The following is a 219,099-nucleotide window of genomic DNA, read 5'->3' as shown; positions in this document are numbered from 1 at the left end:
TGAGTCGGCTGATCAAGGCCAGTCAGGTCTATAGAATGAGAGTGCATGAAACTCAGAAGAGACTTTGCACATTCAAACTACCACACTCCACTCCCTGGCCCCCATATGCTTGTCACAATATCATAATGGAAAATGCATTTAGTCCAACTTCAAAAGTCCCCGTCGTCTATCACAGTCTCAACAATGTTTAGAAGTTCAAAGTTCAAAGTCTCTTCTGAGATTCGTGTAATCTCTTAACTGTAAAATCCAAATAAAAAACAGATTACTTATCTCCAACATATAATGGCACAAGATATACATTATTGCTCCAAAATGTAGGGAAGGAGAATCGTGAGAAAATACTGGACCAAAGTAAAACCTAAAACCAGGTGGACAAAGCTGCGAAGTTCTGCTGCTTGCTGGGGCTGGAACATGGCCCCCTCTTTCAATTACATCTTCACCAGCTTTTTGGTTTTGATGGTTACCTTCACTGCCTAAGCTTGACTGTCTTGGAACTTGCTCTGTAGACCAGGCTGACCTCAAACTCAGAGATCCATTAGCCTCTGCCTTCCCAGTGCTGGGATTAAAGATGTGCGCTATCGTACCCCACTCTAAACTTTTCTTTAGTTCTTTTTCACAAGTTGGAAAGTTAGCTGGGTGGAATCTTGTCCTGAATCCACCACACCATCTATTCCATTTCTTAATCTGTTTATTTCCATGAACACACGGTTTATCTCTGTTCTGCTCCCTGATGTCTCTTTTCTCAATCTGTACCTTTTTATTTGCTCAGCTTGCTCCTTTGCATTGTAAATCTTCATTAGAGTTAACGTTGATAACCACAGACAGAGTCTACACTAGGCTGTTTTGAGATTTCCTCTGCTAATGGAATTAATCCAAAACACTTCACTTTAGCCTCAGGCAGACTATTCAGACAAGGGCAAAAAGCAGCCATGTTCTCGCCAAAGTATCACAAGACCAGTCTCTAGGCCACATACTAACATTCTTCTCCTCTGAAACCTCTTGATCTCCACAATTCAAATCATTCTCGGCACCACTGTCTTCCATGCTCCTGCTAGTATGGCCCATAAAGCTGTGTTTAAAGCATTCCACTGCTTTCCTATCCCAAAGTACAAATTCCAAATTCTTACAAACAAAAACATTGTCAGGCCTATCACAGCAGTATCCCAGTCCCTGGTACCAACTTCTGTCTTAGTTAGGATTTCCTACACAAAGGCCATACCTACTCCAAAGGTCACTCTCTTATGGGGGCCATTTTCTTTTAGACCACCACACACATCCACAGAAAAACATCTTTTGGGACAACCTGAAATATGTGTATTGGGTATTGATCATGCATATTTGGCTCAAGATCAAACTATCTCTTATTCCCTTTGAAGTGACAACTGAGCTTTTTAATGAACGTGAGAGGGGCCTCATGATGAGTTTGGTGATGTTATAAAAAGATTCTCCCTGTTTCACTCTCTGTGGTCATTTGCAAAAGACCATGACCTTGCTGGCTCTCTTGAACTTCCAGTCTTCAGAATGTGAGGCATAAAATTTTGCTTTATTAAAACAAAGATTAAAAGTGCCTGGCATTTTTTTTTTTTCCTAGTAATTGACAGGTAATCAACAGTAAACCTCTGACTTTATTCTACACTAACTTCTCCCTACCCCTGCTCTGGCTTTTGCTGGTTCCTCAAGTCACCTCTGTCCATCCAAGTGAAAATGAATCCAGAGGGCACTTGTGTCACTGATGCCCAATGGCTGCACATCCCTGAACCTGGCTCCTCCCTGAGGACTTGGATTTTGGTGTTTTCAAGGGTCTCCTTCTCACCTGGGGTTCCCTCAATTAGCCAGGACTTCCCTAGATATTCTTCAGCCCTGAGTTTGTAGAATTTTGGCCAGTCTACCCTCATGGTCAAGGCTATATCAAGGCTAGAGTAAACATGAGCACCCTTGTACTCTGCCCTACCGGGAGGATGCCCTTCCCACCATACGCCTTAGAGCTGCTGCCACATCAGACACCAGTTTATGGTCCCCTAGGTGCAGGCCAGAGGGCTTCAGGAAGTTCCTGCTATTCAGTGGGGAGGAAAAGGGGTCATCATGCTGGCATTTCCAGTGGTCTCAGAGACACCCCCTGTTTCCTCTACAGCCCCTATGCTTGAAGCAAGCAAGGAAACCCAGGCCCTCAATGGCCTCTATAAAGGTTTCCTTGACCTTCTTATGTTGCAGGATATTTGATCACACTGTGAACCTTGAGACTGCATTATTAACTGGAAAAACCTGTTTCTGATTGTTGTGTGGCTCAGCCCTAGCACTCACCTTTAATCCAACAGCTTTCTGCATATTGTAAACAGGATTAAATAAAGTCAACATAGACCCAGAGGCAGAGCAAGCAACCAGTTGACAGGAAGAGAACAAGAAAAAAACCATAGAGAATATGAGGCCGACAGGAGGATGGATAGAGAGACGCACAGGAAATAGAAGGGGGAGACATTCAGTTTGAGGGTATTTTGTTTGAGAAGGCAAAGGAGAGAGGAAATTTGGGAGGGGACATCAGCTGAGGTGGAAGGCAAGCTGGGTGCTTTCTCTTCTTTGAGTTAGCAGGGTTTCACCCCAGCATCTGACTCCCGAGTTCTATCAAACAATTGAGATTTAGTCAAAAACAACACCCTTACTTTATATATATATATATATATTTGTTTCTTTCTTTGTTTGTTTGGGGGGGGGCAGGCACATGCACACATATGTGGAGCTGAAGTCTAAGAATTAAGTTCCGTTTATCCAGCTTGACAGCAAGCACCCTACCCTCTGAGCCCCCTCCCTTACCCCATTGGTTTGTTCATGGTATTTTGGAGCCTCCTGGTTGTGCAGGAATGGAATGCTGGTGATTTGGATTCTGGACCATTCCAGCTTCACTGGAGGCCAGCAGTCTCCGGATTCTTCTCTAAAGTGATGATCTGGTTGACACCAGCCTGTGGAGATTGAGGAGGGAGCAGGGAACCCAACTCAGGTGCAAGATTCTAAGGGAATGTGGCACAAAAGCCTCATCAAGACAGCATCTTTATTGAAGTGATAATCACATCAAGTGACCTGTTCAGAAGGGTAAAGCTACATGGTAGTAAGTACATATTCAAGGTTTTGCAGCCAAATATTTTGTCACCCCAAAGAAAACCCCACCACCACTGGCAGTGGTTGCTTATCCTCCTCTGCCCCGTCCTCTAGCAGTATGCCTTCTGTTTCTACCAATCTGCTGTTCTGGATGTTTAACATATACCTGATGATGATGATGATGGTGATGATGCTGTAGCTGGTGATGCTGCTGCTGCTGATTATGATTATGGTGATGGCGACGTTGATGATGATGGTGATGATGTTTATGGCAATGGCAATAATGATGACAAAAATGATGGCGATGATGGTGATGATGATGGTGGTATGTTTTCTTTTGTGTGACTTCTTTCACTTACCTACAGCACTGTGAACCTTCTTACAAACTCTGCAGAAGCCAACTGTGTGTCCTCTCTGGGCAGCTGTCTGTTCAAATCCTCCAAATCCTCCACTTGCTTTTTTTTTTCCTTCCTTTGCCAGTTCTCACTTGGATTTTTAACACTTTCCTCTTGAGTTGTCAGAATTATTCTTTTAAGATTCATTATTATTTATGTATATGTGTGTGCGCCTGCCCGAGTTTACATGCACCATATGCATGCGGGTGCCCATAGAGGCCAAACAACATTGGGTCTCCAGGTTAGAGTTACAGGCAGTTTTGAGCACTTGGTGTGGCTGCTGGGAACCAAACCTGGGTCCTTTACAAGAGCAGCAAGTGCTGTTAACTATTGAGCCATCTCTCCAGTCTCAAGATGTCTTCACAGATCCTGGATACTAGACCCTTATCTAACAGTGACTTGCGAGCGTTTTCTCCCTTTCTGCAGTTTATCCGTTCTTTTCCTGATAGTGCCCTTGGATTCAGAAAATATGCTGACTTAGTGAAGTCCAACCCTTTTGTTAGTGGTGAATGTGTCAGTGCTGTGTCTAGTAGTCCACTGTCAAACCCAAAGACATGAGAATTACCGCCAACCATGTTTGCTGTCAAGAATGCTATCGATGCAGCAGCACCAGATCCAAGATGGCGGCCCGCCAGTGAAGGAGCTGGAAGAGATACGCAAATGTGGAATGAAAAACCTCCGTAACATCCAGGTTGATGAAGCTAATTTATTGGCTTGGCAAGGGCTTATTGTTCCTGACAACCCTCCATATGACAAGGGGGCCTTCAGAATTGAAATCAGCTTTCCAGCAGAGTCTCCATTCAAACCACCCAAGATCACATTTAAAACCAAGATCTACCACCCTTACATTGATGAGAAGGGGCAGGTCTGTCTGCCGGTAATTAGTGCTGAAAACCGGAAGCCAGCCACCAAAACCGACCAAGTAATCCAGTCCCTCATAGCACTGGTGAACGGCCCCCAGCCTGAGCACCCACTCCGGGCTGAGCTAGCTGAAGAATACTCTAAGGACCGTAAAAAATTCTGTAAGAATGCTGAAGAGTTTACAAAGAAATATGGGGAAAAGTGACCTGTGGACTAAAATCTGCCATGAGTGATTCCAGCAAGTTTGAGCAGAGCCCCTAAGCAGTGTACTCAGATACCCCGCAAAGCAGGACTCTGTGGAAAATTGACACGTGCCACCACCTGGCATCCACTTGTGGCAGTTACTAACTTTCTACAGTTTTCTTAATCAAAAGTGGTCTAGGTAACCTGTAAAGAAGGATTAAAAAATTCAGATGTTCAACCGGGCGGTGGTGGCGCACGCCTTTAATCCCAGCACTCGGGAGGCAGAGGCAGGCGGATCTCTGTGAGTTCGAGGCCAGCCTGGTCTACAAGAGCTAGTTCCAGGACAGAAACCCTGTCTCGAAAAATCAAAAAAAAAAAAAATTCAGATGTTCTAAAAAAAAAAAAAGAAAGAAAGAAAGAAAAAAAGAAAAGAAAAGAATAGTATTCATGCCAGCTGGGGCAGCACACAACTTTAATCTCAGCACTTTGGATGCAGAGACAGGTGGATCGTTGTGAGTTCAAGACCAGACTGACCTACATGGCGAAAATGTCGTTAAAAGGGGGGAGGGGTATCTTTTCAGCACTTATATAAAACAGTATTTTAATTTATTTCTGAAAGTGAACAGTAATGCAGAAAATCTGTGACAAAAAAAACCCAACATTTTAAAACAAAGATGGATCTGCCTCTCCACCGTCCTTGTTCACCTGACTCCCACACACTGGCAAGAAACTCCTGCAGGGAACAAAGGGAACTGTATTATCCTTCAAACTCCATAGTAGGGAGGGAACTGTCCCAGGGCAAGAGCAGAGCAACTGGTGAAGCTTGGCAGTGAGGAATTATCCCAAAACTGAGCTGCGTGTCTGAGACTCGCAGCTGGAGGAAGGCTACAGAGAACTTACAAGTAACAACCAGGCTTGGTGGGACAGATCTATAAGGCTGTCAGGCATTATAGGCAAGTAATGTAACAATCCTAAGCAATAGGATCTAAGTTCAAAACCCACCTAAGCAAGAAAACTGATCTCAGACCAGCTTAGGCAATTTAGTGAGATCCTGACTCAAAACTGGCACACACACACACACAAACACACACACACACACACACACACACACACACACACCGTGTGTCAGTGGTACACTTCTTGACTAAGGTGCATGAGGCTCCAGGCACTGGCCCAGGGCTCCCAAGCCCCTCAAGAGCCTCTGACCTAGTGAAGGAGGCTTGGGCCGGGAGAGGCTGGATCACGGGTACCCACATCATCAGATGGCCAGGGGACATTAAAGCTCAAACCTGAGCTGGGCACCTCTAGTCAGGTGGGGTTTGGTCGCAGAGACTGCAGTCACCACGTTTGTTCTGAGCACCGCAGCTGGGGAATACGTCCAGGGAGCCCAGGCGTGTCCTCCTATCCCCCCTCCCTCACCATTTCCTTCACCCACACCGACGCCCACACCTCCCACACCCACCCCCGGTTTCAGGGGCGGGCAGGTCTGGGCCCTGAGCTGGGCACGTGCACCCGAAGCCACCAGTGAGAAATCAGGGGAGCGCGGCCGCCCTCGCTCCGCCCCCTTCGGCAATCCACAACACTCTCACCTCCCCGGAAGGCCTCAGGACTTCCTAGAGCCTTGACCGGTGGCACTCACTCTACAGACCAAAACCACAACCATGTCACTGCGAGACTGCCAGGTATGCGCACCCCCTCGTCTGGATCCTCTTGGGTCCAGGAGTTGGCCCAGCGCCAAGCAGTCGGGAGCAAACCTGCAGGTCAGGCAGGGAACCTGGTCTTGAGTGCGCTGTTCCTCTGCAACTGAGGGTGGAGCGGACTTCGGAGTGGTTCCCAGTAGGGCATCAGTGAAAGCTCAGGCGCTGGCTTTGGCTTCAGGAAGCGTTTCATATGAAGTCCCCACCGGGGGCCGGGACCTTGAGCCCGTTTTTCAGATGAAGAAGACGAAGATCGGGGCAGCATAGCCACCTAATTTCCAAGTCCTGGGAGGTGCAGTCCTTTGCTGACCAGGACTAAAGATCATGTCCCACGCCCTCGGGATACACTGGCACTGTGCACCCTGACAGTCAGGTCCCTGAGGGCAGCTATTATAATCTAAAGGATTTCCAAGACTCCTCCCACACGTGTTGGCAGGGAGTACACACCTTGCTAGGCAGGTGACAAGTCAGACATCCTTCGAGATACACACCCGGGGCCCAGGCTTCCTTCCCATCACTCCTGCTAATGCGACTCCATTTACTGTCTCCCATTTGCCGAGTGACACTTGAGCTCACCTCACGGGGCCCTCTTAGATATCTTACAGAGGGGTGACCAAGGGGCTGGGGACTTAGCTCAGTAAACTCTTGGTGTTCTTTCCCTGTTATGCAGGCATGGAAGGATGCCGGTCTGCCCCTCTCAACCACAAGCAATGAAGCCTGCAAGCTGTTTGATGCCACCTTGACCCAGGTATGCCCTCCAAGAGACTCATGCCCTCTGAGGAGGGCTTTTGGCTGGTGAATGGTCTGTAAATCCCATCGCAGTAAAAGTTTGCACTTTGCCACAGAGGTCCAACAATATGGGAAGTGTCTCTGCCAGCCCCAGTACCCCAATTCCCAAGGTCCGTGGTTCAAGGGTGGACAGCAATGGATGCCCTGAGGGGGCCTGGAAATGCTGAACCTCCACAGGTGTTCCACTGGGTCCTGCTGAGGGTTTGTTGTGAGCTCTGCCACGAAGGATGGGGTCCTGTCCTGAGGCTCATCTCGTATTAACTGGGCTAAGACCTTCACCGATTCTCAGGCAATTCCACACCAATGAAGGATCTTGTAATTCAGGGTCCTGGAGGCTTATGGGAGAGAGGACGGGGTCTCAGAAGGAAGGTCCAAGCAGCCTTTTTGCCAGGTGCAATAGTGGAGGCTCAGAGAACTGAACTGTCTTGAGTCAAGGGTCATCCATGCTGAACCTCAGAGGCAGAGTCAACGTGCCTCTGAGTCTGAAGTCACAGAAAGCAAAAACTGGCCTTCCCATCTTCCAGCCTTTGTGTCTCTAACTGTAATGAACATGGGTCGTGGTCTGTTTGTCTGCTTGAGTCTCATGCTGTGGTCCAGGCTGGCCTGGAACTTACAGAGAGCTGCCTGAGTCGGTCCCCCAATTGTGGGATTATGGATGTGAGCTACCATACCTGGCTTATTGTGATTATTTTCTAAAGAAATGAAGCAGGAATTGCGTAAGTTGTTATGGTTTAAGTACAAATAAAACAGCGCTGTTCCCCCAAGTGGCAGCAGTGGGTAGCGGGCACAAGACCACGCAGGCCACAAAGGCAGCTAGGCCCAGGCAGGGAGCCACATGGCAGGTGAGAGACCGAGAGCAGCAAGCCCCAGGCAGGTAGCCCCAGAGTGGCCCGCCATCCATGAGGGCCAGGGGGTCCTAGGCAGGAGCCGCATGGTGGGTGAGAGACCAAGATGGATGGGCATGCCGTGCAGAGTGAGCTTAGATATTGATCTAGTGAGTTGTGGAAGGGAAAAGGGAGAAGGGGAGAAGGGAAAGAGCAGAGAGAGAGAGGGGGAGGGAGAGGGAGAGGGAGAGGGGGAGAGAGAGAGAGAGAGAGAGAGAGAGAGAGAAGGGGGTAGCTATGTCAGCAACTACCTCTTTGAGAGAGAGACGGAAAGGAAGAGAGTTCAGGCTGGAAGCAGAAGAAAGATCTGCCTGCCTCTGCTGTGGACGGGGGGAGGGAATGGGTCCAGGGCTCCTATTGGTACTGAAGAAGAGGACATGCTGCACCTCATCTCTTGGGAACGACTGCCCTTTCTACAGTTCTTTTCTGGCAGTGGGCATCCCCAGCCCTAAGAGGTTTTACCTGGGTAATCATGTGTATTTAATCTCATCCTAGAAGATCAATTAAGTTATACCTTCTTTGAATTAGGGTCCAGAAAATGCTCAGTGTTCTAGAAAGAAAAATAATTCAGTTCTGGGACTCCCTCAGCAGTGGAGCTTATGTGAGCCCCCAAGTTTGATCTTCAGTACTCCTGACCAAAAATATGGTCTAAGGACTCCATGCGGACAGACTTGTCTTGCATTTCTCATTCCAGTATGTCAAATGGACCAATGACAAGAGTCTTGGTGGCATCGAGGGCTGCCTGTCAAAGCTCAAGGCAGCAGACCCAGCCTTTGGTAAGAGAATAAAGCTCTCCCTAGGTAAAGGAGCGCCGTTCACATGCCCTGACAGTGGGACTTGCTTGGCTGGGGGAGGGGCACATTGGGGACAGTGACTGAGCTGACACTTGCACGGGGATTGGGGGATGTGATGACAGCTACTTTTGTGTTTGGAACAGCGGCTGAGCCCATGAGGATACCATTCCTTTAGAAGGCTCTAGATCTTTCTCTATTATCAGTTTGATGTAGAATATCAATTCCACTTCATAGATGAGGAAACCAAAGGTCAGTGACAGAGAGAGATGTACTTAAGTTCAGCTGGCTCTAAAGCCCAGAATCCTAGAACACCAGAGATGGCTCCTGAAACCTTGGTCAGGGATCTCAGGACTCAGGACATCTCCAGAGCCGGATGGAGATGGAGGACAGAGCCTAGCTCATGGGCAAGCCTTGGATGTAGTGGGCTGGGGAAGGTCAGTTCAGTACATTTCAGAATCCAAGATGTCTGGCCCGAGTATGGGGCCAGGTTCCTGGCATTTGAGAAGACTTATAAAATGAAGGTGGATGTTAGGGACATTTTTTTTTTTGTTGTTGTTTTTCTTTTCTTTTTTTTTTTAAAGATTTATTTATTTATTATGTGTACAGCATTCCTTCTATGTGTGCCTGCAGGTCAGGAGGGGGCGCCGGGTCTCATCATAGATGGTTGTGAGCCACCATGTGGTTGCTGGGAATTGAACTCAGGACCTCTGGAAGAGCAGTCAGTGCTCTTAACAACTGAGCCATCTCTCCAGCCCTTTTTTGGTTTTTCGAGACAGGGTTTCTCTGTGGTTTTGGAGCCTGTCCTGGAACTAGCTCTTGTAGACCAGGCTGGTCTCGAACTCACAGAGATCCGCCTGCCTCTGCCTCCCGAGTGCTGGGATTAAAGGCGTGTGCCACCACCGCCCGGCTAGGGACATTTTTAATACATGCAGCAGCCTAGCGTAGCTAAAGCTTAGGGCCCTACTAACCTGGCAAGGACAGAATGAGGAGAGACCCAGAGCAAAGCAGAAGAAGCCAAATGCAGCCACAGGGACAGCTGGTGGTCAGGGTGGACTCCGGCTGTAAGCAGGATCCGCTAGCTGGGCTGGAGGGTATCCTGGTATTGTGGTTCTTTTTTCCAGGCCAGTGTCAGTGGTTGAGTTCTGCAAATCAGGGGACAGCTGCCTTTCTGGAGATGGGGGAGCATGGGTAGGGCCTAGGACCTCACACCTTCAGTAAGGACCACCACCTGCACCTCATGTGTGAGAACAGCAAAATGGGATCACGGTCTGTGCCAGGGCCTCATTGATTCAGCTCCCTGAATGGCATCCCCTGGACATCCCAGGAGGTCTGATCTGGTTATAGCAATAATACCAGTCAGTGAGCTGGTTTGCAGCTTCTGCCGGGCTCATGAGGGCAGAGGGAAGTACTGCAGACCTCAGGGTTCGACAGAAAGCCCCCTTAGAAAAATAACCTCGGTTACTTAGAAGGTGCTAAAGGCCAGAGCTGAGATCCAGGTTTTGACAGTGGCGTCACACACAGCAAACCTGTACCCAGCCTGGCTCACACCTTGTAGAATGTGGGGCTGGGCTAGGCTGAGTGACCAGCTGTTTTCCAATCTTCTGCCAGCCATGGGTCACGCCATCACTAACGGCCTTGTGCTCATTGGCACGGGAAGCTCCGTGAAGCTGGACAAAGACCTGGACCTGGCTGTGAAGACAATGGTGGAGGTTTCCCAAAGCCAGGCTCTGACACCTCGGGAGCAACTGCATGTGTCCGCGGTGGAGATGTTTGCCAAGGGGTGAGGAGCCTCCCTGGGCTGGGGATTTGGACTCCAAGCTTGTGCAAGGTGATGATGACTCAGAGGTTGAGAGACTCACTAGCCTGCTCTGCCCCAGATTGAATGCTGAATGAAGAGGTGTTTAGCTAGGGTTCCCAGTGGTTAGGGTTCAGAATAGCTGTGGTTCATTTACATGGTTGTTATTTTAATCACAACACCTAGGAGAGGGAGAGAGGAGGAAACCTGTTTGCTTCCTGCCCTAAAGGTTGTATTTGTCAGCTTTCTGTTGTTGTAACAAAACACCCAAGACCACACATTTCTAAGAAAGAAAGGTTTGTTTGGGCAGATGGTTTCAAAGGCTCCAGTTCTTGGGCACTTACCCTATTGCTTGTGTTTTGTGGTAGTAATAGGTAGTAGAGGAAGCTGCTCACCTCATAGCAGCCAGGAGGGACCAAGGTCCTACTGTTCTCTTCAAGGGCATGGTTCCAGTGACCAAGTATCCCAAATCCTGGAAGGTTGCACCACAGGCTGAGACACCCAGCCTTCTACATACAGGTCTTTAGGGTATGTTCACAATTCTAATACTGTGCATCAGCTTTCTGCCTTCCAGATGGTTCCCTGTCTCCATTCCCACAGTCCTCTAAGGCAGACAGGTGAGATGTCCCTTAGAGTAGATACCTCAAACTGATGATGAGGAGTCTTAGACCAAGAAAGTCCCACCCCTTTCTGGTGACTCACTGAAGATGTGGGGTTCTCTGAGTGCCTCGTAGTGTTGGGGCAAATTGTCCTTGGCAATTGGTTAAGCCTCCATGGGCTGAAGAGAGGCTCCACTGATAGGGTGCTTGCTACACAGGCTTAAGGATCTGAGTTCAGGTGCCCGGCACCCAGTCAAAAAGCCAGTCCTGGTGATCTATACTGTAACCAGGTTGGGGGCCAGGGAGGTAGAGACAGACAGGCAGATGGATCCCTGGCGCTCATTGGCCCACTAGTCTGACTGAATTGATAAGGTCCAGGTTGAATAAGAGGCTGTGGAAACAAGGGGAGATCAATTGGAAGGGACACCTGATGTTGACCTCTGCCCCCCCACCTCAAACCTGTTTACCTGTTTTTCTCTTCTTTTAAAGCTTTATTTATTTTTATATTATGTGTCTTGAGTGTTTTTCTTATATGTATGTCTGTGTATCACATGTGTGTCTGGTGCCCAAGGAGAGCTGGAGAAGGCAGCAGAACTCCTGGAATTGGAGCATTGGAGCTACAGATAATTTTAAGCTGTGCTCGGGGTTCTGGGCACTGAACCTGGGGCCTCTGTAATAGCAGCAAGTGCTCTTACCCACTGAGCGTGCCTCCAGTTCCCTGGTTTTCTTCTTGAAGTTGAATGAAAGGATAAATTTTCCCATTTTATTTTATGAGGGTTTTTTGAATTTTAGGAGTGGGAACTTTTGCTGGGGGAACCTTCCACTAGAGGGAGTGGAGTTGTTCCACTCAGAGGGACCAAAGCCGAACTGTAACAACTTCACTGGGGAAGCCCTCCCCTGCTGGGACAGAGCTGTTACATAGGGGAAGTAAATGTAGCAGCTTACAATGAGGTACAACGTAATATAGAAAATACATACAGAGAAATGTCTCTAACCTTTTTTCTTCTGTGCAGTGTTGGATGTGGGTTCCAGAGCCCTGCCTGCTAAGCAAGCTCCAGTTTCCATTCCTAGCTCTTGATGGAATTTCCTGTTCTTAATTGGAAACATTTTTTCTTTTTCTGAATACTATTGACATACAAAGCAAAGGGTGTTATCACACATTGTTCTCCCACTGTCCGCAAGTCCCTGCCCCACCCTGGCTTCTTTTCTTCCTTCCCCCAAGAATGTCTCTCTGTTTTCACGTCACACATAGTTCATTGCCTTTTCTATTTCCTCCTCTCTTCAGATCACACCAATTTTAGTTTAATGACCCATGCGTGACACACATATATAACTATAATATATATATATATATATATATATATATATAGTATTATTTATTTTGTGTGCAGGGGTGTGTTATAACGCGTGCACACATGTCTGTGTTGATGAGGTGTACATGTGCCCTTGTGCTCAGAGGTCAGTGGAGGATGTCAAGTGTCCGTCCTGCCGCTCTCCATCTCAGACAGGGTCTCTCACTGAACCTAGAGCTGATGGCCTTTCAGCTAGACTGGGGGACCAGCAAGCCACAGAAACCCTCCTTTCTCCACCACTTGAGTTATAGGAACATGGTCATTCCTGAATTGTACTCTGTTGCTGGGGATTTGAACTCAGGTCCTCCTGCTTGCACGGCAACCACTTTTACCCACTGTGCCATCTCTCCAGCCCCAGACCTAATGGCTTAAAGCAGCTCAGGCAGAGAGAGACATAGGATGGCTTTTCACCCCTGTGCATGTGGACTTCATGCTCACTGTGTTCTTGGCTTGCAGGAACTTCCCCAAAGCTTGTGACCTCTGGGAACAGATCCTCCGGGACCACCCAACAGACATGTTGGCCCTGAAGTTTTCCCACGATGCCTACTTTTACCTGGGCTACCAGGAGCAGATGCGAGATTCTGTGGCTCGAGTTTACCCCTTTTGGACAAGTGATATCCCCCTTAGCAGGTACATGCCAACAAGAAGCCACATTATCTCATTCTTCAGTTCTCTCTTCTACTCTAAAGGTATAGAAACTGTATTGAAAGGTAATGAGACTCCTGCTACTAATCTAAAAGGCTTCATTTTTTTCATTTGATCTTCATCCCATCCTGTGAATGAGGTAGTACCATTGTGTATCAGTCAGGTAGGATTTGTTGCTGTAGTAACAAGCATCCCCAAGATTATATTCTCCAAAGCATAATACCCATACTTCTGTCGTTAGTTTTATTTTTTTAAGATAAGATCTGATTCTGTTTCCCAGGTTGACCTCAAATTTGTGGCACTCTTACACCTCATCCTCTTGGGTATTGGGATTACAAGTAATGAGCCACCATGCCTGACGATTCCTTGTTCATCTGTACAGGGCCAAGGATTCTGTGGCCATGCCCTTGTCTATTCTCAAGATGGCTAGAAAAATGACTGTGGATACACTAGTTGCTGCAAGGAGGAGTGCTCTCCAGAGGGCAGCTTAGGTGGCATCTGGCAAATTCAGAACCTGTAGGGCAGGATGACAGGCTAGAAATTCCCACAAAAGTCAACTTCCTCTTTGTATCTGACTGCGACCGGATTGGACGAGACCTACCGATGGTATTGAGAGTGTTTGTCTCTTAAGTACTCACATCTGTAGGTGGAGTTTTCCTGTCCCAGCCACCTGCTCCCAAAAACTGACACAGAGACTTAATATTACTTAGAAATGTTTGGCCAATTGCTCAGGCATGTTATTAGTAGCTCCTACATTTAAATTAACCCATATTTCTTTTTTCTTATAAATACATTTTTTAAAATATTTAATTATTTATTAAGCATACAATGTACTGCTGGCATGGAAGGCACCAGGTCTCATTACAGATGGTTGTGAGCCACCATGTGGTTGCTGGGAATTGAACTCAGGACCTCTGGAAGAGCAGCCAGTGCTCTTACCCTCTGAGCCACCTCTCCAGCCCTTATAAATACATTTTTTTTAAAAAAAAGATTTATTTATTTATTATGTATACAGTGTCATGTATGCCTGCAGGCCAGAAGAGGGCAGCAGGTCTCATTACAGATGGTTGTGAGCCACCATGTGGGTGCTGGGAGATTGAACTCAGGATCTCTGGAAGAGCAGCCAATGCTCTTAACCTCTGAGCCATCTCTCCATAACCCATGTTTCTTATCTATGTTTCTCCATGTGGCTCATGGCTTGTTACCTCATTTTCTACACATTCTTCTTCGGAGGCTGGCCAGCATCTCCTCTGATTCCGCCCTTCTTCATCCCAGTATCCTCAGTTTGATTGTCCCGCCTAACCTTATCCTGCCTTGCTATAGGCCAGTCAGCTTCTTTATTAACCAATGAGAGTAATACATGTTCAGAGTGTCCAGAAGGATTATTCCACGGCACACATCTGACATAAATACCTTTGTGGTGACCCTCGGAGTGGTACCTGACCACATGGCCAGGCACCATGGTTCAGCCAATGATGATTAAACAACTCCCAGGCTAACAGTACCTGACCTACCTCTTGGCAAATGTTTTAGTTTGTTCATTTTTTGAGATAGGGTTTCTCTGTGTAGCCCTGGCTGGCCTGGAACTAGCTCTGTAGACCAGGCTGGCCTCGAACTCACAGAGATCCCCCTGCCTCTGCTTCCGAGTGGTAGATATTTTTAAAAGTCATCTGCAAGCCACTGCTCTCCAGTAAAAGCTGCCATTTGCCCATGTGACAGCAAAAGTGACCCCTGAGTCTTAGACAGCAGCTTCTGTTCCACTCACACAGGATAGAATCCCTCTGCCCCTTGTGGTCCACTGTCTTGGGGCTCAGTGCCTGGCTGACTGATGGGAAATGCAAGTGTGTGGTCATTCAGAATACATGGGCCACAGTGGAGGGTGCACTGGACAGACGGGGCTGGAATATGGTGCTGGGACGTGGTGGGCTGGTCAGTGGGTGCTCCCAGGCTTTGTAAAGGATGATGAAACAGAAGTCTGGGCAGAGCTACCCATAGAGCCGGGCTTCCCAGGAAAGTGCCTCTAGACCATGTCGTCCACTGCGGAGAGACCCTGATCGATGTCTGAGGAAGTAGATCTTGCTGAGGAGTGGGCCAGCTATGCGGGCAGCATAGGGTTCTGGGACAGGTTACCAGCACTTTGTCTCCCACTGGAGGAAGTTCAAAAGGAGGACTGCGAGCTCAGCTCCTCTCTGGGTTGGGGGCATTGTAGGAAGAGGCCGCTTGTTCATCCCAGCCACCCAGAACCAAAATAACCACACAGAAACTCTATTAACTAAAACACTGTTTGGCCCATTAGCTCTAGCTTCTTATTGGCTAACTCTTATATCAATTTAACACTTTCTATTAATCTGTATATCGCCACATGGCAGTGGTTTACTGGCAGAGATTCGGCATGTCTGACTCTGGCGGCTCCATGGTGTCTCTCTCACTCTGCTTTCTTCCTCCTAGCATTCAGTTCCATCTTTCCCGCCTATCTAAGTTCTGCCCTGCTATAGGTCCAAAGCAGTTTCTCTATTCATTAACCAATAAAAACAATACATAGACAGAAGGACCTCCCACACCAGGGCATGAGTCGTCTTTCAGTCTACCTCTTGCTGAAGGTCTGAGCGGTCAGGGTGTCAGCAAGTAGCTCTACGCAGCCTGCTTACAAAGGGGACAACAGTGATCAGATTGGCACCCTCTGCGTCTCTCCTTGGTTCCATCTGCGAGAGCCCCTGTGTCCAAACCCAGTCACATACAGGCCAAGGCGTGGACTCCAGCCGATCCTGTTGGAGGACTCCTTCCCACCCGCTCCTATTCGGCTTCCTGGGTACTGAAGTCTTTGTTCTGTTTCCAGCTATGTGAAAGGCATCTACTCTTTTGGGCTGATGGAAACCAACCTCTACGACCAGGCACAAAAGCTTGCCAAAGAGGTAAGTGGGCCCTTCTCAAGGTGTGAGGCCCTTCCGGGTATGGCCCCTCATGTTAGGAGGACTATGCAAGCCCACTCACCACCTTGAAGTGTCCTCTTGGGAGGGGCTATTGTTAGGGCAAGCAGCTACCTGTCCATCACTCCTCTGAGCCTCCCAAGGTTCCTGGAGCAGATGAGGCAGTGAGACTCGGGGAGGTGGTGGCTTTTACACTTTAGTTACCAGAGTGGCATGCTTCTGTGAGTGCCAGTTGGCTCTAGAGCCACAGGGCCCATCAAGACTGGAGCATTACAGGAGAGCCATGCAAACCTTGGTTCTTCCTCCTTGAATTTCACCTTTCCACTGGGTCTGGCCATGACCTATGAGGCTTGAGGTGAGTGGAGATTTCAAAGGTCAGGACCGGATCTTGTTATCCTCTTCCTCCCTGAGTGTGTGTGTGTGTGTGTGTGTGTGTGTATGTGTGTGTGTGGTGGGGTCTTTGTCCTGCCCACAGGCACCACTCACCACTCATCATCCCAGTGGAAAGGGGCGGAGCCAGTATGGAGCCTGCTAGATGCTTCAGCCTCAGACCCTGTGTTCTGTATTCTGAAGGGATGTGTTGGCCGATCTGGAGCTATGGGTACTCCCCTGCAGATTTGAAACCAAGGTCAAATGACAAGCCTGAGTGCAAGGTAGCTCAGACTCTGCAAGTCCTTTTCTGCCACCTTTGTCTTTGCAAGAGTGGAAACTAAGGTTCAAGGTGGCATTGCCATGCATAGAGAGTGACATATACCCTTCAGAGTCACAGCTGGCACTCGTGATGCCTGCTTCTGCTAATGGTCTCTGCCCACACTGTTAAATACCTTGGTGCACAGACAGGAGAACTGTAACTCAGAGAGAAATGAGGCAGAGCCCTCCCAAGGTGGTAAAGCTCAGGGGTCAGAGTGGCAAGGTGACAAGCTGATTCCAAAGAGAGATGTCCAAGCAGACGCAAGTCTTAGAAAAAACAAGATGTGGCAGAATAGTGTCCCGCCCATTACTCTTTCCTGCCCCTTGCTCCAGCTCTCCTGGTACTGTGGGCCACGCTGACCTTAGCCCCAGCCCCCACAGACTGTTGCTAGATATGAAAACAAGGCTGTGTCCCACATGTTTCCACAAGGCAAGGGTGGATAGCACCAGGCTCCACTGAACTACAATAACCTCACGAGGTGACAAAAAGCCCATCAGGTCCACCTCAGGCATGAGGGGCAGGCAGAGAGTTGGAGTTTCCCAGGGAGCCTTGCAAGGGCTCCAGTTGAGTGAGGATGCTGGTCTGAAAGAACAGGGCTGAGTCGTATTTCCCAACTGCCCTGTGTGAAAGCAGCATGCTTAGAGGGGTTCCTTAAAGGGGTGCTCAGGATGTACCACATCCCTAGCTGTCCAAAGGCTTTGCAGACATGTCGTGGGACCCCTGTCTTCCCACATGGAGTGGACAAGACTGTGAAAGCTGAGGGCCAGGAGCAGGAGCCAGAGATTGCTGGGGACAGGTTACCAAACCCTTGCTGCAGGTGCCAGGCCAGCACAGTGGCACTCGTAATTCTAGGCACCAGGGAAAGCAGGCCTAAGGGACTCATGATTTGGTGTGGGGCCAGTGATGGGGTTGCAGTGAGCCCCACTTCCCTGCTTCATGTCCAGAACTTAGGAGGTGCTCAATAAACGTGAATTGACCTGGTGAATAGATAGACAGGGAAGTAAGAGCCAGTTCGTGTGTCCCTGTGCCTCACTGTGGAGCTCACAGTTCGTGTAGATTTTTGTCATTAATGACAGTATTCCTATAACCAGTTGCTTCTCCTGTGGCCATCTCCTGAGTTTAAGTGGGAGGGGCAGCCTCTTGTCATTTACCACCAAAGGGTGTGACAGTCTACACTGTTCTCATAGTCCTGAGAGGTAGGCAGTCCTAGAAGCTGTGATGGGAAACTGAGGTACTGAGCTCCTGGGTAGCAGAGTCCTGATCTCCTTGAGCCCCAGTTTCCTCCTCTGGGAGGCCATCAGTGTTGTCCTCCTCAGCAGCCTATTGTGGAGGGTAAGGAACACATTGGTACCTCTCCACACCAGGCACATAAGAAATGGGGGTAGTGTTGGGACTGTAATTACTCTGAGTTAGAGCCCAGTCCCACCAGGATAAACCCCATTTTCTTTGTCCTTAATCCCCATTTTCTTTGTCCTCCTGTCTCCTACCTCATGCAGGCTTTAGCTGTTGAGCCGACGGATGCGTGGTCAGTGCACACTGTTGCCCATATCCATGAGATGAGAGCAGAAGTCAAAGATGGGCTGGAGTTTATGCAGCACACCGAAGGTCACTGGAAGGTATGAGTCGAATCCTGCTAGTGGTCATCTTCTGGATCATCCAGTCTGATCCCTGGAATTCCACCAAGGCTTCATGGGTGGGGCTTACAGACATAGCTTAGTTCCCCAGGAGCTTCGGTTCAGCTTGGAGGCATCCCTGACAATGAAGCATCCTTTGGGAGCTCCACAACACCCCAATATCGTAAGTGATTGTACAGTTGGGGTATGCCTGGAGCATTTTGCTTTGAAAGGAATAGGCCAAAAGGGTGCTGGGGAAATAAGAACTCAGCAAGAGTGGGCATATTTAGGACCCTGAGTTGTATGTGCTTCTACTGCTGCTAGCAGGCTCCACGTGGGATGATAGAGTATCCTTCTGGACCACATGGTGCAGTGGGTGGGAGACAGGACGATGGGTGTGGTCCACTGATGTAGGACTGGCATATGGGGATTAGGATGGTTCAGACCCTTAGTGCCTAGCCTGACCCTTTCCATGGCTTGACCCCTCTGTGGCCTCATCGTCCCCATTCCCTACCCCCAGCTTTACTCATCCATGCTCTTGACTGGTTGGTGCTTCCTCTGGGGCCATTTCCTCCTTGCCCACTAGATGTAGTGGTCCTTCTTCCTCCATGTGTGCCGGTTTTCTCTGGACTTGCCTCTGGCACCTGACTTGTTCACCTATCCCAGTGTCCTTGCTGCCCTGTCCTGTACCACAGCAGGCTCCAAGGGCGCCACCAGCTAGGGCAGCAGGTCCTTCCCAGAGCTTGCCACTGAGTAGGAGATGCTCAGGGCTTCAGAGACCAGGCAGGGTGCAGTGGCCACCAGCATCACTCTTGAGCAGTCCCTAGGCTAGGACTGTGATTGACAACCAGGCCAATCCCCAACATCTCCAGGCATGGTTCTAGGTGCAGCTGGCTTACAGGGAGGGTTATAAACATGCAGCTCATTTTAAAGATGTCCAGACTCCAGGGTCTGGAAAATTCTAGTGGACACTAGGAACCTAAAGCCTGAGAGGCTCATTTTACCTGGGGTTCCCCAGGCAGATACTGCAAGGTTTTGTGGGTAGGGAGTCAGCTCGTCAATGCTCACCCAGCAAACATTGCACCAAGTGAGCATCTCCCCAGCCCAAACTCAACTTCTGACCCTCTGTTTCTGCCTCCCTGGGATCACAGGTGTGCTGGGATCACAGTGTGTGCTGGGATCACAGGTGTGCTGGGATCACAGTGTGTGCTGGGATCACAGGTGTGATCCACCAGGCCCAGTGTATTCGATGCTGGGGATTGAACCCAGGGGTTCACGTGTGACACCAACGGAACCGTCGGCCCAACCCACCTTCACTCAGACTTTCTCTCATTCTTCCTGCAGGACTCTGACATGCTCGCTTGTCATAATTATTGGCACTGGGCCCTGTACTTGATTGAAAAGGTAGGATATTTGGCTCTTTGGCTCGTCTCACCTAGTGCAGATGTCCAAAGAAGAGCCCTAGCCCCCACTATGTGTCTGACTTCCATGCAACACCTCTGTGTGTTGGTACAAAAGATGGTGTCTTCGGATTTCTATTGCTGCAATGAAACACCATGACCCAAAGCATGTTGGAGAGGAATGGATTTATTTAGGTTACGTTGTCCATCACTGAAGAAAGCCAGGGCAGGAGCCCAAATAGGGCAGGAAGGAACCTGGAGGCAGGAGCTGATACAGAGGCCATGGGGGAGTGCTGCTTACTGACTTACTTATCATGGCTTGCTCAACCTGCTTTCTTATAGAACCCAGGACCACCAGCCCAGGGATGGCTCAACGCATAATGGGCCCTCCCCCATCGTTTACTAATTAAGAAAATGTCCTATAGGCCTGCCTACAGCCGGTCTTACAAAGACATTTTCTTAATCGAGTTTGCTCAGATGACATAAACCTGTCCAGCAGAGATGGTGTCTGAAGCAATACAGCATTCACATTCCAACAGTTTTGGAGGCCGAGCACCTCCAAGGGATTTTCCACTCTTGGGAAGTGAAACTCTATGGCTTATTAGCTACTTTCCTATTGCTGTGATGAAACACTGTGGCCAAGGCAACTTGGAGAGGGAAGGGTTTATTTGGCTCACGGCTCAGCGGCTCGGGAGGCGTAAGAGCCTCCATCGCCGTGGGGAAAAATGGTAGCTGGTTGTAAGCATGGCAGCAGGAACTGGGCTCGGGCACAAAACAGCAGGGATTGAAGTAGGGTGGGGCCTTAAGCTCTCAAAGCCCACCCCTAGTGACATACTTCCTCCAGCAAGGCCATACCACTTAAGCCTGCACAAACGGCGCCACCTACTGGAGACCAAGTATTCAAACATCTGAGCCCATAGGGGACACCTTCACACCACCTCAGGTGACTTGGAGCCAAGTGCCTCTTTACTGCTTGGGATACTGGGAGGGTCTCAGATTGGATCTATATTACCAGAACTAATGCTAGGATGAGAAGGGGCAGGGACGGAAGATGGGGACGGGGAGCCACCCATGTGTCAGGGTGCTTCTTGTAGCACTGTGACTGTAGAGAAAGACACGGAGGCTCCTAAGATGCCCAGAGAGAAAAGTGTAGGCGAAGTGTAGCCCTCACGATACAAGGGTTAGGCTCACCTTCTCCCTTCTCCACACCAGGGCTGCCACTGAACCCTGCCCATCTCCCTTGGTGGGTGGGAGGGGGCTCGGTCAGCTATTCCTCACGTGTTTCTGAGCATCACCCTTTGACTTCTCCTTTGCAGGGAGAATATGAGGCTGCGCTAACCATCTATGACAGCCATGTAAGTGCATGCACATCCTTACAGTTTGTGACTACAGTTGGTCTTTGTCTCTCATAACCTCTGAGCCAGTTGACAGTGTCCTGGCCAGAGCAAATGGTGGGAGAATTTCATGGGACTGGCTGTTGTCAAGAGCCAAGTCCTGACTCCTTGTACCACGGAGTCTCTGCTGACGCGTCTAAGGCAGTCTCTGACCGTCACCGTCCTTTCAGATGGGTATTCCTAATGAGGTAATTCATCTGTCCATAGGGGGTTTGGTTTTGTTCACTTCTTTTGTTTGTTTTTGTCTTTTCAAGACAGGGTTTCTTTGTGTTGCCCTAGATGTCCTGGAACTCCCTTAAGTTCAAGGCTGACCTTGAACTCACAGAGATCTTTTGCCTCTACCTCCTGAGTGCTAGTATTAAAGGCATGTGCACCACCTCCAGGCTTTTTACTTTATTTTGTTTTTGTGACAGGGTTTCTCTCTGTAAAAGCTCTGACTGTCCTAAAACTCGCTTTTGTAGACCAGGCTGGTCTCAAACTCACAGAGCTCTGTCTTCCTCTGCCTCCTGAGTACTGGGATTAAAGGCGTGTGCCACCACTTCCGGGCTTGTTCACTTATTTTAACTTTAAAAAAAAAAAAAAAAAAACAAGAGCCAGGCCTAGTATACACTCCTTGATCCCAGCACTCAGGAGGCAGAGGCAGACAGATCTCTCTGAGTTTGAAGCAGCCTGGGCTATATAGTGAGTTCTAGGACAGCCAGAGGTACATAGTGAGATCCTGTCTCAAAAAAAAAAATTACACATGATGTGTATGCATGCCATGACGTGTGGGAGTCAGAGAACTTGCAGGAGTCGGTTCTTTCCTTCTACCATGTGAGTTCCAGGCGTCAGGTCAGGCTTGGCCTTACAAGTGCCTTTACCGAGCCACATGGCCAGTTGTGTATGCGTATGCATGTGTCTTAATTGTTTAAAGATTTATTTTATTTTATGTCTTTTGCATGCATGTATGTATGTGCACTGCATCCATGCCTGGTGCCTGCAGAAGTCAGAAGAGGGTGCCAGATCCCCTAAAACTGGAGTTATAGATAGTTTGTAAGCTACCATGCTCACTTAGTTAAGATTTTTATTGCTGTGAAGAGACACCATGACCATGGCCACCCTTTTTTTTTTGTTAATATGTACATGTATTTCCTTTTCATCATTGTTATTTTTAAATATTTTTACTGATTTGTTTTTATTTATGTCTGTATGAGGGTGTCAGATACTTTGATGTTACAGATGGTTGTGAGCTGCCATGTAGGTGCTGGGAATTGAACCTGGGTCCTCTGGAAGAGTAGACCGTGCTCTTAACCATTGGGCCATCTCTCCAGTCCCCGACCATGGCCACTCTTATAAAGGAAAACATTTAATTGGGACTGGATTACAGTGCAGAGGTTTAGTCTGTTTACATGGTGGCCTGCAGGCAGACATGGTGCTGGAGAGGTAGCTGAGAGTTCTGCATCTGGATCCACAGGCAGAAGGAGATTGCCCCACTAGGCCTAGCTTGAGCATGTAAGACCTCAAAGCCCATCCCCACAGCGATGTACTTCCTCCAACAAGGCCATGCCTCCTAATAGTGCCACTCTCTATGGGCCGAGCATTCAAACACTAGAGGGGGCATACCTATTCAAACACCACACATATGTGTGTTGAGAATCGAACCCTGATCCTCTGGAAGAGCAGTCAGTGCACTTTCTCTGTGCAGGCCACATTTGTGGCTCAGATGACAACTCTGGCTGTATCCATGGCCCTGTTGTTATTTTGCCCTCTGAGCCTGGCCTCCCGTGACTCTTGTCTTCCAGATCCTCCCCAGCCTTCAGGCCAGTGGTGCCATGCTGGATGTGGTGGACAGCTGTTCCATGCTCTACCGTCTCCAGATGGAAGGTAGCCAAGTCTCTTCCCTTTCTCCACCCAACAAGAGAAAAGCATGGTTACTGGTCCTAAGGGTGGGTGCTCAAACAACAGGCCTCGGGATAAATGGGTCTGCCTATAGCTTTGCGTGCGAGCCTATGCAGCGGTCTCCATGCCAGTCCAAGGCAAAAAGGGCCTCAGCTGTCCTTTTCTATTCTCCACCCCTCCTTGGAGTAGTGGCCTTAGGCTCTGAACCTTGCCATTCCCATAGCCTGCCTGGCAGGCCTTTCGGGACCTAGGTGGCACCTGGCTACTGGCTGATGCCTCTTTTTCCTGGATCACAGGAGGTGCTAATTTCCCAACTCTGACATTGCAGAGGCTTCTCAGCCTGTCACCCTAGGCTTCACAGTTGCCCTGACGGGTCTGGCTTCCTGCCCATGGCTGGAGGCCAGATGATGCCCCACAGAGAGAGATGCTGAGGAAGGCCCGAGCTCCAGATCCCCACTGTGAGGGGTGAGGTGGGGTACTGAGTGGCTGGCAGGCTGGGAAAGGCCTCTCACTTCCCCATTGTAAGGCAAAGATCACTGTTCACTTTTTTCTGGAAGCAGGGGAGTATTTGAGACAGGTTTTCTCTGTGTAACTCTGACTGTCCTGGAACTCACGCAGTAGACCAGGCTGACCTTGAACTCACTCATGTCTCTGCCTCCTGAGTGCTCGGATTAAAGGCATGTGCCACCACTACCTGGCCCTCTCTGTTCAAACCGATGCGTAGATATTCAGGGTCCTCTGGATGGGTGGGGATGCCCTAGAGAAGAAAGCTGAACCTAGTATCCCAGGGCTGAGAGGGAAGAAAAGGAGGTGGAGGCTGGAGTCTGGGGCAGAGGTGGGGATTGTCTAGAGTCAGAAGATTCAGATTTAAGGAGAAGGGTGTTATTTATTGATGCCTCTGGCTTTCATTGAATGCCCGTTGTGTATCAGGTGCTAGGCTTAAACAATGTGTTTATATTTTGTATGTGAGTATTTTGCCTGCATGTATGTCTGTGGAATGTTTGTGTGCATGCTGCCTATGGAGGCCAAAAGTGGGAGTTGTCTTCCCTGGAAATGGAGTTATAAAAGGCTGTGAGCCACGTGCAGGTACTGGAAACCAAACCCAGGTCCTCTAGAAGAACAGCCAGTGCTCTTAACCACTGAGCCATCTCCCCCCAGGTACTAGACTTGTGATTACATAGGGAAAATATGAAACATGTGTTTTGGGAGGTCTGAGGGGGTTGGAAATAGTTTGATAGCCAGTGACAATTTTTCAAATTTGCTTTCACCTCATGGATTGGTTGCTTTTCTAGGAAGACAAGGAAAGCACAGGCCTTGGTGGCCCCACTCGTCGCCCTGCCTCTCACTGGGACAAGATTGGATAGGCTTTCGAGGGATGTGGGTGCAGGACCAAGTGTGAGACACACTTCTGCCTCACACCGAGCCCTTGGCTCCTCTTCTTGTCCCCCCAGGGGTGTCCCTTGGCCAGCGGTGGCAGGCTGTCCTACCAGTGACTAAGAAGCATACCCAGGACCACGTCCTTCTGTTCAATGACGCTCACTTCCTGATGGCCTCTCTGGGTGCCCGGGACCTCCAGACCACACAGGAGCTGCTGACCACCCTGAAGGAGGCCAGCGAGTATGTGAAACCCTGAGACCATGCAGTCTGCCAGCTGAGAGGGTGAAGGAGTGCAAGGGCCGAGCCAAGGCCTGCTAGGGGTCACCCTGACTTCTTGGGGGAACCTTAGAGTGAGGTCCTGCTGGTGAGCATGGCTTTGAAGATGGGTATTCTCCAGATGGGTGTTCATGCAAGTGTATATTTCATAGGTATCTGCTTCCAGGAGCCCAGTTGGTGTCTTCTTTGCTCTGAGCCTAAATTTATCTGTTGGAAATGGTGCCTTCTGGACTGACAAGGGTGTCCTGGGAGGATACTTTGGTATCCATGGTAGTGCTGGCTGTTGGTGCCCAGGCTCTGCCAGCGAGGTCTGCAGTATTGATCTCTCTGCTGTGCTGTTACACCACTTTCTAGATGAGCAAACTGAGGCTGGGGGCAGGGAGCCCTGTTCTTTCCCTACATTGGGCAGATGTCTCCTGTTCCCTAAATTTGCATCCCTTGCCAGGGCAGGACTTTGTAGAGTGGATGCTGAGCTTTGGTCTTGGTGACAGGTCCCCAGGAGAGAACTGCCAGCACCAGTTGGCACAAGATGTGGGGCTGCCCCTGTGCCAGGCCCTTGTGGAGGCTGAGAACGGGAACCCTGACCGAGTCCTAGAACTTCTTTTGCCAATCCGCTACCGAATCGTCCAGATTGGGGGCAGCAATGCCCAGGTAAGCCAGCCGTGGACAGGGAACCAGAAGCTGGAGAGCCTGGCCTGGCAGCCGAGTGTCTCCTGTGTAGTTGGTACTTGTCGGGTAGGTGTACTCTTGTTTCAGGCTGACACTGGGGTTTGTGAAGAGGGTGGGTGTGTGTCTCAGTGGTTCCTGTGGGTTGGGAGCCCATCCCTGGTCCGCATTGCAGGTGCCTAACTTGCCTAACTGACATCATAGAGAGACGTCTTCAACCAGCTGTTGATTCATGCGGCCATCACCTGCACTTCCAGCGTCCATAAGAATGTGGCCCGGTGAGCACTGCCCTTCCTACGGTCAGCCAGGCGTGGGTTAGTTCCCTACACAGGATCTTAGCCAGGCGTGGGTTAGTTCCCTACACAGGATCTCTGTATGCATACACCGGCCTTGACATGTGTGCTTCTGCTTTTGGGGTTCAGAACGCAGGGAGCAAATAGGGATTTGGTTCTCTTTCATTAGCAGGCTCAACATGATAAAGGGTACAGCCAGACCCCCAGCAGTGCAGGTGATGGCTGGGAACATTTGTACTACTTTGAACTCAGAAATGCCATGGACACATGTCCTTGTTTTTGTCATTCCATGTCTACATGCAAAAAGCCACATGTGATGCTGTAGTGATTGAGCCTCCTGGGGGACCTGCTATGGGGCCCGTGGTCACAGAAGGATGTGGGCTGTGTGGACAGAGGAGCGGGCTGAGGCAGATGCTAGGGTGCAGGATGGCCCATACTGGAATAGATGCTACGCAGCTCAGGTCCTACCCAGGAGAGGTGAGGTTGTGCAGGGGAGAGAGGCGGCACAACTACCTAGGAAGACACTGCAGGGGTGGGGCATCCCTTCCAAGTGCCCGCCTCCTTTTGCAGTCCATCCCCTGCACAGGCAAAAGCCCTCTGCTGTGGTTTGGGATGGTTTGTGTATGGCCCCCTGGCTTTCAGGTATTAGACAATGTGTTCCCCAGGTTGTAAGTGCTGAGAAAGGGAAGAGGGTTGGGAGATGAGAACCCCTGGAATGGGGTCCTGGGGCTCGCCCCCAGAAGATATTAAAGTCATTCTCCAGGGACCACAGGAGAATGTTATAGAGTAGAGCCACTTGGTTTGCATGGCCTCCTCTGCATACAGCCATTTGCCTCTCTGCTTCTCTTCCCAGCCAAGGAGCCTCATCTGGAGCCAGACAGGGCCTCCATATTAGACTTCCAGTCTCTGAAACCTAGCTAAGTAAAACATTTAACTTTACAAAGTACCCAGCCTCAGATATTTGTCATAGCAGCAGAAAGTGGACTGATACATTCCTTCCCTGGCTGTGGTGTTGTCCCCTACCTGCGTACCAAGTCCCAGCCCCGTCACCTCACTCACTCCCCACGGACCCACCACTGTTAATCTGTTTCTATCTTAATCTCCTCGGGTATTACCCAAAAACAAACCAAACACAGACATGGTGGTTGCTCACATACCAGACTCAACTCAACTAGACAACTCATTGTGTAGAGCTGAAATGTCCCGCACCATAGTCCAGCAGGGTTCAGTTTCTGGTGTGCTCCTCTTCTGGGCTTAAAGCTTCTCGCTGTGTCCTGTTTCCCCTGAGCACTTAAGAGAACAGATTCTCATATGCTTCTTATAGGGACACTAACCCCACTGTAAGGGTCATACCCAAAGGCCCTCCCTCCTAAGTCATGCTTATGACAAGGGTGTCAACATTTAGCCACAGTAGGGACTTTACCTCTGGTTGATCTTATGCTTGCTTTCTTTAAGTCAAGGCTTCCCTACACCTATCTACCTATTCTTTCACTTGCTTTTCATGACTCAGTCTTACATGTGGCTTCTTGCCAGACACCAGGCCTCTTGTCCCTCTGGTCCTCAGCATTAGCCTGTGACAGGAGCATGAGCTATGACATCTTGAGCCATGGCTTCCGCCTAAGACAGGCAAAGCCACAGTGACAGCCCGACCCTGGAGTCCTTATCGCTAGTGTTTGTCTCTAAGGCAGAACCAAAGTAATATCCAACTGACTGTACCCATTTGCTCCTGCCAGTCTCGCTTTTACATTCTTCTAGAAGGTTCTATAACAAAAACCTCTCTGTGTTTCCACAGGAGCCTTCTGATGGAACGTGATGCCTTGAAACCCAACTCACCCCTGACTGAGCGGCTCATCCGCAAGGCAGCCGCTGTCCATCTTTTGTAGTGACCCAGGCCCCTACCTTGGCCTACAGCTCAGTGCTAACCTCCTGCCATTAGGTTGACTGTCTGGTTGGGTTAGGGTTAGGAAATAGCTGGGCCTGCTCGTCAGAGAATAAGGTAGAATTCTCCAAATCAGTCTTTGGTGGAAATAGGGGACAGATGTTAATTTTGAGTGATATTCAGAATTCCTCTCAGGGTCAACATGCATTTTTAAGCCTCCAGAACCAAAGCACTGCTATTATTTGCAGGTGCCTTGAACATTGTACTTTCTTGTTCTGAAGCTGGCAGGCAGGGCAGAGCTGTGGCCAGCTCAGCTGGGAGGTATCCAAGCGCCTCCCACATACCTGGCACAGTGAAACTTTTCATTATTTTCCCTTCTCTTCTACACAGGGCCTGCTGTCCCATTTCCCTGGGGAGGATTTCAATGAGCTGCCCGGGGTCCCAGCTAGCAGAGGCTTTTCCTTTTGGGAGGGGGTAGGGTTGAGGGAGGATGTCAGAGTCCGATGCCCCAGCATTAACTACTTTTCCCTCTCTGGACCGGCATGGAGGAGATGGGAATAAAGACATGATTCACATGGTTTCATTTTGGGTGGGAGATTCTTTCTCAGTGGTCCCTCATGAAATCCTGAGTTCACATCCTGAAGAATTCCTCCGTTTATTCTCCAAACAGTCTTAATACCATAACATAACTGAGAGTGAAATACATTAGCATTCTGTCTCCTAGGTAACCAAGTGAATGGCCTTTTGTCATGTCCACAACTACCTGTCTGCTCTGTATGCTACTACAAAGAAAGGGGCAAAACATCCTGACCTTTTGTTAGGTTAGTGACAGCCTGCCTGGCAGGATACGTGACCCATCTCAGGTTGGCCTATGGCTTGATGGCTTGGCTGCCATGCCATATAGAAATATGGGCCTACGGGGGGGGGGGGGGATCTGCTTCATTGACCTTGGTTGTCAGCCCCAGACTACTGCACCTGCCACCATCCCCAGAGATGAAGGGAAGGGTGGCTTCTGCCTCCCCGAGGGGATCTAGTGGTGCCAACTGGAGCTCCTCTTTAAATTCCACATGGAAGTGGAGCTGGAGGGATGTGCCTTCCTTGGCCAACCTCTGATTCTGCTTGTATGAGTGGGTCTCAAACTCACAGAGATCTGCCTGCCTCTGCCTCCCGAGTGCTGGGATTAAAGGCTTGCGCCACCACCGCCCGGCAGTCTGCCCCTGCTATTACACCACTTTCTGCTATGATTTCTCTCTGGTTAGGAAGTGTGAACTCTTTATCACCCAGCCACTCAGTGGCTTCCACTGAATACCTGCCTGTAAAAGTGGGAGTATAGGCTTTAATGAAGGAGGGTATGAATCTACCAGGACAAAACACTGATTTAAAGTTTGTGTGTATGTGTGTGTGTGTAGATGGCTCCGTGGTTAAGAGCACTTGCTGATCTTCTAGAGGACCAGAGTTCAGTTCCCAGCATCCACGTGGTAGCTCACAATTGCCTGAAGCTCTAGCCTCAGGGAATGAGACACCCTCTTGTGCCCTGTGTAGGCACCTGCATATATACATGTATATGATCACACATCAACAAAGGAATAAAAGTATATTTTAAAAGCCAAGAGAAAATGCAACAGTGAATTATTAATTTAGAGGTATGCTTTACTGAACATCTACCTTGAATTGATATGATACAAAGAGAAGTGTTGGTGAACTTGCAGATGCTGGGACCTAACACTTTAGGGGGCACAGAAGTGGGGTCAAGAGCTCTTGAGGTTTTGACCATAGATGCACCAGCCACTGGGGTTCTGTCTGTCCTCTTGGGCATGAATCAAGAAAGCCTGGCTCTTAGAACTCTAGCTATAGTGCAGGTCACACTGAACTGGTCACTATCCCTGGCAGGTGGGAAAACTTGGGCACAACAAAGCCAGCTTGCATAGACAAAAATCTGCAGACAACCAAACTGATGGCCTCCTTCAGTTAAACGACCTTGAAGCCAGCTTTCTGATCAGTGCTATCCAAAGGCTCTTGATACTGGCGGCTAGGATGTGCTGTGGCTGACTCCGCTCTTCGTCACTCTTCACCAGTTTACAGAAACAGCCCAAGATCAGGGGATCTAGTGGGGGAGGAGGGTGAGAGGGAGGGCCAGAACATCAGAGTACAGGAGCGAGATCTCAGGCTGCAGAGGGAGAGTCTCCGGACGCAAGGGAAGTGTCAGGGATGCCAAGACAAGCACTGAATGAAGAGAGTGGTGGTCAAGACAAACTGCTTCCCAGCTGCCTGGCCATTCTCCATACCCCGCCCTCACCGCCTCCGCCCAGTTGCTAGCACAGACACAGGCGGAACGCAAATATCCTCCCGGTGTTTGCTGGGGAGAAGACTCACGGACACCTCCGATGGGAGTGTCCGACACCGAGCTGAGCCAATCCGAGGCTTGGAGTTCCTTGTGCGTGCGCATTGGTCGCGCACATCAGCACTCTGACTACAATTCCCAAGGTGCACCGAGAGCATCTCCCTGTTCAAACCGGCCAATCGGCGACCGGCGAAGGCCAGCGCTGCTTTTAAACCCGTGGCGGAACACCAGCTGGGTTCTCGGCCCTCCGAGTGAAAGGTTAGGGGGTAAGTAGTGCGCACGAGGTAGAGACAGTGGGGAACCCGGGCTCGCGCCTCTGAGGCCGAAGAGAACGGGCTGCCGGGCCTGCTCTGCAGCTCAGAGTCAGGAATCCGTTACCCCGCCTCGGGGCGCACTGTGTCTGGGCGACCTGGAGCAAGCTGGGGCTTGCCTCTGACATGCTCCCACCCTTTGGTCCCCTTTCTTCCTGCAGCGATCTTCATGGAAGCAGGAGACGGCCGCGACGTACCTTCGGCCAGCCAGGCGAGAGAGGTGAAGATGGATGTTGGTAGTAAGGAAGGTAGGTCCTTTCTGTTTGTGCGACTGTGGAGTTCAAGCTATTCCTAGTCGCCCCAAATAGAATAGAGGACCACAACAGACCAAAGAAATGAACAAGTCTGATTTGGTAAGCTAATGAATTTAACTGGGTCACTTACAGGGACATTAGCAACTTACAGCTACACCACCAAAGAAGAGGGCCCCCTCCCCCAGCAATTGTAAACCAGTTACACATCTTCAGAGGAACCTCTTGTACCCCTCCCCCACTTCCAGAAGGGCATTACTGGGCGCAGTCTTCTGAGAATTTACTGTGGGTAATCACAGATGCTGTGACATCAAAATGACAACAAGCTTCCTCATGCGCAGAGGACAGTGTACCACCACACTCCACCTCTTTCTTTTTGTTTTGTGCTTGTCTTTCGAGTCAGGATCTCGCTTTGTAGCCTGGAACTCACTTTGTAGACCTGGCTGGCTTTGAACATGCAGAGATCCATCTGCTTCTGCTGCATGAGTGCTGGCAGATTCTTTCTTTGAAAAGAAATTCCTGCTGGGCAGTGGTGGTGCATGCCTTTAATCCCAGCACTAGGGAAGCGGAGGCGGGTGGATCTTTGAGTTCCAGGACAGCCAGGGCTTTTACACAGAAAAACCCTGTCTCAAAAAAGAAAGAAAAGAGAAACGAAAAAACTCTTAGCATTTATGAATTTTTGGAGGAGGGGCCATGGTGCACATGCTTGTGTGGAAGCTCAGAAAACACCTTGCATTAAAGAACTCTCCTTTTGTCTTGTGGGTCCCAGGGCTTTGAACTTAAGTCATCAGTCTTGGTGGACAGTAATTTGGCTCTCTGAGTCTTGGAGGGCTAATACAGGTTTACAATTATTTTCTCCCTTTAGGACTAAGCACGGAGTCTCTATATCTTGGCAGGTTTTGTTTTCTCTTCACCTTGACCCCTTGTGAGACTGCTTCGTACAGTAACTGATGCCTACTACAAGAATGTTCCCAGACCAAGGCTGGCACTACAGTAATCTATGGGCGTAAACAGAGTTGTTGAGGAGGTAGCTTACCAGATATATCTGTTTAGCACAACAGCAATGGAGTCCCCACTGGAGCCTATGACCGCCTTCAGCCACAGTTTTCTGCTTTGAACTACAGTACCACATATAGGTTCCCTGTAGTGGAGTAGACCTTAAATACGATTGGGAAGTTGCTGGTCTATTAGAGGGAGTTGGGCCAACCAAGGCTTTGTTAGGAATATGGACTGGGTGGCGGGCAGAGTGACCCAGGAACGGATCCAAGGAGCAGTGGTCCACACGTACTTAGTCTCTACTGTGAGTTTGACCCGTCCTTGAACTCATTGTTGATAGATAGATAAGTGTCTTGTAATTTAAATCCGGGGGAGCTGAAGTAGGTGGTCTTTAAGAAATACCCCTGTGCCTGAAGGTGAGCCAGCCCCCTCGGAAACCCCCAGAACGCTCTGTGGGGATGTGTAGACTCTATCACAGCAGCAAGGTTCTGTGCTTTTGGGTTGGTTCGGCACACTCAGAACTTGAGCGTGGACTTGAGTTCCCCAGGAAAAGGGATCGAGCTCCAGCCACCATCTCTTCCTTTTCTCAGCATGAAACTGTAGAGCAGCTGTGAAACCAGCAGACCTGGTGATGTTTTCCCGTCTTATCCTAGCCCCAAGTAACAGTGGACTTTTCCCTCTACCCTCTAGACATTGTTCTTTTGGAAGATGAAAAGTTTGATTTCGACCTTTCCTTGTCCTCTTCAAGGTAAACAAATGCATTTTCTTCCTGTCCCCGGGCAGATGCAGTCACTAAAGCCCTTTATCTGAATGCTAGCGTAACTCATCGCTGTTAATCCTTTTCTTTAAACACAGTGCAAACGAAGATGATGAAGTCTTTTTTGGGGCTGCTGGACATAAAGAAAGATGCATTGCTGCCAGCTTGCGCCTAGGCAGCCAGGTTCCTGAGCAGGCTCTTGCAGCAGCCTCTGGCAGCCCTTTCACCTGGAGCCCTCTCACCGGGGAGAAGTTTGTAGAGGTGTACAAAGAAGCCCACTTACTGGCCCTGCAGATAGAAAGCCACAGCCGAAGAGAGGTGGCCCAGGCTGCCAAGCCCCAAAATCCTGGGAGCCAGGGCGTGGAAAGATTTCTGCAAGACTCAAAGTTAAAGATAAGTCTCTTTGAAAAAGAACAGAAGAGAGAGAAAAGCCCCACGTCACTGAAAAGAGAGACATTTTGCCTGCCATCTTCAGGGGTACAGCCTCTCTTAGGGGAGACCCAGCTGCTGGCGTCTCCAGCCCTGCCCAGTTCTCCTGTCCCAGCTGGCCCTGTTGAGACCCAGAGCAACCAGGATCTGCCCTGCTCCTCTCAGCCGCTGCCAGGGGAGGCAAGGACCTCCCAACCTCCACATCAGGCTGGGCCTCTGAGGAGGAGGATCACCAGCAAGCTGCAGCCACCCCGAGCTCTGCCTGTAAGAGGAAAACCTCCTCACCTGGCCACAGAGAAGGTAGACAAAACACATAGCAACAGTCCGGGGGACACAGCTCCCCATCTCCCCGCCTCTCAGCCCATGCCCTGCTGTGGAAGCTTCATGGGAGGGCCTGCCACTCTCAGGATTGGAGAGCCTGGGAGTAGAGCCAGGATCCGGACAGTGCAGGGAACAGTGATGGGGAGCTGCCCAGCATGAGCCCCTTGGATAAGCACTGACCCCCAAGTTGGGCTCTAGTTCCCTGGGGCTTCGACTTTATACCTTTCTTTCCTGGCGTTGCATGTGCGAGCTGTCAGGGAAGCGGCAGTAGACAAGTTGGCAGTTGACCAGCTCTAGAAACTCAGGGTCCTGGAGGCTTGGTTGGGGGTAGACAGAAGGACAGATGGCAGAGACAGCTTGCTTCCAGGTTTGCCTGCTCTGTTCTTGTTCGGAAGAGGGGCTTCAGAGAAGAGATGCAGAGTAAAGGTGTCCTAGGGTGGCACCTGTCGTGATGTCCCGCACCAGCGCCATTGTAAAAGGAATGGCTTGGGGAGGTTGTGGGACGGTGAAGCCCTACACATCCTTTTCCCCATCTATAAGGCCTCTGCTGACTGTGTCTGTTCCCCCAGGGTCCAGGATGCTCTGGGTGGAATCTGCTAGCAGCACACGTGGACATGGAGCAGGATTTGCGTGTGATCCATGCATGGTGGTGGGGCAGGGCTGGGGTCACAGCACCTGCAGGGTACCAGGAAGGGTTGTGGGTGTGGCCCACATCAGCTCAGCATAGGTGCTCACAGCAGCAGCAATTCATGGTTGCCGATCCAGATGAGCAGAGAAATACAATGGGCACATAGCCACATAATGGGCTAGCGTTTTAGTGAGAATTGCGGTGTCACTGGGCATGTCTTCCAGGCGGTTGCTTAATGTCTCATGTCTCATGAAGCACTAAAGAAAGCATAACTGTTAACACTCTCACACTGAAGCCGCCGCTTGTGCCTTCCTGACACCCTTGCTGCTTGTGTGCACATGAAGCAGCTCCCTGGAGCCCTTGTCCCCGAAAAGGTCAGGAATTTGCTCTTTGCCTTGCAGGCCAGAGACTGTGTGGCTTTCAGCACTTGGCCCGAAAGCCTCACCGCGGCTGAGCCGTTACTGTGGTAGACGGTGACTTTGCACTCATATGTAGAACATGTGTGACTGAGCCAGCTTCCTCACTGGGGCTCTTGTTTGTCTGTTTTTGAGACAGGGTCTCACTATGTAGCTGTCTGGCCTTGTTGAATTCAGTGTCCAAGTGCTGGGATTAAAGACATGTGCCACCACACTGGGCCTTGGGCTGCCTCACTGACATTCTTTTTTTTTTTTTTTTTTTTTTGGTTTTTCGAGACAGGGCTTCTCTATAGCTTTGGAGCCTGTCCTGGAACTAGCTCTTGTAGACCAGGCTGGCCTCAAAGTCACAGAGATCCACCTGCCTCTGCCTCCTGAATGCTGGGATTAAAGGCATGCGCCACCACTGCCCAGCTCTCACTGACAGAGGAGAAGCCTTAGAGATCTTCCTGCAAGCCGCCTGTCCCCATCTGACATGGCTCCGGTGGGGAAGCCAAGTCTGACATTCTGTGCTGTTTCCCTCACTCTAGCGGAGGAGTTGACTGGCAGGGGTTGGGAGCAGTGGTGCCAGCTCTGACCTTGTGAGACTGTGTAGTCCTCACCTTTCAAATTAACATTTTCAGCTCAAAAAAGAGGTACCAACTAGTGTTCAGAGGATGAAACCGCCTAGTCAAAAGGGATCCCAGAGTGATGTGCCCCTGGACAAACCCAGCACCGCTCCAGATGCTGCCAGTAGAGGGAGCCGCCCAGGCAAACGATCCCTCCCTGTTCCTAGCAAGGTGAGTTGGCTGGGGCTGCAGGGCTGCCACGTGTCTTCCATGGCAACAAGGTGCCAGTTTTGTATATTTTGATTAGAATTAAGTTGGTGGGATGGTATTTTATTTGATAAATGCTTGCGTGGACGTAAGTTAGATCTCTAGGACTCATTTAAAAAGCCTTGTGTGGTGGTATGTGCTTGTAATCTCAGCATTTGGGGGGGGGAGGGGGGAGCAGAGAAGATGGAACCCTGGGGCTTGCTTGCTGGTCAACTAGCTTAGCCTACTTGGCGAGTGCCAGGCCAGAGAGAGACCCTATCTTTAAAAGAAAAAGGTGTCTGGGCTTGGCAGTGGTGCACGCCTTTAATCCTAGCACTTGGAGGCAGAGACAGGTGGATCTCTGTAGCTGATCTACTTACTGGGTTCTAGGCCAGCTACAGCTACTCAGCAAGACCCTCAAGACCCTGTATCCAAAGTAAATAAGGATGGAGTTGTCCTCTGGTCTTCATGTACACACACACACACACACACACACACACACACACACACACACCAGCACACACCAGTTCAGGAAAGCTGGAAGCAATCCCAAGAGGTGGCTGGGTTACAAAGGAGAGAGGCTGGCAGTGTGCACTGAACTATCTTTGTCACTTGGGCTGTGTGGGTTGATAAGAGCCTAGCGGTTGGTTCCCAGCCACCGGTTCTTGCTGATCCCTCATAGCCTCTATGGGAGACGTGAGTGTTGTTCTGTAGTCTGAGCTAACATTGGGGCTGTCACCTTTCTGGTACTCTGAGCTACCTATTAGAAATCATTTATTATAGTTGCCAAAAGCTATGCCTACAGTGGGGTCTAGGTTGAGCCCCACAGTCTTGATTGCTGCTAGCTCTCCTGTCCATTCCTCTTGCAGAGGCTTGAACATTACATTCTAGACACAGTCTGCCTTCCAGGTCCATGGGCTCCTCCCCTGTGGATTCATCCAGTAGACAGGAACTATTCAGAAGGGAGGTGCCTTTGTACTGAACACGGATGGCTTTTCCTTGACAGCGTTGAGTGAGTGTGGCGGTTTCCACAGTCTTGCATTAGAATTAAGAGTCATCCAGTGAGTCTGTGGGTGGATGTATGTAGGTTCCATGCAGCTGTCACACTACACTGTTGTATGTGGAGGACCCACGTAGGTTAGTGTCCACAGGGTGCTCAAAGCCATGCTCTGTGGAGACTGGGGGATGACTCTGTTACTTCAATTTTCCTATAGAGGTAATTACTATAGAAAAAAAATTTTTTTTAAAGATTTTTAGATTTTGTTTTATGTGCATGAGTGTTTTGCTTGCATGTATGTCTATGTATCATGTGTGTTCCCAGTACCCAAAGAGGTCAGAAGAGGGTATCAGATCCCCTGAAACTGGAGTGATAGATGCTCATGAGCCACCCTGTGCCGAGCATTGAATCCAGGTTCTCTGCAACAGCAAGTGCGCTTTCCTGCTGAGCCATCTCTCTAGTCTCACTAAAGATTCTATTTAAATTCTACTTTTGCAGACTTAAGAATGTGTATGTAGCTGGGCGGTGGTGGCGCACGCCTTTAATCCCAGCACTCGGGAGGCAGAGGCAGGCGGATCTCTGTGAGTTCGAGACCAGCCTGGTCTACAAGAGCTAGTTCCAGGACAGGCTCCAAAACCACAGAGAAACCCTGTCTCGAAAAACAAAAAAACAAAAAAAAGAATGTGTATGTAGGGGCTGGAGAGATGGCTCAGTGGTTAAGAGCTTTGTCTGCTCTTCCAAAGGTCCTGAGTTCAATTCCCGGCAACCACATGGTGGCTCACAACCATCTGTAATGAGGTCTGGTGCCCTCTTCTGGCCTGCAGGCATACACACAGACAGAATATTGTATACATAATAAATAAATAAATATTTTTTTTTAAAAAAAAGAATGTGTATGTAGATATCAAAGTCCCCACTAATTTTTTTTTTCCAACTTTTCTCTCAGTCGGGGCTGAAGAAGACCCTGTTGAAGCCACCTGGCTACACCAGCAGTCTCACGAGGAAATCCTCTGCCTCAGGGTCTGCTTCGAGCCTCACGTCTGGTGCATGCGTGTCTCCAGTGGCAGGCAAAGGTGAGCAGATCAGTCACTCAGGTGAACCCTGAGCGCCATGTTTGGGCCCACAGGATGCTATGTAATTATAGGTAAGGACTGAGGGCTGGGCAGGAAGAGATTCGTCCCTCTGCCCTGGCATACTTTCTCCAGTAAGGAGATGGTGGTTTCAGTTGGAGGCACACAAACTCCTGAAGTGTCAAGAAGAGATGGATGCTCCACTAGCCAGATATCCAGAGCACAGGTGCTAGCTAAGTCAGGCCACCCCGGCCTGGGTCATCTGGGGCCTGTTTCCTTGGATTCAACGTGCCTCGACAAGGCTGCCACCTAGTGGTGAAGTGGTGTAGGGGCTAGGGAATGCGTCTATCGTGAGTTTGCCTGTGGATTCTGGCCATATCCATTGTTGCCATCGTGGTGAGGGCTTGTCACAGACGTGAGAAATCAGAGTTCTAGAATCAGCCTGATCTGAAGTCCTGACTGCTACTCAGTGGTTAACAGAACTCAATGTCCTTACCTTTAAATCAAGTCATATCATTGGCCTTGCAAGGTTCCTGTGAGTCCGGGAGCATTTGTGGGCCCTTCTGTGGCCCACGAGTCCATGATCAGGAAAGCTCCTGCTGCTGCCTAGGCACCGAGAGGCGAGTCTTGCTCCACTGACTCAGGATTTGACACCATGTGTTGTATATGGTAGAGTCATCGAGCCCGGTGAGACTGTGGGAAGGGACCTGGTAGGACTAACACACGGTGTAGATGTGGCTACAGCATTATTCTCTAAATTTCACTTTGGCCTTCACTGTGTTGATGCCCACAGTGGGTCCATTCCTCGTCGAGCAGATACCATCCTTGCTATCCATTGCGGTTTCTAAACTTCCTAGTCCTAAGTTTTCCCTCCTTGAGCGCCTGTCAGCCATGAGGGTGGGGCAGGACAGGTGACCAGACAGACTGTCCACTTTCTATGCTCAGCAAGGAAGTGAACGAAGGAGAGCTCAACTGTGTGAGTGCACACGCAGATTGTAGTAACTGCTGATCCTCCGCTGGCATTCAGCTCAGGTCTGGGTGCCCTGCTGCCCCTGACTTTGATGATCATCTAACGGCATCCACGTGTTGTCTGTGGCTGATGTTAATCTAGAGGTGTCATATCGCACACACGTGTATGCATGCGTGCGTGCATGTGTATTGGTATGTTAAGGTGTTTGGAAACACTGGCTTGAGTGACTAGCCTTGATTATCTCCTTTCACAGCAAAGTCCAGTGATCTTTCAAATATGCCCGCTAGCAGCTCTCTGCCTCTGTCAAACACCAGCAAATTGGGCAAAATAGACCCCGCCCCTCTGCATCAGGCTTTGCCAGCAGCCCCTGCCAGGGCCTCTTGCAAACAAGCCAGAGCGGCCGATGCTGCCCAGACAACGGTAGAGCAGCCCAAGGCCTCCATCCTGACTCCTCTCAGCCAACCACCTCAGACTCCAGAACAAAGAGGACCAAGGCTGGGCCCTGACACCCTGACCTCTTCTCAGCTGAATAAAACGAGCAGTGTAAAGCGGCAGGACTCCTACCTCAGCTGCAAGTCAGAGGCTGCGTCTACCGATACAAACCTGTTTAAAGTCCCCCAGTTCTCTATTGGTAAGTCCTGGGTGTGTTTGGTCTTTAAGATTTTGGGAGGTTACCAGGATGGCTAGTGCTGTTTTTAACTTTAGCTCTGACATTCTTTCCAAGGCGTATTCTGCCCACTTACTGTGTCCATTCTAGTGGGTGAGCCATGGCTTCTGGGCTGCTGCTTGCTCTTCACTGTGGTCATTATGTCTGGATCTGTGGCTTTTAATTTGTTGCCTGGGTGGGTTAGAGCTTTGTCAGTCTGTTAGGATGGTATCGGTGGTTCTGCTTCTGTGGGTCTGTTTATAACCATCTGGATTGTGTTTTCATTAAGGGTCTGAGCTTGGCAGCCAGTGAATGCGCAGACCAGCCTGCTCTACGCTGGTCTTTTTAACCTTTCACAGATGGGTCTAGAAGAGTGTCATCTGGAATGGTCTAGCCCTGGCACTGATGTGGGGTTTTGCCCAAATAGCTCTCTTCTAAGCTTCTAAGATCCATGTTAGTTTGTTCCGTCCACTCAGGCTGGGTGGAATGAACTGTTTCCAAGCCCTTGTTCTCCACTAGGGGATTGTAGTTAGGTTGTGTTTTTGTTTGTTTTGTTTTGTTGTTGTTGTTGTTTTTGTTTTTTAACTCATTATTCCTTGGGGACCCAGCACCCAATAAATACACCCTTGCACAGACTTACTTCTCATGAATGCTTGACTTTTTTCTAGCCAGCTTGTTTTAAATTATGTCTCTGGACTTTTACATTTCTCTTTCTATATATCTTTCCTTTCTTTCTTATTCTGTTATCTGGCTGGATGGTTAGCCTCCAGCATCCTCCTCTCTGCATTTTTTCACTCCTCCTTCCACGTTCTCCTTCTATTTATTCTCTCTGTCTGGCAGCCCTGCCAATCCCTTGCCTGCCTAGCTCTGGGCTGTTCAGCTCTGCATTAGACCACTCAGGTGTTGTAGATGGGTGAAGTAGCACAGCTTCAGAGTTAAACAAATGCAACATAAAAGAATGCAGCGCATCTTTGTACACAGATGCTCCACAGCATAAACGAATGGATTCATTTTCAATGACTATTGCACAGCAGTTGCTCCTGCTGACCTTCAGGCATCTCTCTGTGCACGGTATGCTGCTGCTGCTGCTGCTGCTGCGTATCTGCCCACTCAGGAGATTCCACAGAGTTTTCCAGATCTTTCTCTCTATGTGGCTTCTCTCCAGTTCTCTGGCTTTCAGATTCTGGTACCTCAATCCCCCAAACTCAAGCCACTGTCTGTTTCAGCCACTAAGACTGTCCTGCCCTGTTTTGTCAAGACCAGCTTGTGCTACATAATGAGTTCTGGGACCCAGGAGCATACCGTGAGACAGTATTAAAGAACAAAATGGCTCGGCGATGGTGGCACATGCCTTTAATCCTAGTGCTTGGGAGGTAGAAGCAGATGGATCTCTGTGAGTTTGAAGCCAGCCTGGTCCACAGAGTGAGTTACAGGGAAGTCAGGGCTGCAGAGAAACCCTGTCTTGTCTTTTCCCATTTAAAGCACATTTTAAAGCTTGGGCTGTAGCTCAGTGGCAGAGTCCTTTCCTAATGTTTGAGGCCCTGGATTCAATCCCTACCTCCACACACAAATAGAAATAGAAAGCTCTTCATTGGAAAAAATTTTTAAATTTTCTATTTACCTGTGGGTGTGTGCATGCACCATGACACAGCTGGAGTTCAGAGCACAACTCGCAGGAGGTGCTTCATGACACCTTTAATCCCAGCACTTGGGAGCCAACTCGCAGGAGGTGCTTCATGACACCTTTAACCCCAGCACTTGGGAGCCAGGGGCAGGCAGATCTGAGCTCAAAGCTTCCTAGTCTACAAAGCAAATTCCAGATGAGGCAAGACTACAAAATAAGATCCTGTCTCCAAAATAAATAAATAAATAAATAAATAAATAAATGAATGAATAAAATAGAGAGAAGCATTGGGAAGGATCGACAGTGGCAGGGTTGGCAGAGGCAGGGGTTTTCAATCTCTAGAGAGCAATGGAGCAGTAAGGTTTCACAAGCTGTCAGTGTGAGAGGCTTTCTCCTTGGTCTGTGGCGGTCAGACAGTTGCTCCACCAAAACCTGTTATCTGAGGTTGGACTTTTGCTCATGGTGGCAGCCGCTCTGTCGACTCGTGGTTGGTTGGTTTCGGCCTCCTATTCATCATTTTCTTTTTCTAATGGAAAGTTCAGAAAGAAATAGGGAGGCAGACGAAGGTGGATCTCTGAGTTCAAGGCCAGCCTGGTCTACAGAGGGAGTTCCAGGGTAACTAGAGCTGCAATCCCTACCTCAAAAACAAAAATACAACAGAAGGAAGAGGAGGAGGAAGGAGAAGAAGAAACAGGGAAGGGAAAAGTGAAAAAGTTGTGCATGGTGGCTTCTGCCAGTGATCCCAGTATGAGGGAGACTGAGGCAGGAGAGCACAAGTTTTAGACTACCATGGGCTACAGAGTGAAGCCCTGTCTCCAAACAAAACAAAACCCCAGACTGAGGCCTCTGCTGAGCATCTTTATGTGTGTGATTGTTTGGCCTGAGTGTATATGTGTACACCTTGTGTATTCCATGCCTAGTGTAGAGACCAGAATTATACACAACTGTGAGCTGCCATGTGGGTGCTGGGAATCTAACCTAGGTCTTCTGAAAGAGCTGCTAGTGCTTTTAGCCGCTGAACCATCTCCAGCCCACGTTTACATTTAATAGAAGACTTGGCTCCTATCAAGGAAGTGTCCTTTCAGATCTTCAGTGCAGTGGAACAAGAAAGGTTGGCGACAGACTGACTGGTGCTTTGGCATGGTGGTTTGAATGGGAATGGCTGCCATTGGCATGTATATTTGAATAATTGGCTCCCAGGTGGTGGAACTGTTTGGGAAGGATTACAGAGTGGCCTTGTTGGAGGAGGTGTGTCACCGGAGGGTGAGCTTTGACATTTTGAAAGCCCGTGCCATTCCCAGGTATCTCTCTCTGCCTCAAGCTTGTGGCTCAGGTGTGAGCTCTCAGCTACTACTCTAGCGCCTGCCTTGCTGCAATGCTTCTGCCATGGTGGACGTGGACTCTGAAACTGTGAGCCCCATTAACTGAGTTCCTCTGTCAGTTGCCATGGTCATGCTGTTTCACAGCAGTAGAAGAATAACTAAGACACTTCTAGTTTGCTTTCTGTTGCTTTGAGAAACACCACGCACCTTGAGTGTATTTAGCTTTCACTTCCGCATCACAGTCAGAGCCGGAACTCGAGCAAAGACCACATAGGAATGCTGCTTCCAGGCCTAGGCCCACGCTGCTTCCAGGCCTAGGCCCACGCAGCTTCCAGGCCTAGGCCCACGCAGCTTCCAGGCCTAGGCCCACGCAGCTTCCAGGCCTAGGCCCACGCAGCTTCCAGGCCTAGGCCCTTTGCTGCACCAGCCTGATGGAAGCTACTCCTCCATTGTCTCTCTCTCCGTGTTTTTTTTTTTTAAATATTTATTTATTATGTATACAATATTCTGTCTACATGTGTGCCTGTAGTCCAGAAGAGGGCACCAGACCTCATTACAGATGGTTGTGAGCCACCATGTGGTTACTGGGAATTGAACTCAGGTCCTTTGGAAGAGCAGGCAATGCTCTTAACCGCTGAGCCATCTCTTCAGCCCCTCTCTCCTGCGTTTTGACAAAGATTAGGAGTCACAGTTGGAGTGGTCCTTCTGGCTGGCCAGAATAATCTCTCCAAACAGCAGTGCTGAGCTGAGATCAAAAGTCCAGTAAGGAGGCAGCCACTAGTAACCCAAAGAGAACATTCTGGGCCGAGAACATGATGCTGTAAAGGTCCCGTGGCAGAAAGGCTCTTGAGCTCCTAGAAGAGAGGGAAGACAGAGTACTGAGAATGCAGCTGGGATAGATCCTACTGCAAGCCCCAAACATTGGCTTTGTTAAAGAAGAAAGAGGAGGAGGTGGTTTATTTTTTCCCCTGAATCAAAGTCTGAGTAGATGAGGGTATGGGGACACCCATGGCCCTGCTGGGTACATCTGTCAGGAGGAGTGAGGTGAGACACTGAGTGGCTCCTGACGGTGGGGTGCTGCCAGGGTGCAGAGAGGCAGTAGCATGCTCAGTGGTAGTGAGTGGTCTGGAGCCTCAGGGTTGCTGTTGTGCTGAAACACCGTGACCAAAGCAGGCTGCAGGGCATGGATGCTATTTCACTCACAATTCCATGTAACAGTTCATCAAAGGCAGTAAAGGCCGGAACTCAAGCAGGGCAGGAACCTGAAGATAGGAGCTGATGCAGAGGCCATGGAGGGGTGCTGCTTCCTGGCTTGCTCCTCATGCCTTGCTCAGCCTGCTTTCTTATTGAATCCAGGACCACCACCACCCATGATGGGCTGTGCCCTCCCCATCAATCACTAATTAAGAAAATGCCTTACCGGTGTTTTCTTAATTGAGGTTCCCTCCTCAGTTGACTCTAGCTTGTGTCAAGCTGAGCTACAACTAGCCAGCACAGAGCCCAAAGGAATAAGGCAGAAACTCTCATGGCATTGAGAAGCTTTTGGAAATGAAATGGCAGCAGAGAAGTATGCGACTTATAAGGGTGCTGGCAAAGGCTTCCAGGACCAGCTCGGGTGGAGGTGGCAGGAGACCTGCATTCTCCCCAAGATGCACCCCTCATTGGTAACACTTATCAAATCACCTTGACAGCAGTTTTAAAAACAGGGGTGGAGGTGGTACAGGCACAGGCAACTCTTTGATGTGGATTTGAAGAGTGGGGGCTAGGGCAGGACTGGAGGAGGAGTGAGGTGAGAAGCTTAGAGCAGTTCATGACGGGGGCGGGGGGTGCTGCAGAGCTGCTGGGGTGCAGAGGGTGACAGGAGTGTGGTTGGTGGTGACCTAGGAGCTTCAGCTGGTCTGTTGAGATGGGCCCCTTTGGTGTCTAGGGCTAAGGATTCTGGTGATAGCCACTTTACCCATGGCTTCTGAGACAGCCAGATAATACATGGAGGTCCTGGCTCCTGGGTCTTTGGGTTCCCGGATTGACTCTTAGGATCATGAGAGACAAGTTTGTGTTTCATCTAGAATCATGTGGTAGAGGGACGTGGTGTGACAGCCATCTGGGTTATGCTGGGCTTTGCTCAGTGACTGGTGAGCCCACCCTGAATTCTGACTCTGCTTGATGCCTGTCAAATACCAGCTGAGGCATCCACCTGGAGACCCTTATCACTTGTAGACGGTGTATGTAATGTGTCTCTGAGCTAGGGATGCCACAGCTCTGGGATGTGAAGGTGCGGTAGGCTTCGCTGGCTTGCCTGGGACTCTATCCACACGGTATCCACATGCATGGGAATGCAGGAAGCAGCCTGACAGGCGCGGGAGACTTGGGATGAGCCTGCCACTTAACTCAAACCCAGGCCAGCTAAAGGGACTGGCATAATGGTACAGAGGGTTCTCAGCATCAGACCCAGCCCATGGCTCAGTTGGGGTCTTAAGAGGGTTTCCTTGTGTGTCTTATCTGACCTTCTATCTGTACTTTACATGGACGGTTAGGAAAGTGGGGACATTTAAAGGAGAGTGCCCAGGTAAGGGCACATGCCAGGCTTCCCACATGGCTCTCTTCTCTCCTGTTCTTAGGCGAGTCAATTGATGGCGTGACCCCAAAGTTCTCGCGGACACATCGGCTGCAGTCCTGGACACCAACTAGCAGGTAGCTAACAGATTGCCTCCTTTTTCGCCTTTTGAGAACTGCTGTGTGTCTGCAGGCTCCGGGGAGTGCTGCCTGGGCTGCAGGTCAAGCTTCTGAGGTGCAGGCTTTTGTCACACTGCCCTACCCATCCTGCTATTGTGGACACAGCTAGGTCTGCCACAAGCTCCAGTCCGCAATAGCAAGATGGGTAGGACAGTGGGCTTGGCCCTCGGCAGCGGTGGGAGCTTGAGTTGAGAGCACCCCTCATGCCTGAATTGCCTTGTGTGGGGAGCCCATCTTTCAGCTCATGCTGTTTAAAGTTTGTTTCCAGACTCTGAAGAACACAGGTGTTGTCTTTGGATGGGAGAGTTGGTCGGTGACTCTAGGCCTGCCAGGGCTCTATGTTAGTAGTGTGTCCTAGAACTGCTTCATCACATCTGGGGCTATTGTAACAGGCATACCAACACCTAGTTTTTGTTTAGTTATGAGTCGGGGCCGGTGTGTGTGTGTGGGTTTCTCTATGTAAAACTGTTTGAGCTAATCTCAATCTTCCTGCCTCCTCCTTCCCTGCTATTCTTATTGGCTTGTGCCACCATGCTGGGCATCTGGGATTTAAACGGGTGTGTGGCAGTTCTGAAGCCTGGTCATCTGGATCAGGGCATCTACAGATTGAGTGTCTGTGGGTCCATTGCTCGGCATATCCTGTTTTCACATGGAAGGGCAAACATGGTGTTGGGGACTTTGTTTATAATGTTACTAATACTGTTGATTGAGGCTCTGCCTTCTGACCTAATCACCTCCCAGAGGACCTGTCTCCTATGTCATCATCTTGGGGGCCAGGCTTCTAACATAAGAATTTGGGGATGCAAACATTTAATCCATAACTGGTAATAATTGACTTGACTCAGCCTCTGGTTTAAGAACAACAACAAAGTAACATTTGGGACAGATGGTGGTTAAGGCATGGGCGCTGCCAGGAAATGCTGAGTTCCCTGACTCTGCTCTCACCTCATAAGCCTGGGGATGACTGGGCAAGAGGTGAAGACAACCATTAGTTCACCTCTTAGCCGGAGTCTGATGGGAGCCCAGAGAAAATCTACCGCATGAGTATCTCCTCAAGTCCCTTCCGACTCTTTTGTGGATGATACCATGAATGCAGCCGTGTTCAAGGCTGTTCTGGTTACCTGTGGGATAGGGTGGAGGCATTGCTTGCAGAGGAACCTGGAACTCATCCAAGGTCTCATGGAGGCTGCCAGCGTCCTTGAGTCCGGTCCATGCCTGAGTCCCTTCTCAAGAACAGAGCCGCTCAGACTCCCTGGCTGCCCGTTCAACTTCAGTGTCTGTTGACAATATCCCTGTCTTCCCCAGAGTCATTAGCAGCACTCCTGTGAGGCGCTCATTGGGGCCCACTTCACAAGGACTGCCTAGCGGTGTGAGGACTCCTGTGAGTGCAAGACGGATGTCAGTGCTGCCCACACCTGCCAGTCGGCGCCTCTCTGGCCTTCCATTAATGGCACCTCAGTCCATGCCCAGGGCTCTGGCATCCCCACTGTGTGTGCCTGCCCGGAGACTTTCTTCTGAACCCAGGAGAAGGTCCACAGTCAGGTAAAAAAAACAAGGATCGAGTGAGCTTTTGTCTTTAGTTCCCCAGACCTCAGGGTCTCCTGTGCTGGGAAGGTGCAGGCAGCAGATAGGAGAAACAGGAAAATAAGCTCAGTGGAGCACAAAGCTCAGCGTGTGTGTGTGTGTGTGTGTGTGTGTGTGTGTGTGTGGTCTGGTGTGCCATGTATGTGTTGTGTGAGTGTGTGTTTTAAGTATAATATGAAAGGAACTCTTCTCGGGTTGTTGTAAAGCCCATACACCATGAAAAAGAAGGTATTCGGTTCTGATTTGTGGATATTGTTGCTATTCCCGGTTTCCACAGTTCATTCAGTTCTGCGTCATCAGGTGCTTTAGGGGTGTGCTAGGTGCCGAGGGGTCTGGGCTTGAGGGAAACACAGCATGCCAGGTGTAGCTGTTAGTGCAAGGCAGATTGGGCTTCCAACCTGGCCAGAGCGAAGGACCTGGTCTCCTGAGAGAGCAGTGGGGAGGGTCACTCGGGCAGGCAAGCACGTGGCTCACCTAGGCCTGGGGTGGGGTGGGGCTAGCTACAGCCTGTGGGCAGAGTTAGAGCCCCTCCTGTGTAATTTAGTGGCTCTAGAGAAAAGGGCTGACGCGGACACAAGGTATGAGGCTAGACTGATAGAATCAGAAGTGGAAGGTGCCCTGGCAATGCTTGGTCCTCCTGCCCATTGAGGGTGTCCTCAGAGTTAGGCCTCTGGCCCCTGGTCCAGGTGCTGCTTCAGAGACTGCTTTCATGGCTGAGGAAAGGTATTTTCTCTCCCCCACCCTCCAGAGCGGAGCCAATACAGGAGAGCAGCAGCAATGGGCAGGGCCGAGGCCTATTCTCAGATGAGAGCTCTTCCCCTCCGTCCTCCGTGCCTCAAGCACTTGACTTTTCTCCAGAGAAGAGTGACTTTCCTCCTTCCCAGGGCTGCACCACAGGCACAGCTCAGGGTGAAGCAGAGCCTCAAGAAAACACAAGCCCCAGCGAGGTACATGGAGCTGGTTGCAGTTAGGAGCCCTCTGAGATGCACGAAAAGCCATGGACAGAGACTCCTAGGTCCCTTTCCCCTTCCCCCTTTACCCTCCCCCATGGCTGGGCCTATGGTTCCAGCAGACTCGGGGGAGCTTAGGACTGGGAACTAAAGAAAGGTTTGACAAGGGAGTTGGTTGGGGGTCAGAGGCCAGGGATGGGAGCAGGCTGAAGCTCCCTACTAGTTCTGGGAAGGGGTGCACTGCCCAGCGGGGAGCTTACTCCCACTCTGTGCACCCTCCAACCTTTCCCTTAGGCTCCAAGCTGTGAGTCCAGGCCATAGGCAAAGCCTGGCTTCCCAGGGTGGTTGCTGGGCACCAACATAGTACTAGACTTTCCCTCTCTCCATGCCCTGCCTAGGATCTTCTCGTGGACATAAAGCTGGACCAGCTGACCATCACTCCTGAAGCAGGGGGCAGAGACCTATCTGACCACCCTCTCATCGACTTCAGCAACACCCCTGAGTCGAACATGGCTTTGGGACCCAGCAGATGGTCCCTGATGGACCTTATAATGAACACTCCAAACATGGCCAGAAACAATGTGGGGAAACCGCCGAAGGCTGAGCTTGGGCAGGTGAGAAGCGGCAGGGCATCCATACTGACTTCAGCCCAGGATGCTGTCTGACCTGGGCCCTGCATGGTGCCCTTGGGGCTCACAGGGTTTGTCGCTTGGCTTCTCTGCGGTCACCCATTGCCCTCAGGCATCTTGCTAGACCTAGAGGAGCTCTCAGGACAGCAGTCAGGTCCCTAGCACCACACGTTCCTGCCCGCTGTGTCAGGGAGTCCCACAGTGCTTATGCGTGTGAGGGTCTAAGAGTCTTAGACACGGTGCTTGAGTCTCCGTGGCCTCCCAGACAGCTGTGTTCACCTTGCTATCCGTTCTCTTCCAGCTGATCGACCTGGACCCCCCACTGATTCAGCTGAGCCCTGAGGCTGACAAAGAAAATGTGGACTCACCACTGCTCAAGTTCTGAGTAGAGCACCTTCTGCCCTTCGGTTTACCTCTGTCGTGTCCTCAGACCGTAGACATGAACATTGGAAGGAATTGTATTTGACTGGGGGGAGGCCTGTTATCCTGCTTATGTCTGGAGTGGCGCCCAGGTAGGGTTCCCACTGTGGACCTAAGCAGTCCACCTCTGGCTGCCCCGCTCCCTGCCTTGATTCTTTTGTATGTAAAATAGCTAATGACTGTAAACTTAAATTTGTTTGAAAAGTTAAATATTCTAGATTTAAATTAAATTATAAAGTACATTAAAATATGCTTGATTTTCACACTTGATGTTTGGACATGGGGAGCTGTTTCCATCTCTCCAGACATTATAGAAGACTCTCATTATCCAACCTTAATTTTCAAAAATGTAGGGAAATAAAATTGGTATAAATATCAGTCTCTGGTCCACCCCAGGTACACCAGCCCGTCATCTGTGCAGGCCTAATAACCTGCATTGTTGATACAGTCGGCAAGGTCTGATGCAGTAGTCTAAGGGGCACACCTTTCACAGGCTGCTCTGAGCTGTGAAGGAGGGTCGCTTCAAAGTGACAGCCCCTGAGCCTGCCGCTCTCTTCCCTGGGTCACTTCTGAGCACACACCAACCAGATGATGTGGGACACTGGGAAGAAGGTCACTGGAAAGCCAGTCCCATGCTTGAAGCCTCACTTGCTACAGAAAGACTAGCTACCTGGAAGCCACTGACCTACGGATGACAGCAGAAAGCACTGTCTGGAGCCTCTCACTGTCCACAGTTGGGAGAAAGAAGTCTGGATGGGTCTCTCATTCTCTGGTTATGTGTTGAATGCAAAGCTGCTAGCTGGAGTATGGTTACGGCATCAGCAGGACAAAGTGAGGGGGTTTCACACGGCATTGCTGCATCTGTCCGTCCATCTAACATAGATCCTGCATGCTGCATTCCCTGGAGGGATGGAAGATGGTTTCCCAGTGGGCGGGAAGTTCTGGAGTCCTGAGCATTAGCACTTTAAAGTGCCCTCACCTTCCCAGATCTAATCCTCCTTCCACATGGGAAAAACTAAACATGGAATTGAACTCATTAAGCAAGTATTGGGTTTGCATTAGGGGCTGGGCTGCATTTCCCTTAGGGTACAGTGGGGTGTTTGGTGGGGAAAATATATTAACCCATAATAACCAGGCTATCTTGGTAGTGTTCACTCGGTGACTACTTAGCCTTTAGCTCTGGCTCAGCCCTTGTGTGCCTTTCCCTAATGTGGCTGGGCTCTGCTCTTATCTACCAGGACATCTGATGTTGGTGGCCTGTGTTATAATCTGCTTTACCCTCTGAAGATGCTCAAAGGCAGCTTTCCTAAGTCCTTGTTTTTTACACATCCTAAGCTGGCTGTTCAAAGGATCAGCTTTGTGACACGGGTTGGAGACTGGCATGAAGTACATGGGCGGATAACTAAACCTTCACCTTCCCGGATGGTGTTTCTTCTTCTTCTTCTTCTTCTTCTTCTTCTTCTTCTTCTTCTTCTTCTTCTTCTTCCTCCTCCTCCTCCTCCTCCTCCTCCTCCTCCTCCTCTTCTTCTTCCTCCTCCTCCTCCTCTTTCTCCTCCTCCTCCTCTTTTTTTTTTTTTTTATTTGAAGATAGGGTTTTTCTGTGTAACAGTCCTAGATGTCCTGGAACTAGCCTTGTAGATCAGGTTGACCTCAAACTCAGAGATCCACCTGCCTCTACCTCCTGAGTCCTGAGATTTAAAGGTATGTGCCACCACCCCACCCCACCCCCACCCGGCTAGGGTCAGTGTTTCTGAGATTTACGTGCCTTTTGTGTTGTTGCCACGCAGCACTTTGTGATGTCACCTTGGCCACAGCTGGTCCATGGTGTATTAATTATACTGCAGACTATTAGAACTATAGGTTTATGTGTTTAATCAGAAAGGCATGTCCTACTTTGTTTTCTATTGTAATGAAACACTGACCAAAAGCAGCTGGGGAGGAAAGGTTTTTTTATTTGGTTTGCACATCTTAAACACAGTCCAACCTGAAGAGAAGTTAGAATAGGAACTCAAAACAGGAACTGAAGCAAAGACCATAGAGAAATGCTGCTTACTGGCTTGCTCCCCGTGACTTGCTTAGTTCTTTCACAACCCAAGATCACCTGCACAGGGGTGGCCCTGCTCACAGTGATCTAGGCTTTCCTACATCAGTCAATCAAGAAAATCCCGTCCCCAGGGGTTGGAAGATGGCTTAGCAGCTAAGAACCCTGGCTGTTCTTCCAGAGAGCTTGAGTTCAAGCCCCAGCAACCATGCTTGGCGGCTCACAACCATCTGTAGTTGGATCTAATGCCCTCTTCTGGCATAAAGGTGTACATGCAGATAGAGCATTCATATATATAAAAATTTAGAGACAGGGTTTTTTTTTTTTTTTTTTTTTTTTTTTTTTGAGACAGGGTTTCTCTGTGGCTTTGGAGCCTGTCCTGGAACTAGCTCTGTAGACCAGGCTGGTCTCGAACTCACAGAGATCCGCCTGTCTCTGCCTCCCGAGTGCTGGGATTAAAGGCGTGCGCCACCATCGCCTGGCCCATATATATAAAAATTTAAAAAGTCTTAAAATCCCAAAGGCTGGAGAGATGGCTCAGCTGTTAAAGGCTAGGCTCACAACCAAAATTAGAAAATCCCACAGACTTGCCTAAGGGCCAATCTAATGGAAGCTTTTTCTCAATTGATGGTCCCTCTTCCAAGATGACTCTAGCTTGGGTCAAGTTGCCAAAAAACTCTACCTAGGACAACAGAGGTTGTAAGTTTGTCAGGCTTCTGATACTCTGTGGTTGGTCCTATCACCAGCTCTAACAGGGAAAGTGAGGCTTGCTATATTAAAGGCCCACACCTAAGAAGGGAGGTCCCAGTACTCTAGGCCGACTTGTGTGTTATCTTTGGCTGGGACACTCCACAGGCACGACCCTTTGCCTTCTTGCCTGCCCAAGTCTCCTACTTGACTTTGCTCATACCCTACTCCCCCCATACATATTCAGCACCTGTTTCTTCCAGCAGCCCCCCACCAGCTGCCAGGTGCCTGGCTCCCCACAATGAATTCAGAAAAAGCCACAGCTGCAATCCGAGATCCCAAAGGCATCCACTCATCAGAGTTCATCCTCCAAGAATGGCCCATGAGACATCCTCCCCCCCCTCCCCGCGCGCCAAGACAGGTTTTTTCTGTGTATCCTTGGCTGTCCTGGAACTGGCGCTGTAGACCAGGCTGGTCTCGAACTCAGAGGTCTGCCTGCCTCTGCCTCCCGAGTGCACTCTTAAGTCCAAGGCCACAGCACCAGGTTCAACTCAACTTCTACCCGCTGTGGCTCATCCTCAGCTCACTGGGCCTCCTAACCATGTTCCCATCGCGTACTCCAACAAGCCGACCGAGCAGCTAGGGAAGCCTTACTAACAGTCCACTCTGTTCTGTCCACTGACCTCTGCACCCTCTGCGGCTGCAGCAGTTTCAGGCATTTGCACCCCAGGAGGACCCGATGCCAGCTCTCAAAAAAAAAAAAAAAAAAATCTAGTCTGTCTAAAACTCATTGGGAACGTAGTGACAGTCCAGTCCCTCTAGCAGGTCACCATAAGAAGCCAGTTCCAGACACAACACGGTGTCCTCGCCCTTGTGCAGCCAGGATCTCAAGCCAGAGTGAAGGCTGTTTCTAGTGCAGCTCACCCGGGAGGACAGCGGAGCGCAAAAGAAAAGGCGGAGCAGCGGGCAGCGATTGGGAAGCTCGGCCCGCCCAGTTCATCCTCGACCTCTCCGGGAGGCGACGTGCCTAGCCTGTCTCAGCCAACCCGCCGCGCGGAACCAGAAGGCGGGCAGAACGCAGGGTGGGCGGAGCACGTTTCCGGCCGGGTGAAGAGTTGAGGACGCCCCGGAGGCCGGGACTTCCGGCGTAGCGTAGACGCTGCCCGAAAGCTGCTGGTAGGAGTTGCCTGTGGGCCGATGTCGGCGCTGCGGCATGTCGTGTGCGCCCTGTCTGGTGGCGTGGACAGCGCGGTGGCTGCGCTTCTGTTGCGGCGAAGAGGTGAGGCCAGGGTTCCTCAGTGGGGACAGGAACTGGGCTCATCCAGTCCTTAGGCCTGGCCTCTGCAGACTCCGCGGGCCTCCACTTGAGGACGGCCACCTGCTTGGTGACTAAATCACTCAGTGTTTCCCCTTCGTTGGATGACTCTGAACGGCTGTCATTTCTTCCTGACTTCTAAACGTGGCCCCACAGGACCGTAGGGTCCGGATCTGATACCAGTTTACCCATCTAAATTCCTCTCCCTGTATCTCCCCGCCCCCTTATTTCGACTTCATTCCGTATTCACGTGGCAGTGTTTATGGCGCCTGAGCCGTGAATCACCTTCCCCAAGGCTCGGGCTAGGTCAGAATTTGGGCACGTTAATTAAGCACCCCTCTGTAAAGTGGAACAACCTCAAATTTGGGGTGTCTGGGATTGTTAAATGGCATAGTATGTATTGAAAGGGTTAGCCATGCGATATGAGATAGTTTGGAAAGCACGAGCGACTTAACCACAGCTGCCATGAGAGGTAAAGTGCCTAAGAGAATGGGCGTAGCATACACGTGTGCTGGGTGGGAAAGGGAGAAGGGAGCCACGCCTAGAAGTAGGGGACCGAAGCTCAGTAGGGGTTCTCTACAAAGGGCTGGCTGCTGAGGCAGAGTCAGTAGCACAGGAGTCAGAGGATAGATAAAGAGTGCTGAGAGTCAGGGTAGGGTAGAGAGAGTTCCCCAGGTAGTGAAGCCACGTGGTATTAGTAGGGAGTAGGCAGCTGTGAATCTTGGAAGGTTTCCAATGAGGACTGTGACTGCATGCTTTGGGAGACGCAGGAGGTTGACTGTGTTCGTCCGGATTTATCATTTTACAACGGAAGGAAGATAAGTCTTACTAGTTTTTATGTCTACGTGACACATGCTGGGGTCCCCTGGAAAGAGGGTGCTCAGAAAATGCCGCCATCGCAGTGGCCTGCAGGCTTGGCTAGTCTGTGGGGCATTTTCTTGATTAATGAATGGTTGATGTAGGAGGGCCTGTCCCATTATGAATAATGCTACCCCCGGGCAGGTGGTCCTGGTTGTCTAAGTAAGCAGACTGAGCAAGCTGTTGCGAATTAGCCTGTAAGCAGTGTTTTTTCATGGCCTCTGCTTCAGTTTCTGACCAGAATTCCTGCCTTGGTTTCCCTTGATGATGGACTGTGCTCTTTAAGGCAAAATAAATCCTTTCCAAGTTGCTTTTGGTCATGCTGTTTATCACATCAGTAGAAACGTAGCCAAAACATTGGCTCTGTCCCTCCAGGCTGCAGTGTCTCTTATTTCTGTCTTTTCTTGGATTTCTTTCATGGAAGAAGCTGATGGCTGTATCAGGGGGAAAGCATTATCCTATCATTTCGACATCGAGGGCTCTTTGCAGGGGGTGCCCTGTCACACGTTCCCTAGAAAGCTCACCCACCCTCGAGTGCCTACCCCCCGGTATGTGGGTATGTCTCTCTGTGGGCTAGTTGATCGGGCAGATTTGGTATGTGGATAGGGAGGTTCTAAAGCTCCACGTTTGTTCGTCCTACAGACTTGTCGGGTTTTAGCTCGCCTTATGCACTGGGCACTGTAGTAGCCCTGGGGATCCAGGGTTGGATTATCCGTCTCTGCCCTCGAGGAGTCCTTTTCTGTAGTAAGTTAAATGCAAGACTAGCTCAAGAGCTGAGCGCAGCACAGCTAATCTCTGGTAAAGCAGAGTCAGGTGCTTCCAGATGCAAGAGGGCCTCATCCCATAGGTCCTTAGGGTGTGTAGGGCCTTAATGGGCATGGCATTTCATTTGTTAAAGATTTGTCAGCAAAAATTTTCCCTGGAATTTGTGTGTGTGGGTGTTACTTAAAGCTTTTAATACAACTACTCTGTCTTTCCTTACATTCAGTTTATTTAAGAGATACAGGGTTTTGATGTAGGTTGAGCATCTGTGAGTTTTCTAAGACGTTGGAGTGCCAGTGCTGTCCTATGTGATATTTGTCACAGTAGAGAAGAAAATGAATCATAAAATATGTGGATGGTAAAGCTGCCTGCATGTATGTCTGTGTACCGTGTGTGCCTGGTATTAAGGCAGGCAAGAAGGAGGCATTGGATCCCCTGGAACTGGACTTACAGATGGTTGTGCCTGTGCCTGCTGTGTGGATACTGGGAATTGAACCTGTGTCCTCTGGAGAATCAGCAAATGCTCTTAACCCTAGAGCTATCTCTCTGGCCCTGGTTTTCTTTCTTTGTTTCTCTTTTAAACAGAATCGATATGTAGCTTGCAGCTAGCCTCAAACTCAGTACCTTCCTGCCCTAGCCTCCCAAATACTGGAATCTTAGGTGTGTGTGATCACATCTGGCTGAATGATAGCTTGAGTTTCTACTCATTGTTCAGTCATTCAGCACATATCTGATATGCCCCTGCTGTGTGTTAAGCATTGTTTTGATACATAGGATGGGAGAAAGCTCATTTTGTTCACTTTGGGGACACAAACAGTTTCAATACACAGTGTACTACAGTGTGGAGGCCTTAGCAGTGTAATGAGTGTTAAAGGGAAGAGCCTACAGGGATTACACTAGAATGGAACCCAGGCCCTAGGCCATGTGTACAGGCTTGGACTGCCATCCAAAATCTAGAGAGGCATCGGGGCTGGAAAGGTATGGTGTGTTCAAATTGCTCAGAGCACTGATGGCCCTGCTTTTTACCCTCACTTCTCTCTGCAGGTTACCAGGTGACGGGGGTATTTATGAAGAACTGGGACTCTCTGGATGAACATGGTGTCTGTGCTGCTGACAAGGACTGTGAAGATGCTTATAAAGTCTGTCGGATCTTAGACATCCCTTTCCATCAGGTGTCCTACGTGAAGGAGTACTGGAATGAGGTGTTCAGGTGAGTGCAGGCTGCTGTACATGCAGGGTTTACTGTACTGTGAGTCTTTTCCAAGGAAGGGTGAAAACAGCCGGTGCTTCTCCACAGAGGTGTCCAAGACTGCTGGAGTTGGAGCACCAGTGGCCTGGCCCACAGCACCCTCACCTTTCTCACCCTCTTGGGATATTCCCCACCTGCCAGAGGTTTCTGTTTTTCTTTCTGATTTTTCAAGACAGGGTTTCTCTGTATAGCCCTGGCTGTCCTGGAACTCTTTTTGTAGACCAGGCTGGCCTCGAACTCACAGAGATCCACGTGCCTCTGCCTCCACAATCCAGCCTAAACACCATAATTCTTACTGCTTACTATATGCTAAGCACTGTGCTACATCTAAGAATACAAAGTTTATACATCATGGCCCTGTTCTGTAGGAATTGGCTATCTACTTGGTGGTAGAATCTTTACTCGAGGTGCTGATGGTGGTGAGCATCCTGTAGGAAACTCTCTGGTTTGAGAGGAGGGAGAATGGTGTATCATAGAGTATGGTCTGGCAGCCACATGGAAGAGGAGGGGCCTGAGCAGCTTCAAGGAAGACTTAAATAGAGGTTGTTCTGTGGGGTACAAGAGCAGCAGTGACGGGGAACATGTTCCATTTCTATCTCAGGAATGTGTGAAGTTTGGCTAGCCACTTACTCCTGCAGAGAAAAACACCCAGACTAGTCTCTGGTCAACCCTGACAATGCCTAGAAGCCCTTGCACATGCAGAGATAACAGGCCATGTTCATTGTGGGTTGCTCTTGTCTCAACTGTGTCACTCCACATAGAAGAACTTTGACAATTTTTTTGATTTATTTAGTTAGTTAGTTTTTTGGTTTTTTGAGACAGGGTTTCTCTGCATAGCACTGGCTGTCCTGGAACTAGCTCTTGTAGACCAGGTTGGCCTTGAACTCACAAAGATCCGCCTGCCTCTGCCTCTTGAGTGGTGGGATTAAAGGCATGTGCTCCCACTGCCTGGAGACAATTTATTTGATGTTTCTAAGTCTCAGTTTTCTCATCTTTAAATCAAGGATGATACTCATACCCACCAGGAGCATTGTGGGAATGAGTTGCTGCTGTCCTGAAGAGTTCTAGAATAGTGCCTGGTCCACTCATAAGAGTTTGGGCATTTTTTGTCGCTGTGACAAACACTGTGGCCAAGGCAGCTAATGGAAGAGTTTGTTTGTGTAACAGTTCAGAGGGATGCAAGTCTGCCATGGCAGCAGGCCGCAGCAGGGAGGGTGAACTGGGAATGGCACGTGACTTTTAAAACTTCAAAACCTACCCCCTAGTGGCTTACTTCCTCCATCAGGGCTGTACCTTCTAAGCCTGCCCAAACAGCACCACCAACTGGGGAACAAGTATTCAAACATCTGAGCCTGTTCTCATTAAAATATGTGAGTTCTGAGAAGCCACTTGATATAGTAGGAAATGGTTTGATAATGAAGCTCTCATGGGGCAGGAAGGTATAGTTTGGGGGACAGTGGAGAGAAATTCCACGTTAAACAAGTAGCTTATTTGTTTTTTAAGGAATGTATCACTTAGCTGAAGGTGCTTTCCTTTTTTTCCAGTGACTTTTTGAATGAGTATGAGAAAGGGCGGACTCCCAACCCTGACATCATCTGCAATAAGCACATCAAGTTCAGTTGCTTTTATCATTATGCTGTGGACAATCTTGGTAAGGAACTGGAATTTCTTCATCTGCGTGTTCAAATCATAGCCTTCCAGGCAAAGTCAGGAGCTAGAACCTTGTGGACAGTTTTGTCTTTCAGAAGAACTTTCTAGTTCAAGGAGAGGGTGCCCTCCATCATGGGCAGGCAGCTGTCCTCACATAGCTGAAAGGAGGTATGTTTGGCCACTGACCTAAAGGCTAAAAGGTGGCAGGACTCTAAGCACAGGACTCTCGGAAAATAGGATTCAGATCTAAATCAGTAGTGACTGGAGAAAGAGCATCAGTAAAGGGAAGTAGGCATGGGAACCTGTGCGTTACCTGTATCAGCTGGAACACGGGAGTGCCAGAGACAGCAGAGCTCTCAAGTGTCTGCCGAGCAGGAAGTGATAGCACACGCTTGTAATCCTACTAAGAGGGAGGCTGAGGCAAGCCTGTTGGGAGTTTGAGGCCAGCCAAGCTTTATAGCAAATTCTAAGCCCTCCTGTATAGTGAAACCTTGTCTCAGTGAAGGAAGAAAGGGAGGGTGGGAGACAGGCTGGGGGGTGGGGAGGCAGGCACATGGACAAGCCTGCAGGCCAGTCTGACCGTAGCCAGAATTGCACAAGATGGGAGTCAGCAGACTACCCACAGAGCAGCAAGCCAGGACTTACGGGCCTGTGTGGTATTTCATACACTGGCAAGAAGACTGCTTAAACTGGGAGCCAGAGGTGTCCAGAGTGTGGCCCACGGGGGCCCAGAGGACACCTAGCCTCTTAGATGCATTTGTGTTGAGGGTCAGTCAAGCTATGACCTAGTGTGGTGGTCCTCTGTAATCTGCGCCACAGCTTACCTGGTTCCCTATTGCAGCGTCTCCCTGTCTCTCCGGGTCCCTATTCTGTGTTTGAATCCCATACTAGACCCCCCTGATGGTCAGACACCTGAAATCTAGGCTCTGAGGGAGTGGGGCTTCTCAGAAGAGCTCCACATTTCTTGCAGTATGGGTGATGGTCCTAAAGGGATGATGTGCGAGCAATGAGGAGATGCCGTGCTGTGTCCTGGAAGGTTCTAGTTGAGTGGTTTGAATGCAGTGTTAGCCCAGCAGTACAGCTGCTCAGGTCTGAGTCTGCTTCGCTATGCCTTCCAGGTCAGTCTCAGCAGTACCGGCACATGAACTTCTCACGGTGGAAAGGTAGTATCATGGGGACAGAAGAGATTACATATGTTCAGTGGTCCTTCCATATGAAAATAATGCACACTTACCAAATCACTGGCATTGATAAAAGAGGGGTAGCTTATCTATGATTTCACACAAGAATCAAAGGAATTAGAGGTTGTCCTTTTTTCCGCCGTATATTAAAGTCATGGGGACAGTATGACATGACTTTCCTCTGCTTACCACTGCCATGGGTGTGGTCTCTTGGGACCAGTCAGTGCTTTGTCAGTGCCGTTCCCATCAGGCTGCAACATCAGAATTTACGCCTCCTACTGTTGAATATTTTGGTTTTCAGTTTTTCCTTAGTGTTGGTAAGCTTGTCAATCTTTGAGTAAGCTAGATGAGTGAGTGGATCGGTTCTGACTTTTGAAAGGCTCTTTAAAGATGCAGGAGCTGAAGAGAGCTGCTTAGTGGGCTATCACACAGGCCTCTATGCCCCATGCTCTCTGGTTAGGTGGGGATTGACAGTTGTGCAGGTTTCAGGGTGTGGTTGGTTCTGCTTGCTTTATCTAGGCTAGTATCCTAATTTACTTTCTGTTGCCATGATAAAAATTATGACCAAAAGCAACTTAGGGAAGGAAAGGTTCATTGGCTTACATGTCCAATCACAGTCCGTCATCAGGGGAAGCCACGGCAAGAACCCAAGCAAAAGCCATGGAAGAATGCTCCCTACTGGCTGCTCCCCATGGCTCGCTTAGCTAGCTTTATTCTACAATACAGAACCATCTTCCTGGGGCAGTACTGCCCACATCAGCCATTTATCAAGAAATTGCCCACCAGCTGTGCCCACCAGCTGTGCATGGTGGCACACACCATTGGTCCTAACATTTGGGAGACGGAGTTCAGGACCAGCCTGGTCTACATAGTGAGTTCCAGGACAGCCAGCAGTATGTTGAGAGACCCTCCCTCAGAAAAAGTCTGCTATCTGATGGAGAAAGTCCAGCCTGTTGGAGACATTTTCTTAGTTGAGGATTCCTCTTCGCAGCTGACTCCAGTTTCTGCCAGTAACTTTGTGTCTCACACTGGATCCTTGTGTTTTGAAAACCCTCCAGGAGCAGATGCCGTTGCCACTGGCCACTATGCAAGGACCTCGCTAGAGGATGAAGAGGTCTTTGAGCAGAAGCACACTAAGAGACCAGATGGGCTATTCAGAAATCGATTTGAAGTCAGAAATCGTAAGTTCATGTGTGCGGCCAGAGTTCTAATCTCTGTGAGCACAGGAGTTAGAAGGATGGCAGGAGTGGGGGCTGGGCAGCCCCCTCCCAGTCCTGTGTGCTCCCGGCCAGTTAGCTGGTCCGTTTAGGTTTAGATTTGCAAAGGCACAGGTAGCAGCAGGGTTGCTTCCCCAGGGCCTGTGGTTGGGCATTGCAGTGCCCTGGTCAGGAGCCAGGGTGAGAGCTGAGGAAGGAGATCAGAAACTTATCATATAGGTTATTACATGTTGGTAAGTTGGACTTCCAAAAATATCTGGGGAACTATTTGACAGTAATAATTGGGATGGTTTTAAGAGGGCCCCAAGCAGATGGTGAGTCACTTCCCATCTCGAGTAGATATACCTGCTCATGCCGAGGATATGTTCACCTTTGTCTGTCCTTACCTGTTTTGACCCTCCTAAGATGGTTAAGTACTGTGTTGAGTGACTTGCCGGTGGTAGTTTTTGATGACTTTGTTTCTGGTGTGCATTTTAGGCAAACCAAAGCTGTTTTGTGGCTTTGGTCTGAGTCCTAGGGGATCATCCAAGTAGAGGCATAAGAGCTCTTGGGCTCAGGGAATGGCTGTAGTTGTGGACCTGACCTTGTAACTAGCTGGTTTTCATCTGAACATGGTGCAGTGCCTGGCAGAACAAATAGGAGGGCAGGATCCTGGAAACAGCTAGCGCTGAACTCTAGTCGGCTTCGGCTTCACCAGATGTTAGCTGCAGCCAGCTCTTTCCCTCTAACATCTTCGTTAATATGTTACCAGCTTCCTGTTTCAAAGGCATAGGTTTTCATTGTGTTTTAAAATAACTCAGAAGGTAGATGTGGGGACACACCTTTAAGCCCAGCACTTGGAAGGCTCAAAAAACAACCAGTCAAAAAGAATCCAGGACAGAGTAACTCAGAACCAAAAGAAAATGTACACAAACACTATTTGAGAGAATTCTAGTCTTATTTTCAGCCAGTTGCTTTTTTTTTTTTTTTTTTTTTTTTTTTTTTTTTTTTTTTTTTACAAAATGACAGGTCAGAAATGGGAAACAGCTCAGTTTGTAGAACAGCCTGCATCATCTTGGACCAGACCTTAGTCCTTGCTGTAGAGATTGGGAAAATTCTCCTTTACAAGGCAGTGTCAGAGCCAGGGGGTGGAAACCTACAGGCAGTGTGATGCTTACTGCTAGTTGGTGTGTGATGTATACAGTGGTATTTAAACTGTGTAGAGCTGAGAACATGGCTTTGTTAGTAAAGGCTATGACCTCAGTAAAATTCCCAGAACACATGTAAAATGGCAGGCATGGTGGCATGTCCATGTAGTCCCGGCACTGAGGAGGCAGAGATAGGCTCCACAGTCTAGCTTAGTTGGTGAGTTCTGGGCCAGTGGGAGACCCTGAAGAGCAGCAGCCGAGGTTGTCACCTGACTTCCACACTCATGCACTGACGTGGGCAAGCTCTCAAACGCATGTGCGCGCGCGCACACACAACTGAGCCGCTGTGTGTGAAGTGCTCCACATTCCCTCTGGGTGCCTCCTGGCACCGTGTGAGAGAAAGGGTGGGAGAAGCAAATTCACCCATTGCCCCACCAGCCCTGGCCTGAGTAGGAACTGTCTTCTTGGGGAAATTTACCCAGCCACCCTTCTCGGTCTAAAGTCAATGTCACTCACAGCTGTGTATGTGCAACAAGGAGTTCCTTACAGTCACCTGGAGAAAGTTAGAGAAACCACAGCAGGGCTGGCGGCAGATGTCAGTTTCCACCCTGAGGCTGGGCTGGCGACCAGAGCCCTGTGTGTTTCTTTGCACACGTCACACACCTGCAGTTGATAGGCAGATGAACTGCTGATACTACTTCAGCACAATTCTGCATAAGCTGTTTGTTCAGCCTCCCAGATGTGACTAGATTTATTTTAGGACCATTGCTTCTCACTTCACCTTTTTTTCATATAGTGTTTCATGTTTGAAAATCTTACAATCAAAATTATAAGCAGTGATAAGTTTCTGTATGTAAAAATCTACCTTCCCTGTGCTGTTCCTTATAGATAAACCAGATGCCAGCATTTTCTGTACATTAGCCATGCTGGTATTTTTTCCCCATAATCTTTTGAGATGGGTTTGCTTCTGGCAGACTGGGGCGGGGGTGGGGGTGGTAACTGCTCACACAGAAGGGCATTAAAAGCAGAGTTACTATCTGAGTTCCTGCAGTGACTTTTGTTCTTTACTCTTGGCAGCCGTAAAACTTCTCCAAGCAGCTGACAGCTTTAAAGACCAGACCTTCTTTCTCAGCCAGGTTTCCCAGGATGCCCTGAGAAGAACCATCTTCCCCCTGGGGGAATTAACAAAAGAGTTTGTAAAGAAAATAGCTGCAGAGAATAGACTCCATCATGTGCTTCAGAAGAAAGAGGTAGGAGTGAGCGGCTTGCCATTGATTCCTGAATGTTTCCACCTGTGTTGTCATGGCGTAGGCAGGGCTGGGCTCGGTGGTGCTTTTGCTAGGAACCCATTGGGCCAAGCCACAGAGCACGGTTGCAGGTGAGGAGCAGCTGAGACCAACCTCGTCCTCCCACCTCTTGTGCCTGCTGTGGTCCACTGCTTTCTCAGAAGATATGGTAACTGGCTTAGCCAGCCAAGTGAGTGTGGGTAGGGAGCAGCCATGCTGGTCCATCCCATAAGACAGGAGTCTGCAACACAGTGCGCCTGTCCAAGGAGACAGTAACAAACAGACAGTTCCTCTCCACCTTCTCAGAGCTCCCTTTAGGACGCTCATACACTGCTAACCCCTGTGGAGGGAGAGCTGGGATCCTAGGAGAAGCCCCAGTAGTCTGGGTTTGATTAGAGGTTGGTACAGCTTCACCTGTAGCCACTGTTTATGCCAGTCTTCTGGGAACACGCATGGCTGTGTCTTTATCAGCAAATACATGTTGCCAAAGAGAATATCCCTTACCTGTTCTATCATCTTCCCTGTTGTTCATTTGACAGCATTCTCCATGGTAGGAACTGACAAGAGTCACTGCACTCTATGGGGCAGACCCCTGCTCTCTTGACACACACTGAGGAGTAATGGCAGAGCTGCTTGCCTAGTGCAGTCCTGGGGAGATCAGCTTCTTGCCTGGTCTCCCAGCTGGGCTCAGCCAATTGTAGCCATCTTCTCCCTGACTCCCCTACTGCCTTGAGTTGGCTTGACCCTGTTTCCTGGTTCTGCCTTTGGACCCTGGCTCTCCAGCAGGGAGCCAGTCTAGTTTGCTCTCCTGGATTGCTCTATGGGTTTTCCAACAGTCTAGTTGTAAATGATGCAGTGTTTACATGAAAGCATCCATTTCGGGGCCAAACTCAGAAAGACAGGACATTCTCTAGGCCTACGAGTTCTGTTTGAGTGTGCTGAGTTCTGGGGCTTCCTGTAGCACAGCCTGCTCTCTGCCTGGCTCTCTGTTCCCTGCTTTGCCTCCTGGCTTCTGCTCACATCATGTTGGCCTTTCTCTCGTTTCAGAGCATGGGCATCTGCTTCATTGGTAAAAGAAACTTCGAGCATTTCATTCTTCAGGTGAGTGTCCTCTGACGTGAGTGGCTGTCTGCGCTGGGCCTGGGTCTCCAGTAGTGATGAAACTTGTCTTCCAGTATTTGCAGCCTCGGCCTGGAAAGTTTATTTCTATCGAGGATAATACGGTTCTGGGAACACATAAAGGTGAGTCCAGGGCTAGCTTCTGTCCATCTCATGAAGGGCACGGGAGGACCTGAGGGGTGGGCTGGGGTGGGTACATGTGGCATGAGCAGTCGCTCTGACAGGAACTTTGTGTGTGCTGTGATGCTCTATCTTATATTTAGCCCTTAGATTCAGAACTGGACTCTACGTGTGTGTGTGTGTATTTTACATTGCTAAAAGTATGCTGTTGATTGCTATGGGAGTACAGGGAGACTGCAGGAATGCCACTGGAGAAAGAATAGAGCTGGCCTCATAGGACTGAGGGACCACATGGGTGCTATTCACGTATTCACAGAGGACCACCATGACCTGTGCTGTGCTGCGTGTGAGACAGAGCCAGTCACAAGTGCTCACAGCACAGTGCTCATGTGGGGGCTGGAGGGGACATGCTTCCTAAGACTTAATGTCTGAACCCATCTGTTAAACTGGCTGGAAAGTCAGGGTGCTGGGTTTCTTGTTTTTTTTTTTGGCCATGTATGGCTCCTTTGGAGGGAGCAGGGCTCCCCGAGAGTAAGGAGAGACCCAGTTATATTGGAGAAGAGAGTGGCTTTGCTGGAGACAGTGCTGCTGTCCCTAGCAGCCATCGGTTGTTTGGATGCCCATGGTACAGTGAGTCCCGCCAGATTGCCTCTGCCAGGGCACATGCATTCTTGAGGAGGTAAAGCTGGTGATTAGGTGGTCCGGTGGGTATACAGTGCAGATGCAAGGAATGTGATCACTAGGCACAAGACCTACTCTGCAAGCTGTATCCCCTTGGGGGTCAGAGCCCCCAGATGAAAGAGCTGGCATTTGTGCCAGGCTTAGTACCATCCTAGTCACCATCATATCCCTCAAGTCCTGACCTTAGGTGGTGTGTGCATGAGTGTGTGGTTAGGGCCAATAGCCCTTCAAGCCAAGAGAATCACAGTTTGAAGACAGCATGCCTCATAGCAATCCAGAGCCTCCCACTTATGAGGACTGAGATGTACTATCTGAATCACTGTTTCATAGGTTGGTTCCTGTATACTTTGGGCCAGAGAGCTAAGATCAGTGGCTTGAGAGAGCCCTGGTATGTGGTGGAGAAGGATGGCACCAAGGGTGATGTGCTTGTGGTGAGTGAGATTGGCCTTCACTGTCTGCTATACCAGTAAAACAAGCAGCACTGGAGTGCCCAAGAGCCTGGAGCAGCAGACCAGCCCTACATAGCTCCTGGGACAGGTGTAAGGTCTTTGTATAACGTTTTATTAGGTTCCTATTGTGTGCTGGCCATGCACCAGTCAAGGCACCCATTCCTAGAGAAACTGGCGTGCTTTGCAAAGGAGGACGAGAGTCAGATTAGATACCTTGTAAAGACCTCTCGTAGAGAGGAAGTCGTCATAGTACCCAGTCAGCTCTCCCATCCACCCTCCGTGAAAGGGTACTAGAAGTTCTTGTGGGCCGAGGTAGTTGGGCTAGAACCAGGCTGAGCCAGGACCAAGCCATGCCCTTGGTCACATAGGACCCTGGGCCATTCTGGTCTGCTCTAGGCTCTGGAGGAAACTCCAAGAGGACAAGCTTTGAGGAGATTGACACTGTCGAGATATTTGGGGTTATGAATTGGGTGGGGATGGAGGAATAGGTGCTGCTGGCATCCGGCCTGTGCATCCATGGCAATCCCCAACCCTCACTGACTCCAGCTCTCAGGAGTACAAGGGTGGGAACCCCGCTGGGGTGGTCAGAGATGCTGGAGGTCTTCTAGAAGAGCAGCACAGAAATGCCTGCTCAGGCTTGAATTAAGGTGTCTGTAGCATAAGCTCTCAGATGGGCCTGCTGAGAAGAGCTGGAAGGATCATTGGCTCAAGGGCCAGGTGATCTCAGTGTCTTAGCACCCAGAATCTCGGGGCTTAGTGTTTCTGGTTCTGCCCCAGGCAAGACTAGACTGCCCTAGGCAGCACCTGGGTTCTTGTGTACAGAGACTAGGGGTGATGGGAATAGGGACTTCAGAACCAGTCCTGCCTGTGAGAACTACTCAGGCCAGGGCCAGCTGCACAGTTCCGCAGCCACCCAGGTGGCGGGGGGCCTGCAATCCTTCAGCCCCTGCTTTCCTCAGCCAGTTGTTGCTGGTGGGATCTGTGGCCCTTCTAAGAGGCCAGTTGTGTGGCTGACCTGTATCTCTAGGAATAGAAAATAATCTTCAGAGCATGGCAGGGTGGGGGTAATGAGAGGGGTGGGGATCTCATACCTGCCCTCTGCTTCTGCTCCATGGCTGACTGTTCTCTCTTGTTCAGCCCTTAAGCTGATAAAATGAATTCCACATATGGGCTGATGCATGCAGCTGAGCTGGGCTGGTTTATAAATAGTTATGGATGTGCTGTTAGGATTGTTCTTATTAACGATACCTGCTGAGAGCTTTGGGATGAGGGCTGCTCCTCTCGAAGGATCACAGTGTCTGTATTCTGCCCTGCAGGCTCCCCAGGTAGACCACCCAGCTCTGTACAGGGACCTGCTCAGGACCAACCGTGTACACTGGATTGCCGAGGAACCACCTGCTGCCTTAGTCAGAGACAAGATGATGGAGTGCCATTTCCGATTCCGCCACCAGATGGCACTAGGTGACTGGATGGAAGGGGCCCCTTGTTGCTAAACTCCCTGGGATTAAACTAAACCAGACTGTTCATTTGCAGTGTGCCCTTGAGCACACCAGGAAGTCCACATCATTGGTACTCTGTAACTTCAAAACTCCTTATCCTGTGTCTGCCACAGAAAGGGGACTAAGGTACAGGAATGTTGTTTTGTTAGAACTGCTGGAAGTTGGGGTCCTAGTATGAGGGATTGAGTTGCAGTATATGCTATTCTGAGGTGTCATGGCAGTTTTGAGCCCTTTTGGGCACTGTCTGTCCTTTTCCAGCAGGAAGGATGTTAGGTGTTCCTGCACCCATATGCTGCTATTTCCCCCAGGGCTGTGACTGGCAGTGAAAGTAGACCCACACCCATCTCATAACTCTCCCCACAGTGCCCTGTGTGCTGACACTCAACCAGGATGGCACCGTGTGGGTGACAGCTGTGAAGGCTGTGCGGGGCCTTGCCTTGGGACAGGTGAGTGGGGCAGTGGAAAGTAGAATGGGGAGCCTCCACATTGCTGTCCCCCTTAGACCAGGTGCTTGGTCAGCTCTGCCCTAGAATCTAAGACACCACAGTGAGCCTCCCCCATCCCTCTTTCTTTCCAGTTTGCTGTGTTCTACAAGGGTGATGAATGTCTTGGCAGTGGGAAAATCCTACGATTAGGGCCGTCTGCCTATACACTCCAGAAGGGCAAGAACAGAAGCAAAGTGGCTCCCGAGGTCTCCAGTGACAGCTCAGGCCTGCACCCCACACCCTGACAAAGGCCAAGCCTCTGGGAAGAAGTGCTAGAGCAGTCTGGGGGCAGGCTGGTCAGTGATGGGCTTGGTGCTGCCGGAATCAGTAAGTGCTGGTTGGCTGCAGAGCCAGGGCCGCGTGAGGAAGGAGCAATGCGTCTCTGCACTGGTGCTGCAGTACACCAGAAGCAGTTGCTGGCTGGTCAGCCTCCAGGGCCCTGATGGAGCTGCTCTTCCACAGTGCTGTGCACCGAGGCTGCACAGGAACAGCATTAAATAAAACCATCTGCCAAATAGTCTGACCACTGTGTCTGGGACCGGCTGGAGGCCTGAGTGAGCTGCTATGGCTGTGCTCCTTCCACTGGGCCTCAGCTGTAGCCCTTTCCCCCTCCCTAGGGCCTGATTTCTCTCCAAAAGGAAGGCAGTTATCTGTATTAGGCCATTCCTTGTCTGGAAGTCTGATATGTGTGAGATAACCCTTTCCCTGCAGTGCCCACACCAAGTGGAAGCCAGTGTTTTCCTGTCAGCTTGGCACTGTATTGAAGTGTACATTGTGTCACTCCAGAAGGGCTCAGGCGTGTAAGGAAAACACATCGGAAGATGACCTTTAGTGGGGAGGTGTGCATGCAGGTAGAGACCCAGGGAAAGGGCACCCACTACTCTGCTCCCATTTTTCCCAAGGGTAGCACCACTGGGCAGATGTGTGAGACAATACAGAGGTTAAAAAGTCTGGAAACTCACCGTTTTGGACAGGAATCAAATAGATGCGGGCTGGAAGCAGCACTGCTAGGAAATAGTGCTAGCCAGGTCGCTGCTACGTTAGGATGAGGGTTTTAACCAGGCCCAGACTCTAAAGAATTCAAGATGCCATTGGAGTTCTTAAAGCCAAGAGAAAGATGATGGATGGAACCCTGAGGTCATTGATCTGTACAGCACCAGGGAGAGTAGAGCACCGATCCGCAGTTCCTAGCAGATGACGGTGAATGCAGAGCAGTAGACACAGCGAGGAACCAGAACACTTGAAATGTGAGCAGCAGTGTAGTCTCCGAGAGGATGAGCGAGCATCATGACTATTGCTAGTGCTCAGATCTGCAGAACAAGAGAGGTAGCAGCACCACAGGGTCTAATAGGCCCTTGTAGTGGTCCCAGATTTGGAGACTGCCACAAGATGGCGCTGTGGTTTAAAGTGCTTGCTGTGCAATCAGGAGGCCCTGAGCTTGGACTCAGTACCACATAAGCTGCTTGGCCTGCACATACCTGTGACCCCATCTCCGGAAGGAGTAGAGACAGGACTAGTGGGGGTTTGCTGGCTTCCAGTTTAGCTGAAAAAAAAAAAAAAAGCCCACAAACCCCAGGTTCAGGGAGAGACCCTGCCTCATAGGTGGGAAGTGATAGAAGACACCAGATGCCCTTTTCTGGTCTCTGTCCCCTAGCTGGAAAGATGATGGCTCTGGTTAAGAATACTGGCAGAGACATCTATGCACACTTTACAGATCCTTAAGTTCTCAAATTTGATAAAAGACACAGAGGCTGAAGAATTGGAAAACTTGGGCAAGTCCATCCATGTCGTGGCAGACCTGCACGTGAATAGAAAATTATGACAATACCTGTCTGCCACCTGCACCCCATGAGAGCCTGAGGCCGTCTTCAGTAGTCCCTTCCATGCCACCTTAGGGAACGGAAAACACCCAGCACAGCATAGGTACAAATCCACAAATTTTAATTTATTATAGCTGTGTCTCACCTGTGTTGTCACCCAGTGCCGAACAGTAATAAATACACCTGTTAAAAACCTCCAGTGTTGAACCTGTAGTCTTAGGTCATAAAAACAGTTTAAAACTGACAGCTTGTTTTGTTTTTGTAGCAGTTATGATCAAATTAAAAACTCCACCTTCTGGGGTGGCGTGGAGCTGCGGCATTGGGAGCAATCACAGTGCTCCAGCTCCTGGAGACTGAAGCTCCCTGTATTTCATTCTTTGTGTCCTTGCATCCTCAGAGGCTGCCTAGGGCCTCCCTTCAGCCTCGTGGTAATGAGTGACCTCAGACCACATCATGTGGGCTTTCCTCTGACACGAGTCAATCATTAGCAGTTCTGATCTCTCAGCGTGCAGCGTGGTGTGAAAGTCGTCGCATTTGACATCCTGGTTTCTCCCATTCGCCAGCAGCTGTGCAGCGCATGTCCACCCGATTCCAACAGCAGTGAGTGCTGAAGTGTGTCAGTAACTCTGGGCCCATCTCTTCTTGGGCTTGGCCGCACGGTGGCGGGCTGATCACAGTAGCCCTTGGTGTGAGTTTCCAAAAAGAATTTGCTAACCATTGAAAACTGGGACTGTGGCTTTGTTTCTCTGCACAATTGGCCACTTAAAGCAAAGTGATGTCATTGGTCAGATTTCGGGGGTGGAGCCCCTGCCTGCCCAGAGAGCTCTGGAGTTTGAAAGAGTAGAACATTGGCAGGAAGGAATGTGACATCCTGGGAGACCTCAGGGGTCCCTCTGAATCAGGAACATGATTCCTCTGAGATCCTATGGGGAGCAGGAGCAGGGACAAAGAAATTCTCCCCCGCAGTACTGGGCTGACTGGGACGCTCCAGCGAAGCCCCTCTGTATCAGGAGTAGAGCTGGCACAAGGGTGTGGGAGTGGCAGAGTGCTGGGGATTTCACCCTGTGTGAAACCAGCAGTGGCAGTCACACTTCACAGGCCAGCCCCATCCTGGATCCATGGAGCTGAGCGCACACATTTGTGTGCTCTGAAGGCCAGCAGAACACCACACTCCCTGCTTGCTGGAAGCAGTTGCCAGAGTTTGTGATGACTATATCAACATCAGCGCCCTTGTCCTTCCCACCTGGGCACTGGGACCAGCTGTGTTGATTCTTCCAGACACAAGTACAACTGTGTAGGCCTCCTTGGGCAATATATTGAGATGCCATTTCATGGCTCTCTAGTGTAAGCAAAGTCAGGACATTGTAAAATATACATAGGTTTCCATCTTCTCCAAGTCCAGGACAGATTTATACATATTTACAACTTTAAACAGCAATTTAAGACAAAGGGTACCTTTGCAGAGACTCAGGCTGGTGACTATAGGCTTGTGCTGTGAGGAGATGCCTGTGATTGAGAGCTGGGCCTTGGCCTGCGTCCAGTATCTGAACCCTGGCAGGCTGAAGGGCCTGGCATAGTGATTCACCACGGCTAGCTTGGGCTCTGTGGCTTCTGTCTAGGCCTCTTGTGGCCAGGTCAGCAGCATAGTTTGGGTACTGTCTGCAGTCTGAGGACGGAGCCGTGCCTGCCTAAAGTCCGTGTCTCCCTCTTGAGACATGCCTGTGACTTTGGCACTTGTCACAGAGTCTGATGGGCCCTGAGCTTCCCATCTGAACATTCCGTGTAGAGCCAGCTGCTGTTGCAGGGACCCTCATACCAAGGGCCTGTCTGCGTCTAGGTCCCAGGGCTTGACTGGCAGTCTGTAGGGTTGACTGTGCCTCATGGTTTCCTGATGGTTCAAATTGAAGTTTCATTACTGCCTCTGTGTGTGGGAAGAATTGCCAGGCGTGTGGAGGGTCAGTGACGGTGGCAACTGGATGGAATCTAAAGTCATTTAGGGGCGGGCATTCCCAATGAGGTGTGAGGGAAAGCCTGGGGGCTCTAGTGGCCCTGGATGGGGAAAGCTGGTGGGCCCCACCCTTACAACACCCTGGAATCCAGGCTACTTACTCCGAGTCAGAGCCATTGGCCTGAGCACTCCCTGTGCATACATTCATGGCCACCCCATTGAGGTGTTCACGGCCTGGCTCCCTCCTTGGAGTCTTGATGGTAATGACACAGTCGGTGGCACGGACGCCATCACCGGAGCCGAGGGAGGATGTGCGGGACGACGAGGGGCTTTGCTCACAGTCGGCCAGCTTCTCTCGCAGCCGGCACTTCAGCGGCTGTTCTGGTAGCGGTGGCGGGTAGGTGACTTTGTTTTTCAGGATGCCTGGGAGGAGGGAGGTGGCCACCAAGTCAGTCCAAGTAGACACAGGGACAGTGGCTCAGTTGGGGATGGATGGTGTCGAGCAAGTAACTGCACCTAACCTGGTTCTTACCGACTTGCCCAGGCCTAACCCAAATTCTCCACAGGACCCCCACCCCCACCCCAACCTGCTGAACACGGACTCCTGCCCCTGTCCTGTGTGCTACATGAGGGTTTGCTTCAGGGACACAGCAGGGCCCTCCTGAGGTACCTTTCCGTTGCTCCTGGGGCTGGCTGCTGAGCACAACCACTGGCTTTGCCAGGACCCCACTTTCCAGGTCAGGGGGCCGGTCGCCACAGTGATTGCCCTGTGCATGCCGGTGCAGCTCCACGCTGACCTTGGTCTCCACCTTCAGGTGGGGCTCTGCATCCAGCTCCTCACTGTCGCTCCCAGCCAGGCTCTCATCGGGCCAGCCAGCTTGGACATGGTTGGCTAGAGCATCTGAGAGAAGAATGACACTGGGTTAGACTTGCAGCTACACCCCTGTCATACCAGGCCTGGTAGACCCCGAGAGTTGCCTTGACCTCATCCTGGCTTGCTGGACTAGCAGGGTTGTAATACGCTAAAGATGGAGACACTGCGACCACATCTTGATGTTGGGGACCCTGGTATGTGATCCCCATGGCTGCACACAACTCTGGGAACCAAATGCTGGCTGCTCATTGCATGTCGTTTCCAGCTCTCCGCAGTCATAGTCTGTGGAAACCCCCAAATTCCTGCCTCTGCCCAGCAGATGGTATGGGCAACTTCCTGCTTTTTCTGTTCCAATCCAAGCTGTCCTGTGTGGCTATTATTCTGCTGGATAGGTCCTAGAGGGTGCAAGCCACAGTTGAGGTGTGCTCATAGCCCACTGTGTCTCTACTGCTCACCTTTTGGGGTGCTGTGGATGGGGCCCCCAGCCGGATTCCATTTGTCTTCAGCATCTCCACCATCGTCCTCGCTGTCGGATGAGTGTGAAGAGGCATAGGAGCTGCTGTGCTCATCCAGGGACAGTTCACTGTCGGAGTCAGAGTCGGGGCCTGCAGGGGCAGGGTGCAGGAAGGAGCTCAGGCCCTGACTCCAGCTGAGTGTGAGGCCACCCATGCTCTTCCAGGGTACGTGCAGTCCAGTTCCTCAGGGATGGAGGGTCAAGAAAGGGGAGGAAGGGCAAGAAAGAACCAGGGACTCTGGTGTCTGCAGGGTAAACCATACCATGAGGTTTCTTGGAGTTCCTAGGGATGAAGGATGTATCTGGTTCTCCGTGGCTACCACGTGCTGGTCCAGAGGACACACTGAGCTTCTGGACCCCTTCATCCCTAGACAGGGTACAAGTGGGGTAGACTCAGCACTGTCCCTGAGTGCTAATGATGGGCTGTCAGTGTCACAGAGCACACACGGTGGAAGGCCACAGGAAGCTCTGGAAGATTCCCTAAACAATCCCATCTATGCTCTATCAACAGCAATAACTGATAAAAAACAGCCTTGTGGACATACAGGGGCAGACTGGGCATCACAACCAGGGTGTTGTTTACCCCATGAAAATAGTGGGTACAGAGGCCTGACCTGGTGGTACTGTCCAGAGAGGCTGTGGACTCGCCCAGGGCCGTGCGGAGCATGTCTGGTCCTTCGCTGTATGTGTTGTTGCAGTTGAGGGATCGCTAGGGGGAAGGGTGGGAAGCCATTGGTGAGCAGAAGCCAGAGGTTAATATTGCCCCAGAGCAGCCCCCATGGTAGCACTCTGCCCTGCCAGCACTCGGGAGGGTGAGACAAGGCTGCATGCACACTGGAGCCTCATGGCAGTGGGGAGAATATCCCTTGGCCCACACGGTGGGAACACCTCAGTCCCTATGGACACTGCTTCTGGTTGTCCTATGGATATGTGTCCTGGCCATATCTTCCAAGGACCTTGTGAGTGGGGCTACAGTTGGACGGGGACACCTACAGGACAGTTCTGCCCTGTAGTGTGTGGACGGCTCCAAGATATGAAGCCTATGGAACGGAGTGTAGTCGGGAAGGTTCTCACAGCTCCCAACCCTGCATAGGCAGTGCCACCAGCTCCCAGGCCTGGAGGGGTCTCTTACCGTTAGCAAGGTGGCCCTTGTGGTGGCTGAGTCATCCAGGTGCAGCTTCTTCCCAGCCAGTACTGCCCTCAGGTGCTTCCGTACCTCCCTGTGGGTCACACAGTGGAACAGGAGGACAAAGAGGCCCTGGAGGGAGATGAACATCAACCAGGTCAGCATGACTCGCAGGGTCCTCATGCTGCTGCACCTGGCTGTCCGCCAAGGAAAGCCAGTTCAGAGCAGCCTGGCTGATGCGATCCAGGAGATGCCCCAAGGCCCGTTAGGCCTCCCCTCCAGGCAGGGCTACCACTTTCTTCACAGGGGAGCCTCAGCAGCTAAGATACCTGGACAGGGCAACACAGTCCATAGCCTTATGGGCCATCATGGGCCCCCAACATTATGTTATAAACTTACTAGGTAGCACTCAGTGTGAAACATAAAGGGTTAGCCGTATGTCCTGAGAACTCGAACAGGATTTGGGCCAGCTTGCAGCAGTGTACAGAGGAGGAAGGGGGGGGAGTGGGACAAGCTTTGTCCTGCCCAAGCCATGGCAATGCCCTGACAGACGTGGGGCCTGGAGGCAGGGCTGGGACAAGTGGAGAACACAAGTACTGAGGAGGCTCCCCCCCCCCATCCCCTTCTCGCTGAGGAGGTTTCCCCCCCGCATCCCCTTCTTGCTGAGGAGGCTTCCCCCCATCCCCTTCTCGCTGAGGCTTCCCCCCCCCATCCCCTTCTTGCTGAGGAGGCCCCCCATCCCCTTCTCGCTGCAGCTGTCCCAGGACAGAGGTCACAGAGTGGCCCCTGCACCTACCTGCAAGCAGCTGAAGGCAGCAAAGAGGTAGTGGAAACTCAGGGTGTCACTGTTTACAGCCAGTAGTCCCAGCAGCCAGGTGGCACTAACGAGCAGCAGGAGGAGGAAGGCCGTCCTCAGCAGGGAGCTATGAGAGGGCATGGTGAGAGCAGATCTTTCCCGCCACCCATAACCCCACCCCAACCCTAGCTTTCACCAGGGACCAGGCAGACAGAGGTTATGTGGGTAGAGGTGTTGGCATAAGAAGATGACACAATTAAAACAAACGAAGTATGAGCCTCAGCCACTGAAGTGAACCACTGCTTGCAACGTTCCTTAATAATAATGGGCTAATAATGGGTTAATATACGCTACAAGAGCTAATAAGAAGCCTGAGCTAATGGGCCAATCAGTTTATCATTAATGCAGACTCTCTGTGATTTTCTTTGGGAGCTTATCGGCTGTGGGAACTGGGCAAGACAGAAACCCCAACAAGCAGGACCTCATGTTACAAGGACCCTCTCCTACCCATATCCCTCTTCTCTTCCTCCAGTTCCTACAGCCTAGCCTATCTCAGGGCCTGAATCCACAGGGCTAATCACCACTGTGTCTCCCACATCCATGTCAGCTGTACTCCTTGGAGGTCCAGTGCTTATCATCACCCTGTGGCTGAATCCCCAGGTAGATGGATAATGAGCACTTTCCTATGGGACTCAGCCCAACATGGACTCTCTATCTTTGGGGGTTCTCAGGGCCCAGCTGAACGGCTTCGTGGGGCTGGCTTAGTGTTATGTCCCACCCACAAGCCGGATCCAGCCGCAACTTACACAACCCCCTTTCTCTCATAATAATGGCGCTTTCTCTGGCAGGCAACCTTGGCAGACAGGACGAAGATGACTGTGTTGATCTAGGAGACAAGAAGCAGCTTCAGGTAATGGGCTCTTCTGCTGTCTCCAAGGTGATCCTCACCACCCAAATGCATTATTTGCATCCATATCTGGAGGTGTGGTGGGTCTAGAGGCCTTGGCCCCAGATGAGTCAAGCCAGGCTACGCTATGGCCAGGCCTCAGCCTGCCACTCTAGGCTGCTAGTGCATGAACATCTTCCAGTGAGCATGAAATAAGCCCCAAAACTTGGGGGCCTAAAGATGGGGTTCCAGAGCAGCCCGGGAACTCTGCTGACTGTTACTCTGAGATACATCCTTCCCGCCAACCCCGGCCACCCTGAGGAACTGCTGACAACAGCCAGCCCACCCGGAGCACCTGAACTCCTGTATCCTGGGTGGGACCCATAACACTCACGATTATAACCATTCCTACAGGCCCAGCAAAGCTCCAGATCAGGCTGTCCTGAAGGGACAGCCAGCAGAAGTCAGGGTTCCCGTAGCCCTGAGGGTCCAGGCCAACAGCCAGTCCTGTGTGTATTGGAGAGGGAGGGAGGGAGGGAGGGAGGGAGGGAGGGAGGGAGGGAGAGAGAGAGAGAGAGAGAGAGAGAGAGAAGAATGAGGGCCACAGTCCTGGCTGGTCACCCCCCCCCCCCCCCCGCCTGGGAGGAGAACTGAAGCCAGCAAGGCAGGCCCCCCAGAGACCCCAAACCACCCTCATCAGAGATCAAGGGGCCAGAGGGAAAGGTATCCAAGCTCCTTAAACTAAGTTAGGGGCTGGCTACTCCCTGTGGTCAGGAGGCAGCCACTGCCTTTGGCTATTAGCTTCATCTGAGGGCCCTCGGGCATGAATTTACCATCTTCTAAAAGATATGTTTTTAAAAATAAACTTTGAAAAGGAAGCTGGAACTGTGACCAGCCTGGCTATAGATAGCAAAGCCCTCAGGAAGCAAAGACATTTCCAATTCAGCACTCAGCAGGCCCTTGGGGAGGCCTCCCACTGGCACCTCAAGATGGCTTCTTCACTGAGGAAGAAACACCATTGTCTAGGTATTCCTCAGTCAGTTCTTCTTATAATGACAGCTGATCTTGGAAGAGGTGACACTTTGTCAAGCAACAAGAGGCACCTGTCACTTGCCCTCTACCACCCAGCCTGAATGTCTGAGGTATGAAAGTCACTCAGGGTCCCTTGGAGTAGGAATGAGTTGCATTAGAACCCTCGGGCCCTTGGAAGATGGTGTCCAGATCCCTGGAATGCCCACCAGGGTCTGCCAAGGGTGTTCATGCCCTCTCGTTGGGAATGGAAGTGTGGCTCTTCCTTTCAACAGGAGGCTTTCTATAGTTACTGAAAAATGTAGGCCAGGCATGATGGCACATGCCTTTAATCCCAGGACTTGGGAGGCAGAGAGAGGCAGAGCTCTGAGTTCAAGGCCAGCCTGGTCTACAGAATGAGTTCCAGGACAGCCAGAGCCACACAGAGAATCCCTGTCTCAGAAAACAAAAGAAAGAAGAAAAGGCGTGCTGAGGAAGTGTTCATAAAGCAGTCCTTGAGTCTGAGTCATTCAGTTGTTACACAGGTTGATTGATGGCACAGTCATGTCCACCCATCCGTCTGTGCACCCCTGGCCCCTCCTTGGTGGGTAGTCATTTCCCACCTCTACACCCACTCACACCCACACCCACTCATCCTGTGACTGGAGAAGAATTTCTTCCAATTGAGTACTGCACACAGAACCCCCAAATACCCTGGCCCAGCGGCTCACAGCTGACCAGAGAGACCCATCTCCCTGTAGGCTGGGAGTAGCCGCTCTTCTATACACAGCTAAATGCGGAGGGCCAGGAGGAAATGAGGACAGATGGCTTGGGGAAATCCGTATTTTAACACAGGTCACCCTGGCAGAGCTGCCCTGCGTGTCCTTACCTGTGACAATGGCAGGGATGCCCCAGCCCACCACATGGTAGAACCTCATGGGCCCCGTGTCGATGTTGCGTACTTCCGTCAGCATGCGGTAGACATGCAAATTCTCCACCAGGGTCCAGGCAAAGGTGCTCATGGAGGCATAATGCAGGAGGATGGCGACGACTGTGCAGAGAAACTGGGTGGGTGGAGGAGAGCAGGCTCAGCAGGTGGCTCCGAGGCCCTGGGACTGCTGAGGGGGTGGGAAGGCTGGGAAGCACCCTATGAAACTACAGACGGGGTCCAAGTCTAGGAATGACCCCTCCTCATCAAGAGTGACCAAATCAGGCTGTTCTGCAGTGGCAGGGTCTCTAGTTTCTCCAAAGGGCAGCGAAAGTCCACTCCCCCTATGTGATTTGGTAGGAGAGGCTGAGTGTGACAGTCACTGCATCTCTCTTGATGTAGATGGCAGGAGGAGGACCCCTCCTCAGCCTGGGGTCACTACCAAGAGTGGGTGTAACTCAGGAACAAGACACAAGCACCAGTCTTTTTTTTCTTTAAAGACATGCCAAGCCTAGCTTATGTTACTGGTTTTGTGTGTGTGTGTTCTTACGATTTTTTATTTTATGTACACAGTGCTCTATCTGCACATTCACCTACACTCCAGTGGCTGCGAGCCACCATGTGGTTGCTGGGACTTGAACTCAGGACCTCTGGAAGAGCAGTCAATGCTCCTAACTGCTGAGCCATCTCTCCAGTCCCACAAACACTAGTCTTTCCGAGACTCTGGAACTAATGTATTTTTGCGAGCTGATTCTAATCTTTAAATACTGACTTCAGACTTTATAAACACACTATGGAGTTGCACCTGCTCAGGCTAAAAGCTCCCAGGCTGGGACTTTGGCCTATGTTCCCAGAACTGGCGCCACATGGTTCCTACAGCTGGGGGCTGGCGGCCACTTCCTCCAGGGTCCTCTCTGTCCAGGGCAATATGGCAAAGCCGAAGGCCAGGTGTTACAAATGAGAACTCAGCGTGTGGGCTGGCTGAAGATGGCTTGCCTCTCTTTGGGTAGTGAGTCAACTGCGGAAGGCAGCTCCTCTTACAGAAGACCCAGCAGTACCAGGAAGGAGATAGTGGGAGGAGGGACAAGGGATGCTGAGCTCCCAGAGTTCAGCCTTGAAGGCTATTGGTGTAAACCCAACCTCAGGTGTTCCATGATGGGACTTGAAGATGTTGCCCAGGGTAGCCGTTCACAGGCCTTCCAGGGGACCTGCACTAGATGGAACTTCCAGGCCAGCCAGCTGGAAGGTGAAAGCAGGGTCCCAACAGGAAGTTAAGGCAGCCAGGGTAGAAAATGAGGCGGGAAGTGGGGAGGGGAAAAATCCACCCCTCTTCAAGTTGGCCCTTTGAACAAGCTAGCCCTACCTTGAGCCACACCCCTAGCCACAGCCACAACTGACCCTCCCCTGGCTGAGCCAGACTCACAGCCGGATTCCACCCTGGTCACAAGCACCATCTCTCCTCATAGCTGGCCACATCCTTATCAAAGCCCACTGCTGACCACACTCTGAGATGGGGCCCACAGGTACAGTCCTATGCTCTGCCCTTGACGAGCAGCTGGGCCTCAGTGTCATCTCTGGGGAGACCACCCTCGTGGAGCCACACAGCGGGGAGCAGAGCCACCGCTCAACCTCTTACTAGATGTGGCTGTGTTCAAATACCAGGTCACTGCCATCTGAGAAAGGTCATCAGAGCACAGAGAGAAGGGTGCCATGACAGAACCATCTGCTGCCAGGCCAACCTTCAAGGGTCGGGTGCCCTCCAGAAATTTCCTCTGAACAGTATGAGAAACTTATGTGAACGTGAATACTTGTCACACTGCTGAAGACAAAACTGTGCTACAGCAGGGCCATGCCCTCTGCTGGCATCAGAATGCCATCCTCGAGGGGCAAGTCTGAGCTGAATTAACCCACACTATAGCCATTTCCAGAGTGGAAAGTGCAGCAAGTTCAGTTGGAGGACGAGGGAGAGAAAGTTGGCTCGCTGTTGTTTTAAATGGTGCAAAGTAAACCCTTAAAAAAAAAAAAAACACCAAAACCAACCAAACAAAAAGCATCGTTTGAAAAAAGGGCTAGGAATTGACAGTAGGACCTGGCGGGGTTGTGTGTTCACACGTCTACACTAAACATACTTGCTTTTCCAGAACAGAACAAACACACACTAAATCATTTCAGCCTGTCAGGCTTCTGGGAGATAAACAGCCTCGCCCAGAGATAGGACTGTGAGTTTAGATAAAAACCCAGGCGCGATGCCAAGCTCCTGCCACCGCACACCTTCCTCCCAGAATGCATCTGCCTGGTCTGTGCTCAGTGGTGCATGGAAAGCTCTCATTCCAGGCGGGTGCTGAGTCAGACGTGAGCAGTGGCCTCACAATGCTCCACACACCATACTTGGTTGCAGGGAGTTGGCCTGCAGCCATTGACTGAACTTTCCTCTATCCAGACTTTGGAGAAGCACACCTATAGGACCCCAAATGAATCTCAGCTTACTGAGCCTTCACCCAGGCTATGCGTGTAGAGGAGGATAGCCCTCCGTGCCCATGCCTGTGAGGGCTATTGTCTGGCTCAGGAAGTGGCAGGGAGGTTCGGTCCTTATTCTTGATCCAACCCTGTGCTTCTGTGACCCTGCAGGAAAGCCACCAAGTTCATCAGTAGGACCGGGTCAAGGACAGCCTACAAACCTTCCCTAGGAGGTAGCAGGGCCTGGCCTTTCTCCTGAGGGCTCTGGCTACTCAGGAAGGTCTCCGTGTTTGCTGGGGAACTCCAACTTGGCAGCCTTCTTTCCCCTTCTATCCCAGAGCCTGGCTTGGAGATCAAAGTCTTGACGCCTGGGCTCAGTGCTTTGTGCCCTGGGTAACTGTGTTTAGCTGCCACCCACTCACCCTCTACCCCAGAGCCCTTAAAACTACCCCAACCCCTCCCCCTTCTTGCCCTGGTCTCTGTTCTGGGTCTTGACTACCAGGCCTGTGTTGAAGCACAGAGTGCTGGCTGGTTGCCATGGCACCTCAGGGCATGATACAGCCTGCACACAGAAGATGGCTACTGATGGATTGGTTCATGGAATGGACCTATTCCTGTATCTTTCCCAGACACCTTCCGGTGGGTGGCACGGGGTAGTCTCACACAGCCTCTTCCCTGGCCCAGCTCCCCACCAGCCTCCAGGTAGAGGGTGGGAGGTATTCCCGAATCATGGTAGGTTGAATGTACATTTTTTATGCTCAAGTGCTCCGCATCCAAGGATGCTAAACATTTAGGGTAAAAAGAGTCACACCTGCACCAAGTGTGCACATCCTTCCCTCTTCACCCTTCTCTAACGGTACAACCCAACAACTAGTCACACCGCGCATGCCTCACACTGCTGTGACATGCACAGGAGGAAGTGCCCTGTGCAGACATGACCTCATCTGACACATCTTTTGGGTCGGTATCCCTGGGACCTGAGACAAGTCCATGTAGAAGTGGAACACAGCTGTAGCACCCCGGGGAGACCAGGGTGAGGCTGAAGGAACAGCTGGCTGCAGCCACAGTGCCACATAGGGAACCACCCTGTGCCAGAGCCCGCTGCAAGTGTGATGATGTCTTGGTCAGGGTCACCCCTCAAAGTGACCTCAAAGTCAGGGTCACTCACTGCATGCACAAGTGAAGGTCTGCTGAACTCTCGGCTGACAGTCACTGTTTAGCCACAGGTATGAAACCACACACACACACACACACACACACACACACACACACACACACAGAGTGTTCTGTAGCAAGTCCAAGGCAGGCAACACACTTAAGACTGGGAGAGTCAGATCTGTCACCTCGGGTAGTTAAAAGTCTCCATAGCAGAGACCTCCTTGGGGTCTACAGGGAGGTGGCACCAAGGGCCAAGGACCGACTCCAAGTCTACTGCCTCCACCTGAGTGGCCCAGTGGGTGACTCCATTTGCCAAGAGTGTCTTTCCTTACACATCTGCCTCTTAGCTCCAGGGGGTTAATGGGTGGACCGCATAAGTGTGAGCTTTCAACACAGTTCTCAGAGAAATAGAGCTGACCTGCAATCCCCCTCCCTCCCCAAATTCCCAACAAGTGGGCTGGACCTCACATATTTTGAAATTCTCACATGGAAATATGGAAAAACGCAGCTGGTGAGCTGGGACCGCCCAAAGTCACAACCCCATTGTGTCTCACAATTTTGCCTTCCATCAGGCCATCAAAGAGCTGGACACTGTCAGCAGCAGCGTGGACCTGCGCTACCTCCTCAGGGTAGCCTGGTCTACAAAAACTAGTTCCAGGAAATCTAGGACTGTTACATAGAGAAACCCTGTCTCGAAAAACCAAAACCAAACAACAAACAACAACAACAAAGACCATAGCTAAAACCACGGTTTCCTCCACTGCTGTGTTTGTGTGGTGGTCCACATCCTCGATTAAGGGGTTCCCTTTTCTAGTTTGTCCAAAGGGTTTTTTTCTTGCCCCCTTCTTTCTAATCATGAAAGAGTGTAAAAAAAATATCATTTTTTTCTGCATTAAGAAAAATATTTTCTCCTTAAATGTAGAGCTAGGGACATGGTTTAATGGTTAGAGGACCTCATACCAGAGACCCTAGGTTCACTCACTCCCCAATACAGCCAGAATCAGGTAGTACAGGCATATGGGCCTATATAATCCTCAACACACTCCAGAGGTGGAAGCCAGAGTGTCTGGACTCCAAGTTTATGCTGGGCCTCGGCTGACTCGAGTCCGCCTGGGCTACCTTAGCCCCTGTGTCCGAACAGGGAAAGGAAACTTGGATCATTCCTTAGGTGTGGTGACAAGAATGACATTTATAGGTTGACATGCTGCTAAATCACCTTCATGTCTGTCCTAAGATAAACCCAGCTGGTTCTGTTATCTACAGACAGATACTGATACCTTCCCAGTGCCAGCCTTCCTCAGCACAGAAGAGAGTGCAACCACTCAGCCACGGTTCAAATGTGTTGCCCCAAACTCTCCGAGCTGCCTTCTTGCTCTAGAGTTTGTTATGTGTGCTTCCCCCTGCCCCCTCCCCGTTAGAGATCTTTTCCTTCAAACAACACCTCCTGGCTATTTATCTTCTTATCCCCTTCCTTTTCACTTGCTTTCTGCTTCGTTCTTCCCTTCCCAAACTTCCTCAAGCTCCCAGTGTTCTTTTGCTAAGGATCCTTAGCTCACTGGATTTCAGGCTTTTTTTTTTTTTAAGTGCCTTTTTTATGTATATGGATGTTTTGCCTGCATGTATGTTCACCATGTGTGTGCAGTGCCCATGGAGGTCAGAAGAGGGCATTAGATCCCTGGGACTAGAGTTACAGATGGTTGTGAGCCACTAGTGCTTGCTGAGAATGGAACCCAGGTCCTCTGGAAGAGCTCTTAACCCCTGAGCCATCTTTCCAGCCCCTACTACCTTTTTTATCTAGCATCAGCAATGTGATTTCAACTCTTTATTCTGATTTTATGATGCCCTGTGAATTATTATTTTAAATTACATTTACTTATTTTGAGTGTGCGTATGTGTGAGCATGTGTGCCACAGGTACACGTGTGGAAGTAAAAGGACACCTGATGGGAGTGTGCTCTACCCTTGGCACCATGTGGGTCCTGGGAATTGAACTCAGGTCATCAGGCTTGGTACCCACTCTACCTCTTGCCTGGTCTGCAAGGTCAGACATGGTATTTCCATTAACATTTTTCTTCTTTCATTAAGATTTCTAGAAAACTTTCTCAAACTTGTGTCTTCTATGGGTTTGAGTTTGTCTTACTAAGTACATAGCATAGCAGGCATCTACTGTGCCAGTGTGTAGACCCTTGTGCCCCCGGCCCTGGTACGACCATTTGCTTCCAGCCTCATGACCAGAGACCCTTGGATTTGTCTAGGCTGGCACTGTTGGTCACACCTCATGACTGTAAATCTTTTTGCCTCTTATAAATGTCCCTCCTGTGGGCTATCTTTACATCAGTGGCAGATTCCACCAATCACTTGTGTCAGAGACGAGTATGTGCCAGGTAGTTGTGCCTGGACAGGCCTTGCTGATGAACACTGGGAGCTTGCTGGCCCCAGATATAGCTGTGTAGGTCCAGGTAAGAATTCTCACTGCTTTCCATATCCTTCCTCCATAATACTTAGGTTCTGCCTGCTAACATCTGGAGGCATGCACGCTAACATCTGAAGGCATGCACGCTAATATCTGGCAACGCCCAGTCTGGATACCACTCTACCCCAGTGACCCATAGAGTATGGAGTGCATGACCTCAATGAGCATTTAGGACCCCTGTGAGGTTCTGCAACACCCCGAGGCTCATTCAATTCTCCAGGATCCAGTGCAATATTCAATTAACCTACCCAACACTCAACATTCAATCATATCAACTGACGGTTCCCTGACATTCCTCTCCTCTCCTCCTCCCTGCCTGATCTCTCGGCAGGTTCCTTTCTCCTCTTTGGTCCTATACATCCCCAGAAACCACTTCCTTGCTCTCTGCATGTGCTGCTCCCCATCTGTCACGGGCATGGAGAAAACAGAGGGGTGGGGTATCTGTGCACCACTATCCGCTAACGCTACTGCAGCCCACAGGACTCTGGGGTTTAACACACGACAGCGCCTTGATGGCTAATTCTAACTGTCAACTTGACACAAGCCAGATTCACCTAGGAAAACAGCCTCAACAGGGACTGTCAAGGTCAGGTAGAACTGTGGGCTTGTCTGGGGGGATTATCTTGACTGTTAATAGATGGGTGAGGACTTAGCCCACAGTGGGTGGCACCATTCTCTAGGCAGGCAGCCTTGAATTATATGAGAGTAGAGACTATGACTGAGCACGAACCATGCTTGCATTTAGTCTCTCTCTGCCCTTGGATATGAAGTGACTAGCAGCCTTGAGTTCCTGCCTTGGCTTCCCCACAGTGACAGACCTGGAATCATGAACCAAATAAACCCCATCTCCCTTTAGCTGCTTTTTGTCAGGTTTTTGTTTTTTTTCTCGCAGCAAGAACCAGAACCAGAACAGCACCTATGAAATCACTACTGCCTATATCAAGAGGGTGAGACTCCCACTGTGTATCAGGTCTTCAGAGGACCCTATGGGTACCCTTGGTCTTCAGAGGACCCTAACGCAATGCCCTGACGAGGCAGGTAGGACCGTTCCACTGCTTCAGGACAACTGCCAGCACACCCAGGTGACAACATGCCCGAGTTGTCACCTAGGGAAGCCTGTGGCAGGCTTGGGGGAGTGGTCTCACCGGGTTCTCGGTCTGGTTGATCCCGACCAGGAAGATGAGCTGAGAGAAGAAGAGCGCCCCAATGAGGTTCTTGTGGATGCTGTGCAGGTTGGAGCGCAGTGTCCGGACAAGGGAGAGCAGGACAAAGGCCACCAGGAGGGCCACCAGGGACAAGGACAGGGCGGCATAGGTGATGATCTTCAGAGGCAGAACCTCGCCATGCTGCAGGTGGGTTGGTTAGAGAGAAGTGAGGAGTGGGCTCTGATGGATGTTTGAACAACACAGACAAAATATTGTGATGGGCATCAGATATCAAAGGCTGGCAGGGGACCAGGGGACAAGTTTGGGATGGTGAGCAAATTCTGGGGATGGATGAATGGTTGGCAACAGCTGCCCAGCAGGGGGATGTACTAATGCTACCAGCCCATGTGATATATATTTCAGCCGGTGTGGCATATGCATTTAATCTCAGTCATGGAGAGGCAGATAGATTTCTGAGTTCCAGGATAATCTGGTCTACATAATGAGATGCCTTCCTCAAAAACATTTTTGCTAAAAAAACAAAACAAAAAAAAACTTCCTACATAAATCCCGCTGTCAGGAGTGAGTGAAACAGTCAGTCCAAATACTGAGATGGAGACATGTCAAGGGGACTCAGTTTATGCAAACTCCACCCACGTGTCTCCAGTAGCACTGCCCCTCCCCCGCTCAGCCAGCAGTCACAGCAGACACTTAACAAGGAGACTGAGTAACTTGTGACACAGCCCCATTGGCTGCTGTTTAATACATGGGAGGGGTCTTCACCTATCCAGGGTGGCCTCATTTCACATGGTCCTCAGACAGAACCCACAAGGAACGTGGGTACAAGGTAGGCACCGATGAATGAAGCTGTGAGGGTCTAAGCCCCTCGGTGTCCTGACTTGTCAGGCTGGAATTTCAGCTCTGGTCACTTGGAGCCTAGACAGTCACCTGAATCCTGCAGCTGGTGCGTCCTTACCCTCGCCACACAGCCTCTTGCTTCCAAGGGTGACTAACGTGGCTTGCTTTTAAAACTCCAGGTAAATATACATGAGATTGACCATTGTGAGCCTCCAGGCACACGCTTAGTGCAACTATAGAGTCCTGGGCAGTTTGGGGAGTTTGGGCATTTTGGGTACAGGTTATCTGATACCTTCCAGATGGCGGTGACAGCTGTGTGCCATGGCTGCTCAGAGCCTATACCCCAGGCATCAATCACACCACAATGGCCAGCTCATATTCTCAACCTGCTTAAGATACCAGAGGTACCATCTCCCTGTCACTGGCTTCCTCTCCTCACGCCTCTGTCCTTGGGGGCACTGTGTGGCCTGACAGACATTCAAAGTGGAGGTAGAAGCAGCTTGGCTGGAGGACCCTGCCCTGGGAGACAGTAACATTCTAGAAACTTCTGAGCCTGGGGTTAACCTGTGCTAGTTGATTTTAGTCACGTTGACAAAAATCTAGACAGATCTGGGAAGAGACAATCTTAATTCAGTAAATGCTTCTGTATGACTGGCCTACAGTCAAGTCTGTGGGAGAATTTTCTTGATGAGTGGTTTATGGGAAAGGGCCCCGCTCACTGTGGGCAGTGCTACCCTTGGGCTGGTGGTCCTGGGTTCTATAAGAAAGCAGGCTGAACAAGCCAGTAAGCAACAATCCTCTGTGGTCTCTGCTTCAGCTCCTGCCTCCAGGTGCCTGCCTTGAGTTCTTGTCCTAACTTCCTATGACAACAGACTGTGATTTGGAAGTATAAGCCAAATAAACCCTTTCCTCCCCAAGTTCATTTGGCTATGGTTTTTCTAAAAACCCTTTCCTCCCCAAGTTTATTTGGCTATGATGTTTCATCAGGGCAACAGAAACCCTAAGACACCTTTTATACCTTTACAGTTAAAACCTGGGCTCTTTGAAATGCTTTTGTTGTTTGCTTAGACAGGGTTTCACTCTGTAGCTCACTGACCTTGACCTTGTAGCGATCCCCTGCTTAGCCTCCTAGGTGTAGGGCTTGGAGGCCACCTGCAGTTCTAACCTTCCCTTTTTAAAAAATTGCATTTATTTTTGTATGTTTGTATATGTGTGCATGTGTACAAATGCATGCCGCAGTGCATGGGTGGAGGTCAGAGGGCAACTGGCAGGCGTTGGTTCTCTCCTTCCACAATGTGGGGCCCTGGGGTGGAACTCAGGTTATCAGGCATCTTTATCTACTGAGCCATCTTACTGGTCCCTAAAACTGCTTCAAGGTTTTCTCATCACCTCTTCAAACAGTTGCTAGAACACAGCTTTCAACGGGCACATTTGGTTTTCTCAACACACAAGGAATATGGGGGCCTTGGGAGGATGGGTTGGGGACTAGGATTCCAGTTGCCATGGGGATTAGTCCCCAGGCTCACTAAGGGAGTGAGTAGCCGTAAAATGCCCACCTCACGCCTTGAAATGTCCATGAGCACGGCGCAGCTGGTCGAGTGGCTACACTGGCAGGTGACGTGGGTCCGGTTCCTTGACAGCAGCTCACAGCCCTTGGCTGACCACCCTCCAGTCCCACCAATGCTGTGGAGAAGAGAGAAAGGCGTGAGCCTGTCCCATCTACCACTGAGACAGCCCGGGGGCTATCACCCAGCTGCAGGGTCTCGGGGGTCATCCTGACATCACTGGATCTGGCTGGGAAGGAACGGCCAAGTGCAGAGAACAGCCACCCGTGGGTGCCTAGTGTCACAACCTCGCTGTTAGCTCCTAGCCTGAACCTTGTCCCTTCCTCACAACACTGAAGACAAGGGCCATGGCCACTGTCACCAAGGACACAGCCCTTACAGACCCTGGCACTGGGTAAAAGCTTTCCTTTCCTTTTCATAGCTGGTCTCGGCTCTCATGAGCACCTCTCAATTTCAAAGGTTATGTGCCAGACACAGAAAACTCCAAAGACAGCAGAGCCTGTGGCCAGAGGCGGCAGCCAAGGCCGAGACGGCCACTTTGTTCAGTTCACCAGCCATACTGGGAGCCTCAATGGCCTCAGCAATAAGCATCTCTCCATTGTCCACTTTCATGTACCCCTTGCGCAATGTTTTACAGGAGCCGCCTGGAAGCCAGGGTCCAATTAGCGCTGCTGTTTCACTGATGGAAAGCCCCAAATAACAAGTTGTTACGAGGGCCCTGCCCTCTGTGGCTCTGGGAAAGTCCTATAATCCCTCTGATCCTCGGTTTACTCGTCTGTAAAATGGGGTGTGACGGTCGACGCACTTTGCCAGGGGTGCTCAGTTCAGGGGATCACGGCAGCAACACAAAGCAGGGGGCAGATCACTAGAGCCACTGCTAATTGCCATTATTCAAACAAATAGACAGGGACAGCCAGCCGTGCCCGGCAGCCATGGGGCCCACACACCAGACACCAACGCTTCCCTTCACTCTCCTTTGTGAGCCAAAGATCTATTAGGCCCCGGACTAAATGAGCTCACTTGTAAACGTTTGGAAAGTACCGAGCCGGAGGAGAAGATGAATGCTCCTGCCTGAGCATGCGCCTGGGCGCCCAGCACAGACTCATGTGGTAGCTCCCCTTTCAATCCCGGGGACCATGACATGGGAAATGGCCCTGAGGGAGGAGCTTCCAGATGTGCACCCAGGCCCAGCTTTAGACATGCAGAGAGGGCTCGGGTTCTGATCCCCTGAATCGCAGGCTCCCTGTGATGAAGAAAAGCAGGACACTTCTCACTTCAGACCATGTGCCAAGCCTGGTGATGGGGACTATTCCAGCACTTTCTTGTTCCACCCTGTGCCCCTCTATGTAAGGGCAACCAAAATGAGACCAAAGAGCGGGGCAAGGAGGTGAAGGCCCAACATGGCTCCTGCAGCTAAAAAGACAAAGGTAATGACCCTGTTGGCCTCAGCCACAGATAGGTCCCTGGCCTTGGAATCCAATGCCACACAGGAACAGGGCAATAGCATCTTACATCTTTTTAAGTCAACCTCCCCCCTTCCTTGATTGCAGGTGCACCCCTGTGTGGCACATCGTGAATCTGGTCATTCTTTGAGTTATCTCTGATGGCTCCAGAAACAAGTCAAACACACCCTGCTATGGGGGACAGCCTGGGACCACCACTGCCGCTTCTCTGCATGTGTTTATCTCTGAGTCCCATATCCTCCTGCAAGTGGCATTCCCTGGCAGAGAAATGGGTGCTTGTATGGTCTCCATATCGCAGGTGTTCTAGAGGTGATCAGCCCATCTCTGCCACGGCCTCCTTGAGGGAGACTTGTGTATGCATGCCTATTTCTCTGTGAGTATTGTGTCTACCTGTGTACATGCCCTATGTAGTCCTGCATATGTATGTATGCATGTATGTATCTACGTATTAGTGCATGTGGATCATGTCTATATTATGTGTGCACATCTTTGTGCATGTTCATGTGATTTGTATATAGGACTATATGTTTCCATGAGAATATAAATAATTCTTCAATGTGCACACAGACTTATGCACCCATGCGTGTGTGTGTGTGTGCGTGTGGGCATACACTGACACTTCTAAAGACAAAATGGGGGAAGCCTCCTATGTTGTTAAGCCCTGAAAGGGGAAAACAGCCTTCGTTCTGCCAACTGAGCCTTCTGACCTCAGCCAGGCCCTCCCATACAAACAGGACTCTTGCAGAAGAGGTTCTTACAGGCTCTTGGGGTCCCACTTACTCAAGGGAGTGGTTCCAGAATACACAGACAGGCTTGCTTCGCTCCTCCGTCTCCAACAAGGCAAATTCCACCAAGACGGGCCTCTGCAGAGAGGGGAGTGGGGTCCCCTCACTGTACACCATGGCACTCACAACTGGGGTGTTGATGACGGGCCGGTTAGGCAATCTGTGGCAGAGAGGGACAATTACAGGAATAAACATGATTAATTCACATTCCATGTGTGAGAACCTGCGTCCAGACGCTATGAGGACATCATGGTCAGATGAACAGCCGACACACAGGTCACAGACACAGACCACACAGCACTGCCCTCAGGAGGGTCTGGGCCTCACTGCTGGTATTCTCAAGAGAACAGGGAAAAGAGCCAGGCACGGGTGGTGCAAGCCTTTAATCACAGTACTCAGGAGGCAGACTCAGGTAGCTCTCTCTTAGTTCGAGGCCAGCCTGGTCTACAAAGCAAGTTCCAGGACAGCCAGAGTGGTTTGGTTATACAGAGAAACCCTGTCTCAAAAAACAAGCAAAAAAAAAAAAAAAAAAAAAAAAAAGTACAGGGAGACTTATCACCTCCAGGGGAAGGAGGCTTTAGAAACTTTAAGGAGCAGGCATGTCACTGCAAGATGTCAGAGGCTATTACATATGGTGGTGACACTGGGAGCAGTAGCATGGCCCACATAGGGATCAGGTTAAGTGACCACAGACTGGAACCCAGTCACCCATCTCTAAGCGTGATGCAACAACAAGGACTGGGGAACAAGGAGGCACCCACAAACTACAGTAGCTGAGAGGGCTTGTGTGTAGCCTTCTGTTCAGGGGCAACATGTGCCGTCCAGTACACTGGCTGAGTGGCCCTTGGTACTGGGCCAGCAGAGGGCAGATGAACCTATAGGTATAACCTATGACAGCCTCTAGATGTGGTATGGGGGACAGGATAGAGCCCCCTGAGGTACACATTGGTACAAACAAAAGAACATATGGGCATAAATGTGAGGACAAACTGAAGCCAAGGGCATGCACGATCCCAGGGCACAGCGCCATGGCAGACACAGAGCCTCTCTCTGGCAGTCACTGCAGGCCAGGGTCACTTCGTAATGTTATGTGGGTGACAGTGAGTGATTAGGACTTTGACTCATGGAGGACTCGGGGTGTTGGGGAAATGGGTCCCCTCAAGGTCCCTATACCCAGGTCTCACCGTAGGCTGCGGTGATCGGGGTCATAGTGTTCAGGCAGCAGCTGACCCAGAGTCCGGTAAATGATGACCAGGGCAACGGCAAACTGGCCAGGGTCGTCGGGGTGTCTCCTCTGTCTGCTGAATGAGGTTTCTCTCTCAGCCCTGGCTTCTGGTTGTGGCGTCTGTGGTGCAGCCCTCCGGTTGCCCAGCCTCCCCGTGGGGCTTTCTGCAGTGTGAGAACAAAGTGTGAGGACTCAGGGCAGACAGCTGTGCCAGGCCCAGTAGTTCTACCTTTGGGTATGCGTTAGAAGAGTCGCAAACAGATTTGAAGATGTGGCCACAGACTGTCCAAATTCACAGACGTAAAGTAGCACAGTGGCCACTGAGGTTGGACTTGTTAGTGACCAGTGGCTAGTGTCACAGCAACAAGAGGAAGGGCTGGGGAGGGTGGGAGGCACTGGGGATGCAGCAGACACCTTTGGATGGGGTGTTTAGAGGGGCAACAATGCCATGTGGTGGGGGGTTGGGGTCTTAGCGACACCCCCACTCAGAACAGTGCTGGGAACTACAGGAGGAGACAGGGGCCTTCTGCACGCATGAGTTCTGTGCCCTGTGCTTTCTAACTTCATGCTAAATGTGGACATGTTTTCAACTGTACATGAGAAAGGCAATGTATATACCCCATACATAAGTACATAGCTGGGGTGCCCAAGCCTACAGTGTCATGCAACTCACTAAAGCAGCTATGATGTGGGAGACTTTGGTGGGAGGCTGACTGTGCCAGCACCTGGGCTCAGTGGAGGAGAGGACAGGGAGAGAACATGTTCCCATGATCAGGATGTGGAAGGGATGGGTCTACTCCTACTAGACACCATGCTGCCTGACAAGTGGGCAGTGTGGTCTATGCTGGCCAACTCTAGGGTTTTGGCAGCTTTCAGATTTGGCACAATGAATAAAATGCCACCTGCAGGGCCATGGAGAATTAGGAATGAGACGATATGGGATTCCCCATGGGAGTGTTCCTTGAACCATGCCTCAGCAGCAGATAGGTGACAGTGTCACAGAGACAGAGTCCTCTTCTAGGTAACAATGCTAAGGGACAGACACATGTACACACACATAATAGTCTACCTGTGCACCATGTAGGCAATACATATATGGATATGTGCATGCACAGAATACTTACATGCATACGCACACACCACACATGGTATTTGTGCACACACAGGATATAACCACATGCACATATAATATAAACATGCATACATATACGCATGCATTCCTGGAATTGTACATATATATGCATATTAATAAATGTATATGTACACTGAATATATATATACATGTGCACATTAACATATACACAAACACAAACATTCTGCAATACACATATATAAACATTAACATATGCACATATATACATACTGGGTATACACACATACACATTACCATTCACATACTAAATGTATATGCAACATATGCATGCATACACAACATACACATGTATACCACTCATATACACATCAGGAACATACATAACCATGCATAGATAGAATATACACATGCTTGCCTGCAAGGGACACTCATAAGCTCACACACAACACAATCACTTTTGTGGCCCGCTTTGAACAAACATGCATGTGGAAGCTGCAACCGAACAGCTTGGAAGCTGGGGCCTGTTCTGAGCTCGCTCCCACATCCATGAGAACCTCACACAGTATTTGTAGAAGATGCCTGAGCATCACTCAGGCCTGCTTGCTCCGTAACTTGTTCAGGGCACACGCAGGACTCTTAGGGGTCACTCTCTCCTGAAAGGACGGAGACACTCAAGGCAACAAGGGGCTTCTGTGTAGGCAGCTTCACCTTTTTTCTCTGGCGGTTTGAAGGTGTCAGCTGGGAAGGACACGGAGGACTCCAACTCCCTTGGGAACTCTTCCCGAATGTTCTCAAACCTTGGCACCTGGGCACCGGTGAAGTTAAACTTGTCGAAGACATCAACTGCAAGAACTGGGACAATTCCTTGACTCACTCCCACGTGCTAGTGCTTTCTTGAACCCCGAGTTTTTATATGACAGCTGTTGTTTCCACAGCAGCCATGATCTCTAGGGAACCTACTGAGCGTCACACAACAGGACACCTGAGGGTGACACAAGACAGAGTGTGTCTCTTTACAGTGGCACCTGGCACTGTCTCACATGCTCTGGCGGGGTGAAGTATGAGGGGCAAGGCCAGCCACAACATGGCTGTGAAGGGTACTGCCCCACTCTGTTCTCCGGGCCATGCCATCTCCCCGCAGCCTTTCCAAGTGGTGGAGACAGAGGCAGAACTGGTGAAATCGACCGTGACCGAGCAAGCTCTGTAGCACGGACTCACACTGTCTGTTTGTCCTCTGCCTTGTGGAAACACCTGCAGGCCCCTGATGGGACACACAGTCGCGCTGTCCCTCAGCTGGTGCTGGTCACCGCCACTCTGACAAAGAGGTAGAATCATGCCTCTATGTGCCAGGGGCCACTCTCACACCATCCTGCCCTGGTTAAGGCTGCCTGCTGAAAGCTGAGCATAGACGTGCACACCTTTAAACTCAGCACAAAGGGGGCAGAGGCAGGCGGATTTGTGAGTTCCAGGACAGCCTGGTCTACAGAGTGAGTTCCAGGATGGCCTGAAATGCATAGTGAAACCCTGTCTCAAAAGAGCTCCTCAAAAAAGACTCACTGCTAGGACAGTGCCTCTTGAGCCACCTGTAGGAGGAGTGAGGGGTAGAAGGAAAAGCCTATGGTGTGGGGTAAGGGATCTCAGAGGGTCAATATCAGCAATGCTGCTGGTCCCACACCTAGCTAGAGGAACTCTCTGTGGGATGGCGATCTTCAGGACTTGGGGACTGCTTGCCAGCTTTGTCCAGAGAGATTGGGAACTGATTTTACCAACCTGGGGCTTTCTCTGCTTGAAGGAATCAGGACTGTTAAACTCCCAAGCCCAGGAGATGTGTGTACTAGCATTTGATGTAACATGGACCATGGGGTGCCAGTAGCACTGATTGCTCCCAGGCTGGGAGAGCCTGCATCTCCATCCCCACATGTCCCTCCTGCATGTACTTCCATCTGTGTTCAATGGGGAGAGGGGAATATTGTCTCCAGGCAGGCTGCACTGTGGGGAATCCCAAACCTGGATGTCTAGAAGGCCAGTTGGACTCCAAAGACCCCAGGCTGACACTGCCACAGAAGTATCTGACCCCAGGAATGACATCAGCCACTGTAGATGTCTTTCGAGTTGGGCCTCTTCTCCCATTTTACAGAAGAAGAAGCTAGAGGTTAGAACTGAGCTGCTGGCTCACTTTTCTACCGAGTGCCTGGGCTGTGCCCCCACCCACTTCATTGTCGGTGGCCAATGAATGCCCAAAGTCCCTGGGGGTCAGGTGTTCTGCCCTCCCACAGGTCAGTCCGTACTCATGTTGGCGGTGATGATGATGAAGGGTCTCAGATAGGTCCTTTTCACATTCCGCGCCACATTGCTGAAGTACGCCTCGAAGTGCCTCAGGAGCTGTGCGGCGCCGCCCTCACTTCGCTGGATCTGTTCCCACGATGCCTGGGTAGCCGGGGCCAGGAGGGCACTGCCCGTCTGGACAACATCCTGGACAGATAGACAGACAAACAGATAGCTGGTACTTGGTCTTCTGTCCTCAGATGCCTGGTACTGAGATGGAGCAAACCATCTTACAGACAGCCAGGAGCTGACCAGGAGAGCATCATCAGAGTCAATGTCAGAGGCCAGAGACTGCCAGGCGAGTGTCCGGCTGAGGGCCGTGCCACAGGGAGGGAGCAAAGCAGGGCTACAAATGGACATCGGCAGTCAGAGACTCCACCAAGAGCGTGCCCTGCTGGGGTCGGTCTCACATAAACATCCACAGACACCAAGGAGGAAGACAGGCAGGGATGTCCCTTTATTTTAGACCCTGGACCACACAAGTAAACCAGAGAAGGGAACCACAGTGTACTTCGCTGAGGAAGGAAGTGTGGCGAGGCCAGCTGCGGGCATATTTGTGGGACAATGCCCCACATCGACACCCACCACACCAGGGTTTATGTGAAACAGCGGTTAGCACGGTATTGGATGTGGGACTTAAATGACGTGGAGCAGAGGGCCTTTGAGGGAGGGTATCTGTAGGAGGCTCAAGAGCCCATCACTAGGCTTCACCATTCTCTGACTGTGCCCTTGGGCAAACCCTAAGCGTCACGTGCCTCAGTTTCCTTATCTCTCAAGGGGTAAGAAACTATGCATAGCTAAAATGCATGCCACTTAGACTGCTGTGCCTACTCAGTGGTCCCTAACCATTAGCATTGCTGCTGTCAGCAAAGCTGTGGTCCGCCCTTGCCTCATGAGACTTTCTCACACCGGAAGTGAAGGGATTTGGACAGGATCCCGTACTGTGCTTCGCCAACTGAGCCCAGCTCCTGACTCTGCACTGAGTTCACCCTCCTCTTACCTCGTGGAAATTAGCCTCCCGAGTGGCTGCCAAGTCGAAACCCTGTTGGTGGCTCTCATGCTGGAGGATGCGGGCCAGCAGCTGGTAGGCTGTGCGCACATCATTGCCAAAGAGTGTGCCATTGCGCTGTGTGGCGTTCCTCAGCGCCTTTGCCAGCCTCAGGGACCTGTCTCCGTCCATCCTTGTCTCGTTGCGGCTCAGCTTCTCATTCTGGAACAAAAAAAAAGAAATAGCAACGTTTGCAAATGAATTTCATTTGCTCTGGCCCTTCCCGCCATTCAGAAATTCTCTACTTTCTTGTAACTTTGATAGTACATTAAAGATTCCAAACCCAGAAACGATCCTGAGTTGACAACAGTAGCAAGAAAAGGGCAGGCCTGCTGGGCAGAGTGCGTGGAAGCAATGCCACAGTTTGGTGACAGTGAGGACTCTGTCTACAGAACCAGAACCGGAGGACAGAAGAACTACGAACTTGAGGCCAGCCTGACTCACCTGAATGAAGGAAGTGGGCCTGGTCCCTGCAGCCCCAGGGTTGTCCCTTCTCCATTTGCTTCCTGATTCACAGCCTCTTGGGAGCCATATGTGACCCAAATGCAACCCCTATAGCACAGACCCAAGAGGCACCTCCCCAAGGCTGTGACCTACCATGGCCTTGAGATCCACAAAGGAGCCTGAGGTACAGTTGAAGAGCTCTGGGGGAAGCCAGCCCTTCTCTCCGCTGCAGTGCCGAACTGCATTGCCTTGGGAACAAAAGCATGCTCAGACTGTGCTTCTGTCAGACCACAACCCGATACACTTAGCCAACCCTCGCCCTGAGCACAGATGAGGGTCCAGGTGGGGGCTGTGTCAGCCAAGTTCACAGCCACAGGACAGGGCCAACGCATGCGCTCATCTTCTCTGCTGAAACCCAAGCTGCCCTGATAGTTAGGCTCAGACCCTCTGGGTTCCCGGCAACACAAGCAACTCTGTGGGCATGGGCAAGTCTGTGAGACAATGAGCCAGTGCTGAAGACCTCCACACAGGGCTTACTGGAGACAGCATAGACACCATTACTTGCCGCTTTACAGAAAACAAATACCATAGACAACAAGATGACTTGCCAAGGCCCTAGGCAGAGTGGCAAAGCATTTTCATCTGTTACGCCCCTTTCATGTTCTGCCTCCTGCTATTGAGGGGAAAACTATGTCATTCCTCCCAACACATTCCTTAATTGCATATTTGAAAATCAAATTAAAGGTGTATGGGTGTTTTGTCTGCATGTATGTCTGTGTATCACCACCACATAAGTGCCCATGCCAGGGAGGCCAGAAGAGAGCTTTGGATCCCCCAGAACTGGAGTTACAGATGGCTAGGAGCCACTACGTGGGTTCTGGGAATTGAACCCAGGTCCTCTAGAAGAGAAGCCAGAGTTCTTAACCAAGGAGCTATCTCTCTAGCACATGGGATTATTTTAGCGTTGACATTCAAAAGCTCAGATGCTCAGCCCACCTTAGACTGGTTTCCTATCCTGAGGAAAACCCAGGCACAGAACTTACCCACTGATCCTTTGGGGCATGGCACTGCTGCTGGCTGTCCAAATTTCGTCTGTGGCCACCAGATGCCAGCCTCAAACGCTCTGGGACACCCATTGTAGATCACTGAGGGCAGAGGAAGGCATCATTCAACTCGGCTCAGCCGGACACAAAATGTCCTACGTCCCACCTGCAAAAGGCTCCCGACACGAGTGACCCCCAGCACCTTCCAGTCACCATACACACCAGTGCCTCACCAAGACCAGGTTTCTAGAAGGCCAAGAACACTCAGAATAAATGCTGCCAGGATTCTCCGAGCCCAAGGGATATGCAGGCACACACATGCACATGCTAGCATGCACATGTTAAACATGGCAGTCTCTTCTGCAGTGTGAGCAGAAAGGGGTCAGGGGACAATAACAGACCTTCACAGCCAAGTGAGGTGACCTCGGCAAAGGGGTTATCACAGCGGTTGCACTGGCGGCCGATAACGCCAGGCTTGCAGGCACACTGCCCAGTGTCCATGTCGCAGGCACGGCTGTGGGAGCCATGGGGGAAGCAGTCGCAGGGAAGGCAGGCATCCTGGGCTGGGGGCTTGTAGTAATTCTCCTGGAAAAGGCATAGGTGGGGCGAGATGGCTCAGTGGGTAAAGGTGCTGGCCACACAAGTCTGGCCGACGGAGTTCGATTCCCAGAACCTACAGAACAGTGGAGGGAAAAAACTATCTCCACAGAGTTGTCCCCTGGCCTCTCCATGTGCACCATGACACTAAATAAATAAATGGTAATAAAACTCTTTTCTTTCTTTTTTGTGTTTTTTTTCTTTTTTCTTCTTCTTTTTTTTTTTTCGAGACAGGGTTTCTTTGTGTTGCTTTGGAGCCTGTCTTTGGAGCTCTTGTAGACAAGGCTGGCCTCAAACCCACAAAGATCTGCCTGCTTCTGCCTCCCGAGTGCTGGGATTAAAGGCATGTGCCACCACCACCTGCCTGGCTAAAACTCTTTTCTTTTTTTTTTTTATTTTTCGAGACAGGGTTTCTCCGTAGCTTTTGGTTCCTGTAGCTCTTGTAGACCAGGCTGGCCTCGAACTCACAGATATCCGCCTGCCTCTGCCTCCTGAGTGCTGGGATTAAAGGCGTGAACCACCACCGCCCAGGTCTAAAACTCTTTTCTTACACTTCTTGTAAGAACCGAGATGGTGCTCAGGGCTTCATGCATATTTGACAAGTTCTCTATTCAAAACTATTCCACAGCCTCCCCCCTCCCCCAGACAGGGACTCCCTTCACAGACCAGGCTGGCTTTGAACTCATGATCCTTCTGCTTCAGCCTCCTGCGTGCTGGAATTACAGTCATCTAGTACCACACCTAACTAAACACTTGCTCTTACTTAACACTATGCTAATTTTGTACATGTATGCATATGTGTATGTGACTACAATGGTGTGTCGGGAGCTCAGAGGACCACTTTAGGGTTGTTCACGCCTGCTGCCTCATGGAATCTGGGGACTGAAGTCAGGCCAGTACGCAAGGGCCTCTACAAGCTGAGCCATCTTGCCTGCCCACTTTAAGTTCTGATGAGAAAAACCTATAGGCATCTTTCCCCTGAATGCTGCAATAGGCCTCTTCCTTCCTCCTGTCACCCACGGATGCAATTGGCCTCTCTAAGCATGCAAGGCCAGGCCTGAGCCACGTTCATCCACATTCATTTCAACTTGACACTTAGTGTTTCGAGGTACCAGGCCTGTGTCACTGTTGGAATCACCGTGGAGCACTCGGGGCCAGACTGACACTGGAGAAGCATCACAGGCAGCCCACGGTGACAATTTCCTTCGTTCTCACCATGTCTCCTTGACAACATGTCCCTTACTGAGCAACTACAGCTACGCTAAAACCCAATGGCAATCTTCCAGAGGCAACTCTGAAGGCCCCTGCAGTTGGAGGCGGGGCTTCCCACAGCTGTGGCTAAGCACACAGGAGCATATTCTGAAGCTGTGAGAACAGGTGTCCAATGCTGTACACACATTAGGTCTGGATACCAAGACAGGGTGTGGCTTGTGTATATGTGTGTGTTGGGGGGTTGGGGAAGTGCCGGGGATCAGATCCAGGGTGTGTGCAATGCCAAGTGTGTGAGCTTTACCTTCTGTATGTATATGAGTGTGTGTGTGTGTGTGTGTGTGTGTGGCGGGGGGAAGTGTGAATACAGGTGAATATGTGTATATGAAAGTTTATGATATATATACACGCGTATATCTGTCCATGTGCGTAGACTCATGTTTGTATGTAGGCCGTACTGTGCATGCATGGACAGCTTGCTGGGCTCAGGTCAAAGGGAGGTGGGGACAGACTGGTGGCCTCTCACCTTGCACTGGCATTGGCCGTTGGTCTTGTTGCAGTCTGGATCAAAGCCTTGACTGACGGCACAGTGACAGGGGCCACACACCGGGTTCCCCCACCAGCCTTTGGGGCATGGAAGGTCGACTCTGATGGAATAAAAAGTGACAGATGAAGGATACTCAAGGAAGTTTGTGCCCTCATCCCTCCCTTTAGGGGCCACATACCCAACCAGGCTCTGTCTACAGAAGTGGTTTAAAATGATGGTTTTCTCCATGTTTTCATCTGTCTTAAAGACACACATGAGAATCCCAGTGAGGGCCTCAGTGTGGCATAGACGGGGGGGGGGGGGGGTGGCGGCAGGGGGGGGATGGCATCTGTTTGTACCTTCCCAGGGGAGAAGAGGCAGGGAAAGGGTGGGGATGGCATCTGTTTGTACCTCCCCAGGGGAGAAGAGGCAGGGAAGATGGGGACAGAAGCCACGAGGGTCACCAGGCAGTGTCACGGGCTCCCTTACTTGTTCTCGCAGTATTGCCCATAGTGGCTGGGCCCGCATTCGCAGGAGTAGCCTCGGGGACTGTTGGGGGCGCGCACACACGCTGCTACATGCTTGCAGGGGTTCAGGAGACACGCGTCCACACACTTTCTTCCGAAGTACCCTGTGGGGACAGGGCCAGCATAAGCTCTACTTCAAGGCCTCTCCTGCATCCCATGCTTCCCGAAGCCGACGGTTCCCGTCACTCAGCAAAAGGGAGGAGCAGCCTCCCCTCCAGGTCACAGGAGACAGACTGGGGAAACATGGAAGGCAGCCATCCCAGGCCGGGGGCGGGGTGGTGGTGGTGGTGGAATGCAGGGGTGTAGGTCCTGGCTGTTCCATACACATGGACAATAGGAGCTCTTGATGGACAGCTTCAGTACGTCTCCACCCACCAGGTCCAAAGGTGACCGGTGAATGTGTGACATTAGGATACGTCACTTTTATACTACTGTGCTCCAGCTGCACTTGGAAATTAAAGTCCCGAAATGTTCTCTAGGCTGAGAAAGAAAAGGCAAGGGACTCTGTTTCCAGTAGAAAGGTCCTCTGCTTTCCGAGGGGAGTAGGGAGGTTGAAAAAAGGTCTACCTCGGTAGCCCAGGCTAGCCCCCGGGAACCTCACCATGCAGCCCAAGTTGGCCTCAGATTTGCAGCAATTTTCCTGCCATGACTGACATTTCCTTCCAGGTGCTGATATCATAGGTGTGAGTCACCATGCATGGCACAGAGGCCACTTCTCTTAAGACAGCTCAGGACCCTATAGCCTCACTGAGTTGACCGGGGAAGCTAATGGCCCAAATCAGTTTCCCTACATGCACTGTAGCCACCAAAGGCTCCTCTACTGTGTGTAAAGGGAGGGCCCCACCTCTGTCGCAGATGCAGGAGTAGCTATCCCAGGTGTCACGGCAGTGGCTGTGTGGAGGGCAGGGGTCTGAGGCACACGGGTCCTCCACGTCACAACCGTCCTTGACCCTGACCTTGAGGGCGTCATTCATGTTCAGGGTGGCAATGTTGGTAGACGTCTCCCCCATCCTCACGCCCTACATTTAAAAAGTTGAGGGCAGCTGGACTCAGTCCCAGAATGGTAGAACTGGATGAACCCCAAAAGGTAAAGAGAAGTTAAGAGAGCCCCCAGATTCTCTCCCAGTCTGAACAGTTCTTATAGAGGCTAGAGACATGGGCAACGCTGGATCACACAGCATGGCCAGCAGCAGAGGAATGTGTGGTTTGTGTTCCCTGCAGGGGACTGTGAGCGGGACAAGGGACATGTGAATGGCTCCCTTGGCAGTGGTGGGACACCTGTGTGGATATGAAGTTGGACCAGGTAGCCATGGCAAAGCAAGAGGATGAAGGCTGGGGATGCAGGGACTGGATCCTGGCATAAAGAAAGCTATGGGGGAAGGTGGGAGTGAGCAGGAAACGTAAGTCAAAGTTTAGGTGCCTACTAGATGGCCATTCCTTTGTTAAAAACAAACTGAAGATACCAACTGCAGTGACGGCGGCCTGAGCCAGCCATGCAAAGACGTGGTGCCATGCCCACCATACCTGCATACAGCCTCGGAAACCATGGCGCACAGACAACTTGTCCTCAGACACACCTCCGATGACGATAGTCCGCATCTTCAACCCAGGAAGCTGGTTCCCAATCTGCACCGTGCTCTACACAGAAAGAACGGAAGTCTCTGGGCACACCTTCCCAGTGGGAGGAATGTACTAAAGACCAAGGCAGAGGGACACGAGTCACCTCCCTAGAGCCTCCAAAGAAACACCTGGCCTTCTGGAGGGAAGCAGGCTGCCTGTATGTGGCACATAGGGCATGGGATCCAGGTGGTCAGTGGGGACGACATGGGCAACCTTCCTGCCCTATAATGGGCATAGCACCCAAACAGCCATGCTGAGAGAATGAGCTGGGTTAACAGGAGGCAGGCAGGGAGTAGGGGCCACGTATTACCATGGGAATACCATGGGTTGCAGCTGGCTCCCAGCCCCAGCAAGGGGCATCTAAACTCAACAGCTATGTACTCTTAGAATGTGGTGCAAGGTGAGCTAAGACTCCGAGGCATTCTCTCAGCATGTGGGTATCTTCTGGCATGTGCCATGTTCTCTGGCTGGGAACTGCAGTCTGGTTCAGAGAGCATTCTGAGGGTGCTGTCAGGAGATAGCTGCCATAGAGTTGGGACAGGTGTGTGTCTATGTCTTCCAGCCTGTCGGCTCCCTCGTCTTTTCCAGCTTAATTCACTATTCCCCTTTCTGGGAAAGGTGTGCTGATATCTGTGCGTGGGGACAGACAGGCACAGGGCTGGACGATGAGATGCTACTCAGAGCAACTCTGCTGAGGGGAAGCTCTGCAAAGGCACCTGAAGCACCATGCTGGGAGACCCAGGTGGGCAGGGCCCGACTCCAGACTACAGAAGTATCCTCAGCATACGTGGAACAGAAGATACAAAGCCAGGGATGCCAACCAGTACTTCTCCAAACCTCCAAGGTCCCTGCAGGCGCTGGCACATTGAGCATCATTGTGCTTTCCCGGGGGCCAATGAAGGAACGGTTCCCAGGAGGGTACAAGTACATACTCACTTGGTCCATCCCATAGTCCAAGGTCATAACGGCCAGGTATTTGATGTCCTTGCCCTCCTTGGCACTCCTCAGTTCTATTAGCACGTGGTGCCATTCTCCGTCGGTTACCCGGGACTTGGACAGCTGCATGGATGCCACGTCGGAAGGGCCATGGGAGACCTCGAATTGGATGTAGCTGTTGAGAATCTGTAGGGCAGAGAGAGCCACACCAACTGACTGGTGCAGTGACGTGGAGAGCATTCTGCAGACATCTAACAACACAGACATGCGGACAGCTTTAGACATGGCACCAGCATGGGGAAAGAAATGGATTTAAAAATTAGGAGCCAGGTATGATGGTGCCCACCTGTTATCCCAGAACTTGGCGGGACAGCAGGAATGGTCCTGAGTTTGGAGACAGCTTATTCTAAATAGCAAGTGTCAGGCCAGCCTGGGCTACATAGTGAGACTATCTCAAAAGAGGAAGAAAAGAAAACAAAGACAGACACAGGTTTGGCTGGGGATGTAGCTCAGTGGTAGAGCACTTGCCTGGCTATGTAAGGCCTGGACTTTGCTCCCTGACAACAACACACACTAACAATTAGGGACAATTTTAGTTTGTCAGGCTCTAATCTTGTTTAAGGACATGCATGAAAATCACGAGTATTGCACCTAGCCTAGAACAGTGTTTTAAGTTAATGCAGTTAAGGCCAGGTGCAGTGGTGCAAGCACTAATCCCAGCACTTGGGAGGTGGAGACGGGGGCAAGGGCAGGGGAAGCCGAGGGGTAGAGGCAGGGGCAGTGGATCTTCATGTGTTTGAGGCCATCCTGGTCTACACAGTGAGTTCCAGGCCAGCCAAGACAAAAACGAAAAACAAAACAAGCAAAACCACAAAAAGAAAATAAAAGGAAGCAAAGAACATGAATGCAGCTGGGGACTGACAAGATGACCCAGGGGGTAAAGGCACTTGCTGCCAAGCCTAATGACCTGAGTTAGACCCCTGAGATGCCCAAGATGGAAAGAGAGAACTGACTTCTGCAGTTGTCCTCTGGGCCCCACATACACACTATAGTACATACATATACACACATATAATTAAAGAAAGAAATACATAAATGTCAAATTTTTAAATTAGCACAAGCTGGAGCAATGGCCAGAGGATTTTTTTTTTTTTTGACTTGACAGAGAACTTGGTGAGTTGGACCATCCTCCTTCTGTGGGTCAGGACACCTGTGTGACGCTCTGAGTGACAAGGCTGAGCTGGAGGGCAGATGTCAGGGAGAATGAAGCCACAGGTCCTCTAGGGGCTGCTTCCCCCAGGGCCGCCAGCTGGATCTGAAGACTCAGTTGTAGCACAAGCTGAAGAGGGTCGTGCAGGCCCACGGGGCAAAAAAGAGAATTCCCATCCCAACCAGGCTGGACGGGCAGGAATCTTCAAGGCTTAGCACTGGGATGCTTAAGGGCTAGACAGACACTCTGAGTAAACAAGAAACAGAGCAGATCTTGCAGGGACAGAAGCCTGGCTTTGACTTTGTGACTGCACTAACATGTTCTGGGGCAAATGGTTCCCCTGGTTGCCACCAACAACAAACAAGATGACAAGGACACCAGCTCGCTCTAGAATTTCAGCACGATGCCTAGCACTCAATAAAAATTTCCCAAAGTATAAGGACACGGTAGCATGTCTAAAAACTCAGAAGAGTATAACAGACCCATAGGGATGACAGAATTGTCAGAACCAGGCTTGTGAGCAGTCATGAGAGCCACAGACAGACTTGGGGACCATCAGACTCTTGTTTCTGGCTGTCTGTGTAACATTCCAGAAGGATCAAGCCACTACATTTCAATACAGGGGAGAAAAAATAGAAAGCAGGACTGTGGCTTATGTAGATGTTCAGTTAAAGATTAATGCCCACCAAATTGAGACTTAGATATAAAATCCACTGAACATGACACACTTGAAATGCAAAGACATAGAAAATGTTGAAAGAAAAAGGGTGGACACAGCCAGGTAGTGGTGGCACACGCCTTTAAACTCAGCACTCAGGAGGCAGAGGCAGGCAGATTTCTGAGTTTGAGGCCAGCCTAGCCTACAAATTGAGTTCCAGGACAGTCAAGGATACACAAAGAAATACTGTCTTAAAAAACTAAAACAAAAGCAAAAGGAGGACAGAGACACTATAGACAGAAGGGCTAGTGTGGCTATATAAGTAGACAGAGCACTTTAAGGCAAGCATCATCACTAGAGAGAAAAGGACTTTCCTAAGGACACCAGAGCCAGCCTGCCAGGAAGGAAAACAGGTGAACACTGAAGTCCAGATGCAGATTGCCACAATAACAGACAAAAAAATCCAAACCAAACCAACAACCCCCCCACCAAAAAAAAAAACCAAAAGCAAAACAAACAGAAAAAAACACTCAACTTTGATAATGGCATAGTTTTTTGTTGTTTTTTTTTTTTTTAGAAGTTGGTTATTTTATTTCTTCCTTCCTTTCTTTTTTTGGAGACAGGGTCTCATACAGCCCATACTGGCCTCCAACTTCCTATGTATGCCCAAAATGGCTTTGAGTTTCTAATCCTTTGGCCTCCACTTCCTAAGTGCTGGGATTACAAAGGTATGACACTATACCTGGTTTATGCAGTGCTGGGAATCGAACCAAGGGCCTTGAATACACTAGTCAGATGATCTACCCACTGAGCTACATGATGTAGGAGGGTCTTCTGTCTATGTGTTACTTTCATTGGTTAATAAAAAAACTGCCTTGGCCTTTGATAGGACAGAAAATTAGGTAGGCAGAGTAAACAGAACAGAATGCTGGGAGGAAGAAGACAATGGGACAGATGCTATAGCTCTCCTCTCCAAGATGGATGCAGGTTAAGATCCTTCCCAGTAAGCCATCACCTTGTGGTGCTACACAGATTATTGGAAATGGGTTAATCAAGATGTAAGATTTAGCCAGTAAGAGGCTAGAACTAATGGGCCAAGCAGTGTTTAAAAGAATACAATTTGTGTGTTGTTATTTCAGGTGTAAAGCTAGCCGTGCGGGAGCCCGGTGGAACGCAGCCTGCTGCTCTTTCTACAGCTACATTTCCAACCCCAGACACAGTCTGTTTAAACACAATTAACGCCACCATCTTGACATATGCGGATCTCTCTACATCTCCTTGCTTGACAACTGCAGAGCACTCATTCTTCTCAAATACACAGAAATGTTGACAAAGGCTGGCTGCATCCAGGCGTTAACGCAAGCCTCAACACATTTCCAAGGACTGAACTCCCCGGGCCCAAGTTGTATGGCCTCTATCATGTCAGAAACAATATCAAAAGGTTTTAGTAGATGGTGCCTCATGCTGGCTAACTCAAACACTCCACAGGCCCTGGAGGAAGCCCTGCTTCCTCTTGACTTTGATTTCAGAAGGCATTTTTTACCTTTTTACATCTCGCTTCCTTTGGCTCATAGAGGTTTTCTGGGCTAGTGAGGTACTTTTTCTCTCTCACTAGCCTTGCTGGCAAAACCACAAAGTAATAGATAACAATGACGATGAAAATGTCACGTGTCTACAGCAAAAGGAGAAGCCATGAATAAACCCCAGGACAGAGACAGAAGCTGACGCCCATCTTGGACGGCTACCCACTTCAGGACAGGTGCCAGCAACAGCATGATATTCCACTGGACACCTGGATTTGGGGCACCTGACAGCAATTATCCAACTTGTCTGGGCTTTGGACACTCAAACGGCTGCCCCACAGTGTTACCCAGGCAGTCTGGAGGCCACAGGCTACACATGACATACAAAACACAACCAGAAAATTCCTGAGATGCCTGGGAGAACAGGCATTAGGAAATCATACCTAGGTGGTCTCTGGTAGAGGTCTACAGGACCCCTTGAGACCATCTTTGGTGCACCCAGTCTTCCTGGCTGCAGTCCCTGAATTTATGGATGAGCTCCCAAAGGTAACTACTCAGTCAGGGCTAACCCTGCTGAACGCAGCCTTTTCCCCTACAGGTCCACTAATGATAGCCTGTGAGCATCCATCATCGCCCGACTCAAAACAGCCAATGTAATGTGTTCCGACAGAGAAATGCCTTCCCCGGGCAGAACGGTGCTTCCAAGTTCAGCCCAAAGAGAGCTTCTGGGGCAGCAGGTAAACTTGTGAAATTACAGCTAACGAGAGAAGAACAATGACAGCTGCAATTACCCTTGACGCACACGCCAACACCCCCAACCCAAGTAGGGTGCTGGAGCCATGACCCCAGGTGAGTGGGCAGGCAGACTTCTGTCTGCGCTGACGGCCCCACCCTCCTTCTGCCAGTGCAAAGGAATCTCTCAAGGGGCCCTGTGGCCTCTGACAGAGAACTGGGAGGGGGAGGGCTCTGGGTGTCCCATCTCCTCCCACTCTCTGAGCTGAGCCCTGCTCCAAGGAGGTGCGGAGGGGTTCTCTGGCTGACCCAGGTCCCGCACGGCCCAGATCACACAGTCTCTAGCCTCAGTTTCAGACATTCTTCAGAGTTCACCTCTTCCTGACCATCTCCTACCCACCCCAACTGCCTGACGAGGAATGAAGAACAAGGATCCAGGGCCGAGGAAGTAGAAGAAACAAGTCATAGCTCTGTGCGGACATGGGGACAGTAGGGACCGTTGGCACCAGTTCCAGGAGCCACTACCTTTAGAGGTGTAATCTTGGGACAGAAGTGCTATGTGTTTCACATGCCGGTGTAGTCAGACTCCTTAGGAAAGTAAGAGACTGATATGTAGCAGACTACGCTGAAGGGGGACAGAGGATGACCAACAGAAAAGAAGTCCATGGCACTAGGGCCCACTAAATGCACTCACATACAGACACACACAGAGACATGCATGCACCCATGCATAAACATACATACATATATGGGCACACATGCACAAACATACATTCACATATTGGCACACATGCACTCATAGACATGTACACAAATGTGCATACAAATACACAGTCATGAACACATGCAAACACAGACACGTGCATGACATGCACAGATGGACACATAGATGCACACATACATACATATATGCTCAGACACATTCACATACAGAGGCAGACACAAGCACACAAAGAGACATAGGCACACATGCATGTGCTTATATATACATACTTTGGAAAAGCCTGAAAGAAAGAAAGAAACACCCAGTTATTAATTCCTCCAAATTTGTGACTAAGTCCCTGCTTGGGCATGATTCCCCTAAGTGGCTATTGATCCCCTGGGATTTTTGCACAGCAGGAGCATGTCAAATCCAAGGGGATCCAAAGATAGAGAATTCTGATCCTGCCCAGGAATCACGGGCCATGGTTTATACAAGAGAATCTGTCCGGTCAGTGTGAATGGGAACTGCCAGAGACACAAGGACAGAGGATGAGTGACAGGCTTAGGGGAATCCCCTGGCCAAGCAGTGAGTCCCAGACTGTGGGCTCATCCTAAACACCTCAAAAAAATCCTCAGGATGAACATAGGATACAGGCTCTCTCTACTGCACTGCCAGTGAAGAGGCAGAGAGGTGAGGGTAGCTCAGTGAGGAAGCACTGGGTGAGCCTGGCAAAGGCAGTAACTCATCACTCCTTGGTACCACTGGCTCCAACGACCTATCAGAAAACCGTCTGTGATGCAAGAGATGTGCAAATGTGTGAATGGGATGCATGAGATCACCCTGAAAAATGTTGGAGCACTCCAACCTAAGTTTCAAACAAGCCAAACAGTAACGAGGAAAAAGGAAGAAAACACACATGTGGCGTGATGCAATGGGACCTCAAGAGCCCTCTAGGCAGGGACCTGGTGTACGGTAGCATACAGGTTTAATATGGGGGGTATGGGGCCACAGTCTGAACTGATGGAGGCTCCCTCACTGCATCTGATGTAGCCCTTTGCCCTCAGCTCTGAAATGCCAGGGGGGAAAAGGGCCAAATTCCAAGCAGGATAGGGCAGGGCAGGGCAGGGCAGGGCAGGGCAGAGCTGCTGTCTATGGCAAGTTACACAGAGCGAGATGTTCCATGGTTACCTGCTCTGCTCTGCGACTTCAGTGAAGGGAAGCAGGTGTTGGAAAGGAACCCCACTGGAGCCATTAGCTGCACGTGATCTCTGCACTTCTTCCATACTGAAGGGCACAATGGCACTGCTGCCTGAGCTCCCCATATTTCCCCTCTGTGTTCCCACAGGGCAGGCATAGGAGGAGGTAGGTGAGTGGCAGATGCCTTTACAGGGATCCCAGGAAGCCCCTTTGTCTGCTCGGCAGCTGCCTGTGTGGCTCACAGACACACTCACCTGGAGATGGAGTCTGGAAGATGTGCCGGCTGTGGCTTCCATCAGCACACCGTCCTCCTTCCGGGTCCGGAACATGAGCCCCAGGTACCAAGGCACAGAGATGGTGATGTCGAGGTCACTCCAGGACACAACGCTCTCGCCACTGAAGCGCTGCGGATGTGGCATAGCTGCAGATACAGAGCAGGCCCTCAGGCACCTCCCGAAATCAGGCAGAGCATCCTCTCAGCTACCAGCCAGGTGAGAGTGGACAGATGCAGACGCAGAGAGCATCCTCTCAGCTACCAGCCAGGTGAGAGTGGACAGATGCAGACGCAGAGAGCATCCTCTCAGCTACCAGCCAGGTGAGAGTGGACAGATGCAGACGCAGAGAGCATCCTCTCAGCTACCAGCCAGGTGAGAATGGGCAGATGCAGACGCAGAGAGCATCCATCCTCTCAGCTACCAGCCAGGTGAGAGTGGACAGATGCAGACGCAGAGAGCATCCTCTCAGCTACCAGCCAGGTGAGAGTGGACAGATGCAGACGCAGAGAGCATCCTCTCAGCTACCAGCCAGGTGAGAATGGACAGATGCCAGCCTCAGACCTGTATCTGTGCTCAGTACTGTCCTAAGAGGCAGCAATGTATTCTGCAGATGCCTACCACGGCTTCTGTACAGCTCACTGGGCAAAGAAGCCCTGAGGGTTGCCAGACGCATCCAAAGTGAGCAAGGAGCACCCTAGATGGATGTATGACAATCACGGGCTGGTCCTGTGGTGCTTGGGACACGGATCAGGTTCAGGTTTCATTTGGATGGGTGGCACCATTCCCTGGGCAGGGGATCATGGGTGGCATGGTGAAGAGAGTGGGCTGGGGACTGGCGTGCATGCATTGCTCTGCTTTTGACTTATGGTGATGGAGTGATGTCATCAGTTCTCTCTCAAGCTCCGCTGTCGTGACATTCCCATCATAATACACTTACTATGGTCTGGAACTGTGAGCCAAATAAAGCCTGTATCTCTTAACTTTTTCTTGTCAGGATATTTTATGACAGAACAGGAAAGACACTAAGATACCCCGTGAACCCTGTAGCATCTCCGGGAGATGGACAGGAGGTTGTCCTTCATGCTATCACCAGGCCCAATCAGCAGCAGCTGTCAGGAGAGTGTGCCCCCACAGCCACCTTGTTCTTCTGACCCTCGTGGTCACCTGTCGTCCTAGACATCCTAGAGAGCTGGGCCCAGGCCCTGGACCTTTATCCCAGTCACCCGCAACTTCTTATAGCCTGTGTCCCCCTCCCAGATACACCACCGTGGTCTGGGGAAAGGGAAAGATTCTTACCTTGTTCGCAGTTCTTCCCACCGAAGCGGAGTGGACAGTCACACAGGTACGTGTTCCACCTGTTCACACAGGTGCCCCCGTTCTGGCATGAGATCCCATCACAGAAGTTCCTCTGAGAAGCACAGCCTGCAGGGCAGAGGGTATAGTCTAGACTTGAGTTCAAGACCACAAGGTGATTTCTGTTAAGGAACTGTGCCACTCCCCGCACTGATCCACATGAGTGTGCAATCAGTTAGAGACAGCCAGCCTAGAATCTGCTGGGCATGGTGAGAATGCCAGACTGGGGTGTGCGGAATTCTCTGCTCCACCCATATCTGAGACTCAGGGTTTCCATGCCATTCCAGGGTCTGATCTGATCACCTGGTATCCAGGTGAGCAGACAGCATCCCAACATCAGGAACACAGCAAACTGCAGGCTTGTGGTCATGGCCACCAAGCCAAGCTCTACACCCATTCCCAAGAGGTCCTTAAATGTCCAGTGGGCACCATGCTAGCCCTATACACCCAGGGGCTGTGCACACCTGCCCTGGTGCCATTGTTGGCAATGAATGCAGCCATGTCCACAATCCTGCCATCGACGGACAGGTTCCGCATGCATCCCACAAACTGCCGGCTATGCACGGGGAAGTCTTCTGGCAGGTTGGGGACACCACCCAGAAGCAGAGGTCCAGTCAGATCCAGTGACCTGGAAAGACAAAGACATTTTCTGTAATATGGGGCCTGGCACGGCTGTGCCATCACTGCGACTCTACTGCTAAGCCTTCCATCACAGAGCAGGTGCAAGCCCAAGGCAGATGCCTGACAGTCAGGACAGAAGTGGCCCTGCTTCAGGGTCACTAGTGGCTCCTCGCAGCTTCTCTGGGCCTCAACGTCCTTACACTTGCCATCACTTCAGACAAATCGGTGTTTGGGGACAACTAAGGACCACCTTGAGTTCCATGCTGCAGGAGAGGGAAGCATCCCACAGTTCCTTGGCTCTCTGGGGAGAAAGTATAATGAGAGCAGAACTCTGGCTCCAGCAGGGGGCAGCTGAGGTCCCAGGCAGGGCTCTAGACCCAAGACAGTAAAGAAAGTTAAGTGAGGACGTGTGACCTTCATCATGTTCCCCTGAACACGACTCTCAAAAGGGATAAAGACTCAGGGTCAAGGGCCTTCGTTGAGCCTGTAATCCTGGTCACAAGGATAACGAGGCTAGAGAACTAGAAGGAGGAGGAGAGCCTGGGCTACATAGGGAAACACTGTCTCAAAGCAAACATCAAACAGAAGATTTATTTGTGTGTATGGGTGTTTGATCTGTGTGTACATTTCGCACACCAGAAGAGGGTACCAGATCCTATGGTACTACAGTTGTAGACAGTAGTGAGCCTCCGTGTAGCTGTTGGGAATTGACCTCAGGACTTCCGGAAGAACAGCTGAGCCGCCTCTCCTGCCCTAAAACCCAATGTTCTATATTCCACCTGCAAACTATCATCTGGACACAGCAGGAGCAGGCTCTCACCTTTTGAGGTTGGTGATATCAAAAGAAAATAAAGCAAGGCTGGCCCTGCATATGGGTATTAGAATTTCTTTGTCCTGAGTTAAAAGAATCCCTGAGAGACCCCAAACCAGCAAGGACAACCAGCCACTTCCACCTCATGTAATTCCTTAGTTCAGGGACTGGCAACCCAAAGAGACAAGATGAAGACAGCAAGTTGCTCAGGTTGACTTCTGCATGGCGGCTCACTGCTTAAGTCCAGACTGGCCTTGAATTCATAGGTAGACCATCCTATACTGAATCTCAATTTATGTGCCTCATCCTCCCAAGTGCTAGGAGGTATGCCCTGCCGACCTGTCTTGATGGACGCGTCTGGGGACTTATTCTTGAGGGTTCTATGGTCTGAGAGAGAAGATGCTATTCACGGGAGACGGTCTGACACCAGCACAGACAGAGGGTACCAAGGTACTCTACGTTGGCCTGACAAGGGTGACTTGGAGGAGGGCCTGAGTAGTTGTGGATGCCCCATGCTTCCCCTCCAGGTGTCTCACTTCTTGGAGCCACTCTGAGTGCCCTGGGCAGCGCAGCTGTAGTTCCCAACGTAACTTCCAAAGTGCACGGCCACAGCAGCGTCACAGTCATCCACCGTTACCACGGCCACCTTCTCTCCCGACGGCCCATGCGGCAGGCCCAGGTGGCCGATGTTGGGCTGTGGGGGCGGAAAGAATAAAAGCAGTCAGCTCTGTCTGTCAGCATGCCCTGGTGGGTGTCCCAGCTCTGGACACTGCCTGCAGAGGTGGAAGGTGCGTGAAGGGTGAGGCACCTTAGCCCGCAACCTGCTACACGGGGTGCAGGGGATCGTCCCAGGACACAGGTCCTTCTCAGAACCTCAGAAGAGGAATGTATTGAAATCAAGGCTATGGCCTGAGTTAAGGCAAATCCAGGGTGAACTATGTGGGCCTGAGGCCAGATGACTGGGGTCTACCTATGTATCCAATACCCTGAAAGGGGATGCAGGACCCTTCCTAGAAAGCTGGCTTATAAATTTTTTTTTTTTTTGGTAGTGCTAGGAATGAAAATCCAGGGATACGAATAGCCACTCAACCACTGAACTAGTAAATCTACAGCCCCACAGCTAGTGGAGTCTAATTCTCTAGGTCGAGAGGTCTAAGCCACACAGCTGCTAGCCCTTCCTTACAGTGGCCTCCAGATACAACCTTGCCACTTTACAGGGCACTCTTTTTGTCCCTCACTGGCTCCTGTCCACCAAGACCCTGTATTCACGTTGCAGCTTCCTGGTCCAAATAGGGAGACCTGTTTCCCGGCCATCTAAGATGGAGCCTGACCATACAAATGGATATTCAAGTACTGAGTACCTGTGGTGGCCTCACCCCCAAGTTATCTCCATCCCTTCACTGACCTGAAGTTGCCTCTTCTAAGCTTCCAGGCCAGACCCACTCCTCAGGAACCTCTTGGCCTTGGCCCCTCTGCTGACCTCATATGCCAGCCTGGGCTCCCACCTCCTCAAGCCACCCAGCGATGGCTTCTTTTCCTGGCAGTCCTCAGTCTCTCAGGACACCAAGTGTCCACCCATATAACCTCTGACATCCTTCCTGCACTGTCCATGCTGGACAAAAGGTATGAAGACTCAGAGCTTTAGAAACAGGCAAACAGCCAGAGGACTGATGGGCTGCTGGATTTCCTTTCTGACCTGCACATCAGGGTACCAAAGCCTGTGTCCCTAGGTGCTGTGAGCATAACCCCAGAATGGTGTCGCTAGAGCTTCCAATTTGCACACACAAACACACTCACAACCACACATACCTCCTCCTACCACATGGAGGATGTATTGAGGAGCCTGGCAGCAGCCCTCCTCAATCCCTCAAAACAATAGGCCCAGACAGATATATTGGCACACCTACCGACCCAGAACTCAAGAGACTGAGGTAGGAGGAACACTTAAGCCTGGGAGGTTAGAGCCAGCCTGGGCAACATAGCAACACCACATCTTTAAAAAAAAAATCCATGGGCTCAGGGTCTCCTCTTGCTGAGGTTGGTTACATTAACATGGCAACCTTATGTTACTTTATACTACTGGCAATGGCTGTAAAAACAGAGACTATAATTAACTCATCCTTAATTCCTTTTACCAGGGAATGACTGTGCAGCTCGTTTAAAAGGAAACCTCACTATTCTCACAGGAAGCAGGCACCTGTTTGTTTAATGGGTCCATGGAGCTGGAAGGTAGGACACGGAGCCGCTGGCAACAGGAGCTCAGCCAAGTGTCTGAAGTGTGTGACCCAGGGTTCGTCTGCTCAGGCCACATACCCTGGAGTTGTACAGCGGGTGACTTGCCACAGCCACCTCCCTGGAGCCCTCCACTCCTCCTCCCCCAGCCATCTGCCCTGAACAAATGCTTGGCAGTACATCCTCTGGGCATGAGGTAGGATGTAAGATTAAAATACCTACTAGGTACTGTGTCTGCCATGCAAGCAAGAGGACCCGTGTGGCTGCAGGTGCCTATAGTTCCAGCACTGGGGAGGTAGAGACAAGTGGCTCCCCAAAGCTGGCCAATCAGCCTAGCTGATCCGTGGGCTCCAAGTTCAGTGCAAAAACTATGATGTGGGGAGCAACTGAGGAAGCTGCCCGTTGACCTCTGACCTCCAAACATGCAAATGCACCTGAATACATATATGAGCCCTCAAAATACAAATGAACACAGACACTCATATACATAGATACACGCACACTCATGTATGCACACACACACACACACACACACACACACACACACACACACCTATCCTGCTGATGTGAGAAGAATCATAGTGTCAACTATACATGAGTCTCCCACAAACCTTTCTTTGGGAACTCTGAGGGGAGTCAATTATCTTTAGGTCAATCTCTGATTATCTATTTCCTTAGAGAGTCCACCTCTGTGTTAAGTGGTAGGTAGAGAGTTATGGAAAATCATCTGTTTTCTCACTTGGGAGCAGCAGTCTGCTTTGGGAGATTGGTGAGGTGCCCATTAGGGGCGGTTAAGTGTTAGGTACCATGCTGAGAAAGAAGGACCATCCCCAGGCTGTCCGAACCCCATATCATCTGCAGAGCGTGTAATTTACATTTTTGGGAATGGGTGTGAGGCTTTCAGAGGGTGGATGTAAACAGCCTTTACACGCGGAGGCTTTAATGAAACTGAGCTGCTATTTACCAAATTGCGATTGCTCCACAGTACGGTTTGTAATCAACAGCTCAGCACCACGGGGTTCAAGCACAGACAGGGAGGAAGAGAATACTGGAGTGGAAAACCTGGGGCGGGTGTGTGGGGGGAGACAGACGCCCAGCTTTGTATCCACAGTGGCTCCTGCTGATAAGCAAGAGCCACTACTGACAGGCTGACACCTAGCTCCACGCTGAGGGATCAGAGGTGGTAGCAAGGCCCTGGGGTGACTGCTGCTGGTCGTCACCCCCAAACAGGTGCTCTGGCCTTGCAGATGAAAGAGAAGGCGTGTGTAGATAGAGGGCCAGGCACTTGTGGGTCAAACAGGATCAGGAGGAGGAGAGACAGGAGGCAGAGGCTTGGGGTGAGGGGCTCCTGAAGGTGCGGGGGCTGGAGCAGCCAGAAGCTAGCAACCTCAGCGGGCGGTTGGCTCCTGGCTGTCCAACAATGGACTCACTGCCCACTAGGGGAGGGGAACTCACGGACAAGGTTAAAGAAAAGCGAGGAAAATCAGGCATGGTGGTGCACACCTTTAACCCCTGCACTTAGGAAACAGAGACAGGCAGGTCTATATAATGAGTTCCAGGACAGTCAGGCCTCTGTAGAGAGACCCTGTCTGACATAAAGGGAGGTGGGCAGAAAAATAATACAAAGGTGACCAGGACGCATACAGGGGTTTCATCAGAGCCAAATGCTGGTCACCACAGGGCCCACCATGCCACGCCCAGGGACATGTTCAAAGGAATACAGAGACTCAAGACCAAATACACCACACACACACACACACACACACACACACACACACACACAAAGGAGCTCACACATGTTCACAACAGTACTCCTTGTGATTCCCCAGTGAGAACAGAAGCAACCCAAATGCCCCTCCAGAGAGGGACAGGGACAAACGCTGGTCCATTCATGATATGAGGGACTGGGGCCCTGCTATACACCACAGCTTTGGTGAGCTCTGAGGCATGGCACCGAGGACTTATACTACATGAGGCCATGCAGCCCAGATGCCCAGCACACACACGTCACAAAGATGCTGGCTGGTGGCGGTGGAGGCTGGGAAAGTGTTGGGGTGACTGCTGAGAGCAACGGAATATCATTGTCAGATTCGGAGAACATTCTAGATTAGACAACATGTTACACGACTGCACCGTGTATGTTCTGAAAGTTGTTTCTTTGGGCCGTATAATTTTCAACCGGTGCTCATCAGCTGTCCACAGCGCTCTCTCAGGACCACCGCTGGGAAAGTCTACCTACATCCATCACTAGACCCCGTGCTGCTGTGGTGGGTGGTAAGACACAACAAGGAAGATGGCACTTGTTGGTAAGGGCTGAGGAGCTACACGGGCACACTGTTGGTTGGCTGCTCTGGTCAAAGAAAGGCATGGGGTTGGGCTTGGTGGCAGAGCCTCACCTAGCACGCAAGAGCACCTGGGTTCCCTCTCCAGCCTTACTACAACAAAAATAAGCCTTCTTTTTAAAAGGGGGACTTGGCTATACTCAGGGGTAAAGGCACATGCCATCAAGTGAGGTCATGAGTTTGATCCCTGAGCCCACATGGAGAAAGAAGAGAATGAGTTTCTCATGCCACACATACCCATATACATACACATATACACGTAAAACATAATTGGAGCCTGGGGATGCAGCTCAGTTGATAGAGTGCTTCCTAGTATACACAAAGCCTGTGTTCAATCCCTAGCGCCCCATGAATCCAAGCATGGTGATGCACATCTGTAACCCCAGGCCTAGGGAAGTCAAGGTCGTCTTTAGCTGCATGGCAAATCTGAGGCTAGCCTGGGATACATGCAACCCTGTCTCAAAAAGAAAATTTTAAATTAAAAAAGAAAGATAGCCAGGCGGTGGTGGCGCACACTTTTAATTCTACCACTGGGAAGGCAGAAGCAGGTGGATCTCTGTGAGTTCAAGGCTAGCTTGTCTACAGAGAGTTCCAGGAAGGAAGGAATGAAAGAAGGAAGGAAGGAAGGAAGGAAAAGGAAGGAAGGAAGAAAGAAAGAGAAAGGAAGGAAGAAAGGAAGAAACAAATGAACCTTAGGAGTCATCTTCAGGATGGAAAGCTTAGCAGTGACCATGCCAGGTCGCTTGGGCAAAAGTGGTAAAATACACATAGACCAGAGGTGACTCCCACACGGCCGAGCAATATAGAATGCCTGTAGCAGAGTCTCTAGCATCATCAGTATCTACAACTGTCTACACCATTTGGAAATCTATAGCCTCAGTGTCCCACCTTGGCCACACAGGCTGTACCAAGCAACCAACCCCCACCCCCAGTGCAGGTGGAAATGGCCAGTGGGCGGAGCTACCACAGTAACTCCCTCTCCACTCAAGAAACTCAAGGGCTACAGTGCACTTCAAAGTGAGGCCCCAAAAGGCCGGCTCTACCAATCTGAGCAGATCTGGATTCCTGATGCCAAGCCATCACAGGGCCTGCCCCCTGTCATTTTCCCCCAGCGAACTTTCTTCCCAGTGTACGGCCCCTCCCTGATGGCTTCCACTTAGATGCCTAAAGTATCTGCAGAGCGCTTTTGTGTGCACACAAAAGCCTTTGGTCCTCTGAAGTACTCACATTTCTGCAGTCTTTTAACCTGCTGCAGACAATTCCTTGTTGGGAGGCCGATGGGGGTTTGGTTTCAACGTGGGGGCGGGCAGAGAGGGGTGCCTATGAAACCAGATGCAGTAGGGTGAGGCTCAGGAGGTGAATGGATTCACACTTGGTGTCAGAAATGGCCAACCAACATTCATATCAAAGAATTCACAGATGGCTGGAGCCCGGGAACGCCTGCGGGAGCTGAAGTGTGGTGCCGCCATTTCTCCGACAGCAGCCCTGAGGCCACCCTGCTGTGTCTGCCACAGGCAGGTAGTTAACAGGCAGGTAGTTATTGACCACTTCAGATTGCCTTCTCCAGCTGTTGATCCCTAGCATGTGCTTGGGAATGTCTCCCGGTCACAAAGCTGTGTTTGCTGCTCTTGCGCTTCACATTACAGACTAAGGCATAAGTTGAGTTGTCCTGGTCTTAGAGACCTGGGCATCAGTGCACCTGGAGAGTGTCCCCTGGGCTTTCTCTCCTTTGCTAGCGCATATCTGAGATATCTGAGACCAGATATCTGGGAGCAGGCTTGTAGCAGCAAATTGCACAAGTTGCATGGAGTAAGCACAGGAGTAGACTGGGAGAAGACCAGACAGATGGAGGATACAGGAAAAGGCAGCCATTCCACGGGACAGGACACGCCCTATGACAAGCTGCCTCACTCCTAGAGGACTTTCCATAACAGAGCAATGGAACACACAAAGGGCCCAGGGCAAGACTGGGAGCTGTGGAGTTTCCACGCATGTGGCTCTCTACCATCTGACCAGCCTATGTTTAGGAAAGGAAGCCAGGAACCTTATCTCTCAGCTCTGCCACCTGTCAGAGGACAAGGTGTGTCCTTGTACCTGCTGCATGTCCCCGTTATTACCACTGCAGCTCTACAGAGGGCGGCCCCAGCCACCTCTCCCACAGGGCTCACTGGCCACTCCAGACCTCTTGGGCTGGTTTCTGTTACCTACTAAGCTTGGCTTCAAGGGAAGCATTTAACATTCCAAAGGTGGAGATGAAGGACAGATAACCGGGATCTCAGACGTCACCCGTCACCCGGTGACCCACTGAGAGCTGGCGGAATGTGCCTGTATGGAAGTGTCGCTACTCGATATTTAAGGAATAGCCGTGTTGGCCAGACAGGAGCTCACTGCACTGGCAGGAAACACAGCCGGAAAGAAACAACTGATTCACACTCCAGGCTCGGGCTTGCGGACAATGAGAGCTTTTATGGTAACCGAACCCCTGAGGTGCGCTCCCATAGGCTCATATGAAACCCCACACCCACCCCCTTTGTTGGCAAGAGGGCCTTGTGCAGTGGGAGAGTAAAGAAAGTAAGCTCACTTTGCTGCACCTTGGTCAGAACAGGCCTAGGTATACTTTACAAAGCTCAAAGCTCACTGAACTTCATGAATTTTTTTTTTTTAGCTTGCATAGTCTTCAAACCTGCAGATTTGTTTAAAAAAGAAAAGAAAAAAAAAGAGCCAAAATGGTTCATTTGTCACTGAGCCAGAAGGTCGATGCTCAACCCATAACTGAGCCAGGTGTGTACAAGAAGATACACAGCAGAACGCCAAAGAATCCCAGAGCCACCTAAATTCACATCCTCGCCCACACACACCTACCTCGCTTGCTGTTTGTACAGAGAATGGCTACAGGGCCACTGGCAGCACGTGTACTCAATGCGGCCTTGAGATTTCAGACCTCCAGGGACCTGGGGGACCCTTGCTGGGTGTGGGGGTGCACACCTGTAATCTCAGTTCGTGGGAGGCAGAGGCAGGCAGATCTCCGTGAGTTTGAGAACAGCCTGGTCTACAGAGTGAGTTTCAGGATAGCCAGAGCTCCATGGTGAGACCCTGTCTCAAAAAAACAAAGGGAGGAGGAGGAGGAGAAGGAGGAAGAGGAAGAAGAAGAGTAAGAGAAAGAAGAAGAAGAGGAGGAGGAAGAGGAAGAGGAAGAGGAAGAGGAAGAAGAAGAAGAAGAAGAAGAAGAAGAAGAAGAAGAAGAAGAAGAAGAAGAAGAAGAAAGTAGTAGTAGCAGCAGCAGCAGCAGCAGTAGTAGTAGTCCTGAGGAGGAACTTGCCCAAGTGTCTGAGAAAGGGCCCTTGGATTTTTCTGGAATAGTAGAAACCCACCCCTATCTTGAGAGGAGTGGAGGTGGGGCTTACAACCCACCTCTTCTAGAGATGGGGTTTCACATGCAGCACAGATAAGAGGTTTTAAATCATGTGAACAAGCCAGAGTGAATCCAGCCAGGGCCAGGCAATTCCTAAGAAGACCCATTATCCAGAGGTGAGCCTGAGGTCACCCCACCCCACTCAGAGAGAGGTGTGAGTTCAGAGAAGGGTGGTACCTTTCTGATGGCGCCCCTCCCCTTTTTCCATAATAGTGGCTCTAGTTTTTAACCAGAAACAGTCAGCCTGAACATATATAGCAACCCTTTCTCTACACCTCTTCTCAGCAGATAAATGGAGACAAGGGAAACACGGCAACCCAAACTGACATGAATCATGTCAATTTGATTTACTGTTTATCCTTTGAAAACACTATTCTGCAGCGCTTTGGAGACTTTTATGTGTACAGGTGTTTTGCCTGCACGTGCATGTGCACCACTTGACGTGCTGTGTCTGGAAGAACAAGGAGATGACGAACCTCCTGGAACTGGAGTTCCAGATGCTTGTGGGATGCCATGTGCGCGCTGGGAACCAAACCCATGTCACCCAGGGCTCTTAACCCCTGAGCCGTCTCACCAGCCCCGGGATCTCCCAGTTCCTGCACACTGCCTGGTGTTCTTTTTTACCGAGATCACATCTGCACAGCGCCCGCTCTTCTAACAGCTAATGCAGTTTGGCTGATCACACATGTGCTCCCCAATTATGGGGTGTTCATAAGAAGACCCTAGGCATGACAGGCTGGGAGAGAAATACCGATTTAGTCCATGTTTCAAAGGAAAGATGCACAAAAACTCCAGCATGCTCCTCTGTTCCCCTGAAGGAACTTAACCAACAGAACCTCTCACTGAAAATACCAGTTTAACCAGAAAGAAAGAGCTAACCGCCTTTCGCAGCCCCACTGTGAAGGTCTGCAGAGGGTTCTCTGGGGCCACAGACCCTGTCCTCCTCCTCAGGCTTCTCACCACAGCGCTTGCTCCTCCAGGATGAAGGCCACACAGCTCCACCATCAGCTTCCCTAGGCCTGTACACCTCCCTCCCTGCTGCCCCACACTGGCTGGCCCTTTGTTCCTCCTGGATCAGTCTGTTGGTGTGCTCCACCTGTTTCCTCTAGGGACCAGACAAGAAGCCAACCTGGCAACTCTGAAGTCCCCCCACGGACGGACCAGCAGACCTGGGACAGGTCCCACAAGATTCCCAGCACTCTGTGGTCTCTGTGCAGAGATACTTTGCCAGGCTGACCTGACATGTCCAGGATGGGAACAAAACAAAGCCAAGCCGTGCCTTAAAGAAGCTGGCACTCAGGGAGAGCAGGGCAGATATAACAGTCACAGCCGGCAGTCAGTTCCACACCCTCGCTGCAGGGTCAGATAGACGCCCAAGTCTCCGAGCGCATCTTCTTAACAACCAAAAAATAACCAAACGGAGGTGGTGTGAGCGGAACAGGCCGAGTGTGCTCAGGACTGACACAGCCAGAGAAAGGTCTGCAGAGGGACTTCCCTCTACTGCTGGATCCATTGAAGTTAAGGCCACCATCAGGACAAGGCTTGAGTCTCTCAAAGCGTGGCTCACCCCCCTCCCCATCATCTTGCACCTCTCTTCAGGTCCCCATCTCACAGCCACCCTCAGTAGCCCGAGGTCACTCCACATTTTCTTGCCAGAAGCCAGGACTAGAGAGGCCACTGATGATGACTCTTACAATGCCACAGAGACCCAACAAAGAGAGTGACTTGCCTTGACAGGTCACTTTCAGGGTCCCCTTTGTTCCCTTGTAGACTGGAGTACTGTGACCTCAGGCTGCTGCCCCCAATCAGTGTGTTAAATTATTCCCAGCCTGACAGGTCTTCTCAGGCTCCCAGTGATCTGTCCCTGCACCTCGGAGGCAGAATCACATAGAAACACCAGGGCCATCCACAGACAGATACTGTAATCTCTGCTAATATTCCCTGGTGTGTGGCCCACCCAACCCACCCACGGAGGCTTAAGGATATAAGGGAGACTGGTTTGTTTCCTCCCTAAAACACCCTCTGGCAAGAGAAGGAAACAGCCCAGCAAAGGCCTAATCCTGAGCTCAGGGCTCTGTTTGCTCACTGGGAGGAGGAGGGAGCTGTTGAAAGGACCCAGCCCTAGAAAGAGAAGCATAGATTCCAGTAATACATCTCTGCTTGTTAATCTTCTGGCATGGGGCCCTCTTTCCTCTGGGCCATTTGGGGTAGCCTTCTGCAATGGTGTGCTTCTCTGAGATGGCTCACAGGACAGAGAATTCACAACGGGGCTAAGAGGTCAAATCTGGGTCCCAGTCAACCACGGCAGACAGATGCAGAGGCTTCTAGTGGGCAAACCAAGGCTGGTTCAACCTCTTCTACCCCCCCCCCCCCCCCCGCCCCACTCAGGAGCAAGCTTGCAGTCTGGAGGTATGCCTTTCTTGACATAATTAAGAAAGGAAATACAAACTGTGCTTCCCTGACAGCCCAAGGCTTCCTATGGTTCATTCTGACAGGCCTGTCCATTCCGGAAGCACAAGCCACTGGGAGTGTCCACCCAGGGTATGAAAGTCTAGGAGGCAGGAGGAACATACAAGGGAAGCCACAGGATCAAGATGCGTGCAGCAAGGTGACAAGGTGAATGTCCCTAGATGTTCTTTCAGGGAGCAGAGGCCAGCAAGGCCATCATCCCTTTGTGGGATTATCTGTTTGTCTTTCTACTCAAAAGCTCATGCCTTTAATCCCAGGACTTGGGAGGCAGAAGCAGGTGGATTTCTCTGAGTTTAAGGCTAGCCTGGTCTACAGAGTGAGTTCTAGGACAGCCAGGGCAGTTACACAGAGAAACCCTATCTCAAAAAAACAAGAAACAAGCAAAGGAAGGAAGGAAGGAAGGAGAAGAAGAAGCAGAGAGAGGAAGGGAGGGAGGGAGGGAGGGAAGGAAAGTAGCATTTGGAGCACAAAACCATAGACACTTTGTCCTTGAGCCAAGTGTGTTCCATTTCCTCCGAGCTCTGCTGCCTGTATCTGTCATCATCTGGCCTGCTATCCAGACAGCAGAGACAGCAATCAAAGTGTCTGAGCATCTCAGGTGACCGTGCCCCTCTCTACAGGGACACAGAGAAGCAATCCCAAACTCCAGAGGTTTCTAGTGCCCTAGTCACAGGAGCTCAGCCCTCACCTGTGTGCCCAGAGGTCACAACTATCCTTTTACCATAACAAGGATGGATGGTTGCAGGATGCCCTTTCTCTGGGGTAAAAACAGGGTGGGAATCACTGATCTACAATGCAGAACATGGTGCAGGGAAAGACCATGGGAGAACACAGGAGTGACACCCCCCAAAGAATAGAGCCGGGCGGTGGTGGCGCACGCCTTTAATCCCAGCACTTGGGAGGCAGAGGCAGGCAGATCTCTGTGAGTTCGAGACCAGCCTGGTCTACAAGAGCTAGTTCCAGTACAGGCTCCAAAACCACAGAGAAACCCTGTCTCGAAAAAACAAAAAAAAAAAACAAACAAAAAAAAAAAAAAGAATAGATGAGACAATGAGAGGTTAAGATATCACATAAAGGGAACCCTGTGCAACTTTGAGTTCTGGGAGGAGAGAATGGAGAGGAGAGACACATCTTGCTGCTTCCTATGGGGCTACTGGGAGTCAGTCAGGGATGTGCAAGCAGCATCCTTTATATTGATAATAACTGTCCCCAAATCCACAGGGCCAGCCCTTTATGATCAAATGGAAGTCTCTAAAATAGGACAGGGTGGACAGTAGAGACTCACTCTTCTCTCTGGCAGCTGTGCCCTGTGCGATACCACAACCACCACTGCGGATAGGCCTGGGGAAGTCCAAACCCCAGTCCAAGTACTGCTGACCAGCTCAGTGTCCCTCAAGGGCCCCAAGGAGCCTTTTGGCCCCAGGTCCTGGCAACTCTGTCCTCTGTATCACCGTAAAGGCTGCAGAGACTGACTGGGCTAACACTTACCCCATGAGAGACCGTTTCCACCCCCAGCTAGGGACATAGAATGAGGATCAAAGACTACTCTTAGAATCTATGGGTGGGTGGGTGGGGGAGCCTTCAGAAATGAAAAGATGCCCAGGGCAAATGTAAGGGATGACCTTGGAGAAAGGGAGACAACAGTGACTGGTAGGGAAGGATGAATGAGAGGCAAGCCCCATACTCTAAGGCCCCAAGAATAAGGAGATGCCATCCCAGGTACCAAAGGCCTGAAGTGCCATGGACAGGAAATCCAGAAAATACCTTTGCTATCATACAAGTTGCTGCATAGAAAAGAGGTTCCTCATCTCCCATCTGTTGATGTAGCCTAGACTTGGATCTTAGAAAGTTTGGGGAGGATTGGGGCCATGATCAGGGAGGGGCAGGAAAGACCAATATAGACTCACAGTAAGAGCCAGACTCTGTGTGTGCGCATGCGCAAAAAAATCACAGCCCAGGAAAGCACATGACGTTGTGACTGCGTGTTTCCTTACAGCCAATTAACTGCAAAGCATACCAGAGACACCTGTCTTCAGAGCCAGGAGTGCACCTTCCAGTCACAGCTCAGGCAGCTCTGCATCCAAGCTGTGTCTGGCCCGCCTAGAACTGACAGAAGCCACAGACAACCCAATTCTCTGTGTCTGGTCTTAGTGTATCCGAGACCCTGCCTGTCCCCACAGCTCCAGCTCAAGGTGTGGCTATGTTCACAGAATCCTCCACTGAGATCATCCGCTCCATTCCCTTCCAATGGTGCTTGCTTTTATATTGCAGAGTACGAACATCGAACACCATCCTGAGTGGAAAACCCACTGGTCCCCCACTGGCCGGAGTAGGAGGCGAGGGGGCCCCAAGGTACCTTCCTACCTTGTTGTAGTACTGCACCAGCACCGAATGCCACCGCCCATCACTCACACCGCCAGGAACCTGCGGGGTCACCGTGGTCGTGGTCTCACCTGCACGGCAAGAGGGACAGTCTGAGAGACATAGGCTTGGGGGCCTTTAACCAGGCTTCCAGACTCCAAGGTAGACATACTGTTCATAAAGACTGGCTGTGTGCCGTTTTCTTTGGTACAGCCACCGTGGGAAGCCATCCCCCACCCCACCCCTACATGGAGGACTTTAACCTGAGTCAGAAAAGGTTGGCCCATCCCAACCCCCCCCCACTTCCCTACTCTTCATATCTGTGTCTGTCTGCTCCCCCCATGCTGGTGTAAGCCATCACAATAATTTACAGGTGCCCTGCACTTTTTTATTGTTTTTTTTTTTTAGATTTATTTGATTTCTATGTGTATGAGCATTTTTCTTCCATGTATATCCATGTGCACCATATGTGTGCCAGGTACACTCAGAAGACAGAACAGGACATTGGATACCCTGGAACTGGAGTTATGAACAGTTGTATGCTGCCACGTGGGTGCTGGAAACTGAGCCCGGGTCCTCTGCAGAAACAGCAAGTGCTCTTCATTGCTGAACTAGCTACCTCTCTGGCCCCATCGCTGCATTTTATTTACTGATTCTGATTTAGGAAATAGGCTTTGTCTGGTGCTAACAAGTAACACTGCAACAACGTCATTTTCTTGTACTCTGATTTCTTCTAGAGGCCAGATTCCTAGACACAGAATCAGAATTGGAAGGGTGAGCAGCTGGGCACTGCCGTGAGGACAATGATAAACTTAATCCATAAGGGCCTGGGAGATGCTCCTGTAGCTGCAGGAGGCCGCACCTGCCGAGAACGTGAGCTGCAGCTGCTCCTCCACAATCTCCAGGGCGATGAAGTCATGCTTCTCGTTGAAGCGGCCATTGTAGAGCAGCAGGGCGTTCCTGTCTTGGGTGGCAAACCTGTGGGGGAGCGGCATGTCACACAAATGAAGGACCCCAGGGCCACGAAGATACACAGGGGTGACACGGCCAGTCAAGGGAGTGAGCCCAGAGGACCATGGTTCAGGGGAGAAACTGCCCAGCAGTCTTAGCATGAGATGCTGGTGACCTGGCAGACCCGATTCATGCATCAGAGCCTTGGGGACACCGGGATGGCCGGCAGAGTGTGGAAAGACTCCATGAGGGCGGGAGAAAGGGAAGGAGTGAATCAAGGTTGCTCATGAAAATTAGAGGTTAGAGACCCCAGGAGCCAGACAGGTACGGTAGCCACCTGTAATCCCAGCACTTAGGAGGCAAAGATGAGGGGCCTTCAGGGTCAGGGAGACTATCTGGAGTCGGGGAACACTGAGTTTAGGAAGAGACCCTGCTTCAATAAATACAGTGCAAAGTGATTGGAGAAGGCACACGATTATCAACATGGGGCCTCCACATTCACTCATGCGCGTGTATACACACACAGACAGAGAGAGAGAGAGAGAGAGAGAGAGAGAGAGAGAGAGAGAGAGAACATGTTCAAAAGGATGCCAGCCCATTTACCAACCAGAAGTGTGTCTGAAGGCAGAACGCAAGTAGTTTATCTTCTGCTATGGATCAGACGAGACCCCAAAGTGCCCCTTTAGCACCAGTGTCTCTGCTTGAGCAGGTGCCATGTCCTCAGCCTCTCGTACCCATGGGACCATTTGATCCTGGACTCTCTGGGTCCGGGTTAACCCCTCTTACATGGTACCCTCCTGGCAAGCACCACCCATTGCTAAAGAGAGAGAAATAGAGACAGGGCCCAGAGCTGAGGGGAGGGTGGGAAAAATGCAAGTAAAATAAGAAAAGACAGAAATAGAAACCAAGGCTTGTGGGGCCGGAGGAGAAGGAGCCAAGAATAAAAGGGATGAAAGGCGGCTGGGAGTGGGGCCCACTTGGGAGCCCCAGCACTTGGCAAATAGAAGCTAGAAAGAGGAGACGGGCCATGACAGAAGCCACCTGAGACAAAGGCAACTCAGCCGGGCTGGGCAGCTCTCTGCAGTAAGAGGGGCCTCAGCCTCGGCAGCTTCCAGGATGTAGCTGGACGTCCACTGCTCTTTTGTGAGCAGAATTCTGGGGGAGCTTTCTGTTCTCTTTCTTGTGACTTTGAGTTTTAAGGCAGTTACATGTAAAGGCCACCAAAAGTCACCACAATGCACATGACTGAGCTGCTGACCATACCAAGGTGGGAGGCAGCCATGACTACACTCCAGAGTTACAAACTCCCAGCTCACGCTCATCACATGCTGTGACACATTCACCAGGGGACACAAGGCTCCTCTAATGTGGAAGGTGGCTATTTATGGGAGTCCTCTGTTGCAGATACCATGTCACAGTGGATTCTACCGCAGGGCCCTTGCTTTGCAGGCTTGTGCCATAAGGGGCAGCCTTTTGCCGGGAGACGAGAGTCTTGACACAAAGGGGCAAACAGAACAATTATCCCAGCTTGGTTGAACAGGGCTCAGTATGTACTGTGCCAATAGGCAGACACTGTTCATTTTATCAGGCAAGTTGAGGGTGGGGGACAATAGCAAGTCCCAGTTACCAGGCCCACCCCACATCCTTGGACCATGCACCAATGGGAGGGACCAGGGTAGCCCACTGTACAGTGGAAGAGTTCATAGAAGTCACTGGTCTATGGTTGGAAGGACTTCTGCAGGGGGCTTCATCCTTGGGGCAGAACCCAGGGACAGGTTCCTGCTCTGTCCATCCTGAGAGGTCTGGTCCTCATTAGGCAGCTCAGTGAAGAAAAAGCTGTTGGGTGACCCACACAGGAAGGACAGAGACTACCACACTTCTGTCTGGAGAGCTGAGCTGCAGAGAGTCACTGCAAATGCCCACGAAAACACCCAGCAGAAACCTCACCCTAGTCAACCAACTTTAAGTTAGCAGAGATCTTCAAAATGGAAAGTAGATTTTCTTTTAACTGAGCAACTGTGATGGGCTCATGCTACCTAGAATGCAGTGAGTTCATTTGATATTCTGTGTGTATATCTGCACACGTGTGTGCAGGAGCATGCGTGTGCAGGAGCATGTGTATGCAGGAGCACGTGTGTGTAGGAGCATGTGTGTGCAGAGGCCAGAGGCTGACATCAGGTGTCTTTGATCACTCTCCATACACTGTTCTGTGTGGGGGGGAGGGTTTGAGACAGGGTTTCTCTGTGTAACAGTCCTGGCTGTTCTGGAACTCTCTCTGTAGACCAGGCTGGCCTCAAACTCACAGGGATTCACCTGCCTCTGCCTTTTGAGTGCTGGGATTAAAGGTGTGCACCACCACCGCCCATCTTCTGCACACTGTATTTTGAGAAAAGTTCTCTTGTTCAGCTAGATTGGCAGTCAGTAAGTCCCTAGAGTCCCCCCGTCTCTGCCTCCCCAGCTGTGGAATCAGAGCTGTGCCTGGCCTTCTACATGCTGCCAGGGATTTGAACTCAGGCTTTCATGCTTGTAAGGACTTTAACAACTAAACCATCTCCCCAGCCCCAAATGATAGATACAAATATTTTTAGGTAGCATCTAAATTCTTCTGGGGGAGAAGGTACGAACAGCACACATTCAGTCTGTCACAGATAGGGACCAAGGCAGGGCAGTTGGGGTCTGAGCAGCCTGCCTTGTGATATACATGTTGGACTGGAAGGTCTGATTCCAGGGCCTGCTCCACTGGCTACAAACATGTCAACAATATCCACATGTTGGTTGGTGGACAGGACCCAAATAGCCAGGTCAGTTTCCAGGCCTGGGATTCTGTCTGTCCTCTCTCAAAAGCAGCAGCACTGATACTCTGCGGTCACTGTGCAGAAATAGCCTCCTCTGTCATCAGCACGGCAACGATCCGACCCTTGAGCAGCTGGTCCAGCATCTAACACGGAACAAGCCTCCTTGGCCACTCGGAGCCTGGAAAGTGATACTCACGCACAGGGGCTGCACTTACGAAAGGGAGACAGTGAAGTGGAAACGCTGCCGCAAGCCTCGGAAGGTGACAAAGGACTGGGGTGGGAAGCTCCTGGTGCTGACTTCGCAGTAGGGATGCTCGTACTCGCCAGGCGGGCATACGCAGTGGAAGCCTCCAATGAGCAGGTTCACACAGGTACCCCCGTTTTTGCATACGCCACTGGCACAGCGGCCTGAGCGAACATTCACCTGGCAATGCTCCCCTGGAGAAGAAAGCGGAGGTCACATGAAGGTTGGCTTGGTTTGCTTCCCCGCCCCTCACTGTGGTAAACACTGACCAAAGGCAACTTGGGAGGGGCAGTTTATTTCAGCTATAGTCTGTCATTGTGGGAAATCAAGGCAGGAACCCAAAGACAGGAGCTGAAGCAGAGGCCATGGAGGAGTGATACTTACTGGCTTGCTCTTCAGGGCTTGCTCAGTTTGCTTTCTTACACAACCCAGGGATAGTTCCACTCACAGTGGGCTGGGCCTCCCACATCAATCATTAATCGTGAAAATGCTCCACCGATATGCCCCTGACAAGCTAATCTAATGGAGGTAGTCCCTCAGCTGAAGTCCTCCATGTCCAGGTGACTCTAGATGCCTCGTGTTGATAAAGAGTAGCCAGCACAGTGGCTAAGAGAAAGCCAGTGGACTGTGGATGTCCTGAGACACACAGCTGACTGCTGATGAGAGAGGCCTCAGGCTCAGAGGCTTAGATGCACAGGGACACCTGGACCTGGATCGTTGGCAGAGCTTGCTGTCAGCTTGCAGAGTCACACGGGCTGTTCTCGAAGTATCAGAAACACCCTGCTCTGGAGGTGACCCAAAGATGACGGGTTATAGGGCCACCTTCCCCTGGGAGTTCTCCTCTACTGACTGTGTCGAGGCTGAGACCCACTGTGTCCCAAGCTGCTGCCTTTGTATCCCAGAAAACAAATCTGCTGAGACAAGAGGCTGGCATCGCTAATCCACCATACACCTTCACAACCACGCAGGCCATGGAAGGATCCTAAATGCCTCTGGTGCCAGGCCAGGTGTAGGCCAGGTTTAGACCAGGAGGGCGTGTTCTCATCCACCTACTGGTTCTGCACCGGCTGAGAGGGGCCCAGAGAAACAGGGACAGAGAGAGGCTGCCAATGTGCAGAAGTAAGCGGCAGCTGTTTTGGTGCTTGCTCATCTCAAGTCCATCACGGTGGACACTTGCTCTCCCAGCCGCTCTGCCTGCCATGGCTCTTGGCTTGGCTGCTCTGCAGGGAGCTTTGAGTTGGCGTGCTTGCACAGCACAGCTGCACACTCATGCCATCATATACCCCAGGTGACCCACTAAGACCATTCCATCCTCACCAACGTGCCCATGTGTACACGTAAACATACCATCACATGCACCCTTACACCCACGGTCTCAGACTCAGTCTCAACCTCGGACACACATGCTCACACCTGTAGCTGCACTCGCCCCTCACAGACCATGTACGTATGTACTCCCCCGACACACACACACACTCTCACACTCACACATCAGCCGGCGCTCACACCCTTCTAGGCAGCCCTTGTGAGTACCCATCATTGGCGTGCAGATTCAGCTTAAGATGCGGCTCCCTTCCTTCAGAGTGCTTCACACTCTCTCCCTCGGGAGTGTTGCCTCACTATATTCCAGGTTAGCCCAGAAGCAGTCAAGCCCAGCACTGTGAACAAAGCTGCCCCAGGGACAGTCTGACACTGTGCTCACTAAACCGTGAAGACAAAGAGCCCTGCGGTCACCCTACCCACACCCAGGGCCCGAGTTTAGCAGACCTGGGAGGCTCTGGGCTCCAGGAAATACCCAAACTTTCCCAGCAGAAAAGGCAGCCAGCCTTGCCCTGGGAGACTCTCCTATCTCCAGTTCCACCTGGCCGTCGAATGGCAATGTGGCAACCCAGTCCTGTCACTTGAGCGTGGGGTTCTCTTCCTCTCCTGAAGCCCAGGAATTCCTCTTCAAGACCCAAAAAGGCCCCAAGGGTATCTAGTCCCCCCCAATACACACATTTTATCTCCTAAAGACCCTGAAGATGGAAGAGAGTCCACCCCAAGTCCCGTATAACTTCACCTCAAGTGTCAGGCTGTATCTACAAAGACCTGATTTCCCAGTGAGGCGACATTCCGGGCTCTGTTGTCCCAAAACTGAGGTCTGTTCAGTGTGACCTCTATAAGACCTGAGACTGTGGGGGGCTTCTCAGGCTGTGTTCCAGTGCTGAGGGGATGGCGCTCTGACCTTTCCCCTCCCAAGCATAGGCCATACATCTCAACACCCAGGCAAGAGCCCACCCAGTTTCAGCCTGCAGCCTCTGGTTCCTCCCAACAAACATACCCCACCCAGCACCAACTTCCTCCCATCATCTCCTGGCACCTCCAGCTCAGACTTCCCCACTCCAGCCTGGGGTGAGGGTTCTGCCCTCTGCCCAGGGAAGTCGACTTTGAGTCTTGAAGCCACCAACACCCCGCTGGCCCTCAGCTCCCCCAATACTCCGCTACCGTTCTCACCTCCTGGGACCTCATCCTACTGCCCTTAATCTTCACCTAGACCCAAGCACCCCAAGCATGCAACTGCACACTGTTCCTTTACCCAGGAACCCAGGTCCCAGGGCATCACTCCAGGGATCTTGCAGTTGTCCAGTCGCTGATGATGAAACCCAGTGATGGCTGATCTGAGGTTCACCTCCCTCAGCTTTTGAAGGTCACACTGTGTCCCCTCCCCCGAGCCTGTCTCTGACTGTGGGCTCACCCCATAGGAAGCATCACTGTTTTCTGAACAGGTACAGGATCTCTCCCAGCTCCACTTACAGCACCAGAATGTGGGAGCATGGGGGTGGGGATGTAGCCACAAGGGCTGTTTTAGGGTCAAGTCTGAAAACATCTGGTACACAGTGGGTGCCTTGCATGTTAGGGTGCTGGACTGGTGCCAACAGTGAGGGGGCGTCTGAGAAGAGCGGGGTATGCAGCAGGTACTGGCGAGTGCCTGTGGGATGAAATCATACAGCACCAGGGCTCCCCAGATCCAAGGCAATGATTCACGCTTGAGTTTAATCCACGAGGTTACAAAGCCAACATCATTCATCCACCGGTCCAAGCAGTGTGGGTAGATATCCACACAAAGAAGACTTAGCTGTAGGGCTAAATACACCACTTTTATATAGGGTACTGTGAGCGGTGGTCACTGGGCTTCAGGTAAGCCGCTCCAGCCTGGAATGGAGCCTCATCTCCAGGTTCTAGTACTTTCCCTGGAGTCAACTCTAGGTCCTCAGGTGCCAACCCAGGGTCTGCTTTGATGTTTTTGTGAGAGCACCTGTCACAGCTGCCACTCCAGCCAATGTGTCAAAGCTGCATCTTGGCCCACTAAGGCCTTTCCTTGGACTTACCGCTCATGTGACTTCTCTGCACGTGGTTAGCCAGCTGCCCTGGGGTGGGGGTGTTCAGTTTACAGTGTATGCATGCTCCCAGCACTGCCAACCTGGAGCAGCCAACTTGACCATGCAGTGTGCACACTTGAGATCTGGGCTGTGATGATTTCTAACTCTGCAAGTCATCTTAGCCCAGGAGAAGGATACAGGTCAAAGTATGGGCGTCCTGCATCCTTAATGCTCTCAGGGAGACACTGTAAGAGATTTGCTTTGCTTTGGTATTAGATTTCTAAGACAGACAGACAGACAGACAGAGTGTGTGTGTGTGTGTGTCTGCGTGCATGAGTGTGCGTGCATGTACCTGCAGAGGTCAGAGGAGAATGTTAGAATGCCTGGAGCTGGTGTTAGGAACCAAACTGTAAGAGCAGCAAACTCTCTTAACGCCTGAGCCACCTCCAGCGCACCCTTCCTTTCTTGCTTCCTTTTTCTAGGTTGACAGACTTGGTGGGCGGCAGGTGCCTTTGTCTGCTGAGCCCTCCCTGATCTATCATTTTCCTTTCTGAAACAGGGTCACTGCATGGCCCAGAGTGCTCCATCCTTAGCCTTCTACCACACCTACCAAGCAGTGCCATTTTGATGAAATAAATCTTCTCATGTCACTGTCATGATTTAACTTTGTCCCTTTCTAAGATTTCACGGTTCAGAATCTGGCATTCCCCAAACATGCCAGGTGTTCTGCTCAGAGTCAAATGCTGCTGACTCATTTATAACCGGGGAGCATGCCTCCGCACCTCCACCCCGCATCCCCATTTCATAGGCAGCCCCTCCATTCACACCGAGGTAAGGTTAGCTTGGGCAACCTGATTGCCGAACTCAATAATTCATGGTGCATGCCACAAGGTCCCTGCCCATGAGGGACACTGGCCTCAGCCTGGTTAAGGCTGCAGACACAAACACACACGGAAAAGACTGGAGAGAGTTGTGTAGAGAAACGCCCTGGAGCTGAGGCCAGACTGGCCCTGAATCGCATGCATGTCCCATCACTTAACAAGTGCCCTGCCCAGATGTGGATGAGTATTGTCCTGTCTGCTCAGAGACTCAAGCTAGTACTGTCAGCGCTGTTGACCCTGAATCTAAGCAAAAGCCCAGTATCATAAGACTTAGGCAAATGGGGCGCCTGCCACAGGAAGGAGTCAGTTGGTAGGTAGGAAAGTCAGGGCTTCTGGCTCAGAATGGAGGCTCTAGGAGATGAGAGGACACAGTGCAGAGGGTAATCATGTTCAGTCTGAGGGAAGGGATGGGGGTCTGAGCTGGGGAGCGGCTGGTCACGAGACCCACTTCAGTGCACCACGCACAGGAGCAGGGACTAGCCATGCAGAAGGCCTGACTCAGCCTCAAAGGGTGGTGCTCAGACCCTTAAGACTTGGAAGAGGGCAGGATGTACTCCCTGGGAGGGAAGGGCAGGGAAAGGTCTGCCAACTTAAGTTTTTAACTAAATAAAGACAATCCTTTCTCCCTTAATAAAGACGGGAGGGCTTTAAAGTAGAAAAACTAGAATTTCCAGAGGTACCGAGAGTAAGCTCAGACACAACCCACAAAAGGCACACTTGGAAGCTGGAAGTTGGGGCAGAATCAGCAGGACAGGTGGAGAACACAGCAAGCAAGGAAGTGGGTGCAGGGTAGGGGCTGGAATCTGAGTGTGGATCATTCGAAGTCAGGTCTTAAACACACAGAGCCCCAGAGTGGCCTGAAGCCCCACCACAACTCAGGCCCAGAGAGGAACCTTGTGTCCTAGCAAAGAAGATGCAAGCCACTGTGCAACTCGGGGCAGAAGCTCCTCTACCACAGGAAATGCTGTGACCAGCAGTGGCACCGCGGGGCATTGAAAGGCAGGTGTCCATCAGAGGTCACTGAGCACTAAGCACACTGACCCAGCCTCCCATGTTTGCACTCAGTCATTATTCTTTCTTCTATCCAGTCACCACACACCCACCATCTACCCACCCTTCCTCCATCAATCTATAGCCTTCCACGCATTGACCCACCCACCATCTACCCACCTACCTGCCCTTCCCCCATCCATTGAGCTAGCTATCCCTTCAACTATCTCCATCTATCTACCCTTCCCTCTACCCATCTATCCATCCACACACCTATCATCAATGAGTTCATGCAATGAATTGCCCGGCACAGGCCACGTTGAGACACTGAGGTTACCAGAATGAACAGAACTGCTACGTGCAGCTCTGGAGTCTCCTAAACAGACCAAATGTTTAGGAAAACAGAAAAGATGTGCTAAGAGGCTTAAAGGGTGTGGCCAGACTACAGAGCTCAGACGGAGCAAACCCTCCACACCCCAGAGGATGGGTCATGAGGCTGCAATTGGACCTGGAACCCCTGCCATGCCCACAGATTCTAAGTAGACCTGAGGAAGAACCTCCAGCCTCAAGCGTGCTCCACATGGTAGCACACATGGTACCTACACACGTGCAAAATAGTCACCACCACAGAGCAGTTGGGGGCCCTCTCCTGGTGCCACACAGCAGCATCTTACTCCCCTCCTTTGCCTCATGCTTCTGGAGAGACGAAGTGGAGAAGATAGGTTACGTCAGCAAAAGCCCCACTTCACATAGGGGTCGCACAGAGGTCACTCAGAACAACCCAGTGCCTGGAACATGACACTCCAGGACAGAAGCAAAATCTGCAGAAGTCCTCAGTGTAGCCACCAAGGTGTGGGAGAGGGCGCCCTGCAGGCATGCTTTGCAAAGGAGACCACAGACACCGGCAGGTAAACAGGACTAGCCTGATGCTTTCTCTCTGGATGGTACCAGGGCCATGTCAAGAGTTGAACAATGCTATTACCACCATGAGAGCAGTCACAGCACAGACCAGCCGGGGCCATCAACAGACAACCTCCCTTCTAGGCAGGCCCCAATGTGCAGAAGGCCCAGAGACGGTCAGAGCATATGCTGGATCACGCAGCAGCAAGGGTAATGCACACGAGCATCAGCAAGGTCTGTAAGGAGTCTGTAGGGATGGGTGTGGAGTGTGTAAACACCCAGGATCGCCCTTCAAAACCCGCACCTTAGGAGGTTGTCGGGAGATGATGGTCAGGGCCTCAGGACTTCTAAAGCACCACTGCGAAGGACAGAGGTTCACTGGCCCAAAACCAGTCAAATGACTCTTGCTTTGCTTGCTATATGGCTATCCTGGAGGCAGGCAGTCCAGACACCCATGTCCAGGAGCCATCTCCAGCACTTGAGAGGTTGGGTAAGCAAACAGAGCTCATTTGGCAAAGGTCCGGGATTGAAGTGCTCCTGGCCTGACTCCTCCCCCAGGCAACTGTCACTCCAGGCCCCCACTCCTCACCCACCCTGCCTCAGGCCCTCACTTCTTCCCCACTCCAGGCAGACTGCCAGGTTCTAGCCCCTCCTCTCCTCCCCCTAGGGAGTTGCCAGCTTTGTTTGACTTTCTCACCTCCTGAGGATAGAAGCCCAGTCTCTCAGAGCCACAAGCTCAGGTGGCCCAGCCCCTCCCTGCTGGCCAGGCTACCCAGAAGGTCTCAGCAGAGGGCCCAGACACCTGCTGCCCCTTCCCGTGGCTTCTGTGAGAAGGGAGCAGAGAGGTGGGAGCAGGAAGCCCCGAGGCCAGGAGAAGCCACAGTGCTGGGGCTTGTCCAGGGTCTGTCTTTTTCTGATGACTTCATTGTCTTTGAAGCAAATTCTCAGAACTTCAGTCACACCCATATTTTTAAATATAAATAAAAAATGCATGCCAGTGGCAAAGAGCCAGATCTCCACCCACCCACACTACTCCCTACCCTGAGAAGCCACCTGCCTGGCTAAGGGTTGGGGCCTGCAGAGCCGGAGGGGGATGGGGTACCACATTAAGTCTCCGTGTTCAGAGTGGCTACAAGGGGGTCCTATACCGCAGTGACACTTGGAACACGCCCCCTAGAATAAAGCACCTCCACGGCCCTGAAGCCACTGTTGACTGAAGAGGCCAGAAGCTGACCCACCCTGTGTGGTGCACAGGACAGCTGCCAGAGGGCGTGCCCACAGCCTGAGCCCTAGAGCAGGGACTGTCCTCAGCAATCAAAAGACTCTCAGATGGGAAAACTACGACCAGAGGTGAAGGAGCCATTGGGAAAACTATGACCAGAGGTGAAGGAGCCAAACGACCACAAGCAATGTGTTTTTTGTAGATTTAAACGAACTTTGAACGAACAGGGTTTCTCTGTGTAGCCCTGGCTGTCCTGGAACTCAACTTACTACGCTGACCAGACTGGCCTTGAACCTGGAGATCCACCTGCCCCTCCTCTTAAATGAACTTGTTGAGGTTTTAATTTTTGTTGGTTTATTTTTGTTTGTTTTTTTGTCTTTGTTTTGTTTGTTTGTTTTCCAAGACAGGGTTTATCTGTGTAGCTTTGGCACCTATCCTGGAACTAGCTCTTGTAGACCAGGCTAGCCTTGAACTCACAGAGCTCCATCTGCCTCTGCCTCCCAGTACTAGGATTAAAGGTGTGTACCACCACTGGCTAAATGAACTCTTTAACACAGCAGTCTTCAACCAGAGGGTCATGACCCCGTTTGGAGTTGAATATCAGATATTCACATTACAATTTATAACAATAGCAAAATTACAGTTATGAAGTAGCACTGGAATAATTTGTTGGTTGGCGTCACCACAACATGAGGAACTGTATTAAAGGGTCTCAGAGTTAGGAAGGTTGAGAGTCACTATTTTTTTTTTTTTTTTTTTTTTTTTTTTTTTTTTTTTTTTTGGTTTTTCGAGACAGGGTTTCTCTGTGGCTTTGGAGCCTGTCCTGGAACTAGCTCTGTAGACCAGGCTGGTCTCGAACTCACAGAGATCCGCCTACCTCTGCCTCCCGAGTGCTGGGATTAAAGGCGTGCGCCACCATCGCCCGGCTGAGAGTCACTATTTTAACACAATCTTTAACTTAAAAATATAGGTTGTATGTGTGTGTGTGGGGGGGGGGGGGGGAGAATATGCTTCTGTGAATATGTAGAGGTCAGGAGACTGTGGAGCTGGTCCCTCCTTCCACCTTTACACAGTTCTGAAGATCAAACTCACCTGCCTGGATCGTGCAACAAGTGCCTTTGCCCCACTGGGCCATCTCCCTGGCCCTTTAACACAATCTTTAACAGTTATCAGTTAGGGTGTTATGACGACATGGAGACAGAAGGAAGGGGGACAGGAGGGAAGGAGAGAGAGACAAAGAAGGGGGGGGGAGACAGAAACAGGGGCAAAAGGAAAGGAGGGGACGGGGAAGGAAGACCTTGAGACTGGGAAGGGGTGAACGGGTAGAGGGGCTTTGTTCTGTGATTGTGGGGATCCGATTGGGAGTCTGAATTCCAGCCAACTGGAAACTCTACGGACGGCCCCCACAGACAGAACTACCAGCACACAGACGGATATGCACTCGCATAAATGTCTGGCCTGAGGAGGACACTATAGTGTGTAGCTCCTCAGGACCATGTACCCAGCCCCAGCGGGGATGCTGAAGACCCCCTTCAGCATGGGATACCCCCCCCCACACACACACACACAGTGGTGTGCCCAGGAGACCTCCCTTGAACAGGTCTTGTGCAAACTTCTTGCTTGGAGTCAATGCCTTCATAGCTCTTGCTCTGGCCCTTGTGGTCCCAGGCAAGACAGAGGGGCTTTGTCTGATGCTATGGGGAAAATGGATGGGGCGGAGAACGGCAGAGGGATGCATTCCCTAAAGTCCTTTAGGGTCACCGCTCAGGTCAGAGGCTCAATTTCTCCAGAAAAGCTTGATGACCAGAGTTCCACAGTGACATTAAAACGGGGGTGGCGGCGTGGAGACGACAGCCAAGCTCTTTAGACTTTTCGTGGGTCTGCTAGCTCTCCTATGCCCTTAGCAAGTTTTTTATTGACAGTCCAGTGGGTACCAGGGGCTGGTAAGACCAGAGGTAGTAGTCACAAAATTATGGACCCAAAGAAGATGCCACCCAATGCCTTTGAACTGGGTTTCTATACTGCAAAAGGCACTCTGCAGATGGGACACATTGAGGACCAGGTCAGCTGGATTACCGGGAGAAGAGACGAAGCCATCACGGGATCCCATGGGAGAAGTCAGAGCGTGGGATGCAAGGGCAGAGGAGGTGAAGGGCACCACAGGTGGTTCCAGATGCTGGAAGGCAAGCAGACTCCCCATGGGAGCCTCCAAGAGGAGGCAGACTGGCCGAACCTTCAGTTTAGAGCCTGGCTCCCTCTGCATCCTCAAGTGAGTCCATCTGCGATGACCTGCAGCCCTCTGGCACAAACAGCAAGTGATACAGAGACACCCACACTTCCCAAGAGGAGGGAAGCTAGGCCCCATCTCACCAACGGCAGAGACACCCAGTGCAGGGCCTCCTAAGGTCTCAGCACAGACTAGCCAGTCCCTTCCCTATTGCCTTACTCCCTCTTGCCTTGACCATCTGCAAGCTGATTGCTAGCCCTCAGTCCACTCTTGCCTTCTGGTTAGGACCCCCAAGGAAAGCGATGCTCGGGGGAAACTGCCTCTTAGCAGGAATGCCCCTGACCCAGATAGATGCTTGACAGGCATGTGAGTAAGAAGCAGGAGGTATCCCGGGGCATAGTGAGCTATTTTCTCCACAGTAACAGTAATGCTGCCCATGTCTGGTGCCAGACAGGAGGTCCTTATTTGGCTCTAGGCTCTTGTAGGTAAAGCCAAGTTCAGAGGTGGCCGTGTTGGATTGGGGATGCATTAGTCCAGTGGCTGATGTCCGCGGAAGAGAGAAGCACAAGGCACGGGAAGCAGGCACTGTGAAGAGTCAGACCCTGCAGGAATGCAGTTGTAGGCTAAGGCATGGAGAAGCTGAGAAGAGGCAGGAAGCACTGGCCCCTGCGACCTCTGGGTGCTGCAGCTCTCTGGGCACACCTCGACAGTGGCCTCAGAACCATCAAGGACTATGGCTCGACCGTCTTAATTCACCTGTGCTAATCCCTTATCCAAAATACCTGGAAGGTAAGTGTGGCAGCACAGGTCTGAAATCCCAGCACTCAGGAGACTGAGGCAGGAGGATCATGAGTTCAAGCGTCAACCCTTAGCCCCCAAAGGACTTTGATCCAAAAAAGGGAAGACAGCATGCCTGGGATCAGGTTTTAGATTTCAGACTATTATTTTTTTTTAATTTTGGAACATCTGCATATACTTAATGAGATCTCGTGGATGGGCACCAAGTCTAAACACAAAATTCGTTTATGGTTCATGTATACCTTTTACATGTAGCCTCCAGGTCATTTTATACAAATTTTTAAACACACCTGCATTCTGACTGCAACCCATCACGTGAGGTCAGATGTGGAATTTTCCACTTTGACATCGTGTTGGTGCATGCAAAGTTTTGGATTTTTGGAACATTCTGGACTTCAAACTTTGGGTTAGGGATGCTCAATCTAAGAGTTCTGTTAACAGCACCCACAAGAGGACATGCGGAGAGTCGGGGGATCATCCTGGTGGCCAGTCAGCTATGCCTGACACTTGCCATGATGTGTAGGGGATAATTATCAATTAAAGTAAGAATCATTACACTGGCTGTATTTAAAATCTCAACTAGAACAGTGAACCCTTTCAGACTTAAGGGAAGACATTACGTTTTCCTTCACCCTGGCTTTGGGGGTTAAAGTTCACATTAGCGTCCAGGCTGAATCTGCCCACACCTGGATCCCTAAGGACAAGTCTTAGTAAAAAACCAGGTCACCCGGAAGTGCAATAACACTCAGCTTCAGGACAGCACAGAAGAGAAAGGCGGCGTGTTGCAACCCACACTGTGGAAAGAGCCAGAGCAGCAGGTAGGTGTGCAACGACGAGAAGAAAACAAGAAAACATAACATCTCCCAAAGTCTGAAAGGGTTCGCGGCTCTAGCTGAGATTTTAATTACAGGCAGTGAAATGATTCTCGCTTTAACTGATAATTATCCCCCACATTAGGGACTAATGTCAGAGTGTTGGGATCTACTCCCCGTGCAGATGAGGTGTACCCTGTAGATTTCAGTCCACTGGGCGCCTTCCTCCCTGTGCTCAAGGAGGTGGCCCCCTGCAGGACCAGGACACAGCTCAGGAGCAATACACCACACAGCATGGAACTGTTTGATGGTGACACCTGGTATGTTAGTGTACTCCATGGTGACAGGGACACCAGCACTCTATCTTAAACAGCAGTGGAGCTGGATAATATCTATATTTATAACAAGGGCAGAGGAGGTCCAGCAACTACTTTAAGGTTGTTCCCACAAGCAGACAGGTGGCTGGGCTCTTGCGTCAAGTATTTCAGGCCCTGAACCTACATAAGACGTCCTCAGCTTCAGGAGGCCTTGGAGGGTCCCACAGTCTGAGCAGACTCTTAAAGCAAGTGTGAAGGTGCTAGGGGAGCTGTTACAAAGTTCAAAGTGAGTGCCATTGAGGGTTCCCCAAGTTCTACACCCATCGCTACTATGGGGGGCAGAGGAGAGCTCATGGCCCAGGGCTGCGGCTTTGTGCTCGGCAGCTGTGCAAGCACCATTTGCTTGGATTTGCTGAAACACGCTGACTGAGGACAAGCAGCGAGAGGTGGGGGTGGGGGCATCCTAAGAACGGGGATCAAATAAGGGGTCAAGAATGAACTTGACCCTAACAAAGAAGTTTCACCCATGAATACCTCTGGGAAGGACACCCAAGGCTAGCTTTAGTTGGGATAGCAACCATCCCGCCCCTCGCAGACCTGGACTCAGCTGAACTATCCCTCCTGCTAACATCAAAGCTGTCATTCCGGAATGTTCCCCAGGGGAGATGTTGATCTGTGATGATTAGGTAGCTATTCCCAGTTCTCCCTAAAGAAAGGAGAGAAGGAGAAGGAGAGGGAGAGATGAGAAGGGGAGACATCCTAGAAATACCCAGGAGCCTGCAGTAGTGGGTCCCAACTCAATTTGGAGCTTGATCATAGGCCTGAAACCCAAAGGTAGGAAGGACCTTAATGACCGGGAAGGGACATGGAACAGACAGGATCCTGTCTCTTCCCACTAAGGACTAAAAGCAGCAAAGGTGTTGCTCTGACCACAGCATATGGCAAATGGCAGGTGCAAGGGCATGTCTCCAGCCTTGTGGAGGAGAGGTTGCTCTACCTCCAGGGTCCCATCCGCATGTATCCCCATAGATCTCACACAGCAGAGGGAGGTTACTAAGCAGATGCACAGGGGATAGGAAGGGAAATTTAGGAAACCTGGGGGGGGGATGGATAGGGGGCTTCCACTTGAGATTCAAGGGGCTGTGTTGAGAGAGGCCAGCAGATACCAGAAGGCCAGCAAAACCTGGGTGTGGAGAGCAAGGAAGGGGCCTTTGGAGTTCTAGGGCCACAGCCCTCAGGGCGGGAAGGAAACAGCTTTCTACCAAAGAATATGAAGTGCTCGCTAGGAATGAGCTCCAAGTCATTGCTGGCTGGGGACAGACATGAGGATGAGGGAGTCTACCTTATGGGACAGTGGAGCAGCAAATAAAGAGGACACGTGTGAAGTTTAAGGAAGAAACCAAAAGGTTTCTAATGAGAAAGTGCAAGAAAACCTTCTAGAACTTTCCTAGGACAGGGGACAGCGGATTCAGGGGACATATAAAGGGTAGATGTAGATGGACAGGAAGACGGCAGGTGAGGAAGCTGGGAGATGGGGGTCAACATGGGAGTTCATGGCCACGTACACAAAAGTATTTAGAAAAAAAACAAAACACAGTGTCCCTCAAATGAAGACTGAGAGGCCAAGCATGGAAGGAAATAAGCTTGTAATTGTTTACAGGCTTGAGAAATTATTTTTTATTTATTTATGGCGTGGGGCAGGTGTGGAGGTCAGAGGAAAACTTGTAGGAGTTGGTTCATCCCTTCTACAAGAGATCAAATTCCGGTCCTTAGACTTGGCTGCAGCAAGTGCCTTTACCCACTGGGCCATCTTACCAGTTGGGACTGAGAAATTAAGGGGCTACCTAATATGCATCCAGAGCCCAGGTCTGAAATCTTCTTGTCTCATTCCTTTCCAACTATGAGATAGTTGCTGAACCCAACCCTGGTGGCAATGCAGAACTGTAGCTTCAGGGACACACCATAAGGGGCCAGCAGCTCCCTTCCCCTTACAAACACCACGGGATCCAGGTGCCCTGAGCCGGGCACACCTCTAAAGCCAGGATGGTTTCAGAAATTCAGGAGAGCTATCTGGAATACGCTCCCTGGCGAATTCAGAGAGCTTTCCCTGAAATTAATTGATGCCTTCCTTCTGCCAGCTCATGCTCCTGAGCCTCCTGTCCCACGACACAGGAAGTCAAGGGCTCCCAGCACTCTTGGGCCAATTCCAACCTCACCGTGCGGAGGCCTAGAGCTCCAGCTCAGCTTACCGGGGAGCAAGAAATTAAAGCTGCATGACGACAGCATTGCTTTCATCGTGAAGAAATGAGCACAATTACCTCCATGCAGAAAAGAGAGTGCTTCAAAGGCAACACGGAGGAGAGGGAAGGAAGGGAATCGAGGAGACGTAATCACTCTTAATTAGTTTTATCTCAGGGGAAATAGCATGATGTTTTCCAGTACCCAAAGAGAATCAAATTAACCTCACGTCAATCACCACATCTCACTGAGATGATGGATGTGGCCACCGTCCCTTTACCATCCTTCTAGAAATGACTTTGCTGATGAAGAGGAAACCTGAGAGCTTCGGAAGTCAGTTGGCTGCACCCAACGGCTCAACCATCATTGCCGGGGATCTGAAGGTCCACAGAGCCACCGCGGCCTTACTTACCTGCCCCAGCACGGTCATATCATCCCCTGAGGACCTCTAACAGGTCAACTAATGGTAGCCCCTGGGATGAAGCCTGAAAGCTGTCACATGTCACCCTGCAGATGACGAAAGGTGGGAAGGGAAAGTCCTAAATATCAGTGAAAGAGAACGCACCAAGTGACTGAGTGTTCGTCCACAGAGATCGGGTAGAGTCCGACTGAACACTGCTCTGGCAGACAGCAAGCACTCTGCGAATATCGGCAGCAGGTGCTCGGTGCAGTAAATGTCTGTGGCAAGAATGGGCATGATGAAGAAGGGCGTTGTTTACTCCCTGGAGGGCACCAATCTTCCCTACAACGGTGGCCTCAGCGTCTCTGTCTGAGAGTTTACAAATCATTCCACACAGGGCCAGATGACAGGGAGGGACTGGGGAATGAGCCGCCTCGCCCTCAAGCTTCTCTATCAGGCAGCTAGCTGGGTCTCATAAGACCTCCAAAGAGATAGATGCCCACTGAAGCCTGGGGTCGGGGGTAGGAAGGGTATGACCACCCTGTGTCTTGTTGGTAGTACAGAAAAATTAGCTTGGCTAAATTCAGAGCAAGGAGGAGAGGCAGAGGAGGAGAGACCCCCCCCCCCACCAAACATGCATTTTCCCCAGCACTTTGGGTGCACACCGACAATTAGAGAATCTCTTAGGCCTCTGCCTTCCTTCCTGCTCACCACCAGGCACCTGAGAGGCAAGAAGCTGGGATCAGCACATGCCAGACAGCAGGAAGAACTGCCCACATCCTGTTGGCAGTCAGCCACAGACAGGGAGGGGAACAGAACAGGGGTGGGCAGCCAAATGTCCTTCTCCCTCCTCCACGTTCCCAGACAATAACCAACTTGAGATGCCGATGGGCCAATCGGGCAGCTCAACTCATGCGCTGTGAAGTTCTCCAAGTGACGTCCCTTCCTCTTTTGATGCAGAAGACCACAGATACCCACTTCTATTCTCGCTACCTAGATCTCCCTCTCTCCCTGCTCCACATGCACCCCTAAAACCTCCAGTGCAATTAATGCTGTGCTATATGCAGATAAGATTCCCATACTAGAGGACCCTCGGGTGTCCATACTAAAGTCCTTAATTACAGACAGAAGAATCTCCAAGTCACTTCCAGTGCAAATCAAGTTCCACCTAATCCCCAGAGAGCCTTCCAGAAAGATGATCTGTTCACCATCGAACCTATGGGAACTGGCTTTCCAAATGGAATGTAACTGTACATTACAGGAGACCAAGGACCAGAACAAGATCTGTGGATGCGCAATGCCATTGTAAACCGCTCTCCACAGCTGCCTCCTTATCGTTAAAGCAACCGTTGACTGCATTTGGAGAGGCTGGTCTTCAAGACTGGTCAGGACATGCTGAGCTAAGAGCATCTTGAGAGGCAGAGGAAGGTGAACCAGTCTTTGCGGCAATGAGGCATGACTAAAACTGCTAACTTCTTTCAGGACCCAGGCGGTTAAAGGTTCACGATTTCTACCCTGGCAGCACAGTTTTGCACTAACCAGTTAAACTGGAAATCTAGAACCAAGGGGCTTTAACTTTAAAGCCACTCACAGCTAGCTGAGGTTGATGGATTGCCATGATTTCAAAGCGAAGCTCGGCGTGGGGGCCAGACCATGTCTCAAAACAGAACCCACTTAGATGTAAACATGGTATCTGATGCATTTGGGTGTCAACAGCAGGTCTCACCTAGAGCCTCCCTCCTAAAGTCCTCATGAAGAGGGTGACACAAGCCCCCCAGAGAAGACGAATGAGGCCTGGGAGGATGGCAGCCAGCAGCTTCCCTTGCTAGCTAAGGAAACTGCCACCTAAGGCCACCTTAAAATGCGCAGAGCTGACACTTGTGCCCAGGGACCTGTCTTCTAACATCATGCCTCTTGGAACTCACAGGAAACCCTCACACTTCACATGTGCACTGTGAACCTCTGTGCAAAGTACAGGTCAGCCCCTGCCAGTCCATCCCCACGCTCCCGACACTCACCAGTAAAGTCCTCAAAGCACTCGCAAGTGTAGCCACCCTCTCGGCTCCGGCACCGGCCGTTGGCTCCACATGGGCTGGAGTAGCAAAGGTCAATTTCAGTCTCACAGTAGTCCCCGGTGAAGCCTGGGGGGCAGCGGCAGCGCAGGCCAGTGATGGGATGGATGGGTCGGAAGAGCACCGTGGTAGAGCTGATGAAGGGTGCCGAGCTGTCGAACCTGAGCACGGACACACACTTCATGTAGTTCTCACAGGGCTCCCGCAGGCAGATGTTGTCATCAAAGGGCAGCACGCGCTGGGCAGAGATGGTGGTCAACAGTGTCCGATTTAGGTATATCTGCTCCTGCAGGTCTTCGGATGGGAAGAAGCGGCCACGAGCGCCACCAGGAAGCAGCGCTGAGAAGGTCACGTTCAGGATGTTGGAGCTGACGTCTGTGTCATTCTGGATGTTGAAGACGAAGATGTCATCCTTGGTGGTGGACAGTACTGTGGCCACGCCTTCTACAAAGAGGGATAGCAGCGGGGACAGGAACTTCTCCTGTGACATGTTCTCTAGGCGGACGGTGATGCTGTTGGTCAGCATGTCATCTGTGATGATGGTTACCCGCAAAGTGCAGAGAGCCGTGACACTGTGGATGCCATCTGTGGGACACAAGGAGACCTGGGGTCATTAGGATGCCCAAGACAGCAAAGGAGCCTACAAACCCATGCCAAGAACAGCCTTAGATACACTCAGCAAGGGAGAAGCCAGGCTGGGTACCCCCATTCTCACTCCCCACCTTGACCTCGATACTACTGCCCACACACACCATCACAAATCATTACAGCTCCCAGTGTGCCCTTTTCTTATCGAAACACTCAGTGGTCCAAAACCACAGAACAGGGTACTCCGGGGACCAGGACGATTCAGCCCCTTAACACCCAGGACTCCCCAGTTCACACATTTACTCCAGCCATGTGAGATCTGGGATCCCGACTGTACCCACTCAACCCCATCCCAAAATGGACAGCTCACCCTGCCCTAACCTCCTCTCTACCTACAACAATTCTTCCCATTATTCCAACCATCTTAGCTCAAACCCACCAGCAGGTCAACACTGGCGCCACCAGGGAACAGCTCTACTCAATGTGCCCTGTCATGGCTTAATTTATCTTTGCCTTATCTATTTGTATCTTTACATGGCCAGCACGCAGGAATGCTGGATAAACACTGCCTTACGAGGGTACTAAGAGCTTCATCTGTAACCATTTCATAACTGCCAATGCAATAGGACCACCTTTCCCCATCCCCACTGATGGACTGCTTCCCTTTGAACTCATCAGCACAGAAAGACCAATGCAACTATGGTCCAAGAAGCCAAATTCAATTCCACACTGGAAGCAGAACTTTGCAGCATTGTCTACAAGGTGTTGGTTTTTATGGGTGTTGACAGAGGTTTCTGTCCCACCTGGTCCCCGCAGCCATTCAGTCCCAAAGAAACACACAGAGATCTACATTAATCATAAACTAGTTGGCCTATTATCTCAGGCTTCTTTTTTTTAAAACATTTTTCTTTTTTTATTTAAAATTTATTACAGTGTTCCATCTACATGCCAAAAGTGGGCACCAGATAGATCTCATTACAGATGGTTGTGAGCCACCACATGTTGCTGGGAACTGAACTCAGGGCCTCTGGAAGAGCAGTCAGTGCTCTTAACCTCTGAGCCATCTCTCCAGCCCCTAGCTAGGCTTCTTATTAACTCTTATAACTTATGTTAGCCCATTATCCTTGTCTATGTTAGCTATGTGGTTTGGTACTTTTATCAGTGAGGTATTCTCATCTTGCTTCCTCTGTGTCTGTGTTACTACTGCAAAAGGAATCTTTCCTTTTCCCAGAATTCTCCTGTTCTCATTGCCCCACCTATATTTCTTCCTGCCTGGCTACTGGCCAATCAGCATTTTATTAAAATACAGGTAACAAATCTGTACAAGGTAGAAGACCATTGTCCTACACGTGGGTAGGACAGGAGCAAGAGAGAAGAGGTCACAGAGATTTGAGCCACGGCTCCAGAAAGTGTCTGAGGCCAGGGAACATGTGGCAGAGCTGGAATCCCTACAAGGAGGCTCTAGGATACCACACAGGAAACTGAGTTTAGTGTAACTCTAATGGGAGGTTAGAGTCAAGGGGTTACCTGAGTCTCAAAAGAGACTCTGTACTTTCACTTTCATACCATGTTGGAGCTGTCCAAGACTATGGGGACTTTTGAAGTTGGGTTGAATGCATTTTTGCCTGTGGGGGACAGGAGTCAAAGGTTCTGGGTTTAAAGTGATGTTTTGGGTGTCAGATTGATGGGGGTGAACTTGTGGTTCTTATATTGTCAACTTGACACTACCTAAAATCATGGGAGTCAGTGATGGTATGTGTAAGAAGGATTACCTAGATTAAAAATTAACTCAGGAGGGAAGGTTCACCCTAAAACCAGGAGGCACAAGAGGGGGGGCGGAAGCCAAACACCAGCTTTCATCTCTCCTTGCTGACTGCAGATGCTACGTGACCAGTCACCTCCTGTTTACTGGCCAATGCTGGCGCCTCCTGTCAATCATGCCTTCCCCACTCTGATGGACTGAGAGTCCCTCAAACTGGGAGCCACAATAATCTCCTCCTTCCTCAGGAAACAGAAGGTCACACAATGACAGACACTGAATCTCTTCCAGTGCTGGAAACACACCATGAGGCTAGGGACCTAGAATTCCGAAACCAAATGAAAAGACGACTTCAGTTGTGAACCTAAACACATAAACCTCTAGCCAAGAATCAGGAGACAGGTATGCAAGGGACAGGCCCCTGGGATGCCCAGGACACCCAGGGAAACTGGTGGCTCCTAGACACAGGACATCAGTGAAGGGCTCTACCCAAGTGGTTTCTCCTTGCCTCCTAGGTGTACCTCAAACCTGAGAAACACTTGCGAAGTGGACTATTTCCCTGGCCTATCTTAGACTCTTGGCTGTCTGGAGCACAAGGATCCTCACCCACCCTACCACATGTGTTTCTCAGGTTTGAGGTACACCTAGGAGTCTGAAGACAGAGGTTTGAGACTGAAAGACACTAGCGCTGAAGCTGACATCTTGGATTTGATCCCCAGGGACCCACGCAGCATACCAGAGGCGCTGACTCCTCATGGTGACCTGACCGCCACCTGCAAGCTGTATAAGCCCGGATACTCACACATTCCCATTCACAGTCTCTCTCAAAATTTTTTTTAATTAGAGGAAGGATGTAATGGGGCTAGACAGATGTCTCAGGGTTTAAAAGCAGTGGCTGCTCTTGCAGAGGACCTGGATTCTGTTCCCAGCACCAACACAGCAGCTCACAACCATCTATAATGCCACACTTCTAGGGGAATCTACACCTCTGTCTGGCCCTGTGAGCACCAGGCACACATGTGGTACACATATCTACATGCAGGCAAGACACCCATACACAGAAAATAAAATTTTAATAGAATGTGAGCATTCCTAATGACACTAAGATGTATGATTTAAGTGTATTTAACAAAATTTAAAAAATTTTTAAAGGCTGATTATAACCCAGGGGTATCACTAGGCTACGTGTAGGGTTCACCCATCTCCAGATCTGCCTGCCTCAGTTTCTCTCCACCATCATCCCCACACCTGTCACGGTGAATGTCTTAAAATGCAGCTACATCACCCCACTTCTCTGCGGCTGCTAATGACACCTGGAATAAAATCCATACCCCAAACCCCACCTACGGTACGTCACACTCTGTGCCCACGGCCCTCCCTCATCACCATAGTGACACCTCCTGTCATCTTGCCGTCATTCAATCCGCCTCAGGGACTTGGTGTATGTCCTGATTTTTTTACCTGGACTGCTGTGTTCCTCATCATCCACTGGCTTCTCCCTCCCCACCCAGGTCTCAGCTACCTGCACCTCACTGAGTACCCTCCGACCACACCTGTCCCTCACTGGGGTGCTTCCTTGCTAAGCATCTTCTTGGGGTCTCCACGCTGAACACCCCTCCGAATCCTCACGTCCCCGCTTTTGCTCCTTGTTCGGGAGTGGCCACATTCTCACTTATTTCCACTGTCTGCCTCTGAGAGTTCTTAGAACAAGACCTTTCAGGTTGCATTCTGCAAGTACTGTGTGCACTGATACTTCTAGAACATTCCCCGAAACGCCTGGATAAACCAGTATGGACGAAGGGGGACGGCAGAGAATGGGAGCCTGCTGGTTCCTCCACTCCAGCACTAACACAGGCACGAACAATACCCAGAGATGGTGTTGTTCCACCCAGCCATGTTTTCGTAGCTGTTTGGTTTGGTTTTGTCACAGTCGTTTGAGTAGGACAGTGCTTGCTTCCTGGTGGCAGGCTGTTACAAAACATGCTTTACCCACACAGTGGTTTGTTTGTCCTGGCCTAGGCTGTTAAAGGTCCTGTGATTTTAAGCTACGAGCCGGGACCTCCTTTCTCCTAGTGCATTGTGTTATTCGGAACCAGGGTGGAGTGGGGACTCCCAAGTCTCAGCCCTTACAGGAGCAGTCCAGAAAGGCACAGCACCAAGAAACACAGCAGAACAAGGAACCACAGCCTAGGGGATACCTATCTTGACAAAGCAAACACACACCTGGAGAAACACCTTTTGGTACTGATGGGCTAGAAGCATGACCCGTGCGCCTTACAGCCAGCCCTGATATTAACTTCCTCCAAGGCTGGGCCCAGAGGTGTGGCTTAAGTGGTCTGGGTTGGGTTTGTGGGTCAAGCCTGCAACTGACCTTGCCTTCGGGACACAAACCCACAGGCCTATCACCAAGGTTTCACTGCGATGAAGGACGAGCCAACCACACAGTGAAAACAAGCCGGGTTTTCCCAGCAGGGGCTCTCAACAGGGCAGATCTAGATAACAGGGTATTAGAAGGGAGAAAACCACCACTTTTCACAAGATAAAACAAGATCCCATTTGCTCCTGAGCACGGAGAACTCACCCTGGGTATTCTCTGCCACGTAGATACTGGTTCTGTCTATGCCACTGACTTTAAATAAACTATTCTAGTGCAGCGTTAGGTTTGCTTAAAATGTCTGAAGAGAGAGGCTGTGAACACCACACACCCGCCCTCCCCATTAACAACATCACGCATTAGTGTGGGACAGCTCTTGTCATTTGTGGGCCAATATCAATGTCTACTAACCACAGCATACACTGCCCGCAAGTTTGCTTTGCATTTTTACCCACTGTTTTCCTGTCCAGGTCCCCACCCAGAATCCCAGATGACATTCAGGCACAGAGCCTCTGGGCTGTGGCAGTTCTCAGGCTCTCTGTGCCCCAGGCCCCAATGGTTTAGAGTGACTGACACTGCTCAAGCCTTTGAATGCACAGATGCGGAGTGCTAACTTTCTCCTCCGTACCTTCTCTTGTTTGCTTTTCTCTGCGGCCAGTTTGGGTGTGCAGGGTCAAGATGATCGACTTTTGGAAAGTTCTGGGTTTATGCAGCTCCCCAGACGAGAGCTGAGGACTTTCCTCCACCCACATCTGTGAGAGTGGTGCAGGGGTCAACCACAGCTGCCACTGGCTTTGCAGCAACTTCAAGCAGCCTGATGCTACAGCACCCCCAAGCAGCCCAATCCAGCTTCTCAGATGTCATTATGCTGCCTCTGACAACAGGAAGAAGGCAGGACACTAGGCTGTGGTGTGTCACCCAGCAGGGGCTCTCAATACTTGCAAGCACTTTCTAGGTCTCCACAATTAGGGGAAGAGCCTGATGCCTGATCCTCTAATAGGGGGAGGGGCAGTGGCAAGAGGATGGAGGGCATCCATAACTATGTCCCGATGGCAGACCTATCTCTTTGGGATCTAAAGACCCCCCAGTGTGGGATGGGAGCAGGAGTCGGAGCTACCGCTTTGGAACCCAGTGCAGGTGACTCCACTGAGTCACCTGCTGAGAAGCAGAGAGTATAGCCATCACTGCCACCACCAGGAGGGATGGAACTTGCTTCACAGAAAGGGACATGCAAAGAAGAAAAGGTGACAGGCAAGCCTGGCAAGTAAGAGGGAGGAAGACGTCCCTGCCCTCAAAGTGCCATGACACAACTGTGACCAAGCAACTTACAACAGTATGATTACCCTCGTCGATCTAAAACCAAATTCCAGAATCCACAAGTGGGCAGAGCCAGTTCCTGTGGGTCCCTGCAATCCCGGGACTTGGGAGACTGAGGCAGTGGGATATCATGAGCTTGAAACCAGCAGAGGTTACAAAGTACCATCTGGGGACACAGAGTGGGACCTTGTTCAGGGACACCAGTCACTGGACAAGGGCTCTCTGCATCCCATATAAGGCAGATTGTTTTCAGCTAACGCCCCAATCTGAGACTCTAGATGGACATGAATTAGGGAGTATTATTTAGCATAGAACGCATAAAAACCTGGGGTCACCCCCCACCGCCGGTGGCAGGTGGGAGAGATGGCCCTGAGGTCACAAGAGCAGAAGAGAGAAAGCGCTGTCCCTGCCCCTCACAGCTGCAGCACTGCGGACAGTGGTCCCTGCACCTCGCCTAGGCAACACAGTATAGCTAGTCAAGATGGCCCAACTGTGGGAGAGCCAACCCTGAGGGCGTGAAAGCAGGAGAACTGACCCCACTCTTGCTCATCGCTGCAAGGAGTTAACTAGCTGGAGCAATGCTGGGAAGCTCGCTCTGGTGGTGAGGACCCTAGAGAGCTGGCAGACTGACGAACCCTGTAACTACCAAGGCCCAGAACCAGGGTTATGAGTTGCCCCACACCAACATCCACCCAAATTATGATCTGTAGGAGCATATGAAGGGAGTGGTCCTTCAAACTCAAAGCTGAAGGATCTCCATGACACAGGATATCCAAGAGGAGTCCCAGTGCAGGCCCAACATCAATAGTGTAGCAGAAACCAACAGCCTTGAACCAGACCAATGACAAGATCTTTGCTTTTTGTTTTGTTTATTTATCTATTTATTTATTTATTTTTGTTTTTCGAGACAGGGTTTTTCTGTGTTGCTTTGTTGACTGCCCTGAAACTAGCTCTTGTAGACCAGGCTGGCCTCAAACTCATAGAGAGCCTACTGCCTCTGCCTCCTGAGTGCTGGGATTAAAGGTGTGCGCCACCACTGCCCTGTTGTGAGGAGCGGCGGGCTTTGTTCCCACCGGGCTCCTGCATGGCTAGCTTTATACCCGAAATAATAACACACAAATTGTATTCTTTTAAACACTGTCTGGCCCATTAGTTCTAGCCTCTTATTGGCTAATTCTTACAACTTGATTAACCCATTTCTAATAATCTGTGTAGCAACACGAGGTGGTGGCTTACTGGGAAAGATCTTAGACTACATCCAATCTCAGAGAGGAGAGCTATGGCGTCTGACTGAATCTGCTTTCTCCCAGCATTCTGTTCTGTCTATTCCGCCTATCTAAGCTGCTGTCCTATCAAAGGGCCAAGGCAGTTTCTTTATTAACCAATGAAAGTAACACATAGACAGAAGACCCTCCTACATCATTACCCGGCTGACAAGATCTTTGAAATGAAGACTTGCAAGTAAAAATAGATGTGTTTGGGTGGAAGCTCCACCCTAAGACCCCTCCCCACCTCTTTCTCCAAAACCTGCTGCATCTCAGAAAGTCCGCCAAATGATGACTCTTCCCCAAGAGGTGCTCAAGACCACTCCCCGACAGGGTACTTATATTGCCTTCCAGAAAACAGATATGTGGTTTTCCAGTCTTCCTTTCCCATTTCTTCTCTGAGGGGCTGAAACATCATCTGGAGCGTCGTATCTATTAAACCGGGCTTTTTCTGATCAGTTTGATTTGGCCTGATTTGGGCTGCTGTGTTGGCAAAGAGGCTTATCAGGGCACAGAAAGATTTCAATACAGACAAAAGGGATTACTGCATGACTCTCTGTGTCACACTTCAGCTTCCATGGCGAGATTTTTCCTTTTCCACCTGCCTTCTATTTTCTATTTTTCTCTTAAATTTTATTTTATTTCGGGAGGGGTTGCAAGGGCAGAGGACAGATACGAAGGGATGGGTAAATGAATGGGATCGAGATGCATGATGTGAAAGACACGAAGAATAAATAAAAAGCTTAAAAGAAAAAAAAAGACGACCACAGGGCAACAGGGCAAGACCACAGAGGCAGGAGATGGACGTCCCCTGGATGCTGCTGACCTTGTGGGATTTTGATGCTTATGCAAGGCAGAAGGAAGTAACCATAGGGACAGGTCCTCACCAGTGTGGACAGGAGCACAAGGGGCGCCTACAGGTGAGGCAGAGCAGCACAGACAGCAGGGTATGCCCAGCTGGGCCACACCTATTGCTAGACTTAAAGGCTCTGCCAACAGTAGGTAGGGTGCATGGAAGAGCAGGCACAGCGAAGACTAGGAGTAGAAAAGGTCAGATGCTGACCTGTTAGACAACAAAGCCTTGGGAACAAACAGCTTGAGAGGAAGCCAGTGCCATCTACCCACTGGATGTGGAGCCCGTCCCTTTTCTAACTCTTATCTGTGATGGCCTTGGCATTCGGGGAGATACACCGCAGCCAGCCACAGATTATAGCCAGACCCTGTGCTCCTGTCCCCAGTTCCTATTATTCTCCAGGACTCCACAGGCACAAGGCCCCTGTGAACTGTGGCTCTCAGTGCCTCTCCCAGGAGTCAAGAGGGGAGGGCTTTTGAGTCCAGATTGAGACTAGACAGCAGGTGCTATCTGGCTCCTGCCCTGAGGACATCTTTTTTATTTTAATTTCCTTTCCCCCTTCTCCCTGGAAAACAAAAGCTGGATGTCATGGGACAAGGTGGCAGGAGGTTTCGGGGTGTAGTCAATACTTAGGAAGTGGACAGGTGGCGGTGAGAATATTGCTTCTGCTCTCCATTTGTGGGGAGCAACAGTGCCCCACCTCCCCAGCCTCAGGATGGAGACACAGGCTAACAGGAATGGTTCCGCACACTGGTGCTGTGACAAAGCAGGCCACCCATGCTGGCTCGGGAAGGACCTATGTTCACCTTGCAGCCAGTGCACAGGGAGGGTGCCACAGGGGTCTGCTGCTGCAGGACTCTGTCGCCAGGGATGCAAAGGCCAGAGCCAATGGCCCTTTCTCCCATCCCCTGCTGGGTCCTGTTTCCACTGGTCTCTCCTGACCCACCCGTATTCACTCACACTTAGGATCTCTTCCTATTTGGAACCCACATCCTATTTTTCCATGGCTGTCCCCTGGAGCTGGAGGCGGGGTCTTCACACATACTTTCTTCTACTGGTCCACTGAGTCTGCGCCAAAACCCAGACAGCCAAAGCGATTTTACCCTTACCCCTGCCCCCGCCCCCTGCTAGTGCCTGCTGCCTGCCTGCCCGCCTTCACACACACTTACACCTGTTCTGGGTCCCACACTTCTTCAGGCAAGCCTGTATCCCAGCCTTAGGAAGCTGGCCATGATAAGCACTACCACTCTCAACACTCTTTTTAACTTAAAATGTTTCCAGGTTCCACCCCCGCCCTATTCCTGGGTCCTTGGCGACCTGTGCCCCTGAGAGGAGACTGCCAGGCCTCGGCACATAGTCTCCCTCAGGTCACCTGGCATCTCCCTGCTGTCGGTGCCTTCCAGCACTTGCCGGGCTTGTCCAAGACTCCAGGGCCCACCAGCACGGTGGCCTGCCCCTTCTTCCTAACTCCCACCTCCAGAATTATCCTCTGAGGCATTTGTCTTATTTAGAGGGGAGAATACACAATCTGGGTCACAGGGGAAGGCAGCCCCAAGGTTGCTCCTGCTGCTGGCTTTATAAACGATGCTACTTAGTGTTCGAAAGGACAATGACTTGTAGGGGAAGACCGTAACAATAACTTGCTATGGAGCAGAGGCAACTCCTGAACATCCAGCATGGCCTTGTTCTAGACCTCCACACCCTCCGCAGATGTGGCAGGGACAGGAGTTCCTGTAGGCTGCTCCATTCCTGAGAATTCAGGGATAGGGATGAGTTGATCCACCCAAAGACATGAGAATCCTAGGCACAGTCCCCCACAGCACTGGGTACGGAGTTCAAGAGATAAAACTGCCACCTGCCCACCCACGGTGTATCTCCTGCATCCTCAGTCTTCCACCATGAGCGTCTGCCTCCTACTGCAGCCTGGACAGGCGGAGCCCCACGTTCTGGAAGGGCTGAGTACATGGCATGCCCCAGCCAGCTAGTATGGGCCTCACACATCTGAACCTCTCTATTGGGAACACGTAGGCAGCAAAAATATCAAACCATTAGCACATTGTGGGGCAATCATCTGAACGTTGGTGCCAGAGAAGTTAACTGGATGTGCAGACAATTTGGTCCCAGGTTGGGGACAGCTCAGGCTCAGGCGCTGACAAGCCGTCACCCATCCTGACCTCTGGTTTGCTCCACAGAGAACCAGGTCAGCTGCTGTAGGTCTAAGCCTTAGAACATCTGCTAAGGGGTTAAGCGGGGCTGGGAGCAGTCAGGTAGAGAAAGCAGACTCCAGCCCAGTTGCTTTGCAGCCTTCTCTGCTGCCACCACGGCCACGAACAAGCCCACAGCCAACATGTGAAGAGACTGTCTGCCGAGACCATCTAGAACCCCAGCCAGTATTGGGGCAGCAAGGTTCCCCCAGCGGGTGTGGCCTGTGAGCCCCCACCAGCAGATCCTTCCTCCCACACTGAGCAAGAACACTGTGGTGAGCGCCTGAAACTTCAGAGCTCCAAATCTGCTCGTCCAAACATAACACCCACTTCTCTCCATGCTCATTCCGTCTCCAAGATACTGTTACTTAGCACCTCAAAACCTTCTTCTAAAGGGAAGGTGCCAGACACAAAAGGTCACATGAAATACCCAAACGGGAAATGCCACAGAGGCAAGAGCAAGAGGGGGGAGGCAGAGTGACTAAGCCCACGGGTCTCTGATGAGAGAAACGTTTAGGGTCTGGAAAGAAGAGGACACTAGAGAATCACATGCTGTTGTGATTCTCGAAATGATTTGTTTTATCTCATGTGAATTTATGCAATTTGGGTTTTTTAAGTTTTAAAAATTTGTACAGATTTTTTGGAGGTTATTTTTATTTTATGTATATTGGTGTTTTGCCTGCATGTATATTTGTGTATCACTCAATGGAGGTCAGAAAATAGCACTGGATCCCCTGAAACTGGAGTTACAGATTGCTGTGAGTCACTGTGTGGGAGCTGGGAACTGAACCCAAGTTCTGCGCAAGAGCAGCCAGTGCCCTTGACCACTGAGCCATCTCTCCAGGTCCTGTCTGCTTTTGAGGCAGGATCTCATGCAGCCCAACATGGCTTTGAACTTGTATGTAGCTAAGGATGACACTGAGCTTCAGAGTCTCCTGTCTCTAACTCACAAGTACTAGATTATAAGGATGCAACACCAAGCTGGGCATGGAGTTGCACACCTTTAATCGCAATGCTGGGGGGCAGAGGCAGGTGGATCTCTGAGTTTGAGGCCAGCCCGGTCTACAGAGTGAGGTCTAGGCCAAAAACCCTGTGGGAAGAAAGAAAGAGAGAGAGAGAGAGAGAGAGAAAGGGAAGGAAGGAGAGAAGGAGGGAGGTAGGGAGGTAGGGAGGAAGGGAGAGAGGGAAGGAAGGAGAGAGGGAGAGAAAGAGGGAGGGAGGAAGGGAGAGAGGGAAGGAAGAAGGAGGGAGGGAAGGGAGGGAGGGAAGGGAGGAAGGGAGAGCACCATGTTCAGCTTTATATCTATTTTTCTTGTGCGTTTTTAAAACTATATATATGCATGTCATCTGAATATATGTTCACATGAATGAGTGCTGGCGTCCACAGAGGCTAGAGGAGGGTATCCGATCCTCTGGACCTGAAGTTACAGGCGGCTTCAGTCCTCTGCAAGAGCTAAATGTACTCAACCTATGAGCCAGCCCCTTCATATCTATCTTTGAAAAGCTTTTTTTTTTTTTTAAAAAAAAGGAGTTACAATTATGATCCTTAATACAAATTGTTTTATTTTAGTATGAGATTATCCAAAAGAAGAAAACTTCCTTACATGACTTCCTCAAACCCCAGATGGAGAATGAGGTCAGGGGAGATAAAGAGACGCATTGTAAAGGGCAAAACTACCTTCTCTTTCAAGAACTGTGTAGCCACCTGCTAACCACAGGGTTACCAAACGCACTGGCTGCAGGAATGCTGAGTTACTGCTTACACAGAGCCAAAGCCACCGCAGTCTGTTTATATAGCTCACTACACACTGTGCAAGAAACCCACAGGCAGGTGCGTTCAGTGCCTGCATGGAAGCCTCACCAAAGCTTCGGTTAGAATCACAAGGTGAGTTGGTTGGAGACCTTGTATTGCTCCTGCTGGTTTTACCTCCAGGGCTCATGAAGAATGTGTACAAATTCTTCCACTGACCAGGACCCAAAGTCTGAGTCCTCTAACCTCCCTTCTGGGGTGACATCAAATGACAACTTCAAAGGGCAGGGCTGACACTGGGGACCTGGTAGCCGCAGGAGGTGGCTCACTGTGGGGCATTGCGAAGCGTACCTGGCTTCTACCCAGTAGATAGTACCCACGCCTCCCCGCTGCACTGTCACAACCAAAACCGTCTCCATTGGCCAACGTCTGTGGGAGCAGAATTGTAGCCAGCAACCACCCTGCTCTGGGAGACGACACAAGCTGGAGTCTTCTAGCTAAGGCTCTCAAGCACCCAGAGTGTAGGAAGCAGCTGGGCTTGGGGGCTCCTGGCTCAGTGCCCCAGATACTGCCAAGGCCAGCCCTCCATATCTCCTGGCAGCACTGTCTAAGGCTCCCACTGCCAGCTGGGCCCCAAAGGTGACACTGGCTGGGCCAGCGGGGAGCCATCCAGCTTCACTCTTCCCTGCCACAGCCAGAAAGCCACCTTTCCACCTCCTCCTAGTAAAATGGGTGAAGCTCCCCCAGGCAAAGATTAACCAACAATGAGGGCTTAAGTGAGTGCCTGGTTCGAAGCCAGATGACGCCATCCAGCATAACAAGGTGCCCTGAGCACTTGCCAACGGACAGCCATATGTTCTCCAGCCCCAGACATGCATGCCACCCGCCCGAGAGGGCAATGAACAACAAAGAGGAGAGTCTTTAGCGAACACCCCACCCCACCCATGCGGGCGGCACTCCGCAGCCCTGCCAGGTTCTGTCTATAGAGAAGCAGCTTGCACTGACCTAGGGCTTTGAGAGACTTTGGGGCAGTCCTGGCTTCTAACTAACCCAGTTAGATGCCTCATCCACTGATGGGCAAAAAGACCTGAGGGATGAGCCCTCCACACCCTGGAGACGGTGGCAAGGAAGACCGCCAGCACCGTTAACAATTGCTGAAAAGCCTCTTCCCTGACCCAGCTGTCAACCTGCAATTTTCTCACAGAAACCCTTCATGAAGCCTTAGCGGTTCCTGGTTCTGCCTCATCGGATTATAATTTCCTCAGGGGCACCTCTAGAGCTACCCTATAATCGCACTTATCAAAAAGCAAAGGAGAGGGGGAGGTTCTTAGCAACCTTTGAACGGTAACTTGAGAGCCACCCAAATGGTACAGAAGGCTAATGCTGTCTTCACCGCAACTCCTGAAGAGTCCAGACCCACACCCGGGGATGTCTTCCTCTTGCCCTGAGTGTGTCTCTCTGTGTTAAAAGTCTTTTAGTAAACTGATTCTCTCTTGAAGAAGCACACCTATGCTCTTGGATGTGCCTTACTTTCTTTTTTATTTATTTATTTATTTTTTTTTCAAATATTTATTTATTTATTTATTATGTATACAATATTCTGTGTGTATGCCTGCAGGCCAGAAGAGGGCACCAGACCCCACCACAGATGGCTGTGAGCCACCATGTGGTTGCTGGGAATTGAACTCAGGACCTTTGGAAGAGCAGGCAATGCTCCCAACCTCTGAGCCATCTCTCCAGCCCCCTTACTTTCTTTTTTAAGCATTTATTCTTTTTTGTTGTTGTTGTTGTTATTGTTTGTTTTTGGAGACAGGGTTTCTCTGTAGCTTTGGAGCCTGTCCTGGAACTAGCTCTTGTAGACCAGGCTTGTCTTGAACTCAAAGAGATCTGCCTGCCTCTGCCTCCCAAGTGCTGGGATTAAAGGCATGCACCACCAGTTTTGACTGCATGTATGTCTGTGTGAGGGTGTCAGATCTTGGAGTTACAGACAGTTGGTAGCTGCCATGTAGGTGCTAGGAATTGAACCTGGGTCTTCTGGAAAAGCAGTCAGAGGTCTTAACTGCTGAGCCATCTCTTCAGCCCTGTGTCTTACTTTCTAAGTGCCTCTCACTGTCTTATGCTCCTGCTTAAGGTCTGGATTAAAATATTTTTCTTAAACCTCCAACTCTGCCTCTTACTGTCTAGTCCTGAAATCCTTCTCTTCTCTATATCAAAACCACATGTCCTTGTATGGCCTGAGTTCAGGTCCCCAAAAACTTAGGGGAACTCCTCAATCTGCCATAGGCAGCGGTGTGGAGCAATAATTCAACCCCTGAGCCACCATGGACACAGCCACCAAGATAGGCCCCAAATTCTTCATCTGACATCTGTGAGGAGTGGGGAGTTCTGAAGTCCATGGTCCATGTGCTGATGGCTTGGTGCCCAGTAGGTGATGAGGTGTCCGGTCCATGAGGGGTCTGACCTCATCAATACATTGACTCATTGATGGGTTCATACTGAATGAACTACTGGAAGGTGGGAGAAGTCACAGGAGATGGGACCTGACTGGAGGAAGTGGCTCATCAGGTGGGTTTTTGAAGAATGTATCATGGCACAGCTTCCTCTTCTACCTTGTTGCTTCCTGGCCACCATAAGGTAAGCAGCCTCTCCAGTTGCACGTTCCTGACACCATATTTCTGCCTTAACTAAGGCTCAGGGTAATGGACCCAGACAACACCTAGCTGATGCCTATGAAACCGTGCGTCAGAAACAGTCTTTTCTCTGTTTCTGTTTCTCTCGGGTACCTGTTACAGCAACCCGTACCTCAAAAACATGCTCTTCTACCACAACAGCAGACGGCACAGCCACACAGATGGGAAATCTGGTCTCATCTGGTCTGGGTCAGGTTTTCTGCCAAAGGACTTTTTCAAAACTTGATTTGGATTTTCAGTGCTCTGGATCGAGGAATGATGACCAAAAGCACTGGCTCAATGCTCTCGTGGGAGATACCACCAAAAGTCAGAAAGTAAAAATGCTGTCCAGCCCAGACAAGCCCAAGAAGGCAGCAAACAACAAAGATGACAGCAAAGGAAAAATCAAAATCATCTCCATGGCATGGGAGGAAAGATAGAAGACACAAGGAAGTGACAACGGAACCATGGCTCCTCTGTGGGTTTTTAGTCTATAATTTAAGGAGGACTCAAATAGAAGCCCAAGGACTATTTTATTCATAGTTAGAAGATAAGAATGCCAAGGCAGGCAAGTTGTAAAATGTCACCAGCTGCCCAGAGGAGAGAATGGGGATGGAGAGGGGAAAAAAAGCCATGCTATCCATCACCCAGGGATGAGGGATGCCCAGGACAACCATGAGGTGTTCAACAGCTGCCTAAGGGATCTCAGCTCGCAATCCCACTGCACACCCACTTCCTCCAGGATCTCAGGCGAGCTAACGAATCTCGTCTTGGCTCAGCTTCCCCATCAGTCAAACCTAGCAGCTTGGTCTTTCTGCTGTCTCATGAGGACTTTCATGTTTCTGTGACTCTACTGGATCCCCCAACAGCACAGTGAAGTGCATAGAGCAAGTGCTACCTTGAGGATGAAGACATGGGACACAGGAAGACTCAGGGACCGAGCTTGGGCAACACAGCTGTCACAAATACTCTTGTCATGTGCAGAGTACAGGGAGGCCTGCCAGGCTCCAGGCAGCTTTTTGCTTTGTTTTATTTGCTTTACTTTGTTATTTGGTTTTTTTGAGGATTTCTTTGTGTAGCTCTGGCTGTCCTGGAACTCCCTCTGCAGACCAGGCTGGCCTCAAACTCAGAGATCCTACTCCCTCTGCCTCCCAGGTGCTGGGATGAAAGGCGTTGGCCATCGCCGCCCAGCTCCAGGGGACTCTTTGGCTGTCTTTAACATTTTCTAGAGAACAAAATCATCCTAAATGTACAGCTATGGCAAGTGCAGGAAGCTGCAGGCTCTACCCTACCAACCTTGTACCTATCTACAAGCAAAGGAGCAACGACCAAGGTGACTAGTACCCACAGCATCAGGTGCCACAGCTAGTGAGGACAGCCAGCAGTTACATCCACATGGGGCATCCTGATTCCTAGACCCACCTACAGGGGCACTGCCCACACCCCTCATCCCAGAAGACCAAAGGAAGAGGCAAGAGGAAGTTGCCAGGAGCCAGGTATAAAGGTGAGGATGGTGTGCTAACAATCACAGCTGTACCCACCCCAGCAGCCTAACAACCACAGCTGTACCCACCCCAGCAGCCTAACAACCACAGCTGTACACACCCCAGCAGCCTAACAACCACAGCTGTACCCACCCCAGCAGCCTAACAACCACAGCTGTACACACCCCAGCAGCCTAACAACCACAGCTGTACACACCCCAGCAGCCTAACAACCACAGCTGTACACACCCCAGCAGCCTAACAACCACAGCTGTACACACCCCAGCAGCCTAACAACCACAGCTGTACACACCCCAGCAGCCTAACAACCACAGCTGTACCCACCCCAGCAGCCTAACAACCACAGCTGTACACACCCCAGCAGCCTAGACCACTCAGCCCATAAGTCCTGTGGAGGAGAGACTCAGTCCCAGGAGCTCTGCCTGGCCACGGCAGGCCCCATTATCCTACAAGGATGGAACAGGGAGCTCAGGGAGCCGCCATCCCTTCTGGCCCCAAGCTCTTGGCCATTCAGGGACCCTTCAAGTGACTTCCAGAATAATTTCACTGAGCTCTGTTTTGAATTGCAAATACCCCCCGAGAGTCCATTTTAGGTCCTAACTCCCCAGCCCCACAAGTCAGCCCCCTCAAGTCAGGGCCAACAGCCCAGGACACACCTGAAAGCCTCAGCCTACTCTTTCACTGCTGTACCCAAGTTGCCATGGCTGCGAGAGATGCAGGAGAGATGCAGGTGTGGGTCCCCACAGATGCTAGGGGACCAAACACCCACACAGCCTCCTCCATCACTGAGGGCATGGGAGTCACCTCCATGACTCCCAGAAACAGCCTCCTTCAATCAGGTGAAGCAGGGGCCCATGTGGACTTGTCTTCTGGGGAACGGATTAAAGGCTGGCCCCAGAGTCCGACTCACAACCTGCTACTGCAGGTTTTTTTTTCTCCCCCTAGTTAAATATTTGTTAACAAAATTCCAGGCCTAAGTTTCAAAAGACCGATTCAGCGTGGCATTCGAAGAGTGTGGTACACAAGGAGTTTCAGACTGTTAACTGCAGACGGTGCCCCACCCCCACCCCGGTGAATGGGGCTCTTCAAGCGAAAGGGAAAACGCGCGTTCTAACATACTATGTTTTTAGGGAGGCATGACCGGCTTTCTATGGCTGAGTATTTTAATGTACGTCTTCCAGGCCTCTTTCTCCTCCTCCAGATGGTGGAATTAGTCTCCCGTATTCAAAGATGGGAACAAAAGCCCTTTCCCACCTCAGCCTGGCCCTGCCTGTGGACAAGCTCCATGTCACAGGGGTTTCTGGGTTCTCTCTCTGGTCTTTGTTGCCACCCGGCTCCTTCCTCATGAAACTAATGAGATGGGCCTGTTTTGAGGTCAGCCAGCGCAAAGATCCAAGCATGGACTTGGACCCCCCTGTGTGGGCTGGCGGCTGGCACAGTGCCCACACCACTCAGCAGCTTCACCCAGCTCATTAGCGGGAACTGAGGAGTGGAGGGAGCATTGCAGCGATGGCGTAAGTGCAAGCCGGGGTGTCCCCTTCCACAGCTCACCCTAACTGAGTGCCTCTCCACTGCTCCTGCTGCAGAGATGGCTCAAAGACAGACACCAAGGCTCTTCTCCCACGTTCACTCACGTGGGCTGGTACAGGCAGCACTGCCCTAGGCCCCCTCTGTGATCTCAGCTATGGGCTGCTCAGGGCTTTGGCACCAACCTTCGAGGTGGGAAGCAGGCAGGATGGGACAGAGGGGGCCATCTGCTGCTTCTGAGAGCCAACTCTGGGCAGCATCTTGGCTTGTTTTGTTTTGCTATGACATTAACAAGCTTGGGAGGCATTCTGCGGCCACCTCCTAATTGCTCCAGGACTCTAACACTATCTCCGGTCGCATACCAGAAGGCAGTCTGTGGCGGAGAAGGTCTCTAAGAGGCCTCAGCCCTCTCATCCTTATCTGCCTGCTTCTGCTCCAGGAGGTCTGACAGGTCTTCCCCTGCCCCTCCCCCTGTACCATCAGGCTCTGGGAGGAGGTCCCTCCGACTGTACCCTCCATTGGTGAACCTCTTGTGCACATGGCCTCTAGCCTTCACATCCAGCCACACACTCAACTCACACCATAGCCCAAGGGGCCCAAAGGCGTCATCAGCTGCAAATCCCTCCAGCAGCACCTGCAGCCTGAGTTTGAACAGATGGAAGAGATTAATATCCAACACCTTCTTACTAAGAGGTTAAAGAAGATTTAGCAGAAACAAATTGGATTTCCCTCTCAGAATCCCCCCCCCCCCGCCCCGCCCCACAGGGTCTTGAAATACGGTAGGTTAAATTCGCTCCATAATTACCGCAGCTGACTACAGATACAAACATTCACAATTAAAAACTACCTGGCAGAAAGTGCTTAAAGATTCTAATCAGCCACCTAAACTCAAAGGAACTCTAATTAAAAATGTCGTCACTCATTAATTCAACAAATACCTGCAGCGCCGTGTGTGCCAGGTGAGGTGTCAGGGTGCCAAGAGGAAGCCTAACATGGGTGCCCTCAAGATGGCCTCATCCGGCTGGGGGCAGATGAGCCATGGGGTTACCTGGTAGGAAGTGCCCACGGGGGAGGGGGGAGGAATGAGTGAGAAGAGCTGTAGGCTTGTGGGAGGTGGGGGAGGCTAGTGAAGCTGGTGCGGTGTGGGGGAGGATACCCAGTGTGCCTGTGGGGGGTACGGATGATGCCTGCTCTTGGTTTTCCTTTTCCTTTACTTGCATGAAAGGGCACGGGGTGGGGGTGGAGGGGCAGCAGCTGCGTGAAGGTGAAAACCAACAGCAGGCAATGATGGGACTGGAAGTCCATGACAATAGCAGGAAATAGTGACAACACACCCTATGTCTTCTAGATGGTACCCAGAAATACACAGCAAACCTATGCCTTCACTCCTCTGCCGTTCAGGGACATGGGGACAAGGTGAGGATGACAGTCCCACTCAGAAGTCCGTGCATTCCGACTTGGAGAGCACCAGGTACATTGCCCACCCACAGGCCCAGGTGCCAGTGAAATGAACGCCTGCAGACAGTTTCATGGAAGGTGGCTTGAATCATTCACACCTGAGTCAGGATTCTGCCCAGGCCTGAGAAGCCAGGCAATGCCACATGGGACTGGCCATGGGTCACAGAAGGAAACAAACATCCCATCCCAGCTCCATTCTGCAAACCTTCCAGAAGCCATATTTTTTTCACAACATCCCTTTCGCAAGCATCCCTCAGGGCCAAGAGGCAAGAAGGGGTAGGTTAGTCAGGCCACAGCGCCCACAGCCAGGCCGGCCACTTCACCGCTGGTTATAAACACTGGTTATAAGGGCAGTGCCAGTACCTTCGTTCTTCCAAAGTGAGCCCTCAGTTTGTGCCATCTTGGGGCTAACTCAGTGCATTTTTACGGCTCTGTACCTTAAACCAGCATATTGCTGCTGTCCCCAGCCCCTCCGATCTTCACAGCCAAATAAGTTGGCCAGTAATTACCTTGAGACTGTTTCTTCCCAGCTCAGCGGCATGAGGGGCACCATGCCTGCTGACCACAGTCTGTTTACCTATTAACTCAAGCGAGACTTTCCCACCCTCTGTTGCAGGTGGAACTTAGCACTGCCAAGCCTTTGCTAATAAGCCAGAGGGTAAGACTTGAGCGCTCAGACTTGAGCAAGGGCACCTTCCAATTCCTGGGTACTCAAGGAGTACGGGGGAGCCCATGGCTGTACACGACTTCCAGATGAGACAGGGCCAACACTGGGGCCATCTTGACTCTGCCAGGAAACCCACTTCATCCCTTCCTCTGTCCTCCACGTTGCAAGAACTGTGAACTTTTATGACCCCAAGTGCTGCCCAGCTCAGCTCATGTAGAAATTAGCCCTGTCCCAACACCTGAATTGCCTCCCTCTGCAATACCCAGCACACAGGGCTACAAATCAAGTAAGCATCCCGTGCGAGACCCTGACAAGAGGTACAGGAGCCCCTAGTATGGCCCCTCAGAGTGGGTTTCGAGGCCTTCGTCTCTAGCCAGAGGTACTAGTCTAGATTTCTATTGCTGTGTAAAGACCAGCACCAGAAGCAACACGGAGAGGAAAGGGTCTATGTGGCTTACACTTCCTAGGTCACAGCCCATCAGTGAGGACCCTAAGCAGAGGCCATAGAGAAATGGCGCTTATCGGCTCGTTCTCCAAGGTTCACTCAGCTTGCATTTTATACCACCTGACACTTGCTCAAGGTGGCATGGCCCATAGTGGGCTGGGCCCTCCCACGTCAGTCATGAACCATGAAAATACCCCACACTTGCCTACAGGCCCGATCTGATGGAAATATTTCTCAACTGAGGTTTTCTCTCTTCCCTAATGACGCTAGTCTGTGTCAAGTTGGAAAAGAAAAGAAAAGAAAAGAAAGGAAAGGAAAAGAAACCTAACCAACATAGGCCTTGACTCCCCGGGGTTCTGTGCCTCACCTAGATCTGACAAGATGGAGCACAGAGAGATCCCTGGGGTCACAGGAAGGGCATGAGTCAGATTGCAGGGAACAGGGGTCTGGGAGCACCACCCAGGGCCTCCTGCCCAACAGGGGCTGTACACAATGTTCTGTGTTATGGAAGACCAAAAAAAAAAAAAATGGCCACGTGTGTACACTTGTGTACTCCAGTACAAAACTGCATGATTATATTACACTTTTTGCACTTTTCAGAGCCATACAAACTTGCCTCCAGCAGCTAGGGCAACTGCCTTCTGGTGTCACTGCTGCTTCAGGGACAGCCAGCCACCTGCTCTAGGAACTGTGCCCTGACCCTCCTGCCACAGGCTTCAATTCCCTTTGGTCACAGTCTAGGCCCCAGAGGGTCAGAAGGTCATGCGACTTGTCCATTGTCTCACATGCCAGGGCCCCGGGTCCTCTGCAACACTTACCAAAGGCACTGCCTGCTGCACACAGAGAATTTTTATCCCTCAGTGAGTTCACTGGCCTTCCAGTCAGGATACACACTCGCTCACCAGCTCTGCAGTCAGGGGCCACACGCCCCAGCAACACAACAATCCCAGCATCTTCCTAGCCTCAGAACCACGGACATTTCAGAAGGGCCAACCCCTTCATGCATGTGTCTGTCCTGTGCGTCACAGGACGCTGAGCTGTGTCCCACGCTTTCACACATGAAATGCCAGCTAATATACCCTCCCCACAATGGCAGTAAGGATGTCTCTAGCCACTGGCAATTATCTCTTGGCAACAAAATCACTCCCACTTAAAAAACCACTACAGAAAGACATGGAACCAGCCTCGATGCCCATCATCAGATGACTAGATCATGAAAATGTGGCAGTTACACACAACAGAAATTTATTCAGCCATAAAGAAAAAAGAGATCATGATTTTTTTTTTCAGGAAAATGGGTGGGTCTGGAAATTATATTAAATGACACATACTGCAATTCTCTTTCATATGTGGATCCTAGCTTCTAATTTTTGAATGTGTTTATGTAAAGCTGAGTACAGATACAGGCCATACAGTAAAAAGGAAACCATAGAGGGGGAAAGAAGCTTTACAGAACAGGGGGAGGTGGAGGATAACAGACAAGCAAAAATGGAAAAATGGAAAACGGATAGTTGGGGTGAAAAGGTACAAGCAGAAGGGGGCAGTGGGCAGGGAAAGAGGAAGGACACACACAACACACACACAATAGGCCTGAATCAACCAACACACACACACACAGTAGGTCTGAATCAACCAACACACACACACAGTAGGTCTGAATCAACCAACACACACACACAACACATACACAGAAGGTCTAAACCAACCAACACACACACAGTAGGTCTGAAAAAAACCGACACGCACACACAGTAGGTCTGAATCAACCAACACACATACACAACACATACACAGAAGGTCTAAACCAACACACACACAGTAGGTCTGAATCAACCGACACACACACAGAGTGGGTATCAACGTGCCATAAGAAGACTTGTCACACTTTGCATGCTAATTGAAAGTAAATTTAAAATACCAGAATGCTTCAGATACCTAGTCAAAAAAACACGTATTTTAATCTCTTGTAAGCTGTCCAAAAAGGAAAAGAAATAAAGTCTCTCTACTTTTAATATTTGCAAGTAAAGAGGCTCTCTGGGCTTCCCCTTTCCTGACAGGCATCCTGCAATGGGCGGCCAACACCAAGTTAAAACACACACGGGGACAAGTTGTCAAGGCAGTGGTGTGGACACCTTGGAGGCAGAAGGGAGGCCGTGAACAGTGAGGATGCTATGACCAGCTGACCAGAGTCGAGTTTCTACCTCAGGATGCTCCCTGGCTCCAGACAGAGGAGGCCTCTGGTCTCCCTCCTAGCAGTCCCAAGAATAAAGCAGCTTCCCATGTTCACTTACCAATCCTGTTTCTAAACACAAGTTACAACCTCCTTAGAAAACGAGCCTTTGAAACTGTCAGCCACGCTTGGTCTCGGCTGCACCTGGGTGGTATTGACATCAAGAATAAAGAGAGAAACCTGTGTGGCTTTACCTCGGCAGCACAGGCCAGCTTCCCTCAGGTCTGTTTGCCTTTACTCTCACCATGGACAAAAACCACCCACCATTTTCCCTAGAGACTTGGCCCTTTGTTTTAGAGCAACAGCCTGTGCTGTTCCCACTGAGTACATCTTTATCTAGATGAGAAAGGGGTGCCTGGTCCTAGAACAAAGGATTTAAAAGCAGACAAGGAGGACCCCAAAAACATCCAACATTTCTCTGGGTGGGAAACAAAGTCCAGAGCTGGGAGCAGCTCATGGGTACAGTGTTTGCCCAGCATGCACAAGGCCGTGGATTCAATTCCCAGACCTAGAGACTCTGTCTTTGCTTTTCGTTGCTCATCAACAACAATATGGAAGAGAAAAGGCATTATCTGACTTACATGGCCACTCCGAAGGCACAGTCCATCATCAGAGGACGTCAGGACAGGAACTCAAGCAGGATTTTAAAAGAGCGTGAGACTCAAGCAGAGACTACGGAGGAGTGCTTCTTACTGGCTTCCTCCCCCAGGCTTGCTCGGCCTGCTTTCTTCTAGAGCCCAGGCCCACCTGCTCAGGGCTGCCACTACCCTCAGTGGGCTGGGCCCTCCTGGGTCCTCCCACATCAACTAGCAATTGAGAAAATGCCTCACAGACAGGCCCTCGTGCAATTTAATGCAGTTAATTCTTCAGCTGAGGTTTCCCAGGTGACCCTAGTTTGTGTCAAGTTGACAAAACCTGACCATCACAGAGTCTAAACCCGGTGGTTCTCAACCTTTCGGATACTGTGAGTGTTTAATACAATTCCTCAGGTTGGGTGACCCCCAACTATAAAATTATTTTCATTACTACTTCATAACTGTAATTTGGCTACTGTTATGAATCATAATGTAAATATTTTTGGAGACAGAGGTTTGCCACTGGGGTCGAGACTCGCAGGCAAGGTCACTGGGTATCAGCCTCATTCTCTTCCTATGCTTACTGTGGAAAGTGCTGAGCCTCCTCCAGATAAACAGTCTGCAGGCTACCAATACCTGTTCAGGGACAGTATGACAAACTGGTCACAGGGACAGGAGTCATCTCCTGGCATGAGCTTCCAGGTATATGAACCTTTAAAAGTAATTACCACCAGAGACTTTACTGTGGGTACAGCATCTGCCAGTCTCAGTAAGGGTTGTGCTCTGTGAGGAGACCATGCTCTTCTCTTTTCTAGCCTGTCTCGGTTATGAGGAAGAAGAGGAGGTGGTAGGCACAGCCCCAGTTACTGAGCCTGCCCCTGATGTGTCAGGGAGACCTCAGGCTCCAGCCAGGAGGAGGGCTTCACCTTGGAGACCACTCTAGAATACTCTGGTATGGAGTTCTTTCATCCTTTCAGTAAGATGACACCTGGGGACGCTGCAGGAGAGATCTAGATCTGCTTGAGCACAGGGTGTGCCTGAGGCAGCCAGTCTACCCTACGGCCTTCCAGGCAGAAGGATAATTAGTTACTAATCTCAACACAGGACATTTCAGCCCAGCAGTCAAGTCATGAGAGCGCTAGGCAAAGCGGTCATGCCATGCTTGCTGCCATAGCAACCTGAGGCAGAGGAGACAGCTCCTCCCCTGGTGCCTTGTGCCCCATGGTGAGTGCCCAGGCATCTTTTAGCAGCGACACAGCTCTTGCTCTGAGACATGGCAAAACAAGTGTAGTAATTTTGACTCTTTGGATCTCAGCACCCTTAACCCGTGCCTGTTAAAAATAAGCGAGGGGGTCACAGCCCAGCGACTAGCTCAGTTTCCTGAGCCTGTGCCGTGCTGAGGCTCTGAAACTCCCAGTAATCCCCACACAACTGCAGCAGCAGATAAGCCTCAAGGAGCTGGAGGAAGCACCCAGGGCCCTGACCTTCCCACTGGCTTGGGCTGTCCGTGCGAGCAATTCAATAAGTCTACTGCATTCCTGTCCTCAGAACACGCCTATAGGAAGTCTCTGTTCAAAAGCAGGTTGGAAGTTTCTAGAAATCAGACCACATTTCTGTGGAAGCCATGGCTGATAATGGTTACATCTGCCACTGACCTCCAGTATGGTTTGTGAGGAAAGCGAGGAGGTAGGGGGACTTTCATGATGGCAGTCACCTACAGAAGAATATACACTTAGCACCATGCACTAAAAAGCATCCTGAGTCCAGGCTAGACCTTATTTTTTTATTTATTTATCTACTTAATTATTTATATTTTATGTGCATTGGTGTTTTGTCTACATATATGTCTGTGTGAGGGTGTTGCATCCTAGAGCTACAGACAGTTGTGAGCTGCCGTGTGGTTGCTGGAAATGGAACCCGAGGCCTCTAGAAGAGCAGCAGGTCCTCTTAACTGCTGAGCCATCTCTCCAGCCAGGCTGGAACTTATATTTGGTGGTTGTTGCTAGGAATAGCAGAGCGCTCGTTTGCTTTCAGTTGCTATGAGATACACTGACCAAAAGCAGCTCAAGGAAGAAAGAGTTTCATTGGCTTATAGGAGGACACAGTGCACCATCAAGGGAAACCAAGTCAGGAGCGCAGGGAGCGACCTCAGAGGAACACTTCTTACTCTCATGCTCCCAGGCTCCAGCTCAACTCCCTACCCCCCCCTTTTCTCCCCCCCCCCCTTCCTTCCTTTCTTTTGTCTTTTCTAATTTTCTTTTTGGTTTTCCAAGACAGATTTATCTGTGTAACTTTGGAACCTGTCCTAGAACGAGCTCTGTAGACCAGGTTGGCCTTGAACTCACAGAGATCTGTCTGCCTCTGCCCCTTCCTCCCAAGTGCTGGGATTAAAGGTGTGTGCCACCACTACTGATCTCCCCCCCCCCCCCGCCATTCTTGACAGGGTCTCACGATGTAGCTGATTGTCCTGGAACTCACTAGACCAGGCTGGCCTTAACTCACAGAGGTCCGCCTGCCTCTGCCTCCCAAGTGCTGGAATTAAAGGTATACATCACTGTACCCAGCCTGCTACCTTTCTTATATATGCCAGGACACTTGCCCAGAGACAGTACTGCATGCCAAGGGCTGGGTCCTCCCATATCAATCAGAAAAAAAAAAAAAACAAACCCACAAAACAAAACAAAAAACACCCCACAGACCAATCTGGTGTTAGTTCCTTAACCAAGATTCCCTCTTGCCAGATGTATCTAGGTCTACCTCAAGATGACAGAAAGTAAGGCTGGAGAGATGGTTCAACAGTTAAGAGAGCTGGCTGCTCTTCCAGAGGACCTGGGTTCAATTCCCAGCACCCACAAGGCAGCTCACAGCTGTCTGTAACTCCTGTTCCAGGGAATCTGATGCCCTCATACAGACATGCACGCATTAACAACACCAAGGCATATAAAATGCAAATAAAGAAAATACTTGAAAAAAGATGTAACCATGGCAAGTAGTCAGTTCCTACAGATGTCAATGACCCTGACTCACTACAATACCTGGTACAACAGCATCCTGGGCCCCATATGATCACCACAATATATAAAAACACAATAATACATAGAAAACAGCCAGGGGAGCTGGAGAAATGGCTCAGTCAGTAAATGATTGTCATGCAATCATGAGGACCTGAGTTCAAATCCCTAAACCCACTTTTAAAAAGCCTGGTCTGGCAATGCACATCCATAATCCCATAATCCCAGCAGTAGGGATATGGAGCCAGAGGATCCCTGGAGCTTCCTAGCCAGCGAGTCCTGCTAAGTCTGTGAGCTCCAGGCTCAGTGAGAGACCCTATCTAAAAAGCAGGGTGAAGGACAATTTGGGAAGACAACCAAGATCACTATGTGGCCTTCACAGGCATGAACTCACAGGATCCCACACAAAGAATAAAAATAAGGAAACAAAATTTACCAGGCACACAACCAGACAAAACGATCCAAATGACAACCAACAGGCACACTGGGACAACTGGAATGGACCACAGCAGAGTCAAAGCATGGCCCTAAGAATGCTCATGTCTACAAGTTCAAGGGAGGAAAAGGCGGGACTGCGAATCTCAGAGAAAGAAAACAGATCAGAAACACACCAAAAGGAAAACTTGAACTGAATAACACAAGAAGCAAAATTGAGAACTCAACAGGAGAATTTAGGAATAGGTTAGATTCAGTGACAAGAAGGTAAGTAAACTGAAAAGGAAGGAAAACACCAAAAGAGAATATTCATAATGAAGCTAGTTGGGAAAGAAAGAAGCAGACTCGGAACCCACTTGTATGAGGGTTGAACCAGTCTGGAGAGTGAGTTTCCCTTTGTTACTTCTTACGTTACTTTGTTACTTTGTTACATTAACTATGCTGAGCCTGCCTCTGAGTCTTTTTTCCATCCCACTCCTCTCTAACCACCCTTGGCCTCTCTCATGAGCACAATAGTTTTCTTTTCTTTCCTTTTGTTTGTTTGTTTGCTTTTAAGACAAGATTTCTCTGTGTAGCCCTGGCTGTCCTAGAACTAGCTCTGTAGACCAGGCTGGCCTCGAATCACAGATGTCCACCTGTTTCTGCCTCCAGAGTGTTAGGATTAAAAGTGTGTGTCACCACTGCCCAACTGGAGTTACAGATGGCTGTGGGGCTCCATGTGGGTGCTGGGAACAGAACTCAGGTCCTCTGGAAGAGCAGTGAGTGCTCTTAACTGCCAGAGCCATCTCTCTGGCACCTGCAATGTTTGCATAACAAGTGTTACATCCAGCCAACCATGCATTCACATTCCCACATGGTTGCCCTGCCTGATGCCAGCCAATTCTATTAACATAGATGGATTTCAGAATCACTTTGTCAATTTGTTCAATTCCCTCTTAAAAAGCTGTGGGTTTTGATTAGCACTGCACTGGGGAGAGATGACATCTTTCCATGACTGCATCTTCTAATGCAGGATTGTGGCAAAACCCCCACTTAATTCTGGCTGTCTTGACTCTCTTGGTAACGTTTATTATTACCTTTTGACAAATCTTTTACTAGATTTACTCTTAGACATTTGATCTTGTGTGTGACTATAAATTATTTCATTTTCCATTTAGGAAAAAAAACTTTAAGATTTATTTTATTACTTTTAATTATGTGTATATGTCTATGCCCAAGGGTAAAATGCCCTCAGAGGCCAGAGGGTTGTGATCCCCCTGGAGCTTGAGTGACAGGGAGTTGTGAGCCACCTGACCTAGAAGCTGACAAATGTAGGTCCTCTTCAAGAGCAGAGCATGCTCCTACCCATCAAGCCGTCTCTACAGGCCCCACAACTCATTTTAGAAACTAGCTAAGCATCCTGCGAGCCTGCATCACACAATTATTATTGCATTGGATATCTGTTTATTCATTGGGATTATCTTTATATGTAGCGGAGGCAGTCAAGCCTGGAGAATTGCAGACTCTGCTTGCTTCCGGTTATTCACACACGGCTCTTGTAATAACGCACTTGGCAACCCAAGCCCCTCACCTGCATGCACTATGCATACACAGCACACTCCACTCCGAACAGTGGAGTAAGTTCTTCTCCCCTTAAGGACCATCCCACTTGGATTCTATCCTATCTTACTCAGCTTACCTCTGGAATTAGACTTAGAAGGCTGATCTGGCTTACACTGGTTTGGGATGAGACACAATCAGGCAAACTGTGTCCTCCAAGTGAACTTGTAGAGAGAATCTCTTATTTACCATCCTATGGCTGCACATGACTGGGTGTGCAGGTTTAAACTCAGATATATAATGGGAAGGGCCATGGGAGACTTAGTCTGTCAATCAAGTAGATAACCACCCACACTATATTCCTGTTAAGCAAACTTTCCATAGGAAGAAGCCCCAGGCAATAACCCAGTAATCAATCGTGCAGGCTACTGCAATCTTGAAAGTGGATTTCTGACCTGTACCTACCACTGCTTTCCTTGTAAAGGATTCTCTGCCGAGTTCTTGCATGGCTCCAGGGAGCTGACCTGAGCAGGCATGGGAATGAAAACAGACAACCGTACACAGAGAAAATGGCATCGGGTGGACTGGGCTCTGATGAAAACTGGCAGCGACCAAGAAGCTCAGGGTGTTCCCTATAAAGAGTTGAGCAGGGAGGTAAAGCAGACAGACAGATGGGGATGCAGGAGTTACCTACACAACTGGATCACATCTGGGGGCGGGGGATAAAGAGATGGAGGACACTTTCCACACACACAGTGGACATCCACACAAGGGCCAGAGCATGGGTCTAAGGCTATGGGGTCTTTCACAGGATTGTGCCCACGTCAACAGCACACATTCTCTCGGGACTTCACTCACTGGGGCTTCCTAGAAGTCTCAAAGCTCTACACTCTGTATGTGCCCTTTTTTTTATTCTGGAATAAGATATTAAGACCATGGAAACACCCAGCCCAGCTCCAACCAATGGTAACCATGACATCATCTGTGAATAAGAGTAGTGTCCATTCTAGTGGGATGGAGAGGAGCATGCCTTTAATCCCAGCACTAGGGAGGCAAAAGCAGGTGGATCTAGTTCAAGGCTAATTTGTAAATTCCAGGACAGCCAAGGCTACAATGAGAAACACTGTCTCAAAAAAAAAGAAAAAGAGTATTGCCTGTTTCTCTTTCCAACAGTTACATCTACTTTTTTCTTGTCTTACTGCATTGGGTGCAACTTCAATACAACCACAGTGAACATGAGTTTCAGTAAAAAGAAAGTCTGGTAAACTAAAAAAATATTGACCTAGAAAATAATTTTTCACAAGGTATCAGAAATGATCTTACTCATGCCTGACAACTATTGTCAGCAGAGTCTCTGGGCAGGAGTTAGCTCTTGGGCTGTGCTGTGGAATAGAATATTTGTTTAGCTACATAAAGCTGTGTTGCATTTGTTTGTGTTGCATAATATTTCTTAATTATGCAAAGCTGTGTTGCAGTTGTTTATGCTGCATTTGTTTAGCTATGTGAAGATGTGTTGCTGTATTACTTTATCTGCCTAAGGTACCTGATTGTTTTAATAAAAAGCTAAATGGCTGCTGGGTGGTGGCGGTGCACACCTTTAATCCCAGCAGTTGGAAGCAAAGGCAGGCAGATCTCTGTGGGTTCCAGGCCAGCCTGGTCTACAGAGCAAGTCCTAGGACCATCATGGCTGTTAGAAACTCTGTCTTGCGTGGGGGGATGGGGAAGGTGAATAGCCATTAGCTAAGCAGAGGAGGGATAGGTGGGGCTGGCGGGCAGAGAGGAGAGGGGCCAGTCAGACACAGAGGAACCAGGAAAGCAGGATGAACAATATATAGAAGAAGTGAAAAAAGTGAGCCTTGGGATAGCACATAGATTAATAGAAATGGGTTAATTTAAAAATAGCTAGTTAGAACAAGCCTAAGCTAAGGCCGAGCATTCATAATTAATGTTTCCATGTCATGATTTGGGGGCTGGCGGTCCAAGGCTTTCACAGCACATGCCTATGATCCCAGCACTAGGAAGGCTATGGCAGAAGGGTCTGGAGTTCTAGGCCAACCTGAGCTACATAGTGAGACCCTGTCTCAGAGGAAGTGGGTGCAGGGGAGGGGGAGCAAGTCTGGACTCTTGGACTTTTTGTCAGGGGATCCGACCCCTGCTTGTAAACAAATGAGTGTGGGCCGTATGTGACCTAAGAGGTAAAAAATAAAACAATTGACCACAAAATAAGAAAATAAAAGAAAATAATCAAAGGAAAGGAATAAAACTTACATCATTTAGAGTCAATTTGGTGGCTGCCATGAATAAATCAATTGGGAAATTATCATAATTAATAAGAGCCTGGTGGGAAGGCTGAGTATAAAACCACCAGTTGAAGTGGGAGTGGTTTCTAACCCCAACAGAGCAGCTGGAAAACATGATTTAAAAAAACAAAAAACTAAAAAAGAAAAGAGCTTTTTTAATTTTTCATCTTTAAGAGGCTACTGGGCCAGGCAGTGGTGGCACACACTTTTAATCCCAGCACTCGAGAGGCAGAGGAAGGCGGATCTCTGTGAGCTTGAGTCCAGCCTGGTCTACAGAGTGAGTTCCAGGACAGGCTCCAAAACTACAAAGAAAGCCTATCTCGAAAAAACAAACAAAAACAAAGAGGACTGGATTTAGGGTCCACCCTACTCTGGGGTGATTGTCCCCCTCTAGATCTTCAGCTTAAAGATATCTGCCAAGATCCCTTTTCCAAACAAAGTCTCATTTAAGTTCTGGGCCTGTCTCGGGCTGGGTATTCTCTCTTCAGCACACTGCCCAGAGAAATTCCTAAATCCAAAGCTGTTCTCCCAGAAGTTCCCGGTGGGGGAGGTGGGGTGGCTTTCTGAATCCAGCAGACCTTTATAAGTGCTTATCAGAAAGCAGCCATAGGACCGGCCTGAGAGAAACAGAGCGGGGCACGGCAAGCCTGGGGAAAATGTGTTCTGGGGCTCCCCAATGCAGCTAAGGCTTCGTGGCACTATGGGCTAGAAACAAACACCTCCATGAGATGTCTTCAGTGGCTGTGGAATGCAGTCTGTGATAACAGTGGCATTTAGGAAGAGGTGGGGAGTGGGGGCTTCCCATAGGATTTACAGATCTGGAGTGTCACTTTCTGTCACTTCTCTAGTTAACTCCATAATGGAAGGGGTCGGGGTGGTGCCAACATAGGGAGCTGGAGAGGGTGACACCCCCGACTCAGTAGTTAACCCTCGAAACCCAAACCACCAAGGAAAAACAAGGCAGGTTGGAGGCCAGCTGATCTCAGAGGAAACAGGACTGGAAAGCAGCCCCACCTGAGACAAGCAGAGACAAGCGGGGAAGCGCGGTACTGTTCGGCATCACACAAGGTAGGAGCAAATTGGAGAGGGTACGCATGGATACGCTTAGCTGACAGCAACAAGGATTTAGTCAGCGAAGCGTTTTCAGGAGACAGTTCAGTGACTTGATCCAAATCTAAACATGATGTACCCACAGAGCAGCAAGCGGAGTGTTACACATGCATCCTCAAGAAACCTTGGCATACAGACAGAGGCCTTCGTCCCAAGGACAATCACTTGATTAAAATATAAAGAAACACACGAGATGGAAAAACACAGCCCAAACCTCCATCCACCTCAACCCTGAGCCAGGTGCCTGGCAGTGGCTGCTGATGTCCAGTATCAAGGGAGCCTCCATCCCCACCCTCACCCCACTCCCGCTAACTCCGGGTCACTCCCAGCATCCCCTGACATCACTTCTAAGGCTGCAAGCACCAGGTGCCAAGAGTCTTGGCAACTGCTGGCTTAGCCAACTCCCTCTGGATCCTTCAGACAGACATATAGGACTTAAAACCTATATAGGACTTCAAACCTCTCTACTGCCTAAAAACAACATCCCTAAAGCAAGCAAACCAACCAACCAACCAACAAACCCTTCCTAAACTATGCCCCCTCTTCTCCAGCATGAGGAGTATTTATAATCACTCTGGGCCTCTGAACATCCTTCTCCTCCAGCTCACAGTCAAGGCACAGTGATCTTTCCCAGCAGTCCACACAGGACCTTCCCAACCCGAGTGGTCTCTGAAAAGCTGGGCTGACAGGCCAGGGACCTAGCAAAGCCTAGTGCTGCCCCACCGCCTGCTCTAGATGACCTTTCACATGTAGCTGCTGACGCCCCCCTGCCCCCCCCCCCCCCCCCCCCCCCCGCCTCAGATTCCATTGACAGCAGAGGCGGTAACCTTGGAAACAGGCAGCCGGGTGAAGGCGATAAATGGTTGATGGGTAACCACAGGGACAATGACAGCGCCTCTTGTGCTCATTCAGATGACCCGCGTTCTGAATGGGAGCCAGCACAAAGGCCAGTGGCGAAATGACAGGGGCTCCCGGAGCTTCTAAAGGGGGCGTAAATGACACCCATAACTTGTCACAAAAGAACAGAGGCCAGTGCGGGCCCACACCTGTGCTTTTTTGATCTTCTGGAGAATTTACAACAATGACTCAGCAGGCCTCTGTCGGACGCCATTTTTCTGCAGTGTGCTTTACAACAGCTCTGGTCTCCCTTCAGCTGCAGCTCAGAGTCACCACAGCTCTGCAGCTTGGGTCTCTCCAACAGAAACCAGCCTGGTGGCCCGTGGCTGGCCATTTCCTCAACTACCTACTGTACACACATTCTCTAGGCGAACCAGCCCTGTGGGCACCAAATTATGCTGGCCAGCAGGTGCTGAGAATTGGCCGGTTGGTCTACATGCAGCATAGTTCCAGTCAAACTGTTTAAGATCCTCCAGTGGTGGAAATGATATGTTAGTTTCCATCCATCCATCCGTCCGTCTGTCTGTCCATCCATCCATCCACCAGTCCATCCACCCATCTATCCATCCATCCATCCACCAGTCCATCCACCCATCTATCCATCCATCCATCAGTCCGTCCGTCCGTCTGTCCGTCTGTCCGTCCACCCACCCACCCACCCATCCATCCATCCATCCACCCATCCACCAGTCCATCCATCCACCAGTCCATCCATCCATCCGTCCACCCATCCACTAGTCCGTCAGTCCGTCCGTCAGTCCATCTGTCCATCTATCCTGTGTGTGTGTGTGTGTGTGTGTGTGTGTGTGTGTGTGTGTGTGTGTATGTGTGTACCACTGCATATATATGGAGGTCAGGAGACAGCTTGCAGGAATCAGTTTTTTCCTTCCACCACGCGAGCCCTAGGAACCAAACTCATGTTGCCAGGCTTGGTAGCAAGTGCCTTTACCTGTTGAGCCAAATGGCTGGCCTAAAAATGCTAGCTTTTTGTTTATTTTGATTTTTTTTCTTTTTCCGTGAGAAATGGTCATATGTAGCCCTGACTGGCCCTGAACTGCCCCTCTTAAAGGGTGGATCAAAGGTGTGAGCCACCACACCTGACAAATGTTAGTTTGGGGTTGATTTTTTTTGATGTATTTTATTTTATGTATATGGGCGTCTTGCCTTCATGCATGTCTGTGTCATCATGTGGGCTCTTGGAACAGAACCTGGATTCTCTGGAAGAGCAGTCACTATTCTTACCTGCTGAACCATCTCTCCAGCCCCAACCATTAGTTTTAATATTATTTTAAATAAGTTTCATATTAGTTTAAATCACATCACCTCTTTTGACATTTGAGCATCTCAGAGGAGAAATCACTGATGAGATCTTTCCCAATTCACAGAGTAAGTCCTTGGGAAGAAGTTTACATTCCCTGACCCATTCCTACTCCTAACTGTCCTGGGCTTGAAGAGAAGGGGATCTGTGGTCAGGGGAATTCATGACTCCTTTATTCTGAAGGAGTGGAGGAAGGCCATTAGATTCTTTTTAATTTATTTAATTTTATTTTATCTGCATTCATGTGAGGGTGTTAGATCCCCTGGAGCTGGAGTTACAGACAGCTGTGAGCTGCCATGTGGGTGCTGGGAACTGAAGCTGGGTCCTCTGGAAGAGCAGTTAGTGTTATTATTATTACTCATAATCCAAACATCAAAGTCCAGAATGTTCTAAAGCCTGAGCATGGGAAGGTAGTTTCCCCCGCAAAGTTTCAGATTGTGAATGTCAGTACTCCCATAGATTGTGAAGGAGTTTGGATTTCGAATGCTGAGATGTCAACTGTGCAAATGCTCTCAAATCTGGAGAACTCTGAAATCAGAAACACTTTAGATAAGGGAACCTCAGTCTCTTTAGAGATGTGCAGCTACATCTGAGGAGAAGGTCCCTACCGGGGACTTGAGTCCTACTGCACGGTCAGCATCTCCAAGACTGTCGTGGGGAGTCTCACTTCTTAAGTGCTGCCTGCCCTCAGTTCTGCCCCTCCAGAGCCTCAGTCACGGTCGTGCAGCCATAAGGAGGGGTTCTTCTGGTGGCTTTGCATGAAACTGTCTCAGGGTAGCAATACCATGAGAGGGAAATGGGATCTAAGAACTGGCAGGCTGCTAGCCTGCCTCCAGCCTCCCTGGGAACAGCAGGCACTCAGGAATCCAACCTGTCAGGGGTGTCAAGTTACAGACACTTTCACTGTCTGTGCAGCCTTTGAGGACTGGGAGCTGGAGCTGGAGATTCGGCCTTGCTTCCAGCTTTCCCTTTCTTGGCAGAAGCCACACAGTTTGCAGGATGAGAGTCACTGCAGAGTACGCTTCTGCTGTCCGTCCATCCTTCCTTCTTTCCTTCCTTCTTTCTTTTTTAACTTAGATTTGTTATTTTATTTTTAAGGATGTGTATGGAGAGTTATATGCACACGAGGGCAGGTGCCGATGGAGGGTGTGGATCCCCCAGAGCTGAAGAGACAGAGATGGAAAAGACAAATCTCCAGTAGTAAAGTCCGCATTAGATTTACACGGCAAAAGAGATAGTCTACTTAAAGGAAAACTCTGTGGTTACAAAAAAAAAAAAAAAAAAAAAAAAAAAAAAAAAAACCCTTACAAAGAGAAATGTAAACTAATAAAAGATAAGAGCCTGGCTGAAAAGAGACAGGCAATTCACAGCAGTGTTAAGAGGGTGAGAGCCAATAAAAGCTGTTTACGGCCTCTCAAGAGAGACATGCAAATCAGACCGGGAGGACACTTATCCCAAAGGGCTGAAAAAGACAAGGGAGCCTCTCCTCTCTGGTGAAGGAGATCTGGAGGGTTCCACGTGCTGCTGGCTCTGAACCAACCACGCAAATGTTCCCAAGGCCACTAGAAATGCATCCTCATTTCGAAGTGTTCAAAACCTCGTCCACTATTTCCCTTCTGGGGATCTGTAATTCAGAATGGCCTCTGAGGTTACACATGTGCCCACACCACAAGTGTGTTCACTAAACTGCTATGTGGAAGCCAGCGTACAGGAGGGCGCTGGCTGAGGCTCGCATCATACCCCTGTGCCCGGGAGTGGAGCCAGGCTGTGTTAGGGCACTAAGATAGAAAGCCCATGCCATGCTTGTTAAAGTTTTATTTATATGTTTGTGTATGTGTGTGTGTGTGTGTGCACATGCAAATGCACACATGCATGCCACAGTATTGTGGGGGGGGGGGCAGAGAACAACTTGTAAGAGCTGCCTTGCTGCTTCCTCCACGTGATGAGTCCTGGGAGGAAACTTCCACCATCAGACTGACGGTGTCTAGTAAAGTGTGAGGATGCCCAGAAACACTTGAGTTTCCTTCTGTGCGACTGTAGTCCTTCGGATGCCTGCAGGGTGGCCTTGGTTTCTGAATTAACAAGATCTTTGCAAGATCTAAGCAAGAACCACTATTCTACCCATCCTTGCCCTCCCCTGGAACCCATCATTGTTGACTGTTGGGTTCTGGGCAGCTCTGGCAGGCATCCGACATGGTGCCTCCAAGCATGACGCTGGCTTGGCCCCTGAACTGCCGCACCGAGAGTCCCCTCCCTTCTCCTCCCTTTCTTTATTCCCTTGACTTTTCAGATCCACTCCCTTAACCACATTCTTGGTTCAGACCCCAAGTGGAAGCATGACAGGGACCACCTAGTGTCCCACCTAACAAGCCCCTAGGTCTCTCCTTTTGTGCCCTTCCCTGGCACCGCCAGGCACTTGCCATAGCTCCCCACCCATTTACTGCTAATACCACATCTGAAGGAGGATGCTTCTAGACCATCCCACATTTAACTTCTGAAACTGACTCAGGGTTCTGTTCCCCTAGGGAAGCAGAGCAGTTGAGAGGAGTAGAAATGGGTGTCACGGGTCTCCAGGGAAGGTTAACAGCCTGGCAGAGAACAGGCTGCAGGCTGAGGGCACTCGGCTGCCACGGACCACTGTACCACCTGTGTGCTGGAAGCATTTGTTCCAGACTCATGAAAACAAAGCTGGGACTTCTCTAAGCTATGGACATAGAGAAGAAGAAGCCACAGAGGACACTGGGAAAGAGCCACAGTCATGTTTCCTTCATTGTCTTTTAAGTTCACAGAGACTAGAGGCCATTATACTACCCAGAAGGCCACAGTCACCAGTTCCCTGTCAGTGTGCAAAAATGTGTCCTCTGGGAAGCCAAGTGAAGGCCCCATAACCAGAGCCCCACCAGACACCTGAACAGCAGGAGGTTCCGGCTGCCACCAGGGCCTCTCATAGGCTGCTGGGACATGTCCCTGGTGTCCTTCTACACTTCACTTAAAACCACACCCGGGGCCCGGTGGTGGCAGAATTAAAGGGAAGGTAGCGGCAGGTAGATCTCTATGAGTCTGAGGCCAGCCTGGTCTACAGAGTGAATTCCAGAACCATCAAGACTGTTATACAGAGAAACACTGCCTCAAAAATACAAACAAGCAAGCAAACAATAAACAAAATATCAGACAATTGACCGCCTTCCATCCTATTGCATGTCTGCTGCCCCAGCTCTAATCAAGCAATAGCACCCCACTATGGGGGAAGGCCCAGGTAGACAAAGACACCCCCCCCCCCGGTCAAGTTCCAGATGGAGACCCAAGCTAGCCAGAGGGGTAGGGGTGCAGACCTGCAGTGGAGGCTCCAGTGAACCTGTGTGTCTATGGCACCCACAAGGCGGCTCTTTTTTTTTTTAAAAAAAAAAAGATTTATTTATTATGTACACAGTGTTCAGCCTCCATGTATGCCTGCAAGCCAGAAGAGGGCACCAGATCTCAGTACAGAAGGTTGTGAGCCACCATGTGGTTGCTGGGAATTGAACTCAGGACCTCTGGAAGAGCAGTTCGTGCTCTTAACCTCTGAGCCATCTCTCCAGCCCCCACAAGGTGGCTCTTATCACGTTCTTCTGTGGATGAAAATGGAACAGATATTTCAAAGCACACAGCCAGGTGGAGCTAGACCAAGCCAGCCTCGCTCTGCTCAGGACCCACAAGTTACAACACTGGTGGTCTTGTGGTACCAACCACTCCAGACTATTCCCAGCCCCAATCCAAACTACTGATCATCTGTACTAGACCTCCAGTGGTCTTGGGGTGCCCTGGAGGTGCCAGGGACTACGCCGGGCATGAGACTGGGCTCTGTTTCAGAATGTCAATTCAGTGCTGCGATAACATCTCAGTGTGGGGTTGGGGAGGAGGTGGGCCTTTTGGGACATACGAAGGTATATTGAGTTATCATGGCTAAATAGCAGGGGCCATTGGCATCTCCTACACATAGGCCAAGGTAGGGACAATGGTCAGCATTCCACACTGCCCATGACACTTGCCCCAGAGAACAAGCTGGCATCAATAGTATTGAAGGAGACATCTGCCACAGGACCAGACAGAGGAGTGAGAGAGAGAAGGAAGCAGTTCTGAGGGCCCACAGGGAACCGAATTGCCCTCAGGGATCCGGGAAGAGAGGCCTGACAGGGGAAGATGCTGCGTGGCACGTCCCATAAGGCAGAGCTTGGTTCAATGACCTACAGTCAGTAGGTCATTTACTGAACACATCACGACTAGTCTGGTAAGGGACCAAGGACACTCCTTCCTCTGGCAAGATACCCACTCAGGTACACAGGTTGAGAGTGCTCATACCCCACAAGGCAAACCACCTTCCCATCCAGCAGTCAGTGCGCTGATGACCATGGCACATGTGAAGAAGAGGGCAGAGTGGGAGGGCATATCCCTTCCCATGGCAGGTGGGGACAGAAGATAACAGGCACAGAAGGCTGGCTCTGTCCTCTGCGCCCAGTGGGTGAGGGCCGGCAGCTAGCACCCTAAAGTCACTACAAACTAATATTAAAGACTTCCAGAATGAGGTCGTGATTTAAGACCAGGGCTCCAAGCTCAAACATCCCAAAGCACCCACCAGACTCATTTCTGAAAGGTAGAAGGAACACCCTCCTTTCCTGGGCCGCCCCTTGGAGGTAATTAAAGCAAGCTTGATATACAAATGGCCCTTCAGGGCCCCACTGTTCTTGGACAAAAGACCAGCTCTTCAATGTGAGGGCCCACCCTCCTGGACCCTCCCTTTCTCCCTGCAAGGTGCCTCCCATGGGCTCAGAGAGGCCCGTCACCATGGCAACCCCTGTTGCTGCCAGGGCCTGGAAAAGGCTGAGTTCCAAGCAACAGAGAAGTTACCAACATTATACGCGCCCTAGTGACCACCCACCCCAGAAGCAGAAGCCAAAAAGGCCCCCTTCATCATATAAGGCACGCAGTCTATGAAGACGGGGGAGTTGATGCTTAGGACAGATCGACCGCCACAAGAGCCGTTTCTGGACCTGGAGTCTGGTCGGGGAACTTCTTGCTTTCCTCTTTCCAACGCTGGTGGAGTTTCCTAATCTGAGCGTGCTTATCTTTATGAACAGAGCAGACCAAAACTATCTATATGTATTCCAAAGAAGAACTTGCAGGGTTGTAATAAATCCCGAAAGATATGACAAACAGGGCGTGCTGGGCCTCTCCACCCTGTACCTGCCCTGCTGCACCCCAAGACAAGTTTCCACGTGGGAGTGTACAGTGTAGTAGGATAGAGCAACAAGGGGCAGGAAAAGCCCAGCTGGAGGCTCCTGAAGCTCACGGGACAAAGCAGTGGCCAATGAACCTGCAGGCCCTGGAGTCCACTTAGCAGAGTGGCACAGACCATCTTGCCAGCTTCCCTGCAGCCCAGGACACATGCCACACCCCACTCACCCTGAAGGTTCTTAAGAGCCAGCTGGCCCCATCCGGGCCATCCCTAGCAGCATGATACAAGCAAATCTATCCTCTAGGCTGACGACACTATTGCTAGCTTTCTTGCACCTTAAACTTGAGCTCCACAGCATGGAAAACCATGGGAAGCTGGCTCATCAGAAGCCTAGGGTCCCTTCGAGGTTAAAGAGCCTACACAGGGCCCCTTAGAAGGCCTCAGGTATGATGACCTTAAGGGGAGAGGGGCTGGGAGCAGGTGGGAAGGGTCAAAGGCAGCAGGGGGACATCCTAGGTATGGCGGCTCTGGGATGAGCTATCATGACCAATACGGGTGCCTGATGGAGGAAGGTCATTGGTTAAATAAAGAAACTGCTTTGGCCCTGATAGGACAGAAAATTAGGTAGGCGGAGTAAACAGAACAGAATGCTGGGAAGAAGGGAAGTGAGCTCAGACGCCATGCCGCTGCTCTCCAGGGCAGATGCGATGAAGCTCCGACCCAGGATGGACGTAGGCTAGAATCTTCCTGGTAAGCAGACCTCGTGGTGCTACACACATTAATAGAAATGGGCCAAGCAGTGTTTATATAAATACAGTTATTTCAGGGGATAAGCTAGCCAGGCGGCTGGGAGCCGTGCTGCAGGAACGCAGCCTGCAGCTCCTTCTACAGGTGCCATCCTTAAGAGCTACTCTCTGACAGTTATTGGTCTCTCTACTTACTGGCCAGCCCAGCACGAACAGGGGTATCCTCTGCCATGGCCACAGAAATGTTAAGACAGCCACTTCTGAGTTTTTCCTTGTGTTCTGCCAACTTGTGGAGGGATATCAATGCATCCAGGGCCTAGGGTCCTTAAAGCCATGAGACCCCAGTCCAGTCCCTTATGTGGCTTCTGTGGGCATTGCACACACGTGTTACATATGAAAAAACACAGTATTTATTTATTTTGTGATTTTTCGAGACAGGGTTTCTCTGTGTAATTCTGGTGCCTGTCCTGGAACTCGCTCTGTAGACCAGGCTGGCCTCGAACTCACAGAGATCCACCTCCCTCTGCCTCCCGAGTGCTGGGATTAAAGCATGTGACACCACTGCCCCGCTAAAAGATAAACTTTTAAAGAATGGGGGGGGGGGCTGAGTGGCCTCCTCAAGCTGCATCCAAACTGAGGTGTGTGCACCTCCATGCTACGTCTCCGAATCACACCAAACTGAGGTGTGTGCACCTCCACAGCTACGTCTCAGAATCACAAACTGAGGTCTGTGCACCTCCACAGCTACATCTCCGAATCACAAACTGAGGTGTGCGTACCTCCACAGCTACGTCTCCGAATCACACCAAACTGAGGTCTGTGCACCCCCACAGCTATGTCTCAGAATCACATCAAACTGAGGTCTGCGCACTTCCACAGCTACGTCTCCGAATCACACCAAACTGAGGTGTGTGCACCTCCACAGCTATGTCTCAGAATCACACCAAACTGAGGTCTGCGCAGCTCCACAGCTACGTCTCCGAATCACACCAAACTGAGGTCTGTGCACCTCCACAGCTACATCTCCGAATCACAAACTGAGGTGTGCGTACCCCCACAGCTATGTCTCAGAATCACACCAAACTGAGGTCTGCGCACCTCCACAGCTACATCTCTGAATCACACCAAACTGTGGTCTGTGCATCTTCACAGCTATGTCTCAGAATCACACCAAACTGAGGTGTGTGCACCTCCACAGCTACATCTCCGAATCACACCAAACTGAGGTGTGCACACCTCCATAGCTACATCTCCGAATCACACCAAACTGAGGTTTGCGCACCTCCACAGCTACGTCTCCGAATCACACCAAACTGTGGTCTGTGCACCTTCACAGCTATGTCTCAGAATCACACCAAACTGAGGTGTGTGCACCTCCACAGCTACATCTCCAAATCACACCAAACTGAGGTCTGTGCACCCCACAGCTATGTCTCCGAATCACACCAAACTGAGGTCTGCGCACCTCCACAGCTACGTCTCCGAATCACACCAAACTGTGGTCTGTGCACCTTCACAGCTATGTCTCAGAATCACACCAAACTGAGATGTGTGCACCTTCACAGCTATGTCTCAGAATCACACCAAACTGAGGTGTGCGTACCTCCACAGCTACGTCTCCGAATCACACCCCTCAGGTCAACAAGCCTGAGAGTAATCTGGGACTCAGCACCGCCACAGGGACAGGGAATAGAAGAATTGAGTCCCTTGACGGGAGTAACAGTTCTCTCTCTAGATAGCAGAAAGCCAACAGAAGCATCCGTGACTATACACAGAGACTTAAAACCTAGGTTAGCCAGGTGGTGGTGGCCACCTAGGGCCTCAGGTCTTACAGATCTTGTCCACACCAAGGTGTCCAATGAAACATGGCGACAGAAATCATGTCCTGGGCAAAGCAGAGTGAGCCAGCACCCCTCCAGCTCCAGCTGGAGAATGTGAACACTATCCCCTGCACGGAATCTGAGAAGCAAGGTCAACTTGATACTGCCCATGGGCGGTTGTAATTAGTATCATTCTCCACCCTGCTGAAGGGCCAGACCCATGGCATACGTGCCGCGTGGGCATTCAAACCTCGCTCGCACGAAGAGCTTACGGTTAAACTCTGGCTGCATCACGAGCCGGTAAGAAAACTCATTATTGCACGCTTGGAATAACAGTGACTCTGTAGACTGTGAACTACGGCTTGGAACTTGTCATTTGCCACAACTCCTTTCCTCATTTGTCCACGTCCCTCTCACAGTGCTCCAGGCTCCTGTGGGGAAAATGTCTAGGCTGGAATCGCCCAGAACCTTGACCATGAGTCTTTCTTTACCCAATGGATCCGGCCCAGCTTAGTTTGGGGAGTGAATGTCTAAGGTGTCCACCCTCAGACCCAAGAGCTAGACAGATGGAGGTGTAGGCAGGCATCTGGTGGGAGTCACCCAAAGGCTCAGGATAAAGGCACAGTTCCCGAGGCCAGGGCTTCTCTGGGGAAGCCAAGGCTGTGCCTCTTTGGCTGCCAGTCAGTCTTCTCTGGGGTGGTGGAGGTGGGGGGCAGAGTTATAAAAGTCACGGCCCGATGATACACTATCTGTGTGTCATCGCCCAGTGCCTGCTAGAAATAGGAACAATGACGTCCCAGCTCCTCCTCAGGTCAGACTAGCTCCATGGTCCATCCTCCCTGTGTCAAAGGTCAGTCAAGCCTCAAGAAGAGTCTCTGTTCCAGGCCCGCTGAATCCCAGGCCTCAGCTCACACTTCGGCCTTGGCATTGCAGCAAGAGGTATTTCTGAATGAACTTCCTGCCTCGCCCACCTCTCTGAGTCATTCCCACACGAGTTACAGCAAGACAACCCCAAGGCTCCACCTCACCCAGGGGCTGTTGCCTGTACCCAATCAATCCTGCCCTCAGACTTGGGAGTGGATGCTCCAGACCTACTCTGAGCCTCCTGGCATCTCCTCCAAACCCCACATCTGTGCAGAGTGCTCCCTCTCTCCTCAGCTCCATTCTACCAGCTTCGGAAGCTCCTTCTAAACAGCACCCGCTCAGCTGTAGCTCTGGCTGACGCTAGGACAGATCCAAGGACGTGTTCCTGGTACACAAGATGGACAAAGAACCATTTTATTTGCCAGTCAGTCTCTGGCCAGAGAGTGGAACCCCGGGCCTCTGTCTACCCATTATTGACCTTCACCTGACCCTCAGGAGGGGGCTGGGCAGCTAGAACTATGTGCTGCTGACCCCAGAGTTTATAAAATCAAATGGCATATTGGCAGATATTCCCCAATCACATGGTCCTGGCTGGGCCATTAAGGTAAGAAACAGGTTCGTCTCAAGCACAAACTCTGTTACATCTTTAGACAGAACACAAGAAAGTTAGGCAGTCCGTGGTACTCGGTAACAACAGATCTGGAAGGGCTGAGCCCTGGGCCCAGAATGGAAGCCAATGGGACAGGGTTCCATCTCCATACGGCCCCTGAGGAGAATGAGGACTCGGGGCACAGATGCTGGCCAGGTTTTGTACATCCTACAGGTTCCTCCTCCATAAGGCAGGCATGACCTATGGAATCACTAAGCTCACTGCAGCCAGCACGGACCAGCCAGCCCTGTGACAGGACTGACTTAAACAATAAGCCCACTTTAAAGGTCCCCAACATCAACTACCTCCCCTGGCATAGTTAATGGGTTAAGAAAGCAGGACCGGAGGGCTGGGTATGTGACCTGGCTGGCAGATAGTTTGCTAAGCCTGCTCAGAGCCCCGGGTTCAATCCCCAGCACCACATAAACCAGGCATGATGGCACATGTCTGTAATCTGAGCACCACAGAAGTGGAGGCAGGAGGATCAGAAGTTCAAAGTCATCCTCAGTTACATAACAAATTTGACACCAGTCTGGGCTATATGAGATCCTGACCCCAAAAGAGGAGGGGCATATGGGAGGGAAGTGGGGCAGAAATGGAAGACGATCAATATGGCCCCCACCCAGGTCTACTCCTAGGAGGTTACCCGGAGGGGAAAGACAGAAACCCCAGATTGTCACAAAGGACATGGAGCCCAGCTAACAGTTAAAAACTGGTCCAGAGAGATGCCATTCCACCGTTTGAAAGGGAATGACAGAGCCTTAGTCACTGAAATCTCACGGTAGACTTGTAGTGAAAAGAGCCAGTCACAGAACAGTTTACATAAGGTGCCTTTAAAAGAGAAAGCGCGCACACACACACACCCATATGAATAAAAATCTGTTAAGACACACTGTGTTCATCACTCCTGGGCGGTAAGAAGGATGGGAGGTTCTTCCCTCCTCTGTTACTATGTTAGCTGCAAAAAAGTTAGCATGTTATTACCAATGCCAGCTGGGCCTGGGTGCTAGGCCTGCCTTGTGCTTCTCTGCAGAGCAGGGTTTGCAAGCTAAAGGCCCCATCTGTAGGCTGCCACCCCTAGGAGGAGGGAAGCTATGCTTCTGCGGCTGTGGCTATAGTTCAGTGGCTGAAACAGATTCCTGGAAGTACAGAATCCACAGGCCTCCTGCAGGGCGGCAGCCCAGGAGTGAGGAGGGTCCTGAGGAAGCTCTGCAGGGCTTCCCTTTCGTGCCTCCAGTTCCAATCCCCTACACTGAGGCCCTCTCTTCTTGAAGGAAGTACCTGCAGTGGCTTGAGTCACACTTCTTGACCGATTCATCTGGCTGATGAAATTAGTTTTTCAAGAAAAGGAAAATGTGGGAGACATTGCAGAATAGGGTTTCCCTCTGTCTAGTGGTCAGCCAGAGACTCTCTGAAAGCACACGTCTACATGGTCCGGCCTGATCCCTGCGCCTCCTGAGAGCACAGACACAGTGAGCAGTAGACACAAGTACCCAACTCTGGGGGGCGGGGGGTGATGACTGCCAGGAGTTCCAGAAATCATGTTCTTAGATGGCTAGCTGGGAGAGGATGGGTGGACGAGAGAGGTGATGAAGTAGGACCATAAAACACACAGAGATATTATGTTGGTCCAGCATTCCCCTCTATAACAGTGTATATCCCAGAGACAAGGGAGGCCCAGAAGACACAGATGCACCTGAGTTCAGGGATCTACAGCAGGAGAATGCAAAGCCCAGGTTGGGTCAGGTTTCCAAGCAGATATCCTATCAGAGCGGGGATGCACAACATGTGAACGTACTGAACGCCATCACATTGTCCCCTTGTTGTGAGCTGAGCCACCGTTAAAAACAGAGAAGAAGGGTCAGCAGTTAAGAGCACTTTTCCTTCCCAGCACCCACCTAGTGCTCATCACCACCTATAACTCAAGCTCCTGGAGATCTGATGCTCTCTTCTGAACCTCCCATGGTACACAGACATACATATGTACCAGACATTCATACACAATAAATGAATACATCTTCTTTTTATTTTCATTTTAAATTAGAGGTAAATTGGATTGCCTCGGGAATCAAGAGATTTAGGTCGCTGAAGAGACGACTCAGCAGTTATGAGTACTTGCTGTTCTTTCAGAGGACCCAGGTTCCATTCCCAGCACCTACATCAGGTTGTTTACAACCACCTATAACTCTAACTGTAGGGGATCTGACGCCCTCTTCTGGCCTCTGTAGGCACCTGCACACACATGGTATACATACGAACACAAGCATACACACATACACATAAATAAGAATAAGTAAGTCTTAGAGAAAGAGAGAGAGAGAGAAAAGAAAGCACAAGTTCAGACAACAAAAGCAGTCAGTCCTTTAGTAACTGCTGGTGCCAATATCCGTGTCCCCAGACTGTGCTAACCCAAACAATGCGCACTGGGCAAAAACACATAGCTCGACACTTGCCTCCTGGGTACTCCAGGCATCCGTTCCTTTGCCCTCACCATGCCATCCACAGATCCCAGACTGGCCTGGCAGCTGGCCAAGGCAGATCCCACCCAGGGATACCCTTCCCAGCCTTGGTGTCTCAGTTCCCTGGCTGCAGAGGACAGAAAGGACTCTGCCTGATACAAACCTGGCCATGGAAAAGTTTAGCCTGATTCTCACACTAGTCTATGTGCTTGTGGCTCAAAAGAGACCAGGCTCATAAGCAAAAAAAAAAAAAAAAAAAAAAAAAAAAAAAAAAAAAACAGGAAGGGAAAAAGAATCCCTGCTACAAACACATAGATCTCCCAGACCAGACAAAACCGGGACTCCTGATGGCTATACCAACCCTAAAGCCACCAGCTTCCTGACTAAGAGGCCACCTTGGCTTGTTGTCACCCCCCCCTCCATCTCCATCCAGCACTGGTCATTTTCCCTTTAGCACACGGTCATTTCCAGAAGGCAGAACTGGTCACTGCCTGCCATGGCCTGGCTCCTGGCCTCACCTTCCCAGGCACATGTGGTCACACTGGGGAGTGTATGCAGTATGCCATACTCTCCTCCCTGGATTTCCTGCCCTGTACACATGCATGCCCCCCTGACCTCTGATGAGCACATGCCAGAGAGACAGGAAATTTCTCAGAACAATAAACCTTCATATTTTCCATTCTCTGTTCTCTGACGAGTGGAGAGTGGAGGGGCTTTCGCTTACACATTAGAATTTTCCATGCTCAGGAGAGAGCTGCCTCCCGCCATTTTACGTGGCTTCAGGACACAGAGGGAGGGCACACTTTTGTCTGTCCTAAGTGCTCCTGCACTACTGCCGTGCTCTCTACCATGTGACCAGCATCATCCCCGTCCTAAAGGACGCCCAGAGACACAATATTCCCTCAGAACAGTGAGCACCGTAACTCCCCAGGTTATGTCCTGTCTATCAGTGGGGACTCATGCTGTGTGACAGGGGAGGACAAGGGTGGAGGGCTCAAGCATCAAGCTTACAGGTCCCTCTCTCTGTCTGTGTCCCAAGAAGCCCCCTTAGTCTTCATGTTCCAGGAACACGGAGCCAAACAGCTAAATATTTTAAATACTAATTAGAACGCATTCCCAGGGGTTTGGAGCGCAGGACGTGGTCTCAAGGTGGGGAGAACTGGCCACAGCAAAGAGCTGCCCAGGGCGGTCTCTGGCTATCGGTACCCGTGAGAAAAATGTCTAATACAATTTCCATCCTTTCTTAAAACCAAGTTACGTTCTTGTTGAGCTGGTGTTCTCTACACACTCTGCACGCTAATCCCTTACCACCTAACAGTTTGCAGGTGCTTCACGGCAGTTTTTAAGATTTATTTATATGATTTTTAATTATCTGTGTACCTGTGGGGGAGGGGTATGTATAGATGTTCTTGGAGGTCCAAGGCATCAGATACCCTGGGAGCTGGAGTTCTCAGCACTGTGAACTAGCCAATGAGGAGAGCAGGAATTGAACCCGGCTCCTCTGGAAGAGCAGGAAGCACTCCTAACCACTGAGCATCTCTAGACCCATATTAACAGTTTTAAATGAGACATGGTCTCGCACCTGCCAATATACAGGACTAAAAAGACAGTCTCCCATGCCGAAGTCAGCCACCTGCACACTTCTGCTTTGCCAATTCTAACCCTAGAGAAAGGCAGGAAGGGAGAGGAGAAGCATCAGCCCCTAAGAGACCCAGAGGTATCAGCAGAGGGCAGAGAGAAGGGTACCGCCCAGACGTCATCTCCAGAAGGCCCACCTACATCTCCTCCCAGCAGGAGCCACTTTCTCAAGGAGCCTGCAGCTCTGGCTTCCGAGCCCACACACAGGGCTCCACAGAGGTGTGGTGGCCAGAGTGTGCCTGGTGCAGCAGTCTCCCTCCGAGGAACTGTGGGCCACCACCAGATCACTGCTCTCAGCCACTGCTCTGCAAGAGCATTCTTATCTCCTAATGCTAACACCGCTCGTGGTTTATTTGAGCGAGCGGCTGTTAGCTTACCTTAAGCAAGCGTCATTTAGATTAGATATGAACCATATCCTGAAACTGTTTTTAAATCAAAACACGGAACTGGCAGAGAAAAGACTTCTAAAAAAAGGAAGATAAGCTGGATATAATAGTTCACACCTCTAACCCAGCATTTGTGCCGCTGAGGCAGGAGGATGGCTTGGAGTTTGAGGCCAGCATGTGTTGAGGGACTGCAGACCCTCAGACCCTGAATTTTCTGTAACCCCTTGCTTGCCAGAGTAAACAACTTGCTTGCCTGTGCTTGCAGCTGCTCTGGTCACGAGATCCTTGTGAGTTCCTGATGGCAGGGGAGTGGTTTCTAGTGGGCTTGCAGCTGAAAAATCCCGAGAACTAGGGGCCATTAATCAAGGCAGAACCCTATATAAGCTGCCCTGGAACACAATAAAGGGTGCATTCTTGTTTCAAGGATGACCCGTGTCTCTCTGTCTCTCTCTCTCTCTCTCTCTCTCTCTCTCTCTCTCTCTCTCTCTCTCTGTGTGTGTGTGTGTGTGTGTGTGTGTGTGTATGTGTTTCAATCTCCAGTCCCTTGCCCGACTTGCGAACTGTCACGTGGTAGGCAGGTGGTACGGTACAGACAGACTGTACAAGCATGGACTATATAGTCACTTCTGGACCAGCCTGGACAAAGCAAGGAAAGGAGGGAGGGAAGGAGGAAGGGAGGGAAGGAGGAAGGGAGGGAGGGAGAGGGAGGCTTAGGGGAAGGAAAGAAAGGTAAATAAGTAGAGGGAGGAGGAAGATGAGAAGAGGGGGCAGATTGGCAGGTAAAGGCACTTGCCACCAAACCTGATGATCTAATCTGAGTCTAATTCCAGGAACACACATGGTAGGAGAGAACTGACTCCCACAGGTTACCCTCTGACTGACCTGCACAGGCCACGGCACGCACATGTACCCCCCAAATAAATAAGCAAATATAAAAAGGAGGGGCTCATAGTCAGGAAGCGGACAGCCTTAGAGGTAAGTGGTTCAGCTCGGCCCGAGCTGCTTCTTCAAACCTCCAAAGGAACTTTCTGGGCCTAAATGCCGCCCTGCACCAAGAAACTTGTACCCCATACCTGGTGCCTTCACCCAGAAGTCCCCAGCTTCCTATGACTGTCCCTCACACAAGAGCCCACAGAGAAAGAGTCAGCTCCCTAAGACTCCCTTCTCTAGTGTTAGCCCCTCAGCTCTGTCATATCATGGGGCTACATCCATGCATGCTACCCAGCTCTGCGGCCTCGCCCGTTGGGATCCTTCTAAGACCACCCCCTCTACAAAAGACAGGCAGTGACCACATGACCATGAAGCCTTAGGGATGGGGGGAAGAATACAAAGGGTATGGAAAGTTCCCATAGATTGGGGACGGGGGGGGGGCAAGAATCTGGCACTGTGCCCAGACAAGACCAAGCCAAAGGGGTGCAGAGCGGAGAAGGCAGAGGCAGCTACTGGGCTCAGCCAGTACCTGGAGCCATACCTGAGAGCAAAAGGAGATGTTATAGTCCAGTATTGATAGACTGGCATCCACCACACACAAAGGGACAAAAAGATGACACACAGTGAAACAGACAGACAGTCACACGCACACACATACACACATTCCATGTCAGCTCAGTGAAGGGAGAGCTGGCAGGCAGTGTGAGGCCAAGGACTGAGACACAGGGTCTTACCCGTGCATTTTGACTGCTGATAGCAAACAGCTATACAAAGCCATCCCAAGGCCACCCTCAGCTGGGCCACACTCTTCAGTTCAAATTAACACAGGTGCATAAAGGTCCCAGAACCAACCCTTCTGCAAAACTGTGCCTACCAAGCAGCCTTCCCTAGCCCCGTGGCCACTTCCTCTGCTTAAGGGACATTCTAGCTGCCCGAGGTCTCTGCTGGCTGCCAGTGAGGCCTCTTATAAGTAGACAGGAGAATGGAGCAGAAAAGGGAGAGCTGTCCCCACAGACTGCTCACCAGCCTATCAGAGGAAGAGGCTACTTAGACCCTCCCATCCAGTCTAGTCAGTGTGGTACCCAAGGTCCCTGATACCATCACATCTTAGGCAGCGCCTCTAGCAGCCCTCATCATCCCTCTGCGGATGGTGCCTGTTGGTCCTGATCCACTGAGGAAACTGAGGTACAGAGATATAGCCACCTTAGGAAGATAGACCCTGATCTCCACGTGCCACATGACCCAGAGGCAAAGTAGACTCAAAGGCCCAAAGGGCAGGCAGTCCCACACCAATCTCTGAGCCACCGCCTAAACTCTACCCACCTCCCCATGGCTAGTGGCTCCTGTTCCCAGGTCTGGTGGAGATGACAGATGCTACCTGTCCCTCTCCATCATCAGCACCGCCCCTTCCCCCACACTGGCTCCAGAATCCAGGCTGGAGGTAAAATGATCTGGTGGACATTGGAGATCAAAAGGGTGGGGTATAAGAAAGGCAGCACTCCCACCCTAGGGAGCTGTCCTCGTCTGGACCTCTGCAAAGACAAATCCCCAAATCAGGCATAGCTTCCTTTGTCTGGTGGGGACCAGCAACATCCAAACACCCCAACAGAGCACCTCCATGGCTGACAAGAAGCCAGGAAAGCCCAATGCAGGGAGAGAGAAAAGGCTGGTATGGCCTGGGAGAGCCATGCTTCCATCTCTTCTCTGACATTTGCTATCTGTATAACAAGCTAGAGACCAAAGGCCCTATCCATATCTGGAAAATAGGGAGCTGCCACGCTGATGGAAAAGCCACAGGCATCCAGGGGTCTCCTGCTCACCCAGAGTTCACTTTCATGAGCAGCACCCCGGGAAAATGCAGGCACAATGCTCCCAAAGACAACAGACCTATTCCAACAGCTCTGGGTGTGACATGTCCCCTATTGTGTATATCTGACACGTGATGGCAACTGACCAGTCCAAGGAGTTCACTCAGCATGATTCCTTTCCCCAATACAGGGTACCTGAGGTACTGGGGACCATTCAAGCCCCCAAATGATCCTGTGTCTCAAACACCCTCTGTGTTCTGCAGGATGCCCCCCACGTTGCCACTGGAAGGAATTAAAATTGTGTTGGAATGGCTGAAGTGGACCCTGTCTAAAGTGGACCCTGTGGTGGTGTGTGTGTGTGTTCAAAGACCTGGTTTTCAAGAGACCCTATGGCAGCTACAGTGACAAGGGGCTGGCATGAGCTTTGGCACCTTTGGAATGTCACATCCCAAAAGGCAAGTGGATCAAGGTGTCCCCAGGTTCTTACGAGACGTGTATGTGTGAGAATTCAACCACAGTTTCCTGAGGGTGGGGAGAGGGGGATACCTAGCCCTGTCCTTCTTGGCCAAGTCCCCCCTCACACAAAGAGGAACTGAAGACGTCTTTGGGGTGCCCTTGCCTTCAGTCGCCCATGTGGATGCTGCAGATCCCTGAACTGGCATGTTAGCTCATTCCAGAAATGAGCCACAGAGGTTAACTTAGCAGGTGGTCTCTCAGATCCCTGCAGTGAAGGACCCCAGTCCTCCACGCCTCGTCACGTGGCCTCTTCTTACCTTTCAAGCACAGGTCGCCATGTTGGGAGGCAGCTGGAAGCCGAGGCCTTTTTACTGCACCCATCCCCACACTACACCAAGAATTTAATTCTGGACATTTATGTAAACCAGTGTTCAAGTTACAGGACAACAAAAAAAAAGAAAAGAAAAAAGAAAGAAAGAAAGAAAGAAAGAAAAGAAACCAAACTTAGTAAACTATTCCCCCCAAGGCTACAAGCTGAAAGAGTCATGCCAAACTTATGAGTATTTTCCACATGCTCTGCCTCACATGATAAGATCTACCTGTTGGAGTCCCAGTGCTGGCAGGGGCAGAGGCCCATGGCACCGGGCCACATACCACGCCCCAAGCACATGCATTGCTGCCAGGGGCTCCCATCTTCCACCCATCCACTTCCCCAGCAGGATTCTGATAGAACTGCATCAGCCCAAACCCAAGTGGTCTTTGCAATGGTGACAGCAGATCCTGGATGAGTCCTGGTGTCACCAGGAGCATGACCCACTTGAGAGACATATCATCAGTATCCTCCTTCTCCAAGTGTTGGCAAGGGCGGTAATGTTACTCCACTGAGTTCGATCTGCCTATATACCTGGTGCTGAGGTAAGTGTCCAGATGTACCCAGGTGCCACATCCCAGGCCCCTCCTCCTCATGCAATGACCCAAAGAGACACAACTCTACTGTCCAGCAGTGACAGGCACCCCAACTCCATACACCCCTGAAAGGTGCTACCAGGACCCCCAACAGGTAAACATTTGCATGGCTGCTTGTGCATGCTCTCATCCTTTCTTGACCTCACTTTGGCACTGTGTCTCCCCACCCCCACCCCCAGTCAAGACTTAACCCTTTCTATACCTTACTCCCAGCAATGGTGTCACCTATTCATCAGTTCTATGGGACCACAACGACCCAGCACTGGGCTCACCATCATATACCATAACCTCAGCTCCCTGATCCCATGCGCCATGGGTCACCCCCTCCATTCTTCTCTGTGTGTCCCTTCCTGGTCCGACTCAGCTACCACGACGCTCAGGCTGTGGTTCCCAGAGGGAGGCCTGGGCCCTATCCTGACTACACACATTTATTCCCTACTGCTGCCACAGGCTAAGCGCCCTGTGTGCCTTGCCCTGGCTTATCTCTGGGATGGGACGATGACAGAAGAACCTGTATCATGAAGAATCAGCTTAAGAACTGAATATGCCCTGACAGGCCCGGGGAGAGTTCCCGACATAGAGCAGCTAACTGCCATTGACGGTCTCGTTGTCTGGCATCTGATGTCCTAGCCTGGCACATCCCTGCCCTGCCAATCACACTCCGCAGGCACACCCTCGGCCTCCCGAGCTTCCTCTAGTCTCCTTCACACCTCCAGCCGCAGCAGGTGGGACGTGACACAGCTGTAGCTCCAAATGTCCTTGACAAAACTGATGGGGCCTTGTGGTCTGCCCTCTCCAGATACAAGGACACTTGATCCTCCAGGTGTCCCTGCCAGGCACCTGCTGCCTAGTCCACACTGGACAGTTCCTCTCCTCCACTGTTCCTCGGGTCCTCCTTGAGCTTAGCTCTGTGCCTGTCTATCTCCATCCAACTCTAGAAGGTCTAAGACTACATAGACTCAACAAGATCTTATACATAGTAGGTATTCAATAGTAAATACTAGCTGGGCGTGCTATTGCACACCCTTAGCCTCAGCACTCGGGAGGCAGAGGCAGGTGGATCTCTGTGAGTTCAAGGCCAGCCTGGTCTACAGAGTAAGTTCCAGGACAGTCCAGACTAAATAGAGAGACCTGTTCCCAAACAATCAAACAAACAAAGAAATACTCCACATTATCCGACATTCAAAAAGTTAGCTGGCTGCCCAAAGTGCCAACTCCTCCTGGTGATTTGTGTCACCAGGTGAGGCCAGCTCTGCTACAGGAATGGTTTAAGGGCGGTAATATTACTCTGATTCTTTGCTAACTGTTGAGTTTTAGGGGAAATGCAGCATGGTGCGTCCAGACTATGCCTGGTACAGCCATCTGCTCATTTCCTTGTTTGTAATCTCCTACTGAAAAGTCACCGCGATATCCTGTGTTTAACTGGGCAAACACTCTCGAGAGCCAGTCAAGCCTGGACGGCTCTGCACCGTGCACTCCCCACTAGGGCAAACAGCGAGGCTGACCGAGTTCTGAGGTTTTCTGACACGTCTGAATGACTCGTCAGCCACTCATTTTTTTTACCCCACAAACGCTACTTTTCCCACATCCACAAGTCTGTGACACACGTTAATAGTAGTGGCAGGAACTGTGCCTTCCTGCCAACAGCCACGCTCTCCAAGGCAAGCTTGAGTCCCTGAACCTACAGGCACCTATGCGTTCCAGGAGTGTTAAAAGACGTCAGCATTGGGGTCTATGAAAAGGGCTCATTAGGTAAAGGTGCTTGCCACCAAACCTGACAACCAGAGTTCAATTCCTGGGACTCACGTGGTGGAGGAAGAGAACCAGCTTCCTGGAGTTGTCCTCTGCTCTCCACCATGGCACACTACACCCATACACAGTCACACACCAACTAACAACTAACTAATGGAACGGAATGTCAGCATCACTAAAAGACCAATCAGGGGACAGTCCTCAGCACTCGAGCTTCTCGGCTAGTTGCCTGAGAAAGGCCAACATTCGTTTCCCCAGTGTCCATAAGAAAAAGTCCCCATCACAGAATAGAAAATGGCATCCAAACACCCCACACAGAAAATAAACATCTAGAAAGACCAGCCTGCAAAAATTCCAGCTGTTTGAATTATCACATACATATTCCAACATTTTTTTTAAAAACTGTTTTGTCTTTGAGAAGTGCCATAGAACCATCAACAAGCTTTTTCCAGTCAAAAAAGATCATGCAGGATCCAGGGCCAGGCTGGGAACTACCTCTTCCTTTGCACATCCCATCCTGCCCCCAGATGCTCCTCCCTAAGCCATGGGTGTCTCTCCTGGCTGAGGGCTCTCAGCCCTTCCAGAAAGAGCTCCCACAAGATCCAACCACTGCCAGCCTCACACCTAGCTCTCCAGGGCAGTAAGAGCTTCAAAGGCTTTAGGGCATGGCTGTAAATCCTGTTGGAGCCAATTACTCGGCACTGAAAACAGTGCTGAGTGAGCCTGAATCAACAGCTTTCCCACACTGTTCCTTCATAAAATGTAAGAGTGGCCTCCGGGAACCAAGGCCTGGTTAGGTCTCTTCACAGGCCTGTGGTTGAGACCTGCAGGCCTTGCGGTCACAGTGAGTCTCTTCTTTGAAGGATGAAGCAAACGGTCTAAGAGCGACAGTATGGCGGAATTCATTTCCCAGCAGAGCACCCAATGACAGCGGAAGAGTAGGCTTAGCAGCTCCGTCCTTAAACCCTTCCGCCGCAGAGAAAAGGGAGTGGGGAAGATGAAGTGGCCTCATTCTGATCCCGGAGGCCGTGCCCGGCTGGTTGGGGCTTCACACCTCTGAACCTCAGTATCCGTGTGTGTAAACCTCCAGTTGCCAGAGGTCTGAGACTTTAGAAGGCTGCTGAGAGCCAGAGGTAATCATCACACACGATGTGGAGGGGCACCCCGAGGCCCCAGGTTCACAGGAGAACGCAAGCTCAGGAAAGAATCAGTGATGATCACCATGCAGCAGGGCCCTGCTGAACCACCACTGGTTAGTAACCTATGAGAACATTCCCTAGTGGTCTCTACACTTTCTCCCAAACAGATAGATTGTGGTCAAAGCCATGTTGGGTCACCATACCGCTTCAAAACCAAGCCCCGATGTCCCAGATGGTGTGAAGAGACCACTGGAAGGGAGGCTAGTCACCCCCGCCCCCTGGAACATAAGAATATCAGCCAACACTGAGATGAGACAAATAGAAAACTGACCTTCAGGGCTTCCCTGTTCCCATGGAGATACCACATCCCATAACTTACTGCCCACAGACTCAGGTGTCCACACACCTGAACCATCCTTCCTGGTATATTGGTCAATTACCTGAACCAGCTGATCAAATCCACACCTGTGAGCCCCAAGTAACCTGGACCCCTCCCAGAGCCACTGGAGCCCTTAAATTGTCCCTTAGACCCTGCTCAACCCTCTCTCCTCCGGGTCTCCGTCTCCGAGAACCCCAGGCCTTGTTACACAGCAGGTTTGCTGCCAAGTCTGTGAGGTTGAGCTGACATTTCCTCTCCTCTGCCCATCCCCCACAGCCCCGAAGCAGCCTCACAGGTTCTCACACTAAGTTGAACAGCCTATGAGCAAACTCCCAAATTATAAGCCCAAGTCCAGGGGCAGGAGCCAAGATCAAACAGGGCTGTGCTTTTCAAAGAGTCACCCCAGAGGCAGCACACATGAGCCGATTGTTATTATCTAGAGGAGACAGAAAAGCTAGACCAAGGGAACACCAGCCATATTACAGGATGACTCAGGGACCATCCAGCAATTTCCAACGGTCCCACCCAGGAACTAATTGGCACATGGAGCAGGGAGTGACCTTTGATCCTTCCAGACAGCCATGCATGCAGCAGGCTTACTAAGGAGCATCACTGGGCAAGCCAGACAACTTGGATAACCCCGAAGCCAGGTTTTAACAGCACGGTTTGGGAGAAGCACAGAAAAGCCCTTGCACTTGAGCTTAAAACAGCCCAGGCCTGCTCCCCACAAAACTGCTGAGGGAAGCAATGAGGGGCCTCCCCCTCCATGGGCTTGGGTGGGGAGCACACCCCCAGCATGCAACCAATCATAGCAGCAAATGCCAGGATGGTTGCCCAGGCCCTGCCCAAATGTGTCTAGGCATGCCCTGGCGGCCATTGGCGGGTCCCCGAGGCTCTCTAGGAGGCCCAAGGGAGCAGCAGCTCCTCCCCACGGGCCACTCACCTGACACAGACACCTCCATAAGCGCCTCCAGTGGCCGATTGTTGTCCAGGTCCCTGCTGAGCTGCAGCTCTCCTGTGGTGGGATCCAGCAGCAGCAGGCTCAGCTCATTGCCCTGCAGAAAGGTGTAGTTGAGGCTGTCCGATAGGTCAGGGTCATGGGCTGGGATGCGGCCGATCACACCACTGGGGAAACTGTTGGATTTATTGGTGACATAGTTGTTGAAGAGGATCTGGAAGTCAGGCAGCTCTGGGGGATTGTCATTCTGGTCCAGGAGACGGATGTGCACGGTAGCCCGGCTCACTAGAGGAGCAGAAGTGGCCTGCACCACCAGCATATAGTCCCTCCGGACCTCAAAATCCAGCTCGACCAGGGCACGGAGGTCACCACTCAGTAGATCCAGCTGGAAGACCTCAGGCACGTTGCCCTCCACAATCTGATACATAATCTGGGCGTTTGGACCCTCGTCTGGGTCACTGGCTCTTATTCTCGCCACCACTGAACCCACGGGGCTGTTCTCCTCCACAAGCAGCTCCAGCTCATCCTTCTCAAACACTGGGGGGTTGTCGTTAATGTCCAAGACAGTCACCTGGACCTCCACTGATGCACTAAGGGGACTAGGGTTGCCCCGATCGACAGCTAGAGCGCGAAGGTTGTATACGGCCACGTTCTCTCTGTCCAGCCGGCGCTGAGTACGGATCACACCAGATGTGGGTTCAATGTAGAAGTCTCCATCGCCATCATCCCCACCCTGGAAAGTGTAAAGGAGGCGGCCATTAGGGCCCGAGTCCCTGTCAGTAGCAGAGACCTGGAGTACACTGGTAGATGGGGGCGCATCCTCGAAAACGGAACCCTGGTAAAAATCCCGCAGGAACCTGGGCACATTGTCATTGGCATCGAGGATAAGGATCTCCAGAGAGGTGGTGTCCGATTTCTGAGGAATGCCATTGTCCTGAGCGGTGATGGCCAGCGTGTAGGCAGCCTGATCCTCATAGTCAAGCTCTGTCATGGTATAGATGGTGCCAGTGTCCGGGTCAATGCGGAACTGTGGTACAGGGTCCTCTAACACATAAGTGATGCGAGCATTCTCACCTGTATCCTCATCTGTGGCACTGATGGTGGCAATGGAGGTGCCCACGGGCCGGTCTTCACTAACGCTGACCGTGTAGTGGGAGCTCTGGAAGACCGGCCTGTGGGTATTAGCATCAGTGACGTTGATGAAGACCTGTGCAGTGTGTGACCGCGTGCCATCCGACGCAGTCACAGCCAGCACATACTGCCGTTCCTGCTTGTAGTCCAGGGGCAGGGCCAAGGTGATGAGGCCACCACCGCTCTGGCTGCTGAGTGCAAAGCGGTTCCGGGTGTTGCCGCCTGTCAGCTGGTAGGTGATTACACTGTTGGCGTCACGGTCTCGGGCTCGAAGCGTCAGCACACTGCTCCCCACGGCTGCATCCTCGTTCAGTCGCAGCTCATACACAGGCTGTGTGAACATCGGGTCATTATCGTTTACATCCAACACGGTGATGGACACACTGGCAGAGGAGCTCATGGGTGGTGAGCCGTGGTCCACAGCCTCCACACCGAAACTATAGTGTTCTATAGCCTCACGGTCCAACTCTGCACAGACAGTAATCCAGCCAGAGCTGTTATGGATCTGGAAGGGGAAGTCTGGAGCAGAGGCAGGGTTCTCAGGGTCGACACTGCTGCCCCCCAAGCCAGGCGAAACTGTGTCCACCAGGCGGTACTGCAGCCTGGCGTTCTCCCCGGCATCCGCATCCACCGCTTGGATGTGCAGCACGGAGTGCCCCAGGGGCACATTCTCCAGCACAGCCGCCTGGAAAGGGCTGCTCACAAAGATGGGTGCATTGTCGTTCACATCTAACACCTGCACTGAGACCAGCCCTGAGGAATTAATGAGAGGAGGCCGACCCCCATCCTGCGCCTTGATCCGCAGGGTATACTCCCGAATGGCCTCAAAGTCCAGGGGATTGATGACATCCAGGCTTCCACTAAGCGAATGCAGGTAGAACTGGCCCTTCAGGTTGCCACTGACGATGCTGTAGTGTATGGCTGCATTTTGCCCCTGGTCCCTGTCAGTGGCCTGGACCCGAAGCACAGCAGTGTTGACAGCTACATCTTCTGGGACTTGAACCACGTAGCGCTTCTCACTGAACTGGGGGTAGTTGTCATTCTCGTCTTCGACCACTATGTGGACGGTGGCTGAGGCACTGAGGGGGCCTGGATTTCGACCCTGGTCATTGGCCTCCACCAGCAGCTGGTACTCAGCGGCTTCCTCCCGGTCCACCACAGCCCGGGTGCGCACCACACCTGATCGTGCGTCTATCTCAAAGACACCACCTGCGCCCTCCAGCAGACGGTAGCGCATATTGGCATTGGAAGGCGCATCTCCGTCGGTGGCACGGATGGTCAGCACCTCATAGCCCACCTCGAGGTTCTCTCGAATTCGTTCTCGATACTCAGACTGCTCAAAAACTGGGCTGTGGTCATTAGTGTCACTGACAGTTACGGTGAGGTAGGTGGCAGCTGAGCGCCGCGGGGAGCCATGGTCCACAGCACTAACTTTGAGTACATGAGTGTCCTTGGTCTCGCGGTCCAGAGGGCGGGCCGTGGTCACTGCGCCTGTGGCCACATCAATGAGGAAGTAACCATTGGAGCGCTCATCGAACAGCGCCTCCATCTGGTAACTAAGACGTCCGGCTTCCCCTTCGTCTGGGTCGTGCGCGCGCAGTTCTATGACCGCAGTGCCCGCGGGCTCGTTCTCAGGCACTGACACCTGGTAACTGGGCAGCGGAAACTGCGGGCTCGTACTGCTTCCCGCGCCCCGTCTAGACCGTCGCACCGCCCTCTCCCGGGGCTGGGACAGGCTAGGCAACGATGGCGACACCGAGGGCGACTCTGAGGGAGTCCCGGGGGTTGCCTCTATTACCAGTTCTACCCAGACGGCGCCAGCCGCGCGTCCCAGAGCGCACACCAGGCGCAGGGCCGCTGAGCCTCCCGGCGGCAGACAGATGGTTGTGCGCCTGCAGCGGGTCCCGGCGAGCGGCGGGCAGCTGCAGGAGGGGAAGGTAGTGATGGCCTCGAGCACCGAAGACAGCGAGGCTGCGCCGCCACCTGGGAATGGGAAGCAGAGCGCATCACCGAGCCCAGGCACTGAGCGGAGAGATCGAGAGCGCAGCTCCGAACCGCCGACCGAGCGGCGCCGCAGCCGGACCCCACAGCGGGCACCGGAGGTGCGCGCCCTCAGTACCAGGCTCGGGGCCGTTGGGGAGTCGTGGGTGACCAACCGGACCTGCAGCGGCAGCAGCCTCCCCACCAAGCGCGCACAGTCCCTGGTCCCTGCGCTTGGCCCAGGCCGCCGCCCCGCCATCAGTCCCTCGCGGCTCACGTCCAGCAGCTCCCGAGACGTGCGCGCGGTGTCCAGCCTGTAGATCCAGCCCGGTCCGAGAGCGAAGGCGCGGGCCCCGCCGGGCACCCGCTGTTCCCAGGCGGCTGCTCCAAGCACCAGAGCAGGCAGGGCGGCGGCGGCCAGCAATACCAGCGCGGGCAGCACGCGCTGCGGTGACGGCGCCATGGCCCGGAGCCGCAGCCCGAGCCGGGCGCGGGAGCACAATCCATGCACCCGGCGCACCTCCGCATCCACCCGGCACAGCCGGGGGGCGGCTCCCGCGCGCCCGGCGCCGGGCCCTCGGGGCGGCCCGCGCTCTGCCTCCCCGGGGGCCCTGGCACGGACACCGGGGGCCGCGCGCCCGGCCTCCCGCGCAGCTTCCACTTCGAGAGCACTTTGCGAAAGTTTGCCAAGTTGGTTTCAAGATGGCTCCTCCGCGCGTCCCGGGAGGGCGCCGCGCATCAACCTGCAGCAGTGCTGGCTCCAGGCGGCTCCAGGTGGCCCCAGCACCGACTCCGCTGGGCGGGCGTGGGAAGCTGGGCGGGCCCGGGGCGGGGCGGGGGTTGCGATCACCGCACGGCCAGTGGACCCAGGAGGTGGATTGCTGACTGGGCGGTGTGTTTCGCCTGCGCCCCCGCTGCCCGCGCTCTCCCCGCCCCCGGCCCCGCCCCGCCCCCTCCCAGTCTCTCATTGTTCAGCCCTGGGCCGGGTGGGGGGACGGAAGGGGGGGGGAAGAAGCCAGCCGGGAGGTGCGCGCCCGGATGATCTCCATGGAGACGTAGGGGCGCGGCCCGGGCGAGGGCTGGGGTTCAGCCCCCTCCCCTGCCGCCTCCCCACCCTGCCTCCGCGGGAGGCGGGGCCCTGGGAGACCAGTGCTCTACTACTTACTGCCTTAGGGTCCCCGGCCGCGGCTGCCACTGAGGCCTTGGCACAGTTCCTCCCGGGGCGGGGTGCGGTCCAAAGCCGCTCAACGCACCTGGCAGGACTGATCTTCGTGTTAGCCGTCCCTGGCGTCATTAGGGATAGACCCAGGGTTGCAGGACACACAGAGGGGCCAGAGAACTTTGGTAGTCTCCGCAGTAGCAGGGGACTGGAAACTGTTAGACTATAGACACAGGGTGGCTAAAATATTTGACTCCAGCGCAAACATTCCTTAGGTTTTGAAATCTAATGGGAAACTAACCGGATTCGGGTCCCATTTTATTTAAAGTTTAACTTTCAAATGGAAGGAAAAAGAACCTGGTTTGGAGGTGACAGTGGGGAGGGACCTTGTTCCCCAGCGCGTGCTGTGGGGCCTAAACATTGGTGGAGGGCGCCACCTGTCACCAAACCACTAGTTATCGCCCATCAAGGGGCAAGCAACCATTACAGGGGGCAAGGGCTTGGGGAGAAAAAGAGGAAGGGGCCTGAGAACCAGCAGAGATGAGGTGGGGCGTGGCTTTAGCTGTTCAAGAAAACGCCCGGACTCCCAGACTCCGAAGGAACACACCTTGAAGAAGGTGTCTCCTAACTGGGAAGGAAGAGGAGGAGCTTTGCAACGTTTACCCCACCCCTTTGAACGGGGTCCAAGCCCGCAGCCCCAGTCATGGACGCACTGGGGTAGGCGCCTAACCTTTGAAAGATTTCTCCTGAAAGAGTTGAAGGGCTCTGAAGGCTGCTTGGTCACCATCAGAGTTGGGGTTTCTGTGCAGTCAGAGCCCAGCAGGATGGTAACAGAGGACAGGGTGGTTTTTAGAAAGGAGTAGAGGGATCTCCCTTCAGCATTTATAGTGCGTGTGTCATAGATGTGCCTCCGGTTTTCCCCAGTTGCTGAAAATGGTTCTTTCTTCCCCCTGGCAACAACTGAGGACATAATACTGACCTAAAAAAAATTGAGTTGTTTTGGACCCTTGCAAAGTTTGGAAGCCCTGATCTAGAGATGTGTGGGAAGAGAGTAAGGACAGGGACAGGACCACTCTACCCCACACTACTCTTGGATGGGCACTTGAGTTTCACTGGTAGGAAAATTAAGGTTTTGGAGCCTCAGGAAGAAGCGCTCCCTGAGGCAGGAGGGAGAAAGCTGGAGAACCCACCGAGACCCCCCCCCCAGTACTCCCCATTCTCCCATCCCCCACAATGCATGTTGCAATAGGGCTTTAAATAGGGTGGGTTGGGTTTAAATAAACAGAATTCAAATATAGCGAGTAAGTTGGGTGTGGGTGCTTTTCCTGGAATCAGACACCTGCAAGCTGCAAGTGAACATTTCCTGGTCCCAGCGACCAGGCCAGACCACAAAGGCAAATCTGATGGACAGGGCCATCAGCAGAGGCCCATAGGCAAGTTTTCTGTTCAGAGACAGGTCAGGAGCAAGCCCCCACTCCACCCCCGGGGGGGGGCGAAGGGACCCCTTTCTGAACCTGCAGGTCCTGGCAGCGTTCGTTCCATGGTGCCACTAAGTGCACGTGCTGCACACCCATCCCTTGTGCACACTCAGGGCCACAGCCTTAGAGGGAAGGGATAAAAAGACAGGCTGTGGCTTGTGACAGAGTTGCAGGGTGGCCCAGTAACATCCAAGAGACAGAAATGGGGTGTGGTTCAGTGGCAGAGGTAGAGTGTTTGCCTAGCAAGCTCCAGGCTCTGGCTTCTACTCCCAGCACTAATATAATAATAATAATAATAATAAAAATAGTAATAATAATAAAATAATAATAATAATAATATGCAGACTTTTGTGACACCCAATGTCATCTATTGGGGCCTGGGTGTATAGCGCCACGCTAGAGCACACGCTTTGTCATGTGCCCATGGTCAAGGAGAGAGAAGAGCCGTGGCTTTCAGTTTTCACCCATTTCCCACTGAGTCTGTGCTCAGACGTGATCCAGTCCACCAGGTACTCACTGAAAAGAAGGCTTATACCTGGAGCTTTGTAGTTGGATGTGCAACAGGGTGGGAAGTGGCCTCATCCAGCACTGCCTGGAGGATGTCCCCTAGCCTGGATTTCTAGCAGGTCACCATCTTGCTCAAATGTCATTCATCTGCAAGGTAGTTTTAAGCAAGGAGCTCTCCCTTACATTACAATCCCTTGGTCTCCGAGGCCCGGGAACCCATTCACCCCTGACTCTCGGGGCCTCCTTGTATTGGGGGTCACATGAGGTTGAAGAGAAGCCTGGGAGTGGCCCATGTCATTCTTGAGCTGACCCCTGGCGATGACTACATGAAGGCTTCTGTTCATGATGATGGATGTGTGTTGGATTGCTGCCACCGTCCTCAGGGGAACAGTGGGCCGTGACTGATGTTTCTCTTTTCCAGGCATGCCAAGGTATTTCACAGGAACTCGGGTGTTTTTAAAAATAGAAACAATAAAACAGTAAGCAGAAGCTATCAATTTCTCGAGTTGAGTATGTGTTCAAAGTGCTTTCTGTGGGGGGCCTGAATTGAGACCCACAAAGACGCTGGGGCTCAGTTCTTTTTACACGGCGCATTCCTGAGCCAGCTTTTGAACAGCAAGCAGCCCCCGAGAAACCATCCTGCAGGTACAGTGTGATCCCATCCTCTGCTTTTGGAATTTAGAGAGAAAAGCTTCTGGAAAACAGAGCTGGTCCACTCATCCACCCGACACTGGCACTCTTGTGTTTGGTGGGGTTCGAGTCATGGAAAATCATGAAAGTTGAAACATGCAACAAATACTCAGCCCTGGATTAATTAGTATGCTAACAGAGTCAAGAGAACAACAGGATTGCGATCCTAATAACCCATGTCTTCTGGTTTGGTTTCTCTGAGAGACCGGGAGAACTCATGACAAAAAAGGAACAAAGTTTTTCTGCTAGCAGCGAGGCACCAGGACCAGTCCGAACACTAGCACCACGATTTCTCCCTCAGCACAGATGTGGCTACCCTGGGCCCCTGCATAGGGCAGATGGGACTGGATCCCTCGGGTGTCCCCTGATATGACAGCTCCGATCCACCTGTATAACTTTTAGGGAAGCCCAGGCTCCAAAAAAGACCTGAAAAAATACAGGGTCTCAAAGCTGGGCAGAAATGCCGTCTCCCCACTGTAAATGGGGCGATTACAGGGCAACTCATCTCATGTCCAGAACCTCCCTGTAGTCCCCTGGGTGGGAAGGAAAGACAATGTGTTGCTTACCCCTATGGCATCCACCTTCCTTTGCTTGCTTGCATTTGCCTCCTCAGTTCTCATCGGTAGTGTATACCCCGCATAGGACCGATCTCCAGGCTGCACTGGCCCCTAGTGGCTGAACGATGTCTCTACCACTCAGAATATTCCAAGGAGTAATCTCCAATTCCGTACAAGCGCCCACCTACCTGGGTACATGGAGACGGCAAGGACAACAGCCTCTGGGCTCCAGGCTGCTGCACTGAGAACCACACTCTGGATGAAGTGTGCACTCCAAGGGGTGCAGACCTGCACCTCAAGCATCCCCTGGACAGGCAATCTTTGCTCCGGGGATTCCTGAGCCCCTCAAGGTCTGCTGCCCAAGGATGCCCAGCTCAACTGTGGACGGTGGCAAACTGAGGTTCCCAGTCGACTGCAATGGGTGTGATCTGGTCGCTAGCGGGGGAAATGAATGTGCCAGAGAACCTGGAAGGGTCAGCAGCTGCAGCAGGGGGAAACCACAAAGAGAGTCACCTGGGATGGACTGGAAACCACAGGACAACCAGAGCATCATCCACCCTGCTTATGTCACGGGACCTAATGTCCCTGTGTTTCTGTCATTAGTGTTAACAGCTGGTATTATTTCCTGCCCCCCTCCATCAAATACACACTCAGGGGATTGACATGGAGAGGCAGCACTGTCTTGCTTGACAGCGTTCCTTCCCGTTTGGGTGAAGATAGGTTTAAGACTTGCTGTGGCCTGGTAGCTATGATGGGTGAGGTGATGTCTCCAGCTACCAATTACATGGTGATTCTATCTAAACATTTTTAAAAAGAAAGACCTTATGCGATCAGAACTTGGCCTTTCTTGAAGTTTACGACTGGGTGAGTGTGATCTTATTCACCAGCTTGAGCTACTTTTACCACCAATTCCGCAACATTTTCATCACCCTCAGGCAACCTCAAATCAAGTCCAATCTGCCACACCCTAGTCCCCCTCCACCCTCAGACCTGCTAGTAGACCTCCTGTCTGGATCCGTCTATTCCAGAGGCTTTATAGGAAGTAATGCTTGCCTGTGTGCCAGGCCTTTGTCCCTCAGTGCTCCACTGGTTCTTAAGTCCTTCCCTGAAGGCTTAGTCTCTGTGGTGTGGGTGTGGGTGTTCCACAGTCCAATTAGCAGTCATCCGTGGACTGGGGCATTGATTCTACTCTAATTAATTAATTAATTAATTGTTAACTGGAGTAATTAATCTTCTTTCCCTTTCTTTTTGCTTCCTTGTTCCTTCCCTCTTTTCTTTCCCCCTCTTTTTGTCCCCCTTCTTTCTCCCTCCCCCTTCCCTTCTTTCCCCCCACCCTTCCTATTCTTTCTTGTTTCTTTTCTTCCTTCCATGCTATCTTCAAATTCACAATCCTTCTGCCTCAGGTTTTGAAGTGCTAGGGTTACACATCTGATCCTCCCTTCCGAGTGTGGCAAAAAGAGAACGAGATAGTGTTCTCTGTGCAAAATTGCACATAAAAATCTGTGACTTTCTTCTTTATTTTCCCATTTTTGACTTTATTGCTACAGCTCTATCAGGGACTTTCCTTGGTCCCTCATGAGCACACAGAGGAATGCCAGCGCTGACCCAAGGCAGGCTGGTGGGGTCCGAGGCGAGTTAGCTGCCTTCGCTTTACTTCCTCCTGCCCCACATTATCAACTGTCCTTGGTACTTGTGGATGGACTTAGGGGGTGTGGCGAACATAAAAATGGTCACAATTAGGCGGGACTTTGAGGATGATTCAATGGGCCTTGCTTGTGGAGTTGAAGTGAGGAAGTGAAAGAAACATCAAGGGTCCCTCACCATCTTGGATGGGAACAGAGCAATCAGTGTCTGGGTAATTGAGTCGGATGTTACAGCCCTTTCCCGTCCCTCTGACCTTGTGACTAGCACACACTGGGGCTGCAGTGGGAGAAGCCTTGTCTCTGCAGAAGCCCTGCAGGTGTCAGGTGACAATTCACTTAAGCCCCCTACCCACTGATGCATAGGAGGTGGAGTGGCCCCAAGAGTCTCCTGCCTGGATTGTCTGATGCTCTACTTGTTGTAGAATAATCTTTTTGTACACCATGAAGATATATCTCTACCAAGGCACCTTCTGATTGGTTTAACAAAAATTTGAGTGGCCAAAAATTAGTTAGGAGAGGATAGGTGGGACTTCCGGACAGAGCTAGGAACTCTGGGAAGAAGAGGGGGAAATTCACCCACCAGACATAGAGGAAGTGGGACACACGGTACTGAGCAGAGTTAATGAGCCACTTGGAAGAATGTAGATTAATATAAAAGGGTTAATTTAAGCTATAAGAGCTAGTTGGGAACAAGCCTAAACTAAGGAAAAACTTCCATAGCTAACAATAAGTCTCGAAGTCATTATTTGGGAGCTGGTGGTCCAAATAAAATTCAAATACTTTTGGTGTCCATCACCAAATATCTAAGTGTAGGGACTGTGAACAGTTAATTAGATACTCTTGGGGAAACTAGGTAGAAATGCCTCCCACAGTTCAGCCCAGCAACTTCCCAGAGCCTGTGAATGTGAGGCTAGGCTCTCACAGAACAGTAGTTGCAATCCAGAACTGGGGCGGGTAGACTGATGGAATCCAAGGTGGGTGGAGCCAGCTGCCAGCACCAGGCACTAAGCAGAGCTGCATAGAGGGTAGCCTGGCCCTTTAAGGCTTGGCTCACACACGCTGAGAGCTACGCAAAAAGCCAGATCCAAATCAAGAAGACCTTTGAACAGGTATAGTATATGCTTAGATGCTGAAGAAAGCAAAGAATATGGGTAAAGACCGCCACAGAAAAACAATAAATAGTTTAAAAATAGTAAAGTAAAGAGACTAAAGTAATATAAAAAGAATGAGCCATGTAGGGATGAGAAATATTATAAAATAGGATGTCTGGATCCTATATAGTACTTTATTACTTTTAAATTTTTAAATGCTAGTGAACTAAAACCAACAACTACTGAGAGACATTGGATTGTGGGGAAAACTACTAAATTAAATCATCCTATATATTTTAAGGAAGTCTTAACTTCAGAACGGAAGTCAGAAAATGTGTTGTATTGGGGGAAGAGGTTACACCTTTGTTTCCAAGGGAAACGAAAAGCTATGGATTTCTTCAAAATTAATAAAGATCAAATTTAACTGGGGAAACCTCCTGAAAATCTTGACTGCAGGCATGAAGAAAGAAACCAAGGAAAACTACAAGGTAGGTGATGTATATGTTGATCCCTCTACATGGGGGCAGCTCTGAGACTGGATGAGACATGAAAAACCTTCTTGGATACAGAGTTCTTATGATTTATTATCACATGCCATCCTTTCATATGGCATGCATAGAGATTTATATTACAGTTTGGTTATGCAATCCAAACGGAGTTATAAAGTTGACAGATGCCATTTATCTACTCAAATATAGAGCAGAGAATCATCTTTAGTAGATTTGTGCACACCACACATCCCATACTTGTGTTAATGCAGATATTTATGTTATCTTTAAAAGTGTGTATGTTTTCAGAACCTAAGGACCAGATGTCAATGAAGACAAGACAAGTAGCCCAGGTGATCCAGCCTCTCAGAATGCTTCTTTTGCAGTTTCCTCATAAATCTGCACCCAGGACAACCTCAAAGCTGAGCCAGGCGATGGTGGCGCATGCCTTTAATCCCAGCATTCGGGAGGCAGAGGCAGGCGGATCTCTGTGAGTTCGAGACCAGACTGGTCTACAGAGCTAGTTCCAGGACAGGTTCCAAAGCAACAGAGAAACCCTGTCTCGAAAAACCAAAAAAAAACAAACAAACAAAGCTGCTAACTAAGATGGTCCAGTCTCACAGACTACTCCTGCCATGACTTCAGATAAGTTCTGCACTCTCCTATCACACAGAAACTGGGCAAAAATGATACCGCAAGCTCTTGACCATTATCCCAATTTTCTCAGGGTCCCCTAAAGATGTCATCACCCTCAGACAACAGGAAGTAATTTTACAAACATGGTGCCCACATTCCTGAGAGGTGAGGTGGGTGATTTTTAGTCATTCAGTGAGTTATGGAGGTTTGTCATTGTTTAGGCGGGTTGGTTACAAGTTGTTATTCATCATGGTCAGGGAGGAAACTAAGCAAAGGAAGTTAGATTCAGGGACCTCTTTCTGAAAAGAAAAAAGAGAGAGATAGGAATGATAAGATAAAAGAGTAGATTATTGAATCTACTTTTATACTAAAAAGTAACTACTAGTTTCAAATATTTTATATTGGCATGGAGTTTTGTGCTGTTTTAAATGTTATTTTGGTACTTGAATCTTTTTTTTTTAGATTTGTTTATTAATTGTGTATACAGCATTCTATCTGAATGTCTGCTGCAGGCCAGAAGAGGGCACCAGATCTCATTATAGATGGCTGTGAGCCACCATGTGGTTATTGGGAATTGAACACAGGACCTCTGGAAGAGCAGTCAGTGCTCTTAACCTCTGAGCCATGTCTCCAGGCCCCCCTGGCATGGAGTTTTGTATACTGATACAAATTTAAGGCTATTTTTGTTACAACATATTGTAAGGCATTGTACCTAAGCAACTCATTTAAAATTGCAATGTAAAGTTCTAGTCCTTGAAAGCTACTATTACAAACTGTTTAGGATAATTAAGATAACAATCAAACATGTAGTAAGGATTTAGACGTAGACAGAAATAAGCTTTATTTAGCCTCATGTGTTTTAGATAGATAGGTGGTCTTCAAACACTTCAGAGATCTACAGAATATAGTATTTAAGATGTTTTAAAACATAAGGCTTTTCATGACAGTGAGATATGTCTATTCCTGGAAGAATCAATTTACTTCGTTATTTGGGAGCTGGTGGTCCAAAGAAAATCCAACTTTATCTACTTGCTTCTGGAGGGAAAATGTGACTGGGTACATGCATATGAGGGCCCCTTTCTGTTAATTTCTTTGGTTCAACTTGTGAAACTTATGGTATATAGCTGATCTGGGCAAGAACAATTTTCTCAGTGGTTCTGTAGAACCTCTGTAGAGGATGAGGGAAGTACAGAATTGATAGCCATATCTGAACTATAATGTGTGTCTGTGTGTGTGTGTGTGTTAAGGTCTCATGTAAACCAGGCTAGTTGTACTCTTACTCTACAGCTGAAGATAAGCTTGAACTTTTGATCCCCCTGCTTTTAAAAACTCCTGGGCTCATACCCATTTCCTACTATACTTGACTTACACTGGAGACATAACCATGCATGCTAAGCAACACTCCACTGACTGAGCTGTATCCCCTGTAATTACAGTGGTTTAAAAAGCATAAAATGAGGGCTGCAGAGATAGCTTAGCAGTAGAGTGATGGCTGCTCTTCCAAGAAGAGCCAAGCTCAGTTCCAGTGGCTCGTACCTGCCTATAAATCCAGCTCCAGGGGATCCCATGCCCACTTCTAGACTACTCAGGCACTGCCCTGACACAAACACAAACACACATGTACAAACATGCCTGGTGGCACAGGGTCTACGATCCCAGCTTCTTGAGAGGCAGAAGCAGGAAAGATCACGAGTTGAATGCCAGTTTATGCTATAGTAAGACCCTGTCTGAAAAACAACAAAAGTTAAGAGAACTGAGGCACGCAGCTCAGTAGTGGTATACTTGCATAGCGTGAGAGACACCTTTGTGCTAAACAAAAATATATAAAGAAAACCATAGTGGTCTGGTCCCAAAGCTAGAACCACTCCTGTTGATGATGCCTCTTTGTGAGTCCTCTTCCTGAGACACTGATGGCCATATCCAGGAGACCAAGGCATGGTGGGGGAGAACAAATATCTGTGACAGGTCACCTCCAGAGAACAGTGATGGAGAAAGTCTGCCTGTTTGTTTCTGATGCAACGGAATGTCCTCCCCACTTCTCTCCCCTGCCCTTTCCACAGCTCTTAGTGCCACAGTCCAGCTGCCCTACAGGGATGTGTTAGAGAAAGAGCCCAGGCCTCCTGGCTTTGATCATAGGAGAGGGTAGAGGACTTTTGCCAAGAACAGGCAAGAGCCAACTTCTGCAAACTGCTGGGACAGAACTTGTGAGCAAGTCCAACAGGATGCTTGGCTGTCTGCGTGAATAGAATAGAATAGAATTCCTTGAAAAAGAGAGCCCCTAAATGGGTGGATCTAGAAAACATCATTTTGAGTGAGGTAACGCACACTCAGAAAGACAATTATATGTACTCACTCATAGGTAGCTTTTAAACATAAAGCAAAGAAAAGCAGCCTACAAATCACAATCCCAGAGAACTAAGACAACAATAAGGACTCTAAGAGAGACTTACATAGATCTAGTCTACATGGGAAGTAGAAAAGGACAAGATCTCCTGAGTAAATTGGGAGCACAGGGACCTTGGGAGAGGGTTGAAGGTGAGGGGAGAGGCAGGGAGGGGAGAAGAGAAAAATGTAGAGCTCAATAAAAATCAATTTTAAAAAAGGAAAAAAGAGAGCCCCCAATTTGAAAGGAATTGGGGGTGAGGGTTAGCCATGCATGGCTTTTCAGCAAGAACTACTAGCCTTGAGGAACCACCAATGCTTAGGGTCTCCTTGATGCAGATCTCCCTAGGCAGAAGAGGCTAAGCAGGCCCTCTTATCATGAAGGCTCTGCCTCACAGAGTCTGTGGAACTTGCTGAAATTTGGCAGTGGGGGAGCCCTGGGGCCCCACCAACACTGCTGGCAGAGGCCATGGTCCTGCAGGGCACAAATAATGAGTCAAGATGACATGGAATGCCATTAAGCATGCTGAGATCTGCAGCTTGGAAGAGGCACTCAGCCCCTGCCCTGATCAAAAGAGAAGAAGATGGATTGGGATGCTACAAATAGGCTAGAGCCCCCAGACAGCCTTTCGGGGGCCAGGAGGTACATGTTCTGCGTGCGTGAGGAGTCAGAATGGATGACCGTGGCAAGCTACCACCTACAGTGTGAGGGAGAGGGGAACCCAGGAAGCTATTGCCAGAGCGACTGGTTCCTTCAAATTTTGGCTTCTGTTGCAGTTGGTTGATTGACTTTTTAAAAAATTGCTTATTTTTATTTTATGTGCATTGGTGGTTTGCCATGTGTGTCAGGTCTCCTGGAAGTTTAATTACAGACAGTTACGAGCTGCCACATGGGTGCTGGGAATTGAACCCAGGTTCTCTAGAAGAATAGTCAGTACTTTTAACGATTGAGCCATTTCTCCAGCCCCTTGACTGGCTTCTCTGTCCACAGAATTTACTCAGAGGCCATCCTCTGGTGTAGTGCAATGTTTTACTCTTTTGTCATTTGTGGGGGGCACCAATCAGCTCCCAAATAAATCACACATGGAGGCTTATTCTTAGTTAAGAATGCCCGGCCTTAGCTTGGCTAATTTCTTGCCAATTTTTCTTAACCTAAATTATTCCATCTATCTTTTACCCCTTGGCTTTTTCCTTTTCTTACTTCTATGTCTCTTCCTTTTATCTTACTTTGTGGCTGGCTGGCTGGCTGGGTGGGTGGCTGGGTGGCTGGGGTGACTGGGTGCTGAGTGGCTGAGTGGCTGGGTGGCTGACTGGGTGGCTGGGCAGATGGCTGGGTAACTGGGTGGCTGGGTGGCTGGGTGGTGAGTGGCTGGGTGAGTGGGTGGCTGGGTGGCTGACTGGGTGGCCGGGTGGCTGGGTGACTGGCTGACTGGGTGGCTGACCGGGTGACCGGGTGACTGGGTGGCCGGGTGGCTGGGTGACGGGGTGACTGGCCCCTGGCACTCTCTTTGCCTTGCTCTCTGGTTGCTCCCTTTTCCAGATTTCTCCTTCCATTTATCCTCTCTGCCTGCCAGCTCCACCTATCCTTGTCCTGCCTCATTATTGGCCATTCAGCTCTTTATTAGGACCATCAGGTTTTTTAGACACCAAGGCACAGACGGACACTGCCTACAGGCACTGAGGAGAATGAGGTATGTGCTCCCTAGAGCAAAGCAAGGACCTTAAGCAGGGTGGAGGAAGGAGGTGGGACTCTGGTCTGTCCCTGGGATGAGGGCTCTCACAAGCCACTAGAGCCTTTATGGAACAAAACCTGGCCAGGTATGGGAGGCTCTGCTCCTAGCTGTGAGGCAGAGGCTGGAGGATAGGTGGGGCTGCATCTGTTGGAATCTTCTGGAAGCATGCCATTCAAACAGAGGGTGTTAAGGTTACCTGATCAGTTAGTTGTAAGAGGTACAGGGACAAGATGGAGGCAAGACATGCCAAGCACCACAGCTGGTGTGGACTTCCTTGTTGTCAGGGTTCAACCCAGAGCTCAGAGCCTCCAGGCAGCCAAGTCATAGGGGAGCCATTTCTGAGAAGCTGGGACCAATAAGCAGGGCAAGCATGTGTCTGAGATGTATAGGAACTGTATAGGGTGGGGCTAGAGAGAGCTCAGGTGAAGAAGAGCCTGGGCCTGTCCCCAGGGATGGGCGGTATTGCAGCTGGTTGTGGCATAGATGTTTCTTCCAAGGAACTCCATTTAGTCACAGTCAAATGGGTGCATCATAACAGAGAAGGAAGCTATTGGTTTTCACGTGCTTTCTAACCCAGATAGCGGTGTAGGAGGTCCTTTTGCCTTTGTGTTGCTTTCATTGGTTAATAAAGAAACTGCCTTGGCCTAGTTGATAGGGCAAACTTAGGTAGTCGGGGGAGACAGAACTGAATTCTGGGAGGAAGAAAGCAGAGTTGGAGAGAAGCCATGGATCCTCTGCCTGAGATGGTTGCTGGTTAGAGTCTTTCCCAGTAAGCCACTGCCACGTGGCAATATACAGATTAATAGAAATGGGTTAAATCAAGATGTGAGAATTAGCCAATAAGAGGCTAGAGATAACCGACCAAGCAGTGATTTAATTAATACAATTTCTGTGTGATTATTTTGGGGCTAAGCTAGCCAGGCGGTCGAGACAAACAAGCGGGCTCCTCTTCATACAACAAAATAACATGACTCCACAGCTTGTCCCCTAGCCTCCTGGGGTTCAGCTGCTCCTTGGTGCTGAGCATCCTCACAAGTGTCCACAGGTGACCAGTGTGGGTATGTGGGGTGACTAAGCCTTAATAGGTCTGAGAGCCAGCCGGCCTGGATTGATATTAAGAGCATGTATAGTAGCTATTTCCTTAAATCCAGCCTGGGTCTACCAGAGGGCCTTGACAATGGCAGGTGAGTGTGATGAGAGATGATGCGGACCTATGGACAGCGACCACATCACCTCAGCAGATGCCAGCTCAGTGAATTGCCACCCCCAGGAGAGTGGGAGATATACAAGGCTTTCCCCTTCCTGAAATAAAATGGGCTTATTGTTTCCACCTGTTCCCAGTGCCTATGTCATTGGCTTCACACCTACCTTTCCCTCTCGCCCAAGGGACACCCTCTGGGACCCTGCTACATCTGGTGCCCAACATGAGGCTTGGCAGGTGGACTGTCATTGTCGTTGCCTCAGTGATTTTGGGGACATCATTTTTGCCCTTTCCAGCCGCCACGACATTCAGCACCCATGACCCAATCTTCCATTCATGTTTTGGCATTTCGGTCCAGCGGATCCGTTCTTCTCACTCACAGTGCCAGATAGCACTCCTGATGGGTGTTTCTCAGTGATGAGGTTCCTCTGTGCTGAGCGTCCCTTTGGTTCCACTGTGGGACCCTCTCTCTCCTTTGTGGTGTTTGTCTTGTGAAAGTGATCGGGAGGCACATGTCATTTGTCCTGGTTTGCCTGACATTTCCACATAAGAGTTGACCCCTCCGGAAACAGAATCAAGGTTGAACTTCTAACAGTCTACCACCATCCAGAGACAGCATTTGGGCATACAGCCGTGGCCTAAAACACCACAGAAATTTGGGTCCGACACACACTTTCTCTTTCCTTGCTGTTATTCATGCTTTGCCGCTGTGAGAAATCTCCCTTCTCATCATAAGGAGGCTCATGTGGGGCCCTCAGGTCCCTTTCAGCCAGCCGAGGGCTTCGGGCCGGAACTGAGGACCCAGAAAAACTTTGAATGGAGGCCGCGGTGTTCATGCCATGGATCTCCCCAGAGAATATGTGGGTCCCCATCTCTGTATGTGGGTTTTGTTTCTGGCTAGGAAGAGAAAGCTAGCCTCAGGAGTGACCCCTGAGTTATCCTTTATGTATGTTTTGTTGATGATAATCGCTAGTCTAAGATTCTCCTCAGTGGAGGAGGTGATTTAGGCCCACAATATACACTGTCAGGAACTGCGCCATGTCAATTTATCTATCACCTCCATTCAACCAATGTCTGAATCCCCTCTAACTCTGAGGAGGAGGAGGCTGTAGGGAAAGAGAAACAAAAAAGGAAAAGGAAAAAGGAAAACAAAGGAGGTAGCAGGAACAAAAGATAGAGAAAAGGAGAAGATAACACCCCCCCAGGTCCATGTCAGCTTCCCCCCTTGCTCCCCCTGTGCTGCCGGTGGCTACACTTCCCCTGCAGTACCCATGGGAGGGGAATTACCACACTGTTCACCTGTTGTAGCAAACACCCTGCCAAACTTTCAACCCATCTCAACTGTGATACCACAGGGCTTAACCATGGCCTTTCCAGTGAACGTAGGCCCTAATGTGGCCATTCGGCCATGGATACCCACCCCTTGGCCTATCTGGCCAGTGAGTCTGGTCCTGATTCATTGTACTTCAAACAGGTTTTAAGGCAATGAGCGATGCATTTACAAACCTATTACAATTGGTACCCTCTAATGAAGGCTCTTAGGGCCTGCAGTGTTAACTGGCGCTCTGCTTATGATGATCAGACCAAATATTAATATATAATTCAACCTTCCTGTAGTTCATGACATGCACAGGCCATGGACAGTATGTCAACCCCATTACGCAGGCCCAAATTGAACAGCAAGATTACCTTCAATCGATCTCTGACCTGGCCTTTAAAGCCCTAAAGGCATGCATGATACATGATTAATAAAAACTCAGAGACAGAAATTGGGGTTCAACCTGAAGACCAGAAAAAGCAATGCACCAGCCATTCACTGGCTCTTACCTCGACCTCAGTCGGAAATGGTGATCCAGTCTCCAGGAAGCTCAGAATGAGATGGAGAGTGAGAGCTGTCTCCTCCCATTTTATAATTCTCTCTAGGGCTGGGATTAAAGGTGTGCACAGCCCGGTTTCTATGACAACTAGTGTGGCTACTTGGATTAAAGGTATGTGTTACTACTGCCTGGTCTGTAAGGCTGACCAGTGTGGCTGTTTTACTTGCTGATCTTCAGGTAAGCTTTATTAAAATACAAATGAAAATGTCACTACATCAGGCCCACAACAGTTAACACGGGAGGGGTTTAATACCCCTACCCATGATGTGGCGGCTTCTGTTCACAATGAAGTTGTTCATAAAGAGCTAAGGCTCCTTTAAACTCCTCAGCCCCGCAAGTAAGAAGAGGCCTCCAGAAATACCTTTTTGTATAGGATTGTTTTGGCTATTCTGGATTTTTGGTTTTCCATGTAAAGTTGAGAATTGTTCTTTTGAGGTCTGTGAAGAATTTTCCTGGGATTTTGCTGGGCACTGCATTGAATCTGTAGATTGCTTTGGGTAAGATTGCCATTTTTTACTATGTTAATTCTACCTACCTAAAAGCTTTTCTGATGTCTTCTCCGATTTCTTTCTTCAAAGATTTAGAGTTCTTCTCATACAGGTCTTTCACTTGTTTGATTAGTTATCCCCGAGATATTTTATGTTATTTGTGGCTATTGTAAAAGATGATGTTTCTTGATTTCTTTCTTGGTCTGTCTATCGTCTGTATAAAGAAGAGCTACTGATTTTTTTTTTTTTAGATAATCTTGTATCCTGCCACATTACTGAAGGTGTTTATGAGTTGTAGGAGTTCCCTGGTAAAATTTTGGGGTCACTTATGTATATTATCATATCATCAGCAAATAGTGAAAGTTTGACTTCTTCTTTTCTGATTTGTATCCCTTTGATCTCCTTTTGTTGTCTTATTGCTCTAGCTAGAACTTTGAGTATTATACTGAATAGAAATGGAGAGAGTGGACAGCTTTGTTTTGTTCCTTATTTCAGTGGGATCGCTTTGAGTTTCTCTTTATTTAGTTAGGTGTTGGATGTTGGCTTGCTGTATATTGCCTTTATTATGTTTAGGCATGTTCCTTGTATCTCTGCTCTCTCCAAGACCTTTATCATGAAGGGATGTTGTATTTTGTTGAAGGCTTTTCCAGCATCTAATGAGATGATCATGTGTTTTTTTTTCTTTCAGTTTGTTTATATGGTGGATTTACATTAATGGATTTTTTGTATGTTGAACCAACCCTGCATCTCTGGGATGAAGCCTATTTGGTCATGTTGGATGATTTTTCCTGATGTGTTCTTGGATTCAGTTTGCCATTATTTTATTGAGTATTTTTGCACCAAAGTTCATAAGAGAGATTGGTTTGTAATTCTCTTTCTTAGTAATATCTTGGTGTGGTTTGGATATCAGGATGATTGTAGCCTCGTAAAAAGAGTGTGGCAATGTTCCTTCTGTTTCTCTTGTGTGGAACAACTTGAGGAGTATTGGTATTAGTTCTTCTTTGAAGTTCTTATTGAATTCTGCACTAAAACCATCTGAACCTGGACTTTTTTTTTTTTGGTTGGGCAACTTTTGATGACTTTCTATTTCCTTAGCAGTTATAGGTCTATTTGCTTATCTGATCCTGATTTAATTTTGGTATGTGGTACTTATCCAGAAAATTGTCCGTTTCCTTTAAGTTTTCCAATTTTGTGGAATACAGGTGTTTGAAGTATGATCTGATGGTTCTCTGGATTTCCTCAGGGCCTATTGTTATGTCCCCTTTTCATTTCTGATTTTGTTAATTTGGATATTTTCTCTCTCTGCCTTTTGGTTAGTTTGTATAAAGGTTTGTCAGACAATCTCCAGAGGCCACTGCAGTCGCTGTGGCTCAACCATCTGCTGAGGCTTTCTCTTGCGGAGGTCTGGCCTATCCGCCATGCTGCTGAGCTCTTCTCTCTTTTCTAGACTTCTCCTCTGTCTGCCAACCCACCTATCCTTTCTCTGCCTAGATATTGGCCTTTCAATTCTTTATTAGACCAATCAGGTGCCTTAGACAGGCAAGGGTAAGTAAATGCAACCCATCTTTACATAATTAAGCACACATCCTTACATCATTAAACAAATGCAGCATAAACAAAAGTGACACACCTTTACACAGTTAAAGTGATATTCTGCAGCCTAAACAATGAAAACCATCTTTAACCACTTAAAATAATATCCCACAACACACGTGACCTCAGGAGACCGATCTTGGTCAGCAGGGCTCAATCCTGAAATTTTGATTCAGTTGTTGGGAGGACAAAAATCTCTGCATTTCTTAGTCCCGTAATCAGGAAGAGAAGGTTCTTCTGGATAGACCAAAAGGTGAAGCCAGAGCAAAGAGGGCCCAAGGCCCTTGGGACTTGCCAACTCCAACTGTGCCCGAGGGATACTTTGGATTTAGCAGTTTCATGAATTAGTAATGTTGCCTGGCAGTGGTGGCACACGCCTTTAATCCCAGCACCCGAGAGTCAGAGGCAGGCAAATCTCTGTGAGTTCGAGGCCAGCCTGGTCTACATAGTAAATTCCAGGACAGCCAGAGCTGGGTAGGGTCTCCACATAATAAGGCCGTGACTCAAAAACAAACAAACAGAAAGAGTTCCAGGATAGCCAGAATTGTTTCACAGAGAAACCCCGTTTTGGAAAGCTAAATAAATAGATAGATAGGTTTGTTTCAAGTGGAGCCAG

At 50.5% G+C, this 219,099-nt stretch overlaps 5 protein-coding genes across 8 annotated transcripts; 4 read left to right on the top strand and 1 right to left on the bottom strand.

Moving 5' to 3' along the window:
* Positions 1 to 4,152: 4,152 nt before the first annotated feature.
* Positions 4,153 to 4,576, top strand: LOC121461499 (ubiquitin-conjugating enzyme E2 L3-like). Its single transcript, XM_041672581.1, has one exon. The coding sequence runs from the start codon at positions 4,153 to 4,155 to the stop codon at positions 4,549 to 4,551; it is 399 nt and encodes a 132-aa protein (XP_041528515.1). The 3' UTR covers positions 4,552 to 4,576.
* A 1,520-nt stretch (positions 4,577 to 6,096) lies between these two features.
* On the top strand, positions 6,097 to 28,056 carry Ttc38 (tetratricopeptide repeat domain 38). Of its 2 annotated transcripts, none has more exons than XR_005976185.1 (14): positions 6,097 to 6,211; positions 6,897 to 6,974; positions 8,594 to 8,675; positions 10,302 to 10,473; positions 12,896 to 13,069; positions 15,921 to 15,996; positions 18,199 to 18,318; positions 19,660 to 19,719; positions 21,032 to 21,070; positions 22,891 to 22,972; positions 24,439 to 24,604; positions 25,132 to 25,291; positions 25,482 to 25,584; positions 27,392 to 27,430. XR_005976185.1 is itself a non-coding variant. In XM_041672618.1 (14 exons), the coding sequence occupies exons 1-14, from the start codon at positions 6,191 to 6,193 to the stop codon at positions 27,480 to 27,482; spliced, it is 1,395 nt and encodes a 464-aa protein (XP_041528552.1). In that variant the 5' UTR covers positions 6,097 to 6,190; the 3' UTR covers positions 27,483 to 28,056. The 2 variants fall into 2 exon arrangements, 1 of the variants encoding a protein (XP_041528552.1); XM_041672618.1 differs by having other exon boundaries at positions 25,511 to 25,584; positions 27,392 to 28,056.
* Positions 28,057 to 30,044: 1,988 nt separating this feature from the next.
* Gtse1 (G2 and S-phase expressed 1) lies at positions 30,045 to 47,983 on the top strand. The gene is made up of 12 exons (XM_041672300.1): positions 30,045 to 30,085; positions 30,292 to 30,378; positions 32,068 to 32,125; positions 32,233 to 32,863; positions 34,549 to 34,704; positions 36,663 to 36,789; positions 38,010 to 38,387; positions 43,967 to 44,039; positions 45,387 to 45,623; positions 46,414 to 46,612; positions 47,014 to 47,229; positions 47,546 to 47,983. The coding sequence occupies exons 2-12, from the start codon at positions 30,300 to 30,302 to the stop codon at positions 47,627 to 47,629; spliced, it is 2,238 nt and encodes a 745-aa protein (XP_041528234.1). The 5' UTR covers positions 30,045 to 30,085; positions 30,292 to 30,299; the 3' UTR covers positions 47,630 to 47,983.
* A 3,540-nt stretch (positions 47,984 to 51,523) lies between these two features.
* On the top strand, positions 51,524 to 67,320 carry Trmu (tRNA mitochondrial 2-thiouridylase). Of its 2 annotated transcripts, none has more exons than XM_041672253.1 (11): positions 51,524 to 51,671; positions 54,372 to 54,537; positions 56,121 to 56,227; positions 58,466 to 58,588; positions 60,829 to 61,001; positions 62,085 to 62,138; positions 62,213 to 62,279; positions 63,288 to 63,388; positions 64,723 to 64,867; positions 65,269 to 65,351; positions 65,483 to 67,318. In XM_041672253.1, the coding sequence occupies exons 1-11, from the start codon at positions 51,590 to 51,592 to the stop codon at positions 65,633 to 65,635; spliced, it is 1,254 nt and encodes a 417-aa protein (XP_041528187.1). In that variant the 5' UTR covers positions 51,524 to 51,589; the 3' UTR covers positions 65,636 to 67,318. The 2 variants fall into 2 exon arrangements, with proteins under 2 accessions (XP_041528187.1, XP_041528188.1); XM_041672254.1 differs by lacking the exon at positions 51,524 to 51,671 and adding an exon at positions 53,056 to 53,113 and having other exon boundaries at positions 65,483 to 67,320.
* Positions 67,321 to 67,486: 166 nt separating this feature from the next.
* Celsr1 (cadherin EGF LAG seven-pass G-type receptor 1) lies at positions 67,487 to 202,016 on the bottom strand. Of its 2 annotated transcripts, none has more exons than XM_041672251.1 (35): positions 197,835 to 202,016; positions 141,838 to 142,476; positions 125,647 to 125,869; positions 122,548 to 122,663; positions 121,689 to 121,777; positions 109,406 to 109,563; positions 107,902 to 108,065; positions 107,381 to 107,506; positions 106,064 to 106,230; positions 99,787 to 99,972; positions 98,755 to 98,868; positions 98,075 to 98,249; positions 97,193 to 97,334; positions 96,704 to 96,824; positions 94,773 to 94,956; positions 94,372 to 94,473; positions 93,482 to 93,576; positions 92,837 to 93,046; positions 91,800 to 91,983; positions 90,220 to 90,363; positions 88,378 to 88,582; positions 87,189 to 87,353; positions 84,937 to 85,063; positions 82,523 to 82,723; positions 75,252 to 75,426; positions 73,749 to 73,861; positions 73,275 to 73,354; positions 72,469 to 72,595; positions 71,679 to 71,804; positions 71,161 to 71,255; positions 70,810 to 70,913; positions 70,481 to 70,637; positions 69,829 to 70,076; positions 69,320 to 69,581; positions 67,487 to 69,131 (listed from the first exon to the last, which is right to left on the bottom strand). In XM_041672251.1, exons 1-35 carry the CDS (start codon positions 201,421 to 201,423, stop codon positions 69,107 to 69,109), a joined length of 9,138 nt encoding a protein of 3,045 aa, XP_041528185.1. In that variant the 5' UTR covers positions 201,424 to 202,016; the 3' UTR covers positions 67,487 to 69,106. The 2 variants fall into 2 exon arrangements, with proteins under 2 accessions (XP_041528185.1, XP_041528186.1); XM_041672252.1 differs by having other exon boundaries at positions 69,829 to 70,059; positions 70,488 to 70,637.
* Between the last annotated feature and the right edge of the window lie 17,083 nt (positions 202,017 to 219,099).

Source organism: Microtus oregoni, unplaced genomic scaffold, assembly GCF_018167655.1.
Source record: "Microtus oregoni isolate MIOR12 unplaced genomic scaffold, Mior012 000022F_ref0000154, whole genome shotgun sequence".
Classification (NCBI taxonomy): domain Eukaryota; kingdom Metazoa; phylum Chordata; class Mammalia; order Rodentia; family Cricetidae; genus Microtus; species Microtus oregoni.
Note: the sequence above shows the minus strand (reverse complement) of the source record. Positions and strands in the feature narration are given on the sequence as shown.

Bases quoted from the DNA above. Each gene is read 5' to 3' on its own strand.
- Trmu (XM_041672253.1), top strand. From the start codon at position 51,590: ATGTCGGCGCTGCGGCATGTCGTGTGCGCCCTGTCTGGTGGCGTGGAC. The intron at 61,002-62,084 runs GTAGGAGTGAGC...CTCTCGTTTCAG, and splicing joins ATGTGCTTCAGAAGAAAGAG to AGCATGGGCATCTGCTTCAT. The intron at 63,389-64,722 runs GTGAGTGAGATT...TCTGCCCTGCAG, and splicing joins CCAAGGGTGATGTGCTTGTG to GCTCCCCAGGTAGACCACCC.
- Celsr1 (XM_041672251.1), bottom strand. From the start codon at position 201,423: ATGGCGCCGTCACCGCAGCGCGTGCTGCCCGCGCTGGTATTGCTGGCC. The intron at 87,354-88,377 runs GTGAGACCTGGG...TCTCTGCCACAG, and splicing joins CCCGATCACCGCAGCCTACG to ATTGCCTAACCGGCCCGTCA. The intron at 69,132-69,319 runs GTAAGTAGCCTG...TCCCACACACAG, and splicing joins GCCAATGGCTCTGACTCGGA to AGGCAGTAATGAAACTTCAA.
- Ttc38 (XM_041672618.1), top strand. From the start codon at position 6,191: ATGTCACTGCGAGACTGCCAG. The intron at 8,676-10,301 runs GTAAGAGAATAA...ATCTTCTGCCAG, and splicing joins GGCAGCAGACCCAGCCTTTG to CCATGGGTCACGCCATCACT. The intron at 18,319-19,659 runs GTATGAGTCGAA...TTCTTCCTGCAG, and splicing joins ACACCGAAGGTCACTGGAAG to GACTCTGACATGCTCGCTTG.
- LOC121461499 (XM_041672581.1), top strand. From the start codon at position 4,153: ATGAAAAACCTCCGTAACATCCAGGTTGATGAAGCTAATTTATTGGCT.
- Gtse1 (XM_041672300.1), top strand. From the start codon at position 30,300: ATGGAAGCAGGAGACGGCCGCGACGTACCTTCGGCCAGCCAGGCGAGA. The intron at 32,864-34,548 runs GTAGACAAAACA...TAACATTTTCAG, and splicing joins CTCACCTGGCCACAGAGAAG to CTCAAAAAAGAGGTACCAAC. The intron at 46,613-47,013 runs GTACATGGAGCT...TGCCCTGCCTAG, and splicing joins AAAACACAAGCCCCAGCGAG to GATCTTCTCGTGGACATAAA.